This window comes from Stegodyphus dumicola, chromosome 10 (genome assembly GCF_044657685.1).
Source record: "Stegodyphus dumicola isolate Sdum_Otavi_A_Nest chromosome 10, ASM4465768v1".
NCBI lineage: Eukaryota > Metazoa > Arthropoda > Arachnida > Araneae > Eresidae > Stegodyphus > Stegodyphus dumicola.
Window position 1 is genome coordinate 125417020 of NC_140777.1, and position 247737 is coordinate 125664756.

The 247737-nt window shown below is 33.8% G+C and overlaps 1 protein-coding gene across 1 annotated transcript; it reads right to left on the reverse strand.

The window, feature by feature from the left end:
* Nucleotides 1-102216: 102216 nt before the first annotated feature.
* LOC146995092 (oplophorus-luciferin 2-monooxygenase non-catalytic subunit-like) lies at nucleotides 102217-215345 on the reverse strand. Its single transcript, XM_085825515.1, has 9 exons — nucleotides 215188-215345; nucleotides 162043-162154; nucleotides 158375-158450; nucleotides 157904-157973; nucleotides 145917-151699; nucleotides 126751-127129; nucleotides 115815-116128; nucleotides 114037-114185; nucleotides 102217-102456 (listed from the first exon to the last, which is right to left on the reverse strand). The coding sequence occupies exons 6-9, from the start codon at nucleotides 127090-127092 to the stop codon at nucleotides 102302-102304; spliced, it is 960 nt and encodes a 319-aa protein (XP_085681641.1). The 5' UTR covers nucleotides 127093-127129; nucleotides 145917-151699; nucleotides 157904-157973; nucleotides 158375-158450; nucleotides 162043-162154; nucleotides 215188-215345; the 3' UTR covers nucleotides 102217-102301.
* Between the last annotated feature and the right edge of the window lie 32392 nt (nucleotides 215346-247737).

Consider the following 247737-nt stretch of genomic DNA (forward strand, 5'->3'; position numbering starts at 1 on the left):
CGAAAAGTATTTGTAGTTATTATCACCGTAGTTCCAAGTTTAATGTCTGAAGTACAGATTTTATAGAAATAGGAAATTCTTGGATTTCTGGTGAGTACCGATGTTTAACCTTATTGCACGAGAAAAGTGAAAATTATTCGGGAAAAAATGATAACAGATTCTTCGACTTGATCATTCAATTTAAGAATGCCCAATAATTCCAAAATTGCATCCGAAATTGATTGAACATCATTTTGAGCTAAAAGTATTAATACAGACTATACACCTTCCAGTATTTCTTGGAGGTTTCTGAAATATTTAGCTTCCATCGCAAAATTATCTTCTTAGCATGATTTTATTGCAGCATTACCAATAAATGCTGAGACACTTAAATCACATTTAAGAAAAACAGAAGCCTTAATAACTGGTGCTGCTTGAGTATTAATGTGAATAAATACTATTTCATCTACCTTTCTTTTTATAGACCAAAATAATGGGATTTCCTGACTTTCTAAGGACTTTAAAATAGTTGCATACGTTGAAAATACGTATTTTGCTTCCTCTTCTGCTTTCGTTTTGATGCTTTCCTGAAGATCTGTTGCTGATTTTCTAATCGTACTTTTTTATTACGCGAAGTTTCTTTATTCTCTTTCTGTTAGGTTAAATATGCAGGATAACCCGGAAATAAAGATGATATTGCGTCTTTTGTTAACCAAGAATGTGAAAGAGGTAAAATTATTTCTTTTCCAGAGGCTGAATCATATTCACGTGTCTCCAGATCAATATCTTCATGTTTGAAATGAAGTTCGCAAACTTTTGAACGTGTCGTTAATTTTAGATTGCTGCGAGGTATGGCTTTAAGCCATTTCTTCTTTAAAATTTCATTAGATGAAAAGCTGTAGATTCTCATACGAGGACCACAATTTCCCTTGAATACAGAAACAATACACCGGGAAGCACTGAATAATGCAGAAATATTAATAAAACTAATGAAATCTATGGATTTAAGAGAGCGTGCGAAGTATGTCTAACAGCGTTAATGGACAGGAAGCTATCGGTATTTGAGATGGATAAAAAGTGCGATTTATAAGGGCATATAATACATAATATATATAATACAGGGCAATTTATAAGGAATGTTTTGGAAAGTGTCCTTTTGGAAGTTATTGTTTTAAGTTAGGCGGGGTATCCCTTAAAAGTGATGTCATAAACTTGTTTCGATTCAGAGCGCAAGACTTATCTATCTCGATGGTAGTGGCATAACACGCTCTAAAATAACCTTTCCAACTTCCGCTGATCACCGCGATTATCGTGCGCTGCGCACAATGGGTTCCGGCGACCTGGAGACATAATTCACAAGTGCACATCAGTATCGCCGCTGAGGGAGGGGTTTAAAAAATGGACTAACGAGTTTCTATTGCTGGCCCACCAGCGGCCGAGCGGTAAAGTCGCTGAACAGTCGCTGGTAGTTCGGTTCGAGGCTCGAATCCCGCGAACGGGCTGGCTGCATGGGTGTTTTCGTGATTTTCCCCATGTGTATCGTGTATACGAGCCAGTTTCCCTTAGAAAGTCCTCCACGAAGGCATTCCTCCTTAGGCAGATAGCCCTCGAGGTTTTGCCTTTGTTAAATAACCTCACCTAACCATCTATTGCTCTTTTGACGCTGAATCATTGAAATCATGGACCTTATAAGAAATAGACTAACCCAGTGGGCGGGGCGCGCGTCACCGACATGTCCGCAAGGAAGAGTAGAGACGATCTGATTTACTTTAACACTGAAACCTATACCGTTTGTATCATATAACTGTTTTTAATTATTAAATGTGTTGCGTTGTATAGTAATGAGATTATGAAAGTCACAGTTTTTTTCAAATAGGATTTAATACATCTCATTAAAGCACTTTTTACTGCATTTCGCGCATTTTTTTCACGCGTAATTCTTGTACAAACATCTTTGATAAAACGGTAAAAACTCTAAGCACAAAATTTATGAGCTTAATTTTGCGTAAAATTAAATAAGATTGATAGTACGTGATGCTTTGAAATAAATAAGGTAAAATTAAACAAGATCTGATAATTTTTTTAAAAAAATTTAATGAACATTTTCAGGCAGTGATTTTCAAAAGTATAATTCAACATTACAAAACGATTATTTATTTGATTATATCAACATTAAATTATTAACATTAAAGGGGATTATTTAGTTTAGTAATTTATCAAATTCGGAGCATAAATTTTTCTGAGTGTAATGAAAAGAAAAAAAAAGGTAAAATAAAATCTAGAAGCACACAAATTTTATATTACGCCCGAGAGGAACCTTTTTTTTAGCGTTTTGTGTGTTACCTATATTTATTGAATATCATGTTCGTCGCCCCTAAACCACATACATTTGAAAACAGCATATCTTTAGAATTTCCGCACTGGAGATAAAACTGTTATTTTCTGTACAGTGCTCGCTCTGAACTCGTTGAGTTTGTTAATAAAAAATTCGTTAAAGTTTTACAAAATATGAAATAGATTAAAACAAATTCGAAATTGGGCCGTGCAGATGCCCATGTTCGGGTGGAGGATTACATTGTAACGTTACGCGCTTCCAACCTGCTCGCAACAATAGTGGTGACTGCTAAGAACTGGAAGTAGACCAGTTGAGTCTTGAGAAGGGTTTAAATCCCTTTTTGTCCACTTTAGAAATTACAAATGCGTGCTCTTGACGCTCACAAACTACGCCGACCCGGCGGTAAAATAAAAATAAGAAACTAAGAAAAGAATAGTAACAAGTGACTAACTACGAGGCTCTCTAAACGTAACTAACCTCACCGCGTTCTAAAATACCGCTGATAATTCAGCAAACTCTGAATATTACGTTGAAAGATTAACAATCTGCCGAGGCAAACACACAGGCCGAAACGCGTGGTTCTTCAATTTCTAACTAGCTAACTCCACGCTCGTGAAGTAAGAAAGCACACCTTCAAACTCGTTTCCCTTCTATTTAACTCAGAAACTTCCGCTGACTATTTTGAATCCTTGCGCGTTCTACTAAAATTTACATACTGTGGCATTGGCAATTCCAGGGGAAAGTAAGGCTTTACAGGAAAGGTAGTTTAAACTTAAAATAAATGTTAGTTAAAATAAATATAAACCCTACATTTGCCGCTGCCAGAATTTGGTAAACTTGGAAGCAGGTCCTAGAAACGACCTGTTGAAAAGTTTCCACAATTCTGAACTAAATTTTAAGAGCCTCGTTTACATAAAAAAAATCTGTTACCTTACAAAAGGTAGAATAAATTTCTGTATATACTTATTTAATTCTCTCTTCTTACAGCAACCTTTCCTGGACTTCAGCAATCAATCTGTTCTCTTCCTTCCAGCATCTGGAAGGAATAAGTATCAGTATCTTTCTAAATACATTATAATTTACAATTTCTTGACATTGAATAAGTTTTTGTTTTTGAACGATTTATTTTCCTTAGTTAATGCTTAATTCAGATTCATTCACGTATTCAAATATGAATTTAACTTTACCCTGGCTCTCCAGCATGTGTGGTGTCAAACGGGAATATTCGTGTTTTAGTATTGCAACACTTCCCCTAACCACAATGATTTATTAGAATTCAACGACCAAATAGACACACCTTACTCGACATTCTACAACTCGATGAGCTACTTTAACATTCTTAAAATTCAAGTGTAGGCGGAGAACCCTACAAAACACATTCATTCTAACTTCCCCCTCGTTCATCTTTAGACATGCAGGCTTTCGCTCTAAAGCATGATTTTATCTATTAATACTTAATTTGAATTCATTGCTTTTGAGCATTTTACTTTTAGCATCTAAAATTTTATGCTTCTAGACTAAATTCTGCTTTTACATAACTTTCAATATTTACGTATATTTACAAAATTCTAATACATATGATTTTTACAATTTACCATAACATGAATAAGAGAAAAATAAATTTTTACTTTACTCATTCTTCGCCAAGCTGGCGGCACTGAAACTAAAGTTCTTATTAATACAAGAATACGAAGTTATTTTTATCTTCGGCCAAATTTTGGCTTTAACATAACAGAATTAGTCTTTCGACCAACAGAAACTGTTTGTTCTTAGATTTTATACTTAAAGAAAATAATACTTTTGCCTTAGCTAAATAAAGTAAAAGAAAACTAAGTCTCAACCGAGACACATTGACTTCAAAACATAGAACTTCGTATTTACGCATAACATTTCTGAACAAAAGAAAAAAAATTTATAGAAGATTTTAACTTATCTTTGAGTTTTCGATGATTGGAACTCCGATATCCTTTTCTGGCAGAACTGCTCCCACGTTATAGGTTTCATCGACGTCAGTCTTCTCCTTAGTGTCCTCCGAGTGTCGTCCACGTTACTTTTTCTTTTTCGCCCTCTGCATGCTGGCCTCTTGGAGTGGTAGTCGTCGAGTTGCTGTCTTTTCCGTTTTTCCCCTGGGCGGCTGGTCTTGGCGTCCTCTGGTCTGGAGTCATGCTTGAATTTCTTCTGTTGGTGGTGGTCTTTTCGTTCCTCCTGCTGTCTGTTCGTTTTCGGGAACGGCGGCCTTGTTTGCACCTGACTCTCCGGCCCTGGAAGCGTTCTCCTCGATGTAGAATTTCTACTGCGATACGTTGTAAGTGGTGTTTTCCTCTTTACCAAGGTTTCTTTACGCGGCGGCTTTACTTTCTTGTATTTTTTAAACGCTGGAGTCTGAAAGTTTTCATTTCTTCTTTTCGGTACCGTCGCATGGATTGTAGAAGGGTTAGGTTTCTCTTCAGTTCTCTGCTTCTTGGGTGGTGGAACGGGTGACGTTACTTCTGGACCTTCTACTTCTTTTACGCTTGAGTCCTGCAAGAAAATTTTAAGGATTTCAAAATCATTTTGATTATAATATTTTTTCACCTGGTCGGGACCTGCTTTACAGATTTCCCCCTCTCTCGTTCTTAAGGTACAATACGACTCCCTTGATTTCCTGAATTACATAGGGGCCTTCAAATTTTGGAGCTAACTTTGCAGTAAAATTGTCTGGGGCACTTGATAAAGAAAATTTCCGCTTCAACACTTTATCCCCAACTTTAAAATCCGCTTCACGGCGTTTTCTATCATAATATAATTTTTGCCTATTTCTTGCCGTATCCGAGCTTTTAACCGCCTGGTCAATAAGTGTTTGCACATCTTTCTGTTTAAATTCTTGTTCTCTTTGTTGCACAAAGAATAATTTATCTAATGGCGTAATTAAATTTCGTCCTAAAAATAATTCTGCTGGGGTTTCTCCCGTAGTATCGTGATTTGCCGTTCTTAAAGCATAAGCTAACTCATAGCCATCCCAGCGCTTGTGATGTGTGCTAACATAACTTCGAATTATTTTTACAATGTTTTTATTAACTCTTTCTGCTATGTTTGCCTGTGGTCTATACGGAACCATTTTGATATGGCGTATGCCAAGTCCAGTGCATATGTTTTCAAATATTTGACTAATGACTTGTTTACCGTTATCGCTAATGACTTTTATCGGTGCACCGTATTTTAAAATGTATCTGTGTAAGAATGCATCTGCGACTGTTTTGGCTGACGCGCGTTTAAGTGGATCAATTTCTGTCCATTTTGAAAAATGATCTACAATTACTAAAAGAAAACGATTTTTATTTAACTCACTCTGGGGGAAAGGACCAAGAAGATCTAAGCCTAAAATTTCATTCGGAAATGTAGCGCGAATGCTATTTAAGTACCCGGCCGGGCTGTAATTAATATCATTTATTAACTGACATTGATTGCAGGACCTGACATACGCAGTTACTATTTTGTATAATTGCGGGAAATATACCGTCTCGCGTACCCTTTTTAAAATCTTTATGACCCCTAAATGACCCGCTGTTTTCGCGTCGTGTAATTCCTTCAAAATGCTTAATCGAAGCGAGGCTGGGATGACTGGTTTGTACTCGAGATTTTCGTTTGTTGTTTTCGTATAAAATAATAAATTATCTATTATTTCATAGTTTTCTGCTCTATTTCTTATCACATCGATATCTGTGTGCTCAAAGCTTTCGGGGTCTTTCAAATATGCATAGATACTTCCAAATTCAGGATCAGCTTTCAATTCAGCAATAATTGTATCTCTAGAATCTAAAATTCTTGAAGTCAACACAGCGCATTTAAGTTCGTTTCTTTCATCGTCCAGTTTTATACGAGAAAGTGCGTGAGCTACATTGTTTTCCTTACTCGGTTTATATTTGATTATTAGATTATATTCTTGGAGTTTTAAAGCCCATCTTATTAACCTGGGCGTTAGGTTTTTCCCCGAGTAAAGTCTACCAACAGCCGCATGATCCGAAAAGACTGTTACTGGCGCTTTGCCGAAATAAACTCGAAATTTGTGTACAGCCATTAATACGGCTAATGTTTCTCTCTCTGTAGCTGTATAATTCCTTTGTGTATGGTTCAACGTTTTACTAAAAAATGCCAAAGGATGGCCATTTTGCATAAGAACCGCACCCACAGCATAGTCCGACGCATCTGCTGCAATTTCCAGGTTTTCGTCCCCCTCCGGGAATTTCAAAACAGGGGCATTGATGAGCGCTTCTTTTAATCTTTAAAATGCGGTATTTGCTTCCGCTGTCCACGTGAATTTACTTTTCTTTCTTTTAATTACTAACAAAGGTTCAACAATATTAGCAAAATCTTTTATGAATGACCGATAATAAGAACATAACCCAAGGAAAGAAGAAAGTTTCTTGGCGGTGTTGGGAGGCGGGAAATTCTTGATTGCTTTTATTTTTGAATCTTGAGTTTCTATACCCTTTTGAGAAATTTTATAACCCAGATATTTAAGTTCTTTAGTTGCGAACTTGCATTTTGAGGCGTTAATTGTAAGACCGGCCTCTTTTAATAATTTAAAAACTTCTTCTAGATCTTTAATATGTTGTTCCAACGTACTACTCGTTATAATTATATCATCTAGATAGATTATAGACATCGATTTTCCTAGGACAGGCTTTAGAACAATGTCCATAGCTCTCTGGAATGTTGATGGGGCCCCACACAACCCAAAGGGCATGCGTAAAATGCATAAGTGCCCGATTTTGTTATAAACGCGGTTTTATTTATGTCTTTGGGTCTCATAGCTATTTGATAGTAGCCAGACGTTAAGTCCAAAGTAGTCATGTATCTAGTAGATTTAAACTTTCTAATAATTTCCTCTATAACCGGCAAAGGGTAAACTGGGAATTTAGTAATACTATTCAGTTTTCTGTAATCTATAGCAAACCTCCAAGCCCTTTTATCCAAAGGAGGAAACTCGTTCTTTTTCCTACATAGTACGACTGGACTCGCGTACTCACTATTTATGGGCGTTATTATTTTGTTCTTTAACATTTCCTGAATATGTTCTTCTATGATTAGCTCTTACTGTTTATCATAGCGATACGGTTTAGTCCTACAGGGTTTGTCGGCAGTTAACTGTATCTCATGCGTAACTATTTGAAGCTACCAGGCCGTTCTGAAAACAAGTTTGAAAAAGTACTCACCACTTGCTGGATGGCTTGACTTTCATGGTCATTCAAATGGCTAAGGTCAACTTGCGGTTGTTCCACTGGTTCCACCACCCTTCGGTCCATCTCCAGCACAATAGAACTGTCCTGAAAATTCAGTTTGGCCTTCGCGGCTTTTAAAAACTCCATACCTAAAATAAGTGGACTTTGCAAATGTTTTACTATAAAAATTAATACTTTAAGGCTTTCATTCTGAACTTGTATCTTTAAAGATAGTTTTCCGATACATTGACAAGTTTGTCCTTGTGCTGCTATGATTTCTGTGTTTTTATTTTTAAATAATCGAAACCTATTAAAGTTCTTCTTAAAAAATATCGCTCATAAAATTACCTTCTGCTCCTGTATCGATGAGAGCTTCTACTGGTACATCGCCAACCAGGACTTGTATAATTGGTAACTGTGAATTCTTTACGATGACCGTATTTAAGTGTCTTCTTGACGGTTTTTTTTAAACTTCCGGGGTCTGGACTCTCGCTTTCACAGGCCCCTCTACTCTTTTAAAGCTTTCCTTTCAACTTCTGCCTTCTGGGTACGCGGACATTTGTTTTCAAATTTCATTTTTGGGCCTTGACCTTCGAGCTTCGATGAGTTAGCTTGATAGCTCTTTTCCCCATAAGAGTGGTTTGCATTTCTGGTCTGCTCATTTGAAGATTGCCTTCGGATACTTTGAGAATACGATGCCCCTCTAGCTTTTTCCGCTATTCTGCGATTTTGGAACTTGACCGCCAATTCGAAGAGCTCCTGCAATGTGCTTGGGTTTCTAATTTCGAAGTAGTCTTGAACAGCAGGTAACAATCTTGGTAAGATTATTTCAATAATCTCCGCGTCGGGTTTCTTCCCATACAGCATATCCGTCAGCTTAATTTTTCGCAGAATAAAGTCCGTCAACTCTTCTATATCCCGTTGATAGAAACTATACAGTTCGGCTTCTAGCCTTGCTCGATCTTTCACTATGGGGAAGGCCTTTAATAACGATTTTTTGAAATTTTCAAATATATATGTCTGGTCTCCGAATTCCCCTAATAAAAATTTGCCTATATTCTTCCACCATAGCGCGGCCTGTCCTCTTAGTTCAGATGTGGCGATGGCAACTTTTTGTCTTTCAGGCACAGGGTAGAGCTGGAAATGATTTTCTAGGTTTTCTAGAAATATCGCCACCGAATTTTTTCCGTCGAAATTGACGTTTGGCTTAATTGAAGCTCTCATCGTCTGGACCAGGTATCCAAATCCTTCCAATTGGCTTGCCATTTCTTGTTGTTGTCCATCAACTTCCATCCAATTTTCGGCCATTTCAGTTCGACAAGTGTTCGGACGCCAATGTAACATTGCGCGCTTCCAACCTGCACGCAAGAATAGTGGTGACTGCTAAGAACTGGAAGTAGACCAAAGTCTTGAGAAGGGTTTAAATCCCTTTTTATTCAACTTTAGAAATTACAAATGCGTGCTCTTGACGCTCACAAACTACGCCGACCCGGCGGTAAAATAAAAATAAGAAACTAGGAAAAGAATAGTAACAAGTGACTAACTACGAGGCTCTCTAAACGTAACTAACCTCACCGCGTTCTAAAATACCGCTGATAATTCAGCAAACTCTGAATATTACGTTGAAAGATTAACAATCTGCCGAGGCAAACACACAGGCCGAAACGCGTGGTTCTTCAATTTCTAACTAGCTAACTCCACGCTCGTGAAGTAAGAAAGCACACCTTCAAACTCGTTTCCCTTCTATTTAACTCAGAAACTTCCGCTGACTATTTTGAATCCTTGCGCGTTCTACTAAAATTTACATACTGTGGCATTGGCAATTCCAGGGGAAAGTAAGGCTTTACAGGAAATATAGTTTAAACTTAAAATAAATGTTAGTTAAAATAAATATAAACCCTACAACATTGTTCAAAATTTGATGGCTCTAGATACTGCCGTTTTTGTCACAGTGCGAAAAACATACATGTATTCATGCAGATGCTTCCTTATTTAATTCCTTTAAATATAATACAAGACGATAATATTTGGTAACAACAATTTGCAAGAAGACACGGACATTTATAGTGAAACAGCGTGAAATGTCGCTTCGAGCTAATAAATTAAAATAACAGTAAATAAAAAAAATCTTATGCAGAACTAAAAATAAATTAAAAAAATAATCACTGTAAAACACAAGCAAAATTTGTTATTACGGTTAAATACAATTTTAAAATTAGAATTAAATGCATAAAAATTAAGGAGTCAAAAGTGTTTATCACTATGAAGTATGATGAAATATAACTGAAATAAAATTCGTTTGTAGAAATTGTGCTATAATACTCATCTATAATTTTGAAAAAGCAGCACAATTTAGAATTTTAAAGAAAACTTTCAAAAAGTCGTTTTTAAATATTTTAGTATTTTTTTACTTATTTACACCAATAAAAAGCATAAAAATTGCTTGTTTGAAATTTTCTATTAGTTCAGATTAAAAATATTATTTTCTAAAAGAAGTAGTTACAAATTTCCTTACAGCACAGGAAAAGCTAAAAAAATATCCAGCCCTGCAATAGCTCTATAATTATTTGGAACGCTAATTATGCTTGATAAATATTCTAAATTTTTAAAAATCAATCTCAGTTTCAAAAATAAAAATATGGAGAAATTCTAATTTGTGAAATGAGGCGCTACAACCAGCTTTTTTTTTTCTTTTTTTTTTTTTTTTTTTTTGACAATTATACACGCTGCAATAGGCAACCACTGTTAAATTTCTGCAAGTCGTCCCAACTCCTCCGGATGTCATCAAAGTGACAGCGGGGAACGCGTAAGACGAGGGAGAAAACCCATTTGGGTTAGTCTATTTCTTATAAGGTTCATGACTGAAACTGTGCATATGAGAGCATATTGTTTTTACGTTTAATTTTGCATTTGTTTCGCAGTTCTAAATGAGCGGCTTATAAATGCTGCTATCGTATTAGCAGAAAATTTCATAGCTCTTTTATTTTGTAAGTTTATTTAGTGGTCAATATTTCACTTTTTCAAACCTTATCATGAACTCATATTCGGATTAATGTTTGTGGTATATTATTGCTATAAAATGATCAAGCTACAGTTCGCCTCGAATATTATGCATTTACAAACACCTGAAGATTAAGACGCATAATTCATTAAGTAATGGATTCAGATGTATAATTTTTTATTCAGCTGAGAATAACTGGAAGTGTTACAATGAATCTAGTTTTTTTTTTATCTCATGATTTGATTTCTCTTTGAATCATGGTTTGCATACCTTTGATTTTGAAAGTGTAAGATTCAAAACATGAATTGTGAATGATATGATTATATCTATTTTTAACAATAAAAGTTAATTAAATATAGTCTTTGTAAATAAGATACATTCATTTTCCTTGAAGAATATTTCTTGTACAGGCAATACATTTAGGAGTGAAGAGTTATTAATGTGAAATTTAACACACTAAATGTGTAGAAATGCAAATTAGGAAAATTCACTCTGAATAAAACTGAGCATTGGCCATTATTATAGAACATCTTTTTCTGCAATAAACTGCAATAAAAATGCTAAGACTTCTACTTTTATATAAATAATTATGCTTATTTTTGATCTAACTTCCCAATGAAAAGTTTTAGAAGAAATCCACGATACTTTAATTATTTTGTACAGGAAATTGGATGGCAAAACATTTTCAACGATCTTGCTTAACGCGCAGCCAAAGTACTGTGAAATGACAGAAATTGTGCATTTACGAAATATGTCAGCGGGAGCTTCAGATAGTGTGATTCCAAATGTAAGTCCAAGTAGATAATGTTGTAGATGCAGAAGAAGGCGTAACTAATTTGTCACGAGTGCAAGAGATATCTGATTGGCTGAGTAGATTTCAATTGTAAATGCTGTAAACAGAATGAATGTAGTATATTGAAAAAAGCTTTAGAATGAAAGCTTTTTCAATCAGAAAGTTCTTCTAAGAGCTAATCTAATCTCTAATTCTTCTAATCTTTTCTAAGAGCTTTATAATGAAAGCTCTTAGCAGAAAATCAAGTTCAAATTATAATTTTGAACATGAGAAATTATATTTCTTGCACATATTTGTATGAGAGGTTCTTTAAGAAAAAGGTAGAGAATAAGTCTAATCGGGGCAAGACCTCAAGTAAAATTTCCCATATCCAAAATTTAATATTTAACTAGGTACTTACGTATTAACGCAACCAGGCCAAAATTCGCATAAATTGCCAAATTTGGCGACCCTACTTACGGCAACCCTACGTGTTATACGTAGTTTTGTAAAAAGAGCATGTGGAGATTCACAAAATTTTCCTGCATTTACGTGCAAATTTTTGTAATTTATGAGAAAATAGCAGTGTACATGGATAAAGTCAAGAGTGTGCGCAATGCCATTTTTGTGCAATTCTGGGATGTTTTTTTAAGTAAAAATAAGTCGACGTGCCATTTTTGTGTTATGGCGAATACGGTTTTCAATCAGTGCTAAAAGCAATAGCCAAAAGATTTCCGCCGAAAAAATAATTCTGCAACTTATTCAAATTCGAAACCGAAAGGGTTTAATTGCTATTTTGTATTTTAAAACAAAATAATATAAAAAACTGTATTAAAAATTATCTGTAATTAATAAATTTACATTTTCTTTCTATTCATACTTTTTTACTCAAACTTGCAAATAGGGCCAACCTGGTTGCGATAATACGTAAGTACCTTTAACTATATACGTAATACAAAATGAAGATTTAAAAAACATGAAACTTTAAAAAATGCAAAAAGAAATATGCAAAATAAGTAAAAATTGTGAGTGACACAAAATAATAATAAGTCATGAAATAAGTTGCAGGATATAGTCATTAAAGTATATACAAAGTTATAACATGTAACATGCATTAGAAGGTCACCCACCCATATACTAACACAAATAATTGCTGCTTAATTTTGGAAATCATGGTAGTCCATAATATTGCAGAAATGCAATTTATCACGATTAAGGGTAGCATTAGGTGGGGAAATTTTGTCTGTCCGCGAGAAAGTAAGCTTTATAAAGTCTAATATTCCGATCTTCATTCAAAATTTTTTAGTGGAAGATGTTAAAATATTGCACGATTTCACAGTCCTGAGTGTTACGAAAACATTTGTCATTAGACTTAAGAAGAAATGCATCAATGAGACCGATGTCCAGGCCCTCATGATGTAATTTGTTATGGACAAAATAATGAGCGTTCGCCATTATTCGAAAAAGTGGTTTGGAACAGTTTGCAGTGTTTTAATATGCGCTTGAGTAGTAGTAGCCTAGGCTGGCAAGGCATGTGTCATAATTGGGTGAACGTCTGAACTATAGATAAGTTTCTTTTTAGAAATATTCAGTTTCGAGTATTTTTCTATGGTCGGATACAAACATTTTATCGCTTTTAAGGCTTCGCTTCTCACATGCTAAATATGATGCGTCCAGGTATGAATGGCTAAAATTACCTTCCAAAACCTTGCCTTAAATAGCACTTCTTTCTACAAAACGCATACTAACTTATTAGCATTTTGGCATGAAAGCATGAGTGAAACGAAGACTGAAAAGAAAGTTGCTTAAACTAAAAATTTACTGTTAGTTAAATAAATCTCCACAATGCAGTCCGAAAATTTACCAAAATTTCTGCTAAACTATCTGCCTTTGAGACCCAGGTTCCACAAAAGCTTAAGGCGGTGGTTGTTAAGAGGGGGGTTGTAATTAAAGTTCCACTTTGGTTATAAAAGAAAAACTACTTGACCAAATGTTATCAAACTTGGTAATCATATAAAGAGGGCATGGGAATTTATTTTCTGTGGGGAAAAAAATCTCAAAAAGTCACCACCCGGGGGGGGGGAGGGAATGGCGCTGTATGCAATATAGTTAAACGAAATAAGGGTCTTATTCTAACTTAACCTTTTGCTACACGGCTTTAACATGTAGTATATTTTTAAGAAACATGGGCCTAAACAAAATTACCATTTAAAGGCGATAAAAGTCGAGTGTGGCATCAGTGTTACGAACAAATCAGTCCTTAAAAATAACAAATTAGCAATTAGAAAATGTGATATCGCAAATTACTCGCAAAAGTGTGCGCATTTCGGAAATCGTTTTCTTACAGATGGCTAATTTGCAATTTTTGAAGCCTGAATTTGGTCTTAAGATATGAAGGTATAGGTTTAAAATGTTAGTCGTTTCAAAAACAAAACTATTTGTGGGTTTATGCACACCTCAATGGTTCGTTATTGGCTTACGGGCAGGAAGAAGCAAATGATTTATGCAAATACGCTTTACACGTCATTTGATTTTTCAGACAAAAGTGAGCGTATTTGTCAGAGTTCTCATTATTACGAATCGACAATATCTCTAACCCAGGAAAACCGTACTTTTCTTGTGAAATGTTATTATGAATCCGATAGCAATGATCAGCGTGCTTTGCAAAGGTATCGTTCAGTAGGAGGAATACGCCGAGGGCCAATGACACCGCAATGTTTGAGGGGAATGATGGAAAGTTTGAAGCCACGGATATGTAATCTGGTGCAACTGGCAGGAAAAAGAAACCTGCTTCTGGGGAAACCAAGGAGGTTGTTGCATTAGCAGTGGAGGAAGCAATGGAAAGCGCACACGATACGCGCAGCGTGCATGCTGTTGGTCGAATAGACGTACCATGGAGCACGGTATACAAAACTGTCCGTAAACTGCTGCAATTCTAACCATACAAAGTCAAACATGTTTAAGAATTTGAACTTAACAATCCTGCTGCAAGATAATCTTTTGCTTTGGAATTCCTTGCACGGATGGAAGTGGGCGAACATTGGCCATGAAACATATTGTGGACAGATGAGGCCCATTTTTACCTAAATGGCAATGTCGACACCCATAACTGTAGGATTTGGGCCAAACAAATCTTTCATGCTATTTACTGCATTTTCCTAAAGTCAGCGTTTGTTGTGGTATGACAGCTAGTTTCATAATTGGACAATTTTTCTTTGAAGAGCAGTCCTGCTGAACAACTGGACTTGTTACATGCCCTGTGATTGCAGCTGGCTTAGCGTCAGTGTTAAGACGTTCTATGATACTTAAACTGCAAAAACGTGGCATTTTAGACACCACGATTTTTATGCAGAACAGGGCCCCCACCGCACATTGGTACATGTGTCACACTGTTGCAAAATTTCACGAATGAACGGATTATGGGCAGACACTTTTCCCACTTCTACCCCGGTTACCAGACCTCAATCCCTGTACCTTTATCCCTGTCTCACAAAATGGGGCTATGTGTTATCACAAAAGCACTCTTTATGGTGATAATTAAACAATTTGGCGGAATTGAAAGATTCGATACACCGACATGCTCGTAACATTTCTTCTGATATGCTAAGAGCTGCTGTTGAGCATGCAGTAATACGATTTAACTTGCTTTAGGAAAATGGGGAACGCTACATTCGGCATGCTTTGTAACACGTTTCCAGGGGCGTAGCTGGAGGGCAAGGGGGGCATCTGTTCCCGGGCGCAGAATTTAAGGAGCGCCAAACTGATGTTACGACATTTTAGAATTAAATGTTTTCCATCCTTGGCAAGCAGTAGCGGGCGCAAAATCTTCAGTTGTCCCTAGGCGCTGAAAACCCTAACTACGATTCTGCACGTTTCAGAAATGATTAACCCTCTCGCTGCGCATCCCGCGATTTCCACCGGCAGCGTAGAAGTAGCAAAATTTGCGCAACCCGCGATTTCCGCGGGAATGAATTTTTTGCCGTCTATTTAACTGTGCAACCCGCTCTTTCCTAGTTCAAGGTTTCCTTTCGGCTTTTCTTAGATGTTTAATTGTTTATTTAGGTGTGGGCTAACAGATGGCGTTAGTTGTCCACATTTCTTGCTAAATACGTAATGTAGCATTTTGCGCGCGCTTTTCAGAACTCAAAGATGTCTGGCAGATAGCGTTTCGCGAGTGATATAATCTATATTCCTGATGATATTTTCGCCACTGATAGTAGTTTTGACTCTGATATCAAGTATATTGTTATAGTGAAAATGATGAGAATTTCTCGGATTCCTCTGCAGATACTAGTGATGAATATGAAAATTCAGTTTCTATTGAAAACGTTCGACAGTGGTGCAAAATTTATATGCAAAATATTACATTAATCGAATATTTTCATTAGTATATATGTTTTACCTTTGTATTTTATAAAATAAATCATAGTTTAACTAATATTAATTTTCAAAATTTTCCTTTTATATCATTATTCTTCAGTTTCAGTATTTTGACAACCTTTTTCTAAGACCTAATTCTGTATTGGAAAAAAAAAAAAAAAAAAAGAACTCTTTTACAAAAAATTTTTGTATATTTTGACTCTAAAATATATGTAGATTTTAAAATTTGAAAAATGTAATAAAAAATATGCAATTTTTGAACCTATTTTGACAAAAAAAATGTACGCAGTGGGAGGTTAAACACGTTTCAAACCGATGTCTTCATGTCTTATTTCGTTTAACAATATTGCACCATTTCCCCCTTGGTCATAAGTTTTTGAACTTTTTTTTTTTTTTTTTCCAGAAAATAAATTCTTACACGATTACCAAGTTTGATAACAATTGGCCCAGTAGTTTGCTTTTTATGACCATTTCAAAGTGAAACTTTAATTATAACTACCCTGTGTATAATTTTACCAAGCAAGTCGAGAGAATCTCGCGCTCTTCTACGTGAACTTAAGTACTATTTGTTTTAGAACCACAATAAACTTAAATTAAATTTGCTTGCTACTCGCAGATTGTATAAATAGCATATCTTCTTTATTTAGGTAAGGGTCATATGTTTATATTAAAATAAATAACTACTTAACAAGCAGCCAATCATATACAGGATAATAATTTAATGCATCAATCAGAACCTGCTTCTTTATTAGTAGAAATCAGAATATTGGATAGAATTTATGCTACCTTTTTTTTTTTCCCTTGATTCAGCTCCAGATTTTGCACTCAGAATCAGAATCTTGTTTTATTTTTTGCTCTTATACTGCGATAAACGTGTCACTAGTTGTCGCATATCTCTTGATCTGTGTTTCCAAAATGCAGAAAGGAATGGCAAAAAATCGCAAAAAAGCTCGTTGCTGAATTGCTAAATTGGCGTGCATAATTCCGATAAAATACATAAAAACGCTGTTTGAAAATTGCTAAAATTTCAATATATGAATATATTTGTGCCAGAAAATTTGCATTCCCAAAGCTTCATATTTAGCTATGAGGTGGGGGATATTTTTAGCAACTAATCTTAATTGATATCTCTGTTTTGAGACAGCAGAATCCATTCTATTTCTTCAAACCAGTCTAAAGTCCACATTTGGAAGACTTTCCGTGTTAGAAATTTCATCTATGCTGTAACTGTGCTATTACAAAATCGGAGGAATGCGATTAGTGCCCAGAAGGGTTCTCAATGACTAGTGGCTAGAGTATTTCGTGAACATAGTACGAAATCTCCTAATATTTATATTTGATTCCTAAACACACTTTGTGCACTGCAGCTCGACGGTTCTTCTGATAATTTAATAGAATTTTTTTAAATGGCCTAGAAGAATTCTTTCAACTGACTAGAATTACGAACAGTGTTCACAAAATACGAAATTTGCAAAAAAAATACTAATCGGGCTCGCTAAAACATTTGTAATGTCAATGTCTCCAAATCCCGAGTGTACTGGATAACACTAGGATTAAACCAAGTATTTTTGAATGCACAGGAAAAGCGTAAAAACGTAACAAACAGTTCATCAGAATTTTTATAGGTGATGACTTTGGTATTTTTGTTCACATTTTCTCTAATTTTGATGTCAACATTTATTAGTAATTTATCAAAGCCAATAATTTTGTCGTTTTCCATTAGAATTGTTAATATCCCTTTCTTCTTTTCCATTAATTTTTCCTTCTGCTTCTCCTGACTGTCGGTGAGTTTTCCGCATATATATTGGACAGACGTTAAAAATGCATTCGTCTTTTAACATTGGAATTTTTCTCGGAATTCTTAAAATCGCCCCATTTTTATCCGTGTATACATCTTCGCGAAAATTGTACTTTTTGCTCTGTATGCGGTAAAATGTTTCATATTATGTCAGCATATTAATTCAAATAAATTCGTTCTTACTTCAAAAATAATAAATAAAGTCATATTTTAGCAGTGAAATAACTGCTAACATGTGATTTGCATTGATTTCGGAAATATAATTTTTTTAAAATATATAAAATGCATAACTACTTTTAGAACATAAAATGCATAACTACTTATAGAACATAAAATGCAACTTATTTTATAGATTAATTTCATTTTTAAATATTTTGCTATAATATTTATAAAAAAAAATATTTTAAGTATTAATTATTTTTCAAAATTTTAAACAATAATTTAGCACGTATTTTTACTACTAATTAAATTTAATAATTCAAGTATTTATAATGGTAGGAGAGGAAATGGTAGGAGAGGAGAATTTCCTTCTTAATGGCCACCAGCTCAGCGGCATGGAGCCTGCGTCGCCATGTATATATGCAGTTGTTGTTATCCATTATGCAGAGGCCACAGCCAGTGTCCATACGTGAACCATCAGTGCAGATGATAAGCTTTTCTTCCGTAAGAGGACGTAGGAGAGAATGATATTATTATCTAGGTCGAAGTGTGATGGGTGTGTGACCTGATCCGTGCTCTGGATTTCGTACTGGTCTGGGAAGTAGGCAGCGTTCCAGAGCCGGGAACATTGGTGGAGCCGGAGAGTAAATGAGATCGTGGCTTCACGCTCAGCGACCAGGTCAAGAGGCGGAATACCAATGATGACTTGTAGGTCTGCCGTCGATGTTGTTCGGTAGCCTCTACTAATGAGAAGTAGCTGTTGACGCTGAATTGTAGCAAGCAGGCGACGCTCATGGCATCTAAGATTGGAAGCCCAGGTGCTTGCCCCATACAGCACGATTCTTTCTGCTACGGTCTTATACCATACCTTGAGCCTAGTCGTTGACGATCCCCATGTCTTGCCGGCTGTTCTCTTCATATAGTTCGTCACGAGTCCTATTTTAGTGTTTATGTATTTTAAGTGCGATATCCAGGAGTTGCTAGAGTCAATGATAATCCCAAGGTATTTGATTTGTTTTATAGCCTGGATTCTTGATCCCTGCAGTCTAAGGACTGGCTTTCGTTTTTTGTACGTTTTTTGCTTGCGTTTTTTGTACGGATATTGTGATTTTGTGCCTTCGGGCCCAATCTCCAAAGATATCTAGACAATAATGAGCATCTGATTCTATTTTTGATCTGCCCCTGACGACGAGGACGAAGTCATCGGCGTAAGCTATAATTTTACAATTTGAGATTGTTTTGAATTTGAGTAGGATGGAATTGGCCTACAATGATCCAGAGTATGGGGACCAGGCATGATCCTTGTGGACAACCACATTGAGTGTCGTGCGAAACTATTGTTGAGTCTGATGTTACCTGTAGAGATCTATCCTGAAGGTAGCTTCTGATAAGGCCAACTAGGTCCCCAGGACACGCCATGGCTACCAGGGCATCTATGATGTTCGGCCACCACAGGAAGTCGAAGGCTCCTTGAATGTCTAGGCTAATTAGGAGTGAGTGCTGTTTGTTCTTTCTGTTTTCTCTTATTGCTGCTGTAACTTGGGTCATGGCGTGTTCTATAGATTTCCCCGGAAGGAAGCCAAATTGAGTAGGTTCAAGTACTTTGTTGGATGAAAGAAAGAATTGCAGGCGTCCCAGGATGACTCTCTCCAGCAGTTTGCCTAGTGCCGGAAGGAGGCAGATCGGCCTATATGACGTGGGTGCCAAGGAATCTTTCTTGTCCTTCAGGAACAGGACCACCTCTGCTCTCTTTGTGGAAGTGGGAAAGTGGCGGAGACGCCAGCATGTGAATATGAAAGCTTCTATTAGATTAGCTGATTCTTCTTTTCATGTCCTTCTCATGTCTTCTTCTTCTGCCGTCTCATGTTCTTCTCAAGTCCGTCTCATGTCTGCTTCTTCTCATGTCCGTAGAGCAACAGTGTTAATCCATCAAAAGTGTTCCATCGACAACATTCGCAGATTGTCTAAAAGAATAGTATAGGTTAGTATAGTTCCAATAACCCCCAAGATGAAGCTTCTTTTCACAGGTACGATATTCCAAACCGTCAGTGAGATTTCCTTTTCCGCATTCATTCGAAATCTTTCATAATACGGATTTGAAAATCTTGCGTTCATGGGCAGGAACTGAACAGCAGTAGCTACCTTTAAAGAAGCCTCGTAAACGGACGATCCAGAGATAATCATAATTAGAAATGATAAAAAACTTGTCATGAAAATTATTATTACAGATAGCCGAGAGTAAATGTCTTCGAAAAAATTACCGTGAATCAACACAGACACTGCAAAATACATTAAAGAGGCATTATAAAGAGTGCTTAAAAAGACAAAAACCGACACTTCCTCATCCATATTTTTAATACTCTTTTTTAAAAAGCTGTAGGAATGCAAACACATTTCATAATTTAAATTAGGTAATTCCATTCTTTTTGCAATTTTTAAGATTACAGTTTTGATTCGATGACTCTGTAAGGTGTAGAAAATAGCGAAAGTGTTTATTGGCAAGTTTAAACAACACATACATATCATACTGATAATTCCGAAGAAAATATAATTTAATATTGCATAGGTTTTATTGGAATCATTTATGCAGTAATAATCAGTTGCTGCAAAGCCTTCAGTAGAAATTTTTATTCTGTGCAATAGACCTAAAATAAATGCTGAAGAGTGCCCTAGTACACAAACAAGAACCCACAGAAGAATCCATATTTTTTTCCTGCCGTCTTTGTACAGCTGTAATTGACCAATTTGTATATCAATAAGTTTTAGCTTACGTAATCTCAAACATAAAAGGAATCGAATTGATACTGCATAAAATATAGAGAATAAGCTTCCTACTGCTTTTACATCATTGGGAAACTCTACTAAGAATTTGATAGCTATAAACACATAGAAAATTGTTATTAAATGACAAAGTGTGTAAAAAATGCATTTTAGTATCTTGTTTGCTGTAGAATCATGAGCCCGTATATCCAAATTTATAATTGCACTAAATTTAAAAGCAGAAAATACACATTCACTGTTTAATTTCATTTTAGAAGAAATCTTCGCATTCTGTTCAAAAAGATTTTCAGTTTATAGCCTGAGTAGTATATGTATTGAAATGCGAAAGAGAAAACAGCAAGAAATTGTAACAAAATTTAGGGAAGCACTCATTAAGAAAAAAAAAATCATCTCTGTAAATTTACTGCATAATATTTTGTGATGTGCTGCAGGAAAAAACAACAGCTTTTTGTTCTATATCATGACTAATGAAAGGGTTACTATATTCAGGAACTTGCAGGCTGCAATAAACACACGAAGCTTATGTATGTTCCGTGGAAACAGTCATCATAATGGTTTGTTTAAAATTCAGAAAAGCCACCGAAAATTGCCCATTCCAATAAGTAAACAAATTTGTTACGATTTCAAATATTATCTGAAAAAATGCACATTGATAGAAGCATTATTAAATAGTGTTCAGGTAAATAATGATGCTAATTACTCATACAGCATCCTAAATATGAAAAATATTAATGAAGAGTGCAGTTTAAATTTTTAAAAGCAAACAAAATATTACGCATAAGACCTTCGTAAGTCAGGGCACAATCAAAAGTGAAAATGCCATCAATAATCTAAGGAGGAATATATTATTCGTTTTTTTAAAGAAAAATGATTAATAACATGGAACGTAACGTAATCAATTTAATGCATGAATAACGCATTTAATGGCTTAAAAAATTTACCATTAAAGCTATTTCAGACAAGTGTGACAAAATCAATAAACATAGTGACAAATTGCAAACAGAACAATACATTGATAAGCAATTGTGCAGGGTTAATTGATGAAATTATGTTATTAAATTGTTTGGAAAATGAATATAAAACATTTCTTTTGACTTCTTCTCAGTTATAATTTTCAGTATTTTTTCTCACCATGGAAACGTTTGTTATTTGAGTGAGTTCTCCGTAATTTCTAATTTTCAATATCTTATTGTCACCGTGGAAACTTTTGTTGAATGTAATAATACATTTGCGTACCTCTTCTCCAATATCTAATACCTTTTTAATATTCCTAATTGCAAAAATTTGGAAAGATTCAATAGGACAAATAGTGTTATCTTAAAATATCATTTAAGTGTGACTCTCGTCAAAACAAAAGCTCGGGGCTACCTTTACGCCTTTGTCTCATATATTTTATTAAAATCCAAGCGACGATAATTGTAAACATTTTTAGGCAAAAAGACTGAAGCTTCTGAAATTACTAAAATGATATCAATAAAGAATAAACTTAAAACAACTACAGTCATTGCTAAACAAAAGCATATAAGTCCAAAAATTCTATATTGTACATTATGTCTAAGAGTTTGTCCTTGGTTTTAAGAGTCTGCCGTATCTAGATCTGTTTTCAGTTGCCAGAGTTAGCACAGGATCGCTGGCAGTTGAAACCTCTAGTGTAGGGTGTTTTCAACCTTTCACGTCCGAGAGCCACATCAATAAATTCAGAAACATCCAGGTGCCACATGTCTGTCAAAAAAATAGTGTAGTCAGAAAATTTATATAAAAAAGAGAGATTTGTTTTGCAAGACTGCAACTGATTCTAATCGAAGAGATAGTATTACAGATTTCTTTATATATATACACTGGTTCCAAAACGTCAAATGGAAATCGAATTAAAATGTTTTGCAACTTTTTTTAACTGTGAAAGAAAAAGTAATAAAGATGATTGTACAGAACTATGTTACAAAATGCATTTAAAAAAATATGGTAGTTACTTTAGTTTTAATGTTAAATTTGACATTATTTTTGCTTGATTAAAGCTGCAATATCCAGTTTAATCTGTGTTGTTGCGATTCGTAAATTTTCCTCCAAATATCTGTCTGTCAACTGTGTTCTCCAAATATCTGTCTGTCAACTGTGTTCTCCAAATATCTGTCTTGTTTTTGATTTTATGATTTTAACTTTACTAAAAAGCTGTTCAGATATTTAGGTACTGCAAAAAATAGAAGACATAAAGAATGAATGTTTACGAATTCCTGGATACTTGTCTTCGGTAAATTCGGTAATAACAATTAATATACAATGCGCTTATCATAAAGTTGGCTCTGCGGCTACGAATATTTGTTAGAAACAGTTACATTTTGCACAATACTAGAAACTATAACAAAACATTTACACCCAATATTTCATGGTACTAGCCGAGAGCTCTATATACGTATTTACTATTATACAGCAAACTTATTTGAAAACTTAACACAACGCACTTACTACTTAACAAGTCAATACACTAGGACAATATGTAAATTGAAATACACAGAATACAATACACAAATTAGATAAACACAATAAAATTTAAAGATTAATAATGAATAGAAGCGACACTGAAGTACAAATAGACAGACATTGATTGTGGTAATCTGCATCTAGGAGGTAACATGTTCCAGCAAAGTTAGTACTAGTTCCAGCAAAAATAGTTTAGTGCAGTAATCATGTACTGCACTAAACATGGCTGTCATACATATACGTAACATAGGTACAATGATATGCCATTAGAGTGTCCGAAATTGTCCTAATTTGAGTAGTTGAACATTATCGTATTTTGTACAATACAAAATTTTTAAAGTAAAAATTATGAAAGCTACTGATCTTCTGTAGTTGTTAGTTTAGAATTGCCTGCTGTACCTGCTTTTGATATCACTTCTGTTCAACAGAATTCACTAGCAAAAATGTCCATCACTCGATGAATCTGAGTAAATGCGAGCTTACTTCTCTTGAGGGTGGCTGACCACACTGACCAGTGGGCTTCAGAGTGTTTTTTTAAATGAAATGGTGTCGTGAGAGAGCATTTGACAGCAAAGTGATCCGGATCACCTAGTGTTCCACATCTACAACTGTCTGAAGTAGCTAATCTGAAGCGCCGTAAGTAGCTTGGAAATGGTCCGTGTCCAGTAAAGATGTGTGTAAGATGAGCACTCTAGCGATCAGATTCAGACCAACTTTGGGGAAGAAACGAAATGTTCTGCGGACTGTGGGGGAGTTGTTTCATCTCTGTTGCCAAATTTCTAACAATCTGAATTTGGTAATCATTTTTAAGTAGGAAACTGGTGCTTTTAGGTGTGTTTTAGGTATATTCGATTCGTTAGCTGCTAGCTTAGCAAGCCTATCTGCCTCTTCGTTTCCTGCAATGCCTACATGTGCTGGAACCCATGTCAGGTACGGTCGTTGGGACTCAGAGATTTAAAGTAGAGCATCCCTAATAATGTGGACTGAACCCGCTTTGCTGCTGAGTTCTTTAATGGCCAGTAGACACGATGCTGAATCACTCAGTATTCTGATTAATCTTGTTAGATTTTGCTTAATATAATCTAATGCCGCCTGAAATACAGTCTTGTAGTCCGACAGCCTCTGTGACCAGGTGTAGCTGATAGTATTGCCTCGCAAGCCGCTACCTGTGCCAAGCTCCGTTTTGGAACCATCCGTATAAAGACAAATATCGTGCCTAGCCGGAATTGAGGATTCTATGGTGACTTCGTCACCATAATTTATGTCCGCTAGATGTCCCAGGGAATGAAGGGAATGATCCTCGTAATCACGAGTGCGGTAATGGGTGCCCCTCAAGATAAAATCTTCCTTTTCCCTCTCCACGACAAGATCCGAAGATGGTAATCCAGCGAGCACCTGCAATGAATCTGTAAAGGTTGTCTGTAAAGCTTTAGTAATCAAGAAGAGTTGGAGACGCTGAATAGAATTGATTTTCCTCCTCAGGTGTCCAGTGAGATAAATACCCTATGCTGAAGGACTCGCACAAAATCACCCTCTCTGTTATTGTGCGATACCAGATCTTCAACATGTGTGGTCTAATGCCCAATACATGATAGTAGTTCGTCTCATGTTATTGGTCGGAGATACTACTTTTTCTTGTATATTTTGCAAATGTGGAAGCCATTTGAGGCGGCTGTCTATGATGACACCTAGATATTTCAACTGGGGAACAGTCCCTATGAGTAATACGTTAGTTTTGGAGGCTGAATTTCCAATTTGTGATCTACTGTCCATTGTGCAAAGAGATTCAGTGCCCGCTGTATATTCTCCTGTAGCCTGTGATTTCTAGTGACCAAAAGCAGAAAGCCGTCGGCAAATGCCTGGACTTTGACAGTCTCATCACCATTGTAAAGATCAAATATCGTGTTGGGAACAGGTTCCATAAGATTGGGACCAGGCATGAGCCCTGTGGACAGCCACTCACCAGTCGTCTTTGAAGTTGACCATTTAGCATTGTTATCTGTATTTGCCGATCAGACAACTAGCTGCGAAGAATCCTGAGGATTTCTAAAGGGCACTGAATTCGGTCTAGACATTCGATCACATCTGGCCACCAGAGTGAATCGAATGCCCCTTGGATGTCAACCGATACGACTGCTGTGTGCAGATCACTATTTCAGTTTTCCGTAATTGTGTTGGACAGAGTGGTTCAACAGAGTGGTCGCACAGCTTCTTTCTGTACCTTACCATAATGCTCTATGACTGCAGCAATGGTTGTGCCACGTTTTCAGTTTGCTATGAATGATTAGATTTTTGTAACTGGCGTGTTCCATTCTGTATAGCTGCATTGTACTTTGCCTGACAGCAGGGTCTATACAAAATTCGTAACAGTATCAATACTCTAGTGCAGAGTTTCTTAAAATGCGAGACCTGCCGTAGGAGGTCGCCAATGCTTTTAGCAATTTTGATATTTCTTTCACTTATTATAATAATTTTACGCTTATCAAATATTTTTGCATAATGTATCTGAAAATAGATAAAGATAAGACAATATGGACAAAGAAAAAAGTAAAACGTTTTGACACTTTTTTTTACAATAGAAAAGTTCATTTTATTTAAAAAATTTAAGTTAATGACCTAAATCTGCAATACTATATTACAGTACAAGAGAAGAAAGTGACAGTTTTACTCACGCGTGTGTCGAATTTGCGCAATACTTATGGGATCCCACAAAAATTTCGTAAATATTATGCGATCTCACACCAAAAAAGTTTAGGAAACCCTGCTCTAGAGCAATAAACCGAGTAAGAGGGTAGCGCCATTTGTCGGCAAAAATAGTAACAAAAATTGACAATTAATAGAATTTTAAAAGAGTTCGGAGGCAACAAAGCAACAACCTTGTGTTTGGCGTAGATTAAATCAGAACTCAATCGATTTCGAGGACAAACAGATACAAGTCTCTCTTGATGAAGAGAAAAGAAATCTGTAAGACTGAAAAGCAACCTCAAAGTTCTCAGTTTCGCTATTAGGCGTGAAATATAAAATTGGTAAGACACGTTACGGCTCATTGAATCAATGTCCATAGGGCTCCAGTGAAATTTTCCTGATACATGGTTCTTCTGGGAGAGATTCGATCGAGGTACAAACAACAAAACATCACATGCCTAAGGGATAAATGTTCCACGTTTTTAAGTAGAATCTCATATACCAGGGGTTCCCAAACTTTTTCAGTTGGCGGCGCACTTAGAGGTTCAGTACTTTATCATGGTGCCCAAGTCGTGTTCAACGAAAAATTGTACAAGGTTTGTGCTTTACAACCTGCTTACTACAAAGTGTCATAGCAAATCACAACATTTAATTAAGTACGACTCTATACTGATACTACTGACCAAGCACAGAAATGAAAAGAACCACAATCTGAGGCTCATAAAGGTATATGTTGAACTGCTACACAAGAATATAATATTATCATTTTTAACCCTTTCCGGCACGCTACCTTTTAAAGTCGGAGTTTTGATAAAAAAAACAGGTATGCAGTCTAATTAGGCCTAGAGGAGTACACAACTAAAATTTTGTGAAGATAGCACTTATCGTTTTAATTCTGTGGGTGTGCCCAAAGTCGCACACTGATTGAATAGAGCTTCGAAACGAGTGCTGAAACGAGCATTATTGTAAATGAACTGACAGATGAGATGCGGAGAAACAAAGGATACAGATTCTCAGTTGTCCTAGATTATCGGTGAGCCCGGTCTGGGCACACCTAGGGTTCGCTGTTTGATTTTAGGCAAGATTTTAAGGTAAAAGTTTAAAATTAATATAGAATAAGGAGATTAACATACAGCCAAAAAAATAACATAGAAATTTTTTTAAACAATTCATTTTATACCCTAAAAAAAATCTGGAGGATATCTTTGAAAAATGAGGGTCTTAAGAAAACTAAACATGGCTAAAATATATGGACTGGTTTGTGTTGAGCGGCCATCTACTATTAATAAAGAAGGTTCAGTGTAACCTATAGTAATCTATAAATCCTTTTTCATTCAATTTTTCTGTGTGTACAGAAGGAAATTCTTAGGTGTGTCCAGACCGGACACACTGTGCCGCAAAGGGTTAAAGAAATGTAGAAAAAAATCAGTTGGACTTACTGAGCTCCACAAAGGTTTTCAAAACGAAGGATAAGACTTGACACTGCCACACTCATTTCTTACTCCTCGTTGATCTTTGAACGATATTTGCTCTTTATTAGAGCTACAGCTGAAAATCCGGTTTCGATAAATGTAATGTTGCAAAAGAAATGAGAATCCTTAAAACTTTAGAACTTAGAGTTGGATATTCATTTTTGATGATTATTCGAAACTCCACCAAATCGAAGCAAGAGAATTTCGTTTTAAGGCTGCTGTCGAAAGATAGTTTAATGGGACTCTCTTCTTCTTGTAAATTCTGTCGGAGCTTGAGAATGGAAAAGGTTGAAAAGGTTTTGGATCTAAGAATATTTCTCAATATTTTCTTCTGCAAAGTATTTTGCGAAGCATTCACTGAGCTTCGAAAGGTGTTTCGCGAAAAGAAACAGCAATTTCTGAGAGACAACGAGCTCATTAGAGGACGCGTATTTATGCAATTCTGGGAAGCAATCTTGCACGCCATCCTCATTCATGTTTCTTATCCACAACTGCAGTTTTCTTCTAAACGCCGTAATCTTCTCCAATAGTTTCAAGACGTGGATATTATTGCCTTGTAGAGACATATTTAAGGCATTAGGTTTGTCCAATTTATCGCACAAATATGTCAGTTTTAGTAAAACGTCTGGTTCGGAAAAGTTCTGCAGTTTGCATGTCCTTCCTCTTGCAGAAAACTGTTAACTTCTTGATGTAGCTCAAATGCACGGGATAAGACATTTCCACGTGAAAGCCATCCTGAACTGCAGTAATATAGTGGTGTTCAGCTGCCATGTTCATGCAAAGGTTTTTGAATAGTTTGACTTTCAACGATCTAGATTTTATGTAGTTTATTACGTCCATGATAAGTCCCAATACCAAATTCAATTCACAACTCATCGACGTCTATACAAGTGCATCCCTATAGCTGATGCAAGGGGTCCATGTAGTATCCGGTGCTCGCAATGAGCGCTAGTCACAACTCCTGTCGATGTGACGCGACGATCGAATGCGGGGTTCTGGAAATCTCTCGCGTCGGCTAGCAAAGAATCGGCATTGCCAAACCCAACCCGAAGTCCGTACATAGGAGAAGAGCGATGTTGTCTGTTTCCTACGCAGCGATTTAGGCAGCACATGCGATTATATTTAGATTTCGTAAAAGAGTACAAAGAAAAGCCTCGCGGTGCCCCTGTTTACTCTTCACGGAGCCCCAAGGCGCTGCGGCGCACACTTTGGGAACCCCTGTCATATACAATAAAGAACAAATCAACGGTTGTATTTGTATCCCACAGCAGGAAAGCAAACGAGATGATAGTTCCATTAAAGAAACATTAAAGAAAATAAAAAAAAAAGCTAATAGAAATTTAGAAGCTCTAGGAAATCCTTCCTAACTCCCACAGATAAACTATAGTATATACGCTTTACTGCTGCAGGTTACAAAGGACAAGTCCGCCTCAAACCTGCAACCCGACCTGCAAAAGAGCTTAAATATCCTGCGGAACTGCGTCAAAGAAAGGCTTAAGACCCGCAAGCAGAAAGAATAGGAGAAATTTCTTACATGTGTTAAATCGAACTCGTCACGGTATTCTGTTAAATATAACTTAACCGGATCATTAAAGAATTTTAAGTGTTCCTAATGTAATAATTTTTCACCTTCCTCTGCACCAAAATTAATATTTTCAACTTTAAGTGGGACCACTTAAAAATCGCTAATTAAATAATTAGAACATTCAAGGCGCCAATTGCATAAAGTAAGCACTAAAGAATTTGGTTACATAGCTCAAACAATAAAGGTACCATCGGAACGTGAGGGTACATGTAATACTACGGCACTAATAAGAAATACTATTCCAAAGCACTACAATTATTACATCAATAACTTATTGAATTCACTTTTTTCCTAACCTAAACTAAACCGTAAAAGTGGGTATTTGCATTGTGTTTTTGATTGCCGGGTTCGTGCCGGTTGAATGACCATACACATATTGCATTAAAGTATTCCAACCTTAAGTTAACCACACTGAAGCATATATGTATCAAACATATTGAAATATATGTCAAATGACCATTGGTTAAGAATAAGATGACTTTTTGTCGACTGCAAACTTTATTTATTTGCACAAACTCTTTTAAAATAGAAAAAATGCCGTCCACGTGACGACACAGCGTTTTTGCGATGCATACATCAAGCGCGGTAACAATAAAAAGAAAAAGAATAAAACACATAAATTACATACTTGAAAGTTTCGTTACCATAGCAACCATAATTAAATCATGAGACAGTACCGCTGTCTATTGTTACCAAGACACACTAGAAATTTGTTTGGTAACAAAAAATACTAAACATAGCCCCCGACCTTGAAGTCTTTTAAGGGTTCAAAAGAGACAAATAGTTAAAGCCCACTTAATAACATTAACAAAAAATTAATTGAAAATTCAACTAAAATTAAAGTTCAATGACATTAGAAAAGTCAATAATTTATAGTTCATATATGGTTATGATTGTGGACAAGACACAATTTAGTGACAGTTCGAACTTTTTTGTCTTTGCCTGGACGAATTAAGCCAATTCTTCCAATTTTCGATTAGTTTGGAGGCAATTGTTCGTTTTTGATCAGAACTAAGTCACCACATTTTAGATTTAGAGACGCACGAAAACACTTAGCACGTTATTGAAAGATTGTTAAATACTCTGCACACCATCGTTTCCAAAAATGTTGCACATTTTGTTGAACTAGAAACCAAAGTTATCACATAACCACAAATATCAATATAATTTACGTCAGGAATCAAAACAAATCTTGGTATTTTTAATTGTTAAGTCCTGAAGATTTAACATCACACAAGTGAGATTCAGGAATGGCAAGCAAATGAGCTCCAATCAGAAAATGACCTGGAGGTCAATGCACTAAAGTCGTTTGGATAACTAGACATTGCACATAGAGGACGGGAATTCATACATGCTTGTGTAAGCACAGTTAAAAATTCCTCGTAAGTTAAAAGTGTGGATCCTAATACTCGTTTAAGATGAAATTTCATAGACTTCACATTAGATTCCCACAAGCCACCGAAGTGAGGAGATGTAGAAGGATTAAATAACCAAGTTATACCTTCTGAGGTAATGTAGTTAGATATTTCATTCGCACAGTCACTCGAAATTTTAAATGATTTGACTTGTCGGGGGATAAACCTTTTTAGAGCTGCTAAAACCTTGAGATTGACAGGTCACTGACTAATTCAAAATGTACAGCTGTTGTTGAGAAACACACAAAAATGGATAAGTAATACTTGAAAGTTTTACCTTTTCTCTCAACTTGGGACTTAATTTCATATGGACCAGCATTATCAACACCGGTGACTGCAAAAGGTCTTGAATGTTGAACTCTGGGCGAAGGAAAATTAACTATTATCTGGGGCTTGCCTCTATTTCTGATACAAGAAATACATCTGTGAATTATCCTTCTCACTAAACTTCTCACCCAAATAATCCTAAACTGCATTCGCAAAGTTCTTATCAATAACTCTTGACTAGCATGTAAATAATTAACATAGTAATGAGTTATGATGATATTAAAGACATGTCCTTTGGAAGCAAAATAGGATATTTAATATTTTCAGGAACGTTTGCATTTTTTAAACGACCACCTACTCGAATGACGCCTTCTTCATGAAGAAAGGGAGTTAATTGTATTACTCGAATGCTCAAACTGTTTAATCCTCTCGATGTTTATAAACAAGATATTGTTTAAAGGTTGTTCTTTTAAATAAAATTCTTAGACATTTTTTATTAGTGCTTTTGCAGCTAATCTAAGCTCAGCGGTTGTAAGGAAATCTCTCAAACAATTTTTAGAGGAGTTTCGACAGTCGTAAATGAATCTTAGGCATAAAGAAACTATACTACGTAATTTTATCCAAGATGAATACCGTTTAAAAATGTCATGTTCCTTTATTTCTTCTCTACGAATGTTTCCAAAATCTACATCAGCACAAAGATGCTCACTGTCGGGTTTGAATGTCTGGAAACACTCCTGTTGTACCTGAATCAGCTGGGTTCAATTTTCTATTGATATGGTTCCACCTTATGTTAGGAATTGTGTTCTGTATTTTGGCAACGCGGTTTGCAAGAAAGAAAACTCAACGGTATCCTTCTGAAGGAAACCAGGGCAGTACAACAGTTGAATCTGTCCAGGCCAAAACATTACGTATAGGAAATTCTAAATGTTCTAACACCGATTTAAGTAGATCCACTAACAAAACTGAGGCACATAACTCTAATAGTGGTAGTGATTGAAACCTTCAGAGAAGCAGCTCCCGTTTTTGATGTTAAGAGTGGGACTTTGATGTCCAAATTATGTGATACTGGTAAGTTGCTCCACAATAGCCTTTCTCAGAGGCATCACAAAAAGCACAAATATCAATATAGTTTACGTCAGGAATCAAAACAAACCTTGGTATTTTTAATTGTTGAATAAGATGTAAATCCTTCTGGAAACTCTTCCATTTGTTAGCAGTCTTATCACTAACAGGCTCATCCCACGATAAATGGAGCTTCCACATGTCTTGTATCAGGATTTTGGCATAAATAATACAAGGAGCAAGCCAGACCAATGGGTCAAATATTTCTGCTAAATGCATTAGTTAATTATCTTTTATTAGAATAACGTTCCAGTAAAAAATGCAACGTGATATCATAATTAGCCTCAGAAACTGGAATAGACTCAATAATAGACAGATCGTTCTTTTTTTTACAAGAAGCTTTTAAATATTGCAACTTCTGACATTTAGAGATATTCGAGTTGTTATCTACACTTGCCTTAAAAAGAACATTAAAACTAATAAACTTTTCTAAATTTTCCTCTATAAAGGAAGGAAGTTCTAATTTTGGTAATCGAACGTTAATCAAATTTACTTTCGTTACACTACTTGTTTCGATAATAGAATCACTAAGAAGGTTTCTGTAACTTTTTATTTATAGCTATCCATAACTCATGTAAAGTTTCTTGTACTGTTTGTTGTTCCGTAATGAATGTATCGCAATCTTTTTCAGGAAACAACAAAAAAACTTCCTCAAAGATAGAGCGACGTTCACTGTTAAAAGCATTTAGTTTCATTTCGAACTGCTTGTTCTAAATTAGAATTTACCTTGCCATCAAATATAGTTATATTGCTTTTTATAACTTTCTCTTTAGTTAAAACGGGTTTAAAATCAGCCATTATGAATAACAATAAATACTGAGGGAAAAATTAGAACGTACTCACCCCTATGCTGAGATTTCTGCACTACACCATGCCACACGCATTATCCACAAAACGAAAGTAGACTACCTCTAACAAAAACGAAAATGAAAGCTAATTTGTATAAATCACAGATATCCATAGCTTGCTGATTATCTGCTCCGGTCGCACGGACCGAAAATGGTTAAGAATAAAATTACTTTTTGTGGACTGTAAACTTTATTTATATACACAAACACTTTAAAATAGGAAAAATGCCGTCCACGTGACGACACAGCGTTTTTGCGATTCACACATCAAGCACAGTAGCAATAGAAACAAAAAAGAATAGAACACATAAATTACATACTTGAAAGGTTCATAACCATACCAACCATAATTGAATCATGAGACAGTACCGCTATCTATTGTTTCCAAGACGCACTAGAAATTTGTTTGGTAACAAAAATACTAAACAACCATTCAAGAGAGTCTGTAATATAATACGAGTAATATTAGAATAAAACAAATAATCGACAGAATAAATTAAGCTCCTTTCATAACAATTTTTATTAAAATGTTTAAAGATTGATAACTCTATTTTCTTATATCGAAAAACATTTGCTTAAACAATGTTTTTAAGAAAAGAAAAAAGCAGATTGGGTACCTACTATATTTTACAATTATAATATCATGTACCTGGTTCACCAGAAGAGTTACTACAGTCCATAATTTCACACTTTTGACCACATTAAGTCAGCTACAAAAGAGAAAATATTTAAATTATTTTTTCTAGTGTAGATTTTATCCTCAGCCACATAGGCGAAAGAGGTCTTTCTCTTAACACTGTTAGATTAATTCAGTACTTAAACAAAATTTACTTACATTAATTCAGGAATCGGGAGGATTCGCAAGTAAAAACGTCAGTCGAATAAATTTCATCCTTTGGGACTGAAGTTTCTAAACAGGAAAAATAAATAATTTCAATTTACTTATCTTGAATGAAAACTCTTTGACATCGGTGGTTTGAAACTGGAACTGGCAAAGGCTTCTTCCTCTGTTTTATCTCGAGTGCCGGAACACAGTGAACGAAGAATTTGAATCATGCCCTTTCTTAGGGAAGGAAAAACTCGGCACAGCTCTAGGAATAAGTCAGGACGTCGGAACTGTAGATAGAACCTTTGGTTGACCTAGATACCGCTCGCAGGTTGACTAAACGGCGAAGCTGAATTGACCATGAAAAAATCAACATAATTCACACCCATCACAACAAATGATCTCTAGGCTGGCAGTGAACTAACTTTTATCTTGAGTCGAATAAACCGACTCAAAGAAGCCGTGTTCGTTAAATAACCACATCTAAGTATGGACGAAAAGTTTTTTAAGTTAGCTTCTGTGCTTGCTAAAATCGATGCTAACTAAATATAGAAGCTCTCCACAAGAAAGGGGGAAAAACTTATAGTTCAGCATTCGGCACATTTCAACTCTGCAAATAGCATTGCCTTCTTAAAACGAGAGCATTCCTAACAAATTTCCCTCAGGACATACTGAAGTAACCTCTCCTCCCTGGGAACAAGCAAAAAGTGACGAGATCAGAGAAACCTTTCACGTAATAACCAAAAATCTCAAGTTTCACACCGCCAAAACGACTAAAAACCACTTTCCCATTAAATTAGTCAAAAACAAACCTTTGCGCAAACGCGGCCAGTAAACCCGAAAGCCAGAAGTAGACACATCCAATATCAAACTCATTGACCTTCCCGCGTAACGTAACATTAATCCTTGACCAAGCAAGCTAAAAACAAAAACGATTCTTCTCGAACAAATTCTGCAGCTTTCTGAATTCGAAAATGACACAGTAAAAATTTTCCAGTCCTTCTGATTACCTTTACATAGAAAAATTGCTTCCTTATTGTCATAATTTTCCAATTAAAATTCAACATACAAAACTAACATTGAAGCACTGATTTTCAGATAAGAATTTTGCGAAATAAAAAACTCTATTAAATCAATTAATAAAGAAACAAAATTACACTAGAATAATTTTAGTTTCCAAATATTACAATTACGATAATTAATTCCTGTCAATTAATTCAGATACTTTACTACATAATACATGTCTTATGGTAGAGCATAACTCGCTGTACAACTTCAAAACTTACGAAGATGTACAGCCCAATCCCAGCTCTTCATAGTTCCAATAATATTGTGTTCTCCTACTTGGTTAAAGCCAACTGATGATCTGGAAATTTCCTTTCAAAAATATACGTTCCCCTAATAAAAATAACACGATCAACATGGTAAATCTCACTGTCTTCATCTCTATCACTTTCCTGAGCAGAGGATATCTGCCACAAACATTACGCTTCCCAAGCTTAATAAGAATCTTCTCTTTCCACTAAACTACAGGCCTATCAATCTTCTGAGTGCTGTCTCCAAGATTATGGAACGTGTTGTCCTCATCAACAAGTGCAATATCCTTAATTTTCATTAACTAGAACAGTTCGGTTTTCGGGCGAAGCATAGTATCACACATCAATACCTTAGCGTGGTCAACATCATCACCAAGGATATAAAAGCCAAGATCTGTACTCTAGCCATCTTACTTTTCATCGAATAGGCATTTGCATAGGTCTGGCATCAGGGACTCCTTTATAAACTCATTAAGCCATATCCCGGATTTTGTCGTCCATCTAATAGCCTCCTTCCTCACCAAACGGACCTTCAAGGTACGAGTGGGAAGTACCTTCTGTTCTAGTCGTCGCATTTAAGCCGGTGTTCCATAGCAAAGTGTGCTTAAGTTCATCTTTTTTCAGTCTCTACAGGCAAGATATCCCTCATGATTCCAGGATTCAGCTCGTTCTTTTTGCGGATGATACTGGCATCCTGATTCAAGCAGTCAAATTGAAATACGTTAGAACTTTCCTTCAAAGCTACCTTCTTATCTTTGAAGACTGGTATACCCAATGGCGCATTGCTATCAACACTCAGAAAGCTGCGGAAATTATATTCCAAAAAGGATATTTCAACAGGACTTTTGATACCCTTAACTGTCATCCACCACGACCTTAAAATTCAATATTTCAGTGACTACATTAGAAACTACGTCATTAAATTCTATCTTTCTGACAAACACCATCAAAATCCGATTATCTCAAATCAAAAATGCAGTCCATCTACACTGGAAAATCTGCTTTATCCTGCCAGCCACTCTGTTCATTTAATTCCTTTTCCCCCATCTCTTCTCCCTTTGTAGCCTTCAAGTTCACATATCTAAAAATCTTTCGAGTTTTTTCTCTGACTTTGGTTGAATACCACAAATTTTAAATCTGACCTTCTTAGAGAATTTTCTCACCTGTTCCGCATTTTCCCTTAAATGCGTTTTTCCCATTTCAACTGAAAAATCTTTAATGCATACTTTGTCACTCATACGGAGCAAAGAGAGCTTAGCTCGCGTTACTGTATTTAACACATGGTCAAGTATTTTCTAGTCTTGCAGATTTCCTTGGTCCTTATGAAGTGACCCTGTACTTGTTTTTCCCCGAATTCGATTGAGTTTTGATTAAAACTATGGCAAGCACAATGTTTGTTCTTTGCTAATTTTATATTTCACTTTTTCGAGTTTCTCTTTTGTTTTGATACTGCAAGTAATTTCAACATGTATTTTTTAAAAAAATATTTTGTTAAGCTCGTAACTGAGAATTAATATTAATAATTTTAATCTAAGTTGTGTTCGCGTATTGAAATCCTCTCCTGTCAGTCGCAAATTATCAGTTTTGTGTCTCCTAGAAGTAAAACGAATCCAGATAAGTAAGATTTCAGACACTTGAACTTCGGTTAACTGGTATTTAGATAACTGAGTTGCTTTTCAACTTAATTCTAGATATTTGCTTCGCTATTACGTTATCTTTTTAATTGGTCCCTAATTGAAAGCTTAAATATATTTAAAATAAGGCTACAGAGAAAATTGGCTGGTTTCGAAAAATGTCAGGAAGCGAAGTAACTTTCAAAGGGTTTCATAAGATAGGTAAAAAACAACTGGCTTCTTTAATCTCGCTTAGAAAATGATGCTCAGATGTGGTCTTCAGACTCAGTCAACTTATTAAAATTCAGAATTAGAAAAATATTTTTATACAACATGCAATGCAAATCTAATTATCTAAACTAATAAGTTAATTAAATTAATATTAAAACCTTTATAACGAACTTTGCTTGTAATGAACTAGCTTTTTAGCCTCGCCCAGTTTCGTATCGACTTTATGTTATTTTCCATGGCTATAGCGAACTTCCAAATGTATAAAAATCAGATCCAACAAACTTTAGGGATATTTTGCGCTGAAATTGTTTTCCATTTTTCAAACAGATAGGGTATTAGAATAACATAAATTTCTTTTAGGGCATTAAAATTAGCTTTAGGAGTTAAACTACCTTTAGTTTATTGTTGCAGATATCCTCACCTTTCTTTGTGTTATAAACAAAACGCGCTATGCGAGGGCAGCGTAACTTTTCGTTCTTGAAAAAAAAAAGGGGGGGAGGTACACAATAAACATACTTTAAGACATCTTACTGTATCGCGCACTGAGCTAAGAAAAATGTTTCATTCTTAAGATAAAGAGTTTAATTCGGTTCTTTGAATGCGCTGTCGTACAGCACTCGAGACTGATGCTTATTAGTATGGCTATTTTAGAAGGAAATTTGTAACTGGAGGCATGAGTCTACATCATGACTTTTAAACTTATAGGGAATTTTATCTTAATTAATTAGTTATTTACAATTTCAGTCTTTACCGTAAATTTTCCTTTTCGTATTGCTTACCAGAATACAAATTAGTAGTGAATATTTTAACGGAAGATCTTGGTTTTGAAACAGAGCATTAACAACATAGCGCACGCGCGGCTAAGTTGTTAGCTTACTGCCAGCTCTAATAGTTCTAATTATTAGGTTTACGTTGTTCTGCGGCTGATACTTCAATTCTGACGCTCCGATAGAATTAGTGAGACATTATTGTTAGCTTCTTGTAAGGTTTAATTGTGTAGTCCTTGAGTATTGTTCGATGTTTAATTTGCCCTGTTATACTAGAAGAGAAACACGCTAATGTGACAATCAAAACCGTGAAAAACAACCTTATATTTAGCGTAGGTATAATGAAACACTCAATCGATTTCGAGGGCAGCTAAAGGTCCCTCCTCATCAGGAGAAAGAAATACATAGAAAGAAGAAAATAGGAATCACAGAAACACGTGGTGCTTATCAGCACTGCACGTCGTTATAACTAGATTTTTAATCAGAGTTGCACTGGCCGCCTACTTTTACTGAGCCAGGCTGTCTGATCAAGCATAAAGAAATATTAGCGAAGTTAAAATAGGGAGCGAGGGGCAAATGCACATTACGCTCAAAATCTGAACTTCAAATAATGGAAAGCAACCACTGAACGGATTTTTATACCCTCTGGTAGTACCAAGTGCGAGGAGGTAACGCCATCTATCGGCAAAAATAATTGAATTAAGACAGTAGAATTTTAAAGGCATTAGGAAGGACTGGATTGGACTTCAAATCATTAACTAAACTTTCTAAATCTTTGTGAATGTGAAAAGCCTCAAGAAAATCCAATTCGCCTATGGAAGAAGCCTTTTGGATGATTTTTGCAGACCCAAAATCAAAATTATGGTTAAAAGTCCAGCTATGATACGCTATTGAAGACTTGTTAATTTCCCCTTTTTTGACATAAGATTCATGTTCCTTGATACGAAACTTCAACGCTCTTTTTGTTTGGCCAATATATCTTAAACCACACTGACATGATATACTATAAATTCCCCAAGAATTCAAGACAGAAACGCAATCTTTTAGAATCGAAGGGTGAATTTTATTAATAGGGGAGAAACCGACTTGAAAATTGAATTTCTGGAGAATCCGTGCAATTTTATAGCTAACAGAAGGATAAAATGGAAGCACGACAAGGTCATTGATATTATTTCTAACAGTGGAATGTCTTCTTTGATGGGAATCTGAAAATTCCTATTTTCTTCTTTCTATGTATTTCTTTCTCCTGATGAGGAGGGACCTTTAGCTGCCCTCGAAATCGATTGAGTGTTTCATTATACCTACGCTAAATATAAGGTTGTTTTTCACGGTTTTGATTGCCCTGTTATGTTATATGTTGCATCACTACGAGCTGTGAAAATTGTAACAGAGGCCGTTTTTTGCGATTAATGTTATCATTCGGATATTGATAATGATTTATTAAAGTCCCGCTCTTTTGTGTACGAAAACATGAAAAAATAGATCATTTATTGTCATCAACAATTCGGTTAATATGATTAAATTATTATAAAATATAGTTTTAAAAGTAAAGTCGCCAAATAGAAGGTAAGTTCTCAAAATCACGTCAAATAGAAAAGTTGCCAAGCGACAGAAAAATGTTGCTCAGTATGAAGTTCAGTCGTCTAATTGCTTGGTTCCAATTTCAGTTAATCATTTCAAATTTGGGGGGAGGGAACCACCTTGCTTCGGCATAGAATTTTTAATAACTCTATGGATTTTGAGGAAAACCCGACACAAGTCTTTTTTCATCAGGAGCAAAAAAAATCTGCACAATTCTTTCTTTTCCCCCAACAAAATTCATTGAAAACATCCGCTGGAAACTAAGGTTGCGTTTTCTCTTAATTTAAAATTTGACAGTGTCTTTTCTTTTCCAACGAAGGATGCTTTCAGATTATTAAAATTAGGGGCACAGTATATAGGAAAACAGTTTTCCTAAACGTTACAAACATAAAACATTTTTTTGCATTTTCCTGATTAAAATGCTGTGGAAGTATCTATTCATATATCTCTTGATATTGTAATGTTAATTTAATTAAATTCATTGCTATTTTGAAGGCTATTTCTTCTCAACGTTTAATGTTATCATTCGGTTAATATTATAAAAATAATTCTGGACAAATGTGATCACATTAAGCAGCACATATTGCATTATTTTTAATATTTAAATTCCGAAATTTTATAAAACATAAAGTCACAGGAAATATGTGTTATTGTAAATTATTGTAAAGAGCTACAGAGACTGGCATAAATTAAAAAGCTCCTCTTAGTTTCTTCTAACTGCTTGGTGTTGCTTTATAGATGGATGGTTTTCACTATCAAAAAGAAATTTTTTTGGGTAGCAGATTTTATTTCTTCAATTAAAACATTTTCCTCGTAATTCTAAGAATCTATTTCGGTATACGTTGCAGCATTTGTTGTGTTTGGACCTCAGAATTATTTATAACTTAAGCTTTGCCTTTTTAGAATATCACTACCCTACGCTATACTATCAAGACATGTACCACTCAAACAGATTTATAAACAGTTTGTTACCAAATATGTTGTCATTCGATGTGACATAAGATCTTTACTTACTTTTCAATTCTTTGCAGAAATAACTGAACGAATTAAAAGTTACGTACATAAGATTACTACAGCTTGATATTAAAAAAATCCCACCATCTCCGAAGTGCCGAATTTTTTAAAATGCCTTATTTTTACGGTTACATTTGCTGCATATATTTAACAGAAAAAGATTTTAAGTATAGTCTTTTAAGGAAAGAAAATTAAGCACTAAATAAAAAGTAAAAAAAATATTAATACTCCACTAACTAAATAAAGAAGTTTTACAGAATTTTAATTCAACCGAATAAACTAATTCTGCAGAATTTTAACTTAAATACATAAAAAAAATAAAAATTACAGAAAAAAAAATCTGAATAGTTTCAGACTTTTAATTACGCTTAAATGAGCGTTTTTTAACGTTTTTTGAATTACCTTTATTTTTTAAATATCATGTTCTACTTACTCAAACCATGAAATTCAGTTCAACAGCAATATCGCACAATAATTTTAAAATGAGCATATCTTTAGAATTTGCGATACAGAGTTTCGCTAGCTGGAGATGAAAATGTTTTTTTTTTCCTACAGTGTCGCCATTGCTCGTTTGAAATCGTTTAGTTTTTTTTTATCAAAAATTCGTTGACGTGTTACAAAATATGAAATTCAAATTTTGATGGCTCTAGGTACCGTTGTTTTATCACAATGCGAGAAACATACATGCATTCATGCCGATTCTTCAAAATTTAATTTCTTTAAATGTAATACAGGGCGATAATATTTGGTGGCAACAATTCGAAAAGTGATTCGCCCTTTATAGTTTTCAACGCAAAATGCCAAAACGAAATTAACAGTTCTTCAGGGCAAATTGCCCTTTTGGACTAATAATTTTAAATTCGGAATTTTAGTTTAAAAAAAAAGATCTTTAGAATTTTAATTCGGTTAAGTAAAAAAGCCCTCAGAACTTTAATCATTACTGTATCCTCGAATATAAGCCAAACAGTAGATGAACTAGCAGGATGATTTTATGACTGACTCTAATAAACGAAAAGTGATGTACGACTGGGACATTTGATGGCTAACATAACGGGTATATTCCCGACGTCTTCCTCCATATAGAAGGAACAATGTAACTGAACCAGAGGAGGAGATTGTAGAAGCTTGAAAAAAGGAGTTCGAGAGTTAGACTGCATATATTGATATACAGGAGTTTCAGAATTAGGATATAACAAAGCTTGAATTAGGTGCATGCTTCTTTTAATTCCTGCCCCATCTATGTCAGGATTTTAAAACTGTTAATAATATTTAATACGTTAACGTTTTCAATATATATCTTTTATGCACATTAACATCTGTTGATGGCAGACGGATATGATGAGTTGTTGTCAAGGGACAGGGCTGACACTAACAGCATCCCCAGCAAGAGGAACTACTTTAATCTGTGGAGGAAATGGTGGTGGTAGCGGTAGCACATCTAACTGACTTTTGAATTCGAAAGTAGTGGATTATCAAGTGTGTGGACACCGTTTCTGCTTCTCCTGTATTTCCGTGAATATACACCGCATCCCAAAAAGTCCTTACATGGCCTTCATTTTCTCAACCTTTAATTATAGACTTGAACTTCCAGGTATCAAAATAATTAAAATGACACAAAGATCGGTGTTTAATATGTAAAAATGTTTAACTATGTAAAAATTACAGAACCTAACTTCGTAACTTAATGAAATCTAACTCTGGTCTCTATACTTATATTTAGGAAAATATTGTGTAAAAATGAAAGTAAAAAATTCTGACTCCCATAAGAGAAAAATTGACCAAGATGTTTGATATTAAATCAGAAATAATATTTAGTTACAGTACACGAATGGAATAGCGAAATGTTTGCACAAACTAAAAATAAAATATCATTTAGAAGAAGACTTTTATGTTAAAAAATTATATGACGAGCAATCCTAAGCAAATTATTGTAAAAAATACTGTTATGGATTTTGTATAAATGTAAATAATTTTAGTGAAATTATATGTAAAATTGTAGTCTTTTGTAAATGTAACTTGAAAATCTAATGAAGCTTTGTCGGAAAGATAAGAATACAGGGGCAAGTCTATTTAACACTGAGTTATTGGCTGTCCTGCTAACTCACATCGCTTCCGTCTTTCGGGAACCAGCTTTCATCAATATGCCGCCGGTTACCGCTACCGGTTTCACCGATATGCCGGTTACGGCTGTATTTCAACAGAACTGATAACGTCGCGCTAGAGCGATAAATCAGTTATAATTCAATACTGGTATTCGTGTTGGTATTGTTTCGATAAATTAGCGAGATATCGTCAAGCTGGCGATGGTTTTGGCGACTAATTTTTGTTCCAAAATTTGATGAGAAATGGCCAACAGTCGCCAAACCTTGGGACCATTGGGCGACATTTTGGTCCTGTTCCTGAATAACTGTAATGGGGATTGCAAGTGAATAATTCATCCTATATGTAGCTATATTCCATATCCTCATATTCCATTCAGTCATTTCCATAAGCGGAAGGTACTAGGAATTTCTTGGCGGCCGGAGGAAAATTGTATAAGATTGAAGAGAGGAACAGTTTCTGAGCAGTTGGTTGAGCTGAGCGTGAGTTCAGAGTATTGAGATATCTCCTTGTTAGCTTTGCTTTTCAGATGCGCTTTGCATGGCGTTGTGTTTAATGGTCTTAGTAGCTTGAAGTGTAACTATTGATTGCGCTCTCTGATACTGAGAAAAACTATAGGAGTATTTTTGTGGAAAGTTCTGGAACTATAAAGTTGTTTTTCTAGTAAATATAAATTTAACCAAGCTATCAAAAAATAATGTTGCATGGATAGAGGTTCGTAATGGACTGAATGCACATAGAACCGATGATAACTTGACAAAATTCATTTTATCAAGAGAAACACTTTATAATTCTCAACTTTCTACAAAACTACTTGTACAGTTCTTCTCAGTATCACAGAGCACAATCAGTAGTTACACTTCAAACTATTAACAACGTTAAACTCAAAGCAACGCACAGCGCATCTAAAGAGCGAAGCTAACAAGGAGATATCTCGATACTCCAAACTCATGCAGAACTAAGCAACTATTCAGAAAATATCGGTATCTTTAACATTATGCCGCGTTATTGCAAATTTTTTCAAAATGTATCCAGCTCAATAAAAATGTTGCTCTAAAGGTACTTCATGTAAAAATACATCAAGTGAGATTTCCAGAAGATGAAATTTAACTCAGAAATTGATGCTTTCTTAGTCTTGTACAGTTTTGGCTCGGCCGCCGAGAAATAGCTAGTACCTTCTCGAAATTACTGAAAGGCATATGAACACTAGATACTGTTAGATCTACATGTAGGATTAATTACAGTTATGGAATTATTGTTGTCAAAGTCGTGCCTATGATAAAGTTTATTCATATAGCGCCGTGAGCGAAGATGACAGCCTGATCTGCAAAATGTTTTCATCATACAGATTCGCCGATCCCTTAAACAAGACTAATAAATTTTAGCAATTTAACAAGGACAATAAAAAAATGTGTGCAGTTTTCAGTTCTGTGTCTGTGCAATTCTCACAGTTCCTGTAGGTCTTCCTACCCCTTCTGTTAATTTTCAGTCCTTCTTGATGGGCAGTTCTAAGTCTGACAATGGTTTTAGTATGGTTCAGTACCGGTATGGAGCTAATGCTTTATTGGAATTGAAAGTTCCTTCAATCTGTCTTGGCTACGGCATTTGCATCCTAGAGGATGGCATTTACATTATTATTGTTGTTGAGCTTTCGAACCTATTTTGCCAGTTTATCTGAGTACTCGTTACCTGTGGTGGTGACTTGCTCTAGCAAATATTATGAATGCAAACCTTACCTAACATTTTAAGCTGGTTTAGGCGAAAGTGGATCGCGTTGGTGATAAGGAAGTTTCCATCCAGGTTTGCTGTAAAGGGGCTTTTGGGTCACAGATGGTAACGATTCTTTCCGCTTGTTCAGAAATGGGAAAGAATCTATACATGCCAAGTGCCTCTGCTATTGCCAGAAGCTACCAAGTATAGTTAGAGATTATGAATCCAACGCAGTTCTGTGTTGATAATTAGTATCATCTGAGGTAGTAAAAATACTCCAGAGCCTGTACTACTGATTGTGTCATCTGATAAATCTTATGTATAAGAGTGTACAAAGTTCTCTTTTGGATACTGTTAAACACCCTCATCCCTTTCGCTTTAAAGATATCATTCAGTTTCTTTTTATTACATGATTGTAGTAGGTTGATCATAGAGAGATTATTATAGAGATCATACGAAGCCTGAAAGGAAGTTATTCAACTATAATAACTATTTCAGTCATACAGGGACCGGACAAAAATGTCGCCAAGCTTGGCAACTTTTGGCGATTTCTCGCCAAGTTAGGCTACACAGTTGTCAAAACAATTGCCAGCTTGGCGATATCTCGCCAATTCAGAAAGATAGCCATTTATTCAATGTTATTTGGACTTGTCCCTGTATTCTTATTTTTCCGGGCTAAGCTTCGTTTTTTTAGATTTCCATGTTATATTATACAAAAGGTACTACAATTTTACATAACATTTCCCTAAAATTATTTACATTTACACAAAATCCGTAACAATACTGATCAATATATATAAATATATTTTTTGTCAAAATGGAGATCTTATCCACGGAATCCTAAGGAGTTCCGATTCACTTACAACTTTCAGTATAGCACTGTATAGTAAATCGAAAAGCATATCATTGAACAGCTTTCAAGAGGAAAATATCAACCTCGAATCATTCTAATTTATTTGTTTATCAGCCCCTCAACAGAAATTCAAATTAAAGTCAAACATCGTAAATTTTAAAATAAAATTTCTCTGTCATATCTTGTCACACAGGAGTCAAGCATTTTCTGTTTTAGTTTTTATAGCGAGTAAAACATTTTCTTAAATATATGAACCGAAGGAACGTTGAAAAGCTAGTTTTCGCATTTTATAGAAAATGAGTTTTTTAATTTATTTATTTAAATATACGAAAACATGCATCTCTGTTTCATTAAAGCATTTTTACATGGAAGCATATGCCTACAGCTAACAGATACGAAAATAAAGGTCGGGAAAAGATTTTTGCGGGGCCGGAGTATAGAGCAGTATATCTTGTTTCATGCAATAGGGTGATTTTCTAATAAGTTTTTCTTTTTGTGAGTAAATATATATAATTTCTTACTCAATTACAAAACTACATTGCTCTAAACCAACCAGTAATTCAATTTTCAACAAAATATCTGCCATTGGAGATAATTTTTCTCGTATTTTCCGCATTTTTTTCCCAGCTTTTCATCTTTATCGCTACTTGTCTAGATATTTCCTTCCGGACTTTTAATCGTAAATACAGTTTCAGAATGTTTCACAAGAGAGACATGACGGTAACAAATATTTTTAACATTTTCTCTTTCGATATAACGTTGTTTACGTTTTACATCACCTCTTTTCTTCCTCGGAATCCATAGTAGAAAAATACAGCAGCAAATAAATGATAAAATGAGAAGGATTAAGCAGGAATGTGTGTTAAAAAACAGGAACATGTGAGAAGGAATAAACACGTGCAAGCAAGCTTCAACAATTGTTTCAGAAGCACATAGTCATCAAAACATAAACTTCCAGAAAACCATCAAGCGTTAAACCGGTAAATTTGAAATTGGGCACCGAACTTCATGCTAGATAGATAAAGGGACCGGTTTATCGATGATCGAATTTATACAACGAACTTTACCGTCTAGCCAGGACACTAGCATTTTCATACAATGCTTATGGATAGTGGCGCTGACTGCCGTAGTGAAGGGCCGTAGTCAAATCCCAAAGTCAATCCTATTAATTCTTTACAATCCTCAGTATTTGAGGTTAATATGATGTTTCAAGCAACTTTAGAAAAAATCTGATCTATGTTTTACGTCATTTCATGTTCGTAGAGCAAGAATGTTAATCCATTAAGAGTTTTCCATCGATGATATTCGCAGATTGTCTAAAAGAATAGTATAGGTTAGTATTGTTCCAATAATCCCGAAGATAAAGCTCCTTTTGACAGGTACAATATTCCAAACCGTCAATGAAATTTCCTTTTCCGCATTCATCCGAAATCTTTCATAATACGGATTTGAAAAGCCTGTGCTTATGGGCAGGAACTGAACAGCAGTAGCTACCTTTAATGAAGCCTCATAAACGGACGATCCAGATATAGTCATAATTAGAAATGAAGAAAAACTTGTCATGAAAAGCATTATTGCAGATAGCTGGGAGTAAATTTCTTGAAAAAAATTACGGTGAATCAGCACAGATACTGCAAAATACATTAAAGAGGCGTTATAAAGAGTGCTTAAAAAGACAAAAAACGACACTTCTTCATCCATATGTTTAATAACCTTTTTTAAAAAGTTGTAGGAACGCAGACATTTTTCATAATTTAAAATAGGTAATTCCATTCTTTTTGCGATTTTTAAGATTGCGGTTTTCATTCGGTGACTCTGTAAGGTGTAGAAAATTGCAAAAGTATTTATTGGCAAATATAAGCAACACATGCATGTAATACTGATAATTAGTAAGAAAACATAATTTAATATTGGATAGATTTTATTGGAATCATTTTTACTGTAATAATCAGTTGCTGCAAAGCTTTTGTTGGAATTATGCAATATACCTAAAATAAATGCTGAAGAAAGCCCTAGTACAGAAACAAAAACCCACAGAAGAATCCATATATTTCTTCTATCCTCTCTGTTCGCCTGCAATTGACCAATTTGTATATCAATAAGTTTCAGCTTACTTAATCTCAAACATAAATAGAATCGAACTGTAGTTGCACTACATATAGAGAATAAATTCCCTATTGCTTTTATATCATTGGGAAACTCTACTAAAACTTTGATAGCCATAAACATATAAAAAACGGTTATTAAATGACAAAATGTGTAAAGAATGCATTTCATAATCTTATTTGCTGTAGAATCATGAGGCAGTATATCCAAATTTATAACTGCGCTAAAATTAAAAGCAGAAAATATGTATTCGCTATTAGATTTCATTTTAGAAGAAATCTTCGCATTCTCTTCAAAAACATTTTCACTTTACAGTCTCTCTTACCATGTATGTAATTCTCGTCAGCATTTAATGGCATGATTCATAATTTTAGCGGAATGTAAAAGAATAAGTAGCAAGAAATTGTAACAAAATCACTTGACAGTGTTTAGCGGAGCAATCTTTAAGAAAAACTTATCTCCGTTATGTTACTGCATAGCATTTTATGACGTTCTGCAGGATAGAAAAAACATTTTTATTGTTCTATATCATCACTTTTGAAGGGATTACTATATTCAGAAACTTCCAGTAACAATAAACACATGAAGCTTAAACATGTTTCATGAAAACAGTCATCACAATGGTATATTCCAAATTCAAGAAAAGCTACAGAAAATTGCTCACGGCAAACTTAAATAATGATGTTAGTTGCTTATACCCCAGTCCTACATATGAAACATATTAATTAAATGTTTAGAAACGAACAAGGTATTGCGCATATGGAAATCAGACCATCTTCCTAAGCCACAGCAGAGTCAGAAGTGAAAATGTCATCAATAATCTAAGGAGGAATACATTACGATTTCTTCTTTTTTATAAAGAAAAATTATTAATAACCTAGAAAATATTTTAATGAGTTTAATGCATCAATAACGCATTCAATGGCTTAAAAGGATTTATCATTAAAGCCATTTCAGACAAGTATGAAAGACTGAAAAAAATCAATAAATATACAGATAAATTGCAAACAGAATAACACATCAATAAGCAAATTTATGTTGTTAAATAGCTTGAAAAATGGATAGAAAGGACTTCTTCTTAATTCTTGCTACTTGTAATTTGTAATATGCTTCACCATGGAAACGTTTGTTATTTGGGTGACTCCTCTGCAATATCTAATTTTCAATAGCGTGTTGTCACCGAGGAAAATTTTTGTTTAATGGAATAAATTTGAGTAATTCTTCTCCAGTATCTAATATCTTTTTAATATTTCAATTATTAATTGCAATTCATTTAAATTCAAAAAGTTAAATATATATAGGACCAATAGTTATATTTTAACATAATCATTTGAGTGTGACTGTCGTCAAAACAAAAGCTCAAGGCTATCTCTAGGCCTAGATCTCATATATATTACTAAAATCCGAGCAACGATAATTGTAAACATTTTAAGCAAAAAGATTTAAGCTTCTGAAATTATTTATTACAATTTAACTCTTTCTGTCACACAGTTATACTATCTTTTCTGAAAATATGCAAATTTAGTAAGCATTTAATAAATATAATTGAGATGTAGCTGTGTATTGCAGATAATATAAAGATTGCCAAGTTGTGTGTTATCTGGCAACTTTAAAAATTTACGTTCTCATTCATGTTGGATTTATTGTTTAATCAAGGATCGATGTTAAGACTGTAACTATAAAAATAAATAAATAGGATAAATTTATTTCGATTTCCCAGGCTGTAGCAAACATTTTCGAGGAGAACTTTTACATTACACCGGTATGAAACAGTCAATGAGCGTGAAACTTCTGGAAGCAGAATTGTAAGTTGGGTTCCGAAACGAGATAGAACAGTATTTAGAATTATTTTTAAGCTATACGTAATTTTTTCAAATACTGCATGGATTTTAAAGTTTTACATAGGACGTTCGCACATTTTTCAAACGATTTTCATTGTGTTTACGGAAATAGTTTATTTAAAATATTTATATTTTAAATGTTCCATGTGATAACCCTTATTTTTCGTTATCTTTCTAGACCACAATTCCCAAGACAATAAAGATTTTGTTAGCATTAAAAGCGATATTTTGCCCAATTTCTCTTGAAAACCTTTCCAAATTGCAAGGAAGGTTGTAGGTCGAAGTTTGGACAATTCGCTTTGTAAAAGTTCAAAAGTACTAAATTAGTGGATTTTGGCACTTTTGGCGATCAAAAGACTTATAGAGATATGAGTAAAGTGCATGGTCTTGATAGTCCATTTTTTCCAGGAATACAATAGTGGATTTTGAGTTGTGGTCTTTGCTTTGATGCAGTTCTACTGATGGATGGCACTGTGAGTAAATAGAAGTTATTTCACATTTGAAAATTGGCTCTGTAATATGTTTCTAATAATATGTGGAACTGACCTTAACAATTTTTTCAATGTGTTGATTTCTATTTGTCGTTATTTCAAAAACCAACGACAATCATAAATCCCTTTAAAAAACTTTCTTTAAATGCTTTTTAAGCCATGTTCTAAGGCTTTTTTTTTCCTTTACGTTGATAATAACAAATGGATCTTAAAAGTCATTTAAAAGTATCTAAGATTAATCAATTGTAACAACATTTTTCCATTTTTGTTCGAATAATAGTTTGTCATAGAGAATTTTGAAGCTCGCACTGCTTTCGGCGATATGTCCTTGAGAAAGACTATGGACTACGTTTTTTTCGTCTTTTTAAGATTTAAATCAGCATTAATCATTTTGTTTACAGTTGACATTGAACATTTTAATGATTATTCAACTGCCCTTTGTCTTCACAGATTTTCTTTTAACATTAATGTTCTTACCTTTGCAATATTTGAAACATTCCGTTTTTTCCTTGGATATGTATTTTGAACACTTCTTGACCTTGAAGCCAAACTCTGACACCTTTTTTTTTTTTTTTTTTCTTTTTTTTTTTTTTTTTTAGCCCACCAGCGGCCGAGCGGTAAAGACGCTGAACACTGGTAGTTCGTTCTGAGATTCAAATCCCGCGAACGGGCTAGCTGCATGGGCGTTTTCGTGGTTTTCCCCATGTGTAACGTGTATACGAGCCAGTTTCCCTTAGAAAGTCCTCCACGAAAGGCATCCCTCCCTTTAGGCAGATAGCCCTCGTATGCTTTGCCATAATTAAATACACCACACCAACACCACCTGACACTTTTTACCTTTCTTATTGACATTACTTTCTATCGTTGCTTTAGATACCGAAAAATCATGGCTTTCAAAGCATTTTTAATAACTAAACAAGAATACTTTTCTTCGGCAGGAGCACAAACATAGCCTTCTGTTCATTGCTTCATTAAAATTCCCATTTTGTATGAAATCAAAATTTTGAAGCAGCAGACGATAATTTACATTTTGAGAAATATAGTTCTATTAAAAAAATGTCCAAGGAAGCAATTTTTATAGCAAAACAAAATCGTCTAAAAGTGTGCGAACAGTCTCTGTAGTTATTATCACTTCAGTACCAAGTTTAACGTCTCAAGTACGTATTTTATGGGAGTATGATATTCTTGAATATATGAGTTTTTGTTGTCGTAAGAAAATAGGAAGCAAAGGAATTTCTCTCAGAGAAATGGAGGCATGAGCACGAAAACGGCGAGAGGCCTAGGTGGGAAAATGCCTGCATCACACTGACTGCCATGCGAATTTATAAGAAAATCTCCGTCAGTTTACGACGGTTTCTGTACTACGCGAAAATTGTTTTCGATCATAGGATTTTAGAACGTTTAGGATGAAATGTTTAGAGACATGCATTTAGTTGAAAATAAGTCATCAAGAACGAAGTGTCTAATCCAATATATATAGCAAAGTGAGATTCGAAAATTATTTCTTCTTTTCGAAATATTCCTGTAATGATGAATGGTTAAATTGTTTTGTGTCAAAATTATTGACCTAATTTTTTGGAATGTCAAAAAGAAACAAGGAAGAGCTAATTCTTACTGAATCATATAACAGTGAAGAAGAAATCTGTTACGAGCCTTACAAAAATTTCGATACTAGCAATGAGGAACAACCGAGATATTTCAGGGAAAAAAAAAAAAAAAAAGAAATATAGATAGAAGTACATCGTTAGATTCTGATTCGGATATTGATGAATGCAGTGATAATAAAGTATATATAGATACTATTCTTATATTTTAGATGAGTTGGTTGTTGAATAAAAAAGAAAAGTTAATATCGAAGAAATTGTTATTTAATTTAGTGAATAGAATGAATTTAGTTCTCGGCAACAATAAGTTTCTTTTCTTTCTTTCATCATTCAACTGTCATTTTTTTAAATGCATACTAGTAATTTACCCCGTAAGAGTTCAACTAAGCATCACCCGAATACGGATGACGGCGCTCCGCCTAGTCAGAACTTGTGCCGTGTTGCAACTCAACTCTTGCTGAGATCCGATGGCTGAATGACGTCATTTCGAACTATGAACTCTCGCTTAGAGATTGCACGAGAACTCGGAACGGAGAAGTCGCATGCTGCGTCGTGCCACATTTAAACACTTTTCATTATGTAAATATTCTGTAACCCGTTTGCGTCTTCATTAAATATGTTTGTGTAAAGAAATTATTCATCATTTATGGATTATTCCCTTCAAGATTTTGAAGATAGAGATGCACAGAGGAGAATTCAACCAGTGGCCCTGGCAGAACCCATTGGGGCAAGGTAAGCAATTTTGTTTTACCTTGATTAATTAGTTAGAAGTAACGATAACGATAAGAAAATAAATAATAATATTGCCGTCAACCGAATAAGGGTGACGCGGTAGTCAACACGCTAATGGAGAAGTAGTATAGTATTCATCAAACTAAAACGATAAGAGAGAATGTTTATTAATGAGCTGTGTCTGTCGTCCAGGGGAAAATAGAAAGCCGATGAAAAAGTGGAATTTCACCCAACTGTCAAAACAATAAAATCACAAAAAAAAAAAAAAAAAAAATGGCTAAATATATAAGTTCGCTAAATATATTGCTGCGTGCGTACGGGTTCGTTACGAAATGAATGCACAAGTCCAATGAAAAATGAACAAAATTTATTATTATCACAACAAAAATGCTTAAATAACCTCAGATATTCGTGCAGTATTACAATACCTCACAGTAGTTATCTTTTAACTACTCAAACGTTCAAGAGAACTTAATTCAAAACAGCTAAAGAAAGCTAATCCGCGAATTCGCTACAGTCAACAAGAGCAGTTTTCTAAAAATACTCTTAAAACAACAACAAACTAACTATAATCATCCCAACTGAAATCGAAATCGAGTCAATGGCTAGGCAGCAATTAGTAACCAACCGCTACTTTAACCGTCTCTGTTGGTAAATTGCCCTAAGGCGTTGGTACTTAAGTTTTTAATTAAGGCGATTTACGCCTCGCCAACTAGGCGAAACTTGTAAAATTTTGTGAAATGTAGGTGGAGTAGAGGGAGATGATTGGCAGGAGCCTGTCACGTGGGTGGTCACCCACCCAAGTTCAGACTCCGAGCAAAGCAGCTTACGCGTGCAATGAGAAATATTGGATATATTAATAATTATCAAGTTTTGAAACAGGTTATCCACATTGAAATAATTAAACTAATATCGCGATCTAAATGAAGACAAATGGCACAACTAAGTGCAACAGATTAGCTAAACAAAATATTCAAATTCATCCTTGCTGTAAAACACAGATTGGACAGTGGTAGTCACGTGGGGGTCACCCTCCCGTGAACTGTCCTCAGCCAATGCATCTTGAAATAGTAGATAACACAATTCAGTGAAGTCTTGGTCTGAGAAATTAAACACTAAAGTTCTTGTACAACACTGAGGCACATGAGTTACTGAAACTATACACTATGTACATATAGGGACGGCAGTATTTGATCGAAGTAGCAAATGGTGAAAAACATTTTACACTAGCAATAAATAATCAGAACTTTGAAGATCCAGGTACACGGATCGTGTCCATAAGTCCACAATATTACAAAGTCTCTGATATAATAAGAAGAAGATTACGAAAATGACAAATATAAGATCAGTGCTTTGAAGATCCAGGTACACGGATCATGTCCATAAGTCTATAAAGTTTCAAAGACACTGGTAAAACTAACTAACTATAAAGATAATAGTACTATGTACAATATATACACATTTCACTATTTGCTGTTATGGAAGATGCCTCTTGGGCGCTTTGCTGCAATTTCTATAGTAGGATCATAATTTATCAGATCACGGATATGTTCATATTGAGAAAGTTCTATTTTAGCATAGAAATTGTGGCTCGTGGTGAGAATTTGATCAGCTATGGGTCTTATTTTTAGTTCTTTATGTATCTGCAGGTTACGTACGAACCATGGGGAGTCAACAATTTGTCTGAATATTTTGATCTGAAAGACCTGTAGTTTGTGTCTATAAGTCTTGTACACAGTGGCCCAGATAGGCACTGCATAAAGTAGGGTGGGTCTTATTAAGCTGGTATAGATCTTCTTCTTGAGACTGATATTTAATTTGGCATTTCTTCTTATTAAAGGGTAAAGAGACATTTTAGCAGCGGTGGCTTTGCGCAAGGCATACTCCGTGTGTTCTTTGAATAACAGCTGTGAGTCGAAGACCAGTGCTCCAGTTGAAAATGTTACGTTTCGCAAAATGCAAACTTGTATTTATCATTTTAAAGATAATTTATTATTGATTTCAATACAAAATACAAAATTCAATTATTTGCAATACAAAAAAAAAGTTATGTGTTTTTTAATATAACTAAAAAAAAACAGTTATGAAGTGGTTTGTAATGTCTAGCTTTCCTGGCCAATCACTGTTCTTGTTCTGAGAACCAATCAAATGTTAGTAACTGCCAGTAGATGCTGACATCATGTTTACACTTGAAACAATTCATTATTTTGCTTGGATTAGTTCTGCAGAAGGAGGACCTGTTTCTTATACACTGCAATTACAAGTAGGAAGTTTTCTAAAAATTTTTAATATTTAGTCAAGAAGCAATGACATCAAATAAAAGAGTAGATTGGACACCCAGAAAGAGATGTAATATTATTGTGTTACGAGAAAGTGGTCTTTCCTATGGTGAAATTGCAAGACAGGTGGGTGGTTCAGTGACTACATCTGGAGTCCGAAAGTTTTGTTTACGATATCAGGAGACAAATTCAATAAAAAACAAAGAAGAAAAGGCCGAAAAAGGTACACCACATCTATTGATGACAGAAGAATAAAATGACTATGACTCTAAGATAGAAAAATGTCATCAGCGGCCATCAGAAGTGATCTGAATGATGCTGGTGTTTCTGTCAGTTCAAGAACAATCAGAAGAAGGTTAACAGATGTTGGACTGAGAGGTAGAATTCCACGAAAAAAGCCTTATCTTAATTTCCAGCAACGAAAAAAAAAAAGACTACAGTGGGCAAAGGAACACAATAATTGGACAGATGATTCAGTGGTCACAAGTTATATGGAGTGATGAAACTAAGATATCGTTATTCGGTAGTGATGGGCGAAAATATGTAAGACGTAGAATAGGAGAAGAGCTACATCCTGCCTGCATTCAAGCAACTGTGAAGAACCCACTTAGTGTTATGATTTGGTCATGCATGTCAGCAGATGGTATTGGTCGCCTTCATGTCATCGATGGGACACTGAATGCCAGAAAATACATTGACACTATTCTAGAACCAAAACTTCTACCTTCTATCAGAGATCTCTTTCCCAACAATGCTTCGTTTATTTTTCAGCAGGATTCTGCTCCTTGCACACGGCCAAAATATCGAAAGAGTGGTTTCGTACAAAGAGCATTAAATTGTTGTCATGGCCAGGAAAGAGTCCTGACCTCAATCCTATCGAAAATTTGTGGCACCGTTTGAAAACTCTTGTCCAAATGAGGCGCCCATCAAATAAAACGAACTAATTGAGGCTATAATTATTTCCTGGCATCATGTAATAACGAAAGAAGAGCTTAAAACTCTTGTCAGCTCAATGAAACGTCAATGTGAAGCTGTAATCAAAAATAAAGGGTACCCTACTAAGTACTGATAACTCACTGCAATCATCACTATCTAATGTATATCGATAACTGTTATCGTTTAACTTTTTTTGTATTGCAAATAATTGAATTTTGTGTTTTGTATTGAATTCAGTAATAAATTCTCTTTAAAATGATATATACAAGTTTTCATTCTGTGAAACGTAACGTTTTCTATAAGCATACGAAGTTCAAAAACATAAAAATTTCCAAAAGTGTCCACAATTTTGGCCACCACTGATATATTCATGATATCCGCAATCATTTGTACTGTTAAAACACAAAATAGATGTAAAATAATTTTGTTACGCCAGTCGCGTATGTGATGAAATTTTGTGCCCATGTGTTTTGTTTGCGAACTATACTTTCTAGATTCAGCATTGCTGATTCATTACATTCAGCATTGCTGATTCATTACATTCAGAATTGCTGATATTCATAGACATCTGGCCCCATCACTAGCCGATTAGTTAAAAACTCTGAATACTGGTAGTTCATCCCGCGTTCCAACTCAGACGAGTAGGCTATTTATATGGTTGGTTTACATACGTATCTCCATGCTGATGTGAACAGAAGCCAGTTTCCGTTGTAATGTTGTCTATGAAGGCATCTATGATAGCCTTACAGGAAGTTTGTTTAGACATATTCAAATAAACTAAGCTATTAAAGACATTTATGAATAAACTTTAAGGTTGCTAAACATCTTGGATTACCGTAATTTCCGGAAGAAAGGCCGCATCAGCGTAAACGCCGCACTCGAGAAAAATGGCGGGAAAAAAATAAAAATTACACAGAAACGCCGCAATAGATTAAATTGAGCGTGACATCGTCGTGGGCCGTATAGATGCAAAAACTCAACCTAAGTCCTGATATATGACATACCAGTTAAGAAAAATGCATGAAATGAAACCATAACTCAAAAATAAATTAAAGGTAAGAAATGTATAGCTTCTGTGCCGTTTAGAGACATTTTCAAAAATTTTCCGTTCCCTTCTTACTTAAAAACTATCCAACAAGTACTTGTACCCAAACTGATGGGATCTGTATTTGGCAGAATGCCAAGAAAAATCCATTCATGCTGAAGGGGAAATACGCCAGAGTTCGTTATTGCGAGGCAGGTGGAGTCGTGTCCACCTTTGAAAAAAATTGCAGAAAAGGCAGGGGTGGGGAGAGGATGGGTCCTGGAAGATTCATCGAATCACAGAGGAGAGAGACTATTCAAACTGATGAGAATGTTTATTTGAAAGGGGGAAGAATGTTATTGTTCTGAGGTCTCGTTTAGGGTGAATAAGGCATGTAGGTCCGTTCAAGGGAAAGAATGTAAACAAAATAACGTTCGCAAAAAGCAACTGAGTGGTCTTTTGTGTGGGAACAGCATCAGTCTATGCACAATGGCAAGGCCATCCAAACTATGTACAATGACCATCATAGGAAATATTTTATTTTCAGTGCACCTAAACGCCGCATGGGTAGAAACGTCGCACCCGCTGAAAATTTAAGTTTTAAACACGTAAACGCCACGGCGTTTCTTCCGGAAATTACGGTAGTTTTAAAAACCACAATATTTTTTGAATAGCCTGCGATAGTGCAACATATTTAGCTTCCACTGAAGATAATGAAATACGCACTTGTTTTCTTGAAGACCGTGAAATGCTCTTGCTACTCAGTAAAATTTCGCTTTCTGATGTAGATTTTTGCCGTGAATATCTTGCCCCCAGTCAGAATTTAAATGCTCTATAACATTTCGTTCTACTCAAGAAAACATGATAAAGAAATATATTTTATTGTGTTTAAGTACTCACACATTTGTTCTACAACATCCCAATCTTTTTGTTGTGTTCTCTTATATATGGCATGTTCTGTTATATAACTATATGTGTTGAAGTTGTAATATCTGGTCTTGTAATAGACAAATGCATACAAAAGACTTCCAATAGCTTGGCCATAATTATCATTTGAAATTAATAGATTTCCTTCTTTTCTGAGACTATAAAAATATGCTAATAGACTTCGCTTCGTTAAGGGGAAACTGATTGACAAGTTAATTCATTTTTCTGAAATAAGAAAACCTTCTTTTCGATTTATTTCTATTCCTGAGCCTACCCTTAACCTGTTATTTGATAGCATTCCATTATACGTTTGATTACTTGAAAAACTAATACTTAATACCATCGAAGTACACAATCACTTTAATTCATTTTCATTTGTCATGATCTTATTTTGTGAAAACACATGGATCAGCTTTGATTTGTTTGAATCCGGAATTCTTGAGCTTGTTTCCAATTTCTGCATGTCAGCACCTAGTTGCCTGTAAGTATTTAAACCGACTTCTTCAAGTTGCAACTTTGCTTCATTTTTCCGGAACTATGAATCCCTTCGGTTGTTCCGTGTATAGTTCTTCCGTATATAGATTTCCACACAAAAACGCTGTTTTAAAGTGTAGTTGATGCACATTTGCATTGTTATGCGCTGCATATTCTACGAAAGCTCAAATTGTGATGTATTTCACTACAGCAGAAATTTTTCATCGTAATCATTTCCATATTTCTGAGAACTATCCTTTGGCAACTAATCTTACGTTTCATTTACTCTACTAACAAGTTTCACTGTATTTGGTTTTAAACACCCATTTGTATCCTACTGCAAGTTTTCCTAGTAGTAAAGTTGTAAGTTGATAAGTATGGCTCTTTTTCAGAAAATTTATTTCATCTTCTATCGCCTAAATTTCTTATTCAATTTTTAGCAAGTTTAAAATTTCTTTAAAATTGCCTATACCTTTGTTTTCAGATAATGTCAGCGATTCGTTTCCTCCTTTGTAGGAAAATCTAACCGGCGGAACACTTTTAGTTGTTCTAATAGAAACTTCTCTTCCTATAAGTTTTCTTCTTTACATTTAATCAATTCTTTAATTGCTTTTAAATCTGTTTTCGAGGCCCACCAGTGGCCGAGTGGTAAAGTAACTGAACACTGGTAGTTCCACCGGGGGTTCAAATCCCGGCGAAAGGACTGCCTGCATGGGAGTTTTCGCTGTTTTTTCCAACGTGTACACTACACAGTTTCCCTTAGAAAGTCATCCACGAAGGCATCTGCTCCTCTTAGAAAGATAACTCTTGAGCGCTTTGCCATAATTAGATAAACCGAAAACCGAAAAAAAATTGTTTTTAAATCATAGCCAAGAGATGTTTCTTCATTACTTTCTTCAGCATCCTGTGAGGTCCACTTAGACGGTGTAGTGGTTAGAGAAGCCTACTGCAGTACCGAAGGGCTCGGGTTCGAATCCCGGGAGAGGCATGGATGTTTGTAAATGTATAATGTCTTTCCCGGGGCACTCTAACTATATGGCGAGCTGATAACTATATGGCCCCCTCTGGTAGGGGAAGAGTGATGGGAGACCCTCAAATACCGTCCTTTCGGGGCGGAACTGAGCAAAGTCGTACTGCCACCTGAAATGGTGCTCAAGGTTCTTGCCAACATGGAGGTAGGATGTAAGAAGGAGAGGCCCTAACCGGTTTTTCCCATACACTGTTTTGAAGCATAGGCGATCCCTTCGTGGTGATAAAAATATTTTGTAACTGATCGATGGATTTAGACACGATCGGATATAAACATTTTGTAATTACGTCGTAAATATACATATAAATGTATATATTTTCTTTTCTACAATATTTCAGAGTCCTAAGTATGTTAAAATAATACAGTTTTAAACAACATTTCATTCTGAACGAAATTAAATGCTATACTTTTCACAGAACAACTTGCTTATAACGGTTTAATTTGAATGAAATACTTTCACAAGTTTTCGTTAATTACATTAGAAAAAAAAATTAAGGTAATTCGATTTTATTCCGTTAAGGATTACAAAAATTTGGATCAAAGTTTATTGTATTATAAAATTATGCATTATTTCTTTTCTATTTATAGAGCTTCTTCCTAAAATGCTTTCTCAAATATGACATGATTTTTTAGCTTCTGAGGTATCTCAGAAGATCGAGCCTCGAAAAATCTAAGCCAATTTATAATTAATGCTCTATTCGGAACATTTAAAATTAGAGCACCTTTTATTTAATAGTGAAATACGTTAAATATTGGTGCTCATTTCCATGTACTTAACTTTCTCTAAATATTTCTGAAAGGTAATATTTTTTTAATATTATTTCAAATTTGTAACTTATTATAAAATGTAAGGGTATAATTATTTTAATTATACTTATCAACTTTTTTTACCCTTAATTTTAACAATATATATTCTAAAAACTCTTCTTTATTACTTCCTTAAATACGTATCTCATGGAATTTGCTTTACTATAACTTTCAGATTGCTTTACAGTACGAACAATCCATGCTTAAATAGTTTTATAAATGTATTTATTAACAGGATTTCAATTTATGTTTACAATTAAATGTTAAGATTATTATATATTTAGATAACATTTATTATATATAATCATTTTAAATTTAGATACATTTTATAATTAAATTTCTTCATAGTAACTATCACAGTATCACACATTTAAGTGATACTGTACATAATTTTGCACAAATGTGTAGTTACAAATCAAGGAAAACTTAACTTATTGGCATAGTTGTGTGTATTATTAATTTTGACAAGGATTGCAGCATTTGGTAGTAATTTTATTTTTTAATTAATCCAAATAAGTAAAAAGGGTAAACCCAAAGTGATTATTTTTCAGTAATATAAAAATGAAATGATGAGTTTAAAATGAGCAACTATAAAGCCTCTCCTCTAAAAATTTCGACAAAAACAAGGCCTCGACACTGCTATCGTGACGTCACTAGTAGCGGGAAAAGGAATAAACAGGCTCGCAGCTTCTAGGAAGCGCGAATTCTCTTCAAAAATTAGAAATTTCATTTTTTATTCCCCAAAATAAAAAATAATGTAAGTAAATAAAATACGTAAAAATATTTAAATTCAGGTGAATTTTCGCTGTATGCATGAACATTTCAAGGGCATTTAAAGGACTGACACATTATGGTTTCCACGCATTTTTCGCCATGTCAACCAACAAATTCATTTTGTTTTTACTGTAAGAACGGCAATATGTACATTATTTTCCCCTTTGACAAGAACATCTGCTTTCAACTTTATTTTTATTAGCCCCGTAACTAAGTTCGTTTGCTGTATGTTTAAAATCTATGGTTATAGCTAAATCAAAACATGCATGTAGATGAAACAAACTCATGTCCTTCGACATACTCATAAGAAGAAAAATCTGCAAACGTTAGATCAGCTAAAGGAAGTGTTACATTATGGTGGTGATGACATGGAAAGCTCAGATATTTAATTAGCTATATTTTGATTGACTAAAATTTACGCATTTTCATATATGAAATATTATACACAATAACAAAAATATATTTTATTGATTTAATTATAACATGTTTTTAAATATTAAAACATATTCAAAATGATGCTGTAATCCAAATTAGTATAAAATTTAATAAATATAAGGTTGATATATATTTACACTTACTTAATATTTTATTGACATTGCTATATAGAATAACTAAAGTAACAAGTTTTTAGCCATAACATGTGAAATTTAAGTGAAAATAGGTTATTAATATAATAGTAAGTGATGTATTGTGAATAATATTTGTGTACAGCATTTGATACTTTTGAAACTAATTAAACAGAAACTTAATTCAGCAAAAGCTAATAAAGGAAGTAGTGGTATATCATAATGCATGAGGATGCCTAAATTATTTTCTAGCATATAAGTATAAATTACATGAGATTAACAATATTTGAAATATAATAGAAGGTGATGCATCTTGTGTTATGTTAATTTACATAGCATGCTGTATAAAATTAATTATATTGAATTCAGAAAGAATTAATAAATAGAATAATAATGTGGAAGCATTGTTATTGTCTAGCATATGAAATGTAAATAAAATTGGGTTAGATGTATATGAAATGTAATGGTGACATTCATGCACTACATTTGTCTACATAATATGACACTGCATATAAAATTAATTCTGTTGAAAAAACGTGAGCAAAAACAAAAGAACCTAGGAAAATCTAGTGAATAATGTAATAATATACTACATTATAAAAGCATTTATAAGTCAGTTTTCAAGTTAATGCAACTAGGAGAAATTCTTTATATTCAATTTCCATGCGTTTATGATCTTTGAAAATTTTGGGTATTTAAAATGTCTCTTGCATTTTAATTTTTATCAGATTGTTTCCACACTAAATTTATAAGATTCTAATACTGTTCATGAAAGATTTGTTAATGCATTTTAGCATTGATGAACGTTTACAGGAATTATTAGACTTTTCATAAAATAATTTAAAAGGACGAGTAACATTTTGTGCTTTGTTCATGTGTATAGAACATATCATATAAAACTGATTCTACTGAAAGCATTAAAATTGATTGTTTTGAAACCAGCTGGACAGAAATTGAACTGAGAAAAGCTAATAAATGTATTAATATGTCCTCTAAAGTAAGCATCTCGTTCAGATTAATTGTGTTCTTATTGAGAACTTTAATTTTAAGATTATTTGCTATTTTGTTTTACAAGATTTTTTTGGCTTAAACTTTGACCGCGTCTGGCATGAGGGGCTCGTCTTCAAGCTTATCAACTTGGGACTTCCTAGAGAGCTCATTCTTCTGATCTTCTCCTCTTTGCAAAACCTCACTTTCTTCGTCGCTCAAGGAAATGAAAAATCCAATTCAAGACCTATAAGATCCAGCGTCCCACAAGGAAGTATTCTCGATCCAGTACTATATCTTTTCTACATATCAGATTTTCCTCACCCTGGTTTGGACAATTACTCTCTGTTAGCATGTTATGCCGACGATACGGCGATTGCAATTAAATCCATTCAAGCTAATCATGCAATAGACAAAATGCAAAATTACCTCTATGCCGTAGAAGACTGGTGCACAAATTGGCGAGTAAAAATCAATGCTAGCACGTCACAACTTTTAATTCTTAGCAAAACTAAGAAAAACATTGCTTTTAAAGACCTCTACCTTTTTCAGGAAGCTGTTCCTCTGGTCACAAAGGCCAAATACTTTGGAATTATTTTGAACCAAAGGCTCACATGGTCTAATCACATTAATAGTGTCAAGAGCAAAGCCATGGGCATAATATGCAGATTTCTCCCGGTCATTGGAAAATATTCAAATCCTAGCTTGCGTACCAAAAAACATATATATACCACTTGCATTCGACCGATACTTTGTTATGCTGCTCCTGCTTGGAACACAGTCACTCAAACTCAACTGCATCAATTACAAGTAGTGCAAAACAAATTTCTGCGCATTATTACTGATTCTCACTATCTTATCCGCAATAAACTTTTACACAGAGACTTAAAACTTGAGACGATTCCAGATTACATCAGAAGATCTAATAAAAAATTCTTCAACAAAGCTGTGCAATGTGACTTTGTTAATTACTCCCAAGTTTTTAATTATGAAATTCTCTTCGAAGATAGAAGCGTCAGATAACTTGCAGCTCACACCTTCATGGGAGGAGACGACAACTTTTTCACTTAGATCCTCAATTGTTAGCTATTTACACTTCCAATGCATCTGATTTTGACTAAAGTTCTTCTGTTGCTTCGTTGAATAATTGCATTTAAATTGTGTTGTATAGTTGTTTTGTATTGTGTTGTATTTAGCACTACTGATTGATGTTGTTTAATTATATTTGATTTTGTCATTGGAACTATTGCTGTAGTGTATCTTCTCGTATTGTTGTCATTGATTTCCATTATCTTGGGTCCTCCTTGAAAGCTATGATCTCTCGTCACCTTTTGCGAACTTGTCCGATTGGATTGTCTTGCTCCTTTTGGTACTTCTCTTCTTCCCCTTATCTCCGTTTTCTCATCTGAGATTTTCTCCACGTCCGGATTTATTTATGTCAAGTGCCCTTGGGCTTTAATTTTGGAACCGGCAACATTGCTCTTCGCAATAGCTCGGTCAATTATAGAGTCTAAGTCTTTGGCTTAAATGGATTAATATTTGTATTTAAATTGAGTATTTATTGTTACTTATGGTTTGAATCTAGCAAATAATTTGATACTTACTTGGAAGTAAGATGAAACACTCTTAATCTAGTTGTTGTTAGTTGATGGTAGATTGGTTTATCCCCTTGATAAGTCGATTAATCTGCGACCAATGACAATAGCTACTTTTTCAATATTTAAAATTTGCTTTTGGTTTTAATATTTTTGCGATTGTAGATTTTTCTTAGCAGATTTTTTCAAACAAGAAGTTGAAACTATTTAAAATACTAATTTAAATTCTAAAAATTTTTTCATTGATGGTTTTAAATTTAATTTCTGTTCCTTGGAAATGGTATATGGAAAGTTTTCTTATTAAAAATTATTATAAATCATTGGTTTATTACTTTGCACCTTTAGTGCAAGTCATAGGCTTTTTAATTTACTCTTAATTGCTTTATTTTGAATTGATAATTACACTTAATATATATTTAATATAGATCATACAGTTTTCACCAATCATTATTCCTCATACTTTATATGCAAAAAATAATGGCATAAAAAATGTCTTTCTTTTATCAAATGTATAATGTGCATAGCTTAAATATTTTTAAAATAATGCATACAATTGCCTTTAATCATTAATTATACAAAATTATATAAATTTTCAACAAATTGAACAGGAATTTTCATATGGGATGAAATTTAGGGATTTGGTAATTATGTTGTTCCGGTGGTGGCGCTCTGAGACTCGTCTGCGAGACTATCTACACAGTCGTAAAGCGTTACCATGGTTACCAGTTTTTTCTTTACCATTGTTATTGTTAAAAATAACTGAAAATGGTTGTTCTAAAAATTTTAAGTCGTGTTTTAATTGTTTATTCGGATAACATTTTTTATATATTGGTGCATCGTTTTGAGAAATTGTATGAACCACCTGGAGTAAAATTGATATATGTTTTCGTAAATCGTTGGAACACTCAAAGGTGGGGTAAGTAATAATATTTAGCTTAGAGAATTTGTTGATAATAGTTTGTTTGAGTTTCCAAGAATTTAAGTGAAATGACATTGTGTAGTAGTAGTTTGTTTACGGTTTCGTTTGGCAGTATAGAATTGTTTTGTTGTGTAGTACTGTTATTATTAATGACTAAAGGGTTAGATAGATTTAAGAAGCAACGTACCTGCCAGGACAGGTCACGAAATTAATATCAAAAATAGAAAATCATATATCTGAACCCATATACAAGAAGAGGAATTAGAAAGCCTTTTGGTTCAGTTACAAATTAAAGATGCACAGCTCAAATCTATATATGCTGAATGACAGAAGAGGAATTTTGTTGCAATGTGTAAAGGTAGAAATTGTTGGAAAAGAGTCGTCAGATTTTATTGCTTGTTTATTTGATAATGGCTCCGAGCGCACCGTTGTAAAGAAAGAAGTTTCTGAAAGGTTGAAATTAAAGGTTGTTGATTTAGAAAAGCTGAATATTTATAGCTTTGGCGCAAAGTCTCCGAAAAGGCAGATTTGCCGAAGGCTGGAATTGAAGTTCAGAAATATTTTGAATGGAAGTGAAGTATTGAAGCATTAGAAAAGGATGAAATATCGAAAGCTGCAATAAATATTCCAGCTCGAGATATTTGTGCAGAAATTAAGTCCAGAAGGATTTCCATTAACATTTCATTTTAAGGAATTATCTGGCAATTGTGAAATTTCATTGTTGATAGGAGCAGATCATTACTGGGATTTGATAAAGCGATCTGAGCGATGAAATACGTCATTAGTAGCTACAGAAACTGCCTCTGAATGGTCACTCCAAGGAAACTATGATGATTTAAGTAATTCCACATCGATTAATTTCGTTCTTAATGAAAGAGATTTGGTCTCCGCTGAGCTTTGGAAAATTGGAGCATTAGAAATTTGACGAAACGGATACTTCCTGGTGTCGAAGAAAGGGAAATTCTAAAGAAGTTTAGTTCCCAGCTCCGCTTATGCCGCGAGTAACATGCGTTGCGCGTGTTTTGTTCCGGCTGTCATGATTTAATTGATACAGGCGCAGGTGAAATAAATACTGGAGCAGTGACCCGGAGGACAACATTGGAGATGGAGAAGAGGATGTGACCAGTTGTCACGTGATCCAAAGAATTCATCTGGTTGGTGCGAGATATTAAGTTCGTGATACGGAAAATCAATGATTATGTGCAAAATGCAAGATTAAAATATACAAAATAATGATCAGATAAGATGCAAAAACATATATCCAAAAAACTATATACATATTTACCGGAGTCTAAGTTCATAAATGGGCATATTAAGCAAATCAGAAAATAAGTCCCTGGTCACGTGGAGGCTCTGGCAGTTGCTGCTTGATTTGATCTTCGCTGCTGAATACACATAAACATATTTACAGATATTCAACAATATTACGTGAGAGAAAGACTGCCAGGGAACGTAAGAATTTATTTTCCGCAAGCACTTCATAGTGGAAGAGTCCGAATGATTTCATATGCTCACATCATTATGCACTATGAAAGAACTTTCGATTAGCAGTCCTGAGAAATTTTACTAAAGATTCAATTTTTGGATCTCGATGAAGAACATCATTTCTTACAAAGTAATTGTTTGTTGGTAAGTTCAATAATTAATAATTATTGAATAGCTTACCTTGAATTTTCATCGACTTATAGTTACCTGGAAATACTTGAAATTGACACAGTAAAAAGACTCAAAGAATTGAAAAAGATTTTGACTTTATCAGCTGTTAGAATTGTTTACATGAGTTTATTCTTTCTTAGCATTGAATACTAGTCGTTTATTTTTATTTAATGTGTTGCCACAAACAAACGTAAAAATTAAAAAATACATTACGAATTAAACATCTGGCGCGAGGGCAGCGCCATCTATAGAAAAAGATAAAATGAGGCATAAACATTTTTAAAACTGAACATTTCTCCCCCCCCCCAGGCTGAACACTCAAGTTCAGGAATGACTACTTAGGAAGAGGATAGCATTTGGAAATTGGACGTCGATAAAGCCTAGCTGAGGTTTTTACTTCAACAACTCGAACTATTCCATCTTTCCAGGAAAACCTTCTATGATTCTTTCAAGATTTCACTTGAAAGGAGGAAAAGAATCCTCTTTGAGATAAACCAAGTCATTCACTTGAATATTGTTTGCACGCAAGGTCCACTTTTCTCGTAGTTGTAGTTGATTCAGGTATTCCTTCTGATAATCTTGACCAAAACTGATTACGAAACTGTTGAATCAGATGCCATCTTGACATTAAGCAAAGAGACTTTGTTGGAGCTTTCTTAGGAAAGGAAGTTACAGGAGCACCTATTAAGAAGTGTCCTGGAGTAAGCGGTTCTAAATCCTGAGGATCTGAAGAAAGAGGAGTCAGTGTCCTAGAATTTAAACATGCTTCAATCTGTATTACTAGAGTGGCAAGTTCCTCAAAAGTTAAGATAGCTGACTTGCAAACTTTCAATAAATGTTGCTTCGCAGATTTGATTCCAGCCTCCCACAGTCTATGCCAGCCACTCAATATTCATTTTAAGAAATTTATCGCACTTAGGTAAAAGATTCATTTTTGATAATCGCACTTAGGTAAAAGTATTCATTTTTGATACTTAGGTAAAAGTATTCATTTAAAATTCATTTTAGGTAAAAGTATTCACTTAGGTAAAAGTATTCATTTGATAATCGCACTTAGGTAAAAGTATTCATTTTAGGTAAAGGTATTCATTTTTGATAATCGCATTTAGGTAAATTTATCGCACTTAGGTAAAAGATTCATTTTTGATAATTTGGTAACTGGCAAAGTGCACAAGAATCCTGCCTTAACTTTACACTTGTTTTAAGAGCAAAAGTTTTGTTAATGGATTTTACTGATTTGTTTTGAATATTATAATTTCCCTTTACGCTGTGAAAGCTTCTAGCTTGTTTTTCCAAAAACGAAAAAAAAAAATGTTTTAGAGATGGAAATATTTTATTCTCTAACGTTAATTCCCACTTGATTTTAAGTGAATATTCTAGCTTATCTTGTCACGCAAATATTAGAAGAATTTCGACTAACTGATTGCATTCTAGACCAAGCATTTTAAAATTCCGAATAACTTCATTGCAGGTATCTATCATTGTTAGAATGGAATTAGATGTTGGTTTTACAAATTTTAAATTAAATAATTTTCTACACTGAGAAAATCCTAATTCCCTTTAGTTATCATATCTGTCGAGTAAAGTGTCCCAAGCATTTTTATAATTTTCAGAGGTTATTGCAAATCCCCTAATAAGTCTTCCAGCAGCATTCAGACGAAACTGAACTTTGAAGATATTGCAATTTCTGAATGTCAGTTAAAGATGCATTAGAATCAACAGAACTTAAAAATATGGATTTAAAACTCAACCAGGATTCACACTGGCCAAAAAACGTTGGAAGATCATACTTCGAAAGCTTTATGTTCACATAAGATGTAGCAGATTTTACCGTCTTGTCATCATTGAGCTGTGATTCTTTATTCAAAAATGAATTTAGATATGTTTCTGTTTTAACTAATGATTTGTCTGCCAAATCCTGAGTCTCAGACAAATTTTTAAACTCAGATTCTTCATCAAAATCTTCAAAAATAGAACATTCATAATAATATTCTTCAAGCTTGTCACGACATCTTTGCAGATTTGATTTGAATGTAAGAATTTTCTCTAAACTTTCTGGTGTTAAAACATCGTCAACAGTTCCAGCAAATCTTCCAGTTTGCTTGTTTTGAGTTCGATACATTAACGGAACTGATGATTTCCTTTTTGACATGTTTATTTTACCTTAAAGAATAAAATTACGTATAATATAATTATATACAGATGTCGTGCAAACTTTAAACATATTTAAAAATGTATAATAGAAACCAGAGTTTAAGAATGAATTACATGAAAATAATCTGAATACAACTAAAACTTCCTTATAGCTTTTCATTTACAACATAAAAATGCATACTTCAATTTTTTGTAAACCAGGTAACTTTAATTGAATACTAGAATTGGATTTTCGGCTTTTAATATTAATATCTCGCCGGTGCTTCCAGTGTTTGTTGGTAAGTTCAATAATACCTGGAAATACTTGAATTTGACACAGTAAAAAGACTCAAAGAATTTAATAAGATTTTGATTTTATCAGCTGTTAGAATTGCTTACATGAGTTCATTCATCGAATACTAGTCGTTTGGTTTTATTTAATGTGGCGTATGGCACAAACAAACGGAAAAATTAAAAAATACATTACGAATTAAACATCTGGCGTGAGGGCAGCGCCATCTATAGAAAAAGATAAAATAAGTCATAAACATTTTTAAAACTAAACAGTAATGAGCATTAGTGCATATTCTTAAAAATTTGCTCTGAACCACCTGTAATATTTTAATATCAGCCGGTGTTATAGCCGCCCAGGCAGGAGACGCATAAGTCATGATTGGCCTTATTACAGAGATGTAGAGAAGTCGCTTTCTAGCTTAGCTTGGAGAATTTGCCTATGATAGGGTATATGCACTTTTAGGGCCTTTTGTTTAAGATACTGAACGTGATTTGTCCAGGTTAAACGATCATTTAGTAGGATCCCAAGGTATCTTCCTTGGAAAACGATCGGTACCGACTCGCCGAATAATATCAGTCTTTTTTTAACAGTAAGATGTCTTTTCTTTCTTCTAATAAGCTGTGACTTTTGTGCGTTGATGCGTATTTTCTATTTTTTACACCTTTCTTCTATGTAAGGAACGTTGCGTTGAAGCTTCAGGATAGCGCAACTGATATTTACCGATGTTACTGCCAAAGCTGTATCATCGGCATAGCAGGCGAGGAATGAGCTGTGATTTAATTGCAATCTATGGAAATCTGCATCGTAAAAGAGGTAAAGTATCAGTCCTACAACCGGACCTTAAGGGACTCCGCTACATACTTTCCTGGCGGTGGAATGTGCATCACCTACAGATACTTGATAGGTCCTGTTAGTAATAAATGAGTGTATCAGCAGGATAATTTCACGTTCGAAATCAAAGTCAATCAGCTTCGCAACCAGTCCTTCATGCCAGACGCGGTTGAAAGCTTTCGCCACGTCCAGCATAAGGATAGCGACATTTGATTTCAAGTGTAATGCAGCACCTGCAAATTCAGTAAGGCTAATGAGTTGCTTAGTAGTTGAAAAGCCTTCTCGGAATCCGAACTCCTCCGGTGGGAGTCGATTGAGATGATGTCGCATTCTGTTGAGAATAATTCTTTCATAAATCTTGGCTAAACCAGGCAGCAGGCTGATGGGCCTGTAGCATTCAGTTTTAGAGTGGTCTTTTCCTGGTTTTGGGATTATGACAATTTTTGCTGCCTTTCATTGTTTCGAAAAGTAGCTGTCCGTCAGGCAGGCATTGATGATACTGGTTATCTTACAAATTATGGAATTTTGGAAGATAACTTAATTGCTTGATTATAAATTCCGCGAATTGCAAGTGCTTTCTTGACTCTTATTTTTTTAATTATATCCGTAATTTCCGAAGGGTTGGTAAGTTTGATAAGGTTTTTCGCGTCGGATGCACTTAGCCAATCAGAAGCTCGGAAGAGTGTACTAATTTCAAACTCTGAATCTGACGGCCAATCAGTTGGTTGGAGCTGGGATTCAAGGTGTGTCGCAAAGATATCTGCTTTACCTTCATTGGATGTGCCGACTTAATTGCCATGCTGAAGAGGTCGACTACTGGAGTAATTACTTTGCAAGTTTTTGATAAGAGTCCAAAGGATCCATCACGTAAATTTAAATTAATTAACTTATCTTGCTAGACTTCTTCTTTGTGGATTTTCACAAGTTTTTGTATTTCTTTATTCATACGATTGATTTATCTCTTTAATGCCGGATCCCAAGTGAGATGAAATCTTTTCCCCTTAGTCGATTTCTATGTTTCATTTTCTCACGGATGCCCTTAGGTAATCTATACATATTTTCACTATTGATAATGTCTGAGCTGGCTTTTGTAACAGAGTTTTGGATACAGTTCGTTAATATATTTACAGCAGAATCAATTCTAGATGGGAATCGTATATTGGCGAAATTAATATCTGTCGTTCATCAGATTTTGAAAGAGTATCCAGTCCGTACGCTTTATGATGTTGTTTTTTGTCTGGTTTAGGAATTCTAAGGACTGCAATAATCGGGAGAGGATCAGACGACATCTCATGTTTCACTTCTAGAGCTATAGAGATAGAAGTTGTTGAGAGAAACTAGTCTAGAATATCTGATTTTCCCAAGTTTTCCGGTTTGTACTTATACTCATCAGGCGAATGCAAGACGACTTGGTTGTTGAGAACGTAATCGTAGAGGACTTTGCCGTTGGCATTGCTGCATCGACAGTTCCATGTAACGTGTTTTGAGTTTATATCACCAGCAGCTATTGTGGGGATATCGGGTGGTACAGAGGCTGTTCGCACATTTTTAGGCGATTTTGGTAAGCGATAATAAAAATTCATTTGCTGCAAAAGAAGTAATTCCAATTGTACTATGTTTTTAAAAGTCAAAATTATCGTCTGTGGCTTGCAAGTTTTGTTTTTATTAAAAATGGCGACTTTAACAAAGCAGTGGTTCGAAAGCTACATTTACGCTCTTTCCGAAGAGAAATATGCATACTCCGTTATCCAAAAACGATGTGAGAGTCAAGGTTTTGTAATATCTAAAGCGTCGATAGGTAATATCATCAACAAGAAAGGAAAAAACGTCAAATTGGAGCCTCAAGTGGGACAAAAATTCCAAACAAGTATCCAAGGAAAAAACGGACATCTTCGATTATTGCAAGGGTACGTTTAATGTTAAAAGAAAATCCCCTTAATCAAAGAACAGTTTCAAAATCATTAAAATGCTCGGTGTCCACTGTAAAAAAATGATAAACGTTGATTTAAATCTTAAGAAAGCGAAAAAACGCAATGTGCATCGTCTTCTTCCAAAGCATATCGCTTAACGCAGAACACACTGCAGAATTCTATATGAGAAACACTTATCCAAAGAAAAATGGAAAACAATTGTCACAATAGATGAAGCATGGGTGTATTTAAATGATTGTAACAAAAAAGAGCCATTTATTATCATAAAAGGGGAGGAAAAATTTAAGTACATGGTTGAAAGAATCGAAAGAAAGTTTTTCTAAGGCATTTATGTTTGTTGCTGGTTTTTCTTATAATGGCGAGTTAAAAATAAAGAGAGTGCAAAAAAATGTCAATATTTACTCCAAATACTATCAGGAACATATTTTATCGCCAATTTTTCTGAATGAAATACCATCGCTTTACCCACAGTGCCATCAATCTGTGAGACTCCATCAGGACAAAGCTAGCAGTCACATATCAAAATCCACTGTAAATTTCATAAAAGAAATGAAACAAAAAACTGGTGTCAAGGCCATACCCTTCACTGATATCCCTACTAAATCTCTCGATGTGTCACCTATGGATTTTTGTGCTTTCGGACTTTTAAAAACAGCATTATCCAAACGTTGTCCCAAAACCCGAGCAGGACTCTGGAAAGCTGTTCGGGAGGAATGGGATAGAATATCTCTTTTTCCACTTCAAAAGGCATTATTATCCTGGAAATTGCGGTGTCGAAAGATAGTTCAGAATAAGGTATGTCAAACAGAACATTTAAAAAACAAGAATTTTATGTAATTTAGTTTTTTTAATACAATATACATCGTCTAAAAATGTGTGAACAGCCTCTGTAGTAGAGCGTTGAGAAAATCATCGCTGATCTTGTTCTGTGGCGTGTTGTAGGCAGCTGTGAACTTAATTCTTCTAAATTTTGGAAGCGAGATAATCATAGTCACTGTTTCACTGCTAAGTCTGTGCTTTGCTTTACGAGGCAGGAATTAAAAGTTCTTTTGGCATAGATGATAACACCTCCTCCTCTACGGCTGGAACGATCACATCTATATTTACGAATGTTGGGGATCCTTAATTTATCGCATGACTGAGCATGGGTTTCCGTCACAACTGCGATGCTCATGTCTTTCATGCTCATGAATAAAATTTTGTAGCTCATGGATTTTACTAAGGAGCTCATTGGCGTTCCAAACACAAAAACGTTGGGACAGCAATATTTTAAAATATTATCCATGTGCGGTCGCTTTTGTAGTGGATGGAGTCTTGATGTTTTTTTTTTTTTTTTTTTTTTTTCCATTTTTCAGGATTTAAATGCTCGAGTAGCAGGGGAATTCCAGATTCCTTAACAAGTTGAAAGAAATTTTTAAGTTCACTCATCATGTTTTTTACCTTGCTGACAGACTCAGGGGCTAATCCTGTGGATAGTGCTTAAGCATACGATTTGTTGGTGACAAATCTGCCGGGATATGATTTTTGCTACTGTGCATTTGGGGCAGTTTTCTGTTTTAGAAACTTTTCATATTCACGAAAGAAAGGAGTTTAAATAATCGATTCAGTTTATAAATGGCAGGTACTGTGTGAAGTTTCCGTGGATAGCAGGTATGTGGAAGAAATTGGGAAATAATAGAGAGGTTGATTCAGAAGTCAAACAACAAAAATCAGCGTTAATTCACAAAATTTTCACAGGACTAGTTTCGATGGTTTTACCGAACCATCATCTTCAGCTGCAAAACCGCAAATGAACAACATAGGAAATAATGTTTAGATAAGATAAGAAAGCCTGGACAAGAATAAGCAAGTGGCGCCATCTGTTGGCGAAACCAGAACTAAAACATAATTTCTCTAAAAGCCGAAGGCAAATTTGGATTGGAATTAGGATCGTTAACTAGAACAGAAAGATTTTTATGAATGTGAAATGCCTCTAGAAAATCCAGTTCTCCAATGGAAGATGTCTTTTGAATAATTTTGGCAGCAGAAAAATTGAAAGTGTGATTTTCGGACCAACAATGTTGAGCAACAGAAGACTTCTGTGTTTCCTTTTTTCTAACATATGCCTCATGTTCTTTGACGCGAAATTTTAAGGCTCTCTTAGTTTGGCCAATGTAAATTAAACCGCACTGGCAAGGAATCCTATAAATACCCCAGGAATTCATATCCGGAATGGGGTCCTTGAGTATAGAAGTTGGAATTTTATTGATGGGAGAGTAAACAACCCGAAAGTTAAATTTCTGCAAAATATGTGCAACTTTATAGCTAATTGATGGAAAGAAGGGAATGACAACAGAATTTTTATAATCTCCTAAAATAAGAGTGTGGCTTTTAGTGTGTTGAGATGAGAATTTTTTAACTGCTTGATTAATGGGTGAAAAGCCCCTGTCCCTTTTCACCCAACATTATTAATCAAGCAGTTAAAAAATTCTCATCTCAACACACTAAAAGCCACACTCTTATTTTAGGAGATTATGAAAATTCTGTTGTCATTCCCTTCTTTCCATCAATTAGCTATAAAGTTGCACATATTTTGCAGAAATTTAACTTTCGGGTTGTTTACTCTCCCATCAATAAAATTCCAACTTCTATACTCAAGGACCCCATTCCGGATATGAATTCCTGGGGTATTTATAGGATTCCTTGCCAGTGCGGTTTAATTTACATTGGCCAAACTAAGAGAGCCTTAAAATTTCGCGTCAAAGAACATGAGGCATATGTTAGAAAAAAGGAAACACAGAAGTCTTCTGTTGCTCAACATTGTTGGTCCGAAAATCACACTTTCAATTTTTCTGCTGCCAAAATTATTCAAAAGACATCTTCCATTGGAGAACTGGATTTTCTAGAGGCATTTCCCATTCATAAAAATCTTTCTGTTCTAGTTAACGATCCTAATTCCAATCCAAATTTGCCTTCGGCTTTTAGAGAAATTATGTTTTAGTTCTGGTTTCGCCAACAGATGGCGCCATTTGCTTATTCTTGTCCAGGCTTTCTTATCTTATCTAAACATTATTTCCTATGTTGTTCATTTGCGGTTTTGCAGCTGAAGATGATGGTTCGGTAAAACCATCGAAACTAGTCCTGTGAAAATTTTGTGAATTAACGCTGATTTTTGTTGTTTGACTTCTGAATCAGTATTTATTCGGCGTGTTATTGTGTCTTAATAGAGAGGTTGCATTTAAACATTTTAATATTTTAGTTGGAAGGTTCAACAGAGATCTGTCGTTGTATAAGCAATATCGGAAAGTTGTTGACAGTTATCTTAAAGAAGATATAGTTGAAATATCTTCTGATTTGTTAGGGGATGAATTATCATTTTACTCACGCCACCATGCTGTTATTCGAGAAGACAAAGTCAGCAGCCGTCTGATAATTGTATTTGATGATGCAGCTCATGGAGAAGGAGAACTTTCACTAAATGACTGTCTCACACTGGTGCGAGCTTGTATCTTAATTTATTTGAACTGCTATTAAAATTTAGACAAAATTATATAGCTGATACATCGGACATACAGCAAGCCGTCCTGCAAATTCAAATCGACCCAGAAGATCGTCAATATACTAAATTTTTCTAGATTAATGATGTAAATTCAAGCGAATTTATTGTGCTGAATTCTAATCGTGTTTTGTTTGGACTTACATCAAGTCTTACCTGCTCGCAGCTATACTGAAATTTAATTTTGAAAATTATCGAAATTTGTATCCAGAAACCTGTGAATTGCTGTTAAATTCTTTCTGGGTTGATAATTTTGTTGTTGGGGATGACGAAGTAGAGACAGCTCTGAAAACTAGCATCGAAATTCTTAAGGATGCTGGAAAGGTGCTAAGGAAATGGCAGACTAATTCTGTCGAACTTCGCAACCTATGGAAGACAAATGGTTTAGAAACTATTGATACCGAAGAAGCCATCACTAGATATAGTATGCAGTCGAAAGTTCTAGGAATGGCCTGAAATACAGACAAGGACTTGATATTTTTCGACACAAAAAATTTGATGAATATTCTTTCCGACAGATGCAGTACAAAGTGCTTCATCTTGCAAATATTGGGTCGTATCTTTGACCCAGTTGGATACATCGGACCTTTCATAGTTCGACTTAAGCTATTACTTCAAGGGCTGTGGACAGCTAGCTTGGACTGGGATGATGAACTCCCGTCTTCACTGGACTTTGTGATGCAGCGACTTCACTTTGTGGTGCAGCGAAGTTGAACATTTCAATAACGTCGCAGTTCCTAGATATTGTTATGGATTTGGTATTTAAATAGTTAATGTTAGTAGAATTACAAATAAAATTGTTTTATTCCCCGTTCAGAGCAGCGCGTGACCAATATTAAAAGAAAATTAAGCCAAAAAATTAAAAATAGTTGTTGAAGTTTAAGTAAAGAATCTACACAAGCCTCTCGCATGTAGTTAGTCCACTCACAACTGTTCCGTGACTGATTTCCAACTGCTTTTTCACACCATTTAACTGAAGTTAATTCTTCACTCCATCCATAAATAAATCTTACACACTTCAAGAAAATCTCGATGACTCAAACCATGTGTCTTTCCGTACACTTCTTTTACTGCTGCAAGTTGAAAGGTTGCAGCGCCATTGAATTTCGTTTCCGAAATATATGTAATTTTATTTCATGATTATTATCACAAATAGCAATGTTAGGCAAAGCGCCTTTCGCTTGAAAGAAGCTGACAGATTCTTCCTCCGTCCTGGGTAAATCCCAAATTTTCATTGGTTTTTCATCCATTTTTGACGTATTTGTAAAAAGACGTTAATTTAAGAATTTACACTATGCTTTCATGGTACAACATCTTGATTCGTCGGTTCATATCACGTGATCCCAAATGATCTCAGCCCACGTAAACTATCCTACAAAAATCTGATTCTCTCAGTAATTATCTACATTAAATTCAAGTTAAATCTTAGTATGAAATGCCAGTGATTAATAATGTGTAGCGGTGCGATGCGGATTAATAACAAACAGCAATTGACTGTATTGCGATTTTTGGCTTGAAAATAAAAATGCGATTTTATTTTCAAGCCAAAAAACGTGTTGCGAATGTTTTGCGAATTCAGCTAACATAAACAGATGGATATCTTTGCCTTTGACCTTTAAAGAAATTTTGTTTTAGTTCCGGTTTCACTAACAGATGACGCCACTTGCTTATTCTTGTCCAGGCTTTCTTATCTTATCTAATCATTATTTCCTATCTTGTCCATTTGCGGTTTTGCAGCTGAGGATGGTGGTTCGGTAAAACCATCGAAACTAGTCCTGTGAAAATTTTGAAAACTAATTTTGTTGTTTGACTTCTTAATTAGAACATCTACTCTTGACTCCAAAATACGAGTAGTCACATGATTGACTTAATCACATACCGCGCCCCTTGAAGCACTCCAAGAGCTTCAAAGGAAAATACAAGATAACCAGAAAAATTGTAAGAAAATATTAGTGACAAAGTATAAAGAGAAGCTGTAAATAATCAAACTTAACAGTGTGAAAAAGGGCTGATGTTCTAAAGAGTTCAAAGTTCATAGTTTTTCACTGGCAAAGGACAGAGCTTAACAATAGGTCTTTTAATTTCTCCATTGGCAGTTCGAATATCCACAACTCTAACTTTGTTATCCGATCCTGGATATACACGGATCATTCTACCCAGTTTCCATTGAAGAGGTGGTATGTTTTCATCCTTAATCAGTACTAAGTCGTTGACAGACATATTTTCGTGAGATTTCTTCCACTTATTTGGATGTTGTAACTCAGACAGATATTCTCGACTCCATTTTCTCCAAAAGTGTTGGAAAATTAGTTGTCTCAATTTCCATCGATGAACAATATTTTTCGATTCTTCTAAATTTTCTTCGGACAATGATGTGAGACATGTACCAATGAGAAAGTGTCCAGGTGTGATAACACTAATATCATTTGGATCATCAGATTGCGGAGACAGGCCTCAACCTGAGTTACCAATGTTGTGAATTCGGGATAAGTCAATACCACTGCTCCCATTGATCTTCGAAGATGATATTCATAGATTTTACAGAAGATTCCCAAAGTTCTCCAAAATGTGGTGTGGCTATAGGAATGAGCAGAGGATGTCTTTGATTTTCCAAAATATTTAAATTCCTTAATCGTCCTCCAACACGAATAATTTCTTTTTCATCAAGGAATGGATTTAAGGAAAGTATTCGGTTCTTCGATTTCACAGAATTTCCACTCTTTAAGCTTGATGCTTCGTCAGGAAATTCAGAATGTTGTAAAACTCTTATTATCGTACATCTCGCATTATTAAATTCTTCACTGACAAGAAATCCTGTTTTCTTAAAAGTGCGCTTTAAACAATTGTTGATAAATCGTAAACAATAAGCAACGATACGGCATAATTTTATCCAAGATGAAAATTTGCAAAGAAAAGAGTCATCGTCGATTTTAACTAAATTAGAAATAATGCATTTTCTTTCTTCCTTGGCTACTTCTTGACTGTCCAGTTCCATTTGTTCATCCAATACAGATTCCGGATTAAAATTCTGTAACCAGGAATGTTCATTGAACCATTGATAACATTCAAGCATTCAGTTTGTAATCCTCTAAGTACCATAATCAGCAGGATTATTTTTCTCTTGAACGTGATTCCATTTCACCTCAGGAATGGCAGTTTGAATTTTCGACACTCCATTGGCTACGAAAGGAAGCCATCTCCGTGATTCAGATGCAATCCAAAATAAAGTGACAGTAGAATCTTAACCATGCAAACAATTGCTAGCAGGAACATTCAAGCGTCATTATCTTGAGTAGATTTGCTAGCAATAGTGCAGAGCATAGTTCTAGTCGTGGCAAAGATTGCGCTTTAAGTAGTGCAACTCTTGTTTTTGCACATATCAATGATACCCTACTTTCTTCTTCAGAAAACGATTTAGCGTAAATAACTGCACAATAAGATTTCTCAAATTAACCACAAAAAGCACGTAACTCCATTTTGCAATGATTATCAATTAAAATCATTCTAGGACTTTTTAAATTGCTAAGCGAATTTAACTCCCTGAAAATGAGTTCAGATTGCCGATCGTTGTAGATTAAGAGTTTCATCCCAATCTAACTTGTCAGTCCACAAGTCTTGAAAAACTATTTCTTCAAAAATAACTGGGACTAACCAGCCTAAGGAGTCAAAAAGTCTTCTGACAGCCCACTCCTTTTGGTGACAATTGAAATTACAGAAGGCAGAATGTTAAAATTAAATGCGTCACTTTGGGGATGCTACTTTATTCCTAACACTTTTGTTCCTTGAAAATGTCTAACTGAAATGCATTTTCTCTGAGTTCTTGTGGTATTCCTTCTAACACATCAGGCATGTTAGATGACCATTTCCGAAGCATGAAGGCTCCTCTACGCGTAAGATTATCTATGTCATGTATTAAATTTTTAGCAGCAGTTCTTGATGCAGCACCTGTTAAAAGATCATCTACATAAAAATCAGATTTGATAACTTCCGAAGCCCTTGGAAAATCCCTTTGTTCGTCTAAAACTAACTGGAGAAGAGAACGGGTTGATAAAAAAGGTGCAGGGGAAGTTCATATGTCACCCTTAGTAGTCGATATTCTTGAATTGGTTCATTCACATGATTTCTCCAAAGAATGCGCTGAAAATTCGTATCTTATTGATGCACACGAATTTGTCTATACATTTTTTCTATATCCGCACAGATAGCAACAGCATATGTTCTAAATCGGATTAGAATGTCAAACAACTCTGGTTGAATTCTAAGACCTACATGTAGCAGGTCATTAAGTGAATATCCACTGGATGTTTTTGCTGATGCGTCAAAATACAACCCTTAATTTAGTGCTACTGCTTGATGGTTTAAATACTGGGTGGTGAGGTAGATAATGGACTATTGGAGGGACAGGTTCTAAATCAGGTACAACTTCCATATGTCGCAAATGCAAATATTCATCAAGGAACCCTTTATATAAGTTATAAAATTTGGGTTTTTCTCTCTAATCTATTTTCCAAAAGTAAAAACCTTCTCAAAGCTAATTCCCTTGAATCTCCTAATTCTGATGGCGATTTCTTGAATGGATATCTACCTGAGTTGTCTCTGTCATGAGAAGTTTTAAAATGTTCCTCACACCTTAGTTCGGATTTCGACAGAACAGTTTCTTCAGGAACTGTTTCGAGAGTCTAAAGTTTTTTGACTAATTCATCAGTAGTTAATTCTAAATTATTTAATGATATGCAAAAGTTCACATAAGAATTAACTAACGCTGTTCCTGAAATGATCCAACCTAATTTTGAACGAAAAGCTGATGGAACTTCTCTGTTTCGTTTAATTGTTTCACCCAAAACAAGTGACATGAAAACATTGACTCCTAGAAGAATATCTATTGGAGCAGATTCATAAAATGTAGGATCTGCCAGAATCAGATCATTGAAAGAATTCACAATATCTGATGGTAATGATACGTGTGGTAAGTTTCTACAAATCTTGTCTATAACAAAAACAGAAGTTGTAAAGGAAGGTTCTGAACCTAAGTGAGGGGAGAAAGTAATCTCCAGTTCTCCATTTGTTTGAGATGCGGTTGATTTTAGGCACGATATCTGGATCTTTGCTTTTTTTCTATCCAGACGAAGATTTGAAAGACAACTCTCAGTAATGAAGTTTGCCTGTGAGCCAGAATCCAACAAGGCTCGACATTGCACGAAATTACCTAGTGCGTCACGAACTTTAATTGCAGCAATGCACAACAAAACTTCCTTGTTTATAGTTCCACTATTCACAAAATTAGAGTGTATCTGATTAACATTATTAGAAACGTTATCTGGGATAATACTTTCTGTCACGTTTTGAGGAGTACGGAAAGCTTGCATGAACGGACAATGTATTTCCATTATTATCTGTAGGAGATAAAATAGTATCTCGAGATTTCGTGAAATGCAATAATGAATGATGATTATTATGACACGTTTTGCATCTACCCAAGTTTTTTCAAGCCTTAACATTATGCACATTAGATAAACAATTAAAACAAAGTTTATTAAACTTCACAAAATTGGATCTCTTGCTAACAAGCAATTTGCCAAATTGATCACATTTATATAAGTTAAGATCTTTCTTACAAGGTTACAGCCGAAAACATCGCGGCAAAAACATCGCGGACGAAAACGTCGCGGAGAAAACAACGCAAGGCGAAAACGTCGTGCTACAAAACATCGTGGGAGAAAAAATCGCAAAGAGAAAACATCGCAGTTCTAAAACATCGTCGTACAAAATATCGTCGTCGAAAATAAAGCGGTTCAAAAACTTCGCAGTTTAAAAACATCGTCGTCGAAAATATCGTGGTAAAAAATAAAGTATCTACAAATCATCGCATGACGATAACATCGCAGACATGCTTTTTTTCAGGCTTTAATAACTGTAAATGGATATTCCCGTAATGATTTGTGAGCGCAAGATGGAAAGAAGGATAATTTTTACTTTCATATTTTTTATTAACTAATAAATTTTAGCTGAAAAAGTAAGAAGGAGACTTAAGCATAGAAAATTAATGCAACTTATAGCACTTAATAGAATTTTAAACCGACATAGTTAACTAACAAAGGTCATTAATAAATCATTTTTATAAAGTTTTTACTGGTAATTTTTTATGAAAAGTATTATCTAAAAAAGATTAGAAAATAGAAGGTAAGTGACTGCATGACCTTATTTATAAAAAAATTGCTAAGTTAATTTTGAGATTATTTTCTTCACTTTTGTTAGTCTAATACTCTTAAATCGAAAATTATTTCTTGTTTTGTTTCAGTTTATTCCTAAAATGTCATTAAAATTTCCATGCACAGCATGCAGTCAGTTACTTGAATGACGATTTGTTAGTTATGAAGAAAGTCAGCTATGCATAATATTTCAGTAGGATTTTTATTTATTAGATTATGCCAAAACACACTACGGCTATCTGCTTAAAGGGTGGGATTCCTTTGTGGAGTACATACTCAGGAACTGGTTCATATGCACATTATACTTTAGGAACATCACGAAAATCTTCATGCAGTTTTTTTTTTTTTTTTTTTTTTTTTTTGTTTTTTAGAAATAATGTATACTTGCAGTGAACATTCTTGGTGACTATCTCCCTCTAAGATGAACAGTGTTTTTGAGAATAATAAACATTGGTTTTTAATCATTACGCAAGTTCACCACATTCACTCAAGATTAAAAAGATATAGAATTTTGAGTAGTCGCTTTAAATAGGATTGCTTATATCTACTTTTAGATTTAGACATTTCTTATTTAGCACTTTAAAAGTATTATTTATTTTTTCGTATACATTTTATTCGAAAATTTTGTAGTTACTGGTTGAACTTACAGTGGCCAACTTTCTAAGACAATTTTGAATGTTTTCTTCGGTATTTCTTAATTTTCAGAATATCTTAAATTATGCTCGCCAAAAATCTGTAACGAAATTAAAATTAATATTTCTGAGTGAGATTCTATTTTGTAGCGATTCTTTGCCTAGCAACTTTGAAGCGACTAATTTTTCTTGTAGATTTTTAATTAAAGATAAAATTTAGTGAAATAAAAACTTACTCGAATTTCCTTTATATAGATTTCAAGGATAAAAACTGTACATATTTTATATTGTTTTTTTCTTTTCACTGACTGAAACGTTTCAAGTACAATTTCTTTTTCTATTTATATAACAAATTGTTTGGAATAAGAAAATATAACATTTTTATGAATCATATGAATACATATTTATGAATCATATATGCTTTAGAAACATATGATTTTGAATATCAACCACAATTAAATTTTAAAATCCGGGTTCGCTTCGTGTATGATTATTTTTTAATAAAGTATCCAGAAAGAAATTGTTTCAAAAAAATGAAAGTATTTAGTGCGTCTAGGCATTAAACTATTGGAAAAAGATATCTTGAAAGAAAGCACGTTAATTTCCATAGTTTACGTTTTAAATCAAACAAAATTATCTTTTTGTCTTAATAATTTTACAAATCTTATTGTTTTTTTTTTCATCTGTAATTAACTGTAGTTTTAGTTTCTCAGTTCGCAATAATAAGCAAAGATATACTGTGAAATAGCTAAGTCAATGAGAGGTGTGTTATTAGGTAAATGTAGAATTCAGTTTATCTATGTACACCACTGTAAACAACAAATATACTAATTGCTTATCTGGATTTCTTTACCTCAACGTTAAACATTTTCTTCCTCTTACACTTCGCAGGGAGGGAAAAAAACTTCTCTATCTTTTTTCTCAGCCATAAAAATTCTACCACGATGTTCATTATTGCATCTGCATGTAACAAAAAGAACAAAATGTTGCATATAAGTTTATAACTTCATGGAGTTAGCCATTTTTTATACTTCGATATGTGTTCTTTTTAATATTCACGTAAGGCTTAATTAGCATGTTGGCTATGATTCATACTATAAACTTGTATAAAATCAAATCACATACTTTTTTGAGTGCTGGATTGCTCAAAAAAAAACTTTTTTTTTTCATTTTTTTTTTCATTTTATTTTTAAAATATGACTAATTTTTATATAAAGTATAGTGGTGATGGTGCGTGTTAAGAGGACTACATATAGTCCTTATTCGTTTTGTATATTGTCCGTATTTACTAGTCCTTATTTTATTACATATTATAGTAATGCATTTTAGTAATATTTACGAATTCGCATTGATACTGTGACACAATCATTTTGCTTCTTGAAGGCAACTTTTGCAATAAACTTCGAATGTTTCAGTTTCATCATAAAATGAATTATTTTTTATGGATATTTAGCACTAGGATTTTGATACGAAAAATATGATTTAAATTTTGTGCTATAATTTTGCATTAAACTGGACCAAAATTCTTGGGAAATCCTCTTGTTATTGAAAACTAATACATATATAAAAGTAGAAAATAGTAGTTTCTCTAAAATGTTTTGAATTTCTTTTAAATGAATGTCAAATGCTTCTAGGATTAATATATTCCTAATTGTAATGGGTAAGAATTGCAATAAAAATTATAGCTCATAGGAAATGTAGAATTATAAAACAATCAGATAATTATGAATTTTCTCAACTATATTCAGAATTCTTGCATCTTTTTCTTTAGCATTGGGTCATCAATGATTGTTTCACTAATGACCTAGCTAACTACAGTGTTATCAAATGAGTCTTACAAAAATGCATATTATGATGCTTCAAATCATTAAAATAGTATAGATAATGGCTATCTGGTTACATCTTTGTGTAAGGTCTTTCTGATTTGTATATAAAGATATTTGAGTTATATTTATTTTATTGACAAATGTTTAGAAAGCAGACGTAAAACTCTGATTGACTTAAATGAATGTAGGTCTTTATACTGAAAATAATGCTAGTTTCATAACTCCCTACAATTAAATATAATATGAATTTCTTGCATATCTATGAATTTGCAATTTGAAAGACACACAATTTGCATTTTTGATAGTCCAGTATCAATGAACACATAAATTCAGAAATTTTAATGAAGAAGATTTCTACTTTTTCTACAATATTCATTTAATTTGTTTACAGTTATGTATAGAGTTTGAGCTTAATTTCAGGAGAGGAGACTAGAAATGTTAACTTTTTGTTTACTCGTTTACCTGTTCTAAAAGTATCTGGAAGTGGCATTCGAAGGTAATTTGAAACTTTTACTTAACTCTACAATCTTCTACAATTTAAACAAAATGAAGTAATGTGGTATGCATTATAGAAGAAGATATGATTTTACTAAATAATTACAATATTATTTAAAAAAAACTGGTGTAAATATCTTATTTTTCTTTCATGTCTTTCTTTTTTTCATTAAATTACTAGACAAATTGTGTACTTTTGACCGATCTTACTAAAAAAGGTTTGGTTCCTGGAGTAATCATCCAAATAATTTTAAAAATCATTTAAAATGTGAAAAAGGTTGAATAGGAGGTAGTCAGCTGAGGAGCATTTGATATTTTCGTTTGAAAAGTAAATATATATATATATATATTCTCATTTTAGATCTTTTTTTTTTTTTTTTTTTTTTACACGAACCATGCAGATTTCAAAAGTTCTTTTGATGCCCTTCAAGTTCCATAACAGACATAAAAATTCTTGTGAAAGGCGTCTCTCGTGAATAAAAAATACATTTTTATTTTAATTAAAAAGAATAAATATTTTAGTTAAATAATAGTTTTACTTTTAATAAACATTAAGTTAAATTAAATTTAAATAATTCTCTTGCGCATTGATTTAAGTAATGAAATTTGAATTTAACAAACATTCTCTATTCGTTAAAAGCAAATTTAAAGTTAATTAAATTTTAAATTATGAAATTTAATTGTAAACAAATGAATGATTAATTATTGCTGCGAACTAATCTGCAATATCATTTAAATTCTGAATACATGGATGACGAAACACGAATTGAATAATTGAAGAGTTAGGTTTGGAGGCAACTTCCCTTGATAAGTTTGTCTCCTGCCTGCTCAACAATTATTCACTTATCATTTTAAAATTTTTTTAGGATTAAAAAATTTTTTGGAATTATATATTTATTCACGGATTTTGATACTTTCACGTAATTTAAATGATATTGTAGATTAGTTCGCAGCAATAATTAATAATTTATTTGTTTGCAATTAAATTTCATAATTTAAAATTTAATTAACTTTAAATTTGCTTTTTACGAATAGAGAATGTTTGTTAAATTTTTATTTTAATTAAATATGTTTACTTTTTGTTTATTTGCATTTTTTCTATTGATTAGTTCTTAAATGTTCATGTTTTTTAAAGAAATCGAAAGTTGATTAAAGAAATCGATATATTAATATATGAATATAATATATGAATCATATGCTGAAAAATTCTTTCCCTATGCTATTTACATAATCAAATGGGTTTTTTTATACTGAAATAAGTACTGGATATATACTGAAAAGTTTTTTTACATTCATATACTGAAAAAGTATTTCCTTATGCTATTTATATAGTGAAAAATGTTTCCTTATTGTGAAATAAATACTGAATGTATACTGAAATGCCTTTTATATTCTTCCCTAATGCTATTCATATGCTAACTTGCTAGTTTTGAAATACCTCTTTTTAACTTTCCCTCTATATTAATTTCCAAACTTAAGCTGAAACTTCGTTTGCAACATTAAACCACAGTATTTTATAAAAGAAGACTCCCATGATAAGTCATCTATTTTATGAAGCAGTATAGAGATTGTTTGTTGAATTACATAATCACCTTGTATTAATGTTTATTTCTCAGATCAAATTATATCCAAAATTGCATCCTGAAAAATTCGTTTACAATAGACTGTGTTACTTTCAGATTTTGCAGTGCGTCAGGAAATAATATTTTGAATCTATATTTTAATCAAAAGTTGCCATTCTTAATATTATACTATTTTTATTCAACACAGAGCTTTATAATCCACTCTTTTATGATGTTTAAGTAATTATAAAAATTTATAGTTGTTATTGAATAATGAAAAATATTTATGACAGCATTATAAAATTTAGCGTAGATATGTCAGCCTTGTTCAAAATTTGTAGCTTAAGAATAAACAATAGTTTTACTTTCTTTCATTTCGTAAAAAAGGTGATATCATGTCAAAACTTTGCAAATAATGTACCATCTATTAATGCAGTTATAAAAAATTAATAAATAATAAATACTTCATTGTATACATTTAAAAAATTAGGAGCGCGAGAAAACTGTAAACATAGCAGAAATTTCCGCTTAAGTTAGAACTAATATTTAATATTGCTTCATAAATATTTGCGAATAAGCTATACATGGAAAACCATAAGCATATTTTGAGAATGTATTTTTGTAGCAAAAGACCGATGTTTATAGTGTTACCCACTGCAGAAAAACATGAAACTCTCTAAAATACCTTTCATATTTATCAAATAAAACTTCCATTTATATATCATTCTATATTTAGCAAATGAAAAACTGCTGTTAAGGATTTTTAACGTTAAATTTACATTACTGTCATATAATAAATTATTTTTAAAATTATGTTATATAATCAGTACTGATCAAAATTGAAATGACTAGGGATTTAAAAGCAAATCTCTTACCTCAGTTTTCAAATTTTCCCCCTTTTAAATATGCAAAAATACGCAATAAAATACCGTATTGTCTCAAAACATAATGGTGTCATATATGAAAAAGTTTTGTCTTTTAAGAATCTTTCAGAAAGACAAAAGGGATTTACATATAAGATGTGCCCACGTATATAAGTTTGATATATAAGTAAGTTACAAGAAAAGCCATTAAAAGTCTAATCTTATTATTTGAGATAAAATTAAATAAATATATCTCCCATTGCTTTACGAGTTAAAAAAATACTCTTAAACGTATTCTTTAATATTAAGCTGCCTGATCAGGATGATTTCAGAAAGGAATAGAAATTGAAAATTTCGTCTTATATGCATCCACAATGGTATTAAATTTACTGAATTTTATTAAAATATAGATAGCTTATTAAGCTAAAAAATTATCCATTGTAAACAAATACTCTAAAGTCATTTTCTCAAACAAACATGAATTAATGAAAAATGAAACGAAATAAAATTTTAATTGATAGGAATTTTTCAAAAATATCGTTATTGTTAATACCAAATCTCCAATAAATTTTAGCTTCGCATACCGTTTCAGTTAATAAATGATATTTTAACGAACAAGGCATCATCATTTGTCGTTCATAATTTCTCTGATGAAATAAAATTTGATTTATACTACCAAAGAGTGTATACCAAAGAGGCTTAAATAAAACACATTATACCAAAGAGGCTTCAATAAAGCACATTATATGGAATAAAATATCATTCACATACATTCATGAAAGCTAGTATAATTGTAAATATCAACTCTAAGAGCATAAAAGTTCGCCTAATATTTTTCAGAAAATATAGTGTAATTACGACTCATGTTAAAGCTGTAGTAATAAAAACATGTATAATTATATCAGACATTAAACATCCTCATTAATTAATGTATAAAAAATTTACACCTGCAGTTGAAAATTGTAGGCTATTCCCCTTAAATAGTCTAAAATAGGCCGACCATTATAATAATTTACAATCTTTTGAATTCTGAGAGATGTATCTCTGTTAACTTTTCTTCTTACTGGTGGATGGTGACCTGCAATGTATTGTTCAATTTTTATAGAATTAAAATTTTGTTCCTTTTTTAAGCAATCGATAAATTTCCAGATTGTTGGATGGCATCCGTTCATAAGTTCGTTGAATCTGCGATGCCATCCTTCAACAGCATTATTTGTCCTTGGAACTTTATCTTTTACAGCATCATAACAGTTCCAAAGAGGGATGTCAAACACTGGTCTGCGACGTTGTCCACGACGAGTAAATCTACCAATCCATGTGTCTTCAAAATAATTTATGATTGGTTGAATGATGTTCATATTATTTACAAAATAAGTAGATGATATAAATTGTTCAAATGCTTCAATGACATCTGAAGTTAGGAACGAAAGCCAAAGCTGCAAGTTGAGAAATTTCCAAAACGAAATTCGGATCAGTTTCATATTTACTTTGCAAACCTGCAGATTGAATCTTTCTATACACACATTGACTTAAATGAAAAAAAATCCTCTCTGAATGATATTCAGAAAGGAATTTTTAAATGCATTTATGGCAGCCTTTTCAAAATCATTCATTACAGTTTTGGGTTGCAGATTCGGTTTCAAAGATTTTATCACCGTAAACACACTATTGTATGTTTCTTCGCGTTTGTTTGGCATTAATACATACACTGAAGGTATCACATTATCATATTTAACACCATGGATTGTATAAATCTGACTGAAAAGCGGTGGTGTTGCTTTAAAAGTTCCATCAGCAAACCAGTTCGGACATTCAGCCATGAAGTCCAGATTTCTGACGGTCGAAAAAATTAGAATTCTGTCTGTCTGCGCTCCACTGTCATACAGCAAAAATTTCTCTTCTTTTAGTGTTTTTGAAAACTGTTCTGGGATTACTAATTCTTCAAGACATCTAGGATTATGCAATGGCATTTCTCCGTGTCGAGCATATCTGATAATTTTTTTAATATTTTCCACTGGTAGTATATGCCCCGAAACAACACAAGGAAGACCAATTGTACCAACTGCTGCTAAAGAATGTGTCGATTCTTGCGTTGTTACCGCACGCTCTTTAATTGAACTCATAATCTCTTTCGCTGTAATTTTGCCAGCATTTGGAGGATGCCCGTGAGATTTTTCAAGAATGATATTATCATCGTGAGTGTGAATTCGCCCTTTGCACTTGCAAGTAAAATACTCTACACATTTCCAAATACTTTTCTCAGCACTATCACGTTCAAAATTATAGATGTATCTTTTCCCCATAAGTTGTTTACGGTTCTTTTGGCTGATGATATACTGTAACGGCATGTTGGCTCCTCTGACAGAAAATGCAGTTAAGTTTCCGAGTTTCAGGTACAGCTAAGACTTGGAGCATCAGACATACATTATTTACCTAATTGTCAAACAATGGTTTTCTCGAGGCAGGAGCCACCTGTTTCCCCTTCAGGCTCAAATGACGTTTTACAGTTTGTTAAGTAAAAATAAGCAGGTGTTCCATTATTGAACACAGTTAGTATATGTTTATTAGTAGTTGAACACCAGGAAAATTTCTGTGAACTGAAAAATGTCAGCTAAGCAATTTACAATTTGATTTATTTTTAGTGTATCTGGAATCATTATTGCTAGTTTAAAACTAATGAGCAGTTTTTGTATATAGTGCTGGAACAGATTAAAAATTTAATAAAAATTAAACTCGAGGTTCCTTTCAGGTAACGAATATTAGCATCTTTACTGAGAAAAGCTAGTAAACAGAGTTTTGAAATCGGAATAAAGTATTTAATTATTTTAAAATGGTTCAAAACCAAAGAAAAAGATCTTTAAATGAAATATCAAATAGTAATTGAATCTTAAAATAATTAGACTGAAATTTTATGATAAACAATTAGAAGTAAAATGAAGATAGAAAGAGAGATGAGTCCAGTTAGAATAAAAATATCTGTGTAGAATTAAAATAAAAAGAGTAAAAAATACAGCAATCCAACATTCAAGTTTTAGTTATAGAGATGTCTTATATAAGCATATTATACTCTAAGTAAAGTTGTAAAAAGCCTTCCGTGCCATATTTTTTGTACAACTAGACTATTGTAATGATCTGAATGTTGAGTTTTATCAGAAGTACTTTATTAATTACGTATCTCGAGGTCTCTATCGATATTTATCCACGTATTGTCGAGCATTGAGTACCAGATGTATGTAGATCACAGCCACTATAATACTATAAGACTATAAGAAAACCATTTACTTGAGAAACTTAAGATTGAGTCTACCAGGAAAATCAGAAATGAGCTATAAGCTTTAAATCTAAAAGTCACTCTGCACGTTTTTTGACGCATTTTCATTTTTTATTGAATCTTTTTGTTTTTGTTTCACATTTAATTTTATATGAACAAACGTTTCGCAAAGCATTCGAATTTATAAATTATAATCTTTAATCTTACTGTAATCATGACCCCTATTAGTGGCCGAATGGTTAAAATCGCTGAATGCTAGGAGTTTGAACGCAGTGCCATTTCAGGCAAAGAGGCTGGCTTTGTGGTTGGTATCGAGAAGGCCCTCATCGCAGGCATCCTTTCTCTAAGCTTGATAGCCTTTGTGTGCTTTGCCATATTTAAACAACCTAGCCTATTGTGTAAACATAGAAACATATGATAAGAGATTACACTCTTTATGGAAACGAAATGTACGTGTCGAAAGTGTGCAATTAAATTCTAGACATGTTGTTTACATATATATTTATATGTAAATGTAGTATGTAAATTGTGCAATGCGTTTATTTGCTAACAATTTTTATTTTTAGTGCATTTTTATAAAGAATTTAAATACATCTTACATAATAACAGGACCGAGACAATGATGAAGAGAAAGAAGTACTCAGCTAGAATAAATAACTCAGACGGGAGTTGCACGGGAAAAAATAACATGAAAGACAGTGTTATTTATACCTGAAAATTAATTAATATGCATTATTCTCTGTCCTGATAAATATTTTATATAGGTTTTTTAATAATTAAGTCTTTTAATTAAGTTTTGTTTAATTAGGTTTTCTTATCATATGTGTGGAATTCAATCATTTAAGGTAATGTGGATTACCTCAAATAACAGGAAGTGCGGATAAAGGAACAACTGTATTATTTCATAAAAAACTATCATTACGAAAATTTATTGCACACGGTACTGCTATTACGCAGTGTTATTACGCACGGTGTTAAAAAAATGTCCCTGAAAAATTATCCTGGAAAAAATGTTCCAGTAAACATGTTTCCAGAAAAAATTAAATGTTTCTAGAAAATGTATGGCTATTTTCTTATTTTTCCAAATCTTATAGCAAACCATTTAGTGTCATATCATAAATATCACCTCAAGTTTATATAACTTTTAAAATTAATGAACATTAATTAGCTTTTACATAAGAAAGTTGCCTTACATTTAATGAAATATGTTATACAAATGTACTAAATGTGAAATATTCTATAAAAGATACTTGAATTAATCATACGATTGTGTTATGTGGATAATCACATATAAATTTAAACTACGTCTTTGGAACATTGTGCATTATGCTTATCAATGTAGAGGTTACGTCGATTACTTTTTCAACAGTTCGTCGTAAAGGCCAAATCATATTCCCAATTCGTAAAGCCGTATATCATACTCCTAGTTAATAATAATCCGTAAAATGATATTCCCAGTCCGTAAAGCTGTAGATGCTGTTTCTAGGCCGTAGATGTGAAATATATGATATTTTATTCTTTAAGGGGCTGTGTACAATTCTAAATTTCATTTTGTATAAATTTTTTTAAAAGATTACATTTTAATTTAGAATTAAGATTAATTAGATAATTAAGATTACATTTAATTTAGAATTACTCGGTCCTGTTATTATGTATATTAAATCGTACAGGAACAGACGTTGTGAACACGAGACATAAAGACAGTCGTGTGTGCGTTTGTTGAGCAATCGGAAGCAAAGGGGAATTAATGAAACATTTCGGAAAGCGGAACTGGAAAAAAAAACCACAGTACTTTTAAAAGCATTATACCAATTTCATTTACTTGTAAAGCACTTATATTTTTTCATTTCTTCGTATTTATATTATTCTCATTATTTACATAAACTAAAGTTTTATTCCTTAAATACATTAAATCATAAAAGGAAATTTTATAATTGTTGTGTTTAAAGACCGAACACCAAATTTTTAAAGTTGTTTTGACAGATTAAAACATATTTCGAGAAAATTTGTATATTTCTCTTATTGGTCTGAAGAAGTATTTAATAATAAAGAAATTTTAAAAAAATAAATAAATGCATAACGCACAGTTCTGAAAAGACACTGCTTAAAGTTTATATAATTAAAAAAATTATTTAATTTTGGAAAATCTTGTTCCTCAGATTTTAAATATTTTCCATTCTCAGCGACAGAGTTTGAATTTATGATGTTTTTATCATACATATAATCGTAGAGTTTCGCCTCCTTAATCGAACTACGTAAATATGTAATTTTATTGGAAAAAGTTTAAAATTTTGGATTATTCATTATTCGTATCGTTGAACTTTGGCCAAAAAAGAAAGGAAAATGTTAATTAAATCTATATTTTTAATATAATTCATTGATGAAATTATATATTAATTAAATAAATCTGTATGTATGAATACTTATATGCAAAAGAGGCAAAGGGCCTTTTTTCAAAAACAAATAAGGAAGGACGATCTAAACACGTTTGAACTCTAAACTTTTCTGAGTTCTCTTTTTAAACTGCATGGTAGATGTAAAACACACAAATACTAAGAAGTTAAGAAATGCTATTTCTGTCTGTACATGGACCACCATCAGTAATGACCGAAATTTTCAGCTGTCTTTTATTAACCAAATAGCCTTCAGCGGCCAGAGGGGACAAGACCCTGGAGTAAGGCTTGAACGAAACACCCGTTCTCACGGATGTTAACTAATGGTTGACTCTCCCCAATAGTATAAATAACTGTAATTCATCCGCCCTCCCCTGAGTTCAGCCACTTAGCTTGTTTTCAACTCAATACTCAAAACTAAGACCTTCAAGCGTTAGTTTCCCGAAAAGTTCTTAATTGCTTTCATCTTGCATACAGATTGCTACAATTCCCAGGCAAATCCTAATTCTCACTTCTCTTTCGAAACAAATATATACTACCACTATTAATGAAAGAAAAAATTTCATTTTATGAATAACTGAATATGAAATGTAATCATTTATTAAAAAATAAACTTTTGTAAAAAACTCATAAATCAATATTCTGAAAATTTTAAGTGCGGTGAAATACAGCATTTAAGTCTCTCCCTTAACCCTTTCAGTCCCAATGGGTTAAGTCCAAGTAGATGTTTAAAGAAACCTAGAGAATTAAACGCATTAATTTACTACTTAGTTGATGTCCCACTGGTAGCAAGCATTATTTTTAACATCCTCATTACAAAATTGTTGCGCGCATCTTCTTATAGAGGCTTAGTGACAAACTGTCAATTTCTGTTAGTGTTATTTGTATCATTTGTGATAATTACCAAGAAGGCATAAAAAAAATCAAGTCAGTTGAAACAAATAAATTGGGATTGAAAGGGTTAAACAATTTAAGATGTTTTATAAATTTTCAGTATTTAGTTATTCAGATTTCAACCAGTAAAATCATCTTCTCCAAATGCCATTTGTTAAATGTATTTAAGTTCTCAAAAAAAAGTATTTTTCCTTTCATTCAAAGATTTTATATTTTGACAACTTGCACATCCTTGTTTTTGATATTCTGCACTATATCACACGTAAAATTATAAATTTTTGCTCATAAAAACTCACAGATTCATGAGTCTATTTGAATTGATTGTGTTTCTTATATCCAAAACATGTTTAATATGTTGAAGACGTATATTAATAGAGTTTTATAATATATGTTTAGTGGGAAATATGTACTAATATATAACATGCATTAAAATAATTGAGTCACAGGATCAGTAAGAAACTATGGTTATTACCAAAATAAATAAGGACAATGTGCAACATAATAAAGACTACAGAAATGAATGAGGACAATATTTAAAATAAATAAGGACTATATACAGCTCCTCACACTCCCACATCATCACCACTACATAATTAAACATGTTGCAACAATAAAATGAACAAAAAAGAGAGAGTCTGTGCAATCCATTACTCCAAAAAAAGCATATGTTTCGAGTATATACAAGTATTAATACATAGTATGAATCACAACCAACGCACTAAAAGTTTTACTAAACTACAGCACACTAAAAAATACTATACTTCAAAGGTAAAGAATTCTTAGGACAAAGAATCGCCACAAAGTAGACTCTTTCTCAGAAATATTAATTTTAATTTCGCTACAGATTTCTGGAGTGCATAAATTTAGATATTCTTAAAATTAAGAAACACAAAAGAAAAACATTAAAATTGTCTTAGGAAGTTTGTCACTGTAAGTTCAATAAGTAATTACAAAATTTTCGAGTAAAATGTGTATGAAAATTTAAATCAAATACTCTTAAGTGCTTATAAGAAATGTCTTAACATAAAAGTTTTCTTCTACCAATGGCGGCCCTCAGCGGACTTTGGTTTGGCCACTACTAAGTGATGGTCACTTTATTACGGAGGCACCTAATTATAGGTGGGTCACATTTGCCTCCTATGAAGGACAGTTACAATCCTGCCTTCTCCGAGGTTCGAACCCGGGACCTTTGGTATCGCAGCCCGGCAACTCAAACCACTATACCGTCCGGTCTAAATATAAATGTAAATGTAAGCAATCCTAATTAAAGCGACTACTCAAAATTCCATTCTTTTTAATTTTGAGTGAATAGTAAATGTGGTGAATTTGCGTAATGATTAAATCCAATGTTTATTGTTCTCAAAAACACTGTTCGTCTTAGAGGGAGATAGTCACCAAGAAGGTCCCCTGCAAGTATACATTATTTCTAAAAAAAAAAAAAAAAAAAAAAAAAAAAAAAAAAAAAAAAAAAAAGCTACATGAAGATTTTTGTGATGTTCCTAAAGTATAATGTGCATGTGAACCACTTCCTGAGAATTTACTCCACAAAGGAATCCCACCCCTTAAGCAGGTAGCCGTAGTGTGCTTTGGCATAATCTAATAAATATAAAACTTATTGAAATATTATATAGCTGACTGATATTTCATAACTAAAAAATCAGCATTCAAGTAACTGACTGCACGCTGTGCATGAAAATTTTAATGTCATTTTAAGAATAAACTGAAACAAAACAAGAAATAATTTTCTCTATAAGTGTATTAGATTATCAAAAATGAAGAAAATAATCTCAAAATTAACTTAGCAATTTTTTTAAAAATAAGGTTATACAATTACTTACCATCCTTTTTCTAATCTTTTTTAGGTAATACTTTTCATGAAAAATTACTAGTAAAAACTTTATAAAAATGATTTATTAATGACCTTTGTTAGTTAACTATTAATATTACTTTGTTACTATATATATTACTTTGTTACTACTATATATATTACTTTGTTACTACTATATATATTACTTTGTTACTACTATATATATTACTTTGTTACTACTATATATATTACTTTGTTACTATATATATTACTTTGTTACTACTATATATATTACTTTGTTAGTTAAAATTCTATTAAGTGCTATAAGTTGCATTAATTTTCTATGCTTAAGTCTCCTTCTTACTTTTTCCGCAAAAATTTATTAGTTAATAAAAAATATGAAAGTAAAAATTATCCTTTTTTTCATCTTGCGCTCATAAATCATTATGGGAATATCCATTTACAGTTATTAAAGCCTGAAAAAAGCATGTCTGCGATGTTATCGTCATGCGATGATTTGTAGATACTTTATTTTTTACCACGATATTTTCGACGACGATGTTTTTAAATTGCGAAGTTTTTGAACCGCTTTATTTTCGACGACGATGTTTTGTACCACGATGTTTTAGGACTGCGATGTTTTCTCTTTGCGATGTTTTCTCCCACGATGTTTTGTAGCGCGACGTTTTCGCCTTGCGTTGTTTTCTCCGCGACGTTTTCGTCCGCGATGTTATCGGCGGACACCTTCTTACAATAAGGATAATTTGTAGTAGTTTCTAAAACCAAAGATGTGACCTTAGAATTTATCCCTCTTCCCTTCAAATTGGTTTTAATGTCGTGAAGTATTCTAGCATGTTCCTTTAGAAACGTAAGTAATTCGTTTAATGTTCCTAGTTGATCGTCATTTAGGTATCTTTCATATCAAACGCGTGTATTTTTATCCTGTTTTTCTACAAGTAAATGAGTTACCAATATGTCACCAAACTCTTTGACCTTTTGTTCTAGAACATTTAGGGAACGAATGCATTCATTAGTGACGTCGACAAGATTCAAAATAGCGTCCGCTGAATCAGAAACATATGGATGCGTAATAAGCTTCTTAATTAGTGAATTCACCAGTTCACGTTTATTCGAAAATCTATCTTCGAGTAAATCCCAAGCAATTTTATAATTTGAATCTGAAATAGGTATAGCTTGAATTATTTTCAGAGCTTCAATATCATAAAGATATTGAAGATTTTGAGAGTTTGATAATTTAACATTATTATGTACACTGACCTTAAAAAGATCGCTAAATGTAAGTCATTGATCTAAATTTTCATTAAAGGTAGGCAAAGTTAATTTCGGAAATTTTACTTCTGTAGTATCTGAATTAACACTAACTGAACTAACATTATCAAGGCGAGAACCTTTTCGTTCTAATTCACAGTAGAGATCATCAATTGTATTTTGAACTATTTGATATTCTTCAACATAGGTATCCTTTTTCCTCACATGTTACATAAATGTCATCAAAAATGCGTAAAACATCTTCACTTAAAATATTGTTTCCTTTTTAAAAAGTTCGATTTTTGCCTCATCGGTTTTAGCAATCTCAGAATTAATTTTATCTTTCAATTTCGTTAAATTGCCTTTAGCGACTCGTTTCTTTACTAATAGTGATTTCATATTCATTATGAAAAATGTAAAATTGACTTACCCAAAATTGTACAGTAAATGTGCTCCTTCAAATGAGTCACTAACAGTCCGTAGCATCAAATAATTTTATTAATATGAAAATTACATATTATCCATCAGGCGATGATAAATAAATGTTCATTGGAGCGATTAAAAAGCAAGAGATTAAAACACAAGATGCGAAGCTTTGTAAACAAATTCACGAATCAAAAGTACTAAAAATAGGCTTAGCGGCGTTCGTAGCTTCGTAGCGTACAAAATCAAAATTCAGTAAAAGGAATTATTGTTCCCAAAAAATTCATAAATCTTCCGGCGAAACAGGCCCAACGCGACGCGATGCGGATTAATAACAAACAGCAATGGACTGTATTAAAAATGCGATTTTATTTTCAAGCCAAAAACGTTGTGTTGCGAATTGAGCTAACATAAACAGAACATCTACTCTCGACTCCAAAATACGAGTGGTCACCTGATTGATTTAATCAATCTGCGTTCGCAATAGCAGCGTCATCTACAAAGTTAAATTTAATAATAACAGCAAGAATTATTTCAATATTATAATTAAAAAATTCTATGTAACTGTATGCCAATATTATTGAAAGAAACGATCAATCTGATAAAAAAAAAAGCAGCGACTTGTTTTGAAAATGTAGTGTGATAGGTTATCAGCGAGGATATTCGGTTTGGCATCGGTTGTACCATTTTCAGCGACTTTATCGCTTGCGCCGGCGAAATGGAAAATTGCGCCAGCCAAACGGAAAAGTACCCGTTTCTTCTGTGAAAAAACAAATAGAAGAGAGAGTTTCGGCCGTGGAACAACAAATAGGTTACAGAGTTCCTTCTGTCAAAGAAGAAATCGAAGGAAGAGTTTGTTCCGTTCAACAACAAATCGAACAACAAATTGATGACCGGGTTTCTGCGGTTGCTAAAGAACTTGATTCTTTAAAGAAATTCGTAGCGACGGCAGGGAGCAATTAAGATGGTTTTAAATTTGTACTGATGCCTGCTCGTCCGTCTCTGAAGCTAAACCACGTATGATGGGAAGACCTCCTGGCAAGTATATAAGACATAATTTTCTATAGCTGCGGATGCGAATGGATGGAATTCCCATGCTAAGGCCTTCTCTGAGAGCAGATGATGCGGATATCCTTCAGACTCTTCCGGAAAACCAGAGGCTAGCTTTCGAAGCTCTGTCCGGCGCGTTGGAGCTGCGCTTCGGGGAGAAGTGTTTAAAAGATTACAGCAGGCTTCAATTAAAATCCCGTCAACAGAAGCCCACAGAAACACTATTGGAGCTCGCCACGGGTATTGAAAGGCTATTTCGGAGTGCCCAACAGAAACAAGGGAAATCATGTCGCTGCAATATTTAATCGACGGCATCCGTGATCCTGAAATATAGAAGGCTCTACGAATGGCGGATGTTGAAGATTTGAAAAGCGCTCTGTTGTACGCCGTGAAATTCGAGGCAGCCCAGCAAGCAACTCCTAGACATCCATACCCAGTCAGAGCTGTGCTAGTCGATGAGCCAGCGGATGAATTGATGGCTCGTTTAGATGATTTATCCAGACTTTGATACGGAGTAGGACAAAGTGGTTCTAAGCTGCTGGAAATGTGGTACTGAAGGGCACATACGCCGGCATTTCAGAACACCCGAGGGCACGGAAAATAAAACGGATGATTTGACAAGACCAGTGAATGCCTTGAGACAGAATATTGGTGAAAAGAAACCAACCCTAAAATGCTGAAACTGCGGTGCTGAAGGCCACCTACGAAGGAACTGCAGAACACCCCAGATCACGGAAAATAAGACAGACGAGTTAAACATACAATTAAATGCCATGGCACGGAAAAGAAGTGACAAGAAACTAAAGTGCTGAAACTGCGGAGCTGAAAGCCACGTGCAAAGGAACTGCAGAACACCCCAAAGCACGAAAATTAAGACTATTTCCCAGCAATGACGGAGGAAACAAATGAATGACCATATCGAGGAACGGAGGTTTCCAGATAATGAAAAACCCTGTTTTAAAGAGCTCAAGATTTCTGCAGTGAGTGGCAACAGTAATGGACTATCTATCAACGGACATATCGATGGAGTTCCTTGCAATATGATCATTGACACAGGAGCTAATGTTACGCATCATTCGGAGATATTTACCTCAACAGTTTACAGAAAAACTCATTTGGACGCCATCCTGTGATACCCTCCATAATAAGATCGACACAGCTAGGAAGTTAAACCTGAACATCACGTTTGAAAAGGCCGCCTACCATCACACGGCATATGTGGCGGATATTACAGATCCATGCATACTCGGATTGGACTTTTTAAGGATATACAGTTTTTCCTTAGACTTCAAAAACAACAAACTGCTTTCAGCATCTGAGGGCATAACTATGCATCCTCAGAAGGGATCCTCACCTGGAAATGCTGCCGACGCCTTGTCCGAAAGATCCAGCTCAGAAAGCTGCCGAAATCATACGAGGGTCGAAAAGAAACGCAAAACTACCAGCTATTCTCCATCTCAGATTCTCTTCGGTCGAGATCTTCGTCTGCCTTGTGACCGCCCTACGGATGCGCCTTCATTGCATAAGGAATAAATCCAAGATGTCATGGCCCGGTTTGAAGTCCTGCATCGTTCTGCACGAGAGTGAGTCAGCTTGGCGACGGTGAAAGTGAAGATCAGATATCACACGCGAGCTACTGGGCATCGATTGGAAGAAGGAGACAAGGTGTGGTTGTGGAGCCCGATTCGACGAAAAAGAGTCAGGCCTCAATTACAGTCACTTTGGGATGGTCCATACACAGTCCTAAACAAGCTGAATGACGTCGTCGTTCGGATCCGTAAGTCATCGAACTCTAAACCTAAGGTCGTTCATTACGACAGGTTAGCTTATTACTATGGTCATATTACGTAGTGTAAATAATTGTAAATAGTGCAAGACCATGTCCCTTTTTGTTTCCAAATGTGTATTTGATTTGACTTGTATTTATTATTTGATTTGTATTTAGAATTTGATAGCATTTGATTTGTTTAAGTTATTGCATTTATTATTCATGTCGTTTGTTATTGTAATGTAATGTTTATTATTGCATTTATGCCTTAATTTTAAGTTTGGCTTCCTGTCCAGGGATTGTCCTGCCCGGGACGTGCAGTCCTTGGGGAAGAGAGCAGTGTTACGGATTTGGTATTTGAATAGTTAATGTTTTTAGAATTACAAATAAAATTATTTTATTCCCCTTTCATAGCAGCGCGTGACGACTATTAAAAGAAAGCTAAGCCGGAAAATTAAAAATACAAGAGCACGTGCATTTAACATTTAATAAATAAATATCTCTTTTTGATTTCGAGAAACTGTTAGAACAATCTCTCAAGGATTTAAAAACCTTATAAAAAATAGGTAAACCTCTCAATTCAGTTGTAGTTGTTGTTTTAAGAGTTTATTTAGAAAACTGCTCTTGTTGACTGTAGCGAATTCGTGGGTTAGCTTTCTAGCTGTTTTGAATTAAGTTCTGTTGAACGTTTGAGTAGTTAAAAGATAACTACTGCGAGATATTGTAATACTGTACGAATATCTGAGGAAATTTAAGAGATTTGTTTTATTTCTTGCGATAATAATAAATTTTGTTCACTTTTTTCCATCAGACTTGTGCATTCAATTCATAACGAACCCGTACGCACGCAACGATATTATCTTTCTGAATTGAATTTATGTGATTTTCTTTCATTTGATATTCATTCTCTTTCAGATGCATCTATGGCGGTATACGGGTCAGTGTTATATATTTGAGAGCGGTTACTCGAAACAACAGAGTTATTACTATTTTTATACATTTCAAGAACAGAGTCGCCCCTCTCAAATCTATCACACTCCCACGTTTGGAACTGATAGCATGTTTTTTGTCTTCTGAGCTTGCTAAACAATTAAGTAAATGTTTGAAATTTAATCTAAATTGCTCTTTCTGGACTGATTCCAAAATATGTGTGTTTGGGATAAAGGGTAAGGCCTGTAAATACAAACCCTTTAGGAAGAATAGAACAGAAGATATTCAAAATTTGTCCGATCCTAACAAATGAAAACATTGCCCTGGAAAGGAAAATCGTGAGGGTAGCCTTTCTAGGGGTATTTCAGCCTCGAACTTAGCTGGAGATTCTTGGCATGGACGAAATTGGTTGAGTTTTGGCCTGATAAGATTAAAAGAGAATCTCACTGAGGATTTAGAATTGAGAAAAGAATTTGAAATATAACACAAAATAAATGTGCAGTGGAGAAGTCTCAGTTTATTTGAATAACTATAGTAACCTAAGGTACTGAAGATTACGATATTAATTAAAAGATTCTTTGGTAAACTTAGAAAAGAACATGTAAAAATGGGACCTTACACTGCAGTTGAACTCTTGAAGGCAGACCAGGACAGGATAAAGTACGAACAAAGACTTGTGTACTCTTCTGAATTAGAATACCTTAAATATGGTACACAAATTCCTGAAGAATCGTCTCTTTATAAGTTAGCCACATTTTTAGATGAAAACGGTATTTTGCGCGTAAGAGGTAGGCATGAACAAAGCGGATTTGTCTTTGATGAAATCCATCCAGTTATATTACCTAAACAGTTGAAATTCACTAAGTTATAAATTTTAAGAGAACATAACAAAATTTACCATGGCGGAGTATCTGTAAGTCTTGTCAAAATTAGAAACAGGTTTTGGATTCCAAAGGGTAGACAAGTTGTAAAGAAGGTTTTAAAAAATTGTCTCATTTGCAGTAGATATTCTGTAAAATCTACTAAACAGATAACAGACAGCTCAATTGCCAAAGGATCGAGTATTGGAAAATCCCCCATTTACTGTATCTGGAGTTGATTTTACTGGTCCAGTCTTTCTTCTTTTCAGAAAGGACACTCAACAAAGATCATACTTAGCCTTATTTACGTGTGGAGCTACTGGAGCACTTCATATCGAATTAATTACTGATATGTCAACGAAAGGTTTTATTTTGTCCTTAAGACGTTTTTTGGCAAGGGGGAATTGTAAGGTCATCATTTCTGATAACGCTAAAAGTTTTAACACCATAGACAACATTCTGAAAGGTTTTTTCCCCAAATTTTTGTTAATTCAGACTTCAAAAATTTTGTTGCTCTACATGAAATAACGTGGCAGTTTATTGTCTCTCATGCCCTATGATGGGGTGGATTCTATGAGAGACTCATGAGAAGCATATGGCGGCCACTGATTTGTATACCGCCATAAACTCTTTAAGAAAGTTCTTGGAAAAGCTTGTCTTAGCTTCGACGAAATGACGACCATTCTAGGGAAGAAATCGTGTAGTCATTAGGTTAATTGAAGCAGAAAAGATGAAAAATATGCAACCGCCTTCGCCGGGAATCGAACCACGGACCTCTGAAATACCGGCCCAGTGTACAGAACCACTACACTACGAAGGACGCTTGGAAAGTGGGAGAAATACCTTATATACTCTCCTTTTTAAAGGGCGATTAGTGTTTTAGGGAACCTAGTTGCCAAATCCCGGGTGTGGAGAATCATCATCCACAACTTTTTTAGTTCGAGCGCCAATGTAGAGACATTAGGATATTTTTTTGGAAGCAGCCAAGATGAAAAATTAACAGCGCCCTCGCCGGGAATCGAACCACGGACCTCTGGAATACCGGCCCAGTGTGCAGAACCACTGCACCACTAAGGACGCTTGGAAAGTGGGAGAAATACCTTAAAATCGAATTGGGATTTTTTAAAATCATAGACCCCTTACTTATGTAAGCAATGAATTAGATAAACCCAAACCTCTTACACCAGCCCATTTTTTGTTTCCTGGTCAAGAGAATGTTAGCTATCCTATACATTTTGTTGAAATTTTCGGCAGTCAACCTTCTACAAAAGAAACTTTGACTCGTTGAAATTTATATCAGACTAAACGTTTACATCAACTCTGGATGAAATGGAAAAATAATTATTTGATGCAATTGAGAAGTGCACATAAATCTGTAAATCCGTCACCAGGAAGTGATATTAAAAGAGGAGATGTAGTTTTGTTTGCAGGGGCTAATAAATCAAAATTTCTCTGGCCACTTGGTATTGTTGAAGACGTTTTTACTGGTTGTGAAGGATACGTACGTTCATGTGTTATTCGAACTGACAAGGGAAAATATAAAAGACCAATTCAGTTAATTTATCCACCTGAAAAAACCTGATATTTCTCCTTTAATATTGTCTTATGCATAACAAATGTCCTTAAGTACAGTGTATGTTCATATAGTACTATTTCTATTATGCTTATTAATTTGTGTTGTATTTGATCTTTTAATTATAAGATTTTATGTACTCTTAACAGAGCCCAAATGAGGTGTATTTAAAATTTTTGTATTTGTGCTGCTATGCGTTAGCACATCGTCTGCGAGACTATCTGCACAGTCGCAAAGCATTACCATGGTTACTAGTTTTTTCTTTACCATTGCTATTGTTAAAAATAAATGAAAACGGTCATTCTAAAGTTCTGTTTTAATTATTTATTCGGATATTTTTTATACCCATCCAGCAATGAATGTTGCTTTTATGCAGAACTGTGCCCGCTATTCGATTTGTGCAGAATGGCTGTGTGCGGAAGCACTACCCAAACGCTATCAAGGTAATATACTCTGGATGTAAACAATAAAACCGCATCCCCATCCATCCTTTGCACATGAAAAAAAAAAATATTAGCACATAGAAATAATTTTCGCTGCAGAACATATTCATTGACAATGAATGAAGGAAATAAGTGATACACTTCTCAGTTCACTTTTACATGTATACCATGAAATAGTATAAATTACTTGTTTAGAAAAAATTTTATTCAAAATGTTTTCCTGTTCAAAACAGTAAAGATAATATTTTGCTTTCAAGAAATGAAGAATTTATTTTAAGTCCTTTCTTCTATTGTGTTCATCAATTATATACTGCATATATTGATACTTCCTTTCTGGGGGTTCAGCACAGCTACCAAAGAGTCTAGAAGGCCTTTTAGCATTGAACATCCATTCAATTTCAGAGCCACATGCCAAAGGATTTCCTTAAAAAAAAGTATTAAAAGATCGATAACGAAACAAATGAGTAAATGTAAGTTTTTAAAACACCGTTTAGAATTCACAAGCTATTAATATGTGAAAATAATTTCATTTTTTACATTTATAAATCCAAAGTTTAACATTAGCATATGCAAAAAATAGGATTATAATTTAAACAATTTAATTATTTATTATACGCCATGAAAGTTCATATTAAACATATTTATCCAATCTAAACAGTAGTTTCTAAACTGTAAGCTGCATTAGCTATCAGAAGAAAATTTTGGTGGCTCAAAATTTGTTTGATTTTAATATATGGTTGTAACAAAAGTTTTCTGCCAAAAAACGTTCAGCAATTAGCTGTGTTAACTGCACTTTAATCCTTCAACATGTAATTCTTTTCTCTTTCCAGTTACTTTTCCAACACAAGAAAACCTGTATAAGCAACACCCCACTTCAAACAAATATGTTTTGGAACTACCATTATTGTTAAAGTCAGATAGAAAAATTGCCTTTTCCGCAACCACTCAAGGACCAAAAGTGTGGTTACTGCTAATGTGAATCATACTGTAATTCTTTAGGAAATGAAAGCAAAATGCATTGCTATTAAACAAGTGGTGCAATATGATGACGTTCTAAGTGTTGAAAGTAAAGAAGTACTTATTTCAATATTCAACTCACCACCTTATTGCCTCATATATTTTGCTCAGTTTTGTGCTCCTGCTTAGGAAACAATAATTCAATTCTCCTGGTACTTTCTCGAGATTAAGTGCCCAGCAATCTGTCTGGAAGTCAAATGTTGATGTGCGCCTTTCTCTTCATCTCATCTTTCTCTTGGGCTTATCAGATCTTTTTGCGATGTAGGGGGTTTTTACAGAGACCAGAGCAACTCTCCTTGCCTTGAGGAATCTTCAGTCCATCAGACATCTTCATGGGATCAACTGAAGCAAATGGAAAGAGCTGCTAAGAATTAGCACTGAGTGTCAACTTTCATACAAAGCATCCATCAGTCTGTGTATTGTCATTAAAGTGGTATACAGGAATCTCAGCCAGTCGAGTGAAAAATCGTTTTTATCACACAGTTGCTTTTTGTTTTCCTATTATATTAGCCTTTCCTAGATCTTGTAAAAAAAAAAAAAAAAATTCCGATGCTCTGTAAGTCCAAATTTTAGGTGTCTGGATTTTGGACTTTGTACTGTGTTTAATTATTAATAATTATGCTATTATATTAGCCTTTCCTAGATCTTGTAAAAAAAAAATTCCGATGCTCTGGAAGTCCAAATACAGTCAAAAGTCTTTAATTCGGACTCTCGAGACTTCGGCGATTTCGGATTATCGGTTTCTCCGGATTATAGATCATCAGTTTAAATCTGGTAAGATGGCATGCAGAAATTATAAAATTAAAAATTTGAAACCGTAATTTATGAAATAAAGAGCAATTATGATCTAAAGGGTATCAAATTTACAAAAAAAAAAAAAAAAAAAAAAAAAAGCTTAATATTTATTTGTTTACTTTATTAAACATTTCTTTCGACGCGCGCATGCGTAAAGCATACATTATGCATAGTCGAAATTAGAAAATTGTAACCAGAAAACTATTTGATGTGTATTCGTGATATTTATAATGATGAGGAAATGCATTTAAATCATATCAAAGATGGAGTGCATCGAGATGAAATACTACATTTAGTAAGGAATTGTAAGCCAAATAAAATAAAAACATCTGCCCTGAAGATGAGAATAGTGCTAACAAATCAACTTCCAGTTCATTGCGCGCCGCGCCGTCGCCCCCCCCCCTCAGAGCAGTATGAAATTGATAATCCGATTTCGGAATGGTTAGAGAAACAAAGGATATGCCTTTATCCATTTTTTGCAGCAATTTCGCTTTTTGTTTGATGGACATCGAAACATGCTTTCGCTTTGTAGATCCTTTGGCAGCTCCAGAATCGGAAATTCTTTTTGACATAATCGAAAGTTCTAGCTTACTTTTATAAAATTGCTCTAACAATCTGCAAAAAATAATAAGCCGGATCCAATTAGAAGATTAAGGTACAACGCAATCTGCAACATTAACTGAAATAGATAATTAGATAATTTTAGTTTATCTTATACCGTCCGTTATACGTTAAACATGCATGCGTAAAGGTATTACGCGCATATGTAAACAAATATGCGCATGCGTCAACGAATATATGCATTGACGTATGCGCAGAAAGTTTGTAGCTTTGAGGTCCGGATTATAGATCATTCCGGATTATGGACGTCCGGATTAAAGACTTTTGACTGTATTAGATGACTGGATTTTGGAATTTGTACTGTGATAATTATGCAATGCATAAATGTAATAATTTAGAAAATATAGATGTTGAAAAGGCTAAAATAATTGGAGATAATATGAAGGTAGTGTAGCATCATAGCCAGTTGGATATGTTCTTTTATTGTTCATAAAACATTTCTCTTGAAGTCATATGCACATGTTCTTAAACTAAAAGTTAGTCACATTGACATCTTTTACACTTTTTTATGTCTGAAGAAAGAAAGTATAGTGGACAACAAGCTTGCACGACAGAGCAACATAGAATGTGCAGATTGTACTTCAAAAACTTAAATAACACTAATTCAATTTTGGTTCAAATTCATTTTGATTGATTAAATTTCAGTTCACAAATTTTAAAATCACCATTGGCTGAAGCATTGTGCAAGTAAATGTATCATTAACATTATGTGAGAATCATATGACTGGGATTAATTTTGAAATAACACAGTATAGATAGATTAATTATAATTAGTTACTGCTTTTAGGATAGAGAAGGAAAATAAATAAGTAGAGAAGTTAAAAGGCCATGGCAAGTAAAAGTTAATATTTTATCAACTTATTTTTTATATCACATATATAAAAGTGGAGCTTCAATAATTTGGAGCTTCATTATTCTGCAGTGGAAGCTATTAATAAACTATGACTTCCGTTAATTTATTTGTGGGCTTTTAATTTGTTACTATTTAAACAATGCAAAAAGATACATTAAATCAAACAACAATTATGTTTTATAACATATAACAGTAATAAATTATTTTGGTAATGATTTGCAGCTAACAACAGTCAATTACATCACCACCAGCCATAATACAGGCAACCCAGACAGTGTTTCTCAATACACTGTCCAGCGTACATAGCTGCATATGGGACTACGCAGCCGGAGGCCGAAGCAAGTCCCTGCAGTGATGGCACATAATCACTAGCTGCGCCTGCAATGGGCCAAGAAACTTCGGAATTGGACATTAGAAGAATGAAAAAAGTTGCATGGTTCGGCAAATCACGTTTTCTAGTCCATCACATCGATGGGTGTGTGCTAATACTTCCAAACAAAATCCTGGCTCCCGGATACGTAGTCGGACGGAAACAAGCTGGTGACGGGGGTATTATTTTGTGGGCAATGCTTTCATGGACCATTATTAGAACCCATAATCCCTATACGACAATCACTACATCTGTGCGCTACGTGAACATCTTTGCAGACCAGGACACTTATTCTACAGTGAAAAATAGGTCTGCTCGACATCCCATATTCTGTGAGTACGGAAGTTGTGGAAAGCGCGAGAAAAAAGGTTGCTGTTCGTCAATCAGGCTTGTGCAGTTGATGTTCCTAGTAGATGATGACTTTGTATGTGTTTTCACTGCTACTGTTTCTGAATTTAAATGAAGAACACGGCCTTAGCTCAGCGGCAAATTTATAGAAAACATGACAATACTTTTGCTCTTTCAAAAGATGTTTTCATAGACTATTTTAGACTGCCAAAATTTATACTTATTTTAATTTGCAATGAACTTAAGAAAGTATTTTGAGCCACATTCAGAAAATAAAAACTCAATTTCTACTGAAAGAATTATGTATACTCTTCCTGAAATTATATATATACATAAAATAAGAAATTTAGAACTAATGTTTCACAAAGATGAAAATTTTGAAATTCATAATTAATAATTTTCAAATAATCTAATAAATTACAGTAAATTTTAACCCTTCTCTTTGTGATTTTAGCTCTAATCCCTAAATTTGTAAAACTATTAAAATTGGAGGCACCTAATAGGTGAGCCACCATCACCTCCTATGAAGGGACGGACAGTTACAACCACGCCTTCTTCGGTATTCGAATCCCGGCCCTTCGGTATCGCAGTCAGGCTTCCCTAACCACTGTACCGTCTGGGCGGCCCCCCCAAAAAATATATATTATGCATATATATATTGTAATTAAACAGTTTAAAATTGTAGAAGATGATAAATATTTATCTAGAACATAATCTTTCTTCAGTTAATAATAAAACAGGCATCTGAAAAGAGTCACTATGTACAGCAATAATTAGGTTTATTTTAAAATATAACACTGGCATACCTTATGAAAAATATTGTGAACACAATAAGGAACACCATTCATTATTACACGAATTTCACACTATTGTAAAATAAAAATGAAAAAAAGAAGTATTATAAAACTATCAAATAGTTATATATATTTTAGTAGTAGTAGTTACCACTACTAGTGTGATATTTTTATATATTATTTTTAGCCCAAAGGGACTTAGCCCAGAAGGGCTATTAATTTTGTTTTGGCATTTTGTGGTGTTTCTTCAAATTTTTGCCACCAAATATTATTGCCCTATATTACATTTAAAGAAATTAAATAATGAAGAATCTGCATAAATATATGTATGTTTCTAACATTGTGATAAAACAACAGTACCTAGAGCTATCAAATTTTGAATAACGCAATCCTTCACCCAAATATACGCAACTGGAAGCCCAAATTTGGAACTGGGAATTTATTTTATTATCTATTTTAAATTTTGTAAAGCAATTATGAGTTTTTGATTAAGAAACTCAACGATTTCAAAATGATTATGGCAACATTGTACGAGGAAAAAAAATTTTTTTTTCATCACCTCCAAAGCGCAAGACTGAGTATCGGAAATTCTAAAGATATGCTCTTTTAAAATTATTTTGTGACACTGCTGTTGAATTGAATTTTATGGTTTAAGTGTGAAGAATATGATATTTAATAAATAAAGGTAACATGCAAAACATTTAAAAAAATGCTCCTTTGGGTGTAATATAAAATCTGCGAGCCTTCAGACTTTTTTTTTTGTAATTTTATTACAATTTAAAACTATATTCTAAGGGGTTCCTAAGGAAGGACTCTGTGAGAAAAACTGGCTCATAGACACACAAGGCACATTGGGAAAACGACAGAAACGCCCATGTAACCAGCCCGTTCATGGGATTCGAACCTCGGACCAAACTACCAGCATTCAGCGACTTTACCACTCGGCTGCTGGTGGGATTATTAGCAGAATGGTACTGCATTATTATTGTATTATGTTATAATGTAGCAATGCTATAAGACTGAGACTTCAAGAAACAGAATGGTACTGCATTATTATTGTATTATGTTATAATGCAGCAATGCTATAAGACTGAGACTTCAAGAAACAGAATTTTTGCAATCTGTTAGCATTAAAAAATAATTGTTTCTTTGCGAACTTAAAAATAATAATAATAATAATGAACTGTTTATAGCAAAGTTTTCATTTTATATTGCAAAAGACATATTGATTATTATTACAGTTTTCTATTTAATGTATCAAAGTGTTAAAACACTGATTTGACAAGGAAGTTCTTCAAGTGCAGGAGGCCTACATTGATTACTTTTACATTAGTACTTTCATTGTGAAAATAATATTACTAACTTTGGAACTACTCTTATATACGCCCTCAGTTGGCGAAAAATTTCTCGCTAAACGTTTTCGGTGAGAAACTTCGTGGTGCCATATTACTATCTAGATTATTTGTCTACATTTCGAACTTTAAGCCTAAAATGTCTGAAAAAACCATGTTTTTAACACACAATTTATGCCAAAAATTTGAGAAAAAAAAATTCAGATAGCAAAAACACTAAGTTTTTAACCAAAAACATTTGACAAGAATCCATCATGTACACAGCGATCAGTTTTAACTTAAACATCAGACAATTGCACAATCTATGCAGTAAAGGAATCTAGGAATTACGCACACCTCACTAAAATAAACTAGCATAACAACAATAAATTTCAAACAATACCATGTACAGAGCGTTCTGTTTTAATTTAAAAAAAAAAAAAAAAACATGAACGAATTGCACAATCTAGGCATTGTGCACAAATTAACAAAATAAACTAAATTACAAACAATTAAAAAAACAATAATAACGACAGAAATTCATCACAAAAAACAATGAACATAGCATTCTACAAAATAAAAACAACAATAAAATAATATGCACTTACCATTGTGAATGCTTCTTCAAGCATCAGAAATATCAATTTCAAACATCAGAAAAACAACAAATCAAAACAAAAAACACAAACACTTTCATCAAATATTCTACAAAAAAATTTTCAATTTATCCACTCAATAGTTCTTACAATTTCCACAAATTTGTTGAAAGGATGTTCTCCCATTTCATAACAGTAATGGAAAAAACATATAAACCGCCTAATAAAGCTCAAAATCGCATTACCGATTATAAGCAGGCAACGTACCTTTAACATGACGCCACCTACTCTCTATCGTATTTATATGACAGCTGGACTCACTATCTACAAAACTGATACTATGATTCACAAATAAATTTTCAAAACCTTCTTTTGTAGGATCCGAAAAAATTATTGTACCAGGCTCAATCCACTCTTTAATACACTGCATAAGAGTTTCCAACCAACCAGCAAAAAACACACTACACTACAGCAAAATCAAGTTTCAACATCAAAAGAGTTGCCATGCAAACAACATTGCGCGCAAAACCAGCACAGAACACATATCGCCACATTTGGCGACTTGACGGCATTTATAAGAGCAGTATATCTTTTAATTACTTTCACAGATTAAAATCTTTTGAGAAGGAAGAATATTTAAAATAAGCAGTTCTTATATATAAGAAATTAAAATAACAGTAAAGTAATATTAAAAAGTATTAATAGTATATGTAAGACAAAAATTGCAATACAAATTAATCACACTGTAGAGACATTAGGATTTTCTTTGGAAGCAGGCAAGATGAAAAATTAGCAAATGCCTTTGCCAGGAATCGAACCATGAACCACTGGAATACCGTCCCAGCATGCAGAACTACTACACCACGAAGGCACGCTAAGAAAGTGGGAGAAATACCTTATATACTCCCCTTTTTAAAGGGCGACTGGGGTTTTTAAGGAACCCAGTCGCCAAACCCTGGGCGTGGAGAAACCTCATCCAACTCCCTTTTAGTTTGGGCGCTACTGTTGAGACATTAAGATTTTCTTTGGAACAGGCAATACGAAAAATTAGCAAACGCCTTCGCCATGAATCGAACCACGGACCTCTGGAATACCGGCCCAGTGTGCAGAGCCAGATAGATGATTATAATTTTGGTTATATATTTTATATTGAAAAATTATTTTCTATCACGTTAATTATAGGATAAATTTTTTACATAAAATATATTAATGCATGTGTGATAGCTGAATGCAGCAGCAATCAGTCATACTGTAATGAACGAATATATTTTATTTCCCACCAGCGGCCGTGCGGTAACGTCGTTGAACACTGGTGATTCGTTCCGAGGTTCGAATCCCGCGAACGGGCTGGCTGCATGGGTGTTTTCGTGGTTTTCCACCATGTGTAACATGTATACGAGCCAGTTTCCCTTAAAAAGTCCTCCACGAAGGCATCCCTTCCTTAAGGCAGATAGCCCTCGAGTGCTTTGCTGTAATCTAATAAACCAAACCAAACCATATTTTCTTTCTTTTCCTTAAAGAAATAATGAGATATATTTCGCAAGAGAAGAAGAGGAAAAATGTGGTCACGTGTTTAAAAACAACAACATCCGCATGTGCTATGTTTACTATGGAGTTGATAGCAGATATTCCGCTGAAATTAATTGATTTTTCGAATTTAGAAATTTATGGCTATTGCGAGAAATTAAAAAATATGCTTGGAAATTATTTCTCTTTTCTTTATGTCAACAATATAATGTCTTTTGGTATTCAAGGAAAAACACGTGAACAATATTTGTTTCAAAGTAATGCCAAATATCACGGTACTTATAACAAGTCGCGTTAAGGCCGAAATGAAGAAATAAATTAATTATGAAACATCTGTGCAAATTTCTGCAGAAAACTAGGTAAGATTTATAAATTTTTCTTATGCGTAATGCTTACCAGTGTTAATAATGCTTTTATTAAGAATATTAAGTGTATATCAGTTAACTGAAAACTATTCCCAAGACCTTGAACAAAGTTTTCTAAACTTTTAAATGTAAGTGTAATAATAGTATATTCATAGTTCATGAATAGTTGTTCTAAATTACTGAAATAGCTGAATTCGAGAAAGATCCGGTTATCTGCAAGAACATAAATACAAAGCCAATTTTCTCTAAAATTTTTTATTTTCTTTTCTCCTGCCCTCCAAAAAGTTTAATTAATTTACCATCTAATTTTAAACATATTTAGATTCAATAAGATTTTCCATCTCAACTTAATACCTCATTCAAAGATATCTTTGAAGGAGCCAAAACCTTCCCCCAAAAGCCAAAGATATCTTTGAAGGAGCCTTTGAAGGAGCTTTTGATAAACCAAAAGGTGCTTCTGAATGAAGAGAAAGGGGGGTGCAGTGATGAAAATTACTCGAAATTGTTATTTTAATCTTAATGAAACAAGACATTCAGCCCTGTTCTGGAAGAAAATTAAGGATCACTTTATCTAGCCTGCGGATAGAATTTTAATTTTCTGGTTTGAGGCAAATTAAAAGATATATATATATATATATATATATATATATATATATATATAATTTATTTCCTAAACCGTATAATAACTTGTATTCGCACTAAATACTTAAATCCATTTAGTGTATTCGCACTAAATGGATTTAAGTATATATATATATATATATATAGCCATCTTCTCTTCTACTTTGTTTAATATTATTTTTCTTCCTTCTTTTTTCAAAGGACTGATGATCTTTTTTACTTCCTTTATTTTTGTTCTACAAAACATAAATCGACGGAAATAGCAAACACAGATAGTTTTCAATTGGTAAAGTGTTAAAAGTGGAAATTCTTTGTTAGTTATAGGCTGTAGATTGGCACCAACAAGCATTATCCCTTTCTCAAGGAGCAGACATTCACGTACATTGGGAATCCAATGTACGTGAATTATACCTCACATGTGCGATTTTTAAGCTCCAGCCAATGACTTTTTCTTTTGGCACGAGTTCTAATATTATTGATTGTGTATGGAAAAATTGCGGATATATAGCATCATTGTGAAAAGTGGTGAAATTATTAAAATTATAGTGTAGCTTGTGATTGTTTGTGTTATTCATAAAATATTTCAACCCCAAAATGGCTACTAAAAAACGTAAAGTTTATTCAGAATGCCGTGCTTTTAATGATGAATGGACCTGGAAATTTCTTTTATAGTTGTAAAAGATAAACTAGTGTGTCTCATCTGCAGTGAAGCTGTAGCAGTCTTCAAAGAATATAATATTTTCCATCATTTCTCATCTAAGCATAAGAATTCCAATTTTGAAGCAAGACAAAATGCAAAAAGTCATTGTAAAAAATTATCAGGTCAACAAATTTATTTCAAGAAAGTAAACAGTATCCAAGCAGCTACACATGCAAGCTACATTGTAGCGCACAATATTGCTAAAAATCATAAAGCTCTCGGTGATGGGGAGTTCATTAAACAATGCATGCTCCAAGTTTATGATGTTTCATATCTAGACAAGAAATATAAGTTTGAGACTCTAAGCTTATCTCGAAAAACAGTGATTTCTAGAATCAAAGACATCAATAAAAATTTGACATCACAGTTAGAGTCAAAGATTGGCCAGGTTAAATTTTGCTTCATAGCTATGGATGAAAGAACTGATATAAATGATACTTCTTAATTAGTATTATTTATGAGATGTTGATGAGAACTTTGAAATTACGAGGAACTGGCGCGCATGCGTTATTTAAAGGGAACTACAACGGGATGTGATATTTTCCGTTAATTTCAGGAAGAGCTTTTAACTTTGAAAGTGCCTATAACAAATATATGTAATATTACAATCGATGAAGCACCAAATATGACATGGAAAAAATCTGGATTTCTTGGACTTTTTAATCAAAACTATACCGGGAACAATGATGTGTTTCTACATTGTGTTATATATTAAGATGCACTGTATAAATCTGCATTGAATAAGAAACCTGTGCTTTATGCAGTCGTGAAACTTGTAAATACTATTCGGTCTCATGGGATTACTCACAGGCCATTTCGAGATTTTCTTCAGTCCATGCAATCTGAATACTCTGATGTACTGTATTACATAAAAGTAAGGTGGCTTAGCACAGAATGTATTTTTGAGTGAGCCTGGCAGCTGAAAGATGACATCCCGTCGTTCTTCCATGAGAAACAGTGTTCTGCGGTGTGCGAATTGATAGAAGATACAGAATGTCTTTCGGACTTTGCATTTTTCACAGACCTTCTTTGTCTTATGAGCAACTTGAATGTCAAGGAAAAAATCAATTTATCGACGATATCTGGGCCCATCTGAAAGCTTTTAAACTAAAACTTAATCCATTTGCTGGGCAGCTAGCTTAGAACGACTTGTCTCTTTTACCGAGGTTAAATTCAACACCCTCAGTGAATGAAGAGAAGTTTGAGAATTCTGAAGATGGCTTGAAAAAACTGCATTTTGAGTTCGAAATCAGATTTCAAGATTTCAGTGCCTTTTAAACAGAATTGGATATTTTTACCATGCCTTTCAACATAAATTGTGAAGCAGTGAGGTCAGATTTGCAGCTTGAATTAATTGAGTTGCAATCTAACAATCATCTCAAGCAGTTGTTTCTAATAATGCCAAAGTGAGAGTTTTACAAATTTATTATGGAAAGTAAGTTTCCCAAATTTAATATCTCACGCCCAGAAAATCAGTGCTACGTTTGCTTCATCTTATATATGTGAACAAGTATTTTCAACTATGAAACTTAGAAAGAATTATTGCAGAAGCAGACTGACCGATGAGCCTTCAGCCTCATTCCTCAGAATCAGCACATTTCACTTCGAACCTCAATATGAGGAACTTTTAAAAATGAAATCGCAATTTCATTCATCTCATTAACATATTTAAATTGTAATACTTGTTATATTGTTTTTAAAATTTAGGAAAAATCTTGGCCCACGTTTTTTTTTTTTTTTTTTTTTTCGATTTTTGGCTAGCGACTGAAAAAGTTTGCCCATTCCTGTATTATAAAATAAGAAATCTGAAGTCATGTATCTCCAAACAATATCAAAATTTTAATATAGATTTCAGTGTTGACAATAACTGAAGATTCCTGCTCCTTTAATAGAATTTCAATGAACTTCAAGCAGAAATGCCCCAGAAATTTTAGATCAAGAAATTTGATAACAAAAATAAGAAGCATGAAGAAACAATAAGCATTTTGATATCTCTAATCAGCATTAAGTATTATTAATACATTGTTAAATTACAATGACATAAAAATAATAAACACTCTTTTACCATCAAGTCTAAGCTCTTTAAGCTGTGACCATACGCTGCCCCATATAATTTCTGGAAGAATTCTTATTCTGTTATTATGAAAGGAAACTGTTTCAAGTGACATCATCTCACTAAAGAAATCTTCAGGCACATCTGTGATAATATTATCACTAGAAGTAAATTATTTACAATTAAGACAAAATTACATTTATGTACATCATAAATACAAGCATACATACATCTTAAAACCAATGTAAAATTATAAATAAATCGAATTGTAGTCGATTTATTATTCAAGAATTAGATAACAATTCCACCTACATGTCTACTCATAGCAAGAATGTAATTATAAATATTACAAAAGGCACTTTGATTACATTATTTAATTACAGCAAAGAAACAGCATTTAAGTGCTATCTGTTAGGGAGAGAAAATCTTAAAGACTTTCTAAGGAAAGATTAGCTGATATTAACATTACATACATAGATCTCTCTCACATATACACATGTATGTGCCTCTTATGTATGTATATATGTAGGGAGTGGCCAAACTTCATGACTAAGGAGCAGCATATTTAAATTGTAATACTTGTTATAGAGCATAGTAGATTTCATGAATGTTCAGGAACCACAGCTCCATATTTACATTGTTTAAAAAGTAATGAAATTGGATTTTGAGTAGAAAGAAACTTCTGAAGTAAATTAATAAGAACTTTGCATTTTTTAAATTAATATAGTTACATATAATTATACAGAAATAAATAAATTTCATTTTTCCTGCTCTATGTTCAGCTATGTGCCAATAAAATGTAAATTTGAAACTACTGTACAATGTAATTGAAGGTTCTTCTTTTACGTAAAAATTCAAGCACTTTTTTATATATCTCTGTTTGACTTTTTGCAGCTTGTTTGAACAGAAGTAAATTGAAATCAGAAAAATACGATAATAAAAAAGATTTTTATTTGAGTGAAGAATAAATCACTAATTTTAAAAATAAATTTGTTTTCCTTTATTTTTATAAATTTAGTGTCTTCCTCTAAATCACATATATTCATTTAGAAATCATAAAATAAGTGATAATACAGAACAGTACACACTGTGAAAACTTAGTCATTTGAGAAAAAAAAAATTTTAAAATAAGTTATTACCTTTTCTGGCTTTTCCATAAAAATTAATAATTTTGCTTTCCTACAAAGGAAATTAACATGCGGACCAAATTTCTGATATCAACTTTAGACAACTGGATTAATTCATTAGATGCAAATTGGATTATAAGTTATATTCTATTATTCTAAATTTGAGGAAGCCGATTACACAGATATCTTGAATCTTCAAAACAGTTTGGAATTCGAAATGTCGAATCATGAGAGTTTTTTAGGATTCGAGAACTAATTTTCTATTTTTTAATATGCATGAGAATTTGTCATACATTAAGAAATGTAATATTTTCTTGTGTAAAAATTACGTACATATTCCTATATTCTTTTACCATTATTGCAACTTATAAAGAAAATGGCATTCGAATACATGAAGAAAGTTCAATGTTAAGATAGATTATTTTGACAAAAATTCCGCAGAAGTGCAAATGAAGAATTTATACTAAAGTACAAAAAATGATAAAGCTAATTAAAATGATATTCCATAATAATAGATTAAATATGCATCTTATGTGGTTATGTTATTATGGAAGGACATACACATTTTTATATTTACACTGTAGTTTCTTTAAATAAGATAAATAACATCAGTTTTACCAATGATTATTGCATGGTTTAGATCATACTGAGTAAATGACATACCTGAAATCCAAAGTTTTTAAACTATTGGCCGGTTTTGGCAACAAGGATCGGCTGATATTTTGCAGCTTGTTTGAACTCAAATCTAATTCTTCTAGATTAATTAAGTTCTGGAAAACTTTATTTTCAAATTGTTCTATGCCACTTTTATAAATTCTTAGATGAGTAACAGAATTCAGACTCTTCGGAAACCAAACAGATCTCAGCAAAGGAATTGAACTATAATACAGAACTAAAGTGTGTAGTCTTGGCACGGATTTCAAATCCAATGTGAAATCTCCTTTTGTGTCATTGATGCTTCTATAAACATGTATTTCCTGTTAAAATAATACTTCTTAGCTACATGATATTCTTAGCAACATAATACATTTAAGGTTACATTGCAGAAATCATATTATGAATTTTTTTATATTTCTTATAATAGCACTATTTTGATTAAAAAATTTTATGTATAGAAACTCTTCTAATTAAAAGTATTATGTATCTTCATATACTTTATTGCAGTACGTATACTCTTATAAAATGTACTATATACACTGGTTTCCAAAAATTAAGAAAAAATCACAAAAAAAGTGATAACTCATTCAAAAATAAGCCAATCTGTATAAAATTTGAATATGTTGTTAAATAAGAGTTGTTGAATAAATATGATATATGCAAATTAGTAGCTCTGCAATTGGAATACGTTATCTGTGAGCAGCATAAAATTGCATGTTTGAGAGAAAGCCTGTAAATTTCGCTGTTTGATACTCATAAGAAATTTGAGGTAGCCAATTCGTAACAGTGACCTCCAGGCATCATTTGCCCTGCGATGGAGAGCTATTTATTGGTAGAGTAAAGGCAGGACAAAGTCAGACAGAAGTGGACAGATGGCTAAAGGCGTGTCCTTCTGTGGTTCATAGACTTGTGGCAATAATTTTTAACCACACATTCGGCATCCAGGAGGTTCAGCAAAAGATGGCCAACTGCTACAACGAGCACTGATGACTAATATTTGTTATGTGCAAGAAGGAATGGGAACTCAACTCCAATCTTCCCTTGCTGCAAACACTGGAAGGTTAGTGTCAATGTCAACCATGCGTAGAAAGCTTCACGATGGAAGTTTTTACACAAGGTGACTAATCATTTGCATGCCACTAATGTCGGGTCATGGAAGGAAACATTTAAGGTGGGCATATAAACATGTAGATGGACAGCTGATCAATGGAGGACTGTTCTCTTTTTGGATGAGCCCAGGTATAGCCTCCAAAGCAATAGTAGGCATTATTTGATTTGGAAAGAACCATTATCCTCCATCAAGCATCTGTGAAAGAGATGCATACAGAGAAGGCAGTGTCAGTGTTTGGGGTGATATCTTTTTGGGTGGACAGAGAGACCTCAATGTATTTCCACGTGGAACCATGATTGCTCTATGACATCCTTGATGATGCTTACTGGAGTCGTTATGCAGGGGCAATAGGTGATAATTTCCTGCTACAGGATGATAATGCTAGACCACACAGTGTTTGCATCATAGATGATTATCTTCAGCAGCAAACAATTCAGCACATGGAGTAGCCAGCTTGATCACTGCCACCTGAATCCTATTGAGTACGTTTGTGATGCTTTAGGAAGACATACAGCTGCTCTAAGTCCCCCTCTTCATACCCTTGCAACTACTGTGCAAAAGCAATGGCTCTCATTTCCTATGAAACTGATACTCTGCATCATAATTGACAGCACCGCACATAGTTGTATAGTCTAGGGCATATCATACTTCATATTGAAGGTTATTTTCCTATACCAAACTGACACATCCAAATTGTTCATTTTATACATATGCTAATTTCTGCAATAACATAATTGTCTGGTAATTTCTTTTCATGTTATTTCATACTTTACTGTGTATTCTATACTGTCAGTCAGTGTCATTAAATTCTACATGTAACTTTTGGAGTAATTGTCCTTTTAGTGATTTTTTCTTAATTAATGATAATCAGTGTATTTTATTTCAAAGCATCATGCTTAGATAATAAAATATTAAGAATTTTTCCAAGCAGTTCTATGCTCCTTCATTGAAAGGTGTACTGCTTAGTTGCATATCAATGCAATATGATTTAACATTATGAAAAAACATGCAAGGACTAAGAACTGAACATCTAATCTCTAAATGTAATTATATAACTTATAGCTCTGTTAATTAACCGATTTCTAGATAATATGCTTGAGAACACATTTATATATATTAAAAGGTATTTTCTCCCTCCTTACAGCATGTCTTCATAATGTAACTAGTAGTACACTCGACGCGTATTCGAGAAATCCGGGTTTGAGTCCCGGTGAGTGCATTGCATATTTTTCATGTCTCGTGTTTCAAAAGAATCTAATGACTCTACAGTTGTGCCTGAGCCAAAACGTTGTGAATATTAATTCGTCACCAGGATTTGATAACTAGGTCCCTTAACCCTAGTCGCCCTTTCAAAGGGAGTATACAAGGTATTTTCTTTATCTTGCCGTATGCTTTCATGGTGTAACAGTAGCACACTCAGTTCATATTCAAAAGGTCCAGGTTCAAGTCCTTACAAAGGCACTGGACATTTTGCATGTCTCTTACTTCAAAAACCGTAATGTTTCTACAATGTTAATTCTTACTTCAGAGAAAAACATTATTAAATTCTCAAAATAGACAAATATTTTTAATGAATTAATTGATAGTATTAATTTATCCCTTGTGTTAAATTAATCTTTTCTTTGCTCTACTTTAATTCTGATATCAATAAAGGAAAATTAAAAGCATGTTTTTGATTCTACAAAGATGAGATTATTTCTTACTGAAACAATACTTATGATAACTTATAATTAATCACATAAGTTCATTTGTAATGTTAAAAAATTTTAACACAATGCATGAAGATACATATATACAGCGTGATTCACTACCAGACTGACAAACTTGCAGAGTGTGTAGGGGGTACAGAGACAACTCGCAATCACACAGGAATGCAGGGTCGCAAATGCCGTAGTTGTGAGCTATGATGCAAAGAAGCAGAGAAAAAGAACAGAAATAGTAAAGACATTAATGGGACAGAAGACATTTCATTGAAAGGTTGTACTACAACAGGTGTTCGAAATTACAACCAGAAGTTGCCAGGCAGGCCTGACAGCGGCGTTGCATGGAATTCCTTACGTTCTGGAAGATTCCTGGCATTTCATATATCCTCCCGGCAGCTATAGATATTCGAATGACGAGGTCTTCAACTTAAGGAATGGATGTCTCGTACACTAAACTCTTCATGTTACACAAGAAGACGTCCATGCACGATAGCTCCAGTGATCAGGCAGGCCAATGAACCAGGCCACCACGTCCTATCCACTGTAGTTCAAAGGTTACATCGAGATCTCGGCAGATGTCAATTGTGTAATGTGGAGAAGCCCGTAAAAAACACGGACACAACAAATGCGCTGTATGTTGCAGGAATCATGTAACAAACATCCTCAGGAGTGGATAATCCTCAAGCTCTAATAATTGGACGTGATGAAGATAGTATGCCCTCATTTGGTTTGCTGCATGTATCCTCAGGACAATGGATTGAGATAAACCCACTTGTTGGGCTATATCTCGAATGCTCATACTGGGACTGTCTTCTGCCAGACGTAAGACTGCCTCCTCACTGCCAGGCATACTAGTCGTTTGCTGTTGATTCATTGTAGTTCTCGTTAAACAACTAGTCTCATGTAACCTTCTGTACACACTTGTAGAGGTTGTGTGATGTGGAACACGCCTGTTCGGGTAACATTCCTGGTACAACTGCCGAGAGGTGTCCCCGTAACCATCCACAGCTCCACACTTGATCAGTATGTTGACTAGTTAATCATTTGAATACACGTTCATTCTACTACCTCGGGAAACGGATCGCAAATGACGACATCCAACAGTATTGCTGCTCACGCAACCTTCCGTTCAGCGCCATCTACCACAAGACTGCTGGGAGGTATCTTCCAGAACATAAGGAATTCCATGCAACGCTGTTAGTCTTGTTTGACGACTTCTGGTCGTAATTTCAAACACCTGTTGTATTACAACCTTTCAATAAAGTGTTTTCTGTCCCATTAATTTGTTATTGTTTATGGCTTTCTCTCTGCTTCTTTGCACTATAGCTCACAAGTACAACATTTGTGACCCTGCAAACTTATGTGATTCCGAGTCTTCTCTGTACCAATCACCCTGCAAATTTGTTGGTCTGGTAGTGAATCACCCTGTATATTCCTCCAAATACACTACCGACAATGAAAATGCAACACTAAGAAGGATTGGCCAGAAAGTGATGAAACTTAGCAAACAGAGATAGACAGCAAAGAAAAGAAGTGATCTTTATTTAAAAAAGATATGCATAATATAGAGTAGGTATAACGTTGGCTCAGTGGGCTGTAGGACCACCTTGGTCGTCGATACCTGAAGCAATATGTCTAGTTAGAGTCAATGAGACTATGGATGGCGTGCTGAGAAATGGCTCTCCATTCCCTGTCAGACATATGCCACAATTTGTCTTTTGAACACGGCAATGGCATTCAATCACATTCCAAAGTTGTTCGATTGGTGAGAGATCAGGAGACAGTGGTGGCCACAGAAGCATATGTGCAGCTTTCAGACCATGTTGGCTTATGCAAGCAGTGTGTGGTCGGGCGTTATCATTAAAGGACACTGGCCTCTCCCTAAAAGTAAGACAGCGTCACCGGCTGCAGCACATCATCCACGTATTGTTGGACTGTCATAGTACCCTGAATACGAACTAGGGGTGTCCTGGAATCATACGTAATTGCGCCCCAAACCAAGATGCCGCATTTCACGCAGTGGGGCGTTCCACAATTGCTGCCGGATCTGACCTATCTCCACATGAGCGCCACACTCGCACGTGGCGAATATCATTGGAGAAACAGAAATGTGACTCACTCCGTTGCCATTCTGTCATCCACATTGCTCGAGCCCATCACCATTGCAGACGTTAGCGTCTATGATATAGGGTCAATGGCAGTCTTCTTAACAGATGCCATGAGTGCACACTACTAGGTGGCAAATGGTTATGTCAATATGGGAACATCCAGGATGTCTTGAACATGCTACAAAATGGAGGTAGAAGTGGCTTGCGGGTGCGACACCAGTTATTAGCAGATGCGCTGATCCACGCGTGCTGATGTCAGTCTGGCTACACCTTCACCGCTCGAACTTTTCACATTTCCTTGTTGCAATCATTGTTGTCATAGCTGGTGAACTGTGGACGCATCTAGGTGTGTGTCAGCTGAGATTTACCCTATGGTCCAACCTGCACTTCTTAGTCCAATCACTATGCCCCTCGTGAAATCGTCTGTCTGCAGGAACTGCCTCCGTTGACGATGGGTTGGCATTCTCTGCTATTGCACCCCTCCTCTGAGACAAGAAAAAATTTTCTATGATCATTTCTTTAGCAGAAATAATGGCACAAAAACTGAACATTCTGCAGGTTCCTTCCCTTATATCCTCTTGAATGTGCACTGGAGAGCTGTGCATTTCACATCATTTGCATAATTCGATGACATGCGTCTACCCTGAAATTTGCATAATTTTCGGTCCGTTCCTTCTTGGTGTTGCGTTTTCAATGTCGGGCAGTCTATTAACAAATAAACATTTTTTTAATCTAGCTCTGGAACTATGATCGATAAGGACATCAAATATATCTCCGAAGTAAATGATAAAAGTTATATATATAATTAAAAACTGTCATTTTTTGTTTGGAAAATAATTAAATCTAAAGCCACCTATTTACGGAAATGTTTCATACAGAAATGTACTAAAATGAGAATGTAGTTCGCTACAGGAAGGTTTTGAAAGAGGAAATAACATGATGATAACAATCTGTCTTAGTAAAAGAAATCTCAGTTATTGGTTTTTCTCGAGCATCATATTCTCCCTTCCTACACTGTGTGAAAAATGAAATTAAAAAAAAAAAAAAGAAAAAAAAAAAAAAGAAGAAGGAAAGAAAAAAAATTGGAGATCTAAGCAACGATTCATTATTGGACATCCAGTTTTTCGATTTTTATATTTTCTGGGGATCTGGGATTATCTCCCTTTTACTAGCCTCAACTGCTTAGAGCTTTACTAGTAAATTAAGTATTTTGCTCTAATGCCATTCACGATAGCTGTAAAATACGTTGCGCTCGCACCATTCATCGTTAAGTGAAAAAACGTCCAAAAGTGACAATCAAGCATGCAAACTTTAAGAAAAAAAATAATGCTCTAGCAGAAAAGCACGACAACACGCGGTCAAACTCGCAATCTCAGAATCAATTGTATTCTTTGCTAAAATTTTTCTCATTTATTTTAGAGTAAGGGGGGCATTTTCTCTGTCTTAGAGATTATGCATTTTACGACAAGCACATTTTACATTTTCTCTATAAGGACTAGATTTATAGCCTTTTATATATTCAATATATCATTGCATCATCTATGAGTCAATTTTCATAGTTTTATCTTTTTGCTGTAATTTTTTTAATCTATAAAATTTCTATCTTCTTGGTGTAAAATTTAAAACAAAATAAGTTATATGTTTCTTAACTTTTGAAAGACAATAAACAATTAACTTTGCCACCCGATGGAAAAGCATATTTTATCACTCTCTTGCCAATTAACTAACTATATGTTAATTACATGGCATAGTTCAATTTCGCTAAATCCTTAACACTTGTCACCTAGTGCAAAAGCATGTTACACATGCTGTACCATCATTAGAAACAGCTTTGATTGATAGTAAGAAATCTTAGGGTATTGTTCTGCAAAAAAGAATGCATAGTAAAGCCTTTATGTCCATTTCTTATCAAGGCCTAAAACACACCTTATGATAACATGAAAATGGTCAAGCAATTCTGGACAGCTCAAAATAAATAAAAAATTCCATCTCTTCAATTCAAAACTGCTATAGATTAAGTATGGATATTAAATGATTCTATGATTCTTTTTTTTATTTCCTTAAAAATACTTTTTATCACATTCATAGTGAACAATATTACAAGTTTTATTTCTCTAATACATGCTCAACCAAAATGTTATAATTACTCACCAAATCCATTGCTTCAACTTTGGCAGGCAAAATAGCTACAACCTACCTGCAATGATATGGATTCTACACGTCCTTAAATCTCCATTGTCTCCAATGTTGAATGGATGTTGAGTGTCTTGTTATCATTATCATTCATCATGCGACTTTAAATTTTTTTAAAGTCGCATGATGAATGATAATGATGACAATGGCATTTTGAGAGATATTTGTTTTTGGCCTAAGAAATTATGATAATTATAATAAATCATCATAATATGGACTTTTGTCATTAAAATCAGCAGCCATTCTCACTACATGAACTAATAGCACAAAATGTATTCCAGGCAGCCTTTAAATAATATTCCCACTTTGTGACATGTCATCTAAATCTTTCCAAATGAGTACCTTCTTACAGTATAGGGTTGGTTAAGATGTAATGACCCGTATACTAAACATTTTTCATACACATATAGACTGCATTAAAATTGCATATTCCACATGAAATTTCTGATAATTTCAATAGACAGTCATTGTAAATTTAATAGAACAGCAGAAAACTTTAGTAAACAAGCTCATTTTTGCCATTAATTGTTCCAAAATTTAAATTTAACTGCTCTACAAATTATATTAAATATCATTGCTTTTATATCAAAGATGTAGATTCTGATATCTGAATTTAATGAATGTCAAGACACTGTATCCCACTTTGTGACAAGCCAAGAAAATTTCCCCTTTCAATATTTTATAAGTTTCTTCGCTATTCATTACCAGAATACTATTTATTTAAATTAATACAATACCATTACTTAAGTTTTTAAGCATGCTACATATGTTATGATGATCTACAAATTTTAAAATACTTGAAACTGCCTTCAGATTAAATATGAATAGTTATTTTTGCACAGTTCAGAATTACAAAGCTTGGTATTTAAAAAATATATTACTGCGGTTACGCTTAGATCACCTGATTGAGTAGGAGCAGGTTTTCTACTACACAAAAATAAATTAAAATTTTATTAGCAAACTAATTAAAAATTGCCCTCTACTAACATGTCAAAATATTTAGTTATATTCTTTCACATACAGGTACCTTGTTTTAACTGATTCCATAGAAAGTACTTCATTTGAAAAAATATATCCAAAAAAGCATCACAGAATTGCAAGAATCACATCATCTACCAAGTGGTTAAAAAATGTGATAAAGCTTTGATAAAGTGGTTGTAAAATTATTGTACTTGCATGTAAAAATTACGTTCAATCTAACATATTTCTCTACTCCTGATGAAGAGAGGCCTATTTGCTCTCAAAATCAATTGATTTCTTGACTAAATCTACAGCAAGCACAAAGTTGTTGCTTTGTAACTTGCATGTAATTTACCATACAATTCACACTTTATATTTGATAATATTATTGCTTTATGAATTATTTAAATTTATATTTGCTATCATTTTAACCTCTTTGCTCCTGACGTTGCAAAAATGAAGGTTTCCCAGAGTTTGGAGTACTTAATATCACTGTGTGCTTCAGTGCATTTCGCATTTAAGACTAACAAGCAAAAATAATTTTAATAAAATCTGCTTTTTATCAAAATATTTGTATTTTTATACGATATTTCTTATAACATAAATAGGAAACTTTTTGGGATTTATCTCTCTTTTCTGACGGTAACATCAGCACAAGCCCACGAAACTCATCGTGACGAGGAGTACAAGACTGCGCCTGCTGTCAGCAAGAGACTTGACAGTACGACACTGCTCAGTTCTGCCTCCAATTTTGATGGACAGCATCGCGAGGAGAACGGGTCCAAGGGTCTCCCACCCCTCTTGCCCCTACCACCAACTTCTCAAGAGGCTTCCCGTATATTTAAGTGCCCCCATGATACACAGACACTATACTTTACAAGTATCCATGCTTTCAGCAGGATTCGAACCCGGGCCCTACGGTACAGCAGTCAACGTTGCTCACAATTATCCCGGGCGGCCGGCCACAGGAAACTTCAAATAAAAATTCAGTTAAAATAACAGTCAAAATAAAAATTCAATATGTAGCATTAGAAATATTAAGTAGTCTATATTTTGGAGTACCCCTTGGATTATCGCTAAGTTGTTTCATTTATGGTAACCTAAATGTTTTATGGCGTATGGTCTGGAAACCCTATCATGACGTGATTGATGGTAATGCATAATTTTTGACGGCCTATTTCTGTGTTGGATGTCACTTAGGAAGTACGTTGCTTATTTTGTGCTTTACACCGTATGATGGCTGCCTGTGGTAAGATTAAAGTTTCTGTACTATTCGGTATGAATGAAAAAAAAAAAAAAGCATTACTTGACTGGTGTGTAAATGAAGGTTTACTCAGTAATCATTATGTGTCTCGTCTGTACAAAGGAAATGAGTATGGTCGAATATAAAGATCATTCAGATGACTTTGAATGGGCTTGTCCGGCACTACAGAGGATATTTTTTATTTTTATTTTTGTGAATTTATGTGGTGACGGCAGAATACAGATTCTAGATCAGATAATTTTAGAAAGTTTTCGGATGCTGTTAATGAATTCCGTTTGCCACACACTAAAGACACAGAAATTTCGTTTAAAACAAGTTTACAATTAAGTGCCCCTTGTTTTTTTTTTTTTTTTTTTTTTTTTTTTTTTTTTTTTTTTACGCCAAGAGTGATGGCAGGAAGGCACAATTTCAAGATTGCCGCTACATAAACCCAAAATAAGAAGTCAAATAATTGCATAAACTCGGTGTCCATGTACACATCGATCTACTTTCACTTAAAAGAACATCAGAGAATTCAACAAACTAGGCATTGTGCACTGCCTTAACTGTCCATGTACACATCAATCTATTTTCGCTTAAAAAAAATCAGGAAGCTAAAACAACGTTAAAACTATCCTGCTAACCAGTAATGGGATTTCATCGCCAAAACTGAACAAAATTTGTTGCAAAATCGAAGGGGCACCCAATTCTACAATAGAGCCGAAATTTCTAAATAATTTAATATTTCTTTTTTGTACTGCATGGATTACATAATATGTATTTCAATTTTTATGTTATTTCCTTGTTTAATTTAAAATGCAGTTTATTGAGATTATATATTTTTTGTTTTAATTATGTTCTGGATGCCATTTTACTGAGGAGAGCGTTGCATATAAATAGGAATGATGCCAAAAATTTGCCAAGGGGTACCCTGAAATAATGATTGTATTTACATATTTAAATTATTTCCATACAATGAGGAAGTAAAAAAAAAACTTAAGAATTTAAATACTAGTGCCTATTATATCCTACTTCCACATTTGCATATAAGCCACTTGCATTAGAACATGAAATGTTTCTAAATTGTGAATGTTCATTGTAAGCATCATGCATTTTAAATTTATTGCATAAAATTATAAATAACGTTCAAAATAACTAACCTAACACTCCAGACATTCTATTCAATAACGTTTTAAACATTCTGATATAATTCATGCAGATTTAAAATCAAATGTTCTGTTTAAAAGATTGAAATGCGATACAATGGGCCATCAGTGAAATTTTGTTCCTTTATCACATTTGATAAAATAGGCTCACAAAAGGAAACTGAAGCATATTTATATTTATATGATATATTTTATATGATATGCTAGGAGCAAAGATGTTAAAAAAAGGAGCTTTCAAATATCCCAATTACTTTCTTAAAGGTACAAACAAAATTTCAAAAAATACTTCTCAAAAATAAAATTCATTATAACGGATGCCTTTCATGTTCACCATAACTGTAATCCATTTTTTTATCAAAAACATTTATAAATAACTGGACAGCTTATTTTATGATATAAGGAAATGAACACAAAAATATGTTAACCGTTATTAATTTTCCTAGAGTTCTTTCACTTACTCTTAAAGTATCTCCAAATACTGGTAAGACACGATTTGATGAAATGATACCAGATAGTTCACATTCAATAATCTCTAACATATTAACATCAACATTCTCAAAGATCTCAAGTGATAAATTTCCCAACTTCAGATTTTTTAGTAATATTCTTTGGTAGAATCCAGCAGATACATTTTTCATAATTCTTTCGAGATAAGGCAAAGTTATATTTGGTTCTTGACAGTAAATGGTTGCTTTAAAGCAAGTGCAAGGAGCTATATCATCAGGTTTCGGACAAGCAAAGGAGCTTGGAGTCACAATTAAGCACAGTGAAATCCACAGGACTGATATAAATATTTTCATTATTCAACGTTAATTTCTTTCTTCACTTGGTCTGAAACTGGAAAAAAAACAACAACTAGTTAATAAAAATCTATTTTCAGTGCAGGAACATTTAAAATACAGAAATAAAATTAGACACCGAGTAACAAAATCAACTAAAATTTTTAAACTTTTATACCAAAAAACTCGTTGTGGTGCATGAAAATAGTAACTTTCCTATATAACACACTTTTCTACTGCTGTAGTTCCAGCAACTCTTATCACTTGACAAAGCTTCGCCAAACTACCTGTTACTATGTCTGAAAGTTCAGCCCATGCTCCTTTGATAACTCTTCCAACGCTGTAATTTTTCCCACCCTATTTGAATTGACACCACCAATTTTAACAGTCTGGATTGATACCATTTTATCCGTAATTAATTTCCTGTAGTACGAATACCAATCGTTCACTTTATCATCGGAAGTCATTTGATTGTCAATGCTACTCTGGGAGAAAGCACTTTCGTAACTCTCTCCCTAAGAAAAATTATAAGTCAGCATTATAACTTTCTTAGGACCAAGGCGTTGGCTTACTTTCCCTCCACAGAAAGTCTGGAATCGAAACAAATACCTCTCGCCTGAGACATTTCTTTTGATAAAAATACCAGTGAGTAAGTCAAGTTACCTGTAAGCTGAAAGAAATACTTTATTTACATTTCCCTCCGGTTATAATAAGAAAGTTAATTATTGTTGCCAATATATGCTAGCTAAATAGTTGTAAGAAAGAGATGTGGCTTATCAATAGCCCACAACTTTTCCTCTTTTCAACCTCTGTGCTTTGGTTCAGGCTCCTATATACCAGACTGAAGAGTAAACGTTTTGAGAAACATGAATGTAGCCTTTTGGCTATAGATGGCGCTGACCGTTGCACTGTATGTCTGACGTCAGAATTATGAGTTGGTATCTTTGGCAGGATTCTCGCGGAGGTGAAAATAGAATTTTTGCCAAAGAGAGTTGAAGGTAATGACCCGGGTAACCATAGCACCACCGCATTAGGATTTAAATAACACAACCCCTTAAAGCTATAAACACCATCTGGAATACTGGAGAATGGAAAAAGACCTCGTAAGGAGTCTATAGACTTTTTTCAAAACAAAAAAATTATACATTCAGTGATCGTATTAGAAATTAGTACCATTCAGTTGTGCTGTAATGAATTAATATGAATGTTACTTAATATAAATTAGTACTTTATATGAATGCTGTAATGAATTAATACTTGAATTAAGAGCTATAATGAATTAATACTTTCTGTTCGTTCATTGCCTTAAGTAATAAAAAATTAAGTAAATTTCATTTCTTAATTTATAAATTTTCATTTATAAATTAAGTAAATTTCATTTGCAACATTTAAAAAAAGCTGATTTGCTTTTCGATTTATCTCTCCTCATGGTAATAAGCAAATGGCTGAATGTAAAATTGACATAAAGGAAAATAAATTAAAAATCTTTTATTCAGTACAAACCCACAGTAATAGCCTTATTAGCACTCTCAGACACTCCCCGCATCCCAGAGAAAAACATCGTTACCCATGTGACATCCTTCCCACATAAGAATCACAACCTTAATTGACTCATTCACGCTAAACTGACTCTGCGGTTTTTCCACCCGCGGCTACATCTTATAACGACAGTGTACTTATCAACCCCCTTTTTTCGCCGCCGCTAGTGCGGACCTCACTCTCTTTTATCCGCCTCCTTTCACCCTACTCTTTCTCCCCCCATCCGATCCTTATCAGAAGTCGAGTAAAATGATGATTCTACATTTTGACACTCGAGAATAAAATACGATCTGTGTAAATTAAAAATCTACCTTTACTTCTGAAAAAAAAATTTAATTCCATCATTTTTAAATTATTAGTCCTATTATTATATTTGTTTGCAAAGCCACATATTACAAACTGCTAAACTGATAGTACAGAACTATTTCTTAAATGCAAAATTAATCATTAGTAGTTCTAAAATGATTTTTATTTAAAAAACTCTTATCACAACTAGAAACACAGCAAGAGTGAAAAAAGTTCTCAGCAGTATTACATTATCTGAAGAACTGCATTTTAGAACAAATAGCAAAACGTCCACAGAGACACCTTTCACATTCCCGTTTCATTTTCTTTAGCAATAATAACGGAAATAAAACTGAAACATTTCTCTCTAACTGAGGAAATTCTGTCTTATAACAGATGATGATAACTTTTGATGCTTCTCAACGAGCTGAACTTATATTCCAGGTATGCTCTGCAGTGGGAGCAAACAAACGCAGCTCATATTACAAATTTACGCCTGACAATTCGCTCGCATTTGGAAAGAAATAATTGCTTAATCTCGCTACCGCCCCCCTCCCAAAGGTTGCACCGAGATCACAGTTGATAATCCCAATTTTCAAGTTTTGAATGAATAAAAATGGTATAAAAGCGCGTAGCTGTTGAAATCACCTGGTGATTTCTTTGGATACTAATATACAGAAAATCTATTTTTCTTCTTAAATTAATTCCATACGCTAATTCAGAATTGTATTGTTCTTTACTTGCCTGAAAGATACACAGGACTTACCCCCATCAAATATTATTTCACATGAAATTGGCCATTCCAAATTATGTCGTCCGTGGCGGACCAGCCCTCTCTAGCTACGCTAATTTGTCTGAAATCACATGAATTAAAGAAATGAAGATGAAATTTTTGTATATATTTAAAAGTCTTAGTTAACTAGCAAATTATCTGAATAAAAATTTGTGTCTGTAAATTGTAAGATACGTGAATACATTGTGAATTTAAGTTCTGATTTCTGCATTTCAGCTCATTATTAGCACTTGGAAGTAGGTCTTACTATTTTTATTCGAATATGAATATTAAAACTCAACTCTTTTTCAAAATAGGAAACGTTGCTAAGCCACGTACTGTATAATACCTATGATAAAGAACTCGCTCGCCATTTATCAAATCATTATCATTATTAGCTTCAAATTTTTACCAGTATTAAAACTATTGTTAAAATCCATCAGCAGCCCACGGTAATATTGCTGAAAACAGCTAGATCAACTTCATTTCATATTCCAGCGAATGAGCTGTCTGTATGGGATTGTTTCGTGGTCCCCGCCCCGCAAGAAAAGATGTATACTTTTATAGCTTATAACGTGTAAAAATACAACCAGGATCTCTCGTAGCGAAGCTGGTAACATTAGCAAAATTGGACTAGTTTTTTATGGATTTAAAAAAAAAGGATTAAAAATATGTATGACATAATGTTTCGTATATGACACTTTTTAGAAGTATAAATGAGAAAACTCGTTTGCAAAATTGTAATGAAATTTTCCCAGGGTCTAGAATTTTTACATTTCCAACTTTTTGGCAAACAACTTCAGTTATTGCCTCGACTTCTCCGCAATTAGATAAATCTCCGATTTTTGTACATGAAACAATCTTTTTTCATGATTGACTTTGAGCATCTTTGTTTTTTACATACTCTCGCGCATAGCGTTGAGTGTGTGTGCGTGAATACGCATGGATAATCGCCAGCCGGATAATGCGCACCCTGATAATTAAGCGAAAACTGTATATATTTTAATAATTTTTTCGTTGAATCTTGAATGTGATTTGAAAGCTAGTTTTTATTAATCTGAGCGACCATTTAACTCATGAAACAAATTATAATTAATCTTTAAAAAATGAATTAAGAATTTTTAGTCGGAAAAGACACAGAAAATTACGAATTTTGTGACATTACTAGTTAGCATCAACTTCTAAAAACTATTTTATTTATCTATTTATTTTATTTCCCATATTATTGTCATTAAAATTTCCGCCGTTAAAACCTATTTCGGTAAAAATAAATATATTAAAATACTCTAAAATTCTCTTCCTAGAAATAATCTTCCTAGAAGCATAACCTGAAAATCTATTCTGATTCCAAACCACCGTTTTTTATGAAGCTGCTGCAATTTATAACAATTCAGCGATTTACCTAAAAGTGCAGATTCTTACCCAAAGTCCTCGTTTTTCATAAAGATTCCGAAGATTTATATAATACTTTGCTTAATTGATGAATCAGTAACTAAAATGAAAATCGTCCTTGCAAAAGAATGCCGATAACGACTTTCAAAGGAAAAACTGATCTTCAGTTTGTGCACGTTACCTCCTCCTGCGGCACCGTTATAAAGGCATCCCAATTTGATTGCATCCTCGTGTCATGGTAAAGTTCATTGAATTAACTCAAAAAAATGAAAGTTCAGCATTCTTATCGTTACGTAGCGTGGGATTGTTCCCGTCACTGAGGGAACTTTAAATATATTTTCTCGAAAACTTATTCTTCGAGAAAATAGCGAGTTATTTTTTTTTACGTTTTCAAAAGTTTATCGAGGTCATTATGTTTTAACTGAAAATGATTTATGCAGGTTTTATCCTGTTAAATAAAAAATTAATTTTAAAATAAATCTTTCATGTGATAACAAAAAACATATAGAACTATGAGACGCAAGTCTTCAAATTGTTCATGGTACGCACCTTAAAATATATTAATTTAACGATAAATAAAAAATACTGAAAAAAAAATCTTAAAACTAACAGCCCCATAAGTTAGCTGAGAGATTAAACCGCTGAATACTGGGAGTGCTATCCCATGGGTTAGCTGCATGGTTGGTTTTCAGGGTTTCCCCTTATGTTAGTTGAATATGAACCACTTTCCCTTAGAAAGTACTCCACAAAGGCATCTCTCCTACTAGGTAGATAGCCCTTGCGTACTAGGTAGATAGCACTTGCGGGCTTTTCTATATCTGTATAACCTAACCTGAAAACCAGCAACAAAAGAGAATAAAGTATGATATCTCCTTATACAAATATCTCATTCTTTTATAATCGTTAGGAAATACCATGCAAATATTCTATTCTGCACCAATGAAATTATTAGAGTGTATCCCTTTTTAATACTAACAAAAGAGATGGTTGAAAATGATACGGCATTTCGAAAGGGAGCACTTTTGAACGTAACTCCTTACCTAAACAAGCAGATTATTTTTAATCCTGTGTTCAATCGAAAACTTGCTTCAAATGCATTGTGCAGGACCCTCACAAAAGTCAGTAAAGTATGCAACCACTTGTGGCCCCAATAAAAGTTCCTTTACTCATTCTTTTCCTCCTTTTCCAAATTTGCCTATATGTAACTAATTTCTGTTTCAAAAATTAAAACTATCTGCTGAAGGAGTTTTTATTTTGATAATGAAGAGATTCAAAGAACTGAAACATGTGTGTTTAGAAACTCTGAGAATCTTTTCTTTCATTATCTAATCACGAACTTCCACGCAAGAGGTTTGTATTTCGAATAATATTCATCAATGTCAGTTCTCAATATTGATGCTCTGCTTGTTAATTTCTCCGGGTTAATTTTTATGTTATGTGCTTTTCCATGTTAATTACCCAATTTTTGCTCAAAGTGACCTCATTAAAGATAATTTCTTCTAAAAGAATTCTCGACCAACTTATAAATCGTTTTCTATCTTTCACCATAATCTTTTCGATACCATAAAGAACTTAAACATATTTCAAAAAAAGTCAGCGTTTTCAACTTAAAGTTACGAGCCTATTAATCTCTTTAAACTATATTTCAACTGTTAAGAGTAACTATTTTAAATTTTCTACCAGAGTCTATCAAACGAAATCTAGTGCATCCACTTTTGTTTACCATGCTGTGCAATTCCTGCCATCAGTTACTGTCAATAGAAAGCTCATTTAGAAAGATTTATTCTTAGTTTCAAAGTGCACCTTTATTTTTGGGTATCTTCGCCCGGGTATAGTAATGATGTCTTCTCTTCAAAACTGTTGATAAATTTAAATCCATAACCCACGATTTACCAAGTAGATGAAATCATGGGACACTGGTAGTTTAACTGAACTTCGAATTCCAGTGAAAGGGTTGGCTTTAAGTGATTCGCTCTATGTACAATGTGATTATAAGTCAATTTTCTTTAGAAAACTGTGTATAAAGATATCTTTCTTCCACTGATCAAACTAGTCACGTGCTTTCCCATATTTGACTAAAATAAATTTCCATATCGTTATCATATTAACTCATTCCGGTCCCGACGAAAATGCTACTTTCACCTTAGATTAGCATCCTTCATTATGAAGGCCATTCAAATAGAAGTTCAATTCATTACTTACACATTATCTAAGTAACACATTCATTCATATGACTTCTCAAATGTATGCATTAGTGGATGCCTTCTCAAATAGAGACAACGATTGTAACTTACTTGGATGAGATCATTTATCTTATATTAACATTAAAAAATATTAATTCAAAAAGCACTTAATTCAAAACTTAATTCAAAAAGCACTTTATTTCAAAATTGCCAAAGAGCAGCAATGTGCCTGCTCATCGTCAGATACATTTCTCAATGTATATAAAATATTCTTTCCTCTGTCCTTACTCTCTGCCTGCTAAATATGAGAGGCGTATAGCACACATAAATGTAAAAACATTAAAGATCCTCCAAACCAAACTTAAATAAAAGTGCTTCATTTGTGCGTTCACAATCAGTTTCGAGTAAAGTAATTTACAATAATTTAGCATATACCAGAAAGTTTTACAAAAGAAATATGTATAAACATAATTTGAATGAAAATTGCATGCATTATTTTTAATACCCACTCAAAGTCAATTTTCCTTCGAAATTCCTCCACGATAGCATCTCTTCCTTTAGGCAGACAGCCGTTGCATGCCTTACCCTATTTAATGAAACCTTACCTATATGCTGACCTACGTTACTGACCTGTGTGCCTAATTACAAACAGTTTAATATGCATAATTTTATATTTACATCTAGAAATCAAGTTTTAAATGTTTGACTTAAAACACGTTTTAGGATATATTCATTATCAAATTCAAATTTTCTAGTAAATATATTTTGGCAGAGCATTCAGTACCTCTTTAGCGATTTTTACCCAGTTTAATATTTCTATGATAATATAATAAATAATAACTATTAATTTCACATTTAAACATTAACCTCACTATCATCAGATTGTAATCTTGATTGCCTTACTCTCCTAATACTGCTTCATTTTTTAAAACAGTTAAAATAACTAATTGATCTAAATTCACAAATATCTCAAATTTTCATATTGCGAGGTAATCCAGAAGGTAACAATATGCAAAGTGTATTGATATATTGATTAATATCATTGATGATGCTTTTTTCGTGTCTTGAAACTCTTTCAAAAATAACAGACGACTACTCAAGTATATGCATAGAATAATAAAGATTTTTCATTCATAAATTTTGTATTACATTTGCTCATCAATTATACATGTTGCTAAAAAAAATTTTAAAAAAGAGAGACAGAACTTTATTTTTTTCTCATTTTTTAGTTAACCCAAAAAGATTATATTTTAGTTATATAGTTTCATTATTTTTTAGTTATATAAAAATGAATTGATAATATGTGGATGACAAAACATGCATTTTATTTAAAATATTTTGGTTTTTGGAACATAAAATAAAAGTACCAAATCAAGAGTATCGAAAGAGTTATACAATTTTAAAGGTACCGCAAAATCGCTGTTGCAAGTTATCGAAAAATAACCAAGATATGATTTTTGGGTATGTGTCACTAAACTATACAAATTTCTGTTATTCATCCAACAATGAATGTTTGTTTTATGCTGAAGTGTCCCGCTTTTCGATTTGTATGGAATTGTCATGGGTGGAAATTCTATCAAAGCGCTGTCAAGGAAGCTCTGGATGTGAACAAAAATTCTGGAGACCAAAGCCTGGGAGCAATGCTTCCCTCGTAGTGAGGGATTGGCTCCTCTTACTTTTGTTTTTTCTTGTCCTTTAATAAGTTTTTCCTATTTTTTCTCATGCATATAAATCTCTGCTTTTATAATGTATCACAAAGATTACAAGCGCCCTTTCTTAGGTAATTGAATCCGCTATTAAATTTAGTAATTGAATCCGCTATTAAATTTAGAATTAAAATAGTTCTTAATTCATTCGACAGTGGATGGTTCGTTTTGTACACATCGTATGATTTTATGATATTTAATTCTTGCGGCAGGGATATTTTCTTACTCTTTTCTTAGTCTTTTCAAGGTGAAGACTTTCTTCCCTTGAACTGATCCAATTATTTTAGAAATAGTTCCTCAGGAATTGTCTGTTTTCGGTTTGTATACATGTTTTCCTCTGCGATCTACTGGTGTTTTTCCGTCAACGGCCAATACTCCTCTTATTTTTTTTAATCTAATTTTTTGTAATGCCGTAAAATGAAGTAGAGACGTTTATACGAACTTCCCCATCATTACATATCTCATCTTGGAAACAACATACTCGATAAAAAGTAAGGCGGATTGTGAAGATCCCTGATTTTCCAAACGAGAACATGGGCGTTATCTCTGGCAAAAGTGTCATGAGACCTATGGGATAGTGATTTTGGGTATTACAATTCGAATGTTCATTAAAATCTTTCAAAATTTGGAAATGTTTTCAGTTGTAAGTCCTAATTCTCGTGTGGTTGTTCTTAAAACTTTCATAACGTCCCGGATTTTACCTCTTTCTTCCTCTTCTTGGCAGAAAAATTGGGCACTGAATTGGAGCTTGCACAGGCATTATTGAAAAAATGACAGAAGTTCACAAGAACTAATGAAAAACTGATTGATGAGACAAGGACAAGTCTTTACAAGAAACAATGAGTATGAATAAGCCTAATAAAGAAAGTTGGACATAGCCTACTTCTTCTCTTTTGATCTAGACGTTGGCTTACGGAGTACCTTTGCTTAATTAAGCAATAACCTCCACTTCGTCTTTAAGTAATATGAAATGAAACAGAGAGAGCATTAGCTAAATAAACGAAAGAGAACCGTTATGGGTTTTTTCCTTTTGATTGAGTGGACAGACACTTTTTCCCCAGCAGGTAAATATTTCCTCGATTACAGCGATTTCCTGAAGCTATTCATAATCTAGGAGCTATTCCTATTACCCTCAAGATGGTATTTTTATTTTTATTCTTAAAAAAATGGACATAAATGATTTTTCTCTAAGTCTTCAGTTATTAAGAACTTGATCAAACATAGATAAGTACAAAAATAAAAATCCCTAAATAAGAAGTATTACGAAGAACAAATGATGAAAACATCTAAAAAATTTAAATAAATCTGTTTTTAGTTTAGTGGATTGACATGGTTTTGCATGGCGAAGAAAGGTAAAACTTTTCCTGCAATAATTACATTTACACAAAAAACACTACCATTTGTAAAAATACTTACATAGCCCCTGTAATGTTAATCTATCGTAGGTTATTAGGGTCTTACTACTAGACTTTCCACTCAGTCTGTTAGGACTGCTATTCCTTCTAATTGCCTTTGGGAACATTTAGTAATCCTAAATGGGAGCAGGGAGCTTAATCAAACTATGTTCGTGTGTGTCGAGGAGATACAACACAAATACGAATCACAGCGTACAACCGCTCCCGCACTTCGGGATACAGAGACCAGCACTTTTGGTCTAAAACGTAGAAAATAAGAAATAAACTAACTTAAATAAATAAGAACTCAATATAAATGCTTTACAGAGACTCTTAACGCGAAGATTGACCTTTTTACACTACGTATGTAGCGAGCGAAATTCACAAATTACAATACGTCTTCAAATATCAGAGGGAACTAAGTTGTCGCGTTAAAGGCAGACATGAACTGACTGAAATGCAAATGCGTGGCAGAGCAGCAAGAAAAAAAAAAAGGCTCTCTCTTCTCTTGGCTAAAAGCTACATCTTAAATACCTATACAGTTTGCAACCTGACTAGCATAAACAATTCTACTCGAGCTTATTCTGGCCGGAAATGGAAAATAAGAGAAGATAGCAAAGTTTAAAAAAAATAAACGTTAGTAAAACTTAAAATCTTTACATGTCTTATGATTTTAACTTGCCACTTTTTAGTGAACAGACACGTCAAAAAATATATTTATGATTTTAAAGTCTTTAGGAACATCTTTTAATAGTTTTTGGGAACCACAGTCTGATTTAACATATACACAATAGTGGATAATGCAAATGCTCCTACTATTTTTTTATTAAAATAGTGATTATTAAGCCTTTGGCTTTATAGCAGTCTAACCAGTATAGTGGTTACTGACGCTGACTGCCGAATGGCGAGTTCAGTTTCAAAATATCGGAGAAGACATGAATATTTGTAAGGGTATAGTAGTGTCTGTGTGACAAAGGAGCACTCAAAATACATGGTAAGAATAAAGTCCTCTCAAAGAGCTGATGGTAGGGAAAGTTGGGAGTTTTCGGGCGGCCTCCGAGTGTTCTGTCTCAAAACTAGGGTGGCACTACAAAGTTAGTGCAATGGGACTATACGATGATGAAATTATGGTGTTCTGCCCACTTCTGTACCTTCAGTGGCATTTAAAGAAGTTTTATGTCTTTCTTATGAGGGAAAATTTCGTAGCTGCGTGTATCTATTTATTATCAAGAGTATGCATATTCTGGTATAATACCATCCTAAAATGTTAACTTCAAAAAAACAAGACTTCAGACTGGAGCGGGGGGGACTTCAGTATTCCTCTTTATTTTTCTTTTCCCTATCTTCTGAAAATAATTTTATCTTCTGCTCATCCTGAACGTTAGTTTCTGTGACAAAATATGCGTTTGTATGAAATAGCAGCTGTGCCTTTGACAGTTTCCAGATATACTGTAAACTTGAATGTTCAATAAAGCTCTCTTTTCGTCCTTTTACATTTTTGCTTTTATTGTTTTAGTATTTTTGTCAAAAGTCGTGATTGGAATTTTCTTCTCCAGCCATTTGGATCTTAATGTACTTTTATTCTGACAAAGCAATACACGGATTCTTCGACTTACAACAAAATTACATTCTGATAAATTCCAACATAACATGAAGATGTCATCAAGTAGAAAAATCACCGAACATGGAAATTATAACCTTATAAAACTTACATTCGCCTGCAATTGTACAAAATAATTTAATACAAAGCTTATGTGCAGTAAAATATTCATTCCTTTACTTAATTTATTAAAATTACAAACGAAATGTCTTTCGAAGTGTTCATTGTTGTCGAAAAGCGGATTTATCGCTCTGGTAAAATATTGTTACTTCATTTAAAAGAAATATATGTTGCCAATCTCATGCGCAAATGATTCGATAAAATAAATGCAGGGCTTGAATAATCATTTTTCATTATAAATAAACGCAAATGTCTCGAAATGTCGGTAATTTAGGATGAAATAACAATAAATGGTAAGGCATCGTAAGTTTCTATCCCTTACCATTTGGCGTTGCTGTTTCCAACAGCTAATTTTAAACATTAGATTAAATGTTTCATACCTTAATTCCTTATTAATTAATTATTAAACTATTAGGCTGATCGTATCTGATTAATTTAACACAGTTTTAGGCTTTGAAGCGTATGGAGAATAGATTGCAATTTTTTAAAATTATAATTTTTATAACTTAATTTTTTTTTAAGTTTTTGAGACTTTATAAGGTATTTCTCCCACCTTCTTGGCGTGCCTTCGTGGTGTAGTGGTTCTGCATACTGGGCAGGTATTCCAGAGGTCCGTGGTTCGATTCCCTGCGAAGGCGTTGTTAATTTTTCATCTTTCCTGCTTCCAAAAATACCTAGTGTCTCTACAGTGGCGTCCGAACTAAAAGGGCTGTGGATGATGATTCTCCGCACCCAGATTCGGCGATTGAGTCTCCTGAAAACCCCAGTCGCCCTTTAAAAGGGGGAATATATAAGGTATTTCTCCCATCTTCTTGGCGTGCTTTCGCGGTGTAGTGGTTCAGCATACTGGGCTGATAGAGGTCCGTGGTTCGATTCCCGGCAAAGGCGTTTCTAGTTTTTCATCTCTCCGGCTTCCAAAAAATACCTAATGTCTCTACAACTTCAGTGATAAGTTGTTTGAGATATTCGCAGTGGACCACACAAAGATGAGAACTTCATGAGTGCGGCCCTCTCTCAAGTCGCTGTCTTCGAGCTGTTACGAGGTGTGAGATGACATGCTCTGACACTACCGGGGCAATAACTTTCATTTGACATTCTAAAAGCCATAACCTTCATTGACATTCCTTCATTTGACCTTCATTTGACATTCTAAAAGCCATAATTTCACAATGATCCTGTGGTTCCTCGCCTTCAACTATAATGAATCAGAGAACTTAAGGGGACTCATACACCTTAAAATCCATAAGATCTTCGAATATGTGACTGTTGCAAGAATTAAGATAACTTATTTATTTTACAAGCAGTTACTTCCAACTTTTTATATCTAACTACATAATATAGCTACTTTCTGAAATAGTAATCAGAAAGTTTTTATTGCCACAATAATTTTTATAATTTAATCAGCTTTGTGACAAAAGGTTTCGTCATATGTTTCCACCTTGCGCGCACCGTTTAAAGCATTCTGTTGCATAATTTAATTCCATATTTAATATATAGCTTTCAAAACATTTGGAAACTACTGTGAACCAAAAATTCTAAGAATTTCATGTTAAATTTTTATTTTATCTGGAGTTGAGTTTATAAAATGTATTTTGTTAAAAAAATCTGTAATATTTTCGTGCCTTAAATTTTTTAATATTAAAATATTCATCAGATTTTTGTCAGAAAATAGTGCCCATATAAAGAATTCCATCAAATGTAAAGTATGTACCATTAGCCATTTTTAAAATATCATGCGCGCAAGATTTAAACAGGACGAAAACTTTTGTCGCAAATCGGATTAAATTGCAAAAATATTTGTGGCAACACAAACTGGATTTAGTTTTCTGGTTATTATTTCCCAAAGCAGCTACATTATATAGTAAGCTATAAAAAGTTGGAAGTAATTGCTTTTAAAATAAATAAAATATCCCAATTCTTGCAACAGTCACATATTCGAAGATCATAAGGGGTTTAAGGTGTCCCCTTAAAATACAAGGGTGACTTATTCAGTCTGTAAACTGTTCCAGAGAGAGCAAACATACAGAACGCTCTGAGACTCTGGATGAGAGACTCTTACCGCATGATCCTCATATAAAGAGGAAAATAACTTATCCTCTAAATAGTTTGTTCTCATGCATTAAATATTAATTGTCAATTTTTGTATTGTATTGTTAATAAAGTTTCTCGCAGATTTATAATAAATGTGCTTTTAGTTCAGTAATAGGCTTTATATTCAGTAATACGCAACCTAATCTAAACTCAAATTATTCAGCTACGAATCCTTATATCGCCTCGTTAGCACCCCCATATTAAACTGCAAGCTGAAATTTTAAGATTACAATTTAACTTTTAAGTAGCTTGCTGAAAATGAAAAATGTTATGATTTCATGGTATCCCTCATTAATATTCTTAACTAAAAGCGCATTGCAGAAATATTTGATATTTAATTTAAATACGTTGTCGCATGACATGTATCAGGGTTACCAGAAAATTTTGAGCAGAAGTAGCAGGAAAGGAATTAAAACATAGCAAAAATTAGCACAACATTTTCAATAACGTCGTAAGTCACACGAGCTTTTGTCAGATTATAGGTTGGGAGAATTTACGTAACTCTGATGCCGTTGAAATTTCAATATTAAACAGAGCCGGAACAGTGTTAAGCAAATGAGGCGCACCAAAATGCATATGCAAAATAAATTAATTTTAAAAGAAAATTTACAAGACACCAGAATATTTAAATTATTAATAATTGATGTTTTCTGTTCTCACAAACGTTTTACTAGCAGAAGCCAATTTCTCTAATACATATATACTAGTTGTGCACGAACCCTAATAATGATGCCATTAAAAATTTATATTAATAGAATTTCTCTGATACATATGCATGTATATATAATTAGTTGAGCAAGAACTCCAGTAATAGTGCTACGAAAAATTTATATTTAATACAAATCTGATGAAAAAAATATCCATATATATAATAGTATTTTATTCTTTAAAGTTCAATAATTATTTTCCTCACAATACCGTAAATAAGATTTAGTCTTTAATATTTTTTAGTGATGAATGCCGAAAAATAGTGTATGCATTATGGTATCAGCACAATTTTTAGCTTAAATTACTCTTTTATTCTAAATTACTTTTAATATATACGCATTTATTTATATTTAAAAACTTTTAGGCAGCAAAAAGCGGCACAAGAAAATGAAAAAGTTTCACAAAATCACATAAACACAAGTTTTAGTAGCAAACATTTATCAAAAGGTAGCAAAATCTGCGAAAAATCACGCGATCTATGAACGCTGGCATAGACGGTAGAATAAAAATGTCATCAGTCTCTCTTTGTTCGAAGCAAAGCTGAATTAATCATAATAGACAACATGTTTAGACGACAGCAGGTTTAGCTAACAACACGTACATTGACTTGCGACAATGTTTAGTAAAATTTTTTCATATTTATCCAACAGCTGTTTGACTTTCCTGTCAACTACAAAATTGCTCGGATTCTCCATAAGTTCAATTTAAAGTCATTTTCCCATCGAAAAAATTTAATATTAGATTCTTAAAGATCCTATCATTGATTTTAGTTCTTGTGGAATTTTAGCATATCATAACAATGTGGTTTGTTATATGGGCCAAACTTAAAGACCTTTGAAAGTTCTTGCCAGGGTATTTGAATAACATGTTCGCAAAGGAGTCATTAAAAAAAATGGCAACCAATCATAATAAGATACCTAATTATAATTTTGACTTTTGGATCAATAAAGATTGTTCATTATGCTTATTGAGTTCGTAATCTGAATTTTTGAATCCTTCCCCCCCCCATAAGCAAAAATTTCTATAGTTAATGCCATTAATTTTCCAATCTTACTCTTCCTAGCGCTTTCAAAATTCTAATATCTTAGTTTATTTATCCTTAATTACGACATGCTATGTTCGCTTTGGCTTTGCTCTGTAACTGCTTTTTGTATAAAATCATATCTCTCCTCCCACTGCTGAAATTTCCCCCCCCCCATCAGGAAGGAAAATCCCCCTCCTAATTTTAAAATTTATACTTCGTACAGCATTATACAAGACATAAAACCTGTACTTGTGCATAAACCTTCTTGTTTTGTACTTTGCAAACATTCTTTTGTCGAATAAATGTGGACAAATTTCACCAAATCGATGTAGCATATTTTCTGTAAATGTACACATTGTCAGCTAAACTTCCTTTCGGTTAAACGTGCTTCCGGCTAAATCGGCTAAATGTCTGTGTTCCTAGACCAACTTGTGCTAAGTATGCTTAAGGCCGCCGAATACTGGTAATTTGACCTGATTTGGGTTCGAGTCCAGACGAATGGGCTGGTTGCATGGTTGTATTTTGTGGTTTATCTCATGTGTAACGTAAATACAAGACAGTTTCCCCGGAAGTCCCCCGGAAAGCATCCCTCCTCTTAGATAGAAAGTCATAGCGGTTTTGCCATATTCAAATGACCAAATCGTCTCGGTTAAATGCCCTATCGTTTAAATGTCTTGTCGTCTAAGTGATCCGTAAGGCTGCATTCAGACGGCGACATATTTATGTAAAGGAATAAAATAACATTTATGTAAGGAATAAAATGCGGGAATTTTGTTCGCACCTACGATACAGGGTCTTAGCCGCACCCACTTAGAGAAGCTAAATTTGCGCGTGCATGAATTATGTTTACAGCTTTCCTGCTCTGTTTTCCCCTTCAGATTTCGTGTGTTCTCTCTGATTGGTCGAAGCTTTTTCCAAGTCGGCATAAAGTTGAAAACTTCGAACTTTATGCCATGAGCCTTAAACCAGATTTTCCGACGTAGCGCAGACGTTGCCTGGTAACGCATCTCGGCTTAAACCACTTATGCCCTTTATATCGTCTTCTGAACGCATCTTAACGTAGCTACAAGAGCTGGGATGAGCTAGTCGTGACAACTGTTAACTGTGAACTAATTAACTGTGACATTTAGTGGTTCAGAGAGAGTTAGCTGAATTGCGTATAGAGTTTACTCTGATGTGAACAATAGTGAGAACTGACGATATTTTCCGTGCGCTAAGGAGGAATTTACTGTTATTTTTTGTGTTGCGTAGTGCTAATTTTAGTCGCTGAACACTGGTAGTTCGGTCCGAGGTTCGAATCCCGCGAACGGGCTGGCTGCATGGGCGCTTTCGTGGTTTTCCCCATGTGTAACGTGTATACGAGCCAGTTTCCCTTAGAAAGTCCTTCACGAAGGCATCCCTCCTCTTAGGCAGATAGCCCTCGAGGCTTTGTCATAATCACACACACACACGCTATTGTTAAATTTTTGTTTTAAAGTAATAAAGATGATATCCATTATTTACTATGTACAGAAAATTATTAAGAAATAGTTCGAAATCTATATGCATGTGTATAACATTAAAGCTTTTAAAAATGATGCTTCTGCATATTCCAAGGATTTGTTTAGGTTTTATTAGCAACCGGTTGGGTGTACTTTCCAATTTTTGCTTTAAAAAGGGGTATTTCTGATTTATTCACAATATTATCATAATTTATCAAAGAATCATTTCATATATAAAATTTAAGAAATAGGAAAGAAAGTTATTTTATTTTAGTATACTTAAATACTTCAGCTTTAAGTAGTAATACACTAATACAGAAATTCACATATTTAAGAAAGCAAATAATTATCTAAAAAAATAGTCACAAGTTGCATTTTTTTAACGAAAGTGTTAAATAGATCCTTTTCAGAACCAACAACAAGAAAATAAATATTAATAAAATAAAACAGATTTACGTAAATTTAGTGATTTCAGTTTATGCGTGTTTCACATTTATGAATCTGTAAAAAATTGCTTTGAATTAAGCTGAATTACAGAAATATACCTATATAAATTTTTGGATACATCTTTGCACATGTTCAATTGAGTAAATATTTTACTTATTTTTATCCCTATACTGCTCAGAAATTTGTAAGTTTATGTGAACAATTTTTAACAACAGAACAGTTTATCTTGATCAAATGCACAAATTATACTCATAAAAGTTCACAAAACTTGAATAATAATTAATACATAAAGTATCATTCATCAAAAATTATTATTCATCAAAAAATGAATAATAATTAATGCATAAAGCAAAGCATTTACTTTATTTAACACCTTTACAATTTATAAAATAGTAACAATTGATGTCTTTCTTTCATGAAAATTATATAACAAATTATCTAAAACGTTCAAATTATACAGTTTAAATCCTAGCATATGACATTGTATGTTAAGGAAAATTAAAATGTATTTAACACATTTTGATTATTATTAAGTCCTTTTTTCTTGTTCATATCTGCAAAGAAAATAACATGACATTGGGATATTTTTCAACATATTTTCCAAATTACATAAAAAGGTCAATACTTGAAAAGCAATCCCAGTAATCTTTCTCGAAATTCGATTTGTGCATCCACATGCAACACAAAATGACATGCTTAAAAAAGAAAAAAAAAATTTTCAATAACAGACTTCCTTGCAAAAGTCAGAGCGACAGTAGTAACATGGCCGCCAAGATTCACGGTTTGAGTTGAACCTTCCCTCCTTCTATTCTAACCTGGAAGAATAAGTACAGGATGCCCCATAAGACCGTCCACACTCTGCACAGCTAGATTTCTCGCTCGGAATACATAAAAATGCTGAAAGATCTGAACCTATACGACCCATAGTTTTCGAGATAAATGCGGAAGAAATGTATGACATTATATCCGTCACATCGCCTATGGTCCCGACAGGATGGAGCTCTATCACAGTCCAGTGCTCTTGTATGTGATTAGCAGGATATGGAGTAGCAAAGCCGCTGGATAGGATGTGGATGTCTGGTTTTATAGCCGCCACCATCGCCAGATCTGACACCTTTGGATTTCTTCCTATGGAGCCATCTGAAGCATTGGTCTATCAAGAACTAGTTATTATAGAAAATGAGTTAGTTTCTCATCTCCATGCTGCGTGTACTTCGTTAGATACTATGTTCTTTCAACAGTCAGCTACTCTGTGGCGCGCGCATGCATGATTCGATATGCGTGGCGGACATTTTGAACGTCTTCTTATGTGAACATAGTATGTAAATACCGCTGTTCTGCTTAGGACATCACATCATACTTTTCTTTCAAATTTATATCCAAAACATTACAGGGGCAAGTTTTTTTGGTCATTTTTTACGTATTCCAAGAGAAGAATCTGTCTGTGTAGAATTTAGGAGGGCTTGGTGAGAAATCCTGTATAAAGTTTTGGGTAGGGAGAGAAAGAGTTCTTAGCCTTATATCAGAACAAAAACAATCATTCGAGTTAACATTCAAGAAATCCTATTTACAGTAAAAGATTTATCAGGCTCAAACAAGAATGATAAAAAATGATTTCGTAAATTATTACATAGAATTCTAAAGATGTGTGCAGTTATTAGCTCAAAGGGCTATTAATTTTGTTTTGGCATTTTGCGTCGAAAACTTTAAAGGTTCGTTTCCCTTTTCAAATTGTTGCCACCAAATACTATCGCTCTGTTTTATATTTAAAGAAATTAAATAATGGAGGATCTGCATAAATGTAGGTATGTTTCCTGCATTGTGATAAAACAACGGTACCTAAAGCCATCAAATTTTGAATAACGTATTCCTCCACCAAATATGAGCATCTACAAGCCCTAATTTGAAGTTTGTTTTATTATTGATTTCATATTTTGTAACACTTTAATGGATTTTTGATTAACAAGCTCAACGATTTCAAAGCGAGCAATGGCAAACTGCACGGAGAACTAGAAATAATGTTGGCATCCTTAATCTCCCTTTTTGTATTTAATTAAGAATTAAAATTAGCGAGTCAATAGCATCAATTTAAATATCACTTACCTTTATCAGATATCAGCTTTTACAGCAGTTAAACGAGGTTTTATGAGTTCTTAACGCACACTGCGATAAAATTTCAGTATTCGTGAGACATACGCGATCAAAAATTATCTTTCGTTATCTGTCTTGTTCTTTATAACACGTCATTCTCAGTTTATCGTTCAAATTATCAGCTGCTTAAAATTATTTTATCAATGATGAGCAAGCAATGTAATTTCTCTTCTATAAAATGAATAATATTACAAGTTTTATTCATTTCTATACGAATATAATGAAAATTTGGGGAAAATTATACTAAAATTGTTACCATCCGTGAAATTTTTCTATCTTAATTTTCCATATAGTACAAAGAATTACATGTCCTGTTGAATATCATTACAATATTATTTGAAAATAAATAATGTACGCGATTTTGTAAAAGTATATAATATAAGACATTAGAAATATTTTTATTAACTACAATGATCTATTTTAACATATCTGTTTATGTCAGTTACATATATTATTAAAAATTAAACGAAGATTTAAGCTATTAATAAATTCTTTCATCGCCTTTGCATTACTACCTTTGTTATTACAGGTTAATTAAATTCGAAATGTAAATAAATGATTTTACTTTTCTCCAAACGGAAACACCATGAGCAATGGTTATGTGCGAGACGCTGGGATCATAAATTAAAAAACCTGCATCTTGATCAGCTGCAATACTTGCCATGGCAAGTGGATGATATGTTCATGGCAACGTACAGTAACCTAGTGGCTTAAAAATTTTTAAAACTTTCTACTAAGAACCTTTTTAGAGTTAAAATTTTGGTAGACTCCATAAAGAAGATTCCTAAAATCAAAATTAAATCTTCGAACACCGGTACCCAACAAGACTGCTTGTCACCGGTTAACTACGATTCAACAACAACTAACAGTCACTAAAGTAATAAATTTAGTTAAATTTTAAACTAAAATTAAAATGAACCACACATATAACTCTCACGATTGTGGGTCCCTGGTTGCTTGACCTACAGAATAATGGTCACTTCACTTCGGATCTTCATGTATAACCAGACCGTTATAAAGCTATACTATACTCGTGTGCAAAATTAAGAGAATTTGAAACATTTGTCTATTTTTATGAAATGTGTTGAAGCCAAGGTTCTAATTATGCCGCCGAAGAATTACACAAATATTGAGTCGAATACGTAAGCATACACGTGTGTTTCTACGGAGCTGTGATTGAGAAGATGATATAAGCGCACTAGGGGTTTTGGACAAATTATGTGCTTGTACTGTCTCGCGACATTCGCCGCGTTTCTTGCAAGAGCTGGAGAAATTTCATTATATATCAGATCAGGCAATATATGTAGCCACGCTCGTGTGGATGACAGAATGGGATGGAGATTTGCTGGTAGGTTGCAGACAGGCCAGTCTCAAGAGCAGGCAGCTAAAAGCTCAATGTAACGTCCACTGTTATCTGTAAATTCTGTAAAGAATTTCGGGACACTGAGTCCACATCGAGAAGACCACGACAAGATTTTGTAATTTCAGAGTGGCGGCACAAGTGTGCTACAGCTTCACAGTTCTCGTGTGAGTTGTTCGCAGCCACTGGAACCCGAATTTCACGGTCTATAGCTTCATGATGTACGGTTGTGTGCCAGAAGGCCCGCTGTTTGCATATTGATCACTGTAGCACAAAAGAAAGCTCTTTTTATCATGGTGTAGACAACATGCGCCTTGGACCATACTTCAGTGGAGCACTGTGCTTTTTACAGATGAGTCGAGATTCAGTTTGGGCACTGATTCTCAGCGCACCTGTATCTGGAGGGAGTCTAAACAGGATACCATCCCTCTCTCATCATGGAAAAAGGGCAGTGTACGGTGGTGGAGGTGTAATGGTTTCCTTAGGCATTTATATTGGTCGGCCGCATATCGCTGCATGTGTTAGACAGTCTCCCTGCTTGTTATTAGGCACAGACAGGAGATCTTAGAGCCCTGGGTTCGTCTTGTCCTGTGTTCCTGTTAATGGACGACTCGCGGAGAGGGTCCTAACCTACGGAGCAGCCATCTGGGCAGCCCCGATGACAGTCAGAAAGGCAAAATTGCTAAGTAGTGCACAGCGACCATTTGTCCTGGCCATAACGAAGACCTACAGGACAACGTCGACTGCGGCCGCTTCGGTATTAGCAGGGCTTATGCCGCTCCTAATCAAAGCGCAGCAAGAAGCCTCAATTGCAAAGGTGACGCAACTCTAACAGCCATGCACATATGGGGATACATGCTATCTGCCAGAAGTCTACGAAACACGCAGGTCCAAACTAAGCACACATCCGTCGAAATATGGACTGGGCATAAGGACTTTCCACTCACCAGCGTTAACCCCGCCCTTAGACGGACCAGGGACCGTGCTTTATACAGACGGGTCAAAAATTGATAACGCTGTAGGCAGTGCCTTTATAGCCTATATAGATGGAAACATAGCAAAGGAATGGAAGGGCCGTCTGGGCGCACAGAACTCAGTGTTCCAAGCGGAAGTAGTTGCCCTCACAAAGGTAGTGAAATGGGCAATTGACACACGCCAGAGTCGAGCTACGATATTTACTGACAGCCTGTCAAGCATTTATGCTATCAACCCTCTCCAGCGCTCCGCACTAATCTCGCACCTGCAAGAAGTCCTCCATCTACAAGAAAAGTCAATGAGAATCCAAATTTCCTGGGTGAATGCGCATGCCGGAATCCAGGGAAATGAAGCAGCAGACGCTCTTGCCAAGGAGGCTGCCCAAAATGAGGAAACGGAGCAGATTCAGGTGCCCCTGCCACGGTCATGCCTAAAGAGGCAAATAGAGGAGACCGCTATTGGAAACTGGCAGAATGAATGGGACCAAATCCCGCAAGGCCGCAGAGCGTATGAGTTCCTGCCCAAGGTAGAGGGGGACCGGCTCATCTCAGAGCCCTACCTCACGCGATATATAACAGGCCACGGCCCCTTTCCGACGTACTTTGCAGAAAGGGGTCTAGAAACAACTAATATGTGTGTCTGTGACAACTTGGGCTCACCAGACCATTATGTCACGGAGTGCCCCTTAACAGCAGAATAGCACATCAAATTCCCAACCAGCAATGTTCTGCCTTTCAAACGCCTTCTCGTAAAACATCGAGGCACGCGGCAAAAGCTTAAAAGCATAATGGAGAAGCTAGAAAAAATGGGCATAGACCTCTGCAGGCCGGAATAGGGCACATGCAATAAACATAATTGGCATTACGATTCTCAAAGCTTACTAAAGTAGCTAGGACAGCAATGGTAAGTGTATCCGTAGTATGGAAATGTAACTGTTTTTAGTTATCCACGAGCCGACGTGTCGTTAAAGGCTATTAGCACAGTAATGGACAGTGCACATATAATACTGTAGATGTAACGTGGCATGTATTGAGCACACATCTGTTAAGCGTCTTACAACTGTGAAGTCTCTAGATGGTTGCAGGGCCAGGGTAATACCCGAGTAGTCATAGAAAGCCGTCCGAGTGCCCTGTCCTGCTGTCACCTGTCACCTGCTAATGGACGACAACTTTCGTCCGCCTAGGAATCAGCTGGTCGATGATTATCTCGAAAATGAGTATACTCGCCGCATGGATTTGCCAGCCAGATCTTCTGGCCTTAACCGTATATATCAGGTCTGGGATGCTTATGCGAGTTATTTTCATCTCGACATTTACCTCCTAGAACGATCCTGAAATTGCCTTTCGACTATCACAGGGACTCCATGATTGCCTCCTGTCCAATATGTCGCCCCCGGGGGTTAACTCAGGCGAACGCCTGGGATGTACTGGTTAGGACCTGTACCTAGGCATTCTCAACTACAGGGGGTATATAATTTGACTTCACAGGACTAGAGCCCGAGCATTGTACTCAGGTTGGTTCAGGCTTTGCAGGGACCGTACTGGTGCTGTCGTGTCTGTTCCTTCGGCTGTGATGGAGCTATATGGTACATTTGTCGACTGAGTTCCCGGGGGTTTGACCCCATTCAGTTCTTGTGTCGGGGATTGACAAAGCGGACAGAGCACCTTTCTACAATGTGGTTTTGCCTATGGAGTGGTGCCCGGAGGCAAGGTGACAGAGTTTCAAATTAGCAACGTTTTCGTTCCGCCCAATGCTTAGTAAAAGCCGGACGGGTACTCCGTGGGTTGCGCCCGCGAAAACGAGGTCCCACGGGCGTTGGATATCTCAAACTCTGAATGGGTCCCGTATAATGAGGACCTGGGAAGGAGGTCCCTCGCCTGGTATGTCTGTCCAATATGTCGTCACGTTGTGCGACCTATCTATATAAGAAGGACCATACACCATAATAGACTCGTTTTCAGTCCAATATCACAACGTGAAATTTGGATTTCCCTGCACTATAAGCTGTACTGATAATTATGCGTATATAAAAGAACTTTTGAATGGTACATTTCTCTCTCTCTCTCTCTCTCTCTGTGTTATTAATATACAGTCAGGGCCGGTGCCAGAGCACGTTCCATCGTTTCGACAGCACCGGGCGGAAAAATTGTCAGAATTCAGGAAAGAATCTGACAGCAGAATTTTGCATTCGCAGCCTTTGGACAGGGCGTCAAAAAGGCTATCGCCGGTCCTGTGTGTAATCATCCCAAATTTCATTTAGATCTGTCCATTAGTTTTTCAGAAACTCGACATAATGTGCAAATTCTCTTGACTTTGCACAAAAATGAATGCAAGGGAGTATATACTTTATTATACCCGCTGTACTCTATACCGGTATATAGCTCTATTTACAACGTTATATAGCTCTGGCTGCTATATACCGTCCCAAAACAGCTACATACATCCCCAGTCAATTGATTTGATTCCAATAGAAAACATTTATGCGATTTGGTAAAACATAAAATAACATGTATAACTCTCAAGGACACATTAAAAAAAGGAGCTGAAAGAAGACTCAATAATATAATCTCTGAGAACACATTAAAACTAGTCAATACTAGGCGATGTTTAGTGAATTCTTAAAAAAAGGGGGGGAGACACTTCAGGCATTTAACTGGCTGATAATTTTAAATTCTGTAATGTTTTAAATTCATGCAGATATTTTCTGCCGAATATTCAGTAGGAAAGAATTTGGGGCAATTAAAATTCATTCATTTTACTCACAATTTTTTCTTTGCTTTTGGTAAAATTGAATATTTACAACCTGCGTTATCAAAATAATAAAAGCGTAAAGGAGAAATACAAATTTTATCGGTTTACACAGATACCTTATTTAGTAATTTTCTTTGCTTAAAATTATCTTTTGAGCTCTTGCTGCAGACTTTCTCCAGAATATATATATACCCCATAAAAGCAGAGCGAAGTAGTTTAGTTCTGCTTTTTATGTATATATATTTTTATGTATATTTGGGAATAAACTGAATTTAAGCTGCATATTTCTTTCATGTTTTTCTGAGAATTTATGTTTTATATATATATATCTGTATACATATACAAATAATATTTACAAAGCAAACATTTATAATTAATTTATTTCACAGTTTTAATTAAAAAAATAATAGTATCTAGTGACGTTTGTTTGATATAACTATGGTACATTCAATCACCATATTTCAGATGTAAATAGATTGTACATCAAATTGAGGGGCTTTTCTAAAGACAGGGCAGCAGTTCCTTTTAATTCCGTCTCATAATATAGAATTCGTTCTTCATTGCAATAAATTTTTGTTTATTTCCTGAAGTTTTATGAAAGTGGATGAGAGTCTAACATACTGGTTCATCACATGGCTTATCTGCAACCCTAAACAATGAGATAACAAATCAAATATTAGAATAGTGTAAAAAGACTGGCTGACGATTGCAAATGCTACAGTTAATTTACACAACATCCTTTAAATAAATATAAACATTATAAAGTTTACCTAATAGCATTTTATAATTTTTTTTCATAAAAGTTTAATTGCTTGAAATATTTATTTAGGTTTTATTTAATTTTATCACTTTAGGTAAATTTTTTTAACTTAAGAATTAGGTAGCAAAAGAGAAAAGCGTTGTTTCTAGCCAAAGTTTCTTATTCTCTTGAAGAAAGCAAGAAGTTGATATAATAGCGTCGGTACACGCAAAAGGAGTGCGAACCATACAGATAAATATATTTTTTGATACCCACCACTGAACTATCTCTTCCATGCAATATATTGCAACTTTATTCATACATCCTCATAAAGTATGCAATCAAGATTACTAAATCTTTGCCAAGGAATATTAAAAATTTGTATAGATATTTAGAGTTTAGTATTGTTTGCCACATAATTTAAGTTAAAACTAACAGACTTGGAGCGAATTATTGCTTCTCTGAAAAGAACTGTAAAGTCCTCAAATCTTTTTATTAAATCAGAGCTGGAACATAAATGCAAGTGTCATGCTTGACAATTCAGCCGACATCTTGTGGCAATATAACTTAAAGTAACAGTTAGTTTCAAGATTAAAACTTAGTAGCCATAAGCTATATAAACAATTTAACGCGAAATTAGCTCAAAGCGTCTCACTGTAACAATTTAAATGTCGACAATTATAACGCAGAGCCAAAAAATGTAATCTTCTCAGAGTTAACAGAAATCTAATAACGTGGCCTTGAAAGGCAAAACGACTTTCTGCTTTACAATACGAACTACTTCGGCTAAAATACTCTTGAATCTGATTTACATTCTGGGAGAGAAACGGAAAGAGAAGTGACACTGAAGATCTAAATCATAAAACAACTGTTTATTCAAAATAATAATAACCTTACATTATTCTATATTCTTTTTCAGACTTATATTAAATAAATTTTTACCATACTTCTTCAAATCATTTAAATTCAATTACTAAAAACTAGATTCACAGATCATCTCAACACTTCACGGACTTATTTCTAGCAACTTAAATTTAACTACTGTGTCTGATAGGTCTATGAAATAAATGACTACTTTCGTATAAGACGACATTTGGTCACAAGGAAAGAAATATGCTACTAATGCGAAACTATATAAATAGTTAAACAGTGGGCTGATGTGTTAATCACGGTGCGACTGCAGTGGACTTGTCAGGACTTGTGTTTCTCTTGATTTGATTTGGCAACATTATGTGTCCTGAATAGGGACAGGGAGCTTACTCAAGCTATGTTCAAAAATGTGTGGAATAGACGACACAAGCAGGAAGGGTATACGAAACCCTTTATTTTCTATACTTTACAGGTACTCCCGAGCTTCGGTATACAGAGACCAACCACTTGTGGTCTGAACGTAAAAATATAAAACTACTGACTAAAACTCTAACTAAAAGCTAACTTTGAATTAGTATACAAATGCCTAGCATTAAGACTGGCTTCTATTTAAAAGGGTACGTATGTAGTACGCCGAGCTGCTGAAACTACAATACATTTTCAAATATCAAGAGGGCTAAACCTATGGTCTTAAAGGCAAACAGCAACCGAGTGAAAATTCGTAAAACAGCAGTGGCAAGCGGCTCGCTTCCTAAATCTCCTTCTCTTTCTAACTCTTGGCAAAAAGCCACAACTTAAATACTTGGGCGTTAGCAATACAATTTGCATAAACAAGTTAAAGCATTTAATTCTGGCCGGAAGTAGAAAATAATAAGTGATAGTACAGTTTTAAAATAAAATAAACGTTAGTAAAACTTAGGATCCTTACAGACTGCAAAAATGAATTAACAGCCTTATAAAACCGACGTATAGTCAGTACTACGTACAGTCTATAAGCATGACATAGGTGAGTAATTCTGGCCAGTCCCATTTTTTGATTATACAGCCGGCTTTTGCCAGTTAGGAGTATCGGGGAGATGTGCCATTATAATGATAATGATAATGATAATGAATGCTAGGTGAGTAATAGTGCGGAGTGAGACTAATGCCGACTAAATGTCAGAGACTCAGATTTACGCAATTTATGAACATAGAGAAACGTTTTAACATTGGTTGAAAATGACAAGGTGGCTGACTTGTTTATAGCCCACCCCCAGGTTGATCATTCTGACTTTACCCTTAGATAGTGCTGAGAGCAATGAAACGTATAACGGCATCCAGCATATGGGTGGAGTAGCTCTGGGCGGACTACGAAGATCGCAGGGAGAGACATCAAAGTATCGTGCACCAGGTATGTAAGGATCTCAATGCTACCTGTTCCACTACACAGGCAAATGCATAGATTCATGTATATACAAATAACACTTCTAGACGATTCGTGGAAAAAAATCTATGATCCCATCGTACCTTAAATATACTGCCTTTAACAACAGAACGTAGACTATTCCAGTTGGAGTAGTGCCAGCCCACAGCAACATAAAACGCCATAGACTAGTGATGTGGGGAAATTAAGCGACGAATTGTGCTTTTGAGGCAGCAATGGTATGGAGGTCATCTGATCAACAACACACCACCTTGCTATCAAGCAACATGCTTCTATCAGTATAAGCATTAAGGTTTGAGGAGCCGTAACTTACGACAGCCGATTGCGTTGTGATGATGGTACTTATAATATTGACAGCAATATTAGATAAGATTGTATAGTTTCTTATGTCTCAGTCCCAGCTTTGCCAGAATTAAGTGCGATATTCCAGCAGAATAATGCCCGGAGGCATACGGTTTGGGTTCCCTAGGATTATCTACGAGTTTGCGTTATGTCCAAAGAGTTTCATGCCTGCCAGCATCCCATTTCGAACATGTCGAAACTCAAAGGAAACGTCTAGGTTCTGCTCTGCTGTATCAACTGCAATTAAGAATACACCGTCGAATAAGGCTACGCGCGCCTACTGGACGATATCACAGGCATTTGTTTGTCTCCTTGCTAGACAAAGCTGCAACATGCTTCACAACCGAGGCGATGCAACGGGGCTTTGAAGAAGACCAGACTGCATACCATAAATCACTTTGCATGTGATTACCTTGCTTTTCTAATTTCGATATCATATTCTTTATTCATTTCTACCATTACATCAATAAAATTTCAAATCAATCCGATTCTTCCTCTATTGTGTGTTAACATTCTTATACATTTTAACTAATTAATTTTCCTAACTACTCTTAAAAGTTTACTTCATGGCTTTTTAAATTTTGATAAATAAACTTTAAAAAACATCGTTATTCAGCATTCTCGGGGAACAATTGAAGAAAATAGTTCTGAGTCTTTACTAATTATTGTACAGAATCATTTTGTTGTTATTTTATACAACATCCTTCTAACATTTACATAAATCTAACTTCCTTGAATCTTCAGATAAAGAAAAAATCACAGGTTTTGCCAAATTATTAGCATTCTGATCATTACTTTAAATACTAAGATTTAATAACGTAAACATCAGTCCGGTCTTCCAGCATAAGAGTCATAGATAATTATGAATAAAATAAAATTTATTAAAGTTACTTTTCAAAATTACCAACATCTAAAAAAGCAGCAATACATCGCATAGCTTTTCTTATGCGATCGCAAAACTCAAATTCAAAACTCAACCGATCGTTATCTTTTAATGGGCCCACCAGTGGCCGAGCGGTAAAGTCGCTGAACACTGGTAGTTCGGTCCGAGGTTCGAATCCCGCGAACGGGCTGGCTGCATGGGTGTTTTCGTGGTTTTCCCCATGTGTAACGTGTATACGAGCCAGTTTCCCTTAGAAAGTCCTCCACGAAAGGCATCCCTCCCCTTAGGCAGATAGCCCTAGTGTGCTTTACCATAATTAAATACACCAACACCAACGTTATCTTTTAGTGAGGTTAAGAGTTAACAAATTGCTCTTGCTGTTTGTTTTGTAAATTTAAATATTTTTTAATGAATACATCACTTTTACTAAAAGAGGCAGAGATGGGACGGCATTTAAAGAAAGGAAATTAACTATATGTGCTACATTATCCTTTAATGAACGTCGCTTGAATGAAGATTATCAAAAGTAGAAAGTTTTAATATTTCATAACTTACACTTTTTATTTACAGTGACTAAGTAAATACAAAATTACCAAAGTACCAAACAAATAATAGAAGAAGCTCATAAAAGTGACCGAAGTCATTGTCTCAAAAGTTCGCTAGCACGCCAGTAAAGCACCATTACAGAGTTGCCCAGAAATGACGCATATCGACAGAGGTGGTCTCTGAACATTAAATCTGCCGGATTACAGAAAGAGCAGCCAGGTTTTAAAAAGATTCCAATGCAAGAAGGTGCCCTGTCAAGCACTCATGTCCACTCAGGAGCCGGAACTGGATCAATCAGGAGCCGGAACTGGATGTCAGCTTCCCGTCGTGATTGCTGGCGATTGCTAAAAGATCTTCAGTTCTACAGCTCTTTATCCTAACTTGAATTTTCAATTCAAAACTTTTGTATGATTTATTTGATATAAAGCCTGATGAAATGGAAAGATAATGATCGAAAATTTCGTTTGTAACAGTCTCGAGCTCTTTTTGTGAAGCAGTCGGCCTTCTCCTTCCCAAAAAGGCCACAATGGCCAGGTAGCCACTGAGAGACCAGACCTTTCATTTTTAAAGCCAGCTTCCGTAAATAATGCCGACACTGGGAGAGTTTTCTCCGATGAGGGCAAGCTCGAAAAACTAATGGCTTGTATTGCAGCCCGGGAATCAGAAAAAATGACTACTTTAGCAAATCTATCCTCAAAAACCAACAAAGATTTCAAAGCAATTCGGATGACTTCCCCTTCTCACCAAAAGCCGTTTGAAATGTTTCTACCCTGAAGCATACAGAGAAAATAATTAGGGTGCATTGTAGACTTACTTCCTCGTGGCGCACCCTGGGCAATGTTATTATAAAGGCAAAGTGGTCGGCAGATCTCGACATGTTTTTGCTCCATCATTTCGCCAACTTATGCTTTAGTTATCTTAATATCACACTTCAAAAGAATACATTAAAAAAATACTTGTAAATTTAATATTTCGACGGAGTTAATTCATTGACAGATATAAATTCTGTGATATGTTTCTATATAATCACAATCACTCTGAATACGCGTACCCTGCGAAAAAAAAATGGGACAGCTCTATATCTCCCGGACCGATTCACGAAATTTAACTTGCGTTTTTCATGTCTCGAAAGCGCGACTTAGTATATGTATTAGATTTATATATATCATTGTTCTAATATAGGTATTTTGACCCAAAATCGAACTTTTTCTGAAATGACATGCCAATGTTTTCCCATATTTCGATTCTACGACTCAAATTATACCTAAATAGTAAATTTTGTAAAATTTAGTACGAAATTTATGGAGAAATTAAAATTTGTTTGTTCAGTTTGCGCCAAGAATAATTCACTTGGCGAACTTCTTAATTTATAGCAACCTATTTTCCTGTCCTTTTTTTTCATTGTAAACAAATATAAAAAAGTCATCGTTCATTATTTCAAATATTTTTAAGAAAGTGCGTAAACTACATTTGGCGTTATTATCGCTTATAAAAAAATATACCAAATTTCAAAACGCTACAATATGTAAATTTACGTATATCCTAGAAAATTTTGAATAAAAAAAAAACAATTTGTTGCAGGTACGCTTAGAAATGCATCTACTTTAAGATGACGGCAAAACTTTTATAGGTTATAATTCAAAATGTTTTCGAAAAATTTATAAAAATTATTTAAAAACACAATTTTAAAAATAAATCATAAAAATGGGCGAGTTTTATTTGGAATGAAACTAAATTTTGAGTTCTGGAAGGAGAAATCAAGTAAGGTTAATAGAAAAAGAGAGATTAATAAATGTATAGCATATTCTCAGCTGCAAAGCGCAATTCCATTTGTGCTTTTGCAGCTGAGGATGATGGTTCGGTAAAACCATCGAAACTATTCCTGTGAAAATTTGAAAATATAACGCTGATTTTTGTTGTTTGACTTCTAAATTAATATTTGTTCGGCGTGTTACTGTATCTTAATATACATATCTCCAATGATAGTTCGAAGATGTGTTTCGTGACAGTAGTATTTTATCATAATTAGATTTCAGTATCAGATACTTACATATCTTCTCGTGCCTCTGGTTTGAAAGCGGCGTCAAGCCATTTTTTTTACGTTATTCTTTTCTTCTCGCCTGAAAATGAATGTATTTATTTATTTCCACTGACGTTGATTAAAGTCAAATGAGTGAAAACACCAGATTACAAATAACGCAAAAGAAAAAATTAGATTATTTAATGGCAAAATAAAACTTTAAGAGTTTCTATTTTTGTAAATGTCGATACAAATATGCAGCAAATGCAAATATGATCCAAATATGAAACAAATGCAGATATGATCCAAATATGAAGCAAATGCTTCTTAACAAAAAACATAAAATTATATTTTAAATAATTAAATTTTCAACTCATATATTTGTTGTGAATTGATAATTTCAGGATTAGAAAGAGGTTGACATCAGAAACTAAGATAATAGCGAAATTTCTACAACAGAATTTGAATGCATGTTAACATATTTGTTACAAATGTACTTACGTCATTTTGGCGATTATTGCAGCAAAATCTGGCGCATTATCGCGGTCGTTCTGTATAAGCCACAATGATAGTAGATCTAAAAATGGACAGAAAAAAATATTTAAGTCTAATCATATTCATTAATCTCAAACACACAATTTTTATTTTCTAAGTTAAAACAGAACCCTCGGTTAATTTTCCAATTTATTATTTTATTTAAAAATAATAAATTGTAATTTATACTTTAAAAATTAAAACAAAATTTGTACTTTAAGAACACTGGAAATGTGTGTTTGAAAATTATAGGAAACTATTATCATTAAGCTTTTTTAAAATTATACGTTATTTCTAAGTACTATGATCACCATTTGAAGCAATCTATTTCCAACAGCTCACTGCGAAACGATAAACTGCTTACTATTGTATACTAAACTAAAAACTATTGCCGGAACGAAATATATTTCTTAATAAAAGGATATTCATTTTTAATTATTTCGTCACCCATGTACCAAAAGAAAATGAAAAAATATTATTGAGATCATAAGATAAATATTAGGCTGAGGTCTTTACTTTTAAAACAGCTTGAAACTTTTCATTGGAAAATTCGCAATGTTACTGCGCATGTAAGTATATTAATTCATGTTTTCTCTAATTACTAATTCTTAAGGGTGATTTACTAAATTCAGCAGCGTTGGCCCCCTTTGTCTTGAAAGGAACCAACTATAATTTTCTTCTCTTTGTAGAGAGAAACATGACCATTTATTTTTAAAAAACATGCGCTGATTTTCAAGTAAGGACTATTTACAGTTACGGAACTTTAATCCCAAGAAACGCACGCAAACTTGACGGAGCTTTTTAATGAAATTGGTTTCATGTGCTGAACTAATAGTTCACTCTTGAATACCTGAAACTCCTACGTTAGTTTCAGGTGTTTCAAGTTTATGAGCGTTAAGTGGCTCTGGCGAATGCTGTACGCTTATTATGCATACAGTGCTTATAACTTATCCTCACTTTTGCAGTGTATCACTTTTCAAATAATGAAAGGTCGCACTTTTGCAGTGTATCACTTTCTACATAACGCATATAAATAATACAACACTTATACTCGCTTGTGTGTCAAATTATTTCGTGGTATAACACTTTTCAAACGATTCATCAACGCTTATAATGCACAAAATCATCATGTTTACATACATAAAATGCATATATAATATACACTTGATTATATATATATATATATATATATATATATTATATATCATAGTTAAATTGAAAAAAAACTACATGTAAAATGAACTTAAATACATCTTGCGCAAACTGCCGCAAAGATTTAATTAATAAATACTGAAAAATGATAGTTGAAATTAAACAGGAAAATTAAACTGAGTAAAAAAATACAAAATGATACTGAAATTAGAAAAATTATAAGAATTAAAATTAAAATGAGACTGTTAGTGAAAGATATGGCAAAATAAAAGGTACTTTTAAATAATAATAAATGTAAATGGAGTTTATCACTTTTTGACTTTTACTTTGTGGAGACATTAGGTATTTTTTTAAAAATGAACAATACCCTCGCCGGGATTCGAACCATGGAACTCTCGAATACGCGCCGAGCGTGCTCACCACTACACCACGAAGACGAAGGCATGCTAAGAAGGCGGGAGAAATACCTTATATACTTCCCCTTTTAAAGGGCGACTGGGGATTAGCGGACCCAATCGCCAATCACCAAATCCTGGTGGTGGAGAATCATCATCCACCACCCTTTTAATTCGGGTGCCGCTGTAGAGACATTAGTATTTTTTTTTTTTTAAATGAGCTATGCCCTCGACTTCTCGAATACGCGCCAAGCATGCTGACCACTACACCGTGAAGGCATGCTAAGAAGACGGGAGAAATACCTTGTAACTTTCTCAAAAGCAGGTCGGCCATTGAGTGATAGTACCTCTTTTCCTGCAGAATCTTTTTGTGCTTCTGTACACTTAAATTAACCAAGACTATAAATAAATATATTTATTTAAAACCTTGATTAATATTAATTTAACCTTGGTTAATTGAGGTGTTAAAAAAATGTTTGTTACAAACATTTTGTAACAAATATTTTTTAAACACCTCTGAAAATTAAAAAAGCTTCGTTTACAAAAAAAAAAAAAAAAAAAAAAAAAATTACCCTGCATCTCAAATTTCATGCCGACTTCTAACAGCATACTTCTTCTCAGCTTCTCTATTATAAATTTCTTTTTTTAAGACATTGTTTTTTTATAATTTTTTTCCATTGTATATTTCATGACGCGAATTTTGTTTATTAATTTCATTTATTAACTTAAATTAATAAAAGTTATGCTTCAGATTATTTATATGCTTTATGGCTTTTGTATAGTATTTGTTTATAAAATTTTACTTATTGCATTTAACACTTATGAAAACTGACATGCAAAGCTTGTTTATGTACAGCAGGCACTTTTAAATTTCGGAGGTGCTAAAAAATGTTTGCTTATTTATTTATTCAGTACCTCGGTTAACTTTAAGTGTACAGAAACGAAAAAGGGTTTTGTAGGAAAGAGGTATTATCGCTCAATGACTGATCTCCTCCTGATAAAGTAAAAATCAAAAGTGATAATAGAGCTTTTTTTCATATATACTTTCATTCATTTCATTTGTTCTTACTTAAAAGTCGCGTTTATTTTGCCTTTTTTTTTTTTTTTCGCTGAAAGTCTCATTTTTGTTTTTATTTTTATATTATTTTACAATATATATACAAATGTACATATGCATATATGTGCATAATGTGATGACTTTAATAGCTGTAATGAACTAGCAGACAGACGTGGCCGAATTCACATAATTTTAATATTAGATAAAGCAATTCTGGAGACACAATATTTGCATCACACCCCAAAATTTTCAAAAAATTTCACCAAACCAAAATTCAATGATGTATTAGCCCTTTAATTTTAATTTAGGCATTTTCCCTGTCTATTCTAAAAATAGTAACACCTTCTACTGCGCCATTTCGAGACTAATCCGTATCATATGACTTGCATAACGCTGGTGACGTAAATGAAACTAAATCTCGAACTGCCAACTATAATTTTACAGAATTACTAATTATCCAAGTTACCCACAATGTAAATGTTCTTGCAGATGTGCGAGTAGTGTCCTAATTTGTTTGAGGAAGCAGAATTTTTATCGAAATAAAAATAAATATTCAATCTGCCTCGGCTTCCAATTTGCTGTCCGTTACAGATCAATGTCTACAAAATGCAATATTTATACAACTACACTATGAATGTTTCTATTTCATTGCATCTAGGTTTGCTTCATTACATACATATGTGTGCGTGTGATATGTATTTGAATATGTATATATATTTATGAAAGAAACTTAATATTGAACTATATATTGATATATATTCTTTATATATATATATATATATATATAATAAAAAAACTTTCCATATACTATCTCCAAGGAACAGAAATTTAATTTAAAACCGAAAACTAGGAAAAAATTTTTTTTACTACAAATATTGCAGGCATTAGTAGCCTCAAAACTATCTAAGCCTGTTAGAATAGTTACTGTTACACCATGGGTAGTATGATACGGTTTTAATAATTTTGTTCATAGGCAGTATTAAATCAATAATTTCCCTTGTTGTATGATAATAAATCTGCTAAATACTTACGCTCAGGGGTTGGTTCAAAATCGTCTTCAGCAGAAGTGAGGACGAAACAACAAAGAGAAGTTAAGCATAAGATTCTCAAAAACATTTTGAAATTTGCAGTCTTTCTGTTATGCTAGGAAATACCAAAATAAAAAACGTAAGTTATACAAGACGTTATATGTCAATAACATGATACTAAAATTTTTTGTGAATGACCGAGTTATTACTGATTAAAATTCGCAAAGATTAGCTAGAAAATATGTTATAACGGAACTAAAATATTAAAGATATTAGAATTTGCTGATTGTTTCGTTCAATAATACTGTTTTATATCTTTAGTCAGGCCTGACTTTCCCGCGATAAAGTGAATTGTGCAGCATGTAGGCAGGGCTTTTCAGATTTGAGCTGCTGTTATCTTATAGAGGCAATATGGAGAGTTCTGCGATGTTATGCTCAGCATTACTCTTATCAGCCTCTGTTTATTATTATGTAACAATACGTATCATTATTGCATTATCATGTTTAGTAAGCTCGTTTCTCTACCCTCCATAATGTTGCAGTAATATAATGTAAGATAATTTAAGAAGAATCTTCTGATCTCAAATTTTTATGATTGTAAAAATTATACAAAAAATGTTCTCTTAACCACTAAAATTAAACTTATTATGTACAATCATTAATCTCTGATATAGGATAAGTGCTATTGTATAAAATGTTTCAAATAATGGTCAGTAGTCAATCATCATACAATCAAAAACTCAGCACCTAGAGCGCTGATCCATTCCTATAGTCTGGTGTTGAACATATGATACAACTACTAATTTTTTTCTTCTTCAGCAAATGGCCACCTCCATGTGTTGTTAGAATAATATTTCTTTTAACTAAGAGCTAAGCCTCTTGCAGTTGCTAAGAGAGCATTTAGTTGCGAAATTAAACATTTTAAAACATTCCTCTTTCTCAGTTTCTAATGATAAACGAATGATGAAAAATAACTCACAAATCAAAATTCTATTTCTGAAGTGGCGAATATTAATAAAAATGTTTGTGAAATACATGGTAATTTAAAAAGAATGAAACCACTTCTTACAAATGGTGTAAAGGAACAATTTACCACGGGCGAGTGAAAAACATCTGTCGCACATTGGTTTAGCTGCGCTACTGCCACTGATCTGATATTTTGCAATTGCCATTCGAGCTCGCTTTTCATTACATTTGCTGTTATTTTCTACGGGGATATCCCAGATGCTCTGTATACCTATCACACCTATTTCAAGCTCTGTAAAATTACACCAGCACATATTCAGACTGACAGCCATCGGCCTGAATCTGTTGCATCAATGCGGATTTCTTCATAGACTTTTTTTAGTTTGAACGTATACCATATGATAGGTGGTTTACGGAGAAAATGCAGATCCTCAGTTAGATAGGCAAAACTTCATGTTTTTCTTCTCAATGGATACTTTAGTATGCTCCTCAGTCGTATTTAGTCACTTTATACTAGATATGCAACGTAATTTTATCCTTTTTTAAAATTACCCTTCAATGTTGCAAATCTTTTGAAATCCTCGCATTGTGTATTAATGTTAATTGCATGGAAATGTATAAAAGAATATATAAAATTAGATAAAGTATTATCAGAAAATAAAAGTAAGTGGTATCTTAAAGCGATAGTAGTTTAGTTTAAATTTTAAAATATCGAACTTTTAAATGTTCCATAAAAACAAATGTAAATCAGAAAAATAGTAAATTCAAAATAATAAATTAATTAAGTATAATAAACTGAAAATAACGAATCCATCAACCTGTAGTTTAAATTTAATTCAAACGAATCTTTTTTATTTTATGAGTTTAATCATGAAGCAACTTTTAATTTAATTGACTAAGAAACAATTTTTTATGAGTTTACTCATGAAGATAATTTTTTTCATCAAAGGCAGGGATTCCTAACGGGATCGATATTGACCCCCTAGGATTCGATGACATTTTGAGGGTTGTCGATGACAAACAAGAGGTCGATAGCCCAATGTGCACCGGCAATTAATCGTCATAATCAAGATCCACTTGGATCTCAAAAAAAAAAAAAAAAAAAAAAATTGTAAGTAATTGTTTACTGATATAAAGCAGTAACATGTAGTGAGGGGAAAATATGATGTAGAATTAATGTAAGAGAAAATGCCTAAAAATAATTAATATATTTTTGAAACAATATAATTCCCATGTTCAGGTGGAGGATTCAAATTAATGGATTTAAAATTAATGGATCAAAATTCAATTACTTCATTCAAAATTAATGGATCTAGGTACCGTTGTTTTATCATAATGCGAGAAATATACATACATTCATGCAGATTCTTCACTATTTAATTTCTTTAATTATAATACAGGGCGATAATATTTGTTGGCAACAATTTTAACAGTGATTAGCCGTTTATAATGAAACGCCACAAAATGCCGTTTTGAGACGAATAACCTTTCCGTGCTACAGCCCCTTTCGGATAATAATAATTATTAAAATTAAACTATTAAAACAACTATTAGAAATGTGGGGCTCCACTATTTTATCTAACAGCTAAATGTGTAGGAATCTCGTGAACAGATAAGCAAATAATCACTTGAGTTCCGGAACAGAGACATAAACTCAAGAAGGGTTAATTACCCTTTATTATTCAAAATAAGAATGTACAGTCGGCTCCTTTCTCAGAGAGTACAGCAAAGCCTCCACTTGGGCTTGAACTCAAAGTAATGAGAAATAACTAATGCTTAACTAAAAAGATACAGCCGAAGGTATCAAAATTCTCAGTAGTTAGCCCCTAAATATCAAATAAGCTGGCGAAGCTATCAAGGGCTTGAAATACGGCCGAGTGTACTAATAGCTTAAACGGCGAACGTGCGTTAGTCAGAAACTCTGAGGTTCTCTAACGAAGTCAGTGGAACTTCGACTCAAACACCACTCTTACACGTGTCCATTAAACGCGATTCTGAAAACACATTCAGATAGGAAATTGTAAGCTGAAATTAGGAGGGACAGGAAAGTAGCTTTAACTAAATATAACTGTTAAAAACTCAATATAAACCTTACAGAATTACTATTAACAACTATTAAAATTGAATCATCAAGCGTAGCCATCACATTAATTAAAATCGAACTTTTGTGCAGTTCGTATGTGTAATTTTGTTTCCGAAAACTTGTTGCATGCGAAATTGAAAATAATAAGACATGAATAAAATAAGCCATTTTTTTTTCAAAACTTTGTTCATATTTAATCTCATTGTTTTCATTTTGTTATATATGTGTAATTATTTGCATGACGATTATGTTGTATTCTGCATATAACTGAAAAAAGTATGACGGAGTAAATACAAGGTAAGAGCTGGAAAACCCGATCAAAAGGATATGGATGAGAAAGGAGAAATTAAATTTAAGAAAGAAAAGAAAGGAAATAAAAAGTACCTCGTATATGCTGGCGTGTTAAAGCTTTTTTGCAAATTCATTTTGATAGCTTAATTTTTGTAGTTTGTTTTCCACTGAGTAAAATCAAAACATTGCCTAATCACTGTAGGCGTTTATAGAATTTGGAAGAAATATACTAAATTGAATAACTAGGTAAAATACAAATTAATATTATCGTTACCTTTAAAGAAAGATTACAGGCATTTTAAGAAAATATATCATGGAGATCCTCTTTCTAAAGCAAAAAAATATTCATTTTATATTTCTCATAATTTTATTATACATATACTTGATTTTAAAGTATAGCAGTTGCTGAAAGTTATTTGAGATCGTCATACTCTATGTGAGACAAACATATTTAAGACAAATGTCTCCTCAGAATGTGAGAGAGTTAAATTTATAGAGACTATCCTATTGTATCGGTGGTGGTGGTTCGTTTAGTCTTGGACTAACATTAGTTCGATGCTTTCAGTTATAACTGGAACTAGGTCCGTCATAATTAATGCATGGCCCTCTGGACACTTGCCCGTGAGCCACACAAGCATAGAGGTTCTCTAACTCGTTTATATTTCATTTCATTGCATAGTTGTTGCAAAAGCCCCAGCATATTGGTTTGCCCGTGGGCTCACAATGCTGTAAAGAAGCTGACTGGAAATACTACGTGTTACGTGAAAGATTCAGTTGCCTTAGTGTCGTAAGTGCCATTTATTATTTATTTAATTTATGTCTATATGATACGCTTTCAATAACCATTTATTTATTTATATAACTAGTCATAAAGCATCATAAAATATTTATTTATAAAACAGCATAACTATTTCTGGAGGCATTCTTTTTAGTATCAATGGCTTTTGATTTGTAATCAATATTTTTAAATGAAAATAGAATATTTAATTTGAAATTTATAACTGTTTACCCTTTCTTTACAAAATAATTAGATTGAAATCATCAATCAGTTCCCATCATGGAAAAAATTAAATAAATAATAAACGATAGCATGACAACAATTATTCTAAACAAATTTATCAAGACATATTTATGTCCATATGAAGAGCCTTTAAAATTAATAGTCTTCTTCACAAATACGCTGGTAAAACTAGATACCTTTGACTCTTGCCATGAGTATTCCGCGACTTGATTTCTTCAAACAGTCCTTACAGATAAACTTCGAAAAAAAGTCGCGAACAAGTGGATAAGACTGTTGAATACTGATTATTTCAATTATACTAAAGTTCAGCAAAGTGAATTAATTGCATGTGCTTCGTATATGTAACGTGAAGACGAGCTTGTTTCTGTTACAAAGATCCTTGACCAAGGCAAACTTTTATTTGGCAGATAATCCTCTCTTATTTCACTTCAAATTAAGGAAGTTAGAATAGAATAAATGGAGTAAACCTCACTCGCATATTTCATAAGTGCACTTCTGTGTAGCCACCAAGAGAGTGGCTCCTAGGATGGACCAATTGGGCTTCCAGTAATATTTCTATCATGTCAAATTACCTTTGGCGCGCTTTTGAAATGTTATGCGAATTTAAAATGTTACTAATATTTATGATCGAAAACATTTTGCCACACATTTTCCTGTGCAAAATAATTAAAGCATAGTCTATTTCTTCCAAAAATTTTTATTGCGCAGTTAGATCAAATATAAGCAATTGTGAAGATTTCGCTACCTGGCTGAAAGAATTTGAAAGAAATAGAAACACATGTTGGATACTCCGCAAAACTTCGACTGATCAATCTCGATTTCTGTTTTCAAGAAACTTCATTTGTTAGTATTCCTCTTATCCGAAAGTAAAGGTATGTGCTTAAATTTAGAAGTTATATAACAGTTACGTAACATTTTGTATTTAAGGGTGATTGATTGCAAAATGGTATCTGTAATTGCTATTTAAAATTTGTTTCAGTTAGTTCAGATAACATTTAGTTCAGATGAAAACACATATATTTCTATACATTTGAAATAAAATTGTCTTGCAGTTTTTAAATACAATTACATAAATTTATTGAGAGTAATGTAAAACTTCTCAATAAAATTATGCAATTGCATATTATTATTATTATATCTATATTTTGCATCTCGTGAAGAAATAGCATTTAATCCAGATTCATTTAATTATTCAGGCTTAAATATACCACTTAAAATATTATGAATGGTATTTTTTGTAGAGAGCAAAACTATGCAACAAATAAAAAGAAAAATAAATGCGAATTCAAAATGTTACTAATATTTAAGCATAATTATTAGCTGCACTAAAAGGTAGTACGAACATTTTGTAAATAGAATTTTATTTTAGTTAGAGTTGCTCATGGTTCTTCAGAATTAGTTTGATGTTGTGAATACTATGTCAAACTGAAAAGAACTTGAAATACATATCCACAAATCAAAATATTGTTTATCAGTGCTTTTCAGGAATTTCATTTGTGCTGCTGCAATTTTATACTATTACTTAAAACTTTACTTCTGTAAGTAAAGTTCTTCTGTATTAATTTCTATTAAACGATTTTAATTAAACATTAAGCTACCTTTTAAAACAGTACACATTATATATATATGCATGCATCTTAAAAATAACGCTGCCTAGACTGAATCTAGTATAATTGACTTTCAGATTACTAAGGTAAAAATTGCGATACTACTGTCATATTAAATTTACCGTGAATATTCATTCGCATTCCTATACATTCCGTATGTTAAATTTCCCATTTAATAAAAATTCACTTTTGTATGCATTGTCTGCACAAGAAATATTCTTCAAACAGAAGGAATTTATTTTATTCACAAAGAATATATTTAATTTATTTAACTTTTAATGTTACAATAGATATAATCAGATCATACAGAATATATGTTTTGAATCTTACACTTTCAAAATCAAAAGAAAACAAGGACTGAAAATAAGAAAATACTAGATTCATTGTAACACTTCCAGTCCTTCTCAGCTCAATAAAAAAAATTATACACTTGAATTCTCTTAATGTGTTAGTAAATGCATAACATTCGAGGCTAATTGTAGCTTGAGTCATTTACTTGATGTAAAGAGCGATAATGTGCCGCGACCATCAATCCGAATATCAGTGCATGATAAAAATCGTGAAAGCGAAATGTCAGCAATTAAATAAACTCATAAAGCGAAAGCACAATGAGAATTTCTACTATTACGCCATACATTTATAACTGCGAAACAAATGCAAATTAAAATGTAAACAGCATACGCTCAGATGCTCAGTTACGAAGATTTACCGTCACAAGAGCAATAGAAGTTCATTAGTCCATTTCAGAAACCCCTCACCCCAGTGGCTACGCTCATGTGCACTTGTGAATTATGCGTCCCGTACAATGCAAATGAAGCCATGAAACGTCACGAAATTACTTCCCGAGTAATCATGGCCGCTGCCATAAGCAGGCCTCTAGTTGTTTTTGTTAACATTCTAATCGGTATTGGCTACATGTTGAGCTGTTCGTCACTGAATGCTTATAAGTCTTCTCTAATTTGATTTTTTTTATGAAAAACGATTTTCTATATAACATATAGAAAAATCATGAGGACTGAAAATAACTGTTTCAAATTTAATAAAATCTAGGTACATGTGAATGTGCAAATGGTAACTGCAAGGCAAACGTATGCATGGTAAAAATCTAGACGAGTGGAAGTTTTAATGCTATTTTATGCAATTATACCTAAAACACTTTCCGAAACTCCAGCCGCTGATATTTGCTTTCAAAATCAGTGTAATTCTATTTAACAATGTGTTTCGTAGTGTTATCCATGCGCTGTCTGGCGATCATAATAAGGTGTGACGTCATGCATTTGACATTTCCTTTGCTTTCATTTTTGTGACATCATGCTTATTCCACCTATTCCAACCTTCTTGCTTTAAACAAACAAAATTAATATTGATGAATGTCTGTCAAACAACTTTTAAAGAAATTTTTATACTTTAAATACTATACTTTTCATCGTTCAAGCATGCTGTTACAGTGATTTCCCTGCCACTTTTACTAGTTTTTTTTTTTTTTTTTTTTTTCCAGAAGTGTCGCGAATTCTGTTTAAAATGCTATACGGTTTTGATAATCTTCGAATAAACAGTGTATCTGTTCGCTAAATTAAGCATTGCAATGACACCGGACAGTTCGCGATTTTAGGTTTATTTTTCATTGTGTTTTATTTCAATATGGTGAACTTTATATAGCATCGTGCTTCCCACAAAATTTGATAAGTTATCCTGAAATTATTCTTGAGAAGGAAATTAAATTTTGTTTGATATGCATTGTAGAACCTTTAAATATAGCATTGCATCTATTACTGTATTATGAATATTACTGTAATGATATATGTTGAAATTTCATAACGAGTCATTCATTAGTGCATATAAATTGGACCAATGGTTTCTAACTGAAATTGTATGCCGGACGAATGCACGATGTGAAAGCAGCTGACGGGGCAGTTTTTTTCTCCATTTAACAAAAAGAAAAATTATATTAAAAAAGTATTTTAAATGTAATTTAAAATTTCGCGTACTGAATAACTATCAAAAAGTACATTAAGAGTAGTAATATGGCAAAAGAAAAATATTGACAGCTAAATTTAAAATTTTTAGACTGACAGTTCTTTAAAACAGCGAAACAGGAAAATATATAAGTTATTCCATCAATCAATGCCATAAGTTTGTTTATAGCTTCATTATTTAATTAGTTTTTAAACATCAAAATGGGTCCGGGACTTTATATACACCCTGTATATCATCATTTGACAAAATATGTTAAAATTCCAGAAAAACTAGGGAAGTAAGAATTATGCTTCCATGTTTTCAGAAATTATTAATTCCGTGGTTAAAAAAATGGCATAATAAAATGATTCGAAACATATTGTTACGGATTTGGTATTTAAATAGCTAATGTTAGTTGAATTACAAATTAAATGTTAGTTGAATTATTAATTAAATTGTTTTATTTCCCGTGCAGTGCAGCACATGACAAATATTATAGGAAAGCTAAGCCGGAAAATTAAAAATACAAGAGCACGTGCATTCAACACTTAATAAATAAATATCTCTTTTTGATTTCGAGAAAATTCCACAAAATTCTCGCGCGCGATTTAAAATGCTATAAAATGGAGGAAAACCTCTCATTTCATTTACAGTTCAATTGAACTAACACAGTAGTCAATTTGAGTTGATACGAATGTTGTTTGAGTTCGTATTATTATTTTGCTCTACGAGTGTGATTCTAAAATTTAGGAAGTGAAGGAAATTTATTTATAAATAGTAAGTGTTTTTCGTTGGTCTCTTTCGAGAGGTGTACTTGGAGTAGCTCATCTGGACAAGTTCGTGAGTATATTTTTGATTTCTACGCTTTCATTATGGACGTCTTGTACATCGATAGGATAGCTTGACTTGGTAAATATGGATGAGATAAATGATTTAGCAATCCTTAATAAGCGCGATATTGTTGAGAATATTCTTAAACATGGCACGATTGAGGATTGTAGGCAGATTATGTCTGAGTTTAACTTAGCGTTTAACACGCTTAGAAATGGCTTACGGAAAATTACCCCAGAAATGGAGCAATGGCTCCAAAAAACCTATGCAGAGCTTGAGAAGTGTGTAGCGATTAAACAAGCTGCAGGAGATTCAGTGCAAAATATCTGCGGTAGCAACCCAAACCAGTTTCAAATGTTATTCAGGAAATAAGCAAAATAAATAATTATAATGAAAAATGGATTACACCCAAAAAATACCACAAACGCACACTTAGTGAAAACAGCAACGGTTCAATGACGTCAACCAAAAATAAATACGCTTCACTAAAAATAGATGATAAAATGGACACTACAAATGTTAGTTCGCTAAACTCACAAGAAGACAGTACTAATAATGAAGGTGATTTCATTATGCCCAACAAAAAGGCTAACAGAATTCCGCCGATTATCATTTCAGATATCACGGACTGGAAAGCCCTCAGAGATAATATTAAGCAATTTACCATATCCATGGAATGTGTACAGAAAGGTGGTGATATCCACATTAAAGTTAAATCGGACACTGAGTATCGTGAAGTCACGAGATACCTAGACGAAAAAGAAATTCCTTACCATACCTTTCCTCTCCCTCAGGATAAACCGATAAGAGTTGTAATCAAAAAATTATCTGTTCACACCAAACCCGAGGACATTATGGAAGAACTAATAGACAATAACATTCCGGTTAAAACAGTAAGACAAATTACCAAGAAAATAGACAATGAAATTGTCAAACTACCCACTTTCATGGTTGAAGTCAAACGCAGCATAGAAGGCAAGAAAATATACAACATAACGCATATTCTAGATTTGGCTGTTAAAATTACTCCCTTCAGACCCACTCCAGGACACAAACAGTGTCACCACTGTCAGAGGTATGCCCACAGTCATGCTCACTGTAAGCACAAGCCCAGGTGTTTAAAATGCGGGCAAAACCATATTACTACCACATGTACACTGCTCAAAAAAAAAAAAAAAATGGGACAGTCCTATATCTCTCGATCTACTGGGCCGATTGACAAAATTCAAATTGCGTTCTTCATGTCTCGAAAGCGCGACTTAGGATATATATTAGTTTTATATATAGCACTATTCTAACATAGGTATTTTGACACAAAATCGGATTTTTTCTGAAATAACATACCAATTTTTTTACATATTTCGATTCTACGACTCAAATTACGCCTAAATATGAAATTTTGTAAAATTTGGAGCGAAATTTACGGAGAAATTCACAAATTTATGTTGGCACTTTTTTGTCAGTTGCGCCAAGAATAGTTCACTTGGCGAACTTCTTAATATATGGCAACCTAGTTTCCTTTCCTGTGAGGGGAAAAAAAGTCACCATCGTTCCTTTTTTCCAAATAATATTCTTTATATTATATTTTAATTATAACTTATTATTTTAAGTAATTTTTTCTTTTTCGAATTTCATTTTAATTGTTTAAGTTGCATGTTTTATTTTTTTATTTTTTTTTATTTTATTTTATTTTATTTTTTTTTTATTTATTTTTTTTTTTCGAATAACTATTTTAAAAATTTCTACTTACCTATTCGAACTGCGTAAATAAAGGTGCAGCATTTATTTTTTTTTTTTTTTTCAAATAGTTTTTTTTATATATATTTTATGTCATAGTTATTATTTTAGGTAATTTTTAAATTCTTAACTTTTATTTTAATTGTTTGTGTTGCATTGTCTCTTCAGATAATTGTTTTAAAATTTTCTATTTATTCCTTCGAATTGAGCATTTTAAATATATTTATTAATATAAATTTTCCAGAATTTAATTTTATTTATTTGAATTGCGTTTCTTTCGGAGGAATACTTTGTAACCCAGACTACGATGCGTTTGAAAACTGCATATATTAAAAGAGAAAATACAGTAAAGCACAGTTAACACGCCTTTCAATGTTCCGTTCAGAAAAGATATATATAAATAAGAGAGACATTTAACTTAGGATTGCGACATTTTAACTTAGGATGACTTGCATACACTGCTTTAAACAGTTTTATCATTGTGCCCATTGCTTTACACAATTTTATCCTACATTTGGCTTCTTAAATGTTATTCATATTTTAGAAAATATTTTATTTTTGAAATCGTAAAAATCAAATATCATAAGATTAAAAAGTTTTTAATTAAAAAAAAAAAATACAAATACTAAATTTTACCGTAAAATGTATTTTTTCTTCTCTTTTTCTTCAGGCATTCTACGTTATTCTTGCTCTTTTTCTTTAGGCATTCCGCAAGTATATTAAAAAATATCCAATTTTCGAAATATCTTGATATTTCTGACAATCATTTTAAAAAGTTATCGCCTTCCATTTCATAAAGGCCCACAAACGGCCGAGCGATAAAGTCGCTGAACACTGATAGTTCACTCCGGGGTTCGAATCCCGGTAAACGGGCTGGTTGCATGGGCGTTTTCGTGGATTTTCTCATGTGTACCGTGTATGCCAGCTGATTTCCCTTAGAAAGTTCTTCACAAAGGCATCCTTCCTTTTAGGCAGATAGCCCTGCTTTGACGTAACTTAATAATTCAATTCAATCCATTTCATCAATATTTGGTCAGAGCTTTTATCAGTCTTTAGAGGCTAAACATTTTGAAGGTATGAGATGAAAGGAAAGACTGGTTTCATCAAGAGGTTTTGGTTTATTTAATTATGACAAAGCACACTAGGGCTATCTGCCTAAGGGGAGGGATGCCTTCGTGAAGGACTTTCTAAGGGGAACTGGCTGGCATACACGTTGCACATGGGAAAAACCACGAAAATGCCCAAGCAGCCAGCCCGTTCGCGGGATTCGGACCTCAGACAGAACTACCAGCGTTCAGTGACTTTATCGCTCGGCCGCTGTTTCATCAGGAGGAAAAAAAAAACATCTTTAGGTGACATCCACATACATCACTGGATAAACTCCTGAATCTTCAAATAATTCGAATGAGAAAATCATGGGATTCTCCATTTATGATACGATATGATGTTCTATAATTTAAATTTATACAACCATATAGTCTAAACCATATTGTCTTTTCTGTTAACCACAAGCTCAATTAATGGTATTTGCTGGTGTACACGTCCAAGTGTTTTTTTCTTTGAACACCTAAATTCACTGAAATATCCTGAAAGTATCTTCAAAAGCGTCCAACTTTTTGAAACATCTTGGTATGTCTGAGAGCCAAATTTCCCTGCAAATTTTTGCTTACTTTTCTACCTAATTTTCTTCTTTCCTTCTACAGTTATTTTCAGTGCACACACAAGAAAATTAAGATTTTTCGATTGCTAGACTTCCATAAATTTTGCTTTCTTGTCAATTTTTTAAAATATCAATTACATGAATTGCGTTTCAGCTGAAGACAGCTTTTCATTTTCTAGTCATTTTAACTATAAATAAAAAAAAAAAAAAAAAAAAAGCGAAGTCCAAAGGATAAATATTTTAATTAAAAGATTTTTGCTAAATGACAAAGAAATAAAACAGTCCAGCGGGGTTAATTCTGTACCACCGAGTAACCCGATTCTTATATCGGCTGAAACAATCTAAATCATATTAAAGATCATGTTTTTTTATACAATCTATAACGCGAGAGAAAAATTAGCTTCTTAAAACATTCTTTCTAAGAGGATTAATATAAAAGATTATATTTATATATATATATTTAAAGCTGGGACTTGAACCAAACTGTAAAATTTTTAAAGTTTAATTTACATGGTGGTTATAATTAAAGTTCCAATTTGAAATGGTTATAAAAGGAAAACTACCGTACCAAATGTTATCAAACTTGGGAATCGTGTAAAGGAGGTTATGAGAATTTATTTTCGTGGTTTTCGTGGTTTTCCCCCTGTGTAACGTGTATACGAGCCAGTTTCCCTTAGAAAGTCCTCCACGAAGGCATCCCTCCCTTTAGGCAGATAGCCCTCGTGTGCTTTGCCATAGTTAAATAATCCAATCCAATCCTTAATTAAATATAATTGATTTGTAACTTCTACTAGAGCTGACGGTAAAAATTGAAGTGCAAATAAATAATATCGTGTGCAATATTGATTAATATAAATTAAAAATTTTGCATAGAAAAATATTTGCATTCAGTCAGAAAGTTTTTTGAAATATTTGCAATTACTTTATAAGAAGGAACCGTAATAATTACTTATTATATTACTGATGATTAGGATTCAGTTCTTGACAATTACATTCTAAATTAGAATTTTAAGGATATAATGAAAATAAGCTACGCACAAAAATACATTTTTACAGATTAAATTGACATTCAATACAAAAATACAGAATGTTGGGTGTCGTTTATATAATTATTCTTGCTTGTCCACAGAATCTGCTGACTTATCCAGCCATTAAGTAGCTGCAGATCATTTCTACATAACCATTGAACTTCCACTAATTCAGTCTCTAGAGGGTTGTATGTTTATATCATAATTTGACTTTTATAAAAATGATTATTCAAAATCTTATATTTCTATAAAAATATACTATGCTTTAAAAATATGGATGATAGTATCTGCCGCTCTTTCAGCCACTTCAAAAGCAACAGTTTGTTTAGAAATAAATTATGCAGTTAATGTCATAAAATATTTTCATTAAATTCAAATAAACATTAAACGAAAATTCTCAGTTTTAGACAATTCGATTTAAACGAAGTAAAGTAGCAGACGATAAAACGCCGAAGGTAAAAATTTACTCTTAGAAAAACGTACTCTTTTTTTAAAAAAAGGATAAAAGAGAGAAATTTAAAAAAATTGTTAAAAATTTGAATAATATCATCTATAATTTAAAAAATAGATTTTCATATAGTATTAATAAATATTTATTACGTCTTATTGTGGGAAAAAATTTAATATAATTAATTCTCCGTAAAATTTTACCTGAAGTTTAAGGTTAAAAATAGCTGTGGCAATTCAGTGTAACAAAAATCTATAGACCACATTTGGCGTTATTATCGCTCAAAAAAAAGATGCCAAATTTCAAAACGCGAAAATGTGTAAATTCGTGTATATCTTAGAAAATTTTGAATAAAAAAGTCTAATTTTTTGCAGATATGCTTAAAAATACACCTACTTTATGATGATGGTATAAATTTTATAGGTTATAATTCAAAATTTTTTTCGAAAAATTTATAAAAATTATTTAAAAATAGAAATTTAAAAAATAAAACACAAAAAATGGGTAAATTTTATTTGGAATGAACCTAAATTTCGAAATGTGAGAGAAAAAATAAATAAAGTTTAGTAAAAAAAGAGATATTAATAAATATTTGCCGAATTCAATTAACATTGAGGAGCTAAAATTTTGAGAGCTAATATTTTAAAAACTACTCGTACGATTTTTACAAAACTTGGTATTCTGGCATAATTTGAGCCGTAGAATCGAAATATGTAAAAAAATTGGTATGTTATTTCAGAAAAAGTCCGATTTTGTGTCAAAATACCTATGTTAGAATAGTGCTATATATAAATCTAATATATATCCTAAGTCGCGCTTTCGAGACATGAAAAACGCAGTTTGAATTTTGTCAATGGGCCCAGTAGAACGGGAGATATAGCACTGTCCCTTTATTTTTTTTTTTTTTTTTTTTTTTTCGGAGCTGTGTACAAAAGACAGAAACTTACCCGGCAAATGTTGCCTCTGCGGAGGCCCCCACATTAGTTCGTACCGTGGTTGCGAAATGCATCCGGATAACTTGAAAAGAAAAATTGCAGAAAAAGAATTCCAAAAAGAAGCGAGAAAAACTTCAAAAAATAGTCCCCCTGATATCAACTTAGAAAATTTCCCACCTCTTCCAAGAAGAAACATAACTCAAAATAGCAGTGAAAATGTTAATGAGCAGAATGCTTCATCCACCAATCAGGACGCAGCTGTCGAAAGTGAGAACTTAGGCTCCGTTTCCGATTTCATAATTTGGATGAAGAAATTATTCCTGCAAGGAAAAAATCTCTTCGAGCGGTTCTTAAAATCTAAATCAATATTGGAAAAAATCGAAGAAGGCTGGGAAGCCTTTGAACTTTTATCAAGCATCAATTATGAATTTTAACCACATTAACAGTAATTCAAGAACTCACCTCACTGCCCCCAGCAGTTTAAATCTTGCATTTTTTAACGCCAACGGTATTCGCCACAAGAACGTTGAAGTTGCAAACTTCCTTACTCACCATAATATTGATGTGTTTCTAGTGAATGAAACTTGGCTCAGACCTAATGATAAGTTCAAGATCAATGGTTACAACGCATTCAGGACGGACAGAGACCATAACAGGGGCGGCGGTACTATGATATTAATTAAAAGGCATCTGCACGCCAACGAGTTTAATATTCCCAATAGCAGCAGCATTGAAACCACTGCGATCGTTGTGCATTCGCGCACAAATGAGCCGATTGTCATCATCTCGGCTTATAATCCACCCAGAAACATTCTCACCAACAATGACTTGCAAATTTTTAACAATATCACTCACCCTGTTATTATAGCAGGGGACCTGAATTCTAAACATCATAGCTGGAATTCTCAAAGAAATAACACAAATGGCAACAAACTTTATAGCTATGCTCTTACGAATGACCTTAGAATTTTTGGACCAACGGAACCTACCAGGTATCATCATACAGGCAGCTCGGATGTTCTCGACATTGTTATTACAAAAAATATCCAGCAAATCCCTTTCCTACAGGTGATTAATCAATTAACCTCTGACCATCTCCCTGTTAAATTTACTTACCATGGCTTTGAGAAGACCTTGCCTTTAAAGAAAATTATAAACTGGCAGAAATTCAATAATTCTCTAGAACAATTACCTGCACACCCGGCTCTTGCCGATATTGTAGACATTGAGTACAATATCACTAAGATCAATAGTAAAATTAAGAAAGCCCTTGATGATTATAAGAAAGATAAGCTCCCCGACCACATCATTGAGAAAATAAAAGACAAAAACCGCACAGCAAAAATCTGGCGAAGAACAGGCGATCCCACTGTTAAAAGAAATCTGAACAGAAAAATTAGGAACATCAAGACCCTCCTCCTAGAGTACAGATCAAATTGTTGGGACGATTTCTTAGACTCCATGGATTTCTCTCCGAATACAGTCTGGCGTATTGGAAATTCCTTAAGGAATACTAATAACAGAAATATTGGTCCTCTCCACACCAGTAGTGGAATTGCTTATTCTGAACATGACATGGCTGAAGCCCTTGCGCAACATCTAGAAAAGACGTTCACCAATCATGCCTCTAATAATGATGAGACAGATGAAGAAGTCGATAATTTCATTAACCACCTAGCTGACAGAAATTGTAATAATCACTTCAACCCAACTTCTCCAGCAGAAATAAGTAATATAATTAGCAACTTAAAGTCCAGGAAAGCTCCCGGCTACGATAGCATCACCAATACGGTTCTCAAAGCTCTCCCAAGAACCTACATAGTCCTCATTACAAACATAGTCAATGCTTGTATGAGGCTCAATTACTTTCCGCAACAGTGGAAGCACGCGCAGATAATTACGTTTGTCAAGCCGGGGAAAAACCCAAAGGACTTAAACTCCTACCGTCCGATCAGCCTTCTCCCCAGTTTGGGAAAGGTATTTGAGTGTGTGCTCCAAAAGAGATTAACTCAACATCTAGAGGATAAGAAAATTATATGTAAAGAGCAGTTTGGTTTTAGAGCCGGTCATAGTACCGTGCACCAACTACTGAACGTTACAGAATTTATTGCAGACTCCTTCGCAAAAAAAGAACACAATCGCAAGCTGCTTTCTAGATCTAGAAAAAGCATTTGACAAGGTGTGGCATGAGGGTCTCCTCTACAAGCTGCACCTTGTTCATCTGCCCATCAGTTTTATTAAGCTCATGAAAAGCTATCTTAAAAACAGGACCTTTCAGGTAAAAATTAATGACTCTCTCTCTTCAAGAAAAAGAATTAAAAGCGAAATGGCTCAAGGAAGCGTTCTGGGACTGCTTCTGTTTAATATCTACACGAACGATATGCCTGTTCCTTTGAATGCAAAAGTAGTGAAATATGCCGACGACACAGCAATTTTAACCAAGTCGCTAAAACCTCAGCTCGCTGTAGATAAACTTCAAAGCGCAGTAAATATCATAGCACACTATTATGATTCATGGAAATTAAAAGTAAATCCGTCAAAGAGCCAAATTCTCCTTTTCAGACGTCATCGGAAGATCACTCCTGTGAATGTAAATATAAAAATTAATGATCAAGCTCTAGCAATTGTTTCAAGTACCAAGTATCTAGGAGTGGTCTTCGACTCACAGCTGTTATTCAAAGAACACACGGAGTATGCCTTGCGCAAAGCTACCGCTGCTAAAATGTCTCTTTACCCTTTAATAAGAAGAAATGCTAAATTAAATATCAGTCTCAAGAAGAAGATCTATACCAGCTTAATAAGACCCACCCTACTTTATGCAGTGCCTATCTGGGCCACTGTGTACAAGACTTATAGACACAAACTACAGGTCTTTCAGAACAAAATACTCAGACAAATTGTTGACTCCCCATGGTTCGTACGTAACCTGCAGATACATAAAGAACTAAAAATAAGACCCATAGCTGATCAAATTCTCACGACGAGCCACAATTTCTATGCTAAAATAGAACTTTCTCAATATGAACATATCCGTAACCTGATAAATTATGATCCTACTATAGAAATTGCAGCAAAGCGCCCAAGAGGCATCTTCCATAACAGCAAATGGTGAAATGTGTATATATTGTACATAGTACTATTATCTTTATTTTATCTTCATTGTGTCATTTTACCAGTGTCTTTGAAACTTTATAGACTTATGGACATGATCCGTGTACCTGGATTTTCAAAGCACTGATCTTATATTTGTCATTTTCGTAATCTTCTTATTGTTATATCAGAGACTTTGTAATATTGTGGACTTATGGACATGACCCGTGTACCTGGATCTTCAAAGCTCTGATTATTTATTGCTAGTGTAAAATGTTTTTCACCATTTGCCACTTCGTTCAAATACCGCCGTCCCTATATGTACATAGTGAATACAGTTACAGTAACTCATGTGCCTCAGTGTTGTACAAGAACTTTAGTGTTTAATTTCTCAGACCAAGACTTCACTGAATTGTGATATCTACTATTTCAAGATGCATTGGGCTGTGGACAGTTCACGGGAGGGTGACTCCCACGTGACTACCACTGTCCAATCTGTGTTTTACAGAAAGGATGAATTTGAATATTTTGTTTAGCTAATCTTTTGCACTTAGTTGTGCCATTTGTCTTCATTTAGATCGCGATATTAGTTTAATTATTCCAATCTAGATAACCTGTTTCAAAACTTGATAATTATTAATATTTCCAATATTTCTCATTGTACGCGTAAGCTGGTGACCACCCACGTGACAGGCTCCTGCCAATCATCTCCCTTACTCCACCTACATTTCACAAAATTTGACAAGTTTCGCCTAGTTGGCGCGGCGTAAATCGCCTTAATTACAAACTTAAGTACCAACGCCATAGGGCAATTTACCAACAGAGACGGTTAAAGTAGCGGTTGGCTACTAATTGCCGCCTAGCCAATGACTCGATTTCGATTTCATTTCATTTATTTCTCAATATGAACATATCCGTAACCTGATAAATTATGATCCTACTATAGAAATTGCAGCAAAGCGCCCAAGAGGCATCTTCCATAACAGCAAATGGTGAAATGTGTATATATTTTACATAGTACTATTATCTTTATTTTATCTTCATTGTGTCATTTTACCAGTGTCTTTGAAACTTTATAGATTTATGGACATGATCCGTGTACCTGGATCTTCAAAGCACTGATCTTATATTTGTCATTTTCGTAATCTTCTTATTGTTATATCAGAGACTTTGTAATATTGTGGACTTATGGACATGACCCGTGTACCTGGATCTTCAAAGCTCTGATTATTTATTGCTAGTGTAAAATGTTTTCACCATTTGCCACTTCGTTCAAATACCGCCGTCCCTAATATGTACACTGCTCAAAAAAAAAAAAAAAATGGGACAGTCCTATATCTCCCGATCTACTGGGCCGATTGACAAAATTCAAATTGCGTTCTTATGTCTCGAAAGCGCGACTTAGGATATATATTAGATTTATATATAGCACTATTCTAACATAGGTATTTTGACACAAAATCGGACTTTTTCTGAAATAACATACCAATTTTTTGACATATTTCGATTCTACGACTCAAATTACGCCTAAATATGAAATTTTGTAAAATTTGGAGCGAAATTTACGGAGAAATTCACAAATTTATGTTGGCACTTTTTTGTCAGTTTGCGCCAAGAATACTTCACTTGGCGAACTTCTTAATATATAGCAACCTAGTTTCCTTAGGAAAAAAAGTCACCATCGTTCCTTTTTTCCAAATAATATTCTTTATATTATATTTTTAATTATAACTTATTATTTTAAGTAATTTTTTCTTTTTCGAATTTCATTTTAATTGTTTAAGTTGCACTTTTTTTTTTTTTTTTTTTTTTTTTTTTTTCGAATAACTGTTTTAAAAATTTCTATTTACCTATTCGAACTGCGTAAATAAAGGTGCAGCGTTTATTTATTTATTTTTTTTTTTTTCAAATAGTTTTCTTTATATATATTTTTCGTCATAGCTATTATTTTAGGTCATTTTTAAATTTTTATACTTTTATTTTAATTGTTTGTGTTGCATTGTCTCTTCAGATAATTGTTTTAAAATTTTCTATTTATTCCTTCGAACTGTGCATTTTAAATATATTTATTAATATCAATTTTCCAGAATTTGATTTTATTTATTTGAACTGCGTTTTTTTCGGAAGAATACTTTGTAACCCAGACTACGATGCGTTTGAAAACTGCATACTATATTAAAAGAGAAAATACAGTAAAGCACAGTTTTACACGCCTTTCAATGTTCCGTTCAGAAAAAATATATATAAATAAGAGAGATGTATAACCGATATTTTAACTTAGGATGACTTGCATACACTGCTTTAACCCATTAACGGTTTCACCCGGATTTTCTCGTTCTTTTATGCAGGTCTCTTAACGGTTCGTTACGGATTATTGTTAGTTTAAATGTACCCTCGAAAACGGACAGTCCCGTGTTTTTGTATTATCGAAAAAACACGCCGAAAAGGACTAGCCCGTATTTTTGTATGTCTTCCGACCCCCAATGCCTAAGGGGACAAGGGTTCATGCAATCCTGAGGACAATGGGTAATGGCTGTCATTAGCGTGGGGAGAAATCTCCTTGATGTTTTCGGATAAAGGCCTTACACTGACTCTAAAGAAACAAATTTATTACCAGTTACAAAGTGGATGCATATATAAAGGGATTTAAGAATTTCTGTTTTAGAGCAGTTATTGAATAAAAAATGGAATTTTTTACAAAATGAACGTTTACCTATAAGAGCATTAATGAATTAAAACGAGAAAAATAAAAGTAATAAATGCAAACATAAAAATCTGAGAATGCAAATCTTTCAGATTTTACATTACGCCCAAAGGGCGTTTTTTAACGGTTTGTGGGTTACCTTTATTTTTAAATATCATGTTCTTCGCACTTAAACGATAAAACTTCAGTTAAACATCAATACCGCAAAATAAATTTTAAATGAGCATATCTTTAGAATTTACGATACACAGTCTCGCCCGTTGAAGATAATTTTTTATATTATTATTTTCATACAGTGTTGTCTTTGCTCGCTTTAAAATCGTTGAGTTTCTTAATAAAAAATTCATTGAAGTTTTACGAAATAGGAAACATATAATAAAACAAATTCCAAATCTCGGCTTCGAGATGCCCATATTCGGGTGGAAATGTACGTTATTCAAAATTGAATGGGTCTAGGTAGCGTTGTTTTATCACAGTGCGAGAAACATACATATATTTGTGCAGATTATTCATTATTTAATTTCAAGGCAGATAGCCTCGAGTGCTTTGCCGTAATCTAATAAACCAAAACCATTATTTAATTTCTTTAAATATAATACAGGGCTGTAATATGTGGTAGCAACAGTTTGAAAAGTGAACTGACATAGTTTTCAACGGAAAATGAAAAAATGAAGTTAATAGACCTTCTCGGCTAACGCCCTTTCTTTTAAAAATAATGTATCGTGTAATTTAATGGGAATACGAGATTAAATAATTCTCTTTAAAAAATTCTTCTACAAATTTATATCACGAATAATAAAAACGTTAGGCTGTCTTAATAAATTTATAAATATTATACATCTGACAATGCGATTCAATTATTTGATTTCGTAATTTAAGAACCTATGATTCTTCTTATAAAACTGTACAGGAATTTAGCAAAGAAGCTATTAAGTAATCTCTTATTACCATTAATCTATGCGATAAATTATTATTATTATTACTTTTGGTTCAGTCTTTTACTTCCAAGTATCCTTTTACCTCAAATAATCGAAAAAATATATAAATTTAAAACAAAATTCTCCCCCAAATCAGAAATTAGGTTACAAATTGCATGCAAATTTTATTTCAAAAGTTATTTTACGCTCTGTAAAATGATGCAAACTTAAAAATTTAAGATTTTTACTTTATTCATACATGGAAATATGCGCAAAAAATTTCTTCGACATTAAATTTTAAAAACTCTAAATCGAATTATTATCATCCGTAAACGTAATTGTACAAAATCTGAATTCAATAGCTTATCGATAAGCAGTTCAAAAATCGACGACGAGCTTTTGATTAAACACCGTGAATGAACTGAATACAATTTTTGGAACAGCTCTATTTTTAAGCACTTTGGAAAGATCGGTAAGTTGTTGATATAGCATAACCGTTATTTTTATAACATTCTTGGCATTATGAAACGTGTAAGTGACATTCATAAGCGATTCCCGACAGTTCTGTTCATTTGTCAAAGTGGTTGCTTTTGAAAATATTGTGAAGCTCACTCGATGTGCTCCACTATCTATGATACTCATTAAAGATATTTAATAATGTTTTATTTCTATACAGAAATACTGGTAAAATTAAGAGGTCAAATATTTAATTATTTGAGTTATATAACTACTTATACTGTCTCAAGAAATTTTGAGTCATTTTGTAAAAATAATCTTTTCTTTAAAATTCCTTTTTTCCCCCCTACCCCCTATGCTTCATGACTTTATTACTATTCTTATGAATGGAAGGTTTTTAGAGACATTACATTTTTTTTTAACAGCAAGAGACATGAAAAATGAGCAATGCCTTACCCGGGACGCGAACCACGGATTTCTCGAATGCGCGCCGAGCGTACTGAGACCACGAATGCATGCTAAAACGGGCGGGAGAAAATACCGTATATACTCCCCTTTTAAAGGGCGACTGGGGATTAGGGGACCGAATCGCCAAATCCTTGCGGCGGAGAATCATCATCCACCACCTATTTTTGGTTTGGGTGCCACTATAGAAACATTAGGTTATTTCGAAGCAGGACATGTGAAATAGGAGCAATGCCTTCGCCGGGACTCGAACCACCAACCTCTCGAACACACGCCGTGCGTGCTGACTATTACACCACGAAGGTATGCTAAGAAGGCGAGAGAAAATACCTTATAGGTTATGAAAACCAAAAGTTGAGTAGGTAGTCACAAATCTAACTAATAAATGCTCTACAAATACAACTTTTAATATTTTAGCAGAATTCTTTGGAAACATATTTATATAGATTGTTGTAGAAATCGACACAGTTTGATGCCAGTTTAGAGGTGGGCTTGTTTATGAGCGTATTAAAAATGCTTTTCCCACTCAAAATTTTAACTACTTTAAAATAATAATTCATAATCGCACTGAATCTGATGTTTACAATTATTTCCCCTGAGATTTCTTTAAAAAGAAAGAATTACAATTGTGTTTAATGCAGAAAATTTAATGGAATTGGCATCTGCGCAAGAGGACGGGAACTATCAGGGAGGACTTTCTGAGGAAAACTAGATTTCCTTCACATCTATTTAATAAAAACTTAATCTGACCTATGTGCCTAATTACAAATATTTGAACATACATAATTTTATATTTACATTTAGCCATCAAGTTTCAAACTTTTCAAATCTTCTAGAAAATAAATTTTGGCAGATCTCTTTTAGCAATTTTCTTAAAATCTATATTTTTGTAGTGCAACAGCTTAGAATTTTATAAAACGAATTCATAATCAAAATCGCTGTTGTTAGTTATCGAAAAATAACCAAGATGTGATTTTTGCGTAAATGTCAGTAAACTATACAAATTGCTATTATCCATCACACTATGAATGTTTCTTTCATGCGAGAGTGTCCCTTTTTCGATTTCTATGGAACTGTCGTGTGTCGAAATACTATCAGAATTTTGTCAAGCGAGCTTCTGAATGTAAACAAAAAACACCCCGTCTGGTGACCCAAGCTTCAAAGCAGTGCTTCACTTCTAGCGCGGAATGGCCCCTCCTCCCTTTCCTACCTCCATGCATTCAATAGCGGGGAGGCAATTTTATGGCTTATCCATCACACTAAGGGGAAGCAAACATACTGCCTTAGGCTGGGCCATCTTAGAGAGATTTCAGAAAACGAAAGCGATTTTTTTTGGAGGGGTTTGTTGTCTGACAACGCGACCGTTTTCGAAGCATTTCGTTCCGAGAGGCGGGCTCGTTGATGGGTTAAACAGTTTTATCATTGTGCCCATTGCTTTACACAATTTTATCCTACATTTGGTTTCTTAAAATGTTATTCATATTTTAATCAAATATTTTATTTTTGAAATCGCAAGAATCAAATATCATAAGATTGAAAAGTTTTAAATTTAAAAAAAAAAAAAAAACGAATACTAAATTTTACGAAAAAATTTATTTTTCTTCTCTGTTTCTTTAAGCATTCTGAAAGTATATTGAAAAGTATCCAACTTTTCGAAACATTTTGGTATTTCTGACAATCATTTTAAAGTTAATAAAGTTATCGCCTTCCATTTCATAAAGGCCCACAAACGGCCGAGCGGTAAAGTTCCTGAACACTGGTAGTTCACTCCGGGGTTCGAACCCCGGTAAACGGGCTGGTTGCATGGGCCTTTTCGTGGATTTTCTCATGTGTACCGCGTATGACAGCTGGTTTCCCTTAGAAAGTTCTTCACGAAGTATTTTGTCAGAGCCTTTATCAGTCTTTAGAGGCTAAACATTTTGAAGCTATGAGATGAAAGGAAAGACTGGTTTCATCAAAAGGTTTTGGTTTATTTTATTATGACAAAGCACACTACGGCTATTTGCCTAAGGGAGGGATGCCTTCCTGGAGGACTTTCTAAGGGAAACTGGCTCGCATACACGTTACACATGGGGAAAACCACGAAAACGCCCATGCAGCCAGCCCGTTCGCGGGATTCGAACCTCGGACCGAACTACCAGTGTTCAGCGACTTTACCGCTCGGCCGCTGTTTCATCAGGAAGGGAAAAAAACATCTTTAACCCATCAACGAGCTCGCCTCTCGGAACGAAATGCTTTGAAAACGGCCGCGTTATCAGACAACAAACCCCTCCAAAAAAATCGCTTTCGTTTTCTGAAATCTCTCTAAGATGGCCCAGCCTAAGGCAGTATGTTTGCTTCCCCTTAGTGTGATGGATAAGCTATAAAATTGCCTCCCCGGTATTGAATGGCTTGCGTTTCGTTTCGTCTCCCTCCTCTTTCTTTGTACTAGTAGCCTGTAGACTTGTTTCTTTGAACATGTGACGGCCGAATTTTCCGAAATCTTTTTAGAATTTTAGCTTCCAAGCTTGTAAATTTTCAATTATTCGACATGTTTTATTGGGCAGTATTTAAAAAAAGATCATTATTTATTTTGTTACACAATTTTTTACTATTTACTAATCTATTTTATTTAGTTTTAGTAGACCAATTTATTTTTGGAAATTAAATTTTAATCCATTCTTTTACCGACTGTTTTCATCACATTATAAGTCCATATATATTTACGATGAGAGTACAATATTTATCAGGAATTTTTGGAAAATTTGGCATACGTATTTATATTTTAGCGTTGAATTTTTTCCACAAGTTGTTCGTTAACAGTCGAGCTCATCCTCGTAAACACTTGATCTTTTCAGCATGGAAATGGCAAGCAATAATCTTCCTAATATTTTTCGGGATTTTATAGCAATTTCTAGAATTTTGGCGGTTTTCTACAAATATTTTGAGCACGTTTAGCTATTATACAGTTGCTACTAATGTGGAATTTAAAGCCAAAAATGTATTCCTTCGTTGATTTGAGAGATCGCATTTCGAATTTAAACGGAAGTTTAAATGAATTTGATACAATCTTAGCACAGACTAGAAGAATTATTTCTCTGTGTTGGATGGATTTTTCTCACTTTTCTGCATTTGATAGATTAAATGCATAAAGCAGACACGCACAAATAGAATTTAAATAAATTTATTTAAATAAATTTCTATTTTCATTTAAAATTTGTCATTATTAGCACCTCCCGCAGTTTTATGCAATCATAGGATTTTCCGAATTCTATTAGGTCGTTAACATAATTTCAAGGCCGAATAGAAAAGTGATAATATGGAAAGACTATGTCTTAAGTACCAATAGCCAAGTATTTGTAATTAAATAAAAATAAATATTGAATACCAGCCGCTTTTTTATTTATTTTTAGTCATATAACAAAAGATAAACAAGAATACTATTACATCTAAGAATTATTTAGTAAATTATTTTGCTAATGTTTTATGAATGAGGAAACACGGTAAAAATGTTTTAATGATTGAATTCACCGTTAAAAATCAAACAAACCCCAAAATTCCTTTTTCCCATAACTTCGTAAAATGTTTTGATTAAATATGATTTGAATGAGTTTTCCAATTCTGTTTTGAGTGATATAAATATTATTAAATTAGGATATAAATATTAGGATATAAATTATTATTAGTAATAATTTTTTTATTATAACTTAACAGAATATCGTTTACCGTTAAAAATTATATCTAAAAGAATTAAATTTTGTAAAAGAATAAAAAATATAATTAACTGTTCCATTTTGTCCTCTATGCATCTATTTATATAAAAAAGGAATCTGGCTAGGGAATTTACGACTTGTATATGAACTAAAAATTAGTATTTTGACAAAACTTGTCAGAGCATAAAAAGCGTATATTCTGTGATATTAGTGTATTAATCATACTTCTGTATCCGTAAATGCAGTTTATAATTACCAGCATAAGTATCATAATGGATTTTATTAAAACGACGAAAACTGAATGCATTAACAAAGTATGGCTCTTTATCCCGTTAAGTATTGCTTGAATCGTAACCAACACGAGTTTTATTTTTGAAATATTATTGCAAATAAAACAGGAAGCGTTAAACTATATGCATTTTAAACAATTTTACTTTTTTATATGCATACAAATGTTAAGTAGCTTTAAATTGTACTTCACTTCTGAAACTTCTGCGGTATTATTTTTAGAACAGATCAAGGACTTTAAAGAACAAGTACATTTTAGTAATATGCAACGTTAATGATATAGTTCAAATGTTATTGAACAACTGCACGATTTGTAACTGGCACTGGAAGAAGCAAAATTTATCTACAACTTTCCCTTTCTTCCCAAATTCGTCTGATTAGCAAGGATTGAATAGATAATTGTAAACGTCGTTGCTAAAAGTAATAATAATCGGGAAGAATCCTTTCTACCCCTGCCTCCTGGGAAAAGAAAACGACTTGGAAGGGAACCTGACATCCGCAGGCCAACTGACACTAAGGTCTCCAAGGACTATTTCTAGTCAATAGAGTTTTTTCATTGTAGAAATACTCATTATCTAGAGCTATCTTTTTTTCTAGCCATTGTAAGCTACATATATAGTGGGAAAAAATTCTCATTTTACATAATTTTCGGATAATTACATTTTACGTTAAATAATTTTAGATTTTGATTAACGCAATCGATGAATATGGCAGAAAAATAGTTTGTTGTAAACATTGTAAATTTCAACGTTTTTTTAAGTAAAGATTTCAAGTAAACCAAACCAAAGATTATTAAATTAGTCTTATAATGTTTACTGTTTGGTTTTCAGTGTTCTGAATTTGCATTTTAAAAACATAATTTAAATAATCTTTCTTTACGCTAGTCGCTTTAAAATGTTTACCTATGTAAACACTTACTAATGTTTAATGTAGCAACTTTGTATGTACTTAACGAAAGACTTAGATGAATTTATAAAGAAAACTAGTTCACATGGAAAAAATCACGAAATCTTCCTTACAGCCAACGTACAACAACAGAAACCAAAACCAGGTCAAAATACTTATGATCATCTCTTTTATCCACATAGCCATTGGTAAACTTTTCAAACTTATACTTGTTCTTATTGCAGTTATAAACAGAAATGTGAACACTCAGATACTGCGCTTGTTAAAGTTAGTACAGTCTGCGGCTGATTCTATATCTGTCGAGGTGTTTTCGAAAAAAACTTAAAAGATAATAAATTATGTTACCTGCTGAGTCATCGAAATATTATATATTTGTTTATTGAAACTGAAAATTTTATAATTTTCTAGAAAACTGCAATGGAATTATTGCATTGAGTAATCTTCAGTGTGATGTAATTAGTGTCCTAAATATAAAAGTATGTAAAAATCAAATTGGAAATTGCAGCAAATCAGTCCCTAGAAATATGCTATGCCTGTATTAATCTAGTAGCAATCAATTATTCATGAACATTATAGTATGCATGCCATATAACAATTTGTCAGCAGTACAGGAAACAATTTCGATATGCGTGCCTTTTCTTTTAATAGTTTTTCTCTCGTTACTTTTAAGATAAACATATAACTTGAAATAGTTTTTCTTCCTCCAGCTTTCACTTATTTACTTCTTAAAATATCTCCACTAAAATCAGAGTGATATTATCAACGATTTTTCTTTATTATATAAATATAAAATTTATCCTTTATTATATAAATAATTGAAATGCTTAAATTTGACATTCTAATAAATATTTTATAGTAACGCTCTGAAAAATTTAACTTCTTTTAAAATGTATAAAAATTAATTAAATCGTGTATTTTTTCCAGTCTTAATGATAATAAAATTTTAGAATCATCAGTTATATATCCGTATTGATTATGAGAAATTATCTCATTCTTCTTTGAGCTGGAAATTGCTCAATGGAGCTTCTTCCAGCTAGAATTTGAACTCGAGGTGTAAGTGATAGTAGATCGGACTATCAGTCGGAATGCCTGTGGTGCGTATTCCGCTGATAGGATAACGGATGTTTCGTGTTTTTTTTTTTTTTTTTTTTTTTTTTTTTTTTTTTTGTTTGTTTGTTTGTTTTCCTCGTAAAAACGCTATGTCTCTTCAATGGCACCCCAACGAAAACATGTCAGACGATAATTCGTTAACACATGAATTATTCCGACAGTGCCTCGTGCTTCTTCTCGCTCGCCCTTTAAATGAAACAAATAATAAAGGAATTATGTCATTCTCACTATCTTGTTATAAATGGAAGTCCTTCCAGCTAGAATTTGGAAGACCTCCTTATTAGAAGCACAATGAGGGCACTGCTGAATTTTCGCATTTCTTGCTTCGAAAAAAATCCAATATCTCTGCATGGTATCTTTCTGTTTGTGCAGCATTCGAAATTATTCCGCTTTCGCAAATTTTTCAAATTTACTTTTTCTTGTATCGTTTTTCCATTTGTCGTATATTGATAGGTGAAACAATGCAGATTTCTGTCTATTTTCTTAAGTTTTCGTGTCGGCAGAAAAATATACTGTCGCATTTAAAATTGGTTTTAATGCTGAAAATGATTTGATTGTTTGGTTCTATTTTTCCTTTTTCTTCCTTTAAAGATTTATTTTTCTTCCATATACTTATTTATTTATTACATTTTAATCTAATAGTCTCCCAAAAACTAAAGCGATAAAAAAGTTCTTTGATTCCAAGATAAAAGAAACTTTCATTATGCTTTGAATTTCTTCAGCAATCTTTCACCAGTAGGATTTATTTTCTTCTTTCACCTACTGATACTACGTGATTCTATATCTGTATATGTATGTGTGTGAGTGTGTCTAATGGTTTAATTGATATATATATGTCATCAATGATATATATATATATATATATATATATATATATATAATCAATGATATATATATGCATTCATATTTTAGCATATGTATATATTAGAATGCATATGTATATATATATATATATATATATATATTGCATTTTATAATTTCATTACACAAAAATTTTATACCTTAGGGAGTATATCTTTTATAGTAGATTTTGGGAATGCTTGAATTTTGAGTGAGAAGGAAAGTCAAGATTTCTACTACTTTACCCCGTTCAGTGCTTTCTCTTTTACTAAGGAATTAACATCACAGGAGGGCTGTTTTTGCCCAAATGTTCTGCTTTTGTGGAAACGGTTAGGGGAAACCGGAAAAGCAAGAAATAATTTTTCATTCATGAATTGACATCTTCAAGAAGCATTGACTCTCAGTGAGTAAAAGACAAACATCTGGAAAGATGTATTTAAGCATAAAATGGTTTTCGAATCCAAATAACATTAATTTAGAGAAATTTTTGTGGATGCAATATATAATTTTGAGATAAAAGTATAAAATAAGTAAAAAAGGGCGGTGTAGAGTGATTTCACTGTTCGACTATTCGATACACTATTCGACTATGTTAGAGAAAGGCCTCAAACATAGTACTGTCGGCTCTGTGTTTAGATTTGCTAAATTTACTAAAGCACACGATATCTATCTACCAAGATAGAGATATTCTACTTCCGACGAGCTTTCTAAGAAACACTTACAAGCATTTAGTATACATGTTGAGAAAAATCATAAACATTCCATGCAGTTGATCTATTTCGTCGCTGAAAATAGAAGCCAAGAAGAATCGATAGTGTTCTCTGGCTTCAGGCACCTAGATTTTTCACTTTGAATTTGGAACTAGAAATATAATTACAAATGTCTCTACTAGGGGAGATCAAAATTCATTATTTTTTCACACGTGTAAAATCTGGTTAAATACTTTTTCTCGTTTATAAATTACAGAAGATTTTTCAAAAATTCCTGATATTTTAAAGGAAACTTTTGATGTATTTGTTTCCTGTAACAGGTCTAAATAATCATTCATTACAGCCACACTAATTTTAACAATCTGAAAATTAACAAATGAGTTGAACTCTTTCATAATTATAATAAAAAACTTAATTTCGGTTTAAGATTATCTCAGAAGTGATTTTTTTTTATTTCTTAATTTAGATGCCTTACAGTCCAACAGTTATTTCCCCTATTAAAATACGGCCATATTAGTGGCCTTTAAATACTGGTAGTTCGACTTAGATTTACACCCTGACGAACGAATACGATGGCTGAATAGTATTTTCCCATGTTTTCTCCTATGTATAACATGAATATGAGACTTTTCTCGTTAAAAAGTCCTCTACGAAGGCATCTCTTTCCTTAAAAGCAGATAGTCCTCGTCTGTTTTGCTGTATTCAAGTAATCCTTACCTTCAAACTACGGCACCTGTCATACTAAATCAAGATTAAAGGTTTCTAAACAAGATTTTTAATCGGCCTGCGGTGCCCAAGCGCTAAAACCGCTGAGTACTGGTAATCCTACATAAGTTCAAATCCTGGTGAACACGCTTGTTCGGTGAAAGTTTTCTACGTTCAATATGAAGGAAATCTAGTTTTCCTCAGAAAGTCCTCCCTGATAGTTCCCGTCCTCTTGCGCAGATGCCAATTCCATTAAATTTTCTGCATTAAACACAATTGTAATTCTTTCTTTTTAAAGAAATCTCAGGGGAAATAATTGTAAACATCAGATTCAGTGCGATTATGAATTATTATTTTAAAGTAGTTAAAATTTTGAGTGGGAAAAGCATTTTTAATACGCTCATAAACAAGCCCACCTCTAAACTGGCATCAAACTGTGTCGATTTCTACAACAATCTATATAAATACGTTTCCAAAAAATTCTGCTAAAATATTAAAAGTTGTATTTGTAGAGCATTTATTAGTTAGATTTGTGACTACCTACTCAACTTTTGGTTTTCATAACCTATAATGTATTTTCTCTCGCCTTCTTAGCATACCTTCGTGGTGTAATAGTCAGCACGCACGGCGTGTGTTCGAGAGGTTGGTGGTTCGAGTCCCGGCGAAGGCATTGCTCCTATTTCACATGTCCTGCTTCGAAATAACCTAATGTTTCTATAGTGGCACCCAAATTAAAAAAGGTGGTGGATGATGATTGTCCGCCGCAAGGATTTGGCGATTCGGTCCCCTAATCCCCAGTAGCCCTTTAAAAGGGGGAGTATATACGGTATTTTCTCCCGCCCTTTTAGCATGCCTTCGTGGTCTCAGTACGCTCGGCGCGCATTCGAGACGTCCGTGGTTCGCGTCCCGGGTAAGGCATTGCTCGTTTTTCATGTCTCTTGCTGTTCAAAAAAATGTAATGTCTCTACAAACCTTCCATTCATCAGAATAGTAATAAAGTTATGAAGCATAGGGGGTAGGGGGGAAAAAGGAATTTTAAAGAAAAGATTATTTTTACAAAATGACTCAAAATTTCTTGAGACAGTATAAGTAGTTATATAACTCAAATAATTAAATATTTGATCTCTTAATTTTACCAGTATTTCTGTATAGAAATAAAACATAATTAAATATCTTTAATGAGTATCATAGATAGTGGAGCACATCGAGTGAGCTTCACAATATTTTCAAAAGCAGCCACTTTGACAAATGAACAGAACTGTCGGGAATCGCTTATGAATGTCACTTACACGTTTCATAATGCCAAGAATGTTATAAAAATAACGCTTATGCTATATCAACAACTTACCGATCTTTCCAAAGTGCTTAAAAATAGAGCTGTTCCAAAAATTGTATTCAGTTCATTCACGGTGTTTAATCAAAAGCTCGTCGTCGATTTTTGAACTACTTATCGATAAGCTATTGAATTCAAATTTTGTACACACACCGTTTACGGATGATAATAATTCGATTTAGAGTTTTTAAAATTTAATGTCGAAGAAATTTTTTGCGCATATTTCCATTTAAGAATAAACTAAAAATCTCAAAATTTTTGAGTTTGCATCATTTTACAGAGTGTAAAATAGCTTTTGAAATAAAATTTGCATGAAATTCGTAACCTAATTTCTGATTTTGGGGCGAATTTTGTTTTAAATTTATATATCTTTTCGATTATTTGAGGTAAAAGGATACTTGGAAGTAAAAGACTGAACCAATAGTAATAATAATAATTTATCGCATAGATTAATGGTAATAAGAGATTACTTAATAGCTTCTTTGCTAAATTCCTGTACAGTTTTATAAGAAGAATCATAGGTTCTTAAATTACGAAATCAAATAATTGAATCGCATTGTCAGATGCATAATATTTATAAATTTATCAAGACAGCCTCACGTTTTTGTTATTCGTGATATAAATTTGTAGATAAATTTCTTAAAGAGAATTATTTAATCTCGTATTCCCATTAAATTACACGATACATTATTTTTAAAAGAAAGGGCGTTAGCCGAGAAGGTCTATTAACTTCATTTTTTCATTTTCCGTTGAAAACTATGTCAGTTCACTTTTCAAACTGTTGCTACCACATATTACAGCCCTGTATTATATTTAAAGAAATTAAATAATGGTTTTGGTTTATTAGATTACGGCAAAGCACTCGAGGCTATCTGCCTTGAAATTAAATAATGAATAATCTGCACAAATATATGTATGTTTCTCGCACTGTGATAAAACAACGCTACCTAGACCCATTCAATTTTGAATAACGTACATTTCCACCCGAATATGGGCATCTCGAAGCCGAGATTTGGAATTTGTTTTATTATATGTTTCATATTTCGTAAAACTTCAATAAATTTTTAATTAAGAAACTCAACGATTTTAAAGCGAGCAAAGGCAACACTGTATGAAAATAATAATATAAAAAATTATCTTCAACGGGCGAGACTGTGTATCGGAAATTCTAAATACATGCTCATTTAAAATTTATTTTGCGGTATTGCAGTTTAACTGAAGTTTTATGGTTTAAGTGCGAAAAACATGATATTTAAAAATAAAGGTAACCCACAAACCGTTAAAAAAACGCCCTTTGGGCCTAATGTAAAATCTGAAAAATTTGCATTTTCAGATTTTTATGTTTGCATTTATTACTTTTATTTTTCTCGTTTTAATTCATTAATGCTCTTATAGGTAAACGTTCATTTTGTAAAAAATTCTATTTTTTATTCAATAACTGCTCTAAAACGGAAATTCTTAAATCCCTTTATATATGCATTCACTTTGTAATTGGTAGTAAGTTTGTTTCTTTAGAGTCAGTGTAAGGCCTTTATCCCAAAACATCAAGAAGATTTCTCCCCACGCTAATGTCATCCATTACCCATTGTCGTCAGGATTGCATGGACCCTTGTCCCCTTAGGCATTGGGGGGTTGGAAGACATACAAAAATACGGGCTAGTCCTTTTTAGCGTGTTTTTTCGATAATACGAAAACACGGGACTGTCCGTTTTCGAGGATACATTTAAACTAACAATAATCCGTAACGAACCGTTAAGAGACCTGCATAAAAGAACGAGAAAATCCGGGCCAAACCGTTAATGGGTTAAGTGACATCCACATACATCACTGGATAAACTCCTGAATCTTCAAATAATTCGACTGAGGAAATCATGGGATTCACCATTTATGATACGATATGATGTTCTATAACGTAATTTACACAACCATATAGTTTGAAACCAGTCGCTCTTCACTTTAATCTGCAATGATATCGTTTTGTCTTTTCTGTTAACACAAGCTCAATTGATGGTATGTACACGTCCACCTGTTTTCTCTTTGAACACCTAAATTCTTTGAAGTATCCTGATAGTATATTCGAAAGCGTCCAACTTTTTGAACATCTTGGTACGTCTGACAGCCAAATTTCCCTGTAAATTTTTGCTTACTTTTCTCCCTAATTTTCTTCTTTCCTTCTACAGTTATTTTCAGTGCTCACACAAGAAAATTAAGATTTTTCGACTGCTAGACTTCCATACATTTTGCATTCTTGTCAATTTTTTAAAACATCAGTTATATGAATTGCGTTTCAGCTAAAGACAGCTTTTCATTTTCTAGTCATTTTAGCTATAAATAAAGTTTAAAGCGAAGTCCAAAGGATAAATATTTTAATTAAAAGATTTTTTCTAAATGACAAAGAAATAAAACAGTCCAGCAGGGTTTATTCTGTACCACAGAGTAACCCGATTCTTATACCGGCTGAAACAATCTAAATCATATTAAAGATCATTTTTTAAAGTTGGGACTTGAACCAAACTGTCAGACTTTTAAAGCTTATTTTACATGGTGCTTATTATTAAAGTTCCACTTTGAAATGGTCATAAAAGGAAAACTACCGGACCAAATGTTATCAAACTTGGGAATCGTGTAAAGGAGGTTATGGGAATTTATTTTCGGCGGGAAAAAAAAAAAAGAGTTCAAAAACTCAACATCAGGGGAAAAGTGGCGCTGTATACAATATTGTTAAATGAAATAAGACACGAAAACATCTGTTTAAAATGTGTTTAATATTTTCCGAAACGTGTTACAAAGCATGTTCAATGTAGCGTCCAGCATTTTCCGAAAGCAAGTTAAATCATGTTACTGCATTCTCAACAGCAGCTCTTAGCATATCAGGTTTGGTTTTGGTTTGGTTTATTAGATTACGGCAAAGCACTCGAGGGCTATCTGCCTTAAGGGAGGGATGCCTTCGTGGAGGACGTTTTAAGGGAAACTGGCTCGTATACACGTTACATATAGCATATCAGGAGGAATGTTATCAGTGTATCACATTTTTCATTTCTGCCAAATTGTTTAGATTATCACCATAAACAGTGCTTTTGAGATAATCTCATAGACAAAAGTCACAGAGGTTGAGGTCTGGTGGGAAGAGGGGAAGTGTTGGCCTATAAGACGTTCATTCGTGAAATGTTGCCTAAGTAACTATGCGACACTCTTGAGGTGGTGCCCAGCCCTGCATAAAAATCGTAGTATCTAAAATGCCACGTTACTGCAGTTCATGTATCACGAAACATTTTAATATTGGCTCTAAGTGAGCTGCAATCGCAGTGGTCCAGCTGTCGACTGCTCTTCAGAAAAAAATGGTTCAGTTATAAAACTAGCTGTCATTCAACAGTAAACGGTGTGAAATGACTGTTATGCAATCGAATGCAGTAGGAGAATGCAATGGAACTAGATAGATAACATGAGCGATTTCTTTGGCCCAAATCGATTAAAAGCGTTTTGAATCAGTATCTTCATGTTTTATCGCCGAATTTAGGCTTAAAAAATTACAAATTAGCGATCTGTAAGAAAACTATTTCCAGATTGTACGCACTTGGGAGAGTGATTTGCGATCTCACATTTTCTAATCGCTAATTCGTGGTTTTCACGGACGAAATTCTCACTTACAGGGATGGCGCACTCGACATTATCGAATTTAACGTCTTTAAATGGTAATTTGCCTACTTCAAAGTTTCTTAAGGGTATACAACATATTAAAGCCGTTTAACAAAAGGTTAAGTTAGATTCCGACCCATACTTCGTTTAACAATATTACATACAGCGCCATTTCCCCCCCTAGTGGTGAGGTTTCGAACTTCCTTTTTTTCGCGGAAAATAAATTCCCATGACCTCCTTTACACGATTTCCAAGTTTGATAACATTTGATCCAGTAGTTTTCCTTTTATGACCGTTTCAATGTGGAACTTTAATTATAACCACTCTGTATATTATTAAATTTTAATTTGAAGCTATGCGTTATATGTATACCAAGCGTAAAATTTTCGCTTTTATGGAAAAATAAAAAATCGAAGCAAATATACTTAGTATAATGGACCAAAACTGAAAACATTTCCCCTCCCTCCGAAAATAAAATATTGAAATTTCGAACTTGAATTTACTGGTTTATCGAAATATTTAATTTGACTTATCTTCTAAGTCCTAGTTCCGACAACAATTCCGTCAAAAATTCTGAATTACTTAAGCTAAAGTAAAAGATTAAGTATATATTCACTGTATGTTAATAAAGTAATCAGAGTGTAATAAAAATAGATTATAGAATTTACGCTGATGTAACTTTTTGTCTGACTGCACAACATGTAATGGAAGAGAAGGTTTGTAGAGATCTGTTTTTGACATGCCTCTAAAAGTAGATGTCATATTAATTTTGTCTCTTCAATGTCAAAAAACTTTCCTTTGAGAGGAAACTTTAGTTTTTGAGAAAGAAAAAAAATCACAAGAAGACAAATTTGAAGCACATGCAGGACGATTGAATATACATACTTATTTTCCGAACACAAGCGATTCTCCGACTGGTTATTGAATAATGAAAAGATGCATTGTCATGCAATACAAAACATTTGGAATACGTTTTCTGGCTGAATAACGTAAGATTAAAAGTCATCTGCTTAATTCACATCCATTTACAAGTCAACTACTCGGGCAATTGCAGAATCGTTTTGATCCTGAGCTTGTAAGACAAACATAATATCACTGGATTTAAACACTTCTTTAATCTTCCGAGAACGTTCCTTCTTTAGCTCATATTCCAAGAATATTAAGTGAATACAATTATTGCCAAAGAAATTGAATATTCATTTGCACTACGGCTTGGTAGTTTACAAACGAGTAACAAAACTTAAATTCTCCTTTTTGTGTCAAAGAATACAACAATATTTTAAATATTTAGAAATAAAATATTAAATTGGAGATTTAATTGGAGCCTCATCAGTTGCCTAGCATTTGAAAAAGAAAAGATTGTTAAATACTAATTGTTTGCTGCTCAGTCTGTAAGGATCTTCAGTTTTACTAACGTTTATTTTATTTTAAATCTTTACTATCACTTCTTATTTTCTACTTCCGGCCAGAATTATAAGCGTTAAGGTTTTTATGCAAAGTTTGTCTGGCGAACGCCAAGTATTTAAGTTGTGGCTTTTTGCCAAGCGAGAGAGAGGAAGCAGTGAGTCGAAGCAGGCCGCTTACCTTAGAAGTTACGCAGTTGCTTGTTGCCTTCCAGGCCAGAGGTTTTAATCCTCTTGATAAATTTAAACGTATTGTAGTGTTCACAGTTCTCTGTACTACATACGCTTCCTGTTAATATAAGGCCAATCTTCCACGTTTATTATTCTAACGTTAAATTAGAGTTTAGTTTTATTTTTATACTTTTACGTTTTGACCCCAAGTAGCGGGTCGATGTATTCCGAAGTACGGAAGTCATTGTAAATAAGAAAAAAATAAAGGGTTTTGTATATCCTTCTTGTGTATCCTGTTTACTTCCCACAGTTTTGAACATAGCTTTAGTAAGCTCTCTGTTCCGAGTCAGGTCCTTGCATGTTCCCGAAGAAGCCAAGAAGGAACATTGATCCTGATAGTGGCGCCCAACGAAGAAGAATAACCATGGCCGAGTTTCAAGAAGAACCTGTGCTGCCTGCAGAAACGGCTCAAAATCCAGAAATGCCAGCTGCCGCCCTGGAAGGATTTGGTTACATCGTCCAGACCATGCGCGCTTCGATGAAACCAGAAGCAACATTTAATGGAAACTCACCGGTAACCAGTTTTTTGGAAAAATTGGATGACCACTTCATGCTCTACCCCGTGCACGAGTTTCAAAAAGTTACCTTAGCTTCCAGCGCTTTGAGGGGCCAAGCGCTTTACTGGTTCAAATGTATAGGCAGAAGTCTCTTGGGTCAAGCAGGAAGTCCCACCTATTCTTACGAAAATTTCAAGACTGCCCTACTAAAAGCCTTCCCTGTTGTAAGGGATCGTGCGAAATTAGAAACGGAACTTTTTAGTATATATCAACAAAGAATCGAAAACCTCTCAAGCTTTATTTTAAGAAAAATTCACGTCTTCAAACTCTTGTATGGAAACCGTCCGGATCCTAAAATAATTCAAGTGATTTTGCCGAGGTTACTGTCCCAAGTGCAAGACTTTATTGAATTAAGAAATCCCACTACACTGGAAAAGTTATTTGAGCTAGCAATCCAGTTTGAAAGTAGAAGAACGGCGGACGTCGAAAGAAGACGCCAAAATCAACAGCGAAACCAATTTGGTGCGCCAAGACTACAGCAAACTCAAGCACACGGCTACGGAAGCAAAGCGAATCAGTGGGCAAGGAAACCCGAGCATTCAAAAACAGCCGGAGAACGTCGACAGTTCAATAGCAATCCAGGAAAAAAGTCTCAAGGCCAGGGGAAAAAGAAGGAAAGCACGGAAATGAAAAATAATTTAAACTAAAACGGATTTCTGCTGACGAGAGGGTGCGGAAATCCGAAGGTCACGAAAACCCCTCTTCCTACAAGTTAAATACAGTAATGGTGAAAAATTTGACTCTTCCGAAGATTGAAGTGTTGGTGAATAATATCCCAGCCACCGCACTCCTGGATACAGGTGCGCAGTGTTCCTGTGTGGCAGAAGATTTTTTTAGGAAGTATTTTCGTAAATATCGCATATATAATTCGGATAATACGAGAGTGTTAGGTGCGCAAGGAGAAAAATGTAAGTGCATAGGTAAAGTACCTTTGTATATCCGTATCAAGGACGAACAAGTAAAGATGATGTTTTTTATAGTAAAGAATCTGCAAGCACATTTAATCTTAAGAATAGATTTTCCTTCAGACGCACAAGCAACACTGGATTTTCATGAAGCGTCCCTTAAGCTGACAATGAAACCAGTTCTTGCAGAAAAGGCTGAACCGCCGATGTTAAAACTTGACCACCTCCCTAATGACGAGCAAGGAAGAATCCGACAAGTGGTAAGTGAATTTGCTTCGTTATTTAGTGATATTCCAGGATTTACTCAGGTTACTAACCATAGTATTGACACCGGAGATGCAATGCCAGTTCGCCAAAAACCATACCGGTACGATAAGAATAAGGAAAAAATTATAGAATGGCATATTACCGATATGCTACGTAAAAAAATCACAACGCCCATCTCAAGTAGTTATGCTAGCCCGGTGGTTTTATGTAAGAAAAATAATGACTATCCTTTGACGCATCCAAAAAGGTGGAGATTCGCTATTGATTACCGTAAATTAAACTCCATAACTAAATATCCGGTATATCCGTTACCGATCATTGAAGAAATTCTAAGGAACATAAAATCAACCAAATTTATGACGACTTTAGACTTAACGACTGGTTATTTTCAAATAGGGGTTAGGCCTGAGGACGTGCCTAAGACTGCTTTTATAACCAAGTCTGGCACTTATGCATTTTTGCGTATGCCGTTTGGCCTTTCAGGGGCCCCGGCAACATTTCAGCGATGCATGGACATTGTGTTAAGACCTGTTCTTGGAAAGTCCACATTTATCTATTTAGACGATATCATTATTACTAGTGATAATCTCGACCAACATGTACAGGATTTAAGACAGGTGTTTTCTTTATTAAATGAGGCCGGTCTAAAAGTTAATGTCGAAAAGTGCAAATTTGCAGCCCCTGAATTAAAATATTTAGGTTACAAAATATCTCAAAAAGGAATCGAGACAGACGAATCAAAAATAATCGCTGTACAAAAGTATCCGACTCCAAACACGACAGAAGTTTCCCGGTTCCGCCAAGACCAGCTGCCATCAAACGGCCAAGACCACAAGCAGAGGAGAAAAAGAAGGTATTCAAGGGTGACCGAACTGGTGAAAAAAGGAAGGTTCCAGAGGAAGGCCCTGAAGGGCGAGCCCGTACAAGAAGGAGGATAAATCAAACGACTATCTGCAATACCTTTAAGGACTGGGCCCAGAAAAGGATGTCCGAATATCACAAAGATAAGTAAAATTTTATGTTACTTTGCAAACTTAAGTTAATCTTTCATTCTTACTGCAAGTGGCAGATTTCAAGAAGTTTTACCTCATGCGAGGTATACCTTTATCGCCAAAAGGGCGAGAAATGAGTTGTTACCGATTTTGGTATTATGTTTTTCAATTACTCGCGCGTAAAACTAAAGTTGATGTATAATAGCGTTGTGTAAAGACTTAAATATTGTAAAAAGTTATTGTATAAATTTTATTTAAAACATTCTAGCAAGAAAGAAGTTTTAGTCTGAAAGACTTTTTGAAATGTAGTATTTCAATGTAGAAAGAATTGGCACTTGCTTTGAAAAGAATAGAAGTTAACAATGTACTACTAATGTATGTTTTCAAATGTGTAAAATTAACGGCATGTTGATATGTTCTTATATACAATGTGAACTGTTATTTTAAATGTTAAGAAATACCGTGATATGGTAAAAGTGAATGTTAAAATTTTTTTTTATTCGTGTGACTGTAAAAAGACTCAATCATGGTGAATATGTGTTAAAGGTTGAATGATGTAGTTAGGCTCTCTGACGCTACACTTCAGAGTTAGACACTTTCAGAATAGTACCTCAGGGTTTAGAGTTGAAATTAGGGTGTGTTAAGAGGTCTTGTTATGTTGAATTTTAACACGTTAGTGTTTTGATGGTAGGAGGAAGTGTGGAACACGTAGACAGAAACACATTCGTGTTTGGTGTTCTTTTACAACACATGTCAGAGAGCACGGGGAGAGATAATTAAAATAGTCATGAATGAAATAAGAATGTTAAGAAAAGTATAATTATACATGTTACTTGCCATTTCATTGTGTAACATTTCATTAAACTAGTTTTCCTTCCAGATCTCTGGAAGGAACCAGATTTGAATAAGAGCTCCTGTTTGGATGTAGTACAGATGAAAAAAAATTGTGTATCCTGGGAGCTGCGATTGTAAAAACAAATTTCTTTCTTTTAAATTTCTAGTTTCTAGCGAAAAATATTTGTAAAAGATTGGCCTCGCGTTAGATTCTAGAGCTAAAAGTTTTAAACAAGGTCGTTTTAGACCTCAGTTTCAAACTAATTAACTCTGGCGGGAAGTATGTAAGAATCTTAAGTTTTACTAACGTTTATTTTATTTTAAATCTTTACTATCACTTCTTATTTTCTTCTTCCGGCCAGAATTATAAGCGTTAAGGTTTTTATGCAAAGTTTGTCTGGCGAACGCCAAGTATTTAAGTTGTGGCTTTTTGCCAAGCGAGAGAGAGGAAGCAGTGAGTCGAAGCAGGCCGCTTACCTTAGAAGTTACGCAGTTGCTTGTTGCCTTCCAGGCCAGAGGTTTTAATCCTCTTGATAAATTTAAACGTATTGTAGTGTTCACAGTTCTCTGTACTACATACGCTTCCTGTTAATATAAGGCCAATCTTCCACGTTTATTATTCTAACGTTAAATTAGAGTTTAGTTTTATTTTTATACTTTTACGTTTTGACCCCAAGTAGCGGGTCGATGTATTCCGAAGTACGGAAGTCATTGTAAATAAGAAAAAAAATAAAGGGTTTTGTATACCCTTCTTGTGTATCCTGTTTACTTCCCACAGTTTTGAACATAGCTTTAGTAAGCTCTCTGTTCCGAGTCAGGTCCTTGCATGTTCCCGAAGAAGCCAAGAAGGAACATTGATCCTGATAAGTCTAACCCAGGCTGCATGGTTGGTTTTCGTAGTTTTTTAGGTTCTCTTTACAAAGATTCTCTATGAAAGCATCTTAATCAAATAGCTCCCATGTTTTTTCTATGTTCAAATAACCAACTAACCTAGTTCAAGCGCGATTTCCAAGTGAAGTTACTAGTAAAATCCGAATACTCATTAAAAATCATGTAGCTAGCCAATCGGGAGTAACATGAAAGATACGGAACCAATAATTGAAATGTTGTTACGGTACGCTGTTTCTTAACTTAGATGGTCATTCCTTAATTAAATAGCCCACCAACGGCCGAGCGGTAAAGCTGAGCTGAACACTGGTAGTTCAGTTCGAGTTTCGAATCCCGCGAACGGGCTGGCCGTATGGGCGGTTTCGTGGTTTTCCCCCTGTGTAACGTGTATACGAGCCAGTTCCCTTAGAAAGTCCTCCACGAAGGCATCCCTACCTTTAGGCAGATAGCCCTCGTGTGCTTTGCCATAATTAAATAATCCAATCCAATCCTTAATTAAATATAATTGATTTGTAAATTCTACTAGAACTGACGGTAAGAATTGAAATGGAAATAAGTAATATCGTCTGCAATCTTGATTAATATAAAATTAAAAATATTTGCGTAGAAAAATGTTTGCATTCAGACAGAAAGTTTTTTGAAATATTTGCAATTACTTTATAAGGATTTATTAATAACCGTAATAATTACTTATTATATTACTGATGATTAGGATTCAGTTCTTGACAATTACATTCTAAATTAGAATTTTAAGGATATAATGAAAATACGCTACGCACAAAAATACATTTTAGGAAAAAAAATGAGTTGATTTTTTATATTTTAAAACTTCTTAAATTCATTTAGTAAACATCGTATCCTCGTTGTTTATTGAATCCAGAATGTTGGTGTCGTTTATATAATTATTCTTACTTGTCCACAGAATCTGCTGACTTATCCAGCCATTAAATTAGCTGCAGATCATTTCTACATAACCATTGAACTTCCATTAATTCAGTCTCTAGAGGGTTGTATGTTTATATCATAATTTGACTTTTATAAAAAATGATTATTCTAAATATTATGTTTCTATAAAAATATATTGTGCTTTAAAAATATGGATAATAGTATCAGCCGCTCTTTCAGCCACTTCAAAAGCAACAGTTTGTTTAGAAATAAATTATGCAGTTAATGTCATAAAATTCAAATAAATATCAAACGAAAATTCTCAGTTTTAGACAATTCGATTTAAACGAAGTACAGTAGCAGACGATAAAACGCCGAAGGTAAAAATTTACTCTTACAAGAACTTTCTCTTAATTTTTTTAAAAAAAGAAAAGATACGAGAGAAATTTTAAAAAAAATAGTTAAAAATTTGAATAATATCATCTATAATTTAAAAAAATAGCCTTTCATATAGTATTAATAAATATTTATTACGTATCATTGAGGGAAAAAATGTCATATAATTAATTCTCCGTAAAATTTTACTTGAAGTTTAAGGTTAAAAATAGCTGTGCCAATTCAGTGTAACAAACATCCATAGACCAAATTTGGCGTTATTATCGCTCAAAAAAAAGATGCCAAATTTCAAAACGCGAAATTATGTAAATTCGTGTATAACTTAGAAAATTTTGAATAAAAAGTCTAATTTTTTGCAGATATGCTTAAAAATACACCTACTTTAAGATGATGGTAAAAATTTTATAGGTTATAATTCAAAATTTTTTTCGAAAAATCTATAGAAATTATTTAAAAATAAAAATTTAAAAAATAAAACGCAAAAAATGGGTAAATTTTATTTGGAATGAACCAAAATTTCGAAATGTGAGAAAAAAAAATCAAAAAAGTTTAATAAAAAGAGATATTAATAAATATTTGCCAAATTCAATTAACATTGAGGAGCTAAAATTTTGAGAGCTAATATTTTAAAAACTATTCTTACGATTTTTACAAAACTTGGTATTCTGGCATAATTTGAGTCGTAGAATCGAAATATGTAAAAAAATTGGTATGTTATTTCAGAAAAAGTCCGATTTTGTGTCAAAATACCTATGTTAGAATAGTACTATATATAAATCTAATATATATCCTAAGTCGCGCTTTCGAGACATGAAAAATGTAGTTTGAATTTTGTCAATCGGCCAAGTAGAACGGGAGATATAGCACTGTCCCTTTTTTTTTTTTTTTTTTTTTTTTTTGAGCAGTGTACATTGTGTATAGTTACAGTAACTCATGTGCCTCAGTGTTGTACAAGAACTTTAGTGTTTAATTTCTCAGACCAAGACTTCACTGAATTGTGATATCTACTATTTCAAGATGCATTGGGCTGTGGACAGTTCACGGGAGGGTGACTCCCACGTGACTACCACTGTCCAATCTGTGTTTTACAGAAAGGATGAATTTGAATATTTTGTTTAGCTAATCTTTTGCACTTAGTTGTGCCATTTGTCTTCATTTAGATCGCGATATTAGTTTAATTATTCCAATCTAGATAACCTGTTTCAAAACTTGATAATTATTAATATTTCCAATATTTCTCATTGTACGCGTAAGCTGGTGACCACCCACGTGACAGGCTCCTGCCAATCATCTCCCTTACTCCACCTACATTTCACAAAATTTGACAAGTTTCGCCTAGTTGGCGCGGCGTAAATCGCCTTAATTACAAACTTAAGTACCAACGCCATAGGGGAATTTACCAACAGAGACGGTTAAAGTAGCGGTTGGCTACTAATTGCCGCCTAGCCAATGACTCGATTTCGATTTCGATTTCATTTCATTTATTTCTCAATATGAACATATCCGTAACCTGATAAATTATGATCCTACTATAGAAATTGCAGCAAAGCGCCCAAGAGGCATCTTCCATAACAGCAAATGGTGAAATGTGTATATATTGTACATAGTACTATTATCTTTATTTTATCTTCATTGTGTCATTTTAACAGTGTCTTTGAAACTTTATAGACTTATGGACATGATCCGTGTACCTGGATCTTCAAAGCTCTGATTATTTATTGCTAGTGTAAAATGTTTTTCACCAATTGCTACTTCGCTCAAATACCGCCGTCCCTATATGTACACTGCTCAAAAAAAAAAAAAAAGAAAAAGAAAGAAATGGGACAGTGCTATATCTCCCGTTCTACTGGGCCGATTGACAAAATTCAAACTGCGTTTTTCATGTCTCGAAAGCGCGACTTAGGATATATATTAGATTTATATATAGCACTATTCTAACATAGGTATTTTGACACAAAATAGGACTTTTTCTGAAATAACATACCAATTTTTTTACATATTTCGATTCTACGACTCAAATTATGCCAAAATAACAAGTTTTGTAAAAATCTTACGACTAGTTTTTAAAATATTAGCTCTCAAAATTTTAGCTCCTCAATGTTAATTGAATTAGTCAAATATTTATTAATATCTCTTTTTTTATTAAATGTTTTTGATTCTCTCACATTTCGAAATTTAGGTTCATTCCAAATAAAATTTACCCATTTTTTGTGTTTTATTTTTTAAATTTCTATTTTTAAATAATTTTTATAAATTTTTCGAAAAAAATTTTGAATTATAACCTATAAAAGTTTTACCATCATCAAAAAGTAGGTGTATTTTTAAGCATATCTGCAAAAAAATTTATTCAAAATTTTCTAAAATAAACACGAATTTACATATTTTCGTGTTTTGAAATTTGGCACCTTTTTTTTGAGCGATAATAACGCCAAATGTGGTCTATGGATTTTTGTTACACTAAATTGCCACAGCTATTTTTAACCTTAAATTTCAAGTAAAATTTTACGGAGAATTAAGTATATGAAATTTTTTCCCTCAATAAGGCGTAATAAATATTTAATACTATATGGAAAGCTATTTTTTTAAATTATATATGATATTATGAAAATTTTTAACAATTTTTTTAAATTTCTCTCTTTCTTCCTTTTTTTTTAAAAATAAGAGTACATTTTTCTAAGAGTAAATTTTTACCTTCGGCGTTTTATCGTCTGCTACTTTACTTCGTTTAAATCGAATTCTCTAAAACTGAGAATTTTCTTTTAATGTTTATTTGAATTTTATGAAAATATTTTATGACATTAACTGCATAATTTATTTCTAAACAAACTGTTGCTTTTGAAGTGGCTGAAAGAGCGGCAGATACTATCATCCATATTTTTAAAGCACAGTATATTTTTATAGAAACATAAGGTTTAGAATAATCATTTATATAAGTCAAATTATGATATAAACATACAACCCTCTAGAGACTGAATTAGTGGAAGTTCAATGGTTATGTAGAAATGATCTGCAGCTACTTAATGGCTGGATAAGTAAGTAGCTTCTGTGGACAAGTAAGAATAATTGTATAAACGACACACAACATTCTGGATTCAATTAACAACGAGGATACGATGTTTATTAAATGAATTTAAGAAGTTTTAAAACATAAAAAATCAACTCATTTTTATCCTAAAATGTATTTTTGTGCGTTGCGTATTTTCAATATATCCTTAAAATTCTAATTTAGAATGTAATTGTCAAGAACTGAATCCTAATCATCAGTAATATAATAAGTAATTATTACGGTTATTAATAAATCCTTCTTATAAAGTAATTGCAAATATTTCAAAAAACTTTCTGTGAATGCAAATATTTTTCTATGCAAAATTTTTAATTTTATATTAATCAAGATTGCAGACGATATTATTTATTTGCACTTCAATTTTTACCGTCAGCTCTAGTAGAAGTTACAAATCAATTATATTTAATTAAGGATTGGATTGGATTATTTATTTATGGCAAAGCACACGAGGGCTATCTGCCTAAATGAAGGAATGACTTCGTGGAGGACTTTCTAAGGTAAACTGGCTCGTATACACGTTACACATAGGGAAAACCACGAAAACGCCCATACAGCCAGCCCGTTCGCGGGATTCGAACTTCAGACCGAACTACCAGTGCTCAGCGTCTTTACCGCTCGGCCGCTGGTGGGCTATTTAATTAAGGAATGACCATCTAAATTTAGAAACAGCCAACCTCACCACCGTGAGGGAAATGGCGCTGTACGCAATATTTTTAAATGAAATATGGGTCCGAATCTAACTTAACCTTTTGTTACACGGGGTTAATATGTTGTATACACTTAAAAAATTTTGAAGTAAGCAAATTACCATTTAAAGGCGTTAAATTCGATAAACGTGGAGTGCGCCATCCGTGTAAGTGAGAAATTCGTCCGTGAAAACCACGAATTAGCGATTAGAAAATGTGAGATCGCAAATCACTCGCACAAGTGCGTACAATCTGGAAATCTTTTTCTTACAGATCGCTAATTTGTAATTTTTGAAGCCTGAATTCGGCCCTAAAACATGAAGATACTGATTCAAAACGCTTTTAATAGATTTAGGCCAAAGAAATCCCTCATCTTATCTATCTAGTTCCATTGCATTCGCCTACTGCATTCGATTGCATAGCAGTCATTCCACACCGTTTAGTGTTGAATGACAGCTAGTTTTATAACTCAACTTTTTTTCTCTGAAGAGCAGTCGATAGCTGGACCACTGTGATTGCAGCTCACTTAGAGTCAATGTTAAAATGTTTCCTGATACATGAACTGCAGTAACGTGGCATTTTAGATACTAGGATTTTTACGCAGGGCTGAGCCCCACCTCAGCTGTGTCGCACAGCTACTTAGGCAACATTTCATGAATGAACGTCTTAGATACCGACACTTCCCATCTTCCCACCAGGACCTCAACCTCTGTGAATTTTAGCTATGGGGTTATCTCAAAAGCACTGTTTATGGCGATAATCTAAACAATTTGGCAGAAATGAAATATGTGATACCATGACATGTCCGTAACATTCCTCCTGATATGCTAAGAGCTGCTGCAGGATTTAACTTGCTTTCGGAAAATGCTGGAGGCTACTTTGAACATGCTTTGTAACACGTTTCGGAAACGAATAAACACATTTTAAACCGATATTTTCATGTCTTATTTCAATTAACAATGTACCCCAGCAAATACCATCAATTCAGCTCATATTAACAGAAAAGACAAAAACGATATCATTGCACATTAAAGTGAAGAGCGACTGGTTTTAGACTATATGGTTCGTTTTTAGACTGGTAGTTCGGTCCGAGGTTCGAATCCCTGCGAACGGGTTGGCTGCATAGGCGTTTTCGTGGTTTTTCCCATGTGCAACGTGTACATGAACCAGTTTCCCTTAGAAAGTCCTCCACAAAGGCATCCCTCCCCTTAGGCAGATAGCCCTAGTGTGCTTTGCCATAATTAAATAAACCAAAACCTCTTTATGAAACCAGCCTTTCCGTTCATCTAATACTTTCAAAATGCTAACCTCTAAAGATTAATAAAGGCTCTGACTTAAATACTGTTAAATGGATTGAACTGGATTATTAAGTTACGGCAAAGCAGGGCTATCCGCCTAAAAGGAAGGATGCCTTTGTGAAGAACTTTCTAAGGGAAACCAGCTGGCATACACGTTATACATGAGTAAACCCACGAAAACGCCCATGCAATCAGCCCGTCTACTGGGATTCGAACCCCGGAGTGAACTACCAGTGGTCAGCGACTTTACCGCTCGGCCGTTTTTCGGCCTTTATGAAATGGATGTCGATAACTTTATTTAAAATGATTGTAAGAAATATCAAGATATTTTGAAAATTTGGATACTTTTTAATATACTTGCGGAATGCCTAAAGAAAAAGAGCAAGAATAAAGTAGAATGCCTGAAGAAAAAGAGAAGAAAAAATACATTTTACGGTAAAATTTAGTATTTGTATTTTTTTTTTAATTAAAAACTTTTTAATCTTATGATATTTGATTTTTACGATTTCAAAAATAAAATATTTTCTAAAATATGAATAACATTTAAGAAGCCAAATGTAGGATAAAATTGTGTAAAGCAATGGGCACAATGATAAAACTGTTTAAAGCAGTGTATGCAAGTCATCCTAAGTTAAAATGTCGCAATCCTAAGTTAAATGTCTCTCTTATTTATATATATCTTTTCTGAACGGAACATTGAAAGGCGTGTTAACTGTGCTTTACTGTATTTTCTGTTTTAATATATGCAGTTTTCAAACGCATCGTAGTCTGGGTTACAAAGTATTCATCCGAAAGAAACGCAATTCAAATAAATAAAATCAAATTCTGGAAAATTTATATTAATAAATATATTTAAAATGCTCAATTCGAAGGAATAAATAGAAAATTTTAAAACAATTATCTGAAGAGACAATGCAACACAAACAATTAAAATAAAAGTTAAGAACTTAAAAATTACCTAAAATAATAACTATGACAAAACATGTATATAAAGAAAACTATTTGAAAAAAAATAAACGCTGCGCTTTTATTTACGCAGTTCGAATAGGTAAGTAGAAATTTTTAAAATAGTTATTCGAAAAAAACCATGCAGCTTAAACAATTAAAATGAAATTCGAAAAAGAAAAAATTACTTAAAATAATAAGTTATAATTAAAAATATAATATAAAGAATATTAATTTGGAAAAAAGGAACGATGGTGACTTTTTTTCCTCTCACGGGAAAGGAAACTAAGTTGCAATATATTAAGAAGTTCGCCAAGTGAACTATTCTTGGCGCAAACTGACAAAAAAGTGCCAACATAAATTTGTGAATTTCTCCGTAAATTTCCCTCCAAATTTTACAAAATTTCATATTTAGGCGTAATTTGAGTCGCAGAATCGAAATATGTAAAAAAATTGGTATGTTATTTCAGAAAAAGTCCGATTTTGTGTCAAAATACCTATGTTAGAATAGTGCTATATATAAATCTAATATTTATCCTAAGTCGCACTTTCGAGACATGAAGAACGCAATTTGAATTTTGTCAATCGGCTCAGTAGATCGGGAGATATAGGACTGTCCCATTTTTTTTTTTTTTTTTTTTTTTTTTTTTTTTTTTTTTTTTGAGCAGTGTACATAGTGTATAGTTTCAGTAACTCATGTGCCTCAGTGTTGAACAAGAACTTTAGTGTTTAATTTCTCAAACCAAGACTTCACTTAATTGTAATATCTACTATTTCAAGATGCATTGGCTGTGGACAGTTCACGGGAGGGTGACCCCCACGTGACTACTACTGTCCAATCTGTGTTTTACAGCAAGGATGAATTTGAATATTTTGTTTAGCTAATCTGTTGCACTTAGTTGTGCCATTTGTCTTCATTTAGATCGCGATATTAGTTTAATTATTCCAATCTAGATAACCCGTTTCAAAACTTGATAATTATTAATATTTCCAACATTTCTCATTGTACGCGTAAGCTGGTGACCACCCACGTGACAGGCTCCTGCCAATCATCTCCCTCCACTCCACCTACATTTCACAAAATTTGACAAGTTTCGCCTAGTTGGCGCGGCGTAAATCGCCTTAATTAAAAACTTAAGTACCAACGCCTTAGGGCAATTTACCAACAGAGACGGTTAAAGAAGCGATTGGCTACTAATTGCCGCCTAGCCATTGACTCGATTTCGATTTCATTTCATTTATTGTAATTAGTTAGTTTGTTGTTGTTTTAAGAGTTTGTTTAGAAAACTGCTCTTGTTCATTGTAGCGAATTCGCGGATTAGCTTTCTTTAGCTGTTTTGAATTAACTTCTGTTGAACGTCTGAGTAGTTGAAAGATAACTATTGTGAGATATTTGTAATACTGAAAGAATATCTGGGGAAATTTAAGCATTTTTGTTGTGATAATAATAAATTGTGTCCAATTTTCATCGGACTTGTGCATTCATTTCATAACGAACGCACGGAACAATATTAAACTTTCACGCTTAATTGTCGAATGCGGTAATAACATTTTCATCACCAATATGTTATAGAGTTTGCGTATATTCTTAGGGAGCATACACGCTTAAACCCTATTGTCGAAGACTAAGAGCAAATTCTCGCTACGTCTTTAAGAACAAAATACTGCAGAAGAAAGGTTTAAATAACCTTTTCATGAAATCTAAATTAAAACAGATGCACAAACTTCGTGCTCACAAATCACCACCACTTGTGGCTACGTAATGTAAAATAAGAATGTAACAAATCACTTGTTAATTAAAAATTCGAATGACTGACTCCTTAGCTTAACCTAACGTTAAATCGACTACACCCAGCAAAGCCGAGCCGAGGAATATCGGTATAAACTGAATGGTGTCAAACACCGAACTAGAGAGCTAATTTTAAATTCGCAACATAAACTAAGTCTGCTACTACTCTTTTGAGCTCTTGAAATGCAGCTTAAATACTGCTTCTGAAAACACGTTGAGAATTTACATCTACTTCCTACAAACATTTACATTCCGGCAGGAAACTGAAATCAGGGGAAACAGGAAAGTTCAACTAAAAATAACTGGTTTAGAAAAAAGTAAAACCTTATAATGTTTAATATTATACTTAAAATTTTAAATAACAACAGAATGCCCAAGAATTTTATTCAATTAAAAAAAATCCTGTGATGCTTTTTCAGTTGTTTCTGTAGTACCAGAATTTTATTGAAAAAATAATATTGATTTTCAAAAAGTGAACTAAATTAATGAGAAATATTAAAACTTTGATGAGAATGACATACACCGTATTTTCTAGATTTACAAGAAATCGAGAAACGTTTCGAGACACTGTTATTGCTTTAGAAAATGAAGATATCACATTTAACCATTAAATAAAGTTAGGTGATTATACAATTTTCACTGAAATCAATCAGTAAAAAATTATGAAGCATAAATTAAATAGTTTAAACAAGGTAAAGCAAGTAGTCTTATTTCAAAATATCACTTACAAATGTTAAAAAATACTGAATTTCGTATAAATTTACGTATTATAAATGACGCTTTTGAAGAACTTGCAGTATTGTGTAAAATAATTCAGCGAAGCGATTTTAAGCCACATAATGCATTTCACTTTGTTCGTGGTAAAATAAAAAACTTAGAGCGTAATATATTAACCACAACAGCATTACTTGGAGTAAAGCAGTGAAAATTCCCCTTAAAGCAGAGGAAACTTTCAAAATATTGAAACTGACACTGAAGCTATGTTAATTTTTATAAATTTATTTTGTCCTCATTTAGAAGAAAGATTCCTGAAAATGAAATACAAGAATAGGCAGAATATGATGTGACAGCATTAAGTGCATGTGATTTCATTATGGCACAAGATTAGTCAAAAAATCATGCGTAAAATACAGTGACATATTAATAGATAAAGCAGTTATGCTAAAAAGTATGAAAATATTTAAATGCAAATTGATAACAAATTTTTCAGATATGATAACATTTTCATTACGAACTTTCAGACTCTGAACGAGGCTATAGTGTAATGAATTTAAACAAAATTAAACAAAGAAATTCTTTCGTATTTAAATAGTGGAAACAATGCGAATTTGAGTCGCATATATGCTGAATAATGATATTTTAAAAACAGAGGAGAAAGATTTAATACATAATTATACAAAGGTAGCATTTATTATTTCTGAATATTATTATTACTATTAGAATTAAGCTCTATTTTAGTAAACAATTCATTCGCTTTGTTTATATGTAGATTAACGTATTAAATTTTATAATTAATAAGTAGTGTTTTAAATAGATGTGTTTTTGAAATTAATGAACTTTATTAAAATAGAATTAATTTGAATCTAAGAGTAAAAACCTCAAATAATAAAATATAAACGTCTCACTTTTTTTTTTTTTTTTTTTTTTTTTTTTTTGTAAAAAATGTTGCACAGATCAAAATAAAGCTGCACATGAATAATAAAAAATTAGAGGGAACATTGGCTTAAGTCTGCCACTGCTTAACGATCATCTTCAGCCATTTTGATATGTGCCATTAGCTGACTACTTTGAAAATCAATCACACAATAAGAAAATCAAACTACGTAATAATATTAATTTCATTTCAATAATTTTGAGGAGCATGCCTACCTATCAAAGCTTATATTTGAAATCTGTCTATTTTGAAATTTATCTAAGTTTAAACTTCACTTGCTTAGTTAAGAAAATATCATAGTCACAAAATTAATCCAGATTTAATGCCGAAATTAACGTAGGTCACAAGATATGTTAGAAGTATTCAAATCTTTAATCATAACAGACGGATAGCAAAGACAGATACGTGTCGATTTTAAAAATTAAACTACTTCCGTGCTTTGCTGGTTCTTCTAATTAACCGCCAATTTGTTTACTTCTGGAGAGATAAAAAATAGGAAAATAATGAATATATAACAAAGGAATAAAGAAAAGAGGTGAGTAAAATATCATAATTTTACAATCTTTAAACTGGTAACGTGAAATAAAGACCACTCTCATAAATTAAATTTTAATCTCCAAGCCCTTTAAATGCTATTGAACTACAACTTAAAAAACTGGTAACGTGAACTTCAGATCCAAAAAAAAGTCAAAGACCTATTTAATAATCTATATGGGGAATCAGAGATATGTTAGAAGTTTTCTCAACAGCAAACTAAAATTGTTGATTTCACGAATAGTTACATTTTTCGTGTACAAGAAAAAATAAATAAATTATTCTTTCTAGTGCCTCAGAACAGTTGCATTCTATATAAATACATTTTTCACATATTTTCATAAAAATTTTAACACATAGTAAATATTATCATAATTAAGTAAAAATTTTAATCTCAGAACTTACCTCCTTCGCCAAATATAAATCTGAAAGTAATGGTGGCTTAAAACTGTGTTTCGATCCTTTATAAAGCCTTTAAAATTCCAGTTGTTGAATGATTTCATGTAATCACTCATAGCTTTAATACAACAGATGATATGAATGACATTTATGTCCATTTTTTTTTCAATCTCTAAAATGAGATTAAATCATTGTTCTTAACATGTGGTTTTCAACTCCTTCACGAACATTTTAAACTTCTATCCTAATACACTTTCATAAGAAAACAATATTTTCTGTTTCACAGTACGTCACCAACATATGCTGATGCAATAGTATGCTTTCAAATGACATATGAATGGTATAAACAGCAAGTGGTAGAGATACGTATTTAATTTAAAATGTTAAAAGCCATTTCATTTTAGAATTACATACTGTATTCAATATATTAATGGCTATCTCATCATATCAGTTTCAAAACTTTTTGAAACTGCTGTAAAATGTTTAAATGAAAGGAAACATTATTTTTTGAAGTTTATTTCTTTGACGAACGTTTGTGTCAACTCTCATTTATGAAAGGAATATGCTTATTATTGAAACAAAAAGCAGAATGATAGTTTTTAAATAAAATTTCGGCTTTGGTCAGTTAGAAATTACCTATGACTAATGTAAAATAACGACTTCTGAAAGAATATTGTCATGCAGATATTCGCTTCTAAATCAAATACTAAATATATACCAATTATTTAAATTTCTAGCAATGTTAAAATTTATTTTTATTAAGAAAAGCGACCAGTATAGTGGTTAGCGTCGCTGATTGCCGTGCCGAAGGCCCCAGGTTCGAATCCTGGAGAAGGCATGGATGTTTGTAAATGTATAGTGTCGGTGCTGCATGGCAGCATTCCAAATATGCGGCGAGCCGAAAGTCCTCTCGTGTGGTTTGGAGAAAGGGGAGAGGGGTTGGGGACCCTAGGACCCGTACCCCAAGGGTGCTCTACATCAAAATTGGGGGCGGAACTCAGCTAAATCGCACTGTCACCTGAATGGTGCTCAAGGCTGTTGCCAACGGCAGGCTCCTTGCCACAAGGAATTTCGTAGGCTTGGGCTGACAAGTGAGCATAAGCAAAAACAGCAAGAAGAGCACTACTACAGTTTAATCGTTTGGATTATAAGGAGTTTAATTGCTGGGTATACTTGTACATAAATACTTGTATATTGCTAGGTATAGTTCGTAACATTAAATTAATTTATACCCCATATGAATTACAGTGAATAATACATGTATGCATGAATTTAGGTCGATGATTTTAAGCGTGTTCTTGAACATAAATTCGTATTCTTTTATCTTCAAAAAAGAAACTATGAGAAAAATATTTTCTCTAGTTAATTAGCTTCTATTTTACATCAAAATCCTTTCGAATAAAGATTTTTTTTTCACTAAATCAAAAATCGAAATTGTTTTTACGAAAATTTCGATTCAGTAAAAGTATATTAAAAGAAATTTAGGTGGACTTAAATAAAATTGCTACATTATAAGCCTTAAATATGGTAGCTCTTTAACTAGGGCTGGTATAAATTATTTCGAAGCCCCAGAAAGAGGTCCTATAAAGAGGCTTTTCATTAAAATTCTATTCATGGGATCCTTTTTAAGATTTATTTTTACCCCTTAGTCAGAATATCACATAATTCATTACGATTAATTATTTTATTTAGAAAATGAAAAGTATATGTATTTATGTAACATATTTCTGTGCTAACAATTTTATGAAACTTTTATCAAGCAAATGTACTGAAAACTTTAAAATGTGTTAGAACTTTTGGTAGCATTACGTTTGTAAGGAATTTTCTTATTCCTTACAAACAGAATTTTTTATTCCTTACCACGCACTTGGGTGGTGTGAAGGGAAGCACGTCCTACTTCGATCAAAGGGTTCGGAGTGCGAATCCCGAAAACAGCATCGTTGATTCTTCGTGTTTACCGCCCAGAGAGTATAGTGCTTAGTGATGTTGACTACCGTAAGGAAGAGTTTGAGTTCTGGAGAAGGCATGGATCTTTTAATTTAGAAGTCAAACAACAAAAATCAGCGTTATATTTTCCAATTTTCACAGGACTAGTTTCGGTGGTTTTACCGAACCATCATCCTCAGCTGCAAAAGCGCAAATGAACGAGATAAGATATAGTGATAAGTTAAGAAAGCCTGGACAGGAGTCAAGCTACTGGTGCCGTCTGTTGATGAAACCAAAAATAAAACATAATTTCTTTAAAGGCTGAAGGCAAAGATGGATAGGAGTTAGGGTCGTTAACTAGAACAGAAAGATTTTTTTAATGCGAAATGCCTCTATAAAATCCAGTTCACCAATGGAAGAAGTTTTTTGAATAATTTTGGCAGCAGAAAAACTGAAGGTGGGATTTTCGGACCAACAATGCTGGGCAGCTTCAACAACAATGCTGGGAAGACTTCTATGTTTCCTTTTTTTCTAACATATGCCTTGTGCTCCTTAACGCAAAATTTTAAGGCTCTCTTAGTTTGACCAACGTAAATTAAACCACGCTGACAAGGAATCCTGTATTTACCCCAGGAATTCATTTCCGGAATGAGGTCCTTGAGTATCTAACTCGGAATTTGATTGATGGGAGAATAAACCGAAAGTTAAATTTCTGTAAAATACGTGCAACTTTATAGCTAATTGATGGAAAGAAGGGAATGACAATAGAATTTTTATAATCTCCTAAAACATGAGTGTGCCTTTTGATGTGTTGAGATGATACTTTTTTAACTGCTTGATTAATAATGTTGGGTGAAAAGCCCCTGTCAATAGCTACTGCTTTTATATAATTTAGGTCTTCATCAAGGGACAATTTGGAGGAGCAAACTTGAAGAGCACGGAAAACAAAGGAATAAAATGAAGCTAACTTTTGTTTAGTCGGATGACATGATCTGAGGTGCGGTGGAAGGCAAACCGATGAAGGTTTACGGTATACCATAGTACTGAAGTTGGATGTCTTACGTGTGACCAGAATGTCGAGAAACGGAAGACAATTGCAAGTCTCAAGTTCAAAAGTGAACATGGATATTTGTCAGCGTATAGCCTCTGTGGGACAAGGAGGCACTCCAGATATACGGTCAAACGAAATCATATCATAGCTGGGGAAAACATCCGAACCGTACCCCAAGATAGTCTCCCTCAGAATTCTATCCAGGATGGAAACTTAGAAGTTTCCAAAGCCGGCTGTTCCTAATGTCTTCTAGGTGCCGGCCTTGCTTCAGCCTGCACCTGTTAAAATCAAAATCTCTCGACAAGTGGCGACCACACTAAATTGTGGTGAACGATAATTGGTCATTATCTGAATTTGACAACGAGATCTCTTCCTCCCTAGTCGCTATCCTGTTGGGAACTTTTTTATTCCTTACCGCTTGAATTCGTGGCATAATAGGAAGTAGGTCTGGTTAACAGTCGGAAGGTCCGGAGCTCGAATCCTAGCTAGGGTAACGCTGATTCTTCATGTTTCCTTCTTCGACAACTGTAAGCGGTTCTATTAGGTGTATTAGAATTTCAATGAAACAAACCTAAAATGTTTGGCGTTTCATTCAGAAGTGCAACATACTTATTGTTTTAGTATGCAGAATAATAATATTCGAAAAAATTTCAATTTACTACATTTCCAACGTAACTTTCCTCATATTCATTTCCTGGTATTAGAATATTATGTTGTAAATCTTTAAAAGTTATACAAGTCTAAACTCTTTTTAAAATCAATTCATATAAAATTTGTCTTGTGGCATCATAATTATATTAAATTAAGATGATTTTTGTTTTTCTTTTGTAAGCTCTTTCGCCTTCGGATACAATTTTTATTTTAAATTACTCATTTAAAGTTTCTTATTTCTTGCCTTAAATAGCAAACTCCTTACTGACTTCACAATGTCCAAGTTGGTATTCTGCTATTATAACAAAAAAATTGTTCTTATTTCTTCACTTGATGAAGATTAAAAATAACTTTGTATTAGCTTTATCTTCGGAAAGCAGCACCCAGCTGCTTCCGCTATACATTTTGGCATCAGCCAATAGATTTGCAACAAAAAAAAAAAAAAAAGAAGAAGAAGAAGAAGAAGAAGAAAAACTGACTTTCAGTACTTTTAATTATCGTATTGCAGTCCTGTTAGACAGTACTTGGCATTTTGTTGTAACCTGGAAAGTAATATTTTCATTTATCAACAACATCGGATACACTAATATATCCTAAGCTTTGTCTTGGATTTATAAAAACATATGCGAATTTCTTACGACTGTTAATCAGCTGTTATATTTGTTTAATCGATTAAAGCAAAGCGTGAAAATACCTATTTGCCCTCTTGATATCTCTACGGAGGACATTTCTAAGAGATACTCGCTCTTACTATCGCAGATGGGGAAAACACCATGCTGTCAGCTTTTCTTACTGGGAATTGAACGCGAATTGAAATCCTAAGACACCAGCGGGATTATTCATACCGTCACTGATGGATCTCAAAATGCTGTTTAAATTTTCTTTGTTTACTGTAAAACTCTCAGTGTTACAAACAGCACTGAAAGAGCATTTCAAAACAATGACTTAACAATTCACATCTTTCCCTAAAAGATATTACGAGAAGGTAAATTACAACAAGATTTTTGTAGATGATTTTCTTTTCCTGAATTCGCCTCATTCTCTCTAAACTGGCTTCATCATCTTCCTAAATTGGCCTTTTTTCTTTTTTTTTTTTTTTTTTTTTTTTGCACTTTTATATATCATGTACTATTTCCAAAATCAGTAACATCAACTTCCATTATAACAAGCTCTCCTGGTTTTTTTCTGAGTGTTGTTAAAATGGTGAATTAATTAAATAAGAACTAAACTCAGATACTTTGCAAAGACTAGTAACGCGAAGGTTGGCCTTTTAAACTCTGCGTATGTGGCGAGCAAAATGCAAGAAACTACAATAAATTTACAAGTATCAAAGAGAACTAAGTTCTGGCCTAAAAGGCAGACAGAAACTGACTGAAAAGTGTGCGTGTGGTAAGGCAGCGATAAGTCTCTCTCTAACTCTCTCTTAGCTAAAAGCCCTGTCTTAAATACTTAACAGTTTGCAAGCACAATTTGCATAACCAAATCTGTTCGCATTTATTCTGGCCGGAAATGGAAAATAAGAGAGGATAGCAAAGTTTTAAAATAAAATAAACGTTAGTAAAACTTAAAATCCTTACGAGGAATAGACACATTCCTTATTAGAACCCATTTTCGTTATGTTATCATCCCATTTTTCCTCAAAAACTCTCATATACTGACTGGATTTCTCTGCCAAGAGTGCAATTTTGTGTTGTAGTTCATGTTCGTGTTGAACTTTATAAACATTCTATGTCGCATTCATTAAAGAACTCTTTAGTGAACATGTCTTGTAAATTTCTTGCTTCTGTGTTGCTTCATTCTCAAATTACACACAAAAGACATGCTGTTCCTTAAATTTTGGAGGGCAGTGTATATTAGTAAGTACTTTTCCAATGAGAAAGAAATGATTTTCTTCAAGACATAGCCTTTAGGTTTCACTAAGCCCCCTCATTTTATTCATGGATTTTCTCATATCTTAGCATACAAAACGATGCATAGAAATGTAATTTGAAATATTAGAAAAAATATTTTAAAATATCTAAACTAAATGTTCAGTCCAATTTTTAAAAGTTTATAACTTCGTTTTCTCTAAAAGTATAATTTTTTGAAGTTCTTGGAAATGTTCTCTCCAAATATTATAAAAATTGTCCTATGTTCGGAGTTCTAATTTTTTCAAGAAATATTCCTGAAAATTTACAGTTCTTAAAAATCTTTAGCATTTGTAAAAACGGCTATAGTCAACTTAAAACCTATAACGTCTTGTATGTTTTGTCATCATAAACAGAGCTAGACGTTAGAAGACTGTTAAGAAAATTATCCCTGAGTCTAAAAATTAAAAATAAATCAAAGTTAGGAGAAAGGTGTAAAGAACTCCTTATTAATTCAACTAAAGTTTACAGATCGTACCAACTCGTGCTTACGAAAGCCAACACTTTGGCAACTCAAATGACTAACTTAAAATTAAATTAAAGGTAAATTTAGCCTAATGGTTTCACAGGTTAACTACCACGCAGCCTGACTCTGACTCGAAAAACGGAGAAAACAAGCGCAATATCAAGAAACGCTCAACGCCAAAGAAATCTAATCGCAAGGATAACTAAGTTAGCAACGTGGCCTTCAGGCAAGCAAATCATACTCTGAATTCATAGTTCAAAACCTTCCCTTAAATACTAACTCCTTTCTACCTCATTTGAATACATGCACGCTAGACCATTCTCATTCTGTCAAGAAAATGTGAGTTGAAAGGAAGAGCGATAGGAAAGGCTGCTTCAAAGTAAAATAATTATTAAGTAAGTTAAATAAATCCTCCAAATCAAAAACTTTTTTTTACATATTCATAAAATTCTATTAAAATTAATTATTTATTCTTTATAAAACAATCTATATTTTCTTATTGTAAAGCAATGTAATATAAACTTTAAAAATTAATAACGTAGAAACTAACAAAATACAATACAATAACAAAATAAACTTTGATAAAAAAAAAGCTGGGTTGGTCCTCTACAAGCGAAGCAGCCTAACTGCTTGCTGATGGCTGTGGGATGCTTAACTACAACAGCACATAAAAAACTCTTATCCTTATTCAAGGTAACTAACTGGCTTTCAGCGCTGTATAAATATACCAAAGTTATTAACTACGAACCATAGCAGTGCAATTCTTCGAATTACATAACCGAAATAAAAACTTACATATACGAAAATTCAAATTCAAGTTAAGACGAATAACTTGTATACTCAAGTTAGATCTTACAAATTTAGGGAATAAAAATTTTGCATTACCCAAGAATAGTAATATAAAGAAATTTAAATTGTGTAGTGTGTGGGCGTGTAGTCGTGTTAGTTAGCATTCTGTGCTAAAACTGTGGCTAAAGGTATGTTACTACCGAAACACTCAGACAGTTCATAGCCATAGCTGGCTCTCCTAAAAAATAAATTTTAATATTAGGATTATTCCTAGAGGAAAAACAGGCGTGTACTATCACTGTTTATGTCCTCTCTAAGGACAGGATGCAAGGAGTAATACACACAGTATGATCCTCGTTTCGAAGTACAACAAAATATACTTTCGTCTTTAAGAATCTTGTATTCCTAAATCTGATGTATAACTGTAATCTTCAGTAAGCTGAGGCAGCAGTTTTGTCCATGTGATATTATCTTGATAAGAACTTAAGTTATATTTTAGTCTACTTATAGTAATTTGGGTAAGTCTTTCTATTTTGCCATTGGTTTGTGGGGAATTAGCAATATCTAAAATTTGAGTAACATTATGGTTTTTCAAAAGGGCTTAAATTTTGAGGAAGCAGCATTCCTATCACTTAAAAAGTTTCTTTGAGACTCTGAATTTGAAAAATTTGCCTTAAATGGTTTACATAACTATGAAATTTACCTTAAACGGTTTACGTAAGTTTTAGAAGTACATGTCCATATATAATGTGTAGCATGATCTATAATAATGGGAATGTACTTTTTAATAGAATTATAACAATTTAAACAACCAACAAGTATCAATAGATAACAATTCAAAAGGTTCACTTACAGGTAGATGGTAGTGCTTTCATTAAACTAAATTATTTCTTTTCTTTTCTTTTCTTATTTAACTGACATACTTCACAATGTTTACAGTAATTCCTAGTATCCTGTACTATTTCTGACCAGTGATACTGATACTACCTCACTCATGTGTATTTGTCCATTTATATGGAGTATCTTTTTTAAGTAAATTTGTTAGAAGGGTTCTCATTTTAAGATAACAAATTTAGCATTGAGGATACATCAGTATGAGCAAATTCCATATGACATTTTTCAAGTAATTTAGTGTGAAGAGATACTGGTGTACAGTCCTTATAGTCCTTGCTTCCTTATCATTAATATATTATTATTAATTTTTATGTACTTAAGCTTACAAGAGTTATCTAAATTTGAATGATCCTCAATTTCTTTCAATGATAATAAATTAGTTTGATACAAAAATGTTGACAAATATTATTTCTAGTTAAGATTTCACCTTCAACATTAGTAGAACCTTCTTCATATTTTATATCAAAATCATACACAGATAATTTTAAAGACCATAGAAATAATCTACCTGTGGAATGTTTTATATTTTTTAAACAAAGTAAAGGAGCATGATCAGTTGGTACAGTAAAATTATTTCCATGCAAATAAGAAAAAGTAATAAAATTTATCTATAGCATCTACAATGGCTAAACATTCCAATTCAGTATTTGCATAATTTTTCTCATAAGATCCTAATTTTCGAGAATGGAAAGCTATATGAGTTAGATTACCATTTGAGAGCTCTTGTTTTAAAACTGCACCAACAGCTTCTTTAGATCCGTGAACAAATAAACAGGGTAACCAATCCTTTAATATAAACTCTTCTGTTGATATAAACTATGGTGGACTTACACTAGCAACGAGGGTGCCCCCTGGCGAGCAGCTAGAAAAAGATTTCATTAAAGCTATAGGGTGTAGATTACCATCTGGGTCCTCTTGTTCTAAAACTGCACCAACAGCTTCTTTAGATGACTATAAAAATACACTGTGTAACCATTCCTTTAAGATAAAATTCTGCTGGACTCAATCTAGCAACGAGGGTGCCCTCTGGTGAGTAGCCAGAGAAAGATTTCAGTAAAGGCCAGGTTATGAACCTGTTAGGTTGTATCAGAAACTTGCTCTCTATAATTCTTAAAATTATATGTTATGTGCGTGTGTAACTTAAATCTGTTAGTAAATTATTGCTACACTGTAAAGAAGGACTCTTTTATGACCCCATCCAACACGACACGCCATAATATTAGGTTTAAAGAGTTAAAAATGGGACTGAAAATTATTTTTTTAATTTTGAAAACCTCTCTCATGTGTATTTGTCCATTTATATGGAGTATCTTTTTTAAGTAAATTTGTTAGAAGGCTTCTCATTTTTGGATAATTTAGAACAAAGGTATGATATACGTTAAGGTTTCCAAGAAATTCTAATGTAATTCTTTCACGTTTTAGGGAGGTTGTAATTTTTTGGAAACCTCAGTATTCTAATTACTGGGTTGATATTTTCCTGCTTGAACTTCATATCCTAGATTTTTCTCCCCCGCAAAGTGACGTTCAGAATGTTTTATATTTTTTCACATATATAAAATATTACTTTAAGATGTTCAAAATGTTGTTCACGATTTCGGGAAATTGGGACAATTTTGATGCCATCAAAATATTTTAAAGCAAACTTAATTTCATATTTATTTAAAATTTGTGTAAGAGCTCTTTGAAAATCGCTGAGGATATTTTTCCAGATAAAAGGTAATCTGTTGAATTGATAAAAAACGTAGAGAGCTAGTAAGATTTTCAACTTTTTTATAAGCCAATGTTACCAGAGCAGCATAAGGACTACACGATGGTTTTATAATACTTGCATGAAATAAATCGTTTTGTAACTTTTTCGTATCTTTTTCATTTAAATTTTTATGCCAATGATGCCGGATCTAATGCAGAAAACACATCTGCATACGGTAACTGTTTCAGTACTGCATCTATTCTAGGTATCAGTTTCGAATCTATTTTAGTAATTTGTTTGAGTTTCCTATAATCAGTACATAATCTATTCTTTGCATTTTCAACTTTTTTATAAACTAATGTTATCAGGGCAGCATAAGGACTACACGATGGTTTTATAATACCTGCATAAAATAATTCATTTATTTGTTTTTTGTATAACAGCTATAATGATTCATCGTACATTAATTACCTGAATCCTAGCTCTTACGGATGTAGGCCTGCTACGTAATGGGCATATGCATTTTGGAGCCAGCGGCCTAGCTGGAGGAAAGCAAAGGGAATATCTGTCCCCGGGTGGACCATCCATAAAATTTTCTTTCCCTTCCCCATTGCATTTTGGCAAACCAGAGGGGCGCGAAATCTTCACTTGCTTTCGGGCGCTGAAAACCCTAGCTACATTACTGTCCGTAAGGATTGCTAATTCTGATTGCTAAATACAATGCTTAGTAAGCCCGTACTTAGCGTTACGGCCGGAAAATTCCATAAAGAAGGCTACCTTCTATATTCATTAAACTTGAAACTTTCTGCTAGCTTTTCATGTATCTGATTTCGTTTTGGATGTATATTGGAAGAAAAGGAATCAAGGTACAAAATGAAACATTAAATTTTTAATTAAAATCAAGAAAATACCACTTATTCATGACATTTTGAGGAACTTTGAAATTTCAGGGCTAAACCCGTAACGCTCGGAGGGTTAAAAGTAGCTTCTATCTTTTCTTAAAGTATTCTTAGTCTGATCTTGATTTACACTCATGTCCATAAATTAAGGATAATGCAAAATCAGGCAAAGAAAGAGTTAGAAGCAAAACAAATTTGACTCATTTGTACAGACGCTTAGGCCAGATTGGTCTATATGCTCGTAGACCTGTCAGATGCGTTCCACTTACTGCAACACACTGTCACCTGCGGTTAGCCTGGAGTAGAGAGCATGCATTGTAAACACCGCAACAGTGGGTTTGTGTGATATTTTCCGACGAGTCCAGGTTTAGCTTGCAGTCTGATTCTCGCCGAACTTATTTATTAAACAAAAGGTAAAGAGCAAAAAAAGATGCTATACGTTTGATATTATTTAAAAAATTAGCGATTTTTCTCCCTGGAGCAAATTACAAAAAAAAAAAAAAAGAAAAAGAAAAAAAAAACCTATTTACAAAAAAACCAATATTACATGGTTGGTATGATTCTTGACGTTGTCATCCATAAACACAAATTGTGCGCCCATGGCGCCCCGAAACAAACGTACATGTTGTTCCAGAATGACGTCCCGATAGATTTGGCTTGTCATGGTTCCAATTTGAACATGCAGGTCAGTTCTGGAACCCAGAATAATTCCACCTAAAACGAGCACTCCTGCACCACCGTAACGGTGTCGTTCAATGATGTTTTCTTCGTGGTAACGGGTACCTGGAGCTCTCCATATGAAAGTTCGGCGAGAATAAGACTGAAAGCTAAACCTGGACTCGTCGGAAAACATCACACAAACACACTGTTGCGGTGTTCACAATGCATGCTCTCTACTCCAGGCTAACCGCAGGCGACAGTGACTTGCAGTAAGTGGAACGCATCTGACAGGTCTACGAGCATGTAGACCAATCTACCCTAAGCATCTGTACACGGTCTGCCTTGAAATTGTCGTACCAGTGGCTGAAGAGAGCTGACGAGACAGGTCTGAGGCTGTGCTCCGCCTGTTTCTTTTGGCAGTAACTGTTGAATACCGGTCCTCATTCGGCGTTGTAACTCTGGGGCGACGTGTGCTGTAACGTCTACTCACATTACCATCATCTTGGAATCGTTGCCAAAGCCTGGAGATGACACTATGGGCAATTCCAAGTTCGTCTGATACTTCCAGTTGGGTACGCCCGCATTCCACACGGCCGATAATTCTATCACGTAAAAAATCACCCAAATATGTCCTTTGTGTCATAACTATTCGGTTATTGCACTGAAATGCTTATAAAGCGCCTGCGAGCAATTTTACTTCTTTGCCTGTATTTCTTATATATCACTCTCTTACACTCTCGTCATTGTGACATACCATCGGTGTCATCTGGTTACTTCGTGAAATTTGCATATGATTCTTGAAGATGTGTGTAGTGATGTTACAGGTGATATATTTATTTTAGAGTTCGATTTCTGCGTGACTCCGAATTATCCTTAATTTATGGACATGAGTGTAGTTGGGCAATTCATTTTGAGCTCTGGACCTTAAAAAAGAGTTGTTTCCATTTTCATAGCTGTGTCTTTCTTCGTCTGCAAATGTAAAATTATGTGTTTAACAAACCACACCACAATCTGCATTATGATTTGTGAAGTGATCGCACTGATATCTGTAGCTTTCAATTATTGAACTGGAATTTCGAAACATCTAGGGAATAAAACATGCATAGAATTTCAGTGTATGAGAATAAAGAAACAATTTCAGCAGGAATTTAAATCTATTTTTTTTTAATAATTAGGCACGTTGAAGATTCTCTAAACTCTGAAGCCACCGCGATAGCGGGTCGTCTAAATCAGCACTGCTCTTAAAAAATTGTATGTAATAAGACTTTTAAACTGACAGGTATTTTAAAAATCCATGGCATGAATTTTTTTTATTACAATTTTTAAAAATGTACATTTATCGGAAAAATTTTTTCAAAGTAAGGTAAAAGGGACAAAGACAAATATTTTAAACATTTAAAAAGGAAGATAAATAAAGTATAATTTATTACAAATAAAACTTAATTTAAATAAAATTTACTGTACAAAAAGGATAAACAAAATAAAAATTGCTATCATAAAATAGTTAAGTTTTTCATTGCTTGCTTTAATGAGAAGCAGCTTTTTATGTTTCTGCTATATATTGCTAGTATGTTTGAGTTCGATATACAGGGGTTGGACAAAAATATAGAAACACCTTTAAAAAAACATGTTTCTTTGCTTAATATGGTGTAGGAAACCCGTTGGCATCCAAAACAGCTTGCAGTCTTCTCGGAATGGATAAATACAGTTCCTATATGTTTGCCAAGGGAATATTATACCATTCTTCCTGCAAAATGGTGGCATGTTCAGGTAACGATGTTGGCGGTGGATAACGAGAACGCACTTTCCGTTCCAATGTAGACCACAAAGGTTCGATAATATTCAGGTCTGGTGACTGTGGTGGCCAGGGGAGATGGGACAACTCATCCTCGTGCTCAGAAAACCAGTCCTGGACAATGTGAGCTGTGTGAACAGGGGCTTTGTCGTCTTGGAAGACACCATCACCATCGGGGAACAAAGTTTGTACCATGGGATGAACTTGATCGGCCAAAATGTTCACATAAGTCTTGGCAGTCATGTGCCCTGACACAGTTATCATGGGGCTAGCAGAGAACCACGATATGGCTGCCCAAACCATTACAGAACCCCCGCCATGTTTCACTCTTGGCAACAAGCAGTCTGTATTATAGGCTTGAGATGGCGTTCTCCAGACGTAAACTCAGCCAGAAGTGGGAAACAATGTGAAAGAAGACTCGTCAGACCATATTACTCGTTTCCACTGCTCTATAGTCCAAGCTTTATGACTTAAACACCACCTTTTCCTGTTACGGGCATTAGCATCACTGATGAGTGGATTCTCAATTGCAGCACGGCCAGCAATTCCCTGTTTATGAAGCTCTCTTCTAATTGTTTTGGTACTCACAGGGTTCGGTAACACAACATTCATTTCAGCAGTAACTTTTGCAGCTGTGGTCTTCTTATTTTTCGCCACAATTGCCCTTAATGATCGTCTGTTACGATCACTCAGGACACACTTTCGTCCGCGCTGTGATTTAGCAGATGATGTTTTTTGCTTTTCAAATATGCGGAATAAATCTTCGATACAGTACCTCTTGAAACACTAAACACCTCGGCTACCTTGCTTACGGAAGCACCTACCATACGTGCTCCAACAATTTGCCCACGTTCGAAGGCTGTTAACTCTGACATAATGCAATGACAACCTCACATAACAGTACTCCGACAACAACTGAACTGTTTAGCACATTTACGAAGTTGTATAGGTGGCGTCAGTAGTCAAAAACGCCAGCGCCACCTACATATTTCATTAAAATCAATCTTTCTTTTGAAACATGCATTTCACAAGGTGTTTCCATATTTTTGTCCATCCACTGTATGGCTTAATGAAACAGAAAATGATTACCTTAAAATGATCAAAATGTAATCTTCCTATCACCACAGAAGTATATTTGTGTTTATCAAATAGACTCATCAATTTAAATTGCCTGATGCTAAATTTTCCTTTTAAGGCGACAAGGGGATAAAAACACTTGGTCCTGAAAAGATATAAAAACAACAATACAGTCGATTTCGGTTAATCGGACTACATCAGGAAGCGATCGTTTTGGTCCTAATAACCGGCTGGTTCGATTACACGAACATGTCCTATGTTGTAAGACGGGACGTGCTATATGAAGCAAACAGTAAATGTACATGTAAATCATGTACTAAAATGCAATTATGACCTTTATTGTGCGGTACACACGTATGGCGAACATACATGCACAAAAAAGAACAACAGTCGAACTTTTTTCATTGAGAAAATTAATTTAGAAACAATTCTAAGAAACGATCTCCACGATACTCAGCATGCGAAGCGCAATAAAAACAAGTTCTTACCAAGTTCCAGTCAACGTTTGAAGAACTTAGCCAATGTGATCTGACGCGTTCTCTTGACGGATTACACATGAACGAAATCGCCACAAACATCTAATACAGCAATGGGACTGCCTCCATTTCCCTCCTGCATGAACTACCAACGCAAAGTTTCAATGCATTTCCTCGCATCCTGGGTTGAAACTTGCACCAACTTATTAGCGGCATCATCATCATCACTTTCTTGGTCTTCCGATGTTGTCGTGTGTTTTGCTGCAACGATTGCAGCGTCGTAATCTTCATTTTCATCGTAGCATTGAAGCTCGTTGTCAATGATCCGCACCTTAATAAAATTTTAATTGGAGCCAATGTAGCTGGAAAGCTAATGACTGGTAGTCTTAAAATGTTATCCTGTGGTTTGACCGCCATTGAGACGTATCTCGGATGGACTGTGATGAGGCGTATACCGAATTCTTCAAAAGAATAAAATGCATGTTTAGTAATCACTTTCATATTATCAGTTAATGAGGCAATAATGAATTTGTAGTCACTGGATTCGCTTGGAATTAATGATCCATAGCCACAAAAGACCAAAACTGAACTCTAGGAAGCTGCGAGGGAACAGTTTATAGAGACGGTTAACGTGGAAAACAATCGTTTTGTGGTGCACTTTTACCTTGAATAGAAAATCATATTCCACTTCCTGATAATTATGATCTGGCACTAAAAAGATTGAATGTTACTGTGTAACGTTTTAAGTCCCAATTATTGTATAAAGAACAGGACACTATTTATCTCATCGTCCCGTTGTGACGAAAGATAGTACTACTGTAAAAAGACAGGTCTTTGAAGCTTCTGCCAAACTGAAAGGCTTTCCGAGTCTCAATGACTATTTACAGCAGGAAGAAAATTTTATCTAGTTAATTACAAATATTTTAATTCGTTTCCTCACACAGAAAATAAGTGTTACTTCAAATATACGAAAGGCTTTCCTCCAGATAAGTGACTTGCCTACAGACAGAGATTTTCTACTTTTCTATAGTCTGACAGCAATATAGCGAGCTGAAATGGTACCGACATTGATTTTGGTATTTATCAACAGTTTCTATAATTTTTGTCCTTTATTTTATAAAGCATGCAAGAAAGTAATTTAAATCTAGATAAATATAAATATGAATTTTTCCGATTTTGAAAAATGAAGAGGATTGATATTCTTTCAGTCTCGAAAGCAGGCTGTGCAAAAAGGGTTGAGAATCACTGGTTTACTGCTACTAAAAGCGTACAGTGAATTAGAGTTTCAGAAAGCAATACTTCTTTTTACGATGAAAAAGATTTGCAAGTACAAAACTTAGTTCTAGCAGAAAACATGAAGAAGATAGATTGGTGTTATATGAGTATGGATTATCTTTTAACCCGTAATCTTATGTTTATTAATAGTGCAATAGTTTCAACGGAAACAGATTAATATTTTGAACTGAAATTCAAAACCATTAGTATAAAAACAAATAATAAACTGAAGTTGAAATTTTAGAAAGAATAAGTTGGCCTCAGTCATAAATAAAACTTTCAATATGAATATAATTCAAATCGATGACAGCAGCAAATGGTATAACTGTTTTAAAATATGCTAAATTCGTTTAAATCTTAAACTTTTGGCAGTTTCAAGGATCAAGGAAGGGTTTAATTACGAGACTTATAGGTTTAATGCTTTTATTCCCACATCATCAAAGATTAAATAATTATCATCAAAAACAGGGTTCGGCAAAGAGGTCAAATTTAGTGTCGAATTGTCAAAATAACAAAAGGTAAACTGCTTTCCACAGTGAAAAAAAGTAAAAACACCGAAGGACTTAATTAATTTAGTAATTTTGAGATCGAATAAAGGGCCAGAATCAATTTTGAAGGGTTACATGATGAATTTTGAAAAGATTCGATATTTCCTTGATCAATGATCTTGTGGTGTTAACAACACGAGAAAGGAACCACTCATGAAAGGTCGCTCACGTCGCAAGTGATTCGGGTCTGGAGAGGGAAGGGGGCAGGGAAGTCGTGCAGTATTACAATATTTCACAGTAGTTATCTTTTAACTACTCAAACGTTCAAGAGAACTTAATTCAAAACAGCTAAAGAAAGCTAATCCGCGAATTCGCTACAGTCAACAAGAGCAGTTTTCTACAAAACAACAAACTAAGTAACTACTACGAACTGAGAGGTTTTCCTCCTTTTATAAGATTTTAAAATCGCGCGGGAGAATTTTCTAGTACTTTCTCGAAATCAAAAAGAGATATTTATTAAATATTAAATGTACGCGCTCTTGTATTTTCAATTTTCCGGCTTAGCTTTCTTTTAATATTCGTCACGCGCTGCACTGCGCGGGAAATAAAACCATTTAATTTATAATTGAACTAACATTAGCTTTTTAAATACCAAATTCGTAACACTGCCCCCTTCCTAAGGACTGCACGTCCCGGGCAATACAATCCCTGGACAGGAAGCCAAACTTACAACTAAGGCATGAATACAATAATAAGCATTACACTACAATAATAAAGAACATGAACAATAAATGCAATAAATAAAACAAATCAAATGCTTAGGACACAATAACACGCCGAATAAATACTAATTCCGAAGTCAAACAATAAAAATCAGCGTTATATTTTCAAAATTTCGCACAGGACTAGTTTCGATGGTTTCACCGAACCACCAACCTCAGCTACATAATCGCAAATGAAGAAGATAGGAAATAATGATTAGATAAGAAAGCCTGGACAAGCAAGTGGCGCCATCTTTTGGTGAAACCAGAACTAAAACAGAACTTCTTTTTTAAAGAAATTATGTTTTAGTTCTGGTTTCACCAACAGATAGCGCCACTTGCTTATTCTTGTCCAGGCTTTCTTATCTTATCTAATCATTATTTCCTATCTTGTTCATTTGCGGTTTTGTAGCTGAGGATGGTGGTTCGGTAAAACCATCGAAACTAGTCCTGTGAAAATTTTGAAAATATAACGCTGATTTTTGTTGTTTGACTTCGGAATTAGTAAATTAAATGCTATCAAATACGAAATACAAATCAAATACTAAATACACATTTAGAAACAAAAAGGACCATGGTCTTACACTATTTACAATTATTTACATTATGTACTATGGCCATAGTAATGAGCTAACCTAACCTGTCGGAAAGAACGATTTTAGGTTCAGAGTTCGAAGACTTACGGATCCGAACTACGAGGTTATTCAGCCTGTTTAGGACTGTGTGCGGACCATCCCAAGGTGACTGTAATTCAGGCCTGACTCCTTTTCGTCGAATCGGGTTCCACAACCATACCTTGTCTCCTTTGTTGAATCCATGTCCAGTAGCTCTCGCGTTGTATTTGGTCTTCACTTTCTCCGTCGCCAAGTTCACTCGCTTTCGTGCGGAACGGTTCATCACTTCAAAACGGGCCTGGACATCTTGGATGTGTTCCTCAGGCGATGAAGGCGCATCCGTACTGCGGTCACAAGGCAGACGAAGGTCTCGACCGGAGAGCATCTGTGATGGTGAATACCCGGTAGTCTGTTTCTCTCTGACCCTAGTAGGATTTCGGCAGCATCCTGAATAGGGTCTTTCACATGAGATGTCGGCGTTTCCAGGCGATGATCTCTTCTGAGGATGGATAGTCATGTCCTCAGATGCTAAAAGCAGTTTGTTGTTTTTGAAGTCTCAGGAAAAATTATATTTCCTTAACCCTTTAACTGCTTAAGACGTGTTTAAACGTTTTTGGAATTTCTTTAAAAATGCTTAAGACGTCTTTACACGAATTTCAAATCGCACGAAAAATGCTTAAGACGTGTATACACGAAGCCTGAATTTCGCGAAGATTGCTTAAGACGTGTTTAGACGACGCGATCTGGTCTTCCTTCCCCTACCTTTCTGCAGGCGGCTGTCAGTTGACACAAAAGTCTTAATAGGGTGTGAAGTCTCTTTGAAAAGAGCACTTTAGGAAAAATTCCTTAGAGTGAAGTATCTTTGTCAGACAGCAGGTATGTATTATCTGTGTGCCGACTAAAAGTTTGCGAAAGAAGATAAATCGTTTTACAACTGTTTGCCTTGTGGTACTTTATACAAATGAAAGTCAAACAGGATCCGACGTTGTTATAGTACATTGCCGAATTTTAGTAGAAACAAGAAAAAATAAGAATTGTAACGGAGGACGCCTTTATGCCTATATGTTATAGAATCAGATATTTTATTTTTGTATTGAAAAATGATTACAATTTCTGATTCGTCAGGAAAAAATATAAAATGTTGCAACCAGCTTTCGTGTTTGCCTTCGTATTTCAAATGCGCGTTATTATAATGGTATATTCTTCTTTTTACATTCTTAAATGTTAAAACTGTGCTTTCAGCATGCCTGAGTTTTGTACTCGTATGTGTGGCTCTATGCTCCGTAGAAATGGCGAACTGACATATAAAAATTATATGAATGTTGAAAGGAAGATATTCTACTCGAAACTGCAACTAAATGGAATAAATGAATACGCCGAAGGAATTTCTAGAAATGTTTGTTTTAAAAATTTTATTATTAAGATTTTAAATCCAAAATGTTTTGAAATCTAAAGAAAAAATATGTAATCCTTGAAACATTTTTGGAAAGAAATCTATCGATATAAAATCTCTTAAAATTAATGGAGTGTAAATGAATTAAAACAGTTAGTGTACGGAAGGGTTAGATATACTCCGCACAAAAAATTACAGTCAGAAGATCAATTATTTAAAGATATGAATTAATTACATTAAAAGAATTTAAAATAAATTAACATCTGTCCAAATGTCAATGCTAACAGCAATAGCGCGAATGAAAGTTATTCTTTAAATTCCGAACTTAATTCATCCGTCGGTACGCAATGATTGTGTCTTTGCGATTACTTTTCTTATAGATACTAGAAAAGGCCGCCAACGAAGTAGCGGTAAAATCGTTGAATACTAATAGTTTGAAGCGGGTTCAAATCCTGACGAATGGATTGCCTGCATACCAGTTTTAGCGAATTTTTGCTGCCCATGTTTAATGTGAATATGAGCCAATTTTAGTTAGCTTTTCATGATGACGTGCCTTGACTACGAGTCCTCGCTCGGGTTGTGTTTGGTTTGGCTTGTTAGATTATTAAGCACGTGAAGGCGATCTGTCTAAGGGAGGGTATGCTTTCGTGACAGATTTTCTAAGGGAAACAATCTCGCACTACAAAAATTTAAAACCATAAAAACGCCCATGCAATCAGCTTGTTCACGGGGGTTTGAATGCAGGTCAAACTACCAGTATGTTAAGAGAAGCGATTCCAAGAATGTTTAATTATTTTATTTAGTTTGCCATAAGCTAAATAAAATAATTAAACATTCTTGAAATCTCTTCACATTATTGAAATGGCAATAACTTCGAATTATACTATGCTACCACTTTTCCTCTAATATGAAATTTTGAACTTTTCCGTTATCGGACAGCCCACCAGCGACTGAGCGGAGTCTAACGGAACAACTGGTGGTTCTGTCCGGGGTTCGAATCCCGGCAAACGGGCTGGTTGTCAGGATGATATTCTTAGTTTTCCATATGTGTAACATGTATGCAAGCCAATTTCCGTTAGGCAGTCCTCGAACGAAGGCATCCTTCACCTTAGGCAAATAACCATCGAGTACTTTGCCATAATCAAATAAACCTTTATCCATAACATGCTTCAAATATTTTTATGTTGAAAAGTTTATACGCCAAAGTTGGGCCCCGTTGAATGAAGTATGTTGTTTATTTTTTCTTTGTTTTTTATAACAACATTGTTCTTGTTTTCAGAATCTGAATTATCAATAAAATTCTTTTAATAATATGCGATTCTATTTTGTTTCTTTGTTTAATGAAAAATTAATTTAAGCGACAAATCTCTTACATTTAGAAAATTTTTCCATTTTCGAAACGAGTTGCTGTCAAAAGCGCATCTTCTCGTTGCTGCATATATTTATTTAAAGCAAACTGCTTGGCGCGTGTGCTTTTATATTTGAAAAGATTCAGAGAATTTTCAACAGGTAAATAAAGTTATTAATTTTACTGAATTTTGTGGATTCTTTGTGTTTTGAGGTAAAAGTCAAACCATCAGATATGTGACAACCTTAAAATAAGGGTATATATAATCAGGATTTTGCGGCCAGACATTCCCAGCGAAATACATTACAAAAAATTATCTATGTAGAATTAATGTATATTCCGTTTAGTATTTTAATTTATCAGTGTTATTACACATCAGTTTATGAGTGTAAGTTATATCGAGTTTTAGTTGTGTTCGATATAAGAATTTTATTTGGTTTATATAAATCCGATTCGTTTAATAATATTATATTTATTAAATACTATTTATTAGGTTTCCAAATCTGTCAAACCCAATCAATGGCCTCCTGGCTAAGATATCTGCTTATCGCTATTTCGACTCATATTCGAACCCAAACAAACGAACTGGTTAAATTTTGTGATTTTCCCTATGTGTAACATGAACATGAGTACGTTTTACTTAGAAAGTCGTCCACGGTGACATTCATTGCCTTCAGCTGATAGGTCTCGTTTTCTTTGCCATACTCAAAAAATCTAAAAATTTTTCAAAAACAACTAACAGATGCATATAACAAAAATTAAGTAAATGCATATAACAAAAATTAAGTAAATGCATATAACAAAAATTAAGTAAATGCATATAAGAAAATAAAATTAAGTAAATGCATATAAAAAAACTGAAGTAAATGTATATAACGAAAAAAAAAAATGAGGTAAAAACAAATTTTCAATAATTTTTCAATACAGTAGTTTTTAAATTGCTTGTTTTCAAATTTTATTTCATTTTTATGTATGTAGTAATATACAGTGTATGTGTGCGAAAGTGTGCTTGTTCGGTATATCCATATATATTAATTAAATAAATCTGATTTGAAAATGCATGCACTAACGCACTATTCTCATAATTTGAAAAACATTAAAGTATTGTCTGAGAAAAATATTTATAAAGAAAATTAAATTTCGTCTCCTTACTCGGTGCTGTGTAAAAAATTTAAATAAGCTTATTAATTTTTTATTCTTTATTAAAAACAAATTAGTTTCTTTTCATCTATATATGAAAAATATCAAAATCTTGCTGTCAGAATGGAAATTCTTAAAAATATAAAACTCGTCTTTTTCGAACAAAAGTTTCTGAGAAATTTCTCTAGGTCAGCAGGTTAATAGGACCACTGACTGCTTTGTTTGAAAAACCCGATGAAGTGGATGATTTTACCCCCAAAAGGTTTTCTTTAACAAAGCAGATGCGGTCCAAATGGCTTTGCTGAGAAGCGTTCGTATTTGAATAGCTTGAAGCTAGAAAGCTTGAGTTGGAAGACGTTCCCGAAGCAATCAGTCAAACAGCAATAAAATTTGTTATAGATATTTCTCTCTCTCTCTGTGAGTTCTTGAAATCTTGGAATGGGTGAAAGTTTATTTTGTTTTACATATATAAGGAAACTTCATGTAAAGCAAAATAATTCAAGGCACCCATTGTATGTTAATCATTGTACGTCCCCTCAGCTCTTCGGTTGGGTATTAAGAAAAGAAATTCCTATACTGCTTTTGTATTACTCGTACAGTGAAAGATTTGAAAAAAATAGCTTCATATGAAAAGTTTTTCTCCGATGAACGAATACAGCTGAAACATGTTTCTGTCTTCAAGTATATCCACAAAACATGAAATAGTATTGTACTCTTTTGTATTCTATTGCATTTTTATATTACTTCGTGGTAAATTTTTTTATTCTTAAATTTCTCTCTCTCTTTCCTTATAATACACAAGTACTCTTCCCAAATATGGCTGACCTATGAACCTAAATTTTTATACTATAAAATTTTATATAAAAATTAGCCGTAATCATTAGACACAGCTTTGTGTATATTATATTCTTGAATACATGCCTGCAATTAATACTAAGAATGATATTGATAAAATTCGTGATATAATTAATAATGAAAATACCTTTTAAGCTAAAAACCGATTTGAATCTTTTTTTCATTATAGGGTAACATGAGCCAAACAATTTTCGTTAGAAACATACAATTATGCTAACTTGACACATCAGATAGAAAATAATTTATCGTCATCATCGGATATGATAAAAGATTTATACGCTTAAGATTTTGGATTATGATAAAGCCCACAGGACCTATTTGTCTAAGGGAAAGGAAGTCTTCAGGGTAGATTTTTTTTTCGGGGGGGGGGGGGGGAAACAAACTGTTAATTCACAATCAATTGTACTTATGAAAAACCCCTAAGCCCTCCCATGCAGCCGCTAGAATTTACCGGTGCTCAGCTATTTTACCGTTTGGAGACTAGTTGGCTTTCTGAACTTACGCAATATCTATCTGAATTTGAATATTTGCATAAAAATCGAGCAAAATAAAATGACACATTGTAAATAGTACATTTTACTGAAATCAAACTTTCTTTGAAAAAGGAAAATTAATTGTAAGGAATAAGATGGATGCATTTAATTAAACGGCGCGCAATAACAGCGCTGATCATATGTTTCGTATAGGAAATTATTTTCTTCTTGTTATCGTATAACGGAAAATATCCACAGATTATATTTTACAGTTTTTAAGAAGTCATGGGTTATCTGCTTTAAGAGAACACCTTCGTGGGCAATTTTCTAAATAAAATTAGCTTGAATTCACGTTACGCATCGGGAAAATCATAAAGACCGCAAGCAGCTAAACTGTTCGGTTGCCAACAACAAACTACCAACATCCAGCAATCTTATTCATTCAACTATAGTGAACTTAAACTAATGTTTGTATATTATTAGTAGTATTAAAATAACGAAAATATTTATTCTAATAAAAATTTTTGTTTGAATATCCTCCCTAGTAAGGTATTTCCTTTGGTTGGAGATTTGTCAACAATAAATGCTATGTTCAAACAAGACATTTATTTAGAGCATAATGCTTCAAAAATGTATGCTGGGAGCCCTAGAAAAAAAATATCGCCGGAAAATATATCTCCGAAAAAATATTTAATTATTCATATTCTTATGATTAATTATTAAATAATTAATAACTTTTATAATTATTAAATGAAAGGCTTATTTATACTTTACCAAATGTACAGCAACACTCTTTCTTTACAAAAATACCATACTGAATAAATTATATTGTAAGCTAATAAGTAACAACATTGCTTTGTTTAATTAAGATATTGTTACGAAATTGGTATTTAAAAAAAAAGCTAATGTTAGTTCAATTATAAATTAAATGGTTTTATTTCTCGCGCAGTGCAGCGCGTGACGAATATTAAAAGAAAGCTAAGCCGGAAAAATTAAAAATACAAGAGCGCGTGCGTTAAATAAATAAATATCTCTTTTTGATTTCGAGAAAGTACTGGAAAATTCTAGCGCGTGATTTTAAAATCTTATAAAAGGAGGAAAACATCTCAGTTTGTAGTAGTTGCTTAGTTTGTTGTTGTTTAGAAAACTGCCGTTGTTGATTATAGCGAATTCGCGGATTAGCGTTCTTTAGCTGTTTTGAATTACGTTCTATTGTACATTTAAGTAGTTAAAAGATAACTACTGTGAGATATTGTGATACTGCATGATAATTTGAGAAAATTTAAGCATTTCTGTTGTGATAATAATAAATTTTTGTTCATTTTTCATCGGACTTGTGCATTCATTTCATAACGAACCCGTACGCACACAACAATTTTTGGTGTCAGAAGTGGGATTTGAATGCCAATAACAAGAGCGATGGAAGAGCAATTAAGGCATTTAATATCAGCCTTTGCCTCATTTAAAGAAGAAATGAAATTGGGCCAGGAATCCCTCAAGGAAGAAATGAAAGCTGCACAGGAACAAATGAAGTTGGGCCAGGAATCCGTTAAAGGAGAAATGAAATTGGGCCAGGAATCCGTTAAGGAAGAGATGAAATCTCTTAAAAATGAGATGAAAGCAGGTCAGGACGAAATGAAAAGAGAAATTACCTGCGTAATAGAAAATAAATTTGAGGCTATGGAAGGCAGAATAGACGCGGTTGAAACTAAAGTTGGACAAATAGAAGAAAGAGTTTCTTCGGTAAAAGAACAAGTAGAAGAAAGAATTTCTTCTGTAAAAGAACATATAGAAGAGAGAGTTTCTGCCGTCGAACAACAAATTGATGATAGGGTTTCTGCTGCCGTCGCCAAAGAAGTTGACAGCCTAAAGAAGTGCATAGCGACGGTAGGAAACAATTCTGAAGGTTTCAAATTTTTATCGATGCCTGCTCGTTCCGTTCTGAAACTATCTACATATGATGGGAAGACCTCCTGGCAGGTGTATAGGACACAATTTTCTATCGTTGCGGATGCGAATGGATGGGATTCCCAAGCTAAGGCCTGTCATCTCGCCGCTTCTCTAAGAGCCGACGCAGCGGATATCCTTCAGACTCTTCCCTAAAACAAAAGGTTAGATTTCGAAGCTCTGTCCGGCGCCTTGGAGTTGCGCTTTGAGGAGAAGTGTTTAAAGGACTACAGCAGGCTTCAGTTAAAATCCCGTCAACAGAAGCCCACCGAATCACTCCAGGAACTCGCCACGGATGTTGAAAGGCTGTCCCACCTCGCATTTACGGAGTGCCCGAGAGAAACGAGGGAAATTCTGTCGCTGCAATATTTCATCGATGGCATCCGGGACCCTGAAATACAGAAAGCACTGCGAATGGCAGATGTAAAGGATGTAAAAAGCGCTCTGTTGTACGCCGTGAAATTGGAGGCAGCCCAGCAAGCAACTCTTAGGGATCGCTACCCAGTCAGAGCTGTGCGAGTCCACGACCCAGGGGACCAATTGATGGCTCGTTTAGATGATTTATCCAGACAAGTCGATGCTTTGATACGGAGTAGCAGTGAGAACAAAGTGGCTGTAAGATGTTGGAGATGTGGTTCTGAAGGTCACCTACGACGGCATTGCAGAACACCCCAGGGCACGGATAATAAAATGGATGAGTTGACAAGACCAGTGAATGCTTTAAGACGAAATAGTGGTGAAACGAAACCGACCCTAAAGTGCTGGAATTGCGGTGTTGAAGGCCACCTACGAAGGAATTGCAGAACTCCCCAGAGCACGGAAAATAAGGCATACGATTTAAACAGACAATTAAATGTCACAGGAAGGAAAAGGACTGACAAGAAATCAAAGTGCTGGAACTGTGGAGCTGAAGGCCACGTACGAAAGAATTGCAGAACACACCAAGGTACGAAAATTGAGACAATTTCTGAGCAACGACGCAGGAAACAAATTAATGACCATATCAAGGAACGGAGGTTGCCAGATAATGAAAAACCCTGTTTTAAAGCGCTTAAGATCTCTATAGTGAGTGGCAACAATAACGGACTGTCCATCAATGGGAATATGGATGGAGTTCCTTGCAATATGATCATTGACACAGGAGCTAATGTTACCATCATTAGGAAAGATTTAGCTGAACAGTTTAAAGATAAACTTATTTGGACGCCATCTTGTGTTACCCTTCAGACTGCGTCTGGTGACAAGATCGACATAACTGGGAAGTTAAACGTAAACATCACGTTTGGAAGTGCCGCCTACCATCACACGGCATATGTGGCGGATATTACAGATCCATGCATACTCGGATTGGACTTTTTAAGGAAATACAATTTTTCCTTAGATTTCAAAAACAATAAGCTGCTTTCAGCATCTGATGGCATGACTATCCATCCTCAAAAGGGATCCTTGCCTGGAAATGTCGACGCCTTGTCCGAAAGATCGAGCTCGGGAAGCTGCCGAAAACATACCAGGGTCGAAAAGAAACGCAAGACTGCCAGCTATTCTCCATCTCAGAAGCTCTTCGGTCAAGACCTTCGTCTGCCTTGTGACCGCCTGTTTAGTCGCCCTACGGATGCGCCTTCATCGCCTGAGGAACACATCCAAGATGCCCAGGCCCGGTTTGAGAAGATGCATCGTTCTGCACGAAAGCGAGTCAACTTGGCGACGGAGAAAATGAAGACCAGATGCGACACAAGAGCTACTAGACATAGATCCAACAAAGGAGACAAGGTGTGGTTGTGGAACCCGATTCAACGAAAAGGACTGAGTCCTAAATTACAGTCACTTTTGGATGGTCCATATACAGTGCTGAACACGAATGACGTCGTGGTTCGGATTCGTGAATCTTCGAACTCTTACGACAGGTTAGCTCATTACTATGGCCATAGTACGTAATGTAAATAATTGTAAATAGTATCAGACCATGGTCTTTTTTGTTTATAAATGTGTATTTAGTATTTGATTTGTATTTAGTAATTGATTTGCATTTAGTATTTGATTTGTATTTAGTATTTGTTTTGTATTTAGTATTTGATAGCATTTGATTTGTTTAAGTTAGTTATTGCATTTATTGTTTATATTGTTTGATATTGTAATGTAATGTTTATGCCTCAGTTGCATTTATGCCACAGTTGTAAGTTTAGCTTCCTGTCCAGGGATTGTACTGCCCGGGACGTGCAGTCCTTGGGAAGGGGGCAGTGTTACGAATTTGGTATTTAAAAAAAAAGCTAATGTTAGTTCAATTATAAATTAAATGGTTTTATTTCTCGCGCAGTGCAGCGCGTGACGAATATTAAAAGAAAGCTAAGCCGGAAAAATTAAAAATACAAGAGCGCGTGCGTTAAATAAATAAATATCTCTTTTTGATTTCGAGAAAGTACTGGAAAATTCTAGCGCGTGATTTTAAAATCTTATAAAAGGAGGAAAACATCTCAGTTTGTAGTAGTTGCTTAGTTTGTTGTTGTTTAGAAAACTGCCGTTGTTGATTATAGCGAATTCGCGGATTAGCGTTCTTTAGCTGTTTTGAATTACGTTCTATTGTACATTTAAGTAGTTAAAAGATAACTACTGTGAGATATTGTGATACTGCATGATAATTTGAGAAAATTTAAGCATTTCTGTTGTGATAATAATAAATTTTTGTTCATTTTTCATCGGACTTGTGCATTCATTTCATAACGAACCCGTACGCACACAACAAAATATCAATAAACAATAAAATATATAGAAATATATAGAAAATATATAGAAATAAAATATACAATAAAATATATAGAAATATATAGAAAATATAATAAAATAAACACAATAAAATATATAGAAAAAAAATATCGCCGGAAAATATATCTCCGAAAAAATATTTAATTATTCATATTCTTATGATTAATTATTAAATAATTAATAACTTTTATAATTATTAAATGAAAGGCTTATTTATACTTTACCAAATGTACAGCAACACTCTTTCTTTACAAAAATACCATACTGAATAAATTATATTGTAAGCTAATAAGTAACAACATTGCTTTGTTTAATTAAGATATAATAACAAGCCGAACAAACATTAAATTGAAAGTCAAACAACTAAAATCAGCGTTATATTTTCAAATTTTCACAATCTAATTTTCATTATATCTTATCTCGTTCATTGGCGCTTTTGCAGCTGAAGATGATGGTTCGGTAAAACCATCGAAACTAGTCCTGTGAAAATTTGAAAATATAACGCTGATTTTTGTTTTTTGACTTCCAAATTAATTGCTTTGTTTGTTATTAATATGTCTCATCTTTCCTATTTCAGATAAAATTTACTAGTGTTTCTTGGACAGGAAAGCAAGAATTTTTATTTTGAATCAATAAATTTATGATACACTGAAAACGGTCTCAAGTTCTAATTCCCTTTCTGAATATCTTGAATGTATATGAAAAAGTAAAATGCAAATTTAATATTAATATTATCACCCTTAAAAAACACCCAAATGTTTCGCTTATTACTCTCTGGAAACTACGTAACAATTAAGGAAAAAAGAAATTATTTAAAATAATTATTAGTTGCATGCAGTTGAAGAATATAAGAAAATGCTGAAGGTTTTAAAGATTTTTAATTAATGACAAAAATACAGAAAATCGGAAATAATACGAAAATGTTTCAGCAATATCTCAGAAGGAATGAAAGTTGCACCAGATATTTGTGAGAATATAATTTTAGTGATAGCAGTTTAATCAGTCTGCATTGAAATTCCGGTGATAATCAGTGACATACAGATTTAGGTTACTTAGGTTAAAAATGCGTAATAATTTAAAATGTAACCGGGTAAATTTTAAAACCAATTTATTTGAAACTAGCAGCTTCGCTACGAGCCTTCGTCTGGCTTTTAAATGTACCGGAAAAATGGCTGAAGGAATCGCCAAACGTTAAATTTAAAAACTGCGTAGGATTTTACTCTGCAGAACAACTTCATAAAAAAGTTATTACGTATAACAAAATTACAATGAAATAAGCAATATCCCTTAATACAAATATTAATTATCCTAATAAATAAATTAACCAAATTCCCTTTGCAAAATCTTAAGAACTCAAATGGTATAAAGGAGGTTAAGAACTTTGTTTCCTAAAAAAAATCAGTCAAAACTTTTCAATATCTTAAAAACAGTGAAATGAGCAATAAATAAAATAAAGGAATGCAAAAAACAAAAAATTCTGAAAAGCAAAGTATAATTAATGATATTTTATCTTATGTTTTCAAGGTAAAAAATTACAATGAAATAAGCTATATCCCTTAATACAAATATTAATTATCCTAATTAAAAAATTAACCAACTTTCCGTAGAACAAAAATCATGCAAAACTTTTCAATATCTTATAAACAGGGAAATAAGCAATAAATAACATGAAAGCAACTCAAAAAACAAAATTCCGCGCAGAATTTTACTCCACAGAACAACTTTATCAAAAAAAAAAAAAATCAATAAAAATATATTTATATAAAAATGAAAATGAAATATACCAATCTCTTAAAAACAGTGACATAAGAAATACGATGAAACAACGTTGCCAAACCCATATTTCTAAAAGAATGAAACTATTCAAAATGATGCGATTTGATCAAAAATCTATCAACAACAATAAGACAGGAAAATTGTTGCCAAAATCACATTTTTAAAGATGGGAGATGTGAGAAGTGTACTCGGAAGTTTCATTTAAAAAATCTTTTAAAAATACAAAATATTATCATTTTTCCAAAATTCTTTTTGTAAAAGCATTCGCAAGGATGAAAGTTTAACGTGTCCAAAAATCAAAGAAAAATAAACTGTACATTTTTAAAAATAAACTTTTTTAGAAAAAATCCCATTGAAAAAGTGTTAAGCTCCCTTTGTTAAATAAATTCGTATTGAATCGATTTATTGAAACACGAAATTTATTTTAAGTACGTAAAATAGCTAAGTGCCTACGTTTCATGACGATGTAAAAATGGAGTGTGTAGAGTAAAATCTCGCTTTCCTATAGCCCATTATGTTTCAAAATTACACGATTTCGTCACCAAACATGAAATAAAAAAAATTCGAATCGCTTCGCACTGGCTCTTGTGTAGATGTACCTATGTACCAGATTTCGTAGCCGTGGGTCTATTAGCTTACGCGCAGCGCGAACGAAAGGCACACACACAGACAGACTCTTTCTTTTATTATATGTAGAGAAGATATGTAGAGATAAGATTGTTTAAGGGAAGGAAACTTTTAAGTTTCGCAGCTGTACCCTGACCCTTAAGACGGTCATCACGGAGAGTCTAGCCTTTTGCAATTCTCTTGAGAGCTCACATTTACGAACAATATCTAGTGTAATCAATCTCACTTAGCGGAATCATTGAAGTAAAATTCTGGGAGGGATGGGAAATAACAAAAGAGCTGCTTGACAATTTTCAGAGGTTTAGGGTTATTTTCGCGACATTTTACGGGAAGTTCGGTCCAAAACTAGCGACAGTTTTAAAGGGATTCGCAGAAAATCACTCGACAGGCTAAGGGTTAAAAAGTCCAATTCGAGTATGCCATGGATCTGTAATATTCGCCACATAAGCCGTATGATGGTAGGCGTCACTTCCAAACATGATGTTCACGTTTAACTTCCCAGCTATGTCGATCTTGTCACCAGACGCAGTCTGAAGGGTAGCACAGGATGGCGTCCAAATAAGTTTATCTTTAAACTGTTCAGCTAAATCTTTCCTAATGATGGTAACATTGGCTCCTGTGTCAATGATCATATTGCAAGGAATTCCATCCATATGCCCATTGATGGACAGTCCGTTACTGTTGCCACACACTCTAGAAATCTTGAGTGCTTTAAAACAAGGTTTTTCATTATCTGGCAACCTCCGTTCCTTGATATGATCATTAATTTGTTTCCTGCGTCATTGCTCAGAAAGTTCTCAATTTTCGTACCCTGGGGTGTTCTGCAATTCTTTTGTACGTGGCCTTCAGCTCCACAGTTCCAGCACTTTAGTTTCTTGTCAATCCTTTTCCGTCCCATCGCATTTAAATGTCCTTTCAATTTGTCTGTCTTATTTTCCGTGCTCTGTTGTGTTCTGCAGTTCCTTCGTATATGGCCTACAACACCGCAGTTCCAGCACTTTAGGGTTGGTTTCTTTTCACCAGTGTTCCATCTCAAGGCATTCACTGGTCTTATCAAATCATCGATTTTATTATCCGTGCCCTGGGGTGTTCTGCAATGCCGTTGAATGTGCCCTTCAATGCCACATTTCTAACACCACATTGTTCTCATTCCTACTCTGTATCAAAGCATTGACTTCTCTGGCTAAATCATCTAAACGAGCCATCAGTTGATCCCCTGGCCCGTGGACTCGCACAGCTCTGACTGGGTAGCGATCTCTACGAGTTGCTTGCTGGGCTCCCTCAAATTTCACGGCATACAACAGAGCGCTTTTTACATCTTTAACATCCGCCATTCGCAGTGCTTTCTGTATTTCAGGGTCCCGGATGCCATCGATGAAATATTGCAGCGACAGGATTTCTCTTGTTTCTGTCGGGCACTCCGAAAAGGCGTGATGTGACAGCCTTTCAACACCCGTGGCGAGCTCCTGAAGTGTTTTGGTGGGCTTCTGCTGACGGGATTTTAGTTGAAGCCTGCTGTAGTCTTTTAAACACTTCCCTCCAAAGCGCAGCTCCAATGCGCCGGATAGAGCTTCGAAATCAAACCTTTTGTTTTCGGGAAAAGTCTGAAGGATATCCGCTGCGTCGGCTCTTAAAAAAGCGGCGAGATGACAGGCCTTAGCTTGGGAATCCCATCCATTCGCATCCGCCACGATAGAAAATTGTGTCTTATACACCTGCCAGGAGGTCTTACCATCATATGTCGACAGCTTCAGAGAGGGACGAGCTGGCATGGGTAGAAATTTTAAACCCTCCGAAGTGCTCGCTACGAATTTCTTTAAAGTATCGACTTCTTTCGTAACGGCTGAAACCCTACCATCAATTTGTTGCTCGACGGCAGAAACTCGCTCTTCTATATGTTCTTTTACAGAAGAAATTCTTTCTTCTACTTGTTCTTTTACCGAAGAAACTCTTTCTTCTATTTGTCCAACTTTAGTTTCAACAGTGTCAATTCTGCCTTCCATAGCTTCAAATTTGTTTTCTATTATACAAGTAATCTCTTTTTTTAATTTCCTCTTGCTCTATTTTCACTTCCTCTTTAACAGCTTTCATCTCTTCCTTAAATGATTCCTGAAATACTTACATCTTTCTTCAACGGTTTCCTGTCCCGCTTTAATCTTTTCCTTAACGGATTTTTAACCAGCATCCATTTTCTCTTTAATTTCTTCTTTAAAAGATGTTTGCCGAGCTTCCATCTTTTCCTGGCTAGATTTCACCCTATCTTTCATTTCAACTTGTCCCGCTTTCATTTCTTCCTTAAACGAGGCAAAGGCTGATATCAATTGTCTTAACTGTTCTTCCATTGCTCTTGTTATTGGCATTCAAATCCCACTTCTGACACCAAAAATTGTTGCGTGCGTACGGGTTCGTTACGAAATGAATGCACAAGTCCGATGAAAAATGATAAAAAATTTATTATTATCACAAGAAATATTCTTAAATTTCCTAAAATATTCGTGCAGTATTACAATATTTCACAGTACTTATCTTTTAACTACTCAAACGTTCAAGAGAACTTAATTCAAAGCAGCTAAAGAAAGCTAATCCGCGAATTCGTTTCAGTCAACAAGAGCAATTTTCTTAACAACAACAAACTAAGTAACTACTACGAACTGAGAGGTTTTCCTCCTTTCATAAGATTTTAAAATCGCGCGCGAGAATTTTCTAGTACTTTCTCGAAATCAAAAAGAGATATTTATTAAATGTTACACGCACGCGCTCTTGTAGTTTCAATTTCCCGGCTTAGCTTTCTTTTAATATTCGTCACGCGCTGCACTGC

Coding starts and splice junctions, on each gene's coding strand:
- LOC146995092 (XM_085825515.1), bottom strand. CDS start 127,092: ATGAAAATATTTATATCAGTCCTGTGGATTTCACTGTGCTTAATTGTG. Junction 116,129..126,750: donor TATTTGGAGATACTTTAAGA/GTAAGTGAAAGA, acceptor TTATTTTAACAG/GAAATACATGTTTATAGAAG. Junction 102,457..114,036: donor TAAAGAGCTTAGACTTGATG/GTAAAAGAGTGT, acceptor CTTTTTTTTAAG/GAAATCCTTTGGCATGTGGC.